Here is a 280,616-nt window from a genome sequence, read left to right on the forward strand (position 1 = left end):
GAGGCGGCGGGCGGGCCGGCGTCGCGCACCTGCGGGCCCCGAGCGCACCTGGCGGCGTCAGCACCTTGGAGAGCAGCGGCCGGAGCGCCGAGTCAGCACCGCGGACAGCGCCCGCCCGGCCCGCCGGCCCGCGCCCCCCGGCCCTGCCGCGCCAACTTGTGTCACTTTTACTTTGGGGCTGGGTTTTTTTTGTTTCTTTTTTTTTTTTTTTCGTTGTGTTGTGTGTGTGTTTTTTTTCCAGGGGACGCGCCCACGTGTCCCCGGAGTGTTGACGCTGATTGGCTCCGGCCGATTTTGGGGGTGATGTCACGGCTCGGCACGCCGCGGCCCGATCCCTTTCAGTTTGATTAAAAGAGACACTGAATTAATTACAGCACAGACCCAACTGTTTACCGGCGATTTCCACACGGTTTGCTTTCATTAGGCCGGCGATGAGGCTCCTAATGAGGGTGATTAGCCCAGGGGGGTGCGGCCCGGGGCGGGGGGCGCAGCCTGGCTCCGCGGCGGGCGGCTGCGCCGGGAGCTCCCTGAAAAGTTTTCCCTACTTTGCTCGGCGCTGGCCATGTCCCCCTTCCGCGGGGCTGCCGGGGACTCTTCTCCGCAGTTTTTCCTCCTCCGGCAGCAGGGAGGGTCTGAACTCAGCCAGGGGAAACGCACGCGGGTGGCGAAGCCCTTCCTGGCGCGGGGAAGGGGTTTTCACAGAAGCTGCATTGTTTGGGGGCGTTGCCGTTGGCTTCTGTGGTTTCCCGCGTCCGACAAATTTCGGCTCTGTCTGCCCTGCTCGGCCCGCCGGGGCGCGGGCGAGGACGCAGCTTGGTGTCTGCCCCAGCCGGCCCAGGGGCTGCTCCACTCCGGGGCGGGGTGGGCAACAGGGGACGGCTGTGTCGGGGATGTTGGGGGAGACCCCGAGAAATCCGTGTGGCCCGAAGGAGGCAACCAACAGACAAAGGCGGCCGTGACCCCTACTCAACCCACAGCCCCCGAAACGGTCGGGTGTTTTTGTACCTCTGTGTCCTCATGAACAATGGTTTTTAAAAAGGTGGCAGCGGAGCCCAGGAGAGCGCTGGAGCGCCCGCGGGCGAGGGGAGCGCCTGCGGAGCGTTTATTCCCGCAGAGCCGGAGCCCGCTGGGGAATGGATTTCGAGGTAGCGCTGGGAATGTGGTCTCTGCCGTGAATAACATGCCCCTCGCCCTCCTCTCGCTGCGCCCTTCAGGAGTTGGCCAGGGGTGCCCGGGCTGGCTGCAGACAGACCTGAAGCGCCCTGGGTCCCGGATCCTCTCCGCAGCGCGGGGGATGGCGACTCGGTCTGCGGCCCGTGGCGGGGAACGGAGCCCACACACCTGCAAGTGCCCCGGCCGAGCCGAGCGCTCTCCCCGCCCCACGGGGTGCCCAGGCTTTCTCAGTCTGGCCTCCTGCTCCCACCCAGCCCCGGAAAACGCCCCGGTGCCGTTTTGAGCTCAGTTTCCAAGATCACAGCTGAATAATGAGGCGCCCGCATCCCCCAAACTGGAGATCAGCGAAGCTTTGCTCCACCGGACAGAATAGAAACTTTCTTGTCCCTCCTGCCAGGCCGGCAGCGGCCTCATCCCCGGCTCCGGCACTCTCCCATTCGCCCCCTGCGCCTGCCGGCAGATTGGAAGCGGCCCTGCCGCTGGCCCCACGATGGCTAAGGCTGGGACACGGCTCCCCGGGGACCGCCGGGGCTGCTCGGCTGCAAGCTGTCAGGGAGGCGGGAGGGCGGCGGAGAGGTTCTGCGTGCAGACCAGCCCCTGCGCTGGCTTGGCGGCCACTGCACTGGGCCCCTCGCTCCAAAGAGCCAGAATGGGGCCCGCGGTGCATTTTCCTTTGGCGCTGAGGCATAAATCACCAGGACCTTTCCGGCTGCCCCGGGCCTTCCTCAGCTCGGGCCTCCTTCCTGCCCTGGGCCCCGGGAGACCCTGCTGTCCTCTCCACTCCCACCCCACCCCTACTTCTCCCAGCCGATGTTTGCATCTCCGGGAAAACCCGAGCTCCTTGGAATACCCATGTTCCCAACTCAGGTCCACGGGACACCCCGCCTGGGCCGCACAGAGTCCGGGACAGGACTCCCTGGACGAGGCGGGCTGCAGGGGAGTCCTGTCCTGCGGTGTCCACGGAAGGCTGGGCAGCCCCCCGCTCAGGGTAGACCGCCTCTGGCAGCTCAAGCCTTTGCTGGCCTTGGGATCCGAGGAGGCTTTGGATCCCGGGCCCAGCGAAAGCAAAGCTCAGGAAGCTGGGCCCTGGGGTGAAAGGCTGAGCTGGAGGGGTGGGGCGGGCGACCCTCTCCTTGAGAAGAACGGTGTGAGCCCCTGTCTCCTGCAGCCCTGGCCGCTTCGCCTCACTCCTCAGAGTCAGAGGGTTTTTAACAGGTTGTTAGTATCGGTGTCGAGTGAGCGAGTCTGTTGCGATATAAAACGTGCCGTGCGAGTGATTTCATTTAGAGTCACTTTAGGATTCCGCGCTTGCTCACGACTACCGTGTTATTCCTGGGGGGGGGGAGTTCCCGCCCGCCACACGCTTCCTCCTCCTCTTCTCCATCCTCCAAGGTCCTGACCTCTCGGCCTGATTGCGGCCTGGGGTGGGGTCGGGGGTGTCTGTGGGCCTTCCCTGGGCTCTATGTAGCTGGGAAGGGGCCCAGGAACTGGCATTTTACTGAGCGTCTGGGGGCTCCTGGGCAGGTGCTCCACCTCCCCTTGGAGAAAGGAGCCTGGTTGGTCCTGAACTGGTACCTTACCGGAGCTTTGGGGTCCTGTGAAGCTGGGTGACCTCACCTTGAGACCTCTGCCTGCGCTGCAGGAGGCAGGCTCCCTCCATCCCCAGCCCTAGGCCTCCAGCCAGGCTGGACCCTCTGGGCCCCCTCCCCCCATGGAGGAGGCTGCCGGGTGGGGGCTTGGGGAAGGGAAGTGTGCCCAGCAGGGCACCGCAAGACCAGCTCCCAGCACCTACTGTACTAACCAGGGCCTGGTCCTGCCCCAACCTGCCCCTCCAGAGCCCGGGCCCTAATCCGGGCTCCCTCTCTGACTCCAGCCCCTGCTCCCCCAGCTCGTTGCTTTAAATTCCAGTCACCAACCTCCCAGACCTTTGAGATTGTTTCCCTTTAAATCTTCTGCTTCTCAACGGCCCCAGAGCCCTGGAAGGCCCCAAACCACCCCCCACAGGGCAGGCGCCTTCCCTCCTCCGGCAGGGAGGGCAGCTGCTGCCTAAGCCTTCAAAGACCTGGGCTGGGGTCCGCCCTCTGGGAGCACGTTCTCTTGCCTGGACCTCAGCTTTCCCTGCGGTCTTTGGAGCGAGGGGCCGGGGCCGGGAGGTGGAGGCCAGTGGCCAGCTAGGAAGCCACCTGGCTGTGGAGTCCCTATCCTGCTCCCGCGGGGCTCTTGGCCTGGGTTTGGTTTGGGGTCAGGATGGCCTGGAGAGTGGCCTGGGCCTTGGTTCTGACCCGATTTCTACCCCTTGGACTGACAGGCCTCACCACAAGGTGCCCCTGGGGCCCTCCGGATTGTGCCCCTGCTCTCCCTCACCTGGTTCGGCAGGCGGAGCCCGGGGAGTCTGCTCAGAGTTTTTTGACAATAATCCGGAGGTTTCTGAGCGAACTGTGTCGCGAATGCCAGCATCCACCTTCCAAGCGGCGCGCTGGGCAGCGAGACGCAGACGCGGGGAGCTGGCGGCAGAGGACGGCTCCAGAGTGGGCCAGGCTGGAGTAGAATTTTAGCCTCCTGGTTCTGGAGCCCCGGGCTCGGGCCTCGGGAGGCCGGTGAGGGGAACCGAGTGATCTTCAACTGCTATGTTGTCCCAGGGATTTTACATTTTGACTGAAGCATGTTGCACGCAAGGCTGTTTGTCGCGCCTGCTGAGGTCCCCGGGCCACAGGTGCGGCCTCACCCTGCCCCATGACCTTGAGCGAGTCCCTTTCTGAGCCGTGGGTTTTTTTTGTTGTTGTTGTTGTTTGTTGTTTGGGTTTTTTTTTGGTGAGAGTGATGCAAAGATCTTAGCGCCCAGGCCTGGCCCACGTTGCCCAAATTCTCTGCCTACTGCACACTGCAAACTGGTTTTGGTCAGAAGGCCCCGGCAGAGAACATGGTCGTCCTGGGGACTCAGCACCCAGCTAGGCAAGAGCAGTCACACCCTTAACGGCTCAGCTGCTGACTGTGACAGGACATTTGCCGGCAGGGGAGAGTCCTCACACGCGTCTCCTGGAGGGGTTGGTCAGCTGCCTTCTCTGCCCAGGGCCTTCCAACCAAAACCAGTTTGCAGGGTGCAGTAGGCAGAGAATTTGGGCGACGTCGGCCAGGCCTGGGCGCTAAGATCTTTGCTCTGCAAACAGATGGGTTGGACAAGGATTTGGACAAGTTGTGGGCTTCAAGGTCACGCTGTTCTCAACCATTTGTGTTGATTTAGCTCAAAGTCCCTCCGAGCTCCTTGGAACCAGAAGGAGCCTGGTCTCGCTCTCCCTCGCGCCTCCTCTGCCGTCTCCTGCTTCCTCCCTCTCCCTCCCTCCCTTCCGCACCCTCTCTGTTCCTTCCTCCCTTCCTCAGATCTTCCCTCCCTCCCCGCCCTCCCAGGCCTGCACCCTGTCCCAAGCCACCTGCACCCTGCCAGACCCTGGTGATGTCGCGGCCAGTGTGCCAGAAGGACCCGCCTTCACGGAGTCCAGGGGGCAGCAGTGCCCACCAGTGTAAATTCCTCGTCATCCGCAATGTCTCCTTCGTGGGTTCAACTTTATACTTTATGCCTTACCTGAGCAGTTCTAGGGAGCTGTGTAAAAAGGCACCTTGTTTTTTTTTCTTTTAATGACCATTTTCAAGCAGCAGAAAGACTGCTTGGCCCCCGGGACCAATGCCACAAGGAGTGCGATTGCTGCTGAGGAGCCTGGCCACAGTGCAGACCCGCCGGGGCCCCGGCTGCTGCCGCTGCACCACAGTCCGAGGTTTCTGAGCCTGTGCTAGTTGGGGCATGGGATGCGTCACCAGAAGCCCAGCCTTCTCCGTCTGGATCTGTGACCTGGGCGGCGCTGAGCCCCTGCCCCAGAGAGCTGGCTGCCTGCCACCCGGGGAGTCCTGGAGCTAGACCGGCACCCTCCACCTCTCTTAGCGCTGAGGAAGCGGTTAATGATCTGGTTGTAGCAGAGAAGGGGTGCAAAGAAGCAAATGAGGGTTGGGCCTCACTTTAGAGTGTGAAAACGGATAGAAGGCAGTGGGGGTTCAGTGTGGACCCAGAGTTCTGCTCCGTCCTGGGTGTGCTGCTAGGACTCGTCGGCAGCCCTGTCTTTTCTAGCAGGACCGGCTATTTTCTCCAGCATCTTCTGGCTCCTTGAATCCTGTTTGGGGTTCCGTCTCAGCCCTTCTGCACCCCAGGCCTCCCACCAGGTACGCACCAGTGTGGCCACTGCCCACTGCCTCCACGGCAGAGGGGACTTCTGGGAGTCCCCCCCACCCATGAGGGTACGGACCAGCCTCCCCTGTGCAGCTCCTGCAGGAGACTCACGTGGGCCTCTGTAGTGAAGTCACAACTGGCCAGGGGGTAGAATGTTCTCCAGTGCCAGCCAGCAGGGAAAGAAGCAAGGGAGAGGCACACAGAACTTGCTCTGGGGACCGCCACCCACTACGTGGCATGTACTGGCTTGTGGTTAGGAGGACCTGGGTTGGAAAGCTAAGCAGGCCTCATCCCCACCCATCTTTCATTGAGAAGTAGTTTTGGGGGGCCGGCTCTGGATATGCAGCGGACTGCTCAGTGGCTGGGCAGCTTGGTGGCCTGCTCATGGAGGGAATTCAGGCCTCCTTTAACATCTGCTTTCCATCTGCCAAGGGGGGTTGGCAGTGGAGGGAGGTTGACATATGATCCCCAAACCCCCCACCCCCGGAACCTCCAGGGGCTCTATGCTGGCTGGTGAAGGCAGGTAGAGGGACCCCAGTGTTGGGTGCGGACCCAGGCAGGCCGGCTCGAGTGAGTGAGGACAAACATTTGGTCAATCTGACAGGACACCCAGGGAAGAGGAGTCAGGCCGGAACCACACCCGGGACGCTGCAAAGCACAGATAATTAAGGAGGAGCAAGGGAGGACCCAGGCGGGGCAGGAGGGGGGGGGAGGCGGGGGAGGGCCAGCCTGAAACCAGAAGGCAGGGAGGGAGGCAAGAGCCAGGTGGTCTCCACGGCCTCCCGCTCTGACTGGCCAGCGGGTGGCGCTGTAGGACAGCAGCTGAGGGGCCGTCAGCGCTCGTCCTGCCTGGCTGGGGAGCACCTGGAGGCTGGGGGCTCCAGAGGAGGCTGCGGGGGCTCCCCCGCACCTGACATACCCCGCTGCTGCAAGAGGTGATAGATAAATGAGATTTGGCCTTTTTTGGCCAAATCAATATTTTCCCCTGGGCAGGCTCCTAGAAAAGCAGGCCTGGAGGGGTTGCTTACTGGGGGGGGGGGGCAGCCCTCTGGTCACCCCAGCAGCCCCTGCCCCACACCGCCACTCAGGTGGACTGTTTCTGGCCCTTGAGGAGACCCTGCCCCCAGGACACTCCCTTCCACCCCACAGAGGATCCCAGAGCCCAAACGTGGGCTTGTTTCAACATATCTTTTCTCTTCTTGATGCGTCTGGACTGTCTCGTCCTTTGAGCACCCCTTCCTTGTCCCGCAGTCCCCCCAGTGTCGGGCTGCCCCCTCTTCAGGGGCATTAATTCATTAATAAGAGGGAAGTAATACGTCATTTCGATCAGCTTCAGAGTGCCCGGCCCGTGCTGACTGGGCTGTCCCTGGACGTGCCCTGCCGAGCCGAGGGCGTGTGCCGAGGTGTCCGCTCCTGCCTTGCAGGGGAGGCGCGGAGCGGTCAGGCCCCGCCGGAGCGCACACGGAAACCCCGCGGTGGAGCTGGGCATGCTCTCGCCGCCTGAGCGGCTACCTGACTGTCTCAGGCCCCATGGGTGCCCTGCTGTGCCTACCGCTGTGCTCCCCCAGTGCTGCGCTCCCCGAGGTCACAAGTCCCCAGAGTGGCTCTGGCCGAGATGAATGGAGACGCTGGTTTCCCCCCGGCTGGCGTCACGGGGGGATTTCAGGCCTCAGGACGGTGCTGCTGGGACCCTGGGGAAGCCGCCGCCTTCGGAGCCCCCGTGGGGCAGCAGCGTCATTTCAAGAGCTTGAGGCCGGCTCTGCAGTCGTGATGGGGTTACCAGCTTCCACATAAAGACGCAAGAGGAGCATGAGCAGTAGCGTTTATGTCTCAAGTAGCTCAGTACATACGTGTGGGGAGAAGCCAAAGAACATGCAGGAAACCAAGGCAAGAGCTTGGCCCGGGAGATTGGCCTGCGCGTGCTCAGCCGGCCCAGCTGGGGGCGCTGTCCTCCTGAGGGGTGGCCAGGTGGGTCTGGGTGGGGAAGCCCACCTTGGTGCCCCGGATTGATGCCGGGGGAGGGGGAGAGGACCCCGTAAGGAGCCCCAGAGACAACTGGCTGGCGGGACAGGGCAGCGGGCACGGAGGGGGAGGCAGGCAGCAGCAGGCCGCTCTGTGAGGGCAGCAGACGCCTGGCCCTTAGCCTGGAGGCTGATGTCTGCCTTGCCAGGGTGCCCTGCGGGCGCAGGGTTGGGGGAGGCCCCAAGGTAGAGGGCCCCCGAGACTCAGGTCAGGTAGGGGTGGCTAAAAAAGGGGGGACTCTTAGCAAAATAACTAACCTGAGACCTGACTGTGAGGTCCTAGCCAGCGCAGGGCGTGCGTGGGCACGGGGCAGGGAGTGAGTCGGGGGGCTGTGTGGGGTCAGGGCCTCAGGGGTGGGTGTAGTTGCCCATCCGCAGGGTCCCCTGGCGCACGGGGTGCTCCTCCCGGAGGGCTTTGAGAGCTCGCTGGCGGTCGGCCTCGGTGGGGAACGTGTCAAGGTGGGCGCCCACCTGTGGACAGAGAGAGGACCTGGTCAGAGGGCGGGTGCCCGACAGCACGCTCCGAGGACTGCCCTTCACCCCTTTCCCGCTCCCGACTTCCATCGTGGGGCAATACTAAAAACAGCTGTAGGGGGCAGAACCGTGTGGGGGCCCTCCTGGTACTGAGGGGTCGGAAGCCACAGGAGGGAGGCAGCGAGGGCCGCTGGAAGCGGGAGGACGTGCAGTAAGGGCGCCTCGCGGCAGCCACAGCCTCCTGGGGGCCTCCTGCTCCACATGCCGATTCACCATCCCTAAGAGCCCCAGCAGCCTCCTTCTCCGGGGACCCCCTGGTGCCCTCCGGGCTCCTGTACCCAAGTTGATTCACCCAAGGTTGATCCCAGCCCCTCCTGCCAGAGGCAGCAGGAGTCAGGGGCCCTCGCTCCAGCAGAGCCCCGGTCCCAGCACCGCTCCCCGCTGGAGGGGGCTCCTGCAGGGAGGGGCAGCGCAGAGCGGGAGCCTCCCGGTTACTAGTGTAAGCAGCCAAGACCCCGACCTGCCTGCCCGCTGCCCGCCCGGAGGTCCGGTGTGGGGGTGCCCTGTGGGTTTGCGGAGGACAGAGGCTGCCGTGTCTCTGGGGCAGGCTCCGGGATGGGCTTCTCAGATTCGCCTCAGAACCATCTGCGGCTGCTGACACAGGCAGAGCCCGGGCCCCGTCCCCAAATCCATCCACCAGGGCAGGGCCAGTAAGCTCAAGGCTTCCAAGACACACTTTATGTCCCTCTCGAGGGGTGCTTGACTGTCACACGGTGACCTGATGTTGCTGACACCCGGGTTCCCAGAGGCAGCTAGAGACGCCCCCAAGGCCTCCAGGAGCCGCCTGGGCCCATGCTGGCGGCGCCCCCTTAGGTCCCGTGGCTATGCCCAGTGGCTGGTGGCCTGTCACCTGAGTGTCTTCACAGGGAGCATAGGTCTGCTGTCCGCAACTCTGCCACACCCGCCCAGGCCCTTGGAGCGAGCTGAATGATGACCCCAAAAAGATATGTCCACGTCCCAACCCCTAGAGCCTGTGAACGTGACCCTCTTCGGGAAAGGGGTCTTTGCAGATGCCATCCAGTTGGGGATCTCAGGATGAGAACATCCTGGCTTATTCCGACGGCTCTGAGTCAGTCCCCCAACACATGTCTTTCTGGAGACACTGGACACACGAGAAGGCCATGTGGGGAGAGCTGTGGTGGCCGCGGCCCGGGAGCCACCAGTGGGTGGAGAAGCAAGGAGGGGTTCTCCCCTGGAGCCTGGGAGGGGGCGCATCCCCCTGAAACCTTGATTTTGGCTTTATCACCTCCAGAACTGTTGGAGAGGCGATTTTTATTGGTTAAGTCACCAAGCGTGTGGCAATTTGTTCGCCTCGGGACACTGATCCAACTCTCCCGAGGCCCCCCCGGGGAACAGTTCGGCATGTGGGTGCCTGGGCGGTACAAATGGGGATGGTGCTGATTTGGTGCTTGTGGTGGGGGCTGCTGATGGTGGTGTTAATAGTGGGTGGTATTGATTTGGTGCTGGTGGGGGTGCTGGTGGGGGGTGCTGCTGGTGGGGGGTGCTGCTGGTGGGGGACTCAAAGCCCACTCTCATCTCCGGGAATCAGGTTAACACCAGCACACAGACGAGAGAAAACCCAGCTAAAAATTCTTTTTTGCGATCTCCCTTTACTTAGAAGCTTCAGTATGGAGGAAATACTCATCCATCCACCCATCTAAAGAATATTAAGCGGGCAGCACTCCGCCTGCCCACCTGGGCCTATGCAGGTGCTTCCTTTCACCAACTCTCTCCCTCCGCAGGGCAGCAGCCCCCTGCCTGCCCGCCTGTGCCCTGTACCTGCTGGGGCGTCTCCTCGCTGACCTCCCTCAGCGGAGGCCGCGCTCCTCAAGGCCGCCCGCCCGCAGCCGTGCAGGCCTCCCTCAGCAAACCTGGCCCTTTCGGGGCAGCTCTTCCTGCCCGCTGGGGTCTGTGAAGTGTCTTTACTGTCCTATCCCTTTCCTAATAAACCTGCTCTTTAATATAAAAAAAATTAAATTAAAAAATTAAAAATATTAAGCGGCTACTCTGTGCCCGAGGCAGCCAAGCGCTCGCGCCTTCTGCTCGTGCACACGTTTCTGGTTCTCGCCGCTTCCTAAGGACGCGCCCGCGACCGCCCGCACGTGTTCTGGCTTCACGACACGCTTAGCAGGGCGGGGGCTGCCGATGGGTCCCCACTGCACAGGCATCTGGAGGGACTGAGTCACCCAGGCAGATGGGGGAGCTGCAGAGGTGCCTGGCCTTGGAGCCTTGTCGGGCACCGCACTGCGCCCCGGCACTGGTGTGGAGCCAGGCCTGCCGCTCGGCGGCGTGAGGTGTGCGTTTCTCACAAGCCTCAGAACACCCAGAGGCGTCCCAGTGCCACAGAGGGGCCCACGGAGCCCTGGCAGGTGACGCGCCCGGCTCCCGGTCACCCAGTGAGCCAGGCCCGGACTCGGTGGGGTCTTTCCGAAAAGCCGGTTTCCCTTCTCAGGGGCTGGGAGGGGAGCCGGGGGGGACTCGCGCCTCCCAGACAGCAGCGGGGAGATGAAGAGCCTCATGACCGTGTGCGGTCCTGACCCCACGCCCCAGCCAGAGGATGAAGAGCTGTGGAGCAAGGAATTCCTGCCGCGCCGCTTCTAAATGAAGCCATCTGCGGCCTGTCTCCGCCTGCAGCCGGGAACGCGGTGGGCTTTGGCGGGAGACGGCTTTGCCGGGTGGAGCCGAGCCGCTCCGGGCCCGAGCAGGTAAACAAGAGGCCACCAGCAGCCCTGGGAGCCACAGGGCGGGGGGCCCAGCGGTCCTGCTTGAGGGGTGTCCAGAGGGCGCCCAGCAAGGCCCAGGGCGAGGCCCGCAGCGCCCCCTGCAGGATGGCGCGGCCCCTGTCACGCGAGTGTCCAGCCCCAGCAAGATCCGGGACCTGAAAAGGAATCCTGTCTGGGCCAGGGAGGGTCTCCCCAAGGGGCAGAGGGAGCTACCGGGAGTGTTCTAGAGTCCAGGAGCCACCTGAGGTAGGGAGAATTGGGGCAAATTGGTGAAAATGAAAGCAAGTACTGGAATGTGGCTGAGGGCCAGGGAACGAGGGGCGCGAGCAGTGCGTCATCTCAGGAGAGAGGTGGGTAGTCAGGGCTCTCCTGGGAACACCCCGCCCGCCCCCGGCAGCCTCAGCCTCTCTGCAGGAGGATGGGAAGGAGATTCGCAGGAAGCTGCGTTGGGAGGGAGCTTGGATGTCAGCGGGGACTCCCCAGCCACAGCTGGGGCCACTCCCCCAGGGGCCGTGAGCTGCCCCCGGGCTGGAGATGCTTGGAGTCCCTCTCCCAGGGGTCACCTGAGAGCACCCACGCTCGCCTGACCCCCTTACAGTGAGTTAGCTTTTCCTTGGATTGATACCCCTGGTGGTAGCTCTGACATTGCATTAATTTTGCGGCTGACTTCATTTCTTCCTTCTTTCAGGCGACGCTCCTGTGCTTCTTCTGACATCTAGAGTCACCTGCTTAGCTAATTACCCCCCAGCCTTTCTTCCCCCCAATAATGACATTTACACGACAGCATTAACTGCTGCGTTTCCCTCTAAATCTTCTATCTCATCTCATGGATTGGGAGTCTCTTATTTTTATTCAATTCTCTTTTCATCTGTTTTCTGTCAAGTTTCTGTTTGTATTTCTTCTTTAGTCCTTAAGTTGTTTATAACTGTGTTTTTGCATTTTCAGGCCATTTTGTTACTTACATTTGGGACCGTTTCTAATTTAACTTGTAATTTAATCTGTGTGCCCGACCCTTTGGTGCTTGGTGAGCTCTTGCTGCTTCTGCTTGTGGCAGGGAATGAATTGGCGCCAGTCAGAGGAGGCGACCCGTGACCTGGGTGGGGTGAGATGCAGCCCCCGTCCTGCCATTTGCGTGTCTGTGGCCTGTGCGTGTCCACTGAGCACACCTGCCAGGCGCCGAGGGTACCGGGAGGCCAGCACCACACCATGGATTGGTCTATGATGGGTGTGCAAACTATTTTAAAAAGGTCCAGATTCTGTAAGAGCTTACAATACGAGACATAAACTCGTCCTTTGGGGCCAGAGAGGCTGTGGAGCTCACACACAAGCCAAGACTGACAGACAGAGGGGCAGAGTGGAGATTAGAGGGAGCAGGGCCTCTGGGGGATTCTCGGAGGGGACCTCAAGGGCCGACCGACGCAGGGAAAGGCGCTCAGCTAGTGGGCTGGGGGACTGCCTGCTCCAGAGGAGCCGGAGCCCCAGGCATCAGGCTGGGCCAATGGGAGCCCTGGGCTGGCCAGCAGAAGTGCCAGCTCTGTGCACAGCCATGTGGGTGCCCGTCGGCCCAGCCACTCCCAGGCGGCAGCGTCAGCTCGGGCTGGGCCTGTGCCCGCCCGAACTGACAAGTCTGAGTTGGCATATGTGCTCTGGAGAAGCTTCCAGAAATGCCTGCACGAACTTTACTGAGCAGGATGACGTGGGCAGAGCTGTGCACTGGCCGACGGGGAGTGGGTAGACAGCAGGTGGTAGGGTCCACTGAGAATGCTGTGGACGCGCTGTGCCCCTCGGATCCCGCAGGGGTGCTGCCAGACCTGGTGGCCACCAGCCACGTGTGGCTCTCGGGATTCCCAGCCACTGAAATGAAATTGATACGGAAGGCGGCCCCTCTGCTGCACGCGCCCCACCCCGAGTGCGGCAACCCCGCGGCCAGGGGCGCCTGCATCGGGCCGGGCGGGCCCAGCTCATGTCCGAGTTTCTGAGGCCCAGCGCGGCCCCGGTGCTCTCTGAGCGAACGCGTGTCAGTCTCAGGAACACGGCGCTGCATGAAAGAAACTTAATTCACAGGGTGGGCGGAAGGACGGCGCCATCTGTGGAAGCGTGTGAAGGTGCGAAGTGAGGGCTGGTTGCTCCAGCGGGCGCGAGGCTGGCACCACGGAGGACGAGGAGGGGAGGGTGAACCCCGACCTGAGGGGGCACCTCAGGCAGGGAGGCGTCGGGAGTGGGAGCCAGAGGGGCTCCCCCACGTTTCCTCTTTTAAACACGTTTCCTCTTTTTAGCATAAGTGGGAGGGATCAGACTGCACGTGGGGAGGCGCCTGGACGCCCCGTGGCCATCCAGAGGCCCCGCCACACAGCTTGGGAGGCGTGACCGGGAGAATTTGTTTCTTCAGAAGTGACGCCAGTGATTGGGACGGGCTGGTGCCGGCTGCCCCCGGCTCGCTCCGCTTCACTCGGTCTCTTCCCCTGGAAGCCCGAGGAAGCACCCCAGGCCGGCGCGGGAGAGGGCTGCTCCCTCTGGCCCAGGGCCCTCTGCTTTCTTTTCCCTCCTCTGTCCTCACGACCCGCTCCTGCAGCTCGAGGCGCCGCGCAGGTGGGACCCAGGGCTCCGGCCGGCGGGAAGGCAGCGAGTAGGTCTCCTTCGCCCCTGTCCCCAGGGCCCCAGGCTGGCTGGCCCCGGAGGCGCCGGCCCTGTGCAGGCAGGTGTGTGTCCACAGCGGCCAGGAAGCAGCAACCCCCCGGACAAGTTTACAGGCCCCTGGGGTGGGGGGTGGGGGTGTCCTGATCCCATCTTGCTTAAAGGGTAGCTGGGCCAACTGACCCCCACCCTGGGCCCTCAGCTGGACACCAGGCCTTCACCTGCCAAGTCTGGGGCCAAGAGGGCAAAAGAAAGGATTTGAGAATAAATAGCCAGGTTGCAAAAAAAAAAAAAAAAAAATCTGCCAAAGAGCTAAAAAAAAAAAAAAAAATGACAGCTATAGAGATTTTAGTTTTTCTCTTAAGTGACAACCGCTCCAGTGACCAGGAGGAGGGTTTTGCTTTGGAAGATGGAGAGGCTGTCTCCTCTAATGAGAGGGGCTGCCGCGCGCGGCTCAGTCCCAGGTTGGTCGTTCATGTCAGGCCGGGCAGCGGCAGGTCAGGGCGCGGCAGGATCCCGGGGCTCACAGGTGCCGCTGCCGAAGGGCTGGGCCTGGGCTCCGGTGTGGCCGCCGAAGGCCAAGTGATTCCCGAGGACGGCCTCCCCCTGAGACATCTGGTCCCTGCACTGCTTTTCTGCTGCCGGCTCTGATTCCTCTGTGGCTCAGAGACAGACGGAGCAAGGACACGGACCGGCCCCTGCTGCGTCGTCAGAGGACATCCAAACTCCGGCTTAGTGGACTCCCCGCCTGCCGCCCAAGTGGCTGACGTGGGGCCGCCAGGGGCCGGGCCAGGGAGGGGAGGCCTCGGCCCTCAAGGGGGACCAGGCAGCAGGCAGACTCAGGAAGGTTAAGTCATGGCCCAAGGAGACCCAGCTCCCAGAGGCGAAGTGGGCCCGGGGTCCAGGTCTCCTCCGCATGCCGACGGAGGGGCTCTCCTGGGGCAAACACCAGCCATCCAGGCCTCCAAAGGAGACTTGATTTGCTGCTTCTAGAAGCCAGGCCAGGATCTGTAGATCAGCCCCAAGATTAGCTAAGGTGGGTCAGCAGCTCTTGAGGTCAGTCGAGCCTGTCTGCTCCGTGCTGTGGGTATAAGAGCGAGGGGGATGCCTGGAGCTCCTGAAGACCCCCAGTCGGTGCCACTCGCTCGCCAGCTTGCAGACTTCACAGGCTTCTGGCAATGAGAGCCGTCATCCTGCATCCTGGGGAGTGGGACATGCCGGGCCTCCCCAGCACCCGAGACCTTTTCCACTTGTCACCCCTCCCTGCTCCACACACAGGGGTCTGGCGAGGCCCCGCTTCTGACTCAGGTGGCCGGATTGAAAAAAAAAAGGACAAAACAGTTTTATTGAGATATAATTCACATACCATAAAATGCACCCATTTAAAGTGATTTATAGCACCACAATCTAACTTCAGAATATTTTTATCACCCCCCAGTGAACCCTCAGTCCATGATCTGTGGCTCCCACCACCTCCCCCCGGCGCTGCTCCTGTTCGCATCTGTCCCTGCGGCTGTGTCCGGTGCCTTCCCCGTGACGGGGAGGCATTGCCGGTCGTGAGGTGCTGGCTTCTCTTGTCACCCCCACTGCAGCCGACGTTGGGGTTCACTCCCTTCCACTGCAGTGAGACTTCACCGCGCGCGTGTCCGCGCTGTGCCCCCACTCACCAGCCCTCGGCCGCGCCGTTGCCGTTGTCTGGCTGCTGTGAAGCGTGCTGCCGAGGGCCTCCTGTGCAAGTGTTTGCCTGGATCCCTCTTCTGCTGGGGATGGACCTCAGAGCGGGAGTGCTGGGTCACGTGGGAGCTCTAGGTTTAGCCTTTCTGGGAACTGCCACGTGTTTTCCAAAGAGGCTGCCCCATTTTTTATTCTCAGCAGTGAGGCGCGAGTGTTCCGAGTGTTTTCTACATCCTTGCAGACGCTTGGTTGGGGATGACGAGGATGATGATGTGACGGTGATGTGATGCGATGGTGATGGTGATGGTGGGGTGATGGAGGGACAATGATGAGGTGGCGAAGGCCACCCTAGCTTGTGGGTGCAGAGTGTTCTTCATTGTGGGTTTGACTTGCCTCCCCCCAGTGGTGAGAGACGTGGAGCCCCTTCTCATGGCCTGACTGGAGGTTTGTGTACTGTCTCTGGGGGACTGTCTACTCATGGCCTTTACTCACTTAAAAATGGGACTGCTTACCATCACTGCTCGTCTTACCATTCGAGGCACAAAAGGTAAAATTTTTTTTTAAAGATTTGTTTTATTTTTATGCATACAAGAGCTGGGGTACAGGCCAGAGGTGCGGGGTGTGTGTGAGAAGATTCACCAGAGACAGAGTGGGGAGCAGAACAGGCAGACTGACTGAAATCCACTGCTGAGGGGAGCAGCGGGCGAGACAGGAGAGGTCTGCTGCGCCCTGTGGGTAGCTCCCTGGCTGGCAGGGGATCAAACTCGTGCTGCAGAGGCTGCGGACAGCTTCATAGCGTGGTGCTTAACCCCTTGTGCCACCAGGGAGGCCCAAAAGTTTTAAATTTTGGTGATGTCTCATGTATCTATTCTTCTTTAGTGGTTATATTTCATTTCCTTTTATATGTCATCTTAATGTAACATGAAAAGAAAAGGATTTTTAGGGTACTTAGCACCTTAGTAAATGGCCCCCCAAGGCGTGGGTGGCCCGGAAGGGCTTCATTTCACGGGTCAGCTCCATGGACAGTTGGTGGCGATGACCGTCTCCCCTTACAAAACACTCGGCTGGGTCCAGGCTCCTAACTGATTAGCAAGGTCCACCCAGGGCACGGGATGGAGAGGGTGTGTGTCTTTGCCCCAAGAGATCCCAAGTCTCCCACAGTATCGAGGAAGACTCAGAACACCCAGGCGTTCTGTGCTCATCTGCCCTTAACTCGGCCCCTCTCTGGCTACCTTGGGCCCCGCACCTGGGATGCCCGTGGTCGGGAGCATGAACAGGAGCGCGGAGACCGAGAGCGGAGTGGAGAGGCCAGCAGGCAGCTGGCAAAGGAGCCAGATCCCCTGGAGTCTTGTTATTTATAGAGCAACCCAATTTGGCATGGGTGTGGGAACAAACAAGGAGTAGCACATGCTCTCATTGCCATCTCTGGGGAGGATAATGCGTGCGACTTTTTAAGAAATGGTTCTGCTTTTTAAAACCATTAGCCCCTGTGTAGGACGCAGAGGAGGGGCGGAAGCTCGCGGCGAGGCTGTCCACGGCCTGGAGGAGGTGGCGTGGCCCCAGGAGGTCTTGAGTGCGGCCCTAACACCGCGCTCCCGGCTGGCCCTGGGTCCTCCCTCCGCCCGGCACGGCCATCCCTGGCCGGGCTGCTGCCTGTAGCCTCGGGAGTGGACCGGCCTCGGGTGGACTGGTTTCTTCCGTGCCTCCACGGGGCGGCCTGGAAGCGGCCTGGAAGCCATCGATCCATCCGGCATCTCGGCTCTGCGGCTTGGCTTCTCTTTGAAACCCCTCAGCCCAGGGAGGATGTCACGCTGGGTGTTGCGCAGGATCCAGATGCATGGCAGGGAGAGGAAGACCCCTTCCCACTTCCCGTCTCCATCTCGAAGCCCCCACCAGCCGGCACGTGCACGCGCGCACACACATACACTCACACACGCGCACACCCGTGCACGCTCGCACCCCAGGATGCAAATGATAACTGCAGAGCTATCGCTTGTGAAGCTTGACAGAAAATAATGAGAAACACTAAATCTTTTATAAGGTCAACACTCGCCTTAGCCGAGCAGCTGTCAAACAAGAAAAGAATTTAGCGCCGGAGCCACGAAACTTCCATCGGCTCATTAAGCCCAACAGGGCCCGGGCCTGGCGTGGCGGAGGAGACGCCCGGCCTTCCGTTTTGTGTCAGTAATTTGCGGCGGAGGAGGCGAGAAGAAACAGCCAACGCCAAAGGGGCCCAGGGGCTGGCTGGGGAATCGTTAGCGAGCCAGGAGCGGCCTCCGCTCCTAATTGGAAGCATTGGGCATTATCAACGGAGGATTTGCCTTGGTTCCCTGACAGCTAGTGGGCCCAAAATGATCGCCCACTTGTCAGTGTAAAAGACCATTAAAAACAAACCATTTTGATTTAATTGGAGGCGGTGCACGTGGGGCCAGGTGAGGACGCGGTGGCCGCTCACCCAGGCTGCGCCCGCCCCTGCTGGTGGCCGGGGTGGGGGTGGGGCCGCCTGTGTTTTCCAGACTTTTTGCCTTTCAAAAACTGTCTGGGAGCGGAGCGAGCGGGAGACAGAACGACACTTCACAGCAGCAGTGAGGGCTGTTTCCAGGGGGCTGTCAACAAACACGGTGACAAGCGGGCTGTGGGGGGGTTCCCCCTTCTCAGAGTCCAGATGATGGGTGTCTGCTTGGTGCCATTCTTCTGGGGGGCGGCCCCAGGGGCGGGGGCTCAGCCTGCCAGCGGGCCAGGAGCCTCCCAGCCCATGCACCCCTCTCGAGGTGCCGGGTCCGCGTGGACACAGCAGAATGGAGCTTCCCTTTTTGTGAAGCTCTAGTGAGAGGGGGCGGCGCGGGCGGCGCAGGCGACGCCTGGCTGCAAACCTGCAGCATCTCAGAGAAGAGGCCACTTGCTGTAGATATTAACTTGTCCCCCTGATGGGCGCGCCCAGCAGGGCGGGGCCTCCAAGCCCGCAGAGCCTCAACTTTCTGTAGCTCCTGATCGGACGGTGCCTCCCTGCCTCCAGGGCTGCGTGTTGGGTGTGTTAACTCAGCCTCCCACACCCCGTGGGCCCCTGATAAATATTAACTGGCGCTTGCCAGGTCTCAGGGAGGCCTAGAGATTTGAATATTAATCTCCCCCTCCCTTCCCGGGGCCGGGCTTCCATTTGCTGCCCGTTGCTTCCCCCCCAAGACGCCACCAGCGGAGACACCACGCTGGAGGGGCAGCTAGGAGCTGGGGGGGGCCCCCAGACCCTCCCTGAGTGTGCACCGTTCGTTTTGATGAAGGATCAGGCGGGGAGGAGACACCCGGTCCCTGCGCGCACCCAAGGCCAGCGCTCTGAGTTCCGCGGCTGCGCGCAGACAACGGGGATTCCTTAATTACTTTCTCTGGAAATGTACCTGGCGGTGCGTTCTCAGGTAGTGCAAAGCAGTTATGCAGGCACACGGTTCTTAGGCTGACGGAGTCTTTGATTTTGTGCTCGGGTGCAAATTAAGTCCTTTGCCTGGCCATCCACACACTGCCCGCCAGCACCTTGGCGCTTGTCCACAGCAGCTGTCCCCGGCTCTGTGTTACTCCAGGGAAGCCGAGACATGCTCAGATGCCGCCAGTGGTCTGTGGCCCATTGGGTGGCTGCCTGTGGTGAGGGCTGGTGTTGCTTCCCCCCTTTTCTATGATTGGAATAACAAGCAAGAAGAATTTTTTTCTGGTATCTTTTAGAAGAAACAGAACCTTCTGTAGCTGGTGAGGCCAGGCCTCTGAGTCACAAATAGGCATGTAAGATTTAAGTGTCTTCAAAACACTGAGAATATTGATGTCATATTCTGGACACTGGGGGCAATGTCAACAGGCAGGAGACCTTCAAAGGTCTTGGGGTAACTTTAACATTAGGGGCACCCAGTAGACACTAAACAAATCTTGACTGGATGGCTGGTTGGGTGGATGGATGATGGGTGGATGGTGGACGGACGCATGGATGGATGATAGATGGATGAATGATGGATGGATGGATGATGGATGGATGATGGATGGATGGATGATGGATGGATGGATGATGGATGGATGGATGATGGATGGATGGATGATAGATGGATGGATGATGGATGGATAAGTGAGTGGGTGGGTAGGGGACAGGTGGAAGGATGGATGGGCAGACGAGCAGAGGGTGGATGGGTGAATGGATGAGTGAGTTGGCTGGTGGGTGGGTGGGTAGGTGGATAGATGGTTGGGTAGGCAGGTAGGTGAATGGATAGGTGGGTGGACATATGGACAGACATATGGATGGATGTACGGATGGGTGAAGGAACCCAAGTAAGACAGCAGAGCCCTTTGAAAGCACCTGAGATTCAAGCACCCTAAAGATCTTCCCCATCTGTTCCACTCATTGAACTTCTACACCGGAGTGGTGCCTTGTTTCTGTCGAGAGGCAGCCTCTGTCTTCTTCCAGGTGATCTGCAGAAACCTAATGAATTGCACATGCTGTGGAGTAAGACAGTCAAGGGTTGCATAAAGCAAAGATTTTTTGAAAAAGGTGTAGAGACACTAAGGTCGCTGAGTGGAACAGACTCAAACTCAGGTGGTTTCTGCCGCGCCAAGTAAGGGGGAGCCTGCTGCACCACACCCCCGCGTGTTTCCACGAGGGAAAGGGCCGAGGTGGAGCTGGATGCTGAGGTCACGGGCTTGAGATCAGACAGATCTAGCCCCCGTCACATTCAAGCCATGTGGCCTCAGTTTCTCAAGCGCAGAGGGTCTTAATACCCACAGGGTCACTGCCTGGCCCCTGGGCCAGGGCCTGGCACGCAGAGGGCCCGCTCCAGGCACGGGGTGGCATTCAGACCCAGATGCAATGTCTCCCCAAAACTGCCCCCACGGAGGGGCTGCACAGAGACTCCTGTGTGGAACGATGCACAGATGGACACCTGCAACCGCAGCTTCGTTCAGAAACACGCACAAAGGCAGTTCGGGTGGATGACTCTGTAGTGGATGCAAGTGGAACAGGGCCGCCTGGCCAGTCCACAGTCACTGCAGTGCAGGGTCCAGCGTTCAGAGCTCTCTGCTCGAGGAGCAATCCAGGACCTGGGCGCCACCGAAGAAACAGTGCCTGCTTGTGTCTCTGCAGGGCTGCCCCTGAGAACGCGAGCGGCGGTTGCAGGGGCTCCTTCCGGAGGAGCCCAGCCAGCGGTGGGGAGAGGTGGGGAGAGGTAGACGGGCTGAACTTGAGAAAGGAGCTGCCACGGGCCCAACCGTGTCCCATGTCCATGTGTTGACACCCTGTCCCCCAGTGAGATGGTGGCCCCCTCCTGGGATAAGAGCCCTCCTCGGGGAGACCCCACGTGCCTGCTCCGTCTCTGCCTCGTGAGGGCACTTCACCGGAGCCCAGCACCCAGGCCTGGGACTTGCAGCTCAGGAGCAGACAGATGTCTGTTGTGTAAGCTGCCGAGCATGGGTCTGAGCAGAATTTTGGCTGTGGGGCCGTTTAGCAGACGAGAGCCTGGCCCGACAGGCTTCATACAGGAAACACGCGAGCAGGGGTGAACAAGCACTTTGAACGATGCTGCGGAGGGGAGCTGGCTTGGGTCCAGGGAGCTGGGGCGCTGCCTGTTGGAAATGCAGGTTTGGCGGCGCCCGGAGCGGCTGGGTCAGCGTCCCGAGTGCCGTCCTCCGCCGGGGCCGGGCACAGCCACGCGCGGGGCCCTTCCACCGCAGGAACAGGCGTGAAGCCCTCTGGCCAGAGGGGCTGCTACCCCCAGGCCCTGCTAAGCGTGTCACATGCTTCACAGATGCGGACATGGAGGGGCCGGGGCCGCCTGGCTCCTGCAGCGGATCTGGCAGCTTCTGAGCCCCTCGGCTCTGTCCTCCTTCTGTGGCCCCATCTCTGCCTCCCACCTTTGGATACAGCAGCGGGAGTCCTCCGTCCGGGTCGCTTCCCTCTTTAGCCTTGGGGCCAAACTGCAGTTTAACAGATGCTCAGGGGTCTTATCAAGGTCTACAGGCTTCCAGGGCCGTGGGAAATTCTGTTACTGCAAAGGCTTAAATCAGCCAGAGTGGGCAGGCCTGGCCACGACCCTCTGGACACCCATAAACACCGAGCTCCTGACCACACCATCCTTCCCGGGCCCCCACTTGGCCCCCCGCCCCAGCTGACCTCACATGCGGGTCTCTCATGTCTGTTGGTTTCTCTAGGCCTGAGGCCAGCAGCAGCCAGCCAGGGGCCCGTCCCTGGCCTGCCCCGTGGTGGCCGTGAGCCTGAGGACACGACCGTAGTCTCCTGGCGCTGGTTCCGCCTTCTGAGAGGCACACGCCGGGTTATTAGGAACATCATCATCAGTGAGATGGACGGTCAGTGCCCCGCCGGCCCCGAGGGCGGTGCCGTGATGAGTGTCCCATCTTCGGCTCATCTTGCAGCCGTGGCCTCAGCTCAGGCCACCCACGTTGCTTTTGCTCCACTTTAAGGCACCATTTCCCAGGACGTCTTTGAGGAGAGGACAGGAAAACACCCTCATCGCCAGACTGTCTCCCCAGCGTGGGGCCTCCAATTCCAAGGGAGTCTGCAGCCCCCACCGGCCCTCGGGACCGGGCCCCCGGTGAGCCCCCTGCCTCTCGTTCAGCTCACCTGCACCCTGCACGCGGCTCTGTGTGCCCGAGCCCTGGGCTTGCCCCAGTGAGTCATCTCAGGCTGCTGACCCGGAGACCAGGCTGCGGCCCCTGCAGGCCCTCGGGGGTCACAGGGTCATGGCGGTGCCGGGTGACGGCCGACCAGGGGCTGTAGAGACGAGGGCTCGGGGTAGGGAAGGCACTGCAGGGGCAGCAGGCGTTGCCCAGCTCCTCCTCAGGCTGGGGAGATTCTTGTTACATCATCAAGGAATTATTCTTTTGAGGATCAGTTGAGAGGGGAAAGGGAGGGCCCCCCAAGGCCCCATCGATTCCCAAAATTCAACATGAGACTTTGGCTCCTTCTGGCGATTAGAAATAGATGCTGATGTCAAGGCGGGCAGTCACCTCCATTTCCTGGTTCATTTTCAACACAAAGTTTGAAATACCTTCCCCAGGGGGAGGAGAGTTTTCTGGGTTAAACCGAAAATCCCCAGGTGCTGAAGGAGGTGGGGCACAGCCACACCGGGGGCCCAGGACTCCCACCCACCGTGACGCCCGGTGCCTCCTCTGTGACTGTCTCCGGGGCCTCTGGGCCGCCCTCCCCCTGCCCCCTGCCCCCCCCCCCCACCCCCCAACCCCAGCTCTGCACTGGGCTTGCCCTAGTGAGAGCAGGTGCCGGAAATTCTGTGTCTCGGGCGTCAGGTTACGTAAAACCAGTTAAGGTGCCGCCTTTGTTTCCTCAGCAAGTCGGCTCTCCTGCATGCAGGTCGGATTTATAATGGGGGTTTCTGTATTTCGGGGAGCCATGTCAACGGCACCAGGGCCCCTGAGTCGCTCTTCAGGCGGTTCTACGCTGACCCATCCGCCCCAGCTGGCTGCCCCTCTCGCCGCCGCAGGGGCGAGTCTCCCTCGATGCCACAGAGCAGCGGGATCCTCAGACGCTCGCCGGTGGGGGCGGGGGCTGGGGGGCTGGACTCTGCCCTTCCCGGGGGTGGCGGGGGTGACGTGGGGCTGGCGACGCCTGCACGAGAGCCCCCATCTTTACGATCCCTCCAGCCCTCTGGGGAGGCGGCCATGCGGGTGGAGGGGCCAGACAGGCGCCGGGGCTAACAGGGTCCACTTCCCGCCAGCTGTGATCTGAGGCGGCTTCGTGGGGGGAGAAAAGCCTTTCCTTAGGTTCGGCAGCTCTCGCTCATCGGCGGCGTCTCTGGTGTCACCGTTGGCTGCCGCCCGAGTCCCCCGTCTCTTGTTCTGGGGGCGCCGGGGCTCAGGAGACAGCACAGGGTTACTCTTCCCAAAGAGGGGGTGCTGGTCCCGCGCTCGGGGCACAAGCCGTAAACCAAGCCGTGGGCGAGGCCGTTGCTCTAAGCAGGGCGCCCAATCTTAAGCCGAACCAACAGCCGCCGGCTCGCGGGACGCCAGCGCTGCCCGTGAAGAGGCCGCGCCCGCCCAGTGGCCACGGAGCCCCAGCCCGGGCCCAGCCCTCGTTGGACTCGGGGTCCCCGGTTCCAGCACCCGGCTGGACTCGACAGGCGCTTGGGGGCCGGGGTGGGCCCCGCCTTCACCTGGGCGGGAGCCGCCGCTGGGGGCGGGGGGCCGGGCCGGGCGGCACCGGGTTCAAGCACCCAGGAAAGGGGGGCCCCGCCCTTTGAAAACATGTTTTAGACACAGCCTCGTGGGTTCCGCGGACGTTCCGTGTGTGGCCCGATGTCCCCCAACCACAGGACGCGTCCCGGGAGCTGCGCCCGTGGCAGTCGTGTCTGCCAACGTCACTGAGGTCGTCACACACCCCCCGACAACCCTCACCCGGGCGCGTGCAGGGCGGCCTAGTGCTGCTCGGAAGGGGGCGCCCCCATCCCCAGGTTGCCGCCACCACTCCGGGGACCCCTCCTGGACATGTGTTCCTAGCACTGATGCCCGTGGGGCTGGACGGGCCCCTCCACCCACGCCGCTCCCGGGGCACGGCGCCTTCGCCCCCGAGTCGCTAAGTCACACGCGCACATGGGCTGGACCTGCGCAGCTGCCGGTCCACCCATCTGTCTGTGTCCACCTCGCGCCTGGCCGACGCACAAGTGCCCTGAGACAAGCTCCATGAATAGCCAGGAGTAGGGTGGACCGGACGGCTGGTCACCAGGACCCTCGCCGCACCCCCCACCGTGACCTGACAGGGCGAGGCCTCCGCCTGATGTGTCCTCGGAAGGTCTTCCCAGCATGGGGCAGGCAGGCAACAGAGAGTGGCGTGGCCACCACCGAGCCCGGCCTGGCCGCCCTGGATATGCCTCTTGCATCCCCGCCCCGCCCCGCGGGGGGCCAAGCCCTGCCCTTTGCCCCGGCCCCCTGCCGTGGCCCCTAGCCCGCGAGCTCCCTGCTTGGGTGGGAGGCCAGGCGTGGTGCAGGTCCCGGCCTGGAGAACCCGAGGGCGGGCAAGGCTGTTCCCGTGATGGTTCAGTCTGGGCTTGGGGTCTGCCGCGGCCCCCTGCCGTGGGGCCCCTGACCTGTGACCTTCGCATGAAGGAATCGCAGGTGGGGAGAGACCCTCAAGCATGACTCCGCCCCCTCATTCTCAGACAGGAAACTGGGGCCTAGCGGGGCTTGGGGGCACCCAGAGCCGCCTCAGCGCCGCCCCTCCAGGCAGATGCGGACCAGGAGAGGCCTGTGGGGTGCGGGCGGCTACTGCCCGCTCTTCCCCGCGGCTCCTCCCTGGGGCCGCCCTCAGGGCCGGAGTGGAGCCAGCCTGCCCGGACCCCGCCCCGGCAGCGGCCGCCGCCCCTGCCTGCTGCTTTCCCGTGTGGAAGGTGTTTAATTATTTCTGACAGAGTTCAGCGTCGACATCTGTTCGCGGGGGGAGAGTCCATTTAGGTTATCCATCACCGTGACAGGTTCAACTTTTTTGGAAGCGCTGTTTCCCTTCATAATGGGGCTGGGTGGGGCGGTGGGGGCGGCGGATCCGCGGAGACACGAGGCACAAAGGTCCGCGGGGCCTCGGGCGGGGTGGACGCGGCGGACAGCGCTGACCCGAGGGGCTGGCCCACCGGCCCTGCTGAGACTGGACCCGCGGGTGGGGGCAGGGGAGGCGCCTGCACTGTGCCCCCTGCTCGGGGCCTGCTCCTCCCCCCTCCATTAGTTCCTTCACTCTGCAGACGCCCCTGGGCCCCAGGACACGGGAGAGTGTGGGCTGGGCGTGTGGTCTCACGGACACCGGGGAGGCAGAGCAGAAGCGCCAAGAGAGTGACCACATCGGCCTGTCGCTGGTGGCTTCAGTGGCCGGGAGGCAGCTCAGGGCGGGGCCGGGACGTGAGGGAGCCCCTCGGGGGAGCACAGCCCAGCCATCCGGAGACGGGGCCTCTCGCCAGCCCTGGGCTGTCAGGGGCCGCTGCTCACAGGGCAACCTCGGTGTCCGCGTCAGTGGACGGGCACCCCAGGCCTCTGCGCTAACGTGCGTCCACACCTGGCCAGCGCCTTGCAGCCCCTTCTGCGCCGTCATGTCCCACACGAGGGATGAGCCGCCCAGCAGCGGGTCTCTGCCCCAGGGTCTCTGCCTGCGGACCAGCCTGCTCGGGGGGTCCCGCAGCTGAACCTCCCCACAACGGGGGAAACACCCAGGAACCCGGGGCTCACGTTGACGCCCCTGAGGGATGCAGCCAGAGACTGGTCCCAGCCCCGCCCCACCCCGAGGGCCACACAGCCCTCACCGCCTGGCGTCCGCAGGGAGCAGGATGCCGCTCTGAGGAGGACGTGAGGACACACGTCAGTGGCCAGTGTCCGACGCTGAATCACAGGCAGTGACGAGGAGGCCGCCGCTCACGCGGGGCCTCGTGACAGCCGGAGGCTGGAAGGGCTGGGCAGCCGGCACAGATCCCCTCAGGAAAACAGAAACTCACGTGTTTGTGTCTGCATTTGAGCCCTGACTGTGGCTCAGGCCCCAGGGCACCTTGCTGAGGGGGGCTCTGGCAGGGGGGCTGGAGTTAGCAGGTGGGGTGCTGGAGGCGGGAGGGATCCTCCCTGGCTCCGCTGGGGGAGGCCAGCAGGCCCCCCTTTGTCCATTGCCTGGGAGCTTCGGGGAGTTCTAAGTGGACGCAAGGGGGCAGAGGGGCTGGGAGTGGGCGCTGCAGAGCAGAGCACCTGGGGGCACCCAGTGTGTGGGAACCAATGGGCCCTCCATCCCAATGACGTCTGTGCCCCCAAGGACAGGATGTCGGGTTGCCCGGGGAGGAAGGCAGAGGAGGCCCGGCAGAAAGGGGAGCCAGGGACAGTGAGGCAGAAGCGGGAAGAAGGACGAGGTTTAAAAGGCAGGACATGGAGAGGAAAACAGGGAGGGGTGGGGCGGCAGGGCAGCGCCTCGGTGACCCCGCGGCTCCCGAGCGGCCGGTCTTGTCCACGTGCTCGGCGGCACAGCTGACGGGCAGCGGGGCGGATGGCCGCTGACATGTGCTGATGGAGGCCACTGGGCAGGACCGAGAGGCCGCGCGGGGGGGCAGGCGGCTGCGCCGGGAGCTCAGCAGCCTGTTCGATTTCATTAGGCTCAGGCGGGCACCGGCCCCTTCACTGTCTACACCACGGCGTAGCTCGGCGCAGCGGCGGCCGGACCAGGAACAGCGCTGCACAGCTGCGTCCCGGCCAGGTGTGCCCTTGCTGCCCCCAGAAGGACTGGCTGGGCCCGCATTGCGCCCCCCATCACCCCAAAGCCACTGTCCCCAAATCTCCCGGTCCCCATCCTCTGTATCGCCCCAGATCTCGCGTTGTCCCCCCACCCCCAAGAGCTGCGGAAAGGAATCTCTATTTGGGGACTCCAGGGCCACTGGGCCCAGTTACGTGGCCCAGGCTTGGCGGGCGAAGATCGCCTGCCCTTACATCAGCTCCCACCCGCCCCCCTCCCGGGATGCCACCCTGGGGGCTCAGCACCGTGCAGGGTTCTTGTGCCCCAAGTCCCCAGTGAGGATGTGAGCATCCACGCTCCGTCTGTGGGGGCCGGTTCGACCTGCCAGTGTCCACGCTGGGACCCCAAGCCCAGCTGAGCCCCACCAGCATCGGCCGCGTTTCCCGCCTGCGAGCCAGCAGCAGCCCCCAAGAGTGAGGCATCGGGGAGATCTCGCAAGCGGAGCTCTGTGCGGCACTGGGGAGCAGCGAGGATGCTGGTGGCAGCCGCCTCTGTTGCCACATTGGTTGGAGGCTAGAAGCCCACAGAGCTCCCCGTCTTAGCGCACAGGCCGGGTACAGGCCACTGGCCCCGGGAGGGAGGCCCGGGGAGGTGACACTGACCTTCTGGAAGTGCGGCATGTGCCAGAGGGCGTCCAGCTTCACAGGCGGCTTGTACTTCCTCAGCTGGCTGCTCCGGGTGTCGTACAGCTTCCCCAGGACCACCTGTAGCCGGGGGGTGGGGGCAGAGGCCACCGGTCCATTACCTGGCTGCCTGGAGGGCCCCGCGCTCTGCAGGGATGCTAGAGCAGGGTTGGGTGCTCGGTTTCAGGGGCAAGTCCTCGCCACAGCCGCTCTGGGGGCGAGGAAGGAGGACTGGGGGTTTCGGGGCTCCACTCAGGGCCCACGTGGTGTCTGCAGCTGGGACCCCAGACGCACAGAGCAAGCCCCGCTCCTCCTGCAGCGCGGGCCCCTGCCTCGACCCCACCCCCACCCCAGCCCCAGACAAATGTGCACAAACGTCAGCCCCCCCAACCCCCCAACCCCAACAACCCGCCCCCCAGGGTGGGCCCACGTTCACCTTCTGCTTTTTCTCCAGCTTAATGGCTTTCTGGGCGGCCTTCTGTTCCTGCACCCACAGCTGCTGGTACCGGTGCTGCAGCAGGTCAAAGAAGGGGGTGGACGGCCTGAAGGAGAGGCCCAGACCGGGCTTGAGGTCTCAGCAGGACCACCCCCTCCCGCGAGGGCACCTGCCTGCCGGCGGAGGCGCCAGCAAGTTGCTCTCCCAGGCCGTGCCAGGCCCTCTCCTGCCCAGTAGCACCGTGCAAGAAACACGGCCCTGGTGGGAGTCGGTCAACAAACGCTCACTGCTTGCTGACCCAGCGCTGCGCCCGGCCTCTGCCCAAATTCAAACAGGCTCCTCCAAGCCCCCTTCTCTCTGGGCCCCGTCCGTGAGCTCTGTCCTTGGCCCGTGCCCTCCAGTCCACCCCCGTCCTTGGCCCCTGGTCCCCTGGCCCGCCCTTAACAAGAAGCCCCGTGGGAATCAGGTGGCTGAGCCAGGGCTGCCCTCCACGCCTCCTCTGGGGTGTTTCCCGCTGCCCCCTCGCTCTGCTCCCGCTGGAAAGGCCCTTGTGCCGCTCGGGAGCCAGCCTGCCCCACCTGGGGCCCTGCCCCTTGGGCGGTCCCGAGGAAGCTGGACTTCACCGTCCTGCGTGCCACCCCAGGCTCACGCGTGCTCACGCCCCCAGGGCGATTTGTCTGCCGCCGGCTGACGCCAAGTGACACCCGGTGACGCTCCACCGCGGGCAGGACCCAGAGCTGGCGCCAGAGTGCAGCCCTCCAGCCAGCCTGGCTGGTGCCGAGCAGGCCAAGCAGATGGGACAACCAGGCCGTGCGTGAAAGTGGGGCTCTGACTCCGGCCGGCGGCCCCCAGCTAGGAAGGCGCTGCGGGTCTGCTTTGCAGCTTTGGCGGGGTGGGGTGCGGCCCTGGTCGCCCCGGCTGCCGCGAGGACGGCACGGGTAGCAGCCGGGCGGGATGTGAAGTGGCTGCAGCAGCCCCAGTGACTCGTTTCCTTTACTGTGGTCAGAGACGTAACATGCGGTGTACCCCGAGGTTGGTCTGGCCGTCGTGCTGGTGTGAAGCCACCAGGGTGTGTGTGCCACCACCAGATATTTTTTTGGGGGGAGAAAAAGCAAAGTAAACCCGAAGGCCGCCGAGCTCCTGGGCGGGTGGGAGCCGCCGCGGGGCTGCGCACCCCCAGCGGCCGTCCGTGGACAGGAGGGCAGAGCAGCAGTGGGGCTGATGTCACTAAGGTCTCCGCGGCCACGTCCGCAGGTCTCCAGTGACGTCTCAGCGATGCAGTAAAGGATTCCGGGTTTCCATTTGAATTGAAATATGTTAGGGTTACAGAAAGGGGAAAAGAGAGTCAGCTCCTGGGTGGTTCCGGCCACACGCCGCGGGGCTGGTGCTGCCACGTGGGCACAAGGCTGCCTGCCCGACCTGCGGGAGAGGCGGGAGCCGGGGGTGTGGGCCGCGCCCCCGGGATGCCCCTGCCGGGTCCCGGCTGGACAAGTGACCCATTTTCTGTGGACAGAGGATGCCAGAGAGAAAGGAGGGTGAGGATGACCCAGATTAACACCCGTCAGCCAGGGCGGTGCGTGGCCCCCGGTCAGACCCTGTTCAGGCAAACCCGCCGCGCGGACGTGTTTGGGGATGAGTGTGGACAGTGAGCGCTGGCTGCGCTCCGGGGCCGTCCAGCTGCTGCTGCTGGTGGCGTCGTGTGTGCTGATGCCCTGTGGTTGTCTCGCTCTCTTAGAGAGACACATGCAAGTGTCTGTGGGTGAAATCATGTTTTCAGAATTAGAATTTGCTTTAAAAAACGCCATAGAAAATAAAACAGCAGGATGAAATCAAAGGATGTGGCAAGGGCGGAGGGAAGCAGCGGGCGTGGGCCCCCCACAACTCCCCCATCTCTCTGGGGTGTCCATTCCTGGGGTGCCCGAGCCCCACCCACAGAGGGGGGAGAGGGAGAAGCATTTCTAGCGTGTCTAGGAAGTGGGCGTGGTGCGGGGTGTGCTGGGCTGCGGGGGCGGTCCCCAAAGACATGCATCCGCCCGTCGGGGCCTGTGCGTGCGGCTCTGCTCAGGGGAGGGCTCCGCGGACGCATCACGTTGCAGGCCCCACGGAGGGGAACTAGTGCTGCAGATGCTGCTAGGGTGAGCCCCGAGCCAGCTCAGGACCAGCGTCCTCCTCAGTGACCCGCAGGCCGCGCTGAAGGAAGGGGCGGTGGGGACAGGCAGAGGCCACCACAGGCCAAGGACTGCCCGGCGCCCTGAGGCCAGGGGGAGCACGGCCACCGACGCCTTGACCGCCACGTGTGGCCCCTGGGGCTGTAACATTCCTGTTGTTTGGCGCCACCAGCTCTGTGGGCAGTGTCACGGCAGCCCCCGGAGGCACATAACGGGGGTTCCTCAGCCCTCGCTTTGGGAGACAACTTAGGAACTGCTGTGCAGCTGGGTGCCGCCCCGAGCAGGTCCCGTGACGGGAGAGCAGTGGCTTCCAGCTGAAGGGGCCAAGCAGCATGTGCACACAGACCCAGGAGCTCGCGCCGGCTCGTGCTGCTTGGGGCTGGAGCAGCCCTCTGTGCCAACTCCAGCCCACGCGCAGGCTCACGACCTCTGAGATCCCTGGGCTCTTAGCGCCCTGCAGACCCAGGCCGTCCCAGCCGGCCTGTCTGAACAGATGTGTGCAGATGTGTGGGGTGGGGGGGCCCGCCGCTTTATCCCATTTTCAGAAATCCAACTGCCACGGGAGAGTTCACGTTGACCCCGTGAACCTTTCACAGACACAGGAATGAGGAAACAGGGGGATTGTGAAGAGAAGCGACCCCCAAGGCCGTGCACCCAAGGGCCCGAGACTGCAAACCGCAAGCCTCTGGCTTTGTGTTTGATTTGGTCTGCACTGCGGTCTTGAAAGACTGAAACCATCGTCAACACTGGAAAATTGGGAAATTAAAAAAAAAAAAAAATTAAATTTTTTTAAAAATTAAAAAAAAAAAAACAAAAAAACACCTGCTTCCCACATTGCCTCCAAAATGCGTGAGTTCTGATCAGCTGGATCTGCTTTCCTAGATAACAGCACTAGGTTGGTGCCCTTTAGCCCCAGCCCTCTCCCTTCCCTGTTGCCCTTTCCTGGGCTCGCTCCACTCCTGCGCTCCACCCATGTGGGATTTTGTAGCCCCAGAGCGAGATGCAGAGCCGGAGCGGGCCCTAAATATTCATGCACACACCCCTGCCTGAGCGGCTGGTGCGTCGCCCCTCCCCCCCCCCCCCCCCCCCCCCCCCCCCCCCGCCTGCTCACGGGCCTCCTGGGACCAGCCTGAGCAGCGGCTGTTTGGGGGCTTTGAAGCACCACTTGTGCCGGGAGGCCCCTTTACAGAGCAGCCTGTGGTGCGTCTTCAAACCGTGGATCTTTGTTTCTGGTTGCTCTACCCCTGTGGTGACTTTTATTACTTAATTATCACACGCACCATGCTTCTGAGCAGCCTAATTTATAGCCACGCGTTCTAACGACACTAGATGCGTAATCTCTCAATATCTACCCCAAGAGGCCGTTCACCGCGGCAAAGCTACCTTCCCGGCAGCCCCCGCCACACGCCACACCGCCTTGGACCCGCCCTCCCGGCCGCTGCGGCCGTGGCTGACCGTTTGTGCGCTGGTGGCCACACTGCTTGTTATCTGGAGAGCGGCAGGGAGGGGCAGCCAGGCCGGTGAACCTTGCGGTCCCGGGGCCCGGCGGGCCAGCGGGCATCCTGTGGCCTGCCCACTTGTGCTGTGGCTCATTCACCGGGGCGAGTTGATGGAGAGGCTTGTCCCTTGGGCGAAACCCAAAACCTAAACTGGATCCCATCACCCCCTCCATGGCCTCCCGCCGCTTAGGCTAAGTCTAGACCCTTGCAGCGCCCACAAAGCCCTTCTGTCTCCCCCTGACACCCGCCCTCCCAGCCTTCCTGTCCACCTGGAAACTTCTCCCCTCAGAACACCTGTGGCTTTTCCTGAGCCTGCAGGTTTCCGCTGCCGGTCCCTACCCAGAGCCGGTGCCTTGCCGGCCCTCCCTCGCGCGCGCCCCTCCGAGGCGGGGACGGTGGACACCACGGGGCAGGGGTGGGGGTGTCCAGCGGGGACTGGCGCCGTGCTGCTCCGGTGATTGTTGTTGTTGGAAAGAAGACGGGACGGAGGCAGAAAGGAAGCCTGGGCAGGGTGCGAGGGGCTGCGCTTAAGCCCGGGTGTCGGAGACTGGGCTGTGTGACCGGCCCGAGGGGCAGCCTGATGGAAATGGCAGGTCAACTGTCTTTCAACGACGTCACTGGCAACACAGCGCCCTCCCGCAAGCCCTTCTCCACCGAAATCTCACCCTGGGGGCGCGAGCTAAATTGATGGCAGATTTCAACACAAAACTGTAACCCTTTTAGGAGAAAAGCTTTGTCTAGACGATGACTTCTTAGATTTGCCGTCAGAAGCGTGGCCGCCGAGACAGAGGACAGACAGGCCGGGCTCCTCCACACAGAGTGTTTGCTCTTTGAAAGAGGCTCTTTACAAGATGAAGCGCAAACCGCAGACGGGGGACGCTCGCAGCCTCGCAGCCGGCAACGCACTCGCATCTCGAGCATCAAGGAACTCTCAGATGCAACGGTGAGAAACAAACAAGCAAAACGCACCAACAGCTTGATTAGGGAACGGGCCAAAGGGGTGGAGAGACATGTGATCAAAGAAGGTAAGTCAGTCCCCGTGACAGTGGGCAGCGCCCCCGCCCCCGGCAGGAGGCCACCCAAGGCGGAGCACCCGTCGCCGGCCGCCCACCCGCACCGCAGACACAGGCCGCAGGCCGCGCCGGAGGCTGGCGAGGACACGGGAACCTGGCCTCACCCCCCGCGGGCGGGGAGTGCCCTCCAGCCTGGGCGTGGGGGGCTCTATCACCCAGACTTATGACGACACCCCACTTTGTTGGCACAGTGAGGAAATGGCATTTCTCAGGACACCTGCCCTTTGTTACGTGACGAGTTCAACCGAACTTGGTGCAAAAGGACTATAGAATACGACACAGCAAAGAAAAGGGAAGGGCTGTTGAGGCCCACGTGAGCTGGACAGGCCTCAAGGTTGCTGGGCTTAATGAAAAAGGGCAGTCCCAGAAGGTCAGGTACTGTTTGATCCCATGTAGACAACATACCGGAATCTTCCAGGGATCAGGGAACGGTGTAGTGGGGAGAGGGTAGCCTGAGGGAGAACATGGAGGGGGCAGAACAGGCCTGGCCTTAGTTGCACCGCACAAATCTACACATGTGATAAGTTGCACAGCGCATGCACCCTCATGTGTGCACACGGGTGATGGAAAACTGGGAAACGAAAGACCGTGTTTGGCTCCAGCGTCCACTGTTAAATTCTGCTGCTGCGCTGCAGTTCAGCCCGATTTTATCACGGGGGGAATGTGAAGCGCATGCGTGAGCTCCCTGTACTCTGCTTTCCTGTGAAGCTACAGTTTTCCAAAGTAAAATATTTCTTAAATGCAATCAAGCAAGCTAGAGGAAAGACCAAAATAGTTTTGCACATTATGGTAAAATATTACGAAATTACCGTCATACAAAGAGGTAATCAAAGCCTGTGAAGCCAGAAATGCGGGGAAAACGGATCACTGTGGTGTGTGCCAGGTGATCAATTTTTCAAAGTGTGTTATTTTTCTGGCTCTCTGTGGCTTGTTAATGTCTTCAACTTGTCATTGGTTCTGATTCCTTTTCTATCCCAATTAGTTTTCAGTTTTGTGCCTGAATTTGTATTCATGATTTAGAATCTTTTTTCTGAAAGAGAGCCCCCAAACTAGAATTAACTCCAGGCCCCACAAAACCTGGGGTGGGGGTGGGGGGGAAAAGGGGACCAGGCCAGGGGACCTGGACCCATGAGCCTCCTCACCTCGCTGTCTGCAGTCTTCCAGAACTTTCAATAAAAAGCCTCCCAGGTCATTTTATGATCCCCAAACAGAACCCCGGAGAATGTTACACAGGGTTCTCAGTCTCACAAGTGCACGTGAAAGGGCAGCAAGTGAGGTATTTCCAGCTCCGGGCCGGCATGAGTGTCTCACGGAAGGCCTTGGCCGACCTGGAGCCAGGGAGGCGGAGCAGAGCCACTTGGACAGAGGCTCAGCCCTGCCTCCCCGCTGAGCCTCCAGCCAGGGAAGAGGAGACGTCTGTCGTGGGGCTGACAGCCCCGCTGGCCGGGCCGTGGGAACTGCTGGTGTGATGCGGTCTCCTGTCCCTGGAGAGGGCGAGAAGTCACGGAGCCCGAGGTGTCACGCGGGAGAGGGTGGGGGAGAGGTGTTCCGAAACCGGTGCCCACTTACTGTGTGTGTGGGCCCCTGGTGCTGTTGGTTATTAGTTAATGTTGCATGTCAGGCGTGCGGACTGACCTGGCGAGGCCCTGAGACGCCGCCAAGAGCGGTAAGTCTCCGCTTACCATCGTCCATGGGTTCTTGGAAATGGGGCCTTGAATCCAGGTGTGCCCCAAAACCAGGTCCCTGCGGGATGTTTCCCTCCACTAAGCTCAGATTGTTTTTCTCACCGATGTTGTAACAAAGCGCCGTTGAAGAAAAAAGACATGATGCGAGGAGATGCCGGGTAAGAAAACGGCACACACACACCTGACACAGGTGCGGATACACCTGGCACAGGTGTGAATGGATGGGAAGAGATGGAAGGAAGCCGCCCCCCATAGTCCTGGGGGAGGGGGCAGACTCCCCCCAGGCTACATATGGAGTTTACACGCCTCTTTTGACACATAAAAAGCAATAACTCGAACACCAAGTCTGAGAGGTGGCTTGGCCGGGGCCACACGGCATGCTGGGGTGATGGTGGACTCAGGTGCCCGGCTGGGTGTCAGGATGCCACTGGCCTACCTCCCAGACCCTTGACCTCCCGACATGGGAGTTTGCCCACAGTATGCCCACAGACAGGGAGCAGCCAGGGGCAGGCCCTAGTCCTGTGACTCGGCGCTCGCTCCTGTGTGCTTGGTAACCCCAAGGCCCCCGGTGGGCTGGGGGGCCCGCAGCTCTGTCCAGGTTTGTCGGGGTGGCCTCCCCGCTGCCCTGCCGTGCCCAGACGGTTGTTTCCTCTCTGCTACCCGGGACTTCTCCTGCGGCAGCTGCTCTGCCGGGTGAGACCGCGTGGTCCTGCCCCTGTGGACTCATCCTCGTCTCCGCCCCCCACCGTCGGCCGCCAGCTCCTCTGAAGGGCCCTTGCGCGGTTCTGAGGGATGTCGCCGAGTGCGCCCGTGATGGCGAGGCTGCCTCTGAGGACGCGGGCGCGGGCCAGTCTCCCCATCACCCGGCAAGAGCCTCCTGGCAAGCTCCCACTGCCCCGCGGCCCTGCCAACAACAAACCGTGCCAACTCAGCTGATGACGGGGAGGGGGTGAGTGAGAGGAAAGCAGCTCCCACTCAGGGCAGGTCTGAGACAAACTTCAAATTAGTTCACTCCAACCCATCGCGGCCGCCCGGCGACGGACGCGCCAGGCCGGGGTTGGGCCCGGTGACAGCCCAGACGGCGGGGCGCGGCGGGAGGCAGGCCATCATCTGCGCCGCTCGGCCGGCGTGGGGCTGACAGCTCTGATTTGCGGTGGCTCCTCACTGCCAAAGAGCGCGGCGGATCCGGGCCGCTTTCATGGCGGTCTGTCTTCATCTTCGCTGCTCATTAAAACTTCGTGGAGCTGGAGAACTTGGCGGAAGAGAGGCGGCGGCAGGAACCTTCTGAGGGACTCTGGGTACACGTTTGTTGAAAGGTGTTTGAGAAGGAAGCCTTGGGTCTGACAAACCGGATTTTAGTGCGGCTCTCCGCTCGCAGCGGGCTGAAATAATTGGTCATCAGTGACTGCTAATTCGGTTTAGTAGCCAGAGGCAATTTTTTTCTTCCTGGAAAATCAATGACAGCACGGAGGTCTGTTCGACGTGGTTCCGCTCCAGACGGGTCCTTATTTGGCGCTTGATGCTCCTTCCCGCAGAGACAGCTGTTTTGTTAAAATGAAATTAAAATCTGGCTCCCGGGTGCCAGCGGCCTGCGGCTCCCAGGGGGCAAGAAGGGCGGGGGCCTGGGGGTGGCCGGGCTCCTCCTGGCTGGATGCCTCGGGCCCTGCAGGGTCGACCTGGGGGCACGGAGAAGGCTGGAGAAGGCTGGAGGGTGGTTCTGAATCAGAGCCGAGCCTACAAGGGACACGGGGTGGGGGGCTCGCACCCCCCTTTCGCTGGAGGTGGCCCCCGCACCCGCCGCTACCCAGCACTGGAGCTTCGAGCAGGCTCACCCCTCTGGACGTCGAGGCCTGGGGCCTCCACGGGCTCCTCGCCTGAGCCTGTGGCGTTGCATTTCTTTCTTCTCTTTTTTTATTGAGTCCATCTGTGGTTTTCTCTGCATGCACCTGCGAGCGAAGTCCTACGTGCTTGTCGTCCTCCATCGGCCTCTCTCACCGTGCATGACGCCCTCTGGGCCCATAAGGGCGGGATTTCCTGTCTTATCAGTGATGACCCCGCTTGCCTGCGGAGGTTTGGAGGCCGGGGAGACATACCCCGCATGCCAGGGGCTGGGGCTGGGGCCTTGGCCTCCTGGCTCCAGGGAGAACTCCCCTCCCGCTGCCTGCGTCTCCCGCTGGGAAGGGAGGAGGAAGGGGGTGTGTGGAAGAGGAGCACCCAGAGGCGGGCACTCTCAGGGCCACAGGAGCCGACACCGCCCTTGAGTGGGGGCCACGGCCTCTCCTCCCGCACTCCACGGTGAGTCTCCTCTTCAGGATGCCTGGGGTCACCCAGAGGGTGCATTGGAAGTGGAGGTGCCTGGACCCAGCCCCCGTCACCCGCCACAAAGCGCCCAGACGGAGGCCCTGGCACCTGCAATCCCACCAACGGATTGACCCTTTGGGGTCACAGCGCTGAGTATTTTCCAAGCCAAATCCTCCAACCTGGTGGCCACAGCCCCTCTGATGGGGGCAGCTGGTGGGTCAGCCTGGCCCCCAGGGGGCCGCTGTGGCCCATCATTTGCCTCCCTCCAGCCCAGCTTTCTCTTAATTGCTCCCCTTTAGCCAGAGGGGCTCTCTGGGGAGGTGGTGTAATTTTTGTAATTGTGGCCCAGATGAAAGCCAGTGGCGGGGGTGGGGGGGTGGGGAGGCAGTGCTTGGTTAGCAGAGCTCCGGACTTCTACAGGTTGTTTGCAATTTGTTGACATTTTTCACAAGGGCAGATTCAATTAGCAGCTCCTGACCGTGCCCAGCAGCGGGCTGGCCCCCGGGGAGCCTCCAGCCCCAGCGCCGCTGTGGACACTGGGCTCTCCCGGCAGCTGCTGCATGCGCCGCCCCCTGCACGGCTGGCTGGGCTGAAGCCTTCTGGAGAGAAAGGCTCAAGGGGGCCGAGGGGACTTGGCTGAGGATGCTTTGTCCTTTGGACCCCCCCGAATCTACAGGGTAGGGGATCTCAGCACCCCAGGAACAGGTGGGTGTCCCTGCCGGGAGGCAGCAGACATGATGGAGAGTGCACAGGGGCAACTAGGGTTGGCGGGCACACACCAGCCAGCAGCCTGCTTGCTCGGGGTCCTGGACCTGGAGGACTCCCGGGGCGCCTCGCTGTTATGGGGAGACTAGAAGCCGCACGGGTGCCAGCGGGAGGCCCAGAGACGCCATGTGGGTGATGCAGATGGGCACTGGGTGCGGGCGAATGGGAGAGGTGGGGACGAGCAAGTAGGCACGGGGCCTCCCTGGCCTGGGCAGTGCCCGCTGCTGGGCCGCGTTAGCCGCGCAGCCAGAAGGGGACGCGGCGTGGGGCGTGTTCCGGCCTCCGGACGGCCCTGGGGACAGGGCTGTGGGGCTGGGAGCGGTGTCCGCCACACTTAGCTTCTTCACTAGGAATTTCGGGATGACGGGGCCGGCGTGCCGGCCTGATGTGATGTTGGTCAGTTCCAGGCGGCGGGTCTGTGGGGAAGCACCTGAACTTCTCTGCGTGTTTGGGGGTTTCCCAGTAAATACCCGCAAGGGACGGCCAGAAACACCCGCTCCCCGGCAGCAGTCACGCCTGTCATCCTGGCTGATTGGGATGTTTGAGGTTACGAGCCACTCTCGTGCTTTTCGCGCAAACATGTCAGGCACAGGGGCCAGACTCGGGGGCCGGCCCTCTGGGGAGATCGTACTTCCAAAGAGCGTTTTCTCAAAACCCAGGGACGCCCACGATGCGGGGCTTCCTGACTGGGCTGGGTGCTTTGGTGATCGTAGAGGGTGAGCAGTGGGTGGCCCTGAACAGATGCGTCCTGGGTCACACCTCCACCCCCGTGAAGGATGCGCGCTCGGGAAGGAGGCTCCGCCGGCCATGGGGGGCCTTGAGACTCGCTCTCCCGGGCCACCCCATCAAGACAACACACGTCTTTCCGAGGCACAAAAGGGGAGACTCAGGCGCGTAAGGAAGAGGCTGTGACCCAAGACGAGGGTGATGAGGCCACAGCGAGGCCTGCCTGGGGCCACGAGCACTGAAGAGGCGGGGAGGGGTCCCCTCGAGCCTGGGAGGACGGGTGACCGGGACACCTTGATTTGGGACTCTTGTCCTCCGGATTATGAGCGAGTAAGTGCCTTGTGTTTAATCCACCAAGTGTGCAGCCGTTTGTCCCAGAAGCACCGGGAGAAGCAGAGCGCGAGCCGGGCGGGCAGGTCTGCTCCGGGGACCGCCGGCGCCCACGAGGGCCGCCAGGACGGGCGTTGGCGGCGTCCGCTCCTCGAGGGACGGGTCTTCGGAGAAGTCGTGTTGTTTGAGGTTGTTTCATTACCAGAATGAGGGAAGCCAACTGTTCCCAGCGGGGGCCGCTGTCCGCGGGGTCGGCCCCCACGTCTCCTGGGCTCCCTCCAGGGACTCCCCTCCCGGAGGCGTGCACACAGGGCCTGGCGCATCCCCGCCACCCCAGTCCGCGGGAGCGTGGGTGCCGTGCGCCTGCCCTGCGGGGCGTCCTGACGGGTGATCCTGCCTGTGCCCGGAGCGACCAGCAGAGCCCCGACCCTGACCAGGGGTGAGTGGATTGGAAAATGAACGTGGAACCCACAGGACGGTTTCCCATCAGAAGCTGGAGACCTTCCTTGAAAAGTGTGGTGATGTCTCTGTGGCCAGAAATTCGCCCTAGAACTCAGCCCTTGTTTGTGTCGAACAGCCCAGGGAGAGGTGGCTCCCTTCTGTGTCGTTTGGCTCAAAGTCGCTCTCCAGGAGGCGATGTCGAGAGGGGCCGTGATCCTCAGCCGTCTGCAGACGTCTACCAAGCGCCACCCTCCCCCGCGCCCCACCCCAGGCACAAGGCAGGCGCTGCCCCTGCCCGCCCCCTCTGCCCGCCCAGAAGCCTCTCGCGGTTGTATCCTTTATCTCCCCATCCCAAGCACCCGGCATCACGCCCAGGCCCTGCGGACACTGGGCAGCAGAGCCCAGGATGGCGGTGCCCGATGTGGCCTTTGCATCCAGCCCAGCACGACCACTTTCTGGCCACATGCTTGTGCGCAAGCGTGTCTGGGTCTCGGTTTCCTCCTCTGTAAAACGGGGGTGAGAGTTGCCACCCAGCGCTCATGCCACCCAGCTTCCCGGTTCTGGCCCCAGGGAAGAAGCGTCTGCTGCTGGTGTCGTCGTTGATGGAAGGGACGGTGGGCGTCGGGTGTCGGGCAGCAAAGGCCAGCCCCCTCCAGCTGGCCTGGCCCCCATCAGCTCAGGGGCTGAGCCGGGCCCTGCCTCTAGCTCTCTCTGGGCTGGGCACAAAAGGCTCATCTGGCAATTATTTCGCTCGTGGTTGCTGCATGGCTGTGGGAACCGGGGGGCTGGGTGCTGGAGGCTTCAGGACCTGGGTGCTGGGAGGCTTTGGGGCCTGGGTGCTGGGTGCTGCGAGGCACCCAGGGTGCTGGCTGGCCCCAGCCAGTGCCAGCTCTTCTGAGCTCTGTGTCACGGGAGCCGCAGCGGCACTGCAGGGCAGAGCCAGCTGCACCCCACATCCCTCTGGTGTGTAGAGACTGGAGGCTGCAGAGGCAGGAGGAAGGCTCCAAGCCCACTCCCCACATTTTACCCCCATATGGGCAGGGCCCAGCTCTGGAAAATCAAAAGCAGAGCCGCAGCCTGTGGATGTGGCTGGGAGGCCCCGAGGGGGAGCAGGAGCGGCCTCGTTAGCGCTGACCCTGGCACCCAGCCGCTCCTGATGGATGGGGTTCGGGCGGGACAGGCCCCGGGGGAGCGGCGGCTCTATCCATTATGGGCCCATCAGCGCGGCCCTGAGTCCTTGCTGCTCCCAGAGCCGTGAGCCTCGGCCGGGAATAAATCTCTGTCTGGGCCGCAGGAGAGCGGAGAGGGGGAGAAAAGCAAAACATGAAAAATGTCTCCTTTCTGGCTCTGACAACAAAGCCGCCCAGGAGGAAGGAGCAAGCAGGAGTTTGGGGAGTTGGGATGGGGGTAGGGGGGCAGGAGCAGCCCGCTGGGGGTCCCAGAGAGGCTGGGCTTGCTAGGAAGGGCAGAGGACGGGGCCCTTCCCCGGCGTCCCGCAGACACATCTTCCAGCTTTTAAGCAACTCTAGATCCAGATCCGAGGAAGCAGCCTGGCTCTGAGGAGGGGAGACAGACCTGGGGTCCCCGACTACAGCAGGGGAGCCCGGGCTGGCCAGGGAGGTGCAGGTCTGGGATGCAGCTGGTCAGCAGGGGTTCCTGGAGCTTCCTCTTCTCACCGGTAATCTCTTGCTAAGGGTCGTCATCTCTCCATGCCTCGCCGCTGTTGGTGGCTGTAGCTAGTGTTTGCTGCTGCCTGGTCTGGTAGCCAGGACCCTCCTGGACGGGGCTCAGGATGAGAAATGACTTCTGTGCCAGAGCCCGGCTCTGCTGGGAGTGTGCAGCCTGAGGATCCCAGCAGGAGGACGTGCCGAAATCCTGGCCCCTGGGCAAGTGAACCCCTGAGCCTCCAGCTCCCCATCTGTAGAAAGGGCTGGTAGCGCCTGCTCGGTACAGTCGTGAGGGTTTAATGAGATGGTGCAGGCAAGGTGTTCAATATGTACCTGTCGGCCGCTTAGTGAGGGCTCTCGAAGCTGGCCAGGACGACTGCCCTCCAGATGCACACACTAGCCCTCATTTTGTCCTCTGAAGCCCCTGAGAGCAAAGCCCCTCAATTGTCCTCATAGCAGGGCTTCATTTCTCATCCAGCTCGACAACCTCACCTCTTACCATGTTCTTTCTACATGTGGTTTCCCCCAACCCACCCGCCAGTCTCCTGTTTATGGCTCTTCCCTGGAGGTGTGTTGTCCCATGTATTTTTTTAAGGATTTATTTATTTATGCATTTAAGAGCTGGGGGGGGTGAGAGGATCCACCAGAAACAGAGCGGGGAACAGAACAGGCAGAGTGACAAAGTACACTGCTGAGGGGAGCAGCGGGCGCAGGAGAGGTCTGTGTGCCATGTGGGACCCTCCTCTGGTGGCCGGGGAGCAGCTGGGGATTGAACCGGCGCTGCAGAGGCTGCGGGCAGCTTCACAACCCAGCGCTCAACCGCTGCACCACCGGGGAAGCCCTCAGCAAATATTTATTGAGTGCCTACCGTGTGCCAGCCTATGATGGTATAGTTATGGGCAAAAAGAACACAGGCCTGCCCACCAGGAGTGTCCAGCGGAGAGAGCTGGCATCGGGCAGAGCGCTCTGTAGCTGCCGCTGGGGCAGTGCTAGGGGGCAGAGGGGCAGGGCGGCCGCCGGCGGCTTCCAGGCTGGCTCCAGGCAGGGGGAGTCTCTGCGAGGTCCTCAGGCTCCCCCTGGCGGTGAGCCCTCATCCAAACCTGCCTCCGCTCAGCCGCCCCACACACCTGCGGGGGGTCTCCCCATTCAGAACCGGCCTTGGGTCCCTGGGACACGCGTCTGGAAAGGGGCTTATTATTATTTTCTAGGCGCTTGGGTGCGTGGCTTGGATTTCACCATCGGCTCCAGGAGAAACAAAATAACCTGGGGTGATCGATGGGCCCCTTGTAAGTTTGTAAAATAAATCAGCTTGGCAGAGGGATTCAAAAAACCTGTCAGGCAGCAAACATTTTTTAACAGCCTGTAACATTTCCTGCCTCCTTCGCGTTTGTCAGCGTCAGGCCCACGAGGCATCTGGTCGCGGGCGGGCTGCACACGGGGGCCGGGCCTGCGGGTCCTGCCTTCTCACACTGCTGGCTTTGCACGGCCTGAGGCTTCAGCCCCAGGAGGGGGTGTAGACGGCACTAACTGGGGGTGACCTGAGTACCTACTAAAGTTGCTTGTCGTTGCTGTTTCCATAGCCACGTCCCAGTGTGGATTTACCCACGCGTTCCCTCAGAGATGTTTACTGAGCAAAGGCTCTAGGACTGGGGGTGCGGCTGGGGGGGCTGGAGAACAAAAGCAGGAACATCTGTATATGGAGGGGGGACCCCATCGAGGAGTCTGGTCACCGGGAAGCAGGAGGTGATGGGAGGGAAACATCGAAAAGGGAAGCCCATTTTGTTGGTTGTTTAAAGCTTTACGGAAACGCCAGAACGAGAGCCTGACCCGAGGCTCGTTCCGCCTCCGCCCTTCTCGGTGCGGGAATATCTCGGGAGCGGCTCTGACCCTCCATCCTGTGTCTGTGGGGGAGACGGATCAGGGCCAGGGTCACCATCACGGGTGTTCAGGCCAGACTGCTGGGCAGCCAGGGCCAGGGGGCGGCCTCCCTGACCCTCTGTCTCTCCCTCCGCACGGTGGGGTGGAGTTGCTGCCTCCTATTTATGGACCTGTTCAGGGTTTCGAAGAGGCTGGACCCGCGTGCTCAGATGCTGACATGTAAGAGGAGCAACACCACGCGGTTGCCATCGCTAATTCAAGGGGGCGCCCCCCTTCCAGCTGCCCTGAGCCAGACCCCGATGGCACAGGGCTCTCTGCTCACAGACAGGGTGATGGCCCCCCTGGCGGGCTCCTGGCCTCACGTGGCACGAGGTCTCGGGCAGAGCCTGAGCAGAGCCCAGGGCACCCAGAACCTGCCAGAGCGCCAGCTGCTGCCCAGCTTGTTGCGGTCCTCCCCCCGTGACCAACGGCGCTGCAGCAATTAGGCACAGCCATGGCGACGCTGTGCAACACTGATTAAAAAGCATCAATAATTAAGTGCTCCGCTAACAGTTACATTCCTGCCTCCAGACACTGCTGCTGGAGACCCGGGGCGTCGCGCGCTTTGGGATCTGGGTCGTGGCCTTACACGTGGGTAACGAGAACTGAGACTCTGCCCTGACCGGAATTCTGAGATGCTGCGGTGGCGAGAGCGCCGGGTGTGCCCAGGGGCGGCTCCGCAGTCGGCCAGGGGACGCGTGGCTGTGCCTCGCACACTGGGGCTGCACCCGTGCCCCCTTTCCTGGCCCGTGAACTGAGCAGGACGAGTCCCGCCTCACAGGCTGGATGTGAAGGTCAGCGGCCGCGCGTGCCCAATGCCTGCCGCCCCACGCTCAGTCCCCAGCAGCCTCCCTGGGGGCCAGCTATGCGGAGGGCAGACGAGGCTGCTGGGGGATCAAGATGACCGTCTGCCCCTGAGGCTGCCAGCTAGGAGCCTGCCGGAACCAGAAAGAAGGAAACTGAGAGAAGCGAGACGGGGCAGGAGTAGGCCGGGCGGAGAACAGACCCAGGCCGCCGCCTTTGGCCTTGTAGGGAAGCCGGGCCTGGACGTCCACGGCTTTTTCACGTGGCGAGTCATTCAGACGTTTCTTCCTTCGTCACTGCATGGGCCAAACCCTCGTGGGCTGCCTTGGCGGTCGCCCCCGGGTGTGGCCTGTGTCCACGGGACCCGCTTTCTCCAATCACGGCCTCCCTCTCCACCTCCTTGAGGCCACGGAGCCTGGCTGAAGGGGACCGTCCACGGAGGGTGTCTGTCGCAGTGATGTGGATGGGGCCAAGCAGGCGGCTGGAAAGGAAGCCTCTGAGGAGTCCCTGATCCCGCTCTGGACGCCTCCTGGTGTTGAGGGGCTCGGGGGACTCTATCCCTCCCCCGCCATTTATTTTGTCCTTGGTATAATGCATTACAGGCAAGACAGTGGGGTGCAGGGGGTAGAATTCCGCGTGGCACACCCCAGGCTCCCGACACCCTGGCGTGAGGGGCTCCTGCCTGTGGCCCCGGCTGGGCCCTCCCTCCCAGCACGAGCTGCTGCGGCCGGCGCGGCCCGTCTACGCCCACGTATGTGTTTGTTGGGCCAGCTCAGGCCAAGGAGTCGGCGGTCAGCACGGTCGGATCTGTTGCTTTTAAAGTAAAGAAATAAATACAGTCCCGGCCTGTAAAAGGCCCAGTTAGAGGATGGGCCTCGCCCATAACTTTAAAGTAATAGCCCCATTACAGGGCGGGGGGGGGGGGTGTCCCCTCTGTGCTGGCATCCTGGGGGTGCGGGGCTCCTGCAGGCTGGCTGGGCGTCTCAGTAAAAGCTTTTTCAGCAGCCACTTAACCTCCATTTACGAAGAAATAAAGCAAAATTGATGCTGATTTGGGCCTGCTTTGGGGGACATTTCTGTGCCATAAAAGCCCTCTCGCCCGCCATTTGCTGGGCTCCCCGTCACATCCGAAGGGGCCGCCGCTGATCAAGATAAAGCTTTATTGCTGCTAACAGCAACCTAATGCAACATTTTCATTTTTGTGCAATTAATGTTAACGTCTGCTACGAAAATTGTCATTAAATACCATTTTAAAATCCATTCAATTTGCATATGCAAAGCCCATTTACCATCACAGCAGATAGAGCCGGCGCTCTGTCACGTCCCCTCCCTGGAATTGTAGCCACTTGGTTTTAGAGCAATTTAGGATTTTATATTGAAATCAGATGATAATGGATGTCCTCTCTGAGCCCACTTGACGCCAGCTTTTCCACGGGACACGGGAAATGCAGCCCTGGGTCTGAGCCACGCTCACGGCCCCCGGGCGGGGTTCCCGGTGGCCAGGTCCCCACGGCGGGCAGCCCGGCGTGTGCAGGAGCTGGGGCGGGCGGCGCTACTGCGGAGCGGGGCCCACGGTGTCAGTGCCACGCCACCGGACGCTTTCAACGGTCAGTCTTACGTTACCGATGTTTTACCACAGTAAAAAAAATGATCAGTCAAAAATAGGGAACCATAAAAAAGAAGCGTGGCAGATCCACAGGAAGGCGCCTGGTGGGGCCCAGGGCCGGGGGAGCGGGAGGGCAGTGGGGTGGATGGCCGGTGGCTCGGAGGCAGGCGGCTGGGTCAGGGCTTCCCGGTCACAGTGTCCGGATGGGGCTCGGGTGGCCGGGGAGTCCGATCACCGGCCGAGGGCTGAGCCGCGTCTTGTGTTTTCGGTGCCAACACCAGTGGCTTTTGTGCTGCTCGCTGTGCTGTGCTACGTGTGGGCTGGACAGGCCCGCGGGCAGACACTGCTGTTCTTACCTGCTCTTGTGTTCAGTCCTCCCTTCTGGGAACAGAACCCCCGTTTCTACATCGCTTTCCCCATCAGCCCCTGTGGACTGTGGGGACTGAGTCTAATCACACCCCTTCGGGGAGGGAGGGATCAGGCCTGGCCAGTCAGGGCATCGGACTCCCCTGGACTTGCATCATAAGCCCTGCCCGTGGGGTTGGCCTGTGGACGCTGGACCTGAAGGCTTCCGTTGTTCCCAAACCCCACTGGGATCTCCACGAGACCAGGGCATAAGAACAGGCCTGCTCCCGGAGGTTTTGCCATGCGAAGAAAAAACTTGTGAGAATGGAGCCAGATCTGGGGAGCACAGCCAAGACACGGAGACACAGACCAAATGCAGATGGGATGGCCTGGTCGCCTAGATCCAGCTATGCCTGAAGCTCGGCCCCTGGGCTTTTCAATCCCGTGAGCCAATAGATTCCCATTTAAAGAAAACCAAGGCCGTGTGAGTTGAGATTTGATTGTGTGCATAGACAGTCGCCCATGCCCGGGTGGGACAGGGATCAGCGCGTCCCTCTGAGCCAATCACTGTGACCAAGTCCTGAGAACTGTGCCGCCGGCCAGCCCGTGCCACCTGCCCTCCCTGGAGTCAGGCGTCACCCCCCCCCCCACATTCTTCTCTAATGCAGTCTCCGTGAGCCCCTCCTTACCGTGCCCTCACCCCAAACGTTATGTTTGGAGGGACGAAGGGTGGCTCCTTCTTGAGACGCCGGTCCTCCTGGTCACTGATGCGGATATCATTGAACTGGCGGTAGAGCAGGGCCTCGTGGGCGGTCACCAGGCCAGCTTTCACTGCCCCGCGGTTCATGGCGATGTAATTCCTGGTCAGCTCTTGGGGGCAGGTGGGCTGCTGCTTAAACACATGCCAGTGGCCAATGGCTGGGGCAGGAGAGACGGAGCCACAGTGCCGGGGTCAGTCCGGGTGTGATGAACCCTGACTGAGCAGAAATGGGGGACAGGGCCCGGTCTCGTCCCTCTAACCCAAATTCTGCTGTGTGAACACCCTGCGTGCTCCCCAGGAAGGGAGGGACCAGGATCCCCAGACGTTCCAGAGGGCGCCTGAGGCCTTCGTAGAAACGGCCTTGACCCTTTTGGGTCGGTGCTGAGTGTGTCCTGGGCGTGCAGCTCCCACGGCAGAGCACAGACGGTCTCCTGCCTGGAGGCTCCACCCTGGCTGGGCCCTGGGCATCCCCCGATGCCTAGACCTGACCCTGCTAGACCCCCATTCCAACCCGGCCCAGACCCAGGGTTTCCACCAGAACCCCCCGTCCCCAGAATGTGGCAGCCGTGCGGTGGCAGTCTAGGCTGAGAGCTCCGGCCCCGGCTCCGAGCGCTCACCTTCCGGGACCCCTCCGTCCTGCCCCCGAGTGTAGAGGCCGTAGTTGAAGTCGATCCCAGGCAGGCTGCAGCTCCTTTCCCGCGGCTTGCCGAGTTCAGCCTGTTGGGAGGGGGACCGAGAGCAAAGGTGAGACGTGGGGCCTCAGACCCACCGGTTGTAATAAACTCAGGCACGGGGCGTCACGGAGGGGCTTTGCCCTAAGCCCTGGCGGGGAACTTCGGGGCTCCTGGGAAGTGGACCACAGAGCCCTCCTGAGTGGACCCCAAATTGCTGATGAGTGAGCTGGTGCTGAGAGGCGCAGGAGAGCAGAGCCTGAGGCACCCGAGCAAGGGGTGGCCAGACTGAGCCCCTGAAGAAGGAGGTGCCTTGTTCCCGAGGGCAGGAGCCACGTGTGCCCCCACTGAGCACCTGCATTTGGGGCCAGCCAAGCCGCCTGGTTTGAGCTGGAAGAGACGCCCCTTGTGGTCGTGTAGGGGACGCAGTCACAGGCAGCTGCGGAGACCCCCGCCTGGCCCCCTGTTCCCATGCGGGGCCCACCCACCATGGTCCCTGACACCGATGAGGACATGGCTGCCTCCTCGCCATCCCCTGAGGGTGGGACAAGGCCCACGTCACCCTCCGGGCTGCTGGGAGCCCCGCTTTCTCCCTAGGTGTCTGGTGACTCCTCCTTGAGCCCTGCCCAGGGGGTTTGCAGAGTGAAATCACCTCAGTTCCCCATTCGATACACCGGGAAACTGAGGCCCAGGGAGGCGGCGTCCCAGGCCTGGGTTCCTGCTGTTTGGTCTCCCGCTGGAGCGCTTCATCAGACCCTACCCTGCCCCTCTGAGGGCGGCTCCCCAGCTCAGGCCCTGTGCTGTGTGCTGTGAGTCTTCCTTGTCATGGATGAGCTCTCGTGAGCTCTGGCTGTTCCTCGGACGATACTCGGTTCTTCATGTGCTTCTCCCCATGTAGTCCTCACGATCGCCCTGGGAGGCAGGTCCATGGCCGCTCCCACTTCTCAAACAGGGAAGCTGAGGCACAAGCCACAGAGAAGGAAGTGGCAGAGCCGGGATTTGAACCCAGGTTGACTGTCTGCAGCCTACATGCAGATCCACCTGTTAACCCGCAAATCCCACTGGCTCCCTGGAGCCATCTGTGGACCTTGTCCAGAAGGCAGGGTACTGCTTGCTGCCCCGTCTAGCCCCCACAGGCCACAGGTGCTCAATACATGCCCGAGATTTAAAAACCTCTTCCTCTGGGAAGCCCTCCTGGGCTGCCCTCAGCCCTGCCGCACTTCCTTGGTCTATGGCACCAGAAGGCCCCCAACTCCACCTTCAGGGCACTTTCAAAATCACACAGTGAGTCCCTGCTGTAGCCTGAGTGGGTCTGGACGAGATGATGCAGAGGGAGCAGCCAGCCGGTCACAAACTACTGCGCAGCGTTGACTCCGCTGACATGAAGTGTCTCAAGTAGGCGAATCCATAGAGGCAGAACGTAGATTAGCAGCTGCCTGTGGCTGGAAGTGGGAGGGGAGCGGAGTGAGGGGGGCGGGTGGGGGTGATGGCTAAGGGGAGGGGTGCTTCTTTGGGGGATAATGAAAATGTTCCAAAATTGATTGCACTGATGGAGGTGCGATTCTGTGAATATGTTAAAAACCACCGAATTGTGCACTTTAAATGGGTGAATTGTATGGCATGCGAATTAGCTCTCTATCAAGCTATTAAAAAAATTGCAAAGTGATGTAATTAAGTCATTAATTGTAGGAGGACCAGTTTCCCGTCTGCTTTCCCCTGTAGGCTGTGCACTTGGTCTTTACTTATTTGTTTTAAGGTTAATTAAAGAAATAGATATCACAGCAAAATGGAGTCCCGGGCGGGACAAGAGAGGCTCGTGCGCAGGGCGAGCGCGTGGGAGGCCAGCTGGACACCCACCAGCTCTTCTCTGCACGGTGCCTGATCATTTTTCTCCCTCTTCGTTCACATCTCAAATCTTAGGCCCCAACCTCCCTGGAGAACCACAGAGCTCTGAGTTCCAGCAGGGGCTGGGGCTTCCGCTGGTTTCTTGAATTTCTTCCACACGACTCGCTCTGAGCTGCAGACAAAGCTCTGGCTCCTCATTTGTTTATGAAAATGATCCGGCTTCTCCAGTGACTGGCGGGGAAGTTAATTAAAATATGACTTCTCCGGGAGAGGCCCCGCCTCCCCCAGGGCAGGTGCAAGTGGGCAGGCTTCCAGCTGGCAGAGGAAGGACAGACAGACTCAGGAACTGGCTGCCACTCTGATGGGGGCTGGGGGGAAGGCGGGGGGGGGGGTGCAGGGAAGCAGGCAGGTGCCTTAATCTCTGTGCTTTTTGGATAGGGTTGCCTGGGAATCGGTTACTGCTGACACACATGGAAGACAGGCTCATCCCCCGTGGGGAAGAGTTATTCCACAAATAATTTATTTTATCCCCTCTCTGCACCAAGCCTGGGGAGTTCTAAGGTTAACAAAGCAGACACATAGCCCTGCCCTTATGAAATTGATCATCTTGCAGAAAAGATGATAAAACAAGTAACGACAGTCAAGTGCACCAGGGGGTTTGGGGGGTGACAGCCCAGACTGCCTCTAGCTCTGAAGATCTGTGAGTCCATAAAATGAGCAAAAATGTTTGCAATGCCTTTATCTGGCAAAGAAATCTTACCCATCATATATAAAGAGCTGCTACAAATCAATAAGAAAAAAAAGCAGACAATCCTATAGATCAAACATCAAAAGACTTGAATAGGTACTTCATTAAAAGGGCATCTGAGTGTCAAAAAATGTGCAGAAGAGCTAAAAAGAAACTTCTCTGAAGAGGAAATGCGAATGGCCAACAGGCATATGAAAAAATGTTCAACATCACTTGCAATCAGGGAAATGCAAATCAAAACTACCATGAGATACCATCTTACACCAGTGAGAATGGCACATATTAAAAAAACTAGCAACAGCAAATGTTGGCGAGGTTGTGGAGAAAAAGGAACTCTCCTGCACTGTTGGTGGGAGTGCAAACTGGTCCAACCACTGTGGAGAGCTGTGTGGAGATTTCTGGACCTACTAAACATAGAGCTTCCATAGGATCCAGCAATTCCACTCCTAGGTATTTACCCAAAAAGGAACTTTCCTGCACTGTTGGTGGGAGTGCAAACTGGTCCAACCACTGTGGAGAGCTGTGTGGAGATTTCTGGACCTACTAAACATAAAGCTTCCATAGGATCCAGCAATTCCACTCCTAGGTATTTACCCAAAGGACACAGAAACATCAATTCCAAAGAACACCTGCACCCCTATGTTTATAGCAGCACTGTTTACAATAGCTAAGCTTTGGAAACAGCCCAAATGCCCAAAAATAGATGACTGGATCAAGAAGATGGGGTCCATATACACCATGGAATATTACTCAGCATTCAAAAAAGATAAACACAGGCAATTTGCAGCAACACGGATGGTGCTGGAAGGGATCATGCTCAGCGAAATAAGTCAGAAAGAAAAAGAAAAATACAGGATGGTCTCACTCATAGCAGGAATCTAGAAAACTTAAATAAGGGACCAGGAAAAAGACTAATCAATGCAAAGTAATAATCAAAATCAACAATCAACTATAAACCAGAGACACACTACAGGGGGGTGGGGGGAAGAGGTAGGGGCGGGGAGAGGAAGAACTAGGGTCAAAATAAGGGGGGGTGCAATTGTATGGGGAGTATAACCGATATGAAAATGCATACATTGTACAAAGTTGAAAAATGATGTAAGAATTATATAAAATAAAATATTTTAAAAAAACCCACAAAGTAAAAAAAAAGGGGGGGAGGCATCTGAGTGGCCAAGACCCATAGATGTGAAGAAATTCAACCTCTGAGAAATAGTTAAAACTCAAGGTTATTGGCAAAGATGTAGAGCAAGTGGAACATGCTTGGTGGGAGTGTGAACTGGTACAGCCACAGTGGAAGCATGTTTATCAGTATCTGTGCCTGCCGATAGCCTAATGGCTCCCTCCTAGACACCCAACCGAGTGAGTTCCTATGTCTGAGAGTGCCGCAGCGTGTCAGAGGCCACCCTGGGCGGCTCTGTGGGCCTGTCGGGCAGCGTGCGGGGGCCTCCTGGCGGTCTCTTCTGCTCTACCCACCTCACACCCGGGGAGTTTACTCCTTTGGGTCCCAGGGTATCTGTCCGGGAGCCCCCAAAAGGCCCTGCGGGAGCAGCCTGGGCACCCACAGTGGCACTCATAGCCTACCCGGTGGCCGCTGCAACACCTGTAACCACACAACCATGTGCCAGGCCCAGGGGAGGCCCCCACCCCATTACCCTCGTGCTTACGGCTGCTGCCCTCCCCCACCCCATCTTCAGACGAGTGACAGGCCCAGCGCCCCGAGGCCTTGGTGACCAAAGCCTCAGAGAACCACAGAGCAGAAGAGTGACCTTTGACTGCAAATGGCTGCGCTGTAATTTCTCCCTGTGGGGACGATGTGCTGAGTCCACCCCCCAACCCCAGGCGCTTTAGAGGTACCCAGGCCCCCCCATAGCGCCCAGGATGGGGCATTCCACTCTGTGCTGAGCTCAGCCACAGGCCTAAGGGGTGTGTGGTCCCCCCACTTTGCAGATGCAGGACTGGGGTGCGGGTAGGCCGAGTGACCAGGCAGGGACCGCGCAGGCGGAGCCCGTGTGGGTGTGGATGTTCCGGCTTGAGGGGCCAGGGCAGCCGGGGGTCTGCCTGTGTCTAGGGCTCCGTCTCTCCAGGGAGCCTCTGACCTCGCCCGGGAGGAGAAGCCCCTGGGAGTTCCCTCCCCAGCGCCACCAGCTGCGCCGCCTGCCCGTGGTCTCAGACGACACCCAGCCGGTTTCTTCAGTCCAAACCACGGGGCCTGCTCCTTCCACCTCTCCTGGCTGCTGTTTCAAAACGCTGCGTTTCCCCCTCATCCGCCTAAACCTGCCGCTGAGTTACCGGCCCCCCGAGGCACGGGCTCAGGGCGATGCGTCCCTGCACTTTGCTGCTCGGAGCCTTCTCGGAGTGTAATCAAACATCAAGCTAAGTAGCAAATAAATCTCTCGATCTCATAAGCTGCACAGCGAGATCATGTAAATGCAAATGAAGGACCTGGTTTCAAGCTGTTGAGGGGGAGGGGAGGGGGCAGCACCGAGCCCAGTCGCCGTGACCGCCTCGCCGGAGAGGGCCATCCATCACCCCTGTGCCAGGACGGGGCGCCTGCAGGCAGCACCACACTGACCCAGGGGCGCGACGGGGAGGGCCCAGCGGGCGGCCAGGCAGGCCGGGTCTGCAGAAGCGTCCACTCCCCGGGGGCTGAGCGAGCGGGCAGACGCGGGCCCAGACAGGGAAGTGACTCGCCCAAGGTCACCAGGAAGTGACAGTTCTGCACCACAGTGACAAGCTGGCAGCCTGCTCCCCTCCCTGTGCCCCCCCAAGCCCCGTTATAGACTCGGGGCGCAGGTTGTGATGACCTGGGAGGACCTTCTCTTAACTGGAGCCCTTGACCCTCGACAGGCACATCTAAAAGGAGAAACTTGTTTTACTTCTGCTCTTTTGAGCGGAAGGGTGGCGGTCAGTGACCCCGGCCCCCGGAGGGCCGCCTCGCCTCCCTGCCCCACGATCCCGTTCTGCTTCCTCCCAGGATTTTTTCGGTGAACTTTTAAAACAGTGTTAACCTCCGTGTGTGTGAAGTGCCGAGTCCTGCTGGGCTCTTTTTCACTGGCCGGCCTCCCGGGCGCCTCTGACCGCACGCGGACGTGGGCTCCTGCCCTGTGGCTCCCGGGCGCCGCCGGGGCTGGGGGGCGCCAGCCGCGAGGCTGGGAGTCCACGACGCACCTTCCCGCACATGATTGTTTATCTGAGGTTCTCATTATGGAAATAAATAAATATCCTCTATGCTAATCATGATCACAATTTGCATTTATATTGTGCTTTTCATTCGAGGATCTTCAGTCGTTTTACGATAATGAACTGCCCTCCGCCGCGCAGGCACGTGTGTGCAGATGCATGCGTGGGCGTCGCGGACACAGATATTTATTTAATAACTACCAGGCAATAGCTGTGGGATTTCACACAACCACGCTTTAATAGGATGCAGGGAAGTGAGTGGGGGCTTTTCAACTGTCAAGCAAACATCCATTTAGTTTAGATGCGGGCAGAGGGTTAATGAGCTACACTGGGGCGCCGCCCCCAGGCGGGGCATTCCTTTGTGGGGTCTGCTCTGATGCAGTAAACCGTCCAGTTGGTCCAGCTCCCAGCCCTTGGGTCCCCAGGAGAAAACCCACCCTCTTGCAAATGCCCGCTGGCCCTTTGTCCAGGGCGAGGCCCGGCTCAGGCCCTCTGAGAAACATGGCGATCGAGTCCACCCACTTCGCCTCTTGGGTGGGCAGTTCAGGCCGGTTGAGAATTTCAGAAGCGTTTTGGATGAGGAATGAGGAGCCACGAGGCTGGAGACCTGCTTTGAAGTGTCCCTTGAGAATGGGCTCGGGTGAGGCTCCAGGCTTCAGATGACCTCAGGGCTAGGCCAGAAAGGCCACCTGTGCTGGTGTCTGGAGCCCCGGCCGTCCTGTGGGGGGCTGGTCGCTTTGAGGGGGCTTCCGGGCCCAGGATGCTGCCTGGTCTGTTTCCCAGTGCAGTTTCCAGGCCCCGGTCCTTCAGGCTGCCACGTAGAGGGAGCTTCTGTGCAGAAGGAGCCCAGAGAATCATCCCAGGACCCCTGGGACGGGGGAGAGATGGTTTTAATTAGAGCTGAGAGATGGGAAATAAGGCAGAGAGGGCTGACATCTTAATGAGGTTTAATGAAGCTGTCTGCTGATGGGGACAGCTGTCACCCAGAGCTGTATCCCAGCCAAGCCACTCAGTGACAGAGGGGACTCGGGAAAGGCGCAGTTTGAAAGCTGCCGGGGAGGCCGGGGTGGTCAGACGCAGCCCCGGGATTTTCTCCCACGTTCCCTGCTTGGTTGCCATGCCCGGATGACGGGGATCCTGGCCAGCGTGCCACGCCCAGGTCCTTCCCATGCCCACACTCCTGCTGCATCACTGAGCGTGTGGCCCTGAGGCCTCAGTGACCGTCCACTCCGTGCCTTAGGGCTTGGCCATGAGGAGCGAGCCTGGCAGGGAGGGCGCGTCTGAGGGCTGGGAGGGCCTCGCCATCCCGGCCCTTCTGAGCCTTGGTTTCTCCGCCTGCCCGGTGGCGATAATGTGACCTCCCTTGTGTGTGGGGCCACGGGTCAGGCCCAGAGTTATGGTATCTGAGAGCTGAGTTAGCCCAGCTCCCTGGTTTACCTCCTGGACGCCTGAGGGCAGGTGTGGATTTCGATTCTGCCATCTGTACAATGGGAGGCTCCCTCAAGTGTGGTTGGCAGAGTTGAAGAAGCATAGGAAGCTCTCAGGACATAGTAAGGGCTCAATAGAGGGGGCTGCCGGATGATTCTCACGTGAGGGGGTCCCCAGGGAATGCTGACTTGCCCCCGTCTCCTTACTCCTGCAGTGGAGAGCTGCGGGGGTGGTCCCAAGGGCACCTTGTATGAGGAGAGGGCTCCTTGTCTTCCTTCAGCCCAGCTTGTGCCACCTGCCCAGGACCCTTGCATATTCCAGGCTGGTGGGGCAGACCAAAGCAGAGAGGGGTGTGTGGGAACCTGGGTGAGATTGGTGACCCCACCTCATCAGTTTCCTGGGGGCTGCTGAGGCATTGGTGACCAACACCATCAGCCTCAAGGTCATTACGTTTCAACAGCAGCTGGCCTTGGCCATCTGTCCCAACCAGCACCCCCAAATCTCGAAGTTCAGGGTCAGAAACCCCTCTGAGGGCCTGTCGTCTATCCTTAGTGGTCTCTTGAGGTGCCCAGAGCCGCAGACTCTTCCGCCAGGCGGCTCTGCTCCCTAGGCCCTGGGAGGTCCTCTGGAAAGGCTGGGGTTGGGGCTGGAGGGCTTCTTTCTGCCCTTTCTGCTCTACTGGTCCGTAAGGTGGAAGCTGGCGCTGGCAGGACTTCTCACAGCTGCTTAGTTTCAGCAAATATTTGGTTCAAATGCCCCCGAGGACCAAGGAAACTTCCGGGCTGTGATTCCTTAGCTGCGTGTGGCCTGACTCCGGGAAGGCGGCTCTGGGGTGGGGAGCACCGCTGGCCTGCAGGTCTGGACCCCTGGGGGCCAATGACCTCATGCTGCCCTGCTCCCCGCCCCCATGCTCCTTCCCACCAAAGGGGGACCCCAGAGGCAATCAGTGACCGGCTGAACGCCAGTCCCTCCCGGCTCAGGGGGAGCTCAGGGCACCTCCTGGGCGACAAGGAGGGGCTCCCGGGAAGGCAGCCGGGCAGCCCTTGCAGCCCTGTTTGGGGGCCTCCACATCAGACTTCTTTTGAAGAGCAAGTTCTAGAACTTTCAGGAGAAAAATGCAAAATCACTCAAGGAGGCCATCTCGGAGGTCCCCTGGTGTAGACAGAGGGGATTTAGATCCAGACTCTGAACGCTCTTAGCCGCGTGACTCTGAGTGAGCTGCCTGACCTCTCAGGGCCTCTGCTGCCCATGCTGGCGCCTCGGGGCTGACGTCCCCACCTTGGCTGCAGTGATCACATATAACAACAGAGCTGACCCGAGGGGGCCAGCGCACAGGAGGGGCGCGTGTGCTGCGCCGGGCTCACCCCGTCCCCGTCTCCCGTGAGCCCCTAGTTGAGCAGGAGGAAGAAGCGCCTTGGAGCAGACTTTGATGTGGTCGACAAGGGAGGGAATGAGCGAGTCCCCGAGAGCCAGTGCCGGGCTGCAGAGCCGTCCCTCCCAAGGCGGGGCCGATGCCCGAGAAACGAGGGGTGCTCACGTGGTCATCTGGTCAGTTTGACCACCACAGGTCAAAGCTGGGGGACCGCAGAGGGAGGAGATTTAAAAAGAGGCTCCCTAGCAGGAAAAAAAGAAAAAGGAAAGAAAGAAAAAGGGGGAAAGAGGGAATGATCTGTGTACTTTTCAAAACTTAAAACAGAAATCAAAGGCGAACTGAACTGTTTTAAGTTTTGACAGCTGCAGGGATCATTCTGTTTGGTTCCTCTATTTATGTTTTCATTTTCTTTATAGATTCATTGAAAATCGCATCATGTAATAGAGAAGAAAAATGTTCCGTGCCCCCCCCATAAACCCCTGTTCCTTCCCGACAACAGATGAAAACGCCAGCGCCCGTGATTTTTGTTTTGATGTATATTTCATGATATCTCATTGATTGTAAGTTTTATTTCCATGTCAATAAAAACGTGGGATTGTAATAAATGAGGAGGAGTTTAACACAAAATGGCAGCTGACCCGTGAGCTGAGCCTGTTAATCAGGAGCTGCGCGGCTGGCGCTGGGACTGGGGGCAGGTGCCGCTCCCCTCCTGGGGAAGGTCTGGGACAACACAGAGGCCCAACGCTGCGGAGCCAGGACTGGGGCTGGGCCTGTCCCTCCCGGGGCAGGTCTCCTAGACCAGGTAGTGGACTCTGTTCCCAGATCCTCCAGGGAGTGGAGCTAGGAGGGCAGAAAGGGGGAGAACCAACACCCCACCCAGCTGTGGGGCCTCCGGGAGGTGGCTGGGGGTCTCCTGCTTTGGAACTACAATAGGTGGCAGGAGCAAGGGGCTGGAAGGCTAGTCCAGGGCAGCCCTAGGAGGGCCGTCTCCCTTCTCTGGCCTCAGCATTCCCACCTGTAAAGTGGTGGCTCAGAGCTGGCTGGTCCCCAGGAAGCCCGCTGGTCCACCGTCCTCCCTGGAGCGTGCACCATCCCCATGCATGTCTCCTAGACCCAAGCCGCCTGTCCTTTGCCCTGGGGGAGTGCCCTGGTGGAAGGGTTTTCGTGGCCTGGTGGGCCCCATTGTCAGCCCTCCCCCGGGGCCAGCGGTTTCTCAGCACCCCCAGTTCAGGGGCTTGGGGCGAGGGGACCTCACTAAACACCCACAGCAGGGAGGGGTGGCTGTTGTTAGCAGGAGGCGAGGCCACCGTCCGCCTCCCTCTGCAGCCCCCATGCCTGGTGACCTTCTCAGCCCCAGCCAGAAAGGCCAGAATGAAGCTGCTGGGCCTCCCCACGGAGCACCCCAAAGCCTCTCCTGCTGTGGGAGCGCCTTCCCTGTGTGTGAGGCCCCGGCCTGGGGTGGCAAAGACCTCGGGGCAGCCAGACAGAGCCCAGTCCTCCCAGGCGCACCACGTACCACCCACATCTGGCTACACCTGGAAGCAGGAGTGGCCCACGGCTCTGCTTGGGGGAGGGAATGAGGGGGGAGAAAGGGCCCCTGAGTTCCCCCAAAGGCGTTCGGTGCGGGAGCCCTGAGCCATCGATCCCGCTTGGGAGGAGGGGATGAACCATAAATGATTTAATGGGTGGCTTCGCGGTGGACTAGGGCTGCCTAGCCCAGGTAAAGATTTCAAATCTGCGGCGTAATCGCTACATGTGAAATCTGTTTGTACTTAGCTTTGAGTCTTGGAAATTACCAAGCTCTGTGCTGCTCCTCCAATTAATCATTAAAGAATTAAGAGTGAGAATCCCCATTATTGTAAAAGACTCCGGTGATGGTCTTGATCCAACTTATAAAATAGACAGATTTGGTGCAACTGAATAATTTTCCCCTTCTCTGCACAGAAATCAGGAATGCGAGGCATACGCGGCGCTGGAGTGAATGCTCACAAACTGGTGCAGACCGGCCTGTAATTACCAAAATAGAAAAAGAACAGCGTTTTGTAATGAATGACAAGCTGCTGAGCGGAAATCTAATTTGGTCTAATTAAGCAGCCTTTTGTGAGGATTTGTCTTTAGATGAAAAGAGGGAGCCAAGGAGATCTAAATGCAAATGAACTCCATCATTTTGGTTTTAAAGAGCTAGGCTGAGACGCGCCTTCGCGGCCCTCTCTTCTTCATTAGATTATTCGTCCTCTCTGGTGTCACCTCAGCCGGGCGCCCCACCTGCCCGGAGGAGCCTTGCATTTTTTTTTTTTGTCCCTGGCCTCTCATATCTTTTCAAACAGGACACCTTGCTGTCGACAGAGCTGTCAGGGAGCTTTTGCTTATTCCGGAGCAAATTTTATTTTGCCCAAAGTAATAGAAGCCGGTGGGGTTTCGCTTCCTCGGGGAGCCGGCTCCTGCTCTCTGAGGGGCACCTTCTGAAGCGCAGCGGGTTGAATGCACACCCAGTGCCCTTGACACCGACAGGGCAGCTTGGGTGACCGGCCTGGAGGCGCAACCCGCGGGGGAGACCAGGTATCCGGGTGAGCTCTCGGGTGCCCTGGGCCTGAAGCTGTGAGGCTGCATCACCCACCCAGCCGCCGGCCCGGGCGGGTCTCTGGCCCTCACACCAACGTGCTGGGGCCACTCCCCTCGCCCTCGGTCAGCTGCTTGGAACACGGCGGAGGCCAAGTGCTTGGCTGCTGTTCAGAGATGCGCAAGGTCATCTCCGGCTTCCACCATTCACTAGAGGCCCCTCGGCATGAGACAAGTCGCGGGTATGGCGTCACAGCCGGAGGACACTGACAGCAGTAAAGGGACGAGGCACAGGGGCCGGGGGGCCAGGGCAGCCCTCCGCTGCCCTCCCAGGGAGACCATGACAGCGCGCGTGGAGGGCCGCGCCCGGGGAAGTCCGTCCGAACCTTGGCATCCGGGGTCTTACTGGGAGTCGGTCATAGCAACACGGCCGACCACGCCGTTCAGTGACCTTAGTGTCCGGTCCCTCTAGAGGCTGACCGGACACTAGGTGGTCCCAGGCCCCCCACCAGAAATGGCATTGTTGGCAGGACCCGCCCGGCTGAAGCCCCCAGGCCAACAGGCTCTCCCACCAGGAGGACGTCCCGAGGGCTCCAAGGCGCCACCTCACCTCCCAGGAGCTGGGCGGGGCCTTTTTCTGGAATGTGCACAGTGTGGACAACCCAGCCCTGTCCAGCTGACCCTTCCTCACACGCCCTGGTGGGGTGAGAGCTGGGGGACCCAAGGTGCCCCCTCACACAGCCTCCACCGATGCTCTTCTCTGTGTCCCAAGCAACTGTGACCATTTTGGCTTCACCCCCGTCCTCCTGCCATGTGAGGCACCAAGGCAGAGGCGGCCGGCTGCAGGCTGGGGAGAGGCCCCCGCCCCCCACACCAGAGCCTCGCGCTTGGGCCGCCAGTCTGGGGCTGGGAGAATCAGTGTCTGCAGCTGAGCCGCCCAGTTTGGATGCTTTGCCCCCAGCCCCGCCGCACAGAGCCCCCAGAGTAACGCTGTGTGTCCCGGACGCGCGGCTTGGCCAGGGAAAGTGTCGCCCGCGGGCCCCCGGACCCTCCTGGCCGCACCCAGGCTCTCTACCCCCTTGTGTCTCGGTGTCAACAGGGTGCCATGCGGACGAACTGTGCTCGCGTCGTCTCCCTGCAGCAGCACTCGGGGCGGGGGCGGGGTGTCTGCTGTGGTCACTGCTCTGTCTCCAGGGTCTGGACCAGTTCTGGGCCCACAGCAGGTGCTCAGTGACGCCTGAGCTGATGAGCCAGTGAGTGAATTCTCGTCACCTCTTAGTTCTGGAAGCCAGAAATCTGAAACCGAGGTGTCAACAGTGTTGGGTCCTTCTGAGGCTGAAAAGCATGAGCAGGTGCCGTGGGCAGCAGGAAAATGACCAGCTGAACCTGGGGCTAGATGGAAGGACCATGCCAGGCCATGTTTTAAGGGGTACTAGGGAGCCATGGATGGTTGTAGGTCGCCGTTGCGGAATGATCAGTTGGAGAAAGACTGACAGACAGCACAGGAGAGACAGGGCAGGAGGTGGGTCCTGGGGGCTGCCTGTACCCTCCAGATGGGGGAGACAGACTGAAAACAGCTGCCAGGACCTTCCTGGTTCAGTGTCGGTGCAAGACGTGTGAGCGCTGCGGCTTCAAGTGTCCCCGAAGGCGACCATGTGGGAAAGCTGCCAGTGATTTCCCAAGGCATCCTTGCTCTTCCTGTCCTCAAAAACCCCCTTCTCTCCGCCCCCCAACTCCCCTGAGTGCTCTCTGGGTTTGTACTGGGGGCCATCATCACCAAGGACATTCAGACAGGATTACCAGCGTGGCCCCAAAGCAGGTGCGTCCCCACCCCAGGGACCCCAGGATAAGGAGTGGGCTCTGTGGGCAGACCCAGCCTGGGCGCCTGTGATGTGCTCGTCTCAGACCGGCCTCGGCAAGGGTCCAGCGGTGACGGGGCCGTAAAACAGGAATTAATCACACGCTCTGTCCAGATTTCCCCACTGCCCGGGATGCCTGCTGTCCAGGCTGGATTCCCCCCATAGCCGGGCACTCTGACTGTCCTTTTCAGAAGATTAAAAAAAGCCTGATTTTGAAGGGAGGGGATCAAGAGCAAAAGTGAGCCAACATCTGCTGGAAAGCTCTCCATGAACCCCACGCTGGGCGGAAGCCCCCAGAGGAGCAAAAAATCTGCAGCTGAGTCACCAGCACCCCAACAAGCAAATAGGTAGAAGTTGTTGCTTAAAATGATGCCTTTCCTTAGTGTGATGCAACCTCAGAAGGATGGAGCATCTTGACTACTCTGTACCCCAGAATTCCCCCAAGAAATCAAATATAATCCTCTTTAAGAAGCTTTAAATAATTTTGAGCTTTCTTATTGACTTATTAAAATGCAGCTTAAAACACGCCTTCAATGCAATCCTTTTACAAGGGTCAGGGATATAAAATTTGAAGAAATATGATTAGCAGATCCATTGGAAAGACACAGCCAATTTTGACGATTTCAGAGGAAACGTCTGGGGGCATTTCTGAACCCCCCCCCCCCCAGCCTGCCCAGGGACGGGGCGCTTTGGCCGGCCTCCTCTCTTCCCTGGTCCTGCAGCCCTGCACGCCTGTTCTCACCAGCTGGGCAACCCCTGATGCCCGGGAAACCTGCTACCCGCAGCCGCCCCTGTGACCTTCCCCTGGGCCCCAGGACTAAGCATTGTTGGAATCTCCTTGTTAAGGGCTTCAAACGGCACCGAACATTCCCAGGTGGCCTTTGACCTGGATCCAGCGACCCGCCACACATACCCCCATTCACCGAAGTCGTGTCTCTCCCCGCTGGATGGAGCCCGTCACAGCCCTGAAATTTTTGTGTTTGTGTGGATGAATGAAATAATGAGTGAATGAATGTCCGAGGTCTTCCTAAGCACATGACTGGCCAACAGAAGGCCACACAGAACCGGGGCTAGGAAAGCCACGCTCTTCCAGGGGAAGGCAGCCCCCAGACCGCATACGCATTCGCTATTTAAATAAGAGATTCTGACTTAAAATGCACACTGAGCTTTGTTTTTAACCAAGCAAGGTCTTTAGAAATGCGAATCTTTACAAGAGACAAATCCCAGTTCTCTAGTTTTGACACATGCAGGTACCCCAGTGCTGCCGCCTTCAGGGTGGACGCCCAGATTTGTCAGAGAGCAGCCCCATGACCAGCGAGAAGTCTGGGTTAAGAGCTCAGACTAGGAGCCTCTCACTTTGGGTCTGTGCTCCAGAGTCAGGGAGGCCCCGGGCCGTGTCCCCATGTCCGAGGGTGGGGCCCACATCTGCTTGGGCCTGGAATAGGGCTCTCTCCAGATATGGGAGGTATTCTGATGGCTGTATCTTGGGGGTTCAGGGTGCAAGTGTGGGAGCCCATCTGTGAGCCATGGTTGCCTTTCTGGGCTCAGATTCAAGCTCTGATACCAGCCGAACAACCCCAAGCTAATGGCTTCACTCCGCTTTGCCTCAGTCTCCCCAGCTGTAAAATGAGTTTGCCAAATGGCAACTGTCTGCCGCGTTGTTATGAGAATCAGAGGAGCCGAGGCCTGAGAGGGTGGGTCCGAACCCCACGAAATGCCTGCTTTCGTGGGTCCAAACAGGAGAAAAGCTGGCGATTCCATCTGGTCCAGCCCGGTCCTTGGCCCAGGGCTGGCTCCGCACACACTCGGAGCCCGGTGCCGCGCCTGCCAGCACACGTGCACACCTGCCGCCATGGGGTCTGCGTGGGCCGCTGGGCGGCACCCAACCCCATCCTGCTGCTGGGGCTGTTACTTCTTCGCCCAGCCCCATCACAGCCACCACGTGGGCAAGCCTGCAGCGGCGTCCTGCTCATGCCGGGATGTGCAGACAGAGACCCCAACTTGAGTCTCCCGAGGCACAGGAAGGACACAGCTGGGTGGCAGAGCGGCCGAGCGGCCAGGCTCAGCAAAGGCCACCTGCAGCATCTCCTGAACAACCCCAGGTACAGTTAGACAAGGTGTGACGTCCTAGCCTGACGCTCCTGACCGCTGCGGGGGCTGGGCTGGAAGTGGCTGGGCATCCCGTGTGCCCGCTGGTGGCCCAGCCAGGCGGAAGGCGGAGGGAATCAGCTCATTCTCATGGCAGGTTCAAGAATCGCTTGGAGTGAGCCGTGGCCCGGGCTCATCCGGGTACACTGTCTGTCTGTCCTGACTGCGCTAAGAAAACCGTGTTGCCATGTGGCTTGAACAGCAGACACGAGCTCCTCACAGAACAGGTCAGGGTGTGCAGATGCGGGGCAGACCGCCAGCTCCTGCGTCCTCAAGGGCAGAGGGAGGCTGAGGGAGTCCTCGGGGGCTCTATTAGGGCTTGGAGCACCTTCATGGGGCTCCTCCCTCATGACCTGGTCCTGAAGGCCCCAAAGGCCCCCGACTCCAAAGGCCCAAGCCCCTTTACCATCCCCTTGGGGGTTATGATGTCAACATAGGAATTGGGGGGGGGCACAAATATTCAGTCTACTGGAACCCATTTTTCAGGCCACAGCTATATTCCCTTTCCTGAGCGATAACTGCCTGCAGGCCGGGCAACAACCCCCACCCCCCAAAAAAGCAGGATAGAGGAAAGTGGTCTCCACACCTCCCACCTCCACGGCCCCCAGCAGGCCACCTGGGGGGTCCAAGCCCAGCCCTGGGGGCCAACCCGGCCTCTGCTGCCCACCTGTGTAGGGGGGGTCACCTTCAGGCCCAGCTCCCTCACCTGCCAAATGGCACGAGCAGACATGAGACTCGGCAGGTAGCCAGCGCCGGAGGGGAGGGCTGGGGCGGCCGGGCCGTCGGGGTGGTTTGGAAATGCCTGCTTCACACACACACACACACACACACACACACACACACACACACACACACGGGGCCACTGTCGGAACCTCGTCCCCTCCTGGTCTTGGTGCTTCACATTACTCACGCAGTGGGGGGCCGGGGTGAGGGGCCCGGGGACCTTTCTGTGCGGTTTCTGCAACTTCTTGAGTGTCTAATTATTTCAAAGTTAAAAGTTAAAATGAAAAATGGGAGTCAACGAGACTCTCTGGGCCTGTGGCTAAGCCCCGCTGGCCCCTCGCGCCCGCCCCCTGGCCGTTCAGCTGCTGTGGTATTTTCCTTCATTATGCCGCGCCTCAGAAGTAAACCTCTCTAATTTTCTACACCACAGCTATTTATTTAAATGCTAACTCGCATTATGAAGTGATAATCCACACGCGCAGGAGATAATTTATGAAGCATTTAAATTAAGAGGAGCAGCTAATTGGGAGCATGTGTCTTATAAGCCCGGCTAACACCAGAAAACTGCAAATTAGGGGGAAACGGAAGATATTTTTATCTTGCTTTTATCTGCTTTTGGAAGGCACTTTGGGGGGAAACACCTCTGTGCTCCACGCGGGTGCCCAGCCCCTCGTGAGCCGGGTCTGCCCGCGCCCCTGCCCGCAGAGACCCCGCGCGGGCCGGCCTGGAGGGCCGCCGCCCCGTCCCCCTGGAGGCGCGCCTTGCTTTTTGCTCAGAGAGTGTCCCGGCTCCGTGGCAGAGAGATGTGGCAGCCATGGGCACTTTTGGGCGTCCGAGTGGAGAGTGAGGAAATCAGGGGCGAAGGAGCCCGTGAGCAACAGGTGCCACGTCGTTATTTCGCGTCTTCCATTTTGAAAGAGGGCGGCCTGGCTTCTGCGCACAGGTGAGGGTGCGCGGGCCACGCGGGGCCGGCCTCACGGGGCCACGCGTCCTTTAAGGCTGCAGCGAGCGCCCGCTCTGTGACACGCAGGAGGCGGAGGAGGGGGGCCTGGAGCCCAGGAGGAGAGGCTGCCGGGCGGCTGCTGTGGACGTAGAGTGCAGGGCTGTGGCCTGGCCTGGAGCAGCCCGGGCCTCCCCCGAGGGAGGGACATTGGAGCTGAGGCCTGAGGGTGAGTGAGACATCATGGGGGGGGCCGGGAATGAGCTGGCCTGGGACACAGGCTGGGGGCGGCAGGCACAGAGCCTGCTGGGATATCACAGGGCCCCACTGGAATATGGGGGGCTGTGGTCCCATTCAGGGGCTCTGCTCTGGGTATCTGAGGCAATAAGGATCCTTTGAAGGCTTCTAAGCAGGAGGGGACGGGCGACATCACATCAGCATCTGCTATGCGGCCCTTATCCTGGGCACTCGAGTCACAGAGCATTAAAAGGCTGTTCTCCCACTGTCACCCCCAACCCCCCAAAAAACCTAAACCAACCAAACAGGAAATAAGGAGTGTGGGCGAGGACAAGGAGAGAGGGAGGGCTTGAGTGCCCTGGTGGGAAAGTGAATGGTGCCAAGCTGGAGGCAGTGGGGAGGGAACCCAAATTGCCACGGAGCCAGCGCCCCGCTTCTGGGCAGGGCCCCGCCAGACCTGGGAGCAGGGTTTGGAGGAGAGTTTTGCACATCCCGGTTCCCAGCAAGTGGTCCACAGCAGCCCGAAGGTGGAAGGCGAGGCTGAGCCTTATCAGTCTGACAAAGGAGGCTCAGCTGCAGCGCGTGGACTCACGGACACCCGAGAGCTGGCCCCCCGCGGCCCGGGCTGGGTGGCTTGTTCCCCTGGGGGAGCCCATCCTCTCCCCGCACCCCAGGCTATGGTCTGTGAACATGGCCAGGAGCTGCGGCCCAGCAGTCGCCCTGGGGTCTGGGGAAACGTGGGGTGCAGGCCCTCGTGGCTGCCTCTCTGGGCTTCTCTCCCCGAAAGTGAAGGAGCTGAACGTGCAATAAATGCGCGGGCCTTGGGAGCGGACGGCGCGAAAGAGATCAGAGTTCTCTCTGGGTTTTCCCGATTTCTCCCCCTTAGTGTTTGCGGCAAAACTGGAAAGGACCCTGGAGGCTTTTAAAAAATGCTCACTGCTTTCTCAAGGACGCAGGCGCTCGAGCAGCCACGGGCGGCGTGAGGCTGCGCCTCTGGGGCGCCGGGAGACCCGCCTGTCTCTACAAAGCACGCTGGACACGCCAGTAATTGCCTTGTTATGGCCACCGGTGTCATCGTTCATCGGCCGGTCCCCAGAAGGGCCCGGGAGGGGGCGGTCCTACCTTTGCCGAGCCCAGATCCCCCCACAGCCTTCCCTTTGTGGTCCCGGCAGAATAAATCCGCCGTTGCTCTTTGCTGAATGATCATGAAGACGTGATTAAGGCCCTGGATTTATGGCAGCTTGGGCGTGAGGACGGGCGCTGCAGGCCTGCCCCGGCGGCTGGGGACGAGGGCACGGGGGCAGGACGCCCAGGCGCAGGTAGTGGACGTGCTCTCCCAATTGCGGCAGCTCCGGCTAGACTGACCCCGGGCCCTGGGCATGTCCTTGGCCTCGGGGTCTGGGCCTCCAACAGGGGGTCCTGTCTCACCCTGGGCAGTGGCCTCGGCCACGTCCCCTCTCAGACAGGCCGGGGCTGAGCGGCCTGTCCATCCAGGTGGCTCCGCGTGACAGCAACGGTTTCTGCGGGGCCAGGACCTGAGCGAGGTTGTCACGCGCCGCCCTTGGCCCTCACTGGGGCCAGGCTCGTGCAGGGGCTTCTGTCAAAGCCCTGTGGCTTTTTTTTAAAACTAATTATCTTCTTGAGGTGAAGATGATGTAAAGTTGACCATTTGGTCTGTTCACAGGTCAGTCAGCACCCCATCTGGTGCCAAAACTTTCTCATCCCCACAAGAAGGTGCGTGCGTTAAGCGCTCGCTCCGCCCCTGCTCGCCTCCCCAGCCTGGGCGACACCCGTCTGCTTCCGGTCTCCACGGATTGACCGTTGCTGGACACACGGCATGTGGCCCCGTGCCGGGCTCCTCTCCCGGCGTCCGTCTCCGAGGTCCACCCGCTTGTGGGTGTGGGAGCCTTGCTGTGCCATGGCTGAGGCTGGTCCTTGGTGCGCAATGCTCGTGCTGTGCGTCCCCCACCCCGGGTGGGTGTTTGCAAGGTGGGTGCTGTTAGCGCTCCATTCTACGGCGGGCCGGCCAGGGCCTCTGGAGGGCCAGCCACCATCCAAGGCCCCGTGACTCTCCAAGCAGAAGAGCCTGGATGCGCCGGACGGTCTGACCACGGAGCTGCCGGGCATCAGAGGGAGGCGGGCAGGCAGGGAACGGGGGTGGTTTCCTTCCGGGCCGCCCGCTGGCCTGTCCCTCCCACTGACTCTACAGCGCTGCGCTGGTCAGGAAACTGTGCAGCGTGTGCGGCCTTGCGGTGTGCACTGGGCTGAAGAGAGTTTCCAGACCTGGACAACAAGAATTTCCTTGAAAGTCTTCAAGAAGCGCACACACCTCCCTGGCCGCCCCTCCACCTGTCCACTGCGGCTGGGGAAGGTAGACAATCCCGGGGCTGTGCACTGAGTTTCTACAAGGAAATCAAGCCACGTTTTATCCACATGATCTTTTCCCTTCTCCCCCAAGGGAAGCTGCCCTCCACCTGGTCTGGTATCACGTCTGTGGGCGTCTTCACCCCTGCTGTGCTCAGGGGGGAGAGGGTGACTTCAAAGGCCCACGGGGTCAGCCTGATGTTGGGTGAATGAGCTCAGTCACGTGTTGGGTTTGAGGCGGTGCTTCCAAGATCGCATCATTTGGTAAACGAATGAATGGCAAATCAATGAAACTTGATTTAAAGAATTAAAGAGTGAAGTGCAGCCGTCCTGGGCGATTTCTGGAGCTCAGGACCCCGAGTGGGGGGTTCGCCCCACTGCGCAGGGCAGACACTCCCATGACACAGACAGTTCGACCCGACTGCGCGGGTCTACGCAGTGCTGATCCCCGGGTGTCCGCGTAGACCTGGCCTGTGAAGGAAGTAGCCGTTTCCTCATGCTGAGTACAGAGCGCGGTCAGGAGGGACACCTGGCCGGGCACGAGGAGTGATGGATAGACACGGTCATGCTGGGAAGGTTCCGCCCGATGCCGGGCGGAGGGGGGCGGGCGAGTGGGAGCCTGGGCCTCGGGTGCCCTCCCGCCAGGCAGAGGAAGGTGGAGCCACTGCTGGTGAGGGAGAAATCAAAGATCCCCCCACGTGGCCCCGGCCAGAGCCTCGCTTGCATGGCCAGGCCCACCGAGGGGCCGGCAGCCGCCTGCAGGGGGCCTCTTTATGCTCTGATTTCAGTTCTGATTTAAGGCCTGGCAGGGTTTTCATTGCTTCGCCCCGGATCTCGCGCCACGAGGCCGCTCTGAGCCAAGGAAACCCACAGCCAGGCCGGGGCTTGTCTGCTGCTCTGAGCCAGGGGAGAGGGGCTATAAAGCCTGGCGAGGGGGCCGGGCCTTTGGAAGGAAGGCCGGGCTGCTGCGCCCCCTCCTGCACTGGGGGGCCGGGCCTGACACCCCCACGACGACCCCCACGAGGACGACAACAAGGACAGGAGGGGCGCTGTGTTGGCTCCAGGAAGGGGGAGAGGAGTTCCCAGCCGGCTTTCCCCGAGGTGGGACGGGAGGGAGCGGGCGTGCTCCTCCCTCTCCTGCCTGGGCATCCTCGGGCCACTCTCCCTGCTTCCCCGAGAGCCAGCAGCCGAGCAAGCAGCCACAGTTTGTTTTCGGCTGCCCGAGGAGGCTTGAAAGATGACAAAGGAGGCGTGGGGAACGCTCCCCGCGGCCCTGCCCCGATGGCGCGCGCAGACATAAAAAGCAAACACCATCAGTAACCTGTCTGGGCTCAGCAACAAGGCGCGAGCCCTCTCCCTGCCGGGGCTGTTAGCGGCGATGGATCTCTCCCAGCACTAAGCACCGTCTTTCCCAAGGCTGCATTACAATGATTTATAAACCCCATTTCTGGGGAAAACGAATAGATCAAAGTGAGGAGAAAGAAAAGGAGACACGAGCAGCTGGAGGAAGATATTGCAGCATGAAACAAAAACACAAATGAAAAACTCGGCAGAGACGCCGTCCTCGCTGCGCTGCTATCAGAGAAAAATAATAGCAGAATCTCGATTTTAATTCCTTTCTTTCCCCGAGATAAGATGCAGCCTCTTGTCAGTGGGGTACGGAGTTATCTGTGGGCATGTGTGGGAGCAGGGCTCCCCAGGATTGTGGGGCACGGGCTTGGCAAGGTGAGGGGGTGCTCACACTCAGCTGACCCCCACCTCCCTCCCCTCCAAGGGCCATTCTAGGGGCTCCTGTGTGACCAGGGGGTCATCCTTAACTGCTTCCATGTTGGGGCTCCCCAGGGCGTGATCAAGGCGGGATCTTTTCACCATTTCTAGCTGGATTGGATCGCCCTTTGACCTCTGCTGTTGTCTTGAAAACAAGAGGGAGAGGAGACAGGCCTGGGTGCAAGCTGCCTGGGGGCTCTGGGTCACATCAGCTCATCAATGTAGATGTGTGACAGCTTGGGGGCCAGAGTTCCCTGAGCCCACAGGGGCGTGAAACCCAGTCCCTGTCTGATTGTTCTAGAAGGTTCACTTGGACTTGTCTCTGGAGCCAGGGGCTATCAGCATGAGGAGGCTGCCCTGCAGCACTGGGAGCTGCTGTGGGCACCAGGGTGGATGGAAGCAGGCTTCAGGGCAGGGCACAGACCCCTTAGAAGTGACAGCTGCCGTGAATGGGGTGGGGGGCCGGTCCTTCTTCAGTTGCCCACTCAGAGGGGCTTCCCTGGCCCTGCCCAGCCACCCACTACGAGCAATGCTCCTTTAGATTACTCATTTGTTGTCTGGCTCCCCCCCCCCCATTAGGATGTAAGCACCAGAGAAGCCCCTTATCTGGCCATTCACCCCTATTTTCCCAGGGCCTAGGAGAGTACCAGACACGGAGTAGGTGCTTTATAAAATGCAGAGACTGGATGGATGAGTGAATGAATGAAAGCCAGCACGTGCCCACACTTTCTCACTTAACCCGCACAGCAATGCTATTGGGAAGGACCCCTCACCCCACTTTACAGACGGGAAGATGGGCCATGAGGCTGTTCAGCCAGTGCCTTACTGGGGGACAAGAGCCGCTTCTGCGGACCCAAGGCCCACATCCTCCCACCACTTTCCTCAGCTCCCCCAGCCCCAAATTTAGGATTTACTGCTTTTCATTGACAGTTGCACCCCCTGGGAGGCTGAGTGGGGAGACAGGCTAGGGTGGGGGAGGAGATTGCTTTCTTTATGCATGAAAGACAGATGGGCTGTGTGGCGCGAAGACGTGGGCACTGCCAAGATCTAGATCCACCAGCCTGACCAGGCCAGAGACAGGCCCAGATAGTCTGCAAGTGCAGGAACGGGCGGCCTGCTCCTGCCGAGGCCTGGTGGGCTCTGCCTCGGACACCGGAGCCCTTCCTGCAGGCCCATTTACTGTCTTCCCTTCTAGTGGCCAGCCGGTGAAAGCAAAACCTGCGTGGGGCCACATGGAGGCTCATGTGCACGGAGTGTCAGGGCTTGCTGGGGGGTGGGGAGGGTCCAGGGATGCTCCAGAGACCAAGTGCTTCAGATAGGGCCCTGGTGCGGGATCTAGAGGGGAAGGCTGGCTTGAGTCAAGGGTTTATTATGGGGGCAGATCCCCCTTGGTCCCTGGAATCCACAAGCTGACCGGGACGGCTGGCCCCACCTCACTGTTCAGGGGCTAGGACAGCGCCAGCCTGACCTGCTTCTTGGTCTGTACCTGCCCTTACAAGCCAGCACGCCAGTCACATCACCAGGAGTCTTCACTTGTGGAAAACCAACACTGTGGGTCTCTGCTGGCAGGGTGCTGGGTCAGGCTGTTGGGGTTCTGTTGGGAGGGTGCTGGGTCGGGCTGTTGGGGTTCTGTTGGCAGGGTTCTGGGTCAGGCTGTTGGGGTTCCATTGGCAGGGTGCTGGGTCGGGCTGTTGGGGTTCCGTTGGCAGGGTTCTGGGTCGGGCTGTTGGGGTTCCATTGGCAGGGTGCTGGGTTGGGCTGTTGGGGTTCCATTGGCAGGGTGCTGGGTCGGGCTGTTGGGGTTCCGTTGGCAGGGTTCTGGGTCAGGCTGTTGGGGTTCCATTGGCAGGGTGCTGGGTTGGGCTGTTGGGGTTCCATTGGCAGGGTGCTGGGTTGGGCTGTTGGGGTTCCATTGGCAGGGTGCTGGGTCAGGCTGTTGGAGTTCTGTTGGCAGGGTGCTGGGTTGGGCTGTTGGGGTTCCATTGCCAGGGTGCTGGGTCAGCCTGTCATACCACAGGGGAAGTTGGCCTGTGGCATCTTCTCCAGAACACACTGAGCTCTGGACCCATGTTGACACCTTGAATCGAGAGTCGGTAGACGGAACCCCCAGGACTTCTGCTCACTCCTGATGGAAGAAGAAACTTGACTCTCCTTCATTTGAGTGGGAAAGAAAAACCAATGTTTCATCCTGAAAGAAACTTCTTTCCATGGTGGTTTAGCATTTTAGGGAGCACCCAGGTCCTTGTGTTCCCCACCTGATCTGATTTTTACATGGACGAGCTGCAAGGCTACCGAAAATTGGAGTTTATAATTGAAATATTGATAAATTTTTTCCCATAAAGAAGCTACTAGATACTGCAGTAATAACTAGGAAATAGGCAAAAAATAATAAGAATGCTTTCCTCTGCTTAGCCAAGAAATACAATGGCAGAGTTTATTGCTTACAAAACACGGCTGCCTTTCCTCAAATTGGATAGGAAAAAAAAATGAACCTCGATAAATTATGATGCCCCTAAATTCCGAAGAATGTGCATCAATTATTGGGGGGGGGTGGTTGCCACTGTTGTCCTTCTGGGCAGCCTACTTATTAGGACTGTAATTTATTATTATTATGCTTTGGTGCAAATACGCAGGCTGATAAAATTCAAATCTATTACAACAAACGTCTTTTCTCTGAATCAGTAAGAGACAACATTCCAGAAAGAAGTATTGTAAATTAGGAAAGCAGATGGCTCCTCTGCACTCAGAAGCGAGCACCCAAAAGACAGTCGAAGATGTCCCTTCGAGCCCCAGCTTCCCGACTCTCCACTCACTGTGGTGCGAGTGGGCAGCAAAATACAGTGTTGGGGATCACCCTCGGGGGCTCCCCCCTCCACTGAAGCCCTCTCAATGCAGATGTCTCTGTGTTACTTGTAAAACCAAGACTTTCGGCTTCAATTTTAATCAAAGTGAGGTGCATTTCCTTCTTGGAGAGATGCAAATCACATTGGCTTTTAAAACCACGAAGTGTTAGAAGCGGGAGGCTCTTAGGAATCCCTGTCCCCCTACGTCTTTCAGAGGAGGAAGCGGAGACTACCCGGGGGCTCTTGGGGGAGGTCCAAGCCGTGTCCAGCCAGTAGCCTGGACCCATCAGGCCTCACACCATGAAATTGGGCTAAAGAAAAGCCAAAGGGCACGTTGACGGGCACACGCTGTGACGCCACGGCGGGGGCACACGGGGCTGATTCTCAGACGTCTTCTCACTGGAAATGGAACCACCTCCGAGGGCCCAGGAGTCAGAAAGGCCCACGAGGGCCCCTGCTCAGCCCTGCCTCTCGGTGGCCCTGAGTGTTCCTTGTGAAGCCAGCGGCTCTCCAGGCTGGGGCTGCTCCCCACATCCCCACCACCCAGCCAGGGACCGACAGCCCCCACGGCACCAGCCCATCCCGGACAGACACACTCCTGGGCATCCTTCTTTTCATCCAGCTGAGTCAGCCCCCAAGGGCTCCCCCAGGGTGGTAGGCCCAAGCCTTAGCAGCCTGGCCTGGCCTGGCCTGACCTCTGGTGGGGGCCAATGTCAGTGGCAGCTAAATAATTCTTCCTTTCGGAGCAAAACAGAAAAGCTGTCTCCTTGTCCACGGAGCACTTCTTCAAAGACTTGGAATCATTATCGCATTCACCCTTGGCCCTTTCTTCTCCTGTGAGTGCGCTGAGGGGTCCTCCTGTGGTTTCTGGGCTGCTCACCAGCCTCCCCCTCTTCAGGCCCGCCTGTGCCAGCTGATCAGACCTAGCTGGGCTCTCGCAGAGGAGGGGGCGGGGGTGGGTGTGGCCTGTGGGTGTCAGTGCGAGCTCAGCGCCCCTCCGCTGTGGTTGCAGCTGCGGCTGCGGGAGAACCGCTCTCTGCACCAGCTCGCTGCCCTTAGGCTCGAGAGGAGGCACCGTCCATGCTGGTGAAGCCTGAGCCCCAGGAAAGCCCTCTCTGCTATGGCCCCTTCCCCCCAAGGTCACACCAAGCTGGAGGAGGGTCCTCATGCGGTGCCCAGCCCTGGACAGGCTTGGAGTGGGGGAGTGGTGAGAACTGACTGGTTTTGGGAGATCTTGGAGCCCCTGCCTTAGTGTCTTGGAGTGCAGGGAGTAGGTGGGAACCTGCCGGGTGGGCGGCAACTGGGTTAACCTGAGGGGCAAACAGTGTCAGAGGAACCTGGGGGGAGTGGTGGGCATAACAGCAGGGCACCAGATGAGGGCCTGCGGGTCTGGTGCCGGCACACAGGGTTGGATGGGCGCTGGCTGCCGTCGTCGGCCCCACAGCAACATGACAACGTGGTAACAACAGGTCTCCGCTCGCCCAGGCCCGGCGTCCGGCCCCCGTCCAGCTGTCGCCCACAGTGCTGACCCACCTGCAGTCCCCGCGCCCGCACCCGCGCTGTCCCACACACGGAGCCCCTGCGCCCTCCCCATCTCGTTTTCCAACCAGACCCTACATCATCCTCCCAAACTCAGGCATCGAAGTTTCACAAGGACTGACCACAGCAGGTGTGGGTGAGCGTGGGGGTGACGGGGGCGCCCGCGGCTGGCGAGGGGGCAGAATGGGGCCCTGGGCTGAAGTGTCCCCCGTGACCCAGACCCCACCCTAGATATTTACTCCGCCCCCCGGGAAGCGCACGCTCAGGGTGGTGTCACTCACAGCAGCCCCCAAACTGGCATCCACCCAAATGAGCGTCCCAGGTGAATGGGTATCGGCCGGGCAGGCCGGGCAGAGAGGCCGCGGGCGCGGGGACGCAGGGCAGGGCCTTCTGCCGCCAGACGCGCCCACACCAGGCGGGCCCCGAGCCGGTCTGTTTAGGAGAAACTGGACATTTGAGGGAAGGCCAGACTGGGGGCACCCGGGGAGGGCTGGGGAGCAGGCAGGTCCCGGAGCTTTCAGGCTGGGAGACGGTCCGTGGCTGGACGGTGACAGAGGCCGCACACAGTCCCCAGGATCCCCCACGGTACGCTGAAAATGGTGGGTTTTATCGTATGAAAATAATAACCTAAGACAATACTTTGATAAGCAACAGGAAGAATGTCAAAGCAGCCTCCACAGCGGCGCCTCTGCAGCCCAGCCTCGCCCCAACCCCAGCCAGGGCCCCCCGGCCCGGCCACATCTGTCGTCGACCGTTCACGCGGCCTGGGCCTCCGGCCTGCTGGGTCCCTGTCCCTCTCCACGCGCGACTGCTCCCGGGACTCGCCGGGCCGGGGCCGGGAGCCGCCTCCGTGGCCTCGTCTGCGCCTCGCACCACCACAGGGGCGGGGGCCTCTGCCCCCCTCAGGAAGGACTGTCGGTTGAGGGGAGGCATAAACCCGCCCAACATCGGCCACGCGGCTGGGCTTCCCACCGGCCCGTCCGCCTGTCCGCGTCCGTGTTGTGACTTCAACACTGCCTTTCCGGCCACGCGCCGGGAGACCCCGGGAACCATGTGTTCAGCCGCTCGAACTGAATGCAGCGACCCCCCCTCCTGCTCTGCCTTCTCGGCGGGGGCGGCCGCAGCCCTGCGGTGTGTGATGTCTGCGTGCGGGCTTGATCCACGCAGTCGGAGCCGGTTCCTGCTCCTCGTGTCTGAATGAAACCAAAAAGCTGAATTAGCCCCCGCCCAGGAGACCAGCATCACCTTGCAAACAGCTCGCACCTCCGAGCTGCCATCTAATTAAGCCGCACTCCCCGGCACAGCGCGTAACAGGGTCAGCGCGCTGGCAGTGGCCGCCTCCCCTGGCAGCCTCGCCGCCCGACGCAGGGGCCGCTGCCAACACGCCACCCGCGCCCGCGCCGCCCTCCCAAGCCCGGCTCTTCCCTCGGCGGCGCCGCTTTGAAGCTGGGTGGCTTATTAAGAAGGAGTCCAGGGCTGGACGGGGAGCGGAAATAGTGGCCGATTCCCCGGGTGGCCCCGTGTTCGGGGGGTGCTGAGCCTTTCAGCTCTCCTGGAAATCCACTCTCCACAAGGACGCGCCGGGCGTTGGGAGCCCCTGCTCGCGGCCGGGGCAGAGCAGGAGGGAGGGCTGTGGGCGCAGTCCGCCAGCCACAGACGCCACCAGAGGCCTGCCTGCCCCCCAGGCTGTGTGCGAGGAAGGGTGGAGAGGAGCCCGGGGCTCCCGCAGGGGCGTGGGATCACCTCCCCCAGGGGCATGGGGCAGACCAGCCCCCGCCACTCGGCAGGGTGAGGGGCTCTGGGCTTCTCCGGCCACGTTCAGTTATCCCCTGGGCTTGAAATGAAACCGGAATTAGAATAACGTGGCCTTTTTCCCTCCTTGGGAAGGGTCCCCTGTAATAGAAAACGATCAATTAATTCAACCTAGTTCACTCTCTGCAGCCCCAAAAGAGGCGGGAGCTAATTGACAGGTGGAGGCGCGCCTTCCCGGCTGCGTTCCGCGGCGGGCTCATTAGCTGATTTTAAGGGGAAACACAAAATGCAGAATCAGAGGCCAAGGGCAGGTTCTGGAGAGAGTCCAAGTGGGGGCGGAGTCCCGGCTCCCCCACCTTCCTGGCTCTGGGACTCAGGCAGGGCAGCTCACCTCCCGGGGCCTCCCTCGCGTCCCCTCTCCACCGGGGGAGAACTGAATGCTGTCTCCTGGGCAGTGGGGGGAGCCCCCCTTGAGGGATGGGGCTCGGATCAGCGGGTTTCCCAGCACAGAGCTGGGCCCCCACCCAGCAAGCCGCTGCTCAGCTGTCGGACTGTGCAATTCACCGCCAGCCGTGAGAGGAAAGCCCGGCACGGCCTGCTCATGTGGCCACCCAGGCCCCACGGGCGATGGGCCCGAGTGGCAGCTTGCTGTGCGCGGTCGAAGGCTCTTATGGGGGGGTGGGGGGGGTGGGGTTGGGCCCAACCAGGTCTCCTACTTGGAATTCAGTCCTTCCAGACCAAGGGACCCAGAAGGGGGCGGACTCGGGCATGAGCAAAGGCAGGCACAGGGCTTATGACTTTCGATATCAAGAGAAGTGCCTGTCCCCCAAATTGCTGGTAAGGAGCTGACTGTCGATGTGCTCTCCCCAACTCCAGCGAGACCCCCGGAAGGAGTGAGCAGGAGGTGCTCCTCAAGCAGACATTAGCTCGGCTGCACCACTGTGGGTGTGGCTTCAGGCAGCCTGTTTGGAAATCGCCAAAATGCAGATTCCTGGGCCTGGGTCAGACCTTCCAGGTGTGGCTTTGGGCATCATGTTTTAGACGGGACACCCAAGGAATCAAGCAATGTGCCAGGAGCTCCACAAGGTGTTTGTCCCAGCTTCACTGTCTGGGCATCTCTGTAGGGAGGGTGGACAGCAGACCACCCGGGCCCCTCACCCCAAACCCTCACCCAGAGGCATGGGCTAGGACAGTCCTGTCTGGAGCTCCTCAAGCTGACTCTTTACCTCCCAGGCTTTAAGGACACTCTTCACAAGCTCCTTTCCTCAGTTCCAAAGGCTTATCTTGGGGGGTCACATTCAGGGGTTCTCGCCATGTCCAGGAACAAACCTCCCCCTTGGGGAGAGTTCCCACCACATTACCCAGAGAATCAAGTCAGAGAGGCCCTTTGAAACAGCAGTACCCACTCCCACTGGGCCATGACCAGGGAGAGGGGTGACCCAGCCCCACTGCTCCCCAAGGAGGGGTTCAGAGAGCCCCAGGGCAACAGGACAGGACACGTGTGCTGTGACTCATTCTGTTGTTTGCCAGAACCGCCACACGCATGTTCTGAGCGGCGTTCGTCACAGCGGCCTCAGATGGAAGCAACCCAAGTCTCCGTCGCACAAAGATCAACAAAATGGCCCGTCCATTCTGTGGAATACTATTCGGCCATTAAAAAGGAGGGAATCACAACACATGCCACAACATGAGGGCGTGCTGTGGAGTGAACGAAATCAGACACTCTTGTCTGAGAGACTCAAGTCATCAAATCCACAGAGACGGAAAGTGGATGGCGGGGGCCCGGGGCTGGGGGGTGCCGGAGGAGTTGGTGCCCACCAGTACAGTTTCAGCTCGGGGTGATGAAAACAGGCCAGAGGGTGGTGACGGACACACCACCACGTCAGCCTGCTTCGTGCCTCTGAACTGGACACTTAGCAACGGTTCTGTTGGCCAACTCGAAGTTACGTGCGCCCCACAAGTCTTCAGTGTGAGGAAGAGGGGAAGGCGATCTCCTGCCCCGGTCGCTGTGTCACCGGCAGCAGCAAATGATTTTCAGCCCGCCACGCAGGGGACCCACGGGCAGCATTCAGCAGGCCACACCCAAGACCACGGGCGGCCCGCAGGCCTCGGGGAGTCTGCCGTGGCCAGTTTTCCGAGTCTGACCTTGGGCCTCTGCGAACCCGCGGCCGAGAGGCGGACCCGCCTGATCCCAGGAGACGCCGTGGCCTGCCCTAGCCGTGCGCTGCGGCTTCCTCTCTCCAGTTCCTTTTTCCTGGCGCACAGCCAGCCCATAATTAGGCAGGTTCTCTGAGGAGAGAAAGCACTTCCTGCCCAAATGACAAGCTGTGGATTATGCAGATCTCGTTCCAGATGTGGCATTTGTCTCCCTGGCAATGCTGCAGGTGGCTCCAGGTTTACTCGGCTTGAGGCGCCATCTGAGGGCCTTATCCTCACAAATACCTTCTTCCGTGGCTGTAGCGTGTGCCCGGGGTTCATTTTCCAGCTGATTTCCTTCAGAGCCACGAGGCACCCTCACTGTCGGAAATTGCAAGGGGAGGGGCCTTCAGAACCCAGCGAGCTGCAGGGGAAGCCGTCCCCAGGGGCCGCGTGCTGCCCTCGGAGTGTCCCGAGAGTGGCTGTTGAGCTCAAAGGGGGACTGAACGAAATGGGAAAAGGCCGAGAACGCGCAGGTTCCGTGCAGCGTCGCGCGCACCAGCTCGTGGTTTGCAGACCCAAGAAGTGATTTTTAAGTGCAGTAGCTGCCGTTCGAGTGTCCAGGCCCCTGCGCGTGTCCTTGGAGGCCTGTTTTCAAGGGAACACGCTCTGTGCACTGAGCAAAATCAGACACACTCTTCTGAGCTACGCGAATAAGCAGGTCTGCAGGCACAGAGAGTGGATGGGTGGGGCCGGGCGGGGAGGGCCGGAGGGGGTCAGGGCTTGGGACCTGGCAGACCAGTTTTAGAGCCACGACTCCCGCTGGATCGTAGAATCATCTGAAATGAACACGCTGCCTGGTGAAACTGGCAAGGTGATCTGTTGCACGTGCGGGAACCACAGGCCGCCTTTGGGCTGATTACCTTCGAGCATGAAGGTCCATCGACACGCACCAGAGCCTGAATCGAGCCAGGGCAGCCGGCGGGCGCACGTGAACCAGCGTGTGAGGCTGCGGTGAGCCACAGCCCCTGCGCTGTCCGGTCTGCTGCCCACCAACACGCCGTGAAAGAGTGGCCCCTCGTGGTGTCAGCAGCTCCCCGAGATTCCAGGGTGGGGTTTCCCAAGCCCAGTCACATTGTGTGAGGACCGTTTGGAGCTGAGGTCGACCAGGCCCTGCAGGCTCACTAGGAGTGAGAACCACCCCCTTGTCTACCTCGGGTGGGGGGGGGGTGCTGATCGATGGGGGCAGAGTTAGGGTTTTTACCAGGAATAATCCTCGTATTAGAGGAAGGGCAGACATGTGATTACAGAGCCTCTGGCCTTCGGCATATGCGTTACCTCCCCTCACCCTGCGAGTCCCTCCTCTCAGCAAGTCCCGGGCCCCCACCCTGAGCTCAGGGGCCAGCGGAGCACCCACATCTCTGTCATCAGTTTGCCCTTTTCCCTACTCGTCTGTGTGCTGCTCACGTGAGGTCTCTGCCAGTCCAAGAAGAAGCCAGAGAGGGGGAAGCGTTCTCTCCCCACGGCGTCTTGCAGCACGACCGTACCGGCGGTGGAATAGTATTCAGCCGTAAAAAGGAAGGGCATGCAAATACACGGTCTGCTTCTGTCCCGAAACGGGGGGCTGCACCCACCCCGCCACGAGACCATACCTCCCAAGTGGCCTTTTGTTGTCTTTCTGAATAAACCATTTTGTGGGTGAAATGACTGGTTGCTTTTGTTTGAGCTCAGGTTTCATGGACGAGCCTCAAGCACGCTGTGCTAAGCCAGCGGGGCTGGACGCAAAGGGCTCACCTCGCAGGGGTTCAGAACACCCACAACGGTCACCTCCGTGCAGGGGGGCTTCCTGGGAAGGGGGTTCACGCCTGAACCGCGGGGCCGTGGCTCTGGAGCCACGAGCCAGTTCCAGAACGAGAGGTGGCGGCCACACGGCGAGGTGATGTTCTGGGCGCCCCTGAATCGCACACTGTAACGGATGCAGCAGAGCCAGGCGCCGAGCAAGGTGTGTAACGTGAACTTCAGGTGAGACACGCCCGCAGGTGAGGTGGACGAGGTTGTGTGAGCGGAGGTAGCACACGCCAGCACGGGTGGGGGTTTCCTGTTTGGACACATTTTGCCAGTTACAGTCCCTCAGGAGGCAAAGGCTGGGCAGGCGAGGGTGGCGTTGTAATCCGCCGTGCTGGGGCTCCTGTTTCACGTTTGGGGGTGCTGAGACTGCGTCTCCAGCCAGTGCCCGGGACGCGTGTGTGGCCGGTCTGTCAGCCACGCCCGCACGAGCAGGGGTCCCTAAGCTTTGCCCCCGAAGAAAAAGTCCGGGTCCCCCATGGGGCCCTGGCCTGCCTAGGATTTGTCTCCCCAGCACTCACCACTCACAACCCCCCCACTTCCTGCTTACAGGGGAGAAGGATTAAGGCAATTGGCAGCTTTTTCCAGTGATTCCAAGGTAGATTGTCATTTCAAGGAGAAGACGTCCAGGCTGATTCAGAACTCTTGGTGTTCAATGTTTTCTTCTGTGTGGCGGGGGGAGGAGGAGGCAGTGGCCCCCCAAAAGAACCGTGCTGTTCTTCTGCCTTTGTGTTTCTGAGCATGTAAACCCGGTTTGAATCACAGCTAATAAACAGGTCATCTTGTACTTCCAAAATAAAAACACGCCGTATTTCAGTGGAATAGCAACTGTACATTAAAAAGCTGTCAACTTCACTGCAATTTCCCTGAACCTTGCACTGCGGAGAGATACCTTGTCACTCAGAGTCAGCGCAGTTTTACTGAAATATCTTCTTGTCTGCGTAAATAATGAGCAGAATTGCACGCGCGTCCCTGGCCCCGGCTCCTCTCCCCGCCCCCCAGCACACGCATGCAAATCGCAGATTTACTGGTGAGTGTCTGGAGCTTCACTTTGAAAACAAAGGCGGGCAGCCCACCAGCCCCGGACAGGTCTGGGACGCAGAGAGGAGGCGGGGTGGGGTCGGGGGCCAGGAGAGAGGATGGCAGTGATGGAAACAGTGGTCGCTGCAAGCTTCCAGCCAAGGAGGCTGCCCTGTCACTCACCAGCTATTTTGGGAACACACCGGCGGCATCAGAGTGCTGTCTGCGGAGAGGCGCTGCCGAGGCGGCCGGCCCCCAGGAGGGGCGTGGGTGACATGGCAGCCCCACGCCTGCGAGGCTCCGGATTCATACCGCCTTCCACCCCCACCCCCGCCCCGAGCCTCAGGTTCCTTGACTCTCAAGTGAAAACAATCATGACGGCCTCACGGGGTGGTGGCAAAGGACATGATGGCTGCCAAGGATTTGTCAGCCTGAAATGTGACTTAGATGCAGCTGCCATTGTTGCTCACCCGTCCGAGGGAACCAAGGCCTGGGCTTCAGGGTCAGTTCACCCGAGCCTGGGCCCCGCCTGGGTGTCAGCTCCACCTCTCACTGGCGGTGTGACCACAAGCGGGTGTCTGTGCCTCTCTGAGTCCCGGCCTCCTCAGCTGTAGACTGGGGTGACAACAGCACCCTGTGGAGTCGCGAGGACTGGATGTGAGAGGGTGTGTTCAAGCTATTGCCAGGCCCACAGGAAAGACTCTGCACGCGGGGGCTGTTCTTGTTGTAGCTGCTGCAGCTCGTGATAATACGGAGGGTGACGAGATGATAGCGGTGATGATGGCGACACTGATGTTGATGGTGACCTTGATGCTCATGGTGACTTTGATGTTGATGGTGACCTTGATGCTCATGGTGACCTTGATGCTCATGGTGACTTTGATGTTGATGGTGACCTTGATGCTCATGGTGACTTTGATATTGATGGTGACCTTGATGTTGATGGTGACCTTGATGTAGACGGTGACCTTGATGCTGAGGGTGTGATGACATTGATGGTGATGAGGACACTGATGTCGACGGTGAGGATGACAATGGAGATGTTGATGAGATGATGATGATGATGATGATGATGACACTGATGATGAGGAGGACACTATGCTGATGGTGATGCCGAAATGGATGTTGTTGATGCTGGTGGTGGGGGTGAGATTCCCCAAACCTCTCTGACAGTTTGCTGAATCAGAGGATCCCGGAACAAGGAGAGGCCACCTCTGGACACATAGATCAGGTCGTCTTGCTCAGAGAAGGAGCTGAAACTCCATAGCAGCGGCTCTGCGGCTGAGCAGGAGAACTGACTGTCTCAGCCCGGAGCGCAGAGGTGGGAGGGAGGAAGAAGAGGCTTCAGTTTGGGATCCTTTGTTACGGCAGCCACAGAAGCAAAGGCGCCTACCACATCTGTAACCAGAGCTGCGCTGTCCATCCCTGGCCCTCCCTGAGCAGCGCCTGCTGTGAGAGACCAGGACGCCTCTGGGAACCCTGCTTCTGGGAACAGACAACTCAGAGCCACCAACATATAAGTCTCCGTTGGCAGGATCCACACCCAGACAGGCCCTTCCCGCCTGTCCTGCTTGCGCCGAGCTAGTGGACAGCAGGTACTGATGAAGTCATTAGTGAAGTCACCAAGCATTTAAGGGGGCGAAATGAAGGCGAGGGGCCCTGGGGTGCCCTCATGGAGTTGCAGGGAGAGGTCAGGCTGGACTCCATTAAATGCCATATTAATTGAATTCCCGCCGCCTTGGCAGAGCCGGGCAGCACGGGATCTGCGCTAAGTCTGCTCGAGAGCCACGCGGCCTCACCAAATGCCACCGGGCACCAGCGAGGCTTCTTCAACTTGGCTGCCCACCCGCCCGGGGGTGCCGCTTCAGAAGCAAACTCGCTGATCAGATTTGGGGGAGACACTCTAAAAAGGGATTCAGCTTCCTTTCCTTTTTATCTGATTCAAAGTGAACGCAGACAAGCCCTTCTTTCTAGAATATCATTGTTATTGACAAGGGGAGATAAAACTTCAGATCACCAAAGATCTGCTCTGTAGCTCGTGCTGGGCAGGGCAGGGAGGAGTCAGAGAGGGGCTCGTCGAAAATTCTTGAAAATCTCTCTCTCAGAACCCCAAAATGGAAGTTGCAGCATTAAGTAAATAAATAAAATAAGTGGGCAATCTGGCGGTGACATTTTCATTAGCCCACTCTCTTTCTGTCTCATTAGCCTTCATGGGGAGAGGAAGGATTGTTTTAATTAGCAGGGTTGGGAAGTCTTGCTTGGGTTGCCTCCCTCCTGCTGTTCCCAGGATTACCCTGTCAGCTTACACAAACAATACAAATCATGACCAGCGCAGCAGCATCCCCTCAGAGGGTGACATAAGAAAGGGGCCCCGCCCCGGTCCCTGTTAAGTGTCTTTGAACACGGTCCTTTCTCCGCGCATTCGAGTAGAATTCAAGCGTAATATGGACCCTCTCGGACAGCTCAATATCCTCTCCCAGGAAGGCGCCTTCAGGCCTGTGTTCCCGCCGCCCCTGCAGGCTCCGGGAGGCCCGGGGAGAGAACACCTCGGGCAGAGTCGCCACACCCGACGGGCTTCCCTTCGGGGTTACTTAAATGTCCCCTCGAAAGGCTGACTGGAAAGCGTGCCCCTGCTGGCTCCTGAGTGCACCCCATTGCTCTCGGCTGCCGCGGTTGGGGGGTGGGGGTGCGGCTGGTAACACTCATGCGCTTGACAGTGATCATGCTTCATGACACAAAGTCTGGCCACAGGCCCTGGCCTCACGGTTTCCGCCCGCCAGCCGGGCGCGTGGCTGCGTCCTTCCGGAGAGCGCCCTGTCTTTAAATCGTTGCATGAAAGTGTCTTAAGTTTGAAATGAAAAGTAAATCTAGACATTCACAGACATGCAAAAGTTACTCTTTACTAGGAAACAGTCTCCCAGGTGCTCATTAAACCATTTATTTATTCTCTCGTTCGACAAACATTTATTGAGCACCTACGTTATGCCACACTCTGCAGGCGCTGGGGGCAGAGATGAGTGAGGCCCGGTTCCTGCCGACGAGGGGCCCACAGGACAGACACTTTCACGGAGATGCCGAGAGCGACAGAAACACACCGCGCTCTCATGGGAGGGCCGGGGGAGCGGGCCGAGACAGCTGGGAGGGGGCCAGCGTCGGGAAGGGCTTCCGGAGGAGGGGCCCAGGGCTGAGTTGTAAGGGCTGAGAGGAATGGCCACGTGAGGACAGGAGCAAGGGGGTGCTGTGTGCAGAGAGCGGCGCCTCCAGCAGGAGACAAGAGAGTCACCATTTGGGTGCGTTCCCGCTGCACCTAGGAGCACGGGAGCCTGGTGACGCCGCACGGTGGACATCGTGCGCGTGTCACAGGCCCCCACACAGATCTATCTCGGGGCGCATGGTGGACTTCGTGCGCGTGGCACAGGCCCCCACACAGATCTATCTCGGGGCGCCCGTCGTCACAGAAGCCATCGGCAAGTGCCCTGCTCATCACGCCGCGGCACCACCTCACGGAGCGCAGTGAGTGGCGGGTCCACAGAGCCCGGGCGTGTGTGCAGAGGCGGCGCCCCCGAGAACCACGGAGAGCCAAACGGCTTGCCCTTTCTTAGCTCTGACCGTTGGCATCATTTAACCTTTGCAACAACCCCGAGAGGGAGGCTCTAGAGGAGCCCTCTCAGGTGCAGGGACTGAGACCGGGGAGCATGGCGTGGAGGTGAGCCAGGCGCTGCAGCTGAAGAGAGGCCCAGGGAGGGTTAGGATAGATCTGTCCGCCCAAGGGCAAAGCCCAGGGCCAGGGCCATGGGTAGAACAGGCTCACAGCAAGGGTTTCGGGGGAGGGGGCTGTCCCCCTTCACATCCCTCAGACTCTTCACCTGTTGCTTAGGGACCCCAGCCCTTTGTCCCTCCTACCACACTCTCCATTCTTCTGGTCTCCTTCCCACCCCCAAATCTAGATCCATTATGTCCTGCTCTTTGATGTCCTTTCCAAGAACTAGAAATTCTGGGACCTCCCTGGTGGCACAAGGGGTTGAGACACAACCTATGAAGCTGTCCACAGCCTCTACAGCACGAGTGCGATCCCTGGCCAGGGAGCTACCCACATGGTGCAGCAGACCTCTCCTGACTGGCCTGCTGCTCCCCTCAGCAGTGTATTTCAGTCAGTCTGCCTGTTCTGCTTCCCACTCTGTCTCTGGTGAGTCCTCTCATCCTTTGCACCTCTGGCCTGTACCCCAGTTCTTGTGTGCATAAATAAATAAATCTTTAAAAAAAAAAAAAAGAACTAGAAATTCCAATGACCAAACATGTGCCAGCATTTTGGTTACTACGTGCTTTGTTCCCACTAAGACGGCCGCTTACTTGGGTGTGTTCCCTTGTGTGCCGTGTGCTGGTTTCCTGTTTGATTTCAAGCTTTTCTCTTTGGTTCTTAGCAAGCTGGCTATGCTGCCTATGACTTGTGTGGTGTTATGACGTCTTCTATATCTTTATATCTTGGCTGGGGTTCCCTGAGCTTATGTGTCTTGTAAATCTATCTTTGGGGAAATTTTGGTCATTATTTCTTCCACTACACATACATTAGACATTTTGATCCTGCCTCACAGGCCCCCAATTGGGTAGTTTTTATTGCTGTATCTTCAAGTTCATTGACTCATCTGCTATTTAGATTCTGTTTTGAACACGTTCAGTGAATTTTTAAATTTCATATATTGTGTTTTCACATCTAGAATTTCCATTTCGTTTTTGTTTGTTCTTTTTCCTATCTTTTCATGCATTGTGAACATACTTTCCTTTACATCTTGAGCATGGTGGTAATAGCCACTTAAATTCTTAATTTTTTTTAAAGATTTATTTATGCATACATATTTATTTATTTATGCTGGGGTACAGACCAGAGTTGTGGGGGTGAGAGGATTCACCAGAGACAGAGCGAGGAACAGAACAGACAGATTGGCTGAAATACACTGCTGAGGGGAGCAGTGGGTGAGTCAGGAGAGGTCTGCTGCGCCATGTGGGTTGCTCCCTGGCCGGCCGGGGGATCGAACTCGTGCTGCAGAAGCTGCGGACTGCTTCACAGTGCGGTGCTTAACCCCTTCCGCCACCAGGTAGGCCCCTAAATTCTTAATTGTTAATGCCTAATAGGGTAATCTGAAGAAATAGATTTAATAAGGCAAATAAAAGGGGGGAAGAGTGAATAAATAGAAGACTTTTAAAAAGTAATTCACTCACTAAAAGGTATCAAAGGATACTACATCGTTTATTTAAATACACTGCTACAAACAACAACAACAACAACAACACAGTTATGGTCAAAGAATCTAGTTGAAATCTTGGAAATGAGAGAGGAAGAAAAATAATGCCCCCAAGTCATGCAGCTGGTCATCCATTCATCCATCCAACTGGCAGCACCTGTTAAGTACCAAGCACTACATAAGCTCTTAGGACACGAAGACCAAGAGCAACAATCCCTATCCCTAAGGGTTACAATACGTCAAGGTCACGTGAAATTATATACAAAAAAACACCAGAGGAGGACCCACGTGGTAGAGGGAGTTGGGGTAGGTAGCACAGGAGAGGGAGGAGTTAATCAGGGCCTCTGCAGATCAGAGTGCATTTTCCAGCCCTGGAAACAGTGAGGAAGGTTTTCCTGGCAGAGAGAACAGCCTGTGCAAAGGCATGGTGGCATGAGAGGTGTGGTGGAGGCAGGAAACAACTATAGTTAATTATTAGTTGAGCACACAAGGTGGAAAATAATTCATTAGTTAGGCAAGGGCCTAACTAATATATATTGTGGATGGATGGATGGATGGATGGATGGATGGATGGATGCATGATGGGTGGATGGATGGGTGGGTGGATGGATGCATGCATGCATGCATGGGTGTAGGGTATATGGGTGGGTGGGTAGGTGGTTGGGTGATGGATGGATAACTCTGTGAAAAATGAAAAGAAGTATATTGTGGGTCTCCCTTCAAGGAGTGTCCCAGATAGTTAGTGACCCATGTTAGGTAAAATTAAGGATTAAACACCAACAACATGGCAAAGTACCATGGATGACAGACCTGTGGTTATTCCCAAGTGGTCTACCCCACACTGGAGAGGAGATCACCCCAGTGGTCTCAGTGTTTGCCGTACCCACAGACTTCATCAAGAGGGAAACCCCAAGTTCAACATCCAGGGCCTCCCCTTTGTGACTGCCTTGTTAGCCTCACCACAGCTCATGACCAGGCACCAGAACCCAAGCCCAAGGCTACATAGAATGTGACCTATTTTTTTTTTTAATTTTGATCACTTTTTTTTTTAAGATTTATTTATTTATTTATACAAGCACTGGGGACAGTCAGAAACGCGGGAGGGTGAGAGAATTCACCAGAGCCAGAGCGGGGAGCAGAACAGGCAGAAGGACCGAAGTACACTGCTGAGGGGAGCAGCGGGCGGCAGGAGAGGTCTGCGCGCCATGTGGGACCCTCCTCCGGTGACCTGGGAGCAGCCGGTGATCGAACCAGTGCTGCAGAGGCTGCGGGCAGCTTCGCAGCCCAGTGCTCAAACACTGCGCCACTGGGGAGGCCCTGTGACCTATTTTGGCGATAGGGCCACTGCAAAGGTATTTCGCTGAGATGAAGTCATGATGGGCTGGAGTGAGCCCCTGATCCAATCTAACTGGTGTCTTTATAAAAAGGTGAAATTTGGAAATAGACTCACACAGGGGAGCACCGTGTGGAATGGAGATGGCCCCCTGCAAGGCAGAGAGAGACCTGGCACTGACTTCTCAGCCTGTAGCAGGACCCAGCCAGTCCACACCCCGACCCCAGCTACCTCACCCCCCAGAATGGCAAGGCAGTGTGTCGTGCGCTGTCCAGGCTACGGTACGGGCCTTTGTTCCGGCGGCGCTGGCCAGTAAGCAGAGGATGAGACCATGAGACCCAGGGGTGACCTGAGATGGGGCAGGTGGGGCTGCAGGAAGAGGCCTGTGGGTAAAGGCAGGAAAGCGGGGTGTTCACACTGGGCAAAAGGCAGCGAGGCGGCTGCCAGGGGACCGGATGTGGCCCCAAGAGGAAGGAAGGACATCTTGCACCCAGGCGAAAGCAACTTGCACCCTGGCTCCTGTGCCCAGCAGAGGGGAGGGTGTTGGGCCTGAGCTCCCCAAACCTGGCCCTCTCTCCCCAGTCTCGAGGTAACTGGACCACTGGCATTTTGTGTTGACAAATTCACTATCTTATTAGGCAGCGTCTTTTGTATGTTTAGACGGATGGGCCTGTAATGATCTCCTTGGCTGATTTAGATCACGTCATTTAAAGAAATTATGGCTGAGCTCCATCTTCTCTTCCCCCTTTTCCTCTGCCCCCCCCCTGAATTATTCCTGAGGAGGAAGCCAGTTAATAGCAGCGCGCCTGTGTAATGTAGCCGCCTACAATGTAGCGGCGCCTAATGGAGTTTTAATTTCCCCGTGGTGAGTCAATATTTGCTTTAAGAAAGAAAAATGTCACCATAAACCAATGCCCCAAATGAATTTGGTAGCACAGAGGGTGAGAGAGTCGTTTTTAGGTAAACAGTGATGGAAAGCAGGGTCGGGGGCGGAGGGGCCTCCCTGTTCACAAACAGGGCTGCTTATTTGTGGCTCCTTCAGACACTGCCTATTAAATATTTTGCCCCGCACTCGCCGATGACTGTCAGCGGCCTGCCCGCCGCTTAAAGGGCCCGAGACAACGTTGTTATCATCTCAACGAGGAACAGTTTATTCCAGCCTATTAATAACCTGCGAGGAGGGAGCAGGGATGTCTGAAGGCCTGACAAGTGCCCCTACTTCCCCCAACAAGGAGCAGGTGGAAACCAGCTCCCACTTTTTTAAAAAAAAAAACATGTCAGGCTTTTTCGGGACCCTGCCAGGAAATAAAGTTCTGCGATCCTCCCTCTCATAATAAGTCTGTCCAAAAAACGCTGCTGCTGGTTCTGCTGAAAGATAGTTTCATTTCCTGCTCAAAATTGGTATGAAAAATTTGCCTTGCCAAACGAACATTGTATACGGAACTTGTCAAATCCTCTCTCCTGACACAAATAAAAGATAACATTGGCGGCGGCTTGTAAAGCAGCTCTGACAAGTTAGCCAGGGAGCCGGAGAAACAGGCGCATTCGGAGTCTCTGTGTTTTGGGAGCTGGGGGTGCGGGGCGGGGTGGGGGGCGCGCGCGGCCGGCTGGTGACTGCTTTGGGTAGCCATCCAACAAGTCCCTTTCATGTCGCTTTTCCATGGCATAATGACCCTGTTTCCAATTAGCCAAAACATGACAAAAATCTCAACTTTCACAGCCGCGGCGGCTGCCAGGGAAGACGGCCTGAGTGACAAGGCCTTTCATGCAAAAGTTTGCGGGCGCGCGGCGGGGCTGTGATGACTGCTTCTAACAGAGCGGGAAGTGATTCCTCGTGTGTTTAAAAATAAATAAGGTAAATGATCACCCTTTCATTAGATCTGTACTCATATCAGATAAGTGACTTTTTTTTTTTCCTATTAAAATTGTTGATGGGAGGCCGTTCGCTGTTTATCAGCTCGGAATTACGTGCCTGTTCTCCGGGGCTGCCGGCCCTTAAAAATCGCGCTCGGCGCCTGGTTAGTAACAAGAAAAGACTCCTAAAACTGCAATTTCAGGGGGGAAAAAACCACAAGCAAGCGGCGCAGATTGCACTTTGCTGTCCCTGGAGGCTCGCGCTTCTTTGTTCTGCTAAGAAAAATTAACCTCAATCTCAGCCCCGGGTCCCTAGATTGATTATCATAGTCATTTAAATACTGTAATCTCATTTTCAGCATTGGGATAAGGAGAGGAGGGAGAAAGCTTGGAGGGGGTGGGGGCGGGAGGCAGGAGAGAGAAAGGGAATGGGGTGGGAGGCAGCGGCGAGAAGACAGAATAAATTATCTGACAAAGGGAGCCGGCCTTTCTGCTCTCAGAGCCTATTTCGGATCCTTCCACTTGATTGGAAAAGTTGATGAAGTTTAAATGAAGCAGAATTAGAACCTCAGGCCGCTGAGTATTGACGGAGCCACGCAAGAATGTACAATTCAATAGCCCAGGTTTCGGCGGAAAACAAGGGAGAGGCCTAAATGGCGTAATCTTCAATCGCATCGAGCATCGCGCTGACAAGGCAGGGTAATGAGTTAGGCCAGATCAGGCCTGTTGGTTAAAGAAATTAATCCCTCCTGCAGCCGGAGCCGAGCTTTGATGCCTATTGTGTGGGTCCCTGTCCCAGTCTATCTAAATGCTAACTAACCTCGGGTGAGCGGGCTGTGCTTTCAGGGCTGCTGCTAATCTGATAACAATTTGCTCTCCTGATTAGGGGGGCGGGGAAGGGGCGGTGGGGGGAGAGGGGGAGGGGACACCTTCTCTTTGAAAGGGTGAAGCCACCCCGGTCAGCCCCAGGCGGTTTGCCCCCCCCCCCCCCCCCCCCCCCCCCCCCCGGCCGCGCTGGCCCCCTGGCCAGCAGATGGGCAAGCTAGGAGCCCGGACCCCAGCCTGCCGTGGGAAACCAGCCACCCTCCTTGTAGACGTCTTGTCCCTTCTTAAGACTGTGTGTGTCACCGAAAGGGCAGACTCCTCCCGCCGCTGTCCCAAGCTGCTGCCAGCGCCCCTCCCTCATGTCCGCCTGTTAGGCCCCCTGCAGAGCTGGCTCCAAGCACAAACACCAGGGGCTCCCTCTCGACTCCAGGCCCTCTTCTCCCTCTGGGGTGCCCTGCTTCCTCCATACACACCAGCTGAGTGCTGCGGCCTCCCAGCAACTTCACCGGGCTTCTCTGAACCACTCTCGGCTGCGCCCTCTCCCTCGCCCCAACTCTTGCAACGGGGGAGGATGTGGGGCCCGTGGCCGCGGCGTGACTGTGCTCAGGCCTGCGTGGGCAGCTTCTGTGCGTGCGTGGGCCCAACAGGGCGGAAGCTCCCCGAGGACAGGAAGCCTACCGGCCCCCGGAGGGAGCAGATGCAGACGGGATGAGCTGGATTCCGCTGTCCGTCGGGCCGTGGGGTCTCCGGGAACAGGCCTCATGGTACCACCTGTCAGGCCGTGAGCTCAGCCTCAGGGCAGAGCCCTACCCTCGCTCCCGTGTGACCTCGGGCCTGTCACCGCATCCTCCTGAGCTCCCAGCGTGCCTTGCAGAGTGGGGGCATGTGTAAAAGCCGGGCGCTTGGTAGCCCACACAGGTGGCCGTCGGGGTCACCCAGCCCCTTCCATCTGTGATGCTGACCTTGAGCTGCGGCCCACAGACCTCGCTGGAAGCCAGGCTCCTCCACGCCTTACCCACACGACGGTCATCATCAAACCTCTCCACGCCTCAGCCTCCCTGTCTATAAGGTGGGGTGGCAGGAGCCCCATCTCTTGGGACTGCTGCACAGATTAGGAGGAGATGATGCCAGAGAGGGGCCAGCTCGGGCCTGGCACCCGTGGGCGCTGCACAGGGTGGCCATCAGCCGGCACAGTGGAGCTCCCAGCAGCCCAGCCACAGGCCTCAGCACCCCTCAGCACCCTCTCCACTGGGGGGCAGGAGGGTGGGGGGGAGTTGTGCCCCCGAGCATCCTGCCAGGCGATCCGGAAGATCTGCAGGGAGAGGCAAGCGGCTGCTGAGAAGAGACGATTTCAGAAACGCCAGACAGGCGCTTCCCTTTAGAAGGGGAGTTTTTGAAAGACTCGCTTAAACCTTCGAATTTATGCCCACTGGGTGCCTACAGAGAGAGCCAAATCTTCAGTGACAGTTTATGCAGCTTCCGGAGGCAGCCGCAGAGCCCCGCTCTCGGCCCTGAGGGACCCCTTGGAATCACTCCAGCAGGTTCCGTCAAAGCACGAGACAGAAATTTGGAGTACGGCAGGAGGGGGGCTGTTTAACTTGCAAAGAGTAAACAAATTGCAGCCACTAACCCTAAACCAGGGAAGCCTGCGTCCCGTCCGCTGGCGCTCCAGGCAGCCGGCCTGGTGAGGGGATGGGCAGAGGGGTCCTGCCAGCAGGGGAGGGCGCAGGGCCATCTCCCCAGCCAAGCCCAAGCACCCCACAGCCAGGGCCTGCTGGACCCCGAAGGCCACGGTCCCTTCAGTGCAGGGAGAAAGGCGCCGGCCCTGGGCACCTGTCACCGAGTTCGGGGCTTCTCTCCTGGCCTTGCCGGAGCTGGCTGGTTTCTGTCACTTGTTTTGCAGCATACCCCCTGCCCCAGGTCAGTCGCTGACTAGGGACCCCCCCAGGATCTGGCCCCCACTCCCTGCTCAGCCTCCTCTCAGCTCGCCTTCCCCGTCTCCCCTAAGGCCTCCAAAGTTCCAGGCATCTCCTGACCTGGGGTCTCCTCACGAAACAATCTCTGCCCACCACCCACCTAAACAGGACACATACTCTGCCTGGCTCCTCTCACCTGCCCCCTCCCCTCACCTGCCCGCTCCTCTCACCTGTCCGGCTCCTCTCACCTGCCTGGCCCTCATCTCAGGCTTTGGGCTGAAGCGGCCCGTCCTCAGGGTAGGACTCCCTGGCCAGCCGTAGCCGGCGCCTCCCAGCCCCTGCCTCTCTGAGGATCTGTCTTCACCAGGACCACCCATGCTGCCTGCAGGTGGAAACCAAGGCTCTTGCATCCCCAAGGGACCCCCATACCTGCCTGGCCTCTAGGAGTCCCTCAAGAAGCATTTTGCAAATGCCAGAATGAGCAGATGCCGGGCAGGCTGGTGGTGGTTTCTGGGGGCCGGGCTGGGGGAGGGACAAGGCTCGGGCGTGGAAGCCCAGGTGTGGGAGCAGGCGTGGTGGCCAGGGTCATGGCGGGAGGGTGCGGTAGACGGTGGCTCACCGCGTGGGGCTGGGCCTGGTGTCCCGGTGCGGGGCGTGTGTGCTCAGCGCACGAGTGGGTGACGTGCGGTGACGTGGCCTAGGGAGGAGCTGGGACTCAGGTCTGGCCCGGAACCCCCTTACTCCCACCACACCCATGCAGGAAAGGCCACCCCTTTTTCTGGGCCACTTTCCCTCCCTTGTCACGTGTTCATTTGCCTGAAGCTGATGAAGCTTTGGCTTCAGGGTCCTCCCTTGCACGCAGCCCCTTCCACAGCCCGGACTTGATTTCCAATGTTCCTTATAATTTTGTCCTCTGTTTTTTAATGAGAGGCCCCCAAATTGCGTAAGCTTCAGGCCACACAATCACTCAATCTACCCTGCCCCAGCGCCCCAGTTCCCTCTGTGGGCCCCAGGTGCTGTCAGCATCCAGCACATGCAGGCTAACCAGGCCAGCCAGCCCTGCCTCCCTCGCTCAGGTGCAGCTGCCCCGGGCCATGGGCCCAGCGGATGCCTGTCACCCCACCCCACCATTCTCTGTTGCTCTTATACCAGTTTCTGCCGACTGCACTATAAGCTCTTGGGAGGCAAAGCCTGTAGCCCAGGTGGCACCTGCTATGCCCCCAGAATAGAGCAGGTGCTCACCAAGTCCTATTTGCTCACATGGAGACTGCTGCTGCTTTCCCCAGGACGCTCACAGACCAGCGCCAGGCTTGCCGAGGACACTCTGCCCATGCGGACGTGAGGCCTTCGTGCAGTCCAGCCCCCTACTCCACCCCTCACCCCTCCACCCCCCACCGCCAACTGTCCTCACAGGCCCCTCACTCATCCTGCAGCTCTGCCCAGGAGCGCCACCCTCTGAGCTTCAGCAGCTCCTGCCCCGCCCGGCCTCTGCCTTTAGTCACTGTTGTCGGCCTTACTGCGGGGGGCTGGGGCTCGCCGGCCAGACCACACACGCACGGGAAATGAGCCCATCACTGTCCTCCCTGGACCTTTCCGTTGTCGGCGTTTGCTACACTGTGATGGGCTCGTCAAGGTCTTACATGCATAACCCCCCCACCCCAAAAAAATCTAAGTCTACTCTCTTCTTAAAAGTTCCTGGGAGGAGCAGGAAGGGCACCGCAGCGCTGTGTGAGCGGACATTCAGGTGCATTTGCACGCGGCCCACAGCCACAGGCACCACCGTCCAGGGAGGCCGCGGAGCTGCCCCGCGCTCTAAGTCCCTCACTGGAAGTGCTCTGGCCAAGACGTCTCCCCTCTCCAAGTCTCTTTGCTCTCCCCCCCGCCGCCCCCCCCCCGACTGTCTTTGTGGCAGCTGTGGCCTCTGAGCTTCTGCAGGCCGGGCTCCTCCCACACGGTCATGCGGCGTGGCCGCTCTGCTCTGGGCCCCACACCGCCAGCCACCCGCCGCCCCTCGCTAAAGCTGCCCCTCGAAACCAAAGTGCTCCTGAGTCCCCGCTTTCATCTTCTGGACAAACTTCAGGGACTTGGATCCATGCAAGGAGATGCGTCTCGCAAACACCGGAGCTCACGGGTCTCCCGGCGCGTGTTGGTCTGGCCAGGCGACAGTATTTTTCAACAAGGGCACAAGGGGGTAAAAATAAGCACTTGGGTGGATTTGTCTCGTTGGCTGAAGTGCTAACAACGACCATCGAGTGCTGGCTTTTTTTTTTTTTTTTAGACAAGGCGAGTGAGAAACACCCCACATTTACCACATGCAAGAAAAGAGACCCCAGCGTGGCCTGGCTGTGACCGTCTGGCCTTGGCTTGTTTTTGTCTGACCCACCAGAGGGTCCCAACACAGGAGCCGGCGGCAGGTGAGGCCGAGGCTAGAAAGAGCCCAGTGCCCGGGGAGCACAGGGGAGCCCTCCTCCACACCTGTCCTAGTGGCCAGAACCGCACGAACACAGCACTAACACCCCAAAACTGTCACCCCCCAGCATCGGTGGTCTCCGGCGTTAACATTTCACATGGAATACATTTCACTGAGTTTCCTTGTCTTTGTACTTTTTAAACAGGTAGAGAGGCATTTTCTTTAAAAATGCAGTTGAATCAGACATTTTATGAGACCTCTGATACTCCTGGAGCCCCCCGAACAGCTTGAAAAGCAATACACTGGAAAAGCAGGTTTTGAAGTTCTGTCCGCAGGGCCAGGAGTAAATCAAGGAAACTTGGTCTTTCAAATAAAGGAAAAGCAGCCTGAACCACACCATGAGCAACACTCAAACCACTGAGATTCTGGAAGGTGCTGGAAGCGACTGCTGACTAGTTCCCCCCACTCGACCTTCCCGCCACAGAGTTCTGAGGGCCATGGAAACAGAAGGGGGCTGAATTTCAACCAGAGGAACCCAAAGTCTGAGGTCTTCATTAAGGGTTCAAAGCAAAGCACCACTTTCCAGAAGAACAGAGAGGTGGGCAGGCGCCTCCGTCCCAGCGGCTGCCCCCGGGGCTGTGGCCAGAGGCCTGCCTGGAACAGCTCTGCTTTCCGAAATGGCCACAGGGCTGGGCAGGGCGAACAGCTCTCAAGGATGTGAGTGGGGGCCAGGAAGAGGGAGGCTTTGATTTACAAAGAAGCAAAGGAACCTAGGAGACAGTTGCAGGGATAAATAACCACAACGCTTTTCCTAGAAAAACGGCACTACCCACCGGCCAGCAGAGCCAGGCACCAGGGCGGTGCCTCATTTTCCATCCCTCTTCCTTACGTTTTCTTTTCTCCTGTCACACTGGAATTGAACGTGAAAAGGCTGCAGCGACCAGAGGTGTGTTATCGGCAACAGGTGAAGTCGAATGGAACATTCACACGTGATAATAACCCTGACCCACATGTGGGCCGCCGTGTTTGTGTGTGTGTCCGGGCCGCGCCTCTGTGCGTGTGTTTCCACCAACCAGCATCAATATTTATCATGGAAGTCGCCTGTTAGTGGGCCTGGCGTGGCTGCCTCATTGCGGAGGGCACCCAATCTGAACACCCGGGCTCTAAATAAAGGCTTCCTCGGGATGATAAGGATAATGATCCCAGCAGAGAGTCAAGCCTCGTAAAGTAGAACTCAAATTGGGGTGAAATCTAAGAACCTTTGGGATCTAAGAAAGACACAGTCATCTGGCCCCAGGGAGCTGAGGTTCCTTCGCGTCCGCCCTGTGGGAAGCTGCCTCTCCTCGCCCCCGGGGTCCAGCCCACCTCCGCTCCTCCAGGAGTCCTGGTCTCCAGGAGTCCTGCGGCGGCGGCCTCCTCCCACATCCAAACCCTTCTGGGCGGTGCAGTTCCCTGGAAATGTGCAGGCGCCACCGTGACTGGCTTGTCTTACTATTGGTGTGTGTGTGCAAAATTAAGAGCTAATTCCTGAGCGCTTTCTTTAAGGCAGGTACAGTGCTGAGCTATACAAACATAGACATGTGTCCCATGTCATAGAACATGTATATCACATACACTGTATATGACATTGTATGTATCTATGCTTAGATCACGTGCATATATAGGAGTATTTATATAGACACCTGCCTACATGTGTGTGTATACACACACACACACACACACACACACATATACCTGTTCCTCCCAGCTAAATAGTTAACTAGTGGCCAAGGACTGAATTCTAAACTAAGTTCTCGATTGCTTTCAGGGCTGCAAGAGAGCTGAGGGTGGTGCTGGACACCGAGTAAACTTACAACCCGGCAGTCAATGCATCCCGAAAAAGCAGTGCAGCTCACTTTGGAAGGAAGTTGAAATGCGATTTGAATCAGATTCACCAGTCAACATTTTTTGTTGGGCAGAGGACCCCACCTGGGTTGGCTCAACTCATTATTGTGTGTTGCGGCCAATAGGGTGGGGGGCTGGCCACCTGCAGAGCCGTTCCCATCCCGCTTCCGCCACCAGCTTAGGCTGGACCTTCGGCCGCGTCCACCCCCGCCACCCCCGGCCTTGATGTCTCTAAACAGGAGTGGGACTAGCTGTGTGGAACCCTCCCCCAGCCCCCAGCGCTGTGATTCTGTGACTCTATTGTACACATGCAGGCACTTCTTATTTGTGACATAAACCCCCACAGAAAAACAAAGTCCGTCATAAATTATGAAAAAAATCGGGCTCCGTGATCATTTGCACTTTCTAAAGCTGCTGGTTTCCATAAATCCTGCCGCCTCGCAGGGCGCCTCTCCAGGGCGACAGGGACGCCAGGCTGTCAGCGGCGCCCCGAGCAGCCTCTCCCTATAATTGTATTGACAGGATATCAGCCGCGTCCCGGTGGCAGGAAGCTCCTGACAGGGCTGTGAGGGAGCCTTGAAGGCTGTGGTAGCGGGATCCTGTGCAGAGTCACAGAATTCTGGGGAAGCGAGACGCGAGCGGGGCGAAGCTGGGTTCTCTCGCTATTTAATTTTATTCTTCCCCGAGAGTCACATTTGAAGGAAAACTGGCTAACCGCCCATCACTTTCTACAATCGCGTAGAAACCCTTTCTAATGGAAAATATTTACATCTTTTTGTGGCCACATAAAACACGGAGTTGATGCAATCAGCCCCACGCAATAACCCGTTGGCTTGGTTTTAAATGAGGCAAAGAGTTGTTGCGCGGGGAGATGAAATAGCGGCTCGGTGTCTGGGTTTTCACTTTTTGCTTGGTTACTGTGGCAGCTTGCAGACACGTTCTTGAATAACTGATGCGTCTCCCCTCCCGGTGAATTCCATGGGTGTGAAATAGCAGGGCCGGGCCTGCTCAGGCGGTAGGTCTGCATTTTAAATGAAAAAAGCAAAACCCCTGATCCTTTTCACGGGAGAAAACAATCTGAACAACAACCCCCTCCAATATGGCGGAATAAATGATGATTCCTCAGGTGCTGTATTCTGCGGGTATAGAGGCAACATTCTGCTTCCCACGTAGACAAACCAAAACACCCTCCAGCTGCCGCCTTCCTTTAAGGGCACCCAGGGCAGCGCGCACGCCTCCCCACCCTGTGCACGCCTGAGAAGGAGCAACTAAACCCAGGTCAGAAATCCCGGGCTTGTGACACAGACCTGTCACCGGAAAGAAACCCATGAGCCACGCCCGCACGGACACTGCAGAGACATCGTTTAAAAAAGCAGTTTTTAAAGGCGCCACAGTCTGGAATATTCTGCATCTTCTCCTGTTTACCGGTCCAAAGGTCCCCAAAGTTTTTCCCCTATTTAAATTGTCTTTAAACTATAGGCAGCTGTCCAGGGTCATCCACTCCTAGGATGACGCTGGACAGGTGGGCAGTGGACAGGAAGGGCTTCCAGCCCAGCCCCGCCAGGACCTGGAGCAAAGAGGCCCACCAGACGCCCCGGTGGACACATCTGTAAAGAGGGGTCTGGACAAGGTAACAGTCGGGTTCCCTTTGGTTCTTACTGTCTCTGCAACTTTTATTTAGGTGAGCTTTGGTAGAAAATCTTACCAACCTGGGGACATGATCTTAAGCACTACAGGAAGTACCTCATAGCCCATCAAGAGCCTGAGGGGAGGGGAAGGGACAGGAGGAAGGAGGAAGTGCCCTCTGCCCCCAGCTGCCCCGACCACCATAGGAAAGTCGGGCACAGCACCGGGATGCAGCCCTGCACTGCACCCCAGCAGGCTGGCCAGGGCAGTCTGCCCCGGTCCCTTTCCCCAAAGACAGAGCCCCTCGTGGTGGGTCAGGCATCTCCCGTGCATATTCCACCGTGAAGTTTGGGTTCAGGAATCAGACTGATTTCACCCTGGAAATTGTTCAGCTAGTGCCACCCAGAGGCCAAATGCGGTCCCTGACACGGAAGGAGAGTAAAAGTGGGGTGTGAGGGGCAGAACAGATATTGCGTATGCGTGACCTGCTTACTCCTGGCCGTGTGCGTGTGTGTGTATACATGTACAGTTATGATAATATTATAATATATTCTTCCAAGATTGTAGCATAGTATAAATATGCACACGTGCGTGAAATACTGTGTGTATGTTTGTGCGTGCATATGCACACGCCCATCTGTATGTGTGTGTGAGCATATACGGCTCAGGGGGGTAATCACGCTACTAATTCGCCGTGGGGATCATAACTCCACAAAACCACTCATTTTATATTTAAGTTGGCAGCGGTCGCCTGCAGAAACTGCCGGAGTAAAAACAATGACCCAAGACTGAAGCCTCTGATCAGAGGGAGCGGGATGAGGAGAGAGTCCCCCCTTAACCCCGGAAAGGTGACGTCCATCTGTCCGTCCCATCTGTTAGCTGAGAGTGGCGCTTCTCACCTAGAAGTAGGCGAGGCCCTTGTCCCACTGTGGGGGGCCGAAGAACGTGGGCATATGGGGTGGAAGGGCCTGGCTGTGACAAGCCGGCCTCCCCCAGGGCTGGCGCGGGACGCATTTTGGGGAAGGCAAAAGGACAGTTGGAATTTCACAGGACCCGGTGAACTCCGCGAACGCCGGCTTGGTGGCCAGGAAGCCCGGGCTCTCCGTGCCAAAACCCTAGACCAACAGCGAAGCCCTCTGGGCTTTGAGGGGCGCGGGCCTGGCGCTTGTCATCTGTGTTTACGGGGCTCCATGGTTACCGCCCGCGCCGCGCCTCCCGCGGCCGGGAGCTGCGCGCATTTCTAACCGCACACCGCCCTCCAGCGGCGCGGGGTGCAGCGGCCGGGGGCGCACCCCGACTTCTCCCGCCGCCCCAGCAGGGCGGTGTCCGGGGAGCGGCCCGGCGGGAAGGGGACGGAAGCGAGCGGCGCGCTTCGAGGGGAGGCGGTCGTGGGCCACAGCGGCCCCGTCCCGGGTGCAGGGCAGGGGCGGGGGTTCGCGCCTCGCGCCCCGGGGCTGTCACCCCGCACCTGGGTCCACCTGAGGCCGGAGGGGGAACCGCAGGGTGAGCCCCCCTGGCGGCGGCCACAGTCCCCACGGCTGCGCCCAGGGGCTGGCACGTGCCAGGCGCTGCCCGGCCCGCGGCCCGCGCTACCCAGCCTTCCCGGCACCGCCTTCGGGGAGGCCAGTGCTGCCCACCCTGCGGCCGGGACACTGAGGCCCGGAGGCCACCTGCCCGCGACGCGCGGGGGTGCGGACGGTGCCAGGCGCCGGGCGCGCGGGTGCCGGGGGCGCGCGGGTGCCGGGGGCGAGCGGGGGGCGAGCGGGGCGCGAGCGGGGGCGGCTCACCTTGACGATGAGCGGGTTCTGAAACATGGAATCCCTCACGACCCCCAGCCGCTCGTTCTCCATGCCCGGCCGGATGTCGGCCACGGTCAGCGGGCGCCGCGGGGGCGGGCAGATCTGGCTGACCGTGCGGCGCGCCGGCTGCTTCTTCTTCCAGGGCCTTCCGTCCTGGCGGGGGCTCTTGGCCTCGGGCATCCCGGGGCGCGGGGCGTCCGCCGCGGCCGGCACCTGGGCGCGGAGACAGACGCGGGGCGCGGGCCGGGCGCACCCCTCGGGCCGGGTGGGCGCCCCCCGGGTGGGCGCGGCCGCGCCGCCGCCTGCTGCCCAGAGCCCGGCAGCCCCTCTGCGCCCCTGGGCCGCCCCGAGCGTCTTCTGGGCGCCGCGCTGCGGACCGGGAACCGGGGGACCGGCAGGACCCCCCTCGAGGGAGAATGGGGCGGTCCGTCTCCGTGGCGACGGGACGCCAACGGCCGGGAGTTTGTAGAACGTTTTCCAGAAACTCCTCTTGGTCACCGAGGTGGGCCTGCTCAGAGGCTTCGCAGCAAAGAACCAAGACCCACGACTGGGGAGTGTTAAAGGGGACCGGGCCCCCCGCGGCTGACGAGGCAAGTGTGCCCTCCGCGCGGGCGGGCCGGGACCTGACCCCCAAGTTCTGGCCTCCAGACAGAAACCCGAGCCCTGAAGTTACTGCTGATCCCCTGTGACCTCGGGCTCGCAGCCTCCCGGACCCCCGCTTTCTCTTCTGTGTGGAGGTTAAGATCCGCCGTGACCAACTTTGAGAAACGGATTGGAGGGCGTTGAAACACACAGATTCCTGAATCAGAATATGTGCAAACGGGGCCTGAGGATACGCTTTTATAAAACCTCCCGCCCCCTTGGATTTCTTTCAAAGTTCATGCTGTCTGGATGCACCAGTCCCGGACATTTGGCACCGTTGCTTCACTGTGTGTGTGTGTGTAAGAGCCAAACCCCTTTTTAAATTTTTTTTTTTTAAAGATTTATTTATTTATTTATCTACACAAGCACTGGGGACAGTCAGAAGCGCGGGAGGGTGAGAGAACCCACCAGAGCCAGAGCGGGGAGCAGAACAGGCAGAAGGACCCAAGCACACTGCTGAGGGGAGCAGCGGGCGGCAGGAGAGGTCTGCGCGCCATGTGGGACCCTCGCAGGCAGCCGGGGATCGAACCGGCGCTGCAGAGGCCAGGGGCAGCCTCGCAGCCCAGCGCTCAACCACCACGCCACCGGGGAGGTCCCCAAACCACTTTTTGAAAGACATGCAGACCAGCATCATATTTGATCCTCAACGCTGCAGCAAGCATCTGCCAAGGACACGCAGTCCTCATACTCAACAGTGTTGTCATTATCGAGTCCACAGGTCTTCACGGCCTGGTAGGAGTGCCCCATGTGCATACACAAAGTTGGGAACCTGCACTTTTTAAGTTACCCAAGCGGTTGGTGCAGTGTTTTTGGAACCACTGGTCTGGCTGAACTTGAGTCTGCCTTCCAGTCCCAGGCAAGTTTGTGGGTTTGTTAGGGGGAAATGATGTCCTGAGTTAATCCCATACAGGCTTTGTGGACCCCACCCCCACTCCAGACCAAAGCCATCAGGACACTGGGAAAGACAAATCCCGTCACCACCAAAGGGAGGGTGGCTGGGACCTGAGGGTGGAGTTGGGTAGCCAGGTTGGATATAAAAACCAAACACGTGGGCCTTGGGCTCTCTCTGGCTCGAGATCCCTCGCCTCCTGGCCTCACCGCTCCTGGCTGGCGGCCAACTCTGAGAGCGCCATTTTGGGATTCCTGATCGGCGGATCGGGTAGGACTCATTTAAAACTTTGTTTTTTTTTTTTTTTTAAGATTTATTTATTGATTGATTGATACATACATACATACAAGCACTGGGTACAGTCAGAAGCGCGGGAGGATGAGAGAATTCACCAGAGCCAGAGCGGGGAGCAGAGCAGGCAGAAGGACCGAAGGACACTGCTGAGGGGAGCAGCGGGCAGCAGGAGAGGTCTGCGCGCCATGTGGGACCCTCCTCTGGTGGCCGGGGAGCAGCCGGGGATCGAACCGGCGCTGTAGAGGCTGCGGGCAGCTTCGCAACCCAGCGCTCAACCACTGTGCCACCGGGGAGGCCCTCATTTAAAACTTTGTCTCCACTTTTCTCCCAGAGCTGTACATTTCCTCATTTCCCCTTCCCTTGTAAATAAACCTCTTATGAACCTTTCACGTGTGCCTGCAGTAGAGCATTGATAAGTCCTTTTAAGCGTGCGGGTGAGGACCCACACGTTTTGTATCGGGGTTGCTCTACAACAATTTGGCGCCCAGCGTGGTTTCCAAGTTACACCTCGGTTGACCAGCCCAAAGTAACATTCCTTGCGCTGGTCACCATAAGCGCACTAGTTCTGCAGGACTCGCAGTATATTTGTCTCAAGTCCTGAAAAGTCTGTTTTTTTTCCCTGTGCGTACAGCCCTTGTGGGTGCGTTTCTGACTCAAATATGGCCTCAACCACGAGCCTATACAGTTTCATCCCTAGCCTGAGTTCTTTCAGTTTCCTTCCGGCCTTGAATTTGAGTAGCCTTCTTCCATTAAATATCACCACCAGTTTCATTAATATAAATAATTTGATGAAGCCTGGTGTATGGCACGTGATTTTACTATTGTATACATACATGGGTGGTTTACAAGCCATCCCTTTACAGTCCGTGCTCCGGGTGGTTTTTTGGTCATTTGTGTAAGCGCAATTTGCTACATTCTTGTTTCTGTGAGAGGTAGATGTTCTACTTCACGTACTGAGAATGTGCAACAACACATTCAGGCTCTTAACGTAGCCATGCAACAACAAATTCAGGCTTTTAACGTGGCCATACAACAACAAAATCAGGTTTTTAACATGGCCATACAACAACAAAATCAGGCCTTTGATTTAACTATTAAGTGCATGAGGGATGAGAACCGTAACATCTTTGAGTCAGTTTATAAAAGCATACAAGATCAAGCCTTTAAAAGTATGCAGGACAGGATAGAGGCCGCCCTCCATAAATTGGATATGGCGGAGGCTCGGCTTATGGCACAGAGAAAGGATAGACCTTCCCCTTTCCATGAGGACTGCCAGCAAGCCGAGTTAGAAGAGGAGGAGCATCATATTTTAAATACTTTAAATACATCAGGACAAAATCCTCTTCCACATGACAAGGCCCCTCCCGTGCAGACCCCTGAGGCTGCACAGCCTCCACTGCCCTCTGGGGAGGAAACTAAAATGGCGTCTCCTCCCCACACTAGACTGAGCACCCACTTTGGCAGGAAGGATCACCCTGAGGCAGGACAGTTTCCCCTTCGCCAGATGCCAATGGGTGGCTTAAATGAACATGGGAGACCTGCTGGGTACTTTTGGTCGCACCATCCGTTCAGTACTGCGGACCTCCTAAATTGGAGGAGCTCTGTTCCCTAGTACCGGCAGGCTCCCAAGAGGATGGCGAACTTGTTTGCCTCTATCTTTGTCTCCCACCGCCCTAACTGGGCAGATATACAGTCCATGCTGCATATTTTATTAACGCTGGATGAGCAGAGGATGGTATTCAGGAAAGCCAGGGAGGAGGCTGACCGTCTCCACCAACAGGATAGGCAGTCCCCAGAGCCAGAGATTGTTGTCCCAGAGGAAGATCCTGGAGGGGACCCCAACAATGGAGGAATGGCGATGTTGGACCTGTATAAAAAATGTTTATTGGTAGGACTGGAGCAGGGAATCCCCAAACAAAATTTTAACAAAATATTAGAACTTGAACAAGGGGCTAGTGAGGATCCATCCGAGTTCCTTGAGAGGATTATTCAGACGTATACAAACACACGGATATAAATCCAGATGCCCCAGAAAATGCTCGTTTGATCACTATGACGTTCATCACATATAGTGCTCCAGACATAAGGAGAAAGTTAGCAAAGGTAGACGGCATCACAGAGCTGAGTCCGTACCAGGTAGTGGACTTAGCATTTAAGGTTTATAATAATAGAAAGAACAGGAGACCGAAACCTGCGACTTTTTTCCTACAAAGAGACCACAGGACAGGGTTTCGGGAAAACCATAATGGACTGGTCCATATGAACTTTTGCTGAGCACACATACTTTGAAACTTGCAGGCATAAAACCCTGGGTACATCATTCCAGAGTTAAGAAAGTGCCAGAAGGAACTGACCCAGAGACAAAGTCACTGGCCTTGTGAACCCATTGAGGACTTGAGATATTTGTTTAAGAAACAGAAAAAACCTTGAATGTTACTGACTTCTTTTCCAGTTACTGTTGCAGGATACCCAAGGCCTCATTTTTTTCTGAAGAAACCCTGAGGAAAAAAAAACTAAGCAGTCTTCTTCCTTTCAAAGTTTAGGAGACGTGAAATAACATCTAGGATCATGCATGTGCTAGCAGTATTTTTTTTTTTTTTACACAGGCATTCAATCTTGATTTTGGTATTTCTTTTTAACTTTTGTTTTTAACTTTGAGATTTTTTTCTCTGCTTGTTTTTGTTGTTACTTTGGCCTATCAGTGAAACTGCAGTTGTATGAGATATCCCACGCGTGATAAATGGTACCTAAAGAGCTCTTTGTGTCTATATGTTGTATGTCTGTATGTCCTTTCCTTGTGTCCTTGTCTTGACCTCCAGTGGTTGACAAATTGGTACACATGGTGCCCAAAGACATTGGGGAAAAAAAAAGAGTCTCCAGTTATGAGAAAAACTAAAGTTATGGTTTGTTTGTCAACATTGTGCTACTGAACTAAGCCGGTGCCTTCATAGAGATTGAATATTGTTGTTTCTGTTATTTTTATGATATTTCTGGCAAAGCTTCCCAGAAATCTAAATTCAAGTACAAATTTGGTAGCCTGTCATTTGGCTGATGCAAGGAAATTTTGTGGAACCTCAGTAGAGCTCCTGAGACACTCCACAAAGTTTCTCCCTTTCTTCCTGGGAAAGGCATTAGATGAATTTGTTCTATTTGGCTCACCTAGTAGAGTAAAACTAGAAGGGAAGCATTATCACTTGGGAAAATGGGTAACACCATGACCTGATATGGATGTAAATTGTCAATGATGATTGTCACCTTGTAATATTGTATACTTCAATTGTTTAATATCTACAGAACTTGTTTCTGAAAATATAGGGAGAAAAGGTCTCAACAGATTCCTATTGATGGAACTGTTGAGAGTAAAACTTTCCTACTAAGGACTGAATAGACTTGGAAATACACCTCATATTTACTAAGTTTTCCTTGACATAATACTGATGATTTTTTTGCATTTTGTTCTAAATCCACAAAGTTTTCTTGTTTTGGTGACCAGGATCTGCAGCAAGGTTGTAATTTTTTTTTTTCTTCCAACAAAGCTAACTTGTATTTGCATTTTCTCTCCCCTTGATACCAACACAGCATAAAAATAGTGGTAGTGATCTTTTACTACTTATCTCAGAGTCTGTTTTTGCATAACTTCCATAGGGATTTTGTTTAAACTGAAAAAAATTGGACGTAAGTTTCATTGTGTGGCTTTGTGTGGAGTTCTTCCAGAAAGTTGAAACAGAGCTGAACCAAGAAGAGGAAAACCTGTTTGCTTTGTTCGTAGGGTTCCAGAGACCTCCAAAGAAGGTGAGGAAGCTTGCCTCCATTGGCAGGACTGGACAACCCGGCCAACGAAAAGTCCCTGGTACCCTCGAGAAAAGGAAAGCCCAGGTGGAGTCTGATGAGACCAACTTGTTCCAGAAGCCTACACGGACCAGATGTCAACAGTTCGCTCTGAATCCTATATGGAGTATTCCAACGAAGCCAGCTAAAAATTGCTGCTTAGTTATTCTGCCCTGTGATTTTATGCAAAAATAGGCAATATGGTTTAAAAGTAGATTTAGTTTGCGAACTTTTGCTATGCTGTTAAAAAATTTGGGATCAAGGTTGAGAGAATTTGTTTTTACATAAGTTGAACCATTTTAAGATTTTTTTTTCCTGTGATTTTTGACATATCTGCTGTCTTGTTCTGGCTAATGCCTCCAGATGTTTTCTTTCGGCTGGGACTGATGAACTGTTTTTCCAGGACTGGAGGACTTTCGCTTTCCACAATGGACACTACCTGGAGGGATTCATTTTCTTTCAGACTGGAACCCTGGAAAGTTTTCATCTGAGACTTTATCCCAGCATCCATATGTTTGATCTTCATCACCATGGAAATGGTGGCAAAAAGTGAAAGGGGGGAATTGTTAGGGGGAAATGATGTCCTGAGTTAATCCCATACAGGCTTTGTGGACCCCACCCCCACTCCAAACCAAAGCCATCAAAACATTGGGAAAGACAAATCCCATCACCACCAAGGGAGGGTGGCTGGGACCTGAGGGTGGAGTTGGGTAGCCAGGTTGGATATAAAAACCAAACACGTGGGCCTTGGGCTCTCTCTGGCTCGCGATCGCTCGCCTCCTGGCCTCACCGCTCCTGGCTGGCGGCCAACTCTGAGAGCACCATTTTGGGATTCCTGATCGGCGGATCGGGTAGGACTCATTTAAAACTTTGTCTCCCACTTTTCTCCCAGAGCTGTACATTTCCTCATTTCCCCTTCCCTTGTAAATAAACCTTTTATTAACCTTTCACGTGTGCCTGCAGTAGAGCATTGATAAGTCCTTTTAAACGTGTGGGTGAGGACCCACAGTCAGGCACCCCGTTTTGTATCGGGGTTGCTCTACAACAGGTTCATCCATTCATCGTCATCTTCATGAAACGTGTAATATCCACCAGACTCAAGGGGTTTACCTAGACCGAGTTGCACCAAGGACAAACCCAAACTTCAATGCCTTAGATGCCAGCAGTGGAAAACACCAACATCACATTTCCAGAGCAAACGAGGCAGCCTAACAAATGCTCAGCTAAGACCTGGAGCAGCCTTCGGGGGTGACATGAATGCGTGTGCATGTGTGTGTGTGTATTTCTCCAGGCTACTTCATTCCCAAACTTTCCAGAGAATGTAAGCTGTGCACTTTTTACCCAAACCACATGGCAGCTCACACAGTTAGTAGGGGTGGTGCAGTGAGGGGCTGGTAGGGCAACAGTCAGCCACCTTGAACAAAATACTCTATGCCCTAGTTTTCTTAATCACAAGGTGAGGCTGGTAAAACCCAATAAAGATGCCTTCAACAGAGGGCTGTTAGTAGAGAATTGAGAAAACTAGTTGCTGATGTGGGTTATGTTCACTATACAATAAAGCTAAAAGCATGGATGGTGCAGATACTGACCTCCATTAGGCTGGGTTCAACTTTTTTAATCATTAAAAATCAAGATTCTGTTGAAATGGGACGATAGGAATTGTAGCTCCAACCTTCACCTAAGATTACAGCAGCTCCTGCACCAGCAGCTGCCCGCCTGCGTTCGGTTTCATCTCCTACCACTCCCCCCTTCATTCATTGGGCTCCAAATGCCCAGGCCTGGTTCATTTCCTCCAACAACCAAGTTCAGGGCCTTTGTATTCGCGTCCAGCCACAACCGCTTCCATCTGGATTTTTGCTCACCCTTCTCACCTAAATTCAGCTTAAATATGGGCCTCCCCGGTGGTGCAGCGGTTGAGCGCTGGGTTGCGAAGCTGCCCGCAGCCTCTGCAGCGCTGGTTCGATCCCCGGCCGTGGGGTGAGGGTCCCACATGGCGCGCAGACCTCTCCTGCCGCCCGCTGCTCCCCTCAGCAGTGTCCTTCGGTCCTTCTGCCTGCTCTGCTCCCCGCTCTGGCTCTGGTGGATTCTCTCCCCCTCCCGCGCTTCTGACTGTGCCCGGTGCTTGTATAAATAAATCTTAAAAAAAAAAAAAAAGTCACTCCTCCAGGAGCTTTCCCTTCCATCTAAAGCAGCGGCCACGGCCTGCAGCCACTATCACACCGCCCTGCTGCATTCCCCTTGGAGGATACTCTGACCTTAGCTCGCCTGATTTGTTTGCTGTCCGGGGTCGGGGACCCCCCCCCCCCGTTCATTTCTGCAGAGCCCGTGCTAAGTAAATGGGACGCGCGCGCGAAGCCTCGAGCCAGTGGGAGAACCGGCCCCACGTTTCAGTTTTAGGATCACGCTCGGCCGCGCCCCGTCCCCCGAGACCCCAGGAATAAAACCCGCCCGCCGCCGAGCGAGGCCCGGGCCGGCGGCGGCCCTGTTGCTATGGCAGCGGGAAGCCGGGCGGGAGGCCGGACGTGACGTCAGGCCGCTTCCGCTTCCGCCGCACACTTCCGGCTCGGACCGCGAGCGCCGGCGCCTCGCAGCGCGGCTGGAGGGCGCCTGGCCGCGCGGGTCTTCGGGCGCGCCCAGGTCAGTCGCGCGGGGGGCGCCCGCGGCCTCGGGGGGCTCGGGGGGCCGCCCCGCCCTGGCGCCGGGCCCGAGGCCGGGGCGGGGGCTGAGGCGGCGGGAGTGGGTTCCCGGCCTCCGGGCCGCCAGGCGCCCCCCGCAGGGCAGGGCCCCTCCCCCCCCGCAGCTGGGGGTCGGGGTGGGGGGCGGAGCTGGCGCCGCGGTCGGGACCGGCCTCTGCTCTGCGGCCGCGGCCTGCTGCCCCGGGGCCTGGACGTGCGGGTGGCGGCGAGCGTGCGGCCCTCGGGGAGCCCGGGGGGCGGGGGCCCGGAGAGCCCCTGCCGCCGCGCTCTGGGGATGGGCGGGGGGCCCGGGGGGCGGGGGGCCCGGAGAGCCCCTGCCGCAGCGCTCTGGGGATCGGCGGGGGGCCCGGGGGGCGGAGGGCTCGGAGAGCTCCTGCCGCCGCGCTCTGGGGATGGGCAGGGGCTTCGGGGGGCGGGGGGCCCGGAGAGCTCCTGCCGCCGCGCTCTGGGGATGGGCTGGGGGCCCGGGGGGCCGGGGTCGGGGGGCCCGGAGAGCTCCTGCCGCCGCGCTCTGGGGATGGGCTGGGGGCCCGGGGGGCGGGGGGCCGGGGTCGGGGGGCCCCGGGGGGCCCGGGGGGCGGAGACCTGGCGTCCGGAGAGGATCCGACCTGTGCCCTGTGCCGGGAGCCGCAGAAAAGGCGGCGTGGTCCACAGAGCTGGGAGGGCGAGGGGAGGCCGGGCTGGGCGCCCGGAGCTGGTAGTGCCTGCTGCTGGCTGGGCCTGCTGTGGCCGCGCCAGAGGGAATCCTGGCGACCTCCGGGCGTCTGGAATAGTACAGAATTCACGACCATGGCCCCAGGCTTGTCACTTGTCTTGTCGTCTTACTTTCTGGTGCTTTTTTCCTCTGAGGGCTAATGTTTAAAATGCGTTGCAATAGCAAGTCATTGACATTTTTGCCAAATAGGAATAAAATGGAAGGAGAACCAAGCCTCCTGGAAGGCCGCACTCCCGATTTTGCCAAGAAAAAGAAAAAGCATTCGGTACACAAGGAAGGGCATCACAGACACCCCCACAAAAGTTTCAGAGACCCCCTCCTGGCAGAGGAGCAGTCTCACGTACCCAAGAGTCACAAAAAAAGGAAGAATTTCCAGGATCTCGTTTCTCCCACATTGAAAATCCCAGAGCCCTGTGATGAGGCTGAGCAGGCCGCGTCTCTGCCCTCAAAAAAGAAAAAGAGAAGAACTAGTGTTGTGGGTGTAGACGAGGCAGCAGGCGTGACCTGTGTCCTGGTGGATAAAGAAAACACAGAGAATGTGTGGCAGCGCTTGAGAAGGGATGTGGATGTGATTTACATTGATGCGAGCAAGGAGTTCAAGGCAGCAGAGGAGCCGAAGGTGGTCAAACTTTCACTTACTGAGTCACAGAAGAACGAGGCAGAAGAACAGCGTGATAAAGTGAGAGCAAGAAAGCGTAAAAAGCATCGGAGGAATGTCGACTCCTACGAAGCTGGCGCACATGGGAGCTTTGGCCTGCCCCGGTGCGAATCACCCCAGCAGGGACCCCTGCTGTCTGGGCGTCCAGGAAGTGAAATGGCATCATTGCCAGGGTCTGCTAAGAAAAGCAAGTCTAAGAAAAAAAAGAGAAAAATTCCAAAGAATCAGGAGTGTGACATGGGGGTCGGGCCTGAGAGCCTAGAGCGACTGTGCACAGAAGGATCGCCAGCAGCCTCTGAGGCTGGGGCCGATGGAGGCAAGAGAGAACCTAGAAGCCGAAAGAAAAAGCATAAGAAGAGGAAGCAGAGGTCTATTGCGGGCACCCTGGCAGCAGGTGGTGAAGAGAGCCGGGATGGCGCGTCCTGGGACCCACGGCACAGTGCTGGTGCCCAGCCTGGAGGGAGCGCGAAGCCCAGGCCACAGGAGCAGAGCCCAGCCAGCTGGCAAGAGGCGCAGAGGTGAGTGGGAGTGTTGTGGGAGACTGCTCGCCCGCGCCTTGAGGGGAGCCTGTGGGGCAGTGCAGGCTGTGCTGAGCCCCCAGCATCAGCCTCCCCCCCATGTGTGTAAGTAAGAGGCTCACGTAGATTCCCACTAAGAGCCATTTTGGTCTAAAAGTCTCTGAATAAGTTTTAAAAATCATCTTAGGGGCCTCCCTGGTTAAGCACCGCCCTATGAAGCAATCCACAGCCTCTGCAGCATGAGTTCGATCCCCACCCAGCCAGGGAGCTACCCACATGGCGCAGCAGACCTCTCCTGACTCTCCCGCTGCTCCCCTCAGCAGTGTGTTTTAGTAGATCAGCCTGTTCTGTTCCCCACTCTGTCTCTGGTGAATACTCTCATCCCCTTGCACCTCTGGCCTACACCCCAGTTCTTGTATGCATAAATAAATTTAATTTTTAAAAAAAGCATCCTAGGACCCTAAAGGCACCTTTGTTTTTCTCTGCATAGAGATCAAAAAAAAGGATTAGATTACCTGGAGTGTGACAGGACAGGGACAGAATGTAAATTAGGGGGCTTGCCAGTGACTTTAGCTGACTTAACTGGTGTCATCATACAGGGCATATTTTTTAAACCATTTTATCTCCGTTCGGCACTTGGGACAGAGGTTCTTCCCATTTCACGCGGTGCCTTTCTTAGACGTTGTTAAGCTGTCCTGGTTAAAATAGTTGCATGCAGTTCAATGAGAGAGGTCCCCATTTAGGGAATGTTGCTAACAGCCGGGCCCCCCTCACGTCATCCCCTGTGCGGTCTCACCAGGGGCATTTTCAGAGCACAGAGCATGAGGGGACAGTCATCTCAGCTGTGGGTTTGTGTTGGGCCTTGGCCCTCTCAGAGCTGTCGGCCCTTTGTCACACAGGTGCGCACGGTGGTTTTGCCCCTGTGTCCCATCTAAGCGGTCGCAGATGTGCTTGAGCATGCTGAGGGAAGGGTCAGAGTTTGGGGATGAATTAGTGATAAAGACACAGAAAACTAAGCAAAGGGGGACAAAGTAGCCATTATTAACTGCAGCCAAAAGAACTGCAACCGTGTAACCCCTGAATGTTTATGTAATGATAACCATTGTGTTACAAAGTTTCACTCATTGGAGCATTTCCGGAGACGAGAGAGGTGTCTGGGGTCTCAATAGGCCACCAGCCATTGGCTTATTTAGAAGCCGGTATCAACAAGAAGGCAAGAGACTGTACTGTCAGGAGGAACTCCCGGCGGAAATAGGGCTGAGGTCCCCACTTGCCTTCTCGTGACCTGCCGCGGACCAGCACAGCAGTAGACGATGAGGCCACCTCAGGGTTGAGAGAAGCGTGCAGGGTGGTCAGGGCGTCGGTGAAAGAAATGACAAACAGACACACTTCAAGAGTGAAAATCTGAGTGTAATTTTCTTTGAGTTTGTGACCAGTATATATATGTTTTCCAAAAGCACAGGAATGAATATCAATGAAATCAGCTTGCTCATGGGCTCAGCCTATCCCCAACAGGGAGGTGATCTACATCTGGACTCAGCCTCATTCCTAAGTAGATAGACCATTAGTTTTGTTTTTAAACTATATAATCGCATTTTTTATTAACTACTTTTTTACCTAAACTATATTTTAATTATTACAGGGTTTAGTAATGTTTCATTGGAGTCAGCCTTGTTTTAAGGATTTCATATGATTTTTTAATTAACAAGCAATGACCTTTATAGAAGAAAGAAGGAAGTTTAGAAAGACAATAAGGGATTAAAGTTTGTAGTTCTAGAAAGACGGGATAAGGTTTTTTTAGCATTCTTGTAGTGGTTCCTGGTGGTCCTTATCTTTTGATAAGCTTCTGTCTTTTCAGGGAACTTCGCTGTACTTACCCTGCTTCAGGGTGTTTTGCTGTTCTCCCCCTGCGCGCTGGTTGCCCAGCCGGACCTAGGGACGGTTAGCCCTAAAGGTCACTGCAGGGGGAGGTGCAGCAGTGACCTGAGGCAGATCCATGTTAGTCCAGTTCAGGAGACTGAAGCCCTCAGACTGAGTCACCTGCAGCTGCCTGTGAGCTTTAATGCGGTGCAGTCTGAGTGAGGGTAAGAATTTCGGGGGCTCTTAGGGCAGGTGAGATGATCATTAACTCTCCCCCCACCCCCCCAGCTTAGAACCTGTGGAGGAAGAAGAAAACACTTTGGAATCAGCTAAAGGTTCTGAAACAAAATACTCCTCTGAAGAGTCAAGAGCCTCCGATGGCATAGACGTGGATTTGGACTCCGCCACGAAGCAGCTCCAAGAGTTCATCCCCGACATCAAGGAGCGGGCCGCCACTACCATTAAGCGCATGTATCGGGATGACTTGGGACGCTTTAAAGAATTTAAAGCACAGGGTGAGCAAGTGAGAAAAATACAGGTCTAGGGCAGTATTTCTAGAACGAGCTGTTTGTATATTCTGTGTTGAAAGTTTCATGAGCATGTAGTTCATAAGAGATATTTTAAAATATCTCTTGTGAATCTGTCACGCAGTGGAGGCGCTCGGGGATAGACAGAGCAAAGAATGTAAAGTTCTATCCGTGCACGGAGCAGGTGCGGGGCCTCCGTGTGCCTGCTGGCCCGTCCGCACCCGCAGCTCTTGCCGATCACGACGTTTGAATTTTGAACAAGTATACCTTTTTTTTTTTTTTTTAAGATTTATTTATTTATACAAGCACTGGGTGTCAGTCAGAAACGCGGGAGGGTGAGAGAATTCACCAGAGTCAGAGCGGGGAGCAGAGCAGGCAGAAGGACCGAAGGACACTGCTGAGGGGAGCAGCGGGCGGCAGGAGAGGTCTGCGCGCCATGTGGGACCCTCACCCAGTGGCTGGGGATCAAACCGGCGCTGCAGAGGCTGTGGGCAGCTTCGCAACCAGCGTTCAAGCACTGCGCCACCAGGGAGGCCCAAGTGTATGTTACTTTTTAATATTAAAAAACACTGTTTTCAAAAGAGGCTGGTGGCACAGGAAGGCCACCTTGGGACAGGATGACCAGGGAAGGCTTTGGGATAAGCGGCGTGACTGGAGCTGAGATCAGGAGACACCGGCCCCACAGCAGGGATTGCAGGGCTACGCCAGGGCAGGGACGCTCTCGCGCCACGACTGTTCTGTGCTGACGGCTGCAGGCCAAGTGTGGATTTGCTTTTTCATAATATTCTTTCTCCCCCCTGAAATATCCTAGGTGTTGCTATTAAATTTGGCAAGTTTTCTGCAAAGGAAAATAAGCAGTTAGAACAAAACGTGCAAGAGTTCCTGTCCCTAACAGGAATTGAGAATGCGGACAAGCTGCTGTACACAGACAGATACCCGGAGGAGAAGTCCATCATCACCGATTTAAAGAGGAAATACGCCTTCCGGGTGCACATTGGTAAGTTTAGAACCCTGACTGTCCACCTTGCACTGCTTCCCAGCCTTCAGGGAGACGCCCTGGGGCGAGCCCCACGCATCGCCTGGCCCCGCACTACTCTGGAACTGTGGCTGTGCTGGTGTGGCGCTGAGAGCGCCTGTACCCCCGCCGGCGCGCTGGGGGATTTGAAACATGTGCCTGTCTCTGCACATGGTGCTGTAAGGTCTTTATGCAAAATGAAATAAGCAACATCTTGGTTGCCTCATTCATTTTTTTTTTTTAAGCTTGCTTTTTATTTATTTATTTATTTATTTATTTATTTATTTATTTATCTATCTATCTATCTATTTATTTATTTATTTATACGAGCACTGGGTACAGTCAGAAGCTTGGGAGGGTGAGAGAATTCACCAGAGCCAGAGCGGGGAGCAGAGCAGGCAGAAGGACCGAAGGACACTGCTGAGGGGAGCAGCGGGCAGCAGGAGAGGTCTGCGTGCCATGCGGGACCCTCCTCCAGTGTCCGGGGAGCAGCCGGGGATCGAACCGGCGCCGCAGAAGCTGCGGGCAGCTTCGCAACCCAGCGCTCAATCACTGCGCCACCAGGGAGGCCCTTCTTTCATTTCTTGCTTGGTCATAATCATGACCTAGGCCTGTCCTCCTGCTCCTCATCCTGGGTTTTGTACCTGTGCTGCAGGAGCAGGCCCCGGGGCCCCTGCAGTCTCCATGCTTTGGGGGATCTGTGCTGTGCAGCCTGAGCCCTCCTGGAGATGATGCCTGGAATGCTAGGAGGCTCATGGACTGGACTGGATTCCAAGAAAAGGATTTCACGGGTGTCCTGTGGGATGCACAGGGGGAGTGGCAGTGAGCCCCTCAAGAGGGCGCTTCCCCTGTGGGCGGGAAAGCACAGAAGGTGTGTGTGTGTTTGGAGCGTTTCTGTCTCTTCCGAGGATGACTGTCATCTGTCTCCACCCTGACATGCCTTCCCTTTCATTTGAAAATTACTTTGCCAATATGCAAATTTAGTAGACCAGAAGCTGGTCTCTGTACTAAGCACAGATATCTGCAGAGAAACTGGGGATTTTGTACAGGACGGCTTTCTGCAGGGCACATGGCGCCCCAGCCACCTGCAGGTCTAGGGCAGTTGGTGTTCTTGAGGGGGCAGCGTGCCGGCTTCCTTTGTGACCCTGACGCCACTGGGTGCCGTGGTCTCCGCGCCCCTCTGACTCTTCCTTCTGACTTTAGGTAAGGGCATTGCCCGGCCCTGGAAACTCGTTTACTATCGAGCAAAGAAGATGTTCGATGTCAATAATTACAAAGGCAGGTAAGAAACCATCCTGAGCGCCGGGGGCCAGTGCATCTCTCTGGCCTTTGCTGCTGCTCTAAATGGAAACCTCCGCATCAGATTGCAAGTTCAGACAATGAACGTTGTTGTGTGAAAGCAGAGGGGGTTTTGTTGCTCTAAGGGAACCTTGGTGTTACTTTCTTAACCTCAGAGAGACCCTGTTTACCTCCAGAAAGAAACTACAAGAAAGCTTGACTTTTTTTTTTTTTTTTTTTTTGCTTTTTTCCCCTTTAATGCCTTCCATATTCCAACTTCCAAAAAAGTCCCCTGAAATGGCAACAAGGAAGCTGAAAACGCCAAGGCAAGCCAAGCCAGAACCAGCAGTGCCCCCCACAGGGGCCAGGCTCAGGCGCTGCGGTCCTTTCAGCCTGAGGTAGTAAGAGCCAGCACAGAACAGGCTGTTCCAGAGGGGCTTCTGCAACGGAGGACCCCCAACAGGGGTCTGAGAAGACTCTGAGAAGTGGTATTGTTTGGCCTGGAAAAAGAACAACTTCCCGTAGGCATCTGGGAACCGGGCATGCCCCGTAGGGAATCAGACCTGGGCCCAGCTCCGGATGAGGCACAGGCGGCCTAGCAGTAGCCTCTGCTCTGGCCCCGTTTCTGGAAGCACTAACGCCTTGCTGTCCCAAAGCCGTCCTGGACCACACTTGTCAGCCTTTCTGGGACTCCATGGGTGTTGCCTTTGTGGGGACATCAGCCCCCGCTTCCTCACTCAGCAGGTGGTAGCATGGCTTAGAGGGCTCTTTCCTCACTTGAACATTGAGGTATCTAATCTCAAATCCATGCACAATGTTCCAGTGTGCTTTTCAGTTCTTCTCTGTGATACTTGTTTTTATGGAAAATGTGTGCCCCTTCAACTCCTTAGGTAGTTACTGCGTAGTTGTGTCAAGCCACTTGTCACATATTTATAGGATGCCTGCTGTCGGGCAAGCATTGTGGGTGCCGTGGTGTTGCACACCCCGCTCCTGTCCCTGCCAGGCCCCCAGCCATGCTGCCCACGAGGGTGGCCCCAGCCTCCTGTCCGCCGAGGGCAGCGTCATCCAGGTTGCGAAGGGCTGAGGCACATGTGTGCTTAAAGGATTGGTGTGAGCATTGGGGTGTGGAAACCCTCCTCATGCCTCTGGGTATCAGCTCCTGGAGAGGTGATGGCGTTTTTCAGCTTTTTTTAGTTCAATAAACTGTATTACTTGATCCGTTCATTAAAATTTGTTTTCACGTGACCACCAGTAAGTGTCAGGTGCAGGGGCTCATGTTTCTGCTGGGCTGTGCTGGTCTGGAGGATGAGACAGATCACGGGCCCCGCACGTACACAGTGGTGAGGGGTGCAAGTGAGTGCAGGGAGCAGGGTGCTTCTCGGGCGCCTGTGAGCTCAGCTTGTCAGGGAAGCAGGCACCATTGAAGCTGAGTCTGAAGGGCCTGAGGAGCTCCAGGTACCAGCCGCTCTGCAGTGAGCGCTGAAGCCAGAACGGGGCTGAGGAGAGGGGACCCGGCCTGGAGGCACATTATGGATTGTGTGTGTTGCTGTGTGAAGTGTGACGCCTTTAGGGTTTGGATGGGGAGGTAACGCCATCTGCCTCATGGCTCTGACCCAGGTTTAACCAGTGCCTGGGCAGCAGCAATGGGGCTGCGGGGTGACCGTCGTTGACATGGACGCGCTGGTCATGGGTGACAACCCATGGGTCATGGGTGACGACCTGTCGTTCTGCCCCGCCCCCTCCGCTTTTCCCCACAGCTGTGGCTCATGCAAGGAGAGCACGGCCGGGTTCAGCCTGTGACGAATCCAGCGCCTTGACATGCTTTCCCTCCCGCGCAGGTATAGTAAAGGAGAAACCGAGAAGTTGAAGATCTACCACTCCCTCCACGGAAATGACTGGAAGAAGATTGGTGAGATGGTGGCTCGAAGTAGCCTCTCGGTGGCCCTGAAGTTCTCCCAGATCAGCAGTGGTAAGCGGTGGTCTCTGGTGCCCACACCCAGGAGCACGTGGGTCTCGGCCATAGCCACAGCCCCAGCCCCTGGTACTCGGCGTGGCCAGTTTTCCCAGGACTTAAGGCAAAAATCAGGACTTCTAAAAATTTTGTGCAGTCTAGATTTTTTTTCTTGGAAATTTCTTAATTTTGAAATACCCACATTTTCAAAATTTGGGTATTTCCAGATATCCAATTTCCAAAAAGATGGTAGGTTGGGTTGAGGGGGGCTCAGCACTCGGTGAGCCAAGCCAAAGATAGGTACAGGCTGCTGGTTCCAGGACTGTGAGCTCTATAGAGAAGAGGGGTGAACTGCACCCCCGCAGAGGAGGGGCTGCAGAAATTCTCAGGGTCTCCCACCAGGTACCGTGTTGGTGTCGTGGCGGCTGTTAGCTTCATGCTCGGAAAGCCAGGTGGGGGGTCGCATACGTGACATCAGTGTCATTTGTGTATGTTACATATTTGGGCGCCCCACATCTTTTGCCAGAATGCGTTAGTCTCAGAAACAGGAGGGACGGCTTTTGTGCTTGTGAAGCTGAAAAACAAACCCAGATACACACATTTCCTTTGTGGGGCCACTTCCGTTTGCATGTGACTGATAGTTGTGTTTACATAGTTAAGTTGTTGCCCATATTCATCTGGAAAGTGTTCAGACTATTTTTCTAGAGCAGTTTTAGGTTCTCTGCAAAATTTAGAAGGTACAGAGATTCCCCATCTGCCCCCACACAGGCGTAACCCCCACCACCCCCCCACCTCTGTCACCATCCAGGAACCTACCCTGACATGTGAGAATTCCCCCAAAGTCCAGAGCTTTAGCCTCAGTGCTCACGCTTGGGCCTGTACGGCCTGTGGGTTTGGACGAACGCCACATGGCGCATGTGTTCTCCGTACCAGTTTGTTTTTAATGTTCTGTTTGAAAGAACTTGCTTTATGTCCACAGAAAGAAATCATGGTCCTTGGAGTAAGGCGGAAACCCAGAAACTAATCAAGGCCGTTGAAGAAGTGATTCTGAAGAAAATGTCTCCCCAGGAGTTAAAAGAGGTGGATTCTAAACTTCAGGAAAATACCGAAGGTTGCCTGTCCATTGTTCGGGAGAAACTCTACAAGGGCATCTCCTGGGTAGAAGTAGAAGCCAAAGTAGAAACGAGGAACTGGATGCAGTGTAAAAGTAAGTGGTAAGTCCTAAGGCTTCTTACGCCATTTTGACCCTGACAGTGTCTCTCTCGAGGCAGTGTGCAGGGTGGGTCGGTTGGTGAGACTCCACTCTGACAAGTGGAGAGCGTCCCCCCAGGAAGGTCACCTCTAGTCCAAGGCTCCCGCCCCATGAGTCACCCCTGGCCGATTTCACTTAGCATAGAACTAGCCCTGATTTGTTGTGACTTCCTCACGAGCAACTTGAACTTGTTTAATACTGAGTGTTGACCCCTGGTCTCTCCATTCTATCCCTTTCTAAGTCTTCGGTCACACAAGGCAGCCATCTGTTTGCTGCAGGTGGCAGGCCGTGGGCTCTGCTCTTGGGCACACGACAGGTCATGCCCTCACAGGGCTGCCTGCAGGAAGTGGTGCGGAGTCCTCGCGGCTTGACGCCCCTTCCCAGGAGCCTCGGGGTCCCCAGCTGCCACCGAGCAGTGCCAGCAATCTGGCCCACCGGATGAAGCAGTGTTGGGAGTGTCCCCGTTCCTGGAACCGGGGGGCCTCAGGCTTTGGAGTGTTGCAGCTCAGTGCTGAAACCGCAGCTGTGCTGACAGATCAGCCTCGTCAAGAAGTTCAATGTGAGCGTCTCAGCACCAAGTTAATTGAGCATAAAAATGACGATTGATAGTGAGATACAAAGTTAAATCTATCGCTAATAGCATCCTTACCCTATGAATGTCCACTGAGGTGCTACTGAGTTTGGGGAGGGGCAGCAGTGTTTGTGGCTTCCTGAAACCTGCTCTGTGGGGGGTTATTGTTTGTGAGTCATTCAGACTAAAGTGATTTTCTTCAAAAAAAAAAAAAAAACAATAAACAAGTCTAATCGACCACCCGTGGAGCCAGCAGCCAGGCTCCGACCAGGGAGCCATCAGGGTATGACAGATTTTACTATTCAAGACGAGTGCTTTTGAGCTATCTTTCGTTAGGCGGGTACTTTCCTTCGGCCCTTCAGGGACCCCTTTCCTTCAGCCATTAATTGGGCACTAGCGGAATCATTCAACATTTACTTGTCTGTTAAATCGACTTCCAGCCACTGTTTGTGGGAATAAGAGCAACATTGTCTGCTTTTTTAAACTGATCAGAAACAAGTGGAGCTTCCATGGTGTCCTTTCTTCAGCATCTGCTAATAGGCTGATTCTTTTTCTGCCCTCCTTTTAAAAATTTGTTATGGAAATCTGCTAACACACCAGTGTTGAGCTCCTTGTACCCACCATCCAGCTTCAGTCCCCATCAACTTTCTATCATTTTATTCAACCTTTCCCACTTCTTCCTAGGTAAGTCCGTGGTGTTGGCGTTAGCTGGCATGAGTTGCAAAAGTTAGAAAGTGAGGGGCCTCCCTGGCGGCCTAGGAGTTAAGTCTCAGTATTATTACTGCTTCGGCCTGAGTTCCATCCCGGCCGGCCCACGTGGCGCAGCAGACCTCCTGTCTCCCCAGTGCTCCCCTCAGCAGTGTGTTTCGGTCAGTCTGCCTGTTCTGCTCCCCACCCTGTCTCTGGTGAACGCTCTCACCCCCCACACCTCTGGCCTGTACCCCAGTTTTATACACACACACAGAGAGTGATTCTGAATGAGGGAAATTCAGATGAGAAAAATACAGAAAATCTTTATGGAAACCCTTGAAGGTAAACCCGTTTTTCTTTCTTTTCTTTTCTTTCTTTTGATCTAGGACTGAAATTCTAACCAAGAGGATGACGAAAGGCCACGACGTGTACCGTGGCGTTAATGCCCTGCAGGCCAAGATTAACCTGATCGAAAGGTACGGAAGCCGCCGGGCTACTCGGGCTGCTTTTTCCCTCTGGCCACGCGGCAGCTTCTGCCACTGTTGCCACGGCTCTGGCCCTATCCCACCACTTGCTGCGTGCGTGCCCGGGGCATGCTCTGGTGTTCTAGGTTTTGACTTATTCATCTGAAATGAGTAAGCCGTACCTCTGAGTGGTGTTGAGAGAGGAATTAATGCTTGCGAAATGTGCTGTGTTGTTGAAGGCTTCTGTGCAGAGAGAAGTTTTTTCTGTCCATTGGAGAATGGAGGTGAATAAGTCAGGCCACGCCTCCTGCTCTTACGTGCACACTCTGCTGTCATGGTTGCTTTGCTTCAGTTTTGTGTTTGCGTTACGGTCACTGCAGAGTCCTCCCACTGAGGGATGGGACCTAGGCTCCCTTGCGCATGTCAGATATGTAGCGCAGAGAACAGAAGCACCCTTTGGACCAGGCCCCTGCCCAGCTCTAGCCTCCCGCCCCCTGTCATGAACCCTGCTCTCAGCGCATCCGGGTGCTTCCTGAGTCACCAGCCTGGCCTGGCCGGCCTGCTCCACCTTTATGCTTCTTCCAGAGAGACGCTGCGGGCTCGCAGCCCGAGTCGCAGGTCCTGAGTCAGGCAGGCGGGCCCTAGTGGTGGTGCACCCTGTAGTCGTGAAGCCGAGTCCATGACTGGGACCCTTATCTCCCTGTCTGCAGATTGGCGGCCACCCCCCACCTCAGGGGTGTCGAGGGTAAATGATTAGTGGTTGCCAAGTTCTTAGCAGTGTCTTAACGTGTGCTATTGCCACGTCCGCCATGAATGGGGAGCATGCGCTTTCCTCTAAGCAAGCAGCCTGGTTCTGTGGGAGATCTGCAGGCTCGGGAGGAGAGGTGGCTGTTCAGCCTGGAGCTTACTAACTCAGTGACCTTGGGCTGACAGGCCCGCTGTGTAACTGAACAGGGGTGGAGTGCACGAAGGTTCCAGCACACCAACTTGTGCTTGAAAATTACTTGTTTCCTCACAGGTTATATGAAATAAATGTGGAAGACGCTAATGAAGTGGACTGGGAAGATCTTGCCAGTACCATCGGGTAAGGCCGTCTGTTTATGATTAAGCCAGTTAAAAGAGGAGAAATGATACCGTGAATGCCTGCCTGCCTGCCTGCCTGCCGGATGTCGTGGGCATTCATGGCACGTGTCTCTCCTCTTCAGTCTCTTGACTGTTTTTAGTGCCATGTAGGTCATCTCCCCGGAAGTGTTTTGTGATTCCCGCTGTTAGGAAGCACGTGCCGCTGTGGCCCACCCACCTGCTTCAGCGTCCCAGTGTAGGGAGCATTGTGTTGAGGCGGTGAGATTGCAGCTTCTTGGCTTTAGTCTGAGGGAGTACGTTTTCCGAGGACGTAGACTTTAACAGACGTTCTGGAAAACCAAAGGCCCAGGATGACACTTCTCCCGAATATGAGCACCAGGGCATTTTCTAGGCTCTGAGGATATGGCATTGTAGCGGCAGGAAGGGCACAGGGCAAGTTCTATTACCGGAGCGGACAGGGTAAAGGAAAAGAGAGTCCTGGAGCTCTCGGTGGCTTTTTGCAGGCTTTTATTGGGATTTCCCCAGGTACACAGCAGGCAGGGGTGCTGGGGAGTCGGGAGGCTGGCAGGCCTCCCAGCCCTCAGTGAATCTTCACTCTTCGTGGGCCCTCCGGTGTTCTCTCGTGGCCTTGTTCTCTCCTGCTTCTGCTGTTCTCTTTTGCTCTTTCGTTCTCCTTCCAGTCTTCTGGAGTACCCGTGACGCCGCCCATATAGGCCCAGTCTCAGCCCAGGTGAACCCACCTACGTGTGCCCACACCCCACTGCAGGTGCGCCGGCCATCAGGCATGCATTCAGGACTTCAGGATTCCATCATCAATCCTAATGGTGGGAGGACAGAAAAGCTGATATTTTTTTTACCTTACCCTACAGGCCTTGAACCTCCAGCAGGCTGTTGCATTTCCCTCTGAGGTGTGAGACAGCTTTCCACCCCCGAGCTGTCGTCCCCTCTCTGCGTCCCTCACTGCACGGGTCCTCATGCAGGGGACAGGCCGGGTCTGAGCTCAGCCAGGGGCACTGCTCTGCAAGACATAGTCCCTCCAAACAGATCACTAGCTGTTGAGAACTGTGGAGTTCAGGGATTGGTGGGCTTCTGGAAATGGGGGTGCGGGGGATTGTTTGGCCCTTAGTTTTAGGGGGAGGACCATGGGGGGACTGCTGTAGCCGACTGACAGTCAGAAGCTGGGTCTGGCGTGGAGCTGTGATTGAACCATTAGGAAGGGTTTAAAACTGGTTCTGGGGTTGGTTATATATAGCTGGGGGTTGTGGCCAAAGAACAAAGAACAATCAGTCTTTTTGTTTCTTTAATTTGGAAAGTTGGAACCTTTTAGTGCCAAGCCCTGCCTGGAATTACAGACACCTGCCATGATTCTAAACTCATTCTTTTCCAGCTCACCTGAGGGGGGTAGGGGACACCCACTGGTCAATGTCAGGGATCCAGGGTGTGGAGGAGTGTAAGGGGCAGGGAGACACGGAGCAGGTTTTCTATGACCCGAGCAGACGGGGTAAAGGGGGAAGAGTCCTGGAGCCCTCAGTGGCTTTTCAGGCTTTTATTGGGATTTACCAGGTACAGCAGCAGGCAGGGGTGCTGGCAGGCCTCCCAGCCCCCAGCAAGTCTCCACTCTTTCTGGACTCTCCGGGCTTCTCTCTGCTTCTCTGCTTCTCTCGTGGTTCTGCTCTGGTTCATTCTTCTTCCCTCTTGATTCTGGTAGTTCTGTTCTCTGCTCTCTGCTGGCGTCCCCATGATGACACCCTTAAAAGCGCAGTCTCAGCCCAGGTGAATCCCATCTACCTATGCCCACACCCTACTCCAGGTGCCCGCCATCAGGCATGCATTCGGGACCACAGAGTTCCCTCATCTATCCTAATGGTGGGAGGGGCAGAAAAGCCTGATGCTTTTTACCTTACCCTACAAGGAGGGAGGCCCTGCTTTGCACCCTGTCATCTCCCATCTTGAGGTGTACTCTTGTCAACGGAGCCCTCCCTGCCCATGGTGCCTTGCAAGCCCTCACCAAAAATCCAATTCGACCAATAAATGTCTATATAGTTTGTGGGGTTTTTTTTTTTTTTAAGATTTGTTTAAGAACTGGGGTGTAGGCCAGGGGTGTGGGGGGGGGTGAGAGGATTCACCAGAGACAGAGCGGGGAACAGAACAGGCAGACTGACTGAATGAAATCCACTGCTGAGGGGAGCAGCGGGGAGACAGGAGAGGTCTGCTGCGCCCTGTGGGTAGCTCCCTGGCCAGGGATCGATCTCGTGCTGCATTGGCTACAGACATCTTCATAGGTTGCATCTTAACCCCTTGCGCCACCAGGGAGGTCCAGTTTGTGGGTTTTTAATGATTTTAACCAAAACAATATATTTAAAAGTGAATTGTTCTGATTAAGATTTAGAGATTATGTCAGCTAGTGAAATACTGCTCAAAATAGTACATTATCCAAGTTTAGTAACAGACTAAAGAGAGTGAAAAGGGGTGTAATGGGGTGACATGCACCTGAGGAGGTGTGATCTCTTCCCCTGAAACACATGCAGGGTTGCGAACCCACGTCACCTCAAGAAAAGGAAAATAGAACAGATAGAATTTTCATGGGTTTTAATTTAGTGCAACCACGTGTAAAACTCTATCAAACATGTAATTATTGTAAAAATTGTTTAGCTATTTAAAAATAAATAGCTCAGTCAATAAATAAACAAAACAGTGAAAAGTCATTAGATTAAAAGTTCTGTTTCTTCAAAATCTCCGTTTTGGGTTTCGGCAGAATTGATAGAGCGCAGCTAGTGAGTGTGATGCCCATTTCTTGTTAAATGTCCACATGAGCCTGGGTCTGCAGAGCCTCTCCTGGGCCCATTGCATTGTGGGAAGAGGGGAGGGAAAGGGTGGACGCCTCAGGACATGGTGTTAGATGCTGGGATCCCACGCAGTGCAGTTCATCCGTCAGCAAACAGCTTGTGCTCTGAGGTGGCTCAGCCCTTTTCCCTCATTTGCGTGGGGATATAACGGGGCCGGGAGAGAGGGCGCTGGACACGTGCACAGGGTCCGTGGTCAGGCGGTGGCCCCTGTGGTAAAGAGCATGAAAGAGTCCAGTCGGGCCTTCCCTTCCACACACCTCCCGGCAGAAGCACTCACGCCTGTCATGGTCACTGCTAGGCTAACTCTGGAAACTGCATCTCGCTTTTATTTAAGAAAAACTTACCCGGGCCTCCCCGGTGGCGCAGCGGTTGAGCGCTGGGTTGCGAAGCTGCCCGCGGCCTCTGCAGCTCCGGTTCGATCCCCGGCTGCTCCCCGGCCACCGGAGGAGGGTCCCACATGGCGTGCAGACCTCTCCTGCCGCCCGCTGCTCCCCTCAGCAGTGTGCTTCGGTCCTTCTGCCTGCTCTGCTCCCCGCTCTGGCTCTCGTGAATTCTCTCACCCTCCCGCGCTTCTGACTGTACCCAGTGCGTGTATAAACAAAAAAAAAACAAAACAAATAAAAGAAAGAAAACATGCCTCTATATAAAAAAATAAATAAATAAATAAAAAATAAAAAAATAAGAAAAACTTACCAGAAAGTCAAGTTAACAATTTTCACTTTAAAAAACCATTGCAGGTGTGGTGGTTTTTCTGTCTTGGAATTCTGTAGATTGAAGATGTGCTCGATTCACTAAAACATCACAAGCACCTGCTTTTTTTTGCAAAATAAAATAATCAGGGAACTTGGAATTGTACGAGCACAAACTTTATCCTACGGTGGTTCAGGGTGTAGGCTCTGGAGTCAGCCCCCACCCCGAGGTGAAGTCCCAGCCCTACCCCGTAGCTGTGAGCGCTTGGGCAGCACAAGTGCTTCAGTTTCCTCCTCTCCAAAGAGGATGCTCCTGGCGGTGTGGGACGCGCTCGGACAGGGCCAGCACCGAGCCGCGCGCCCGCACGTGAGCTGGGGGTAGCCTGCCTTCCCCGCCGGTCATTTACATCCTCTCCCAGCTTGAAGCTGTCTCGGCCTGCTCGCTTTCTTCTGTGTGTTTACCCAAACAAATGGTAGCTTCTCACACGCGCCTTACTTTCATTTTGCATTTCTGGACATGATGACTTCATGGTCAGGAGCAAGAGGTCTGCTCTCTCTGTGGACTCCTCGCCCTGAGGTCTCGCGCAGAGTGCCTGGTGCCGAAACGGTCAGCCTTCACACGGACTCTCTCTTTTCTCTCCAAAGGGACGTTCCTCCATCTTACGTCCAAAGTAAGTTTTATAAGCTGAAAGCTACGTGTGTTCCCTTCTGGCAGAAGAAGACTTTCCCAGGTCAGTGTTCTCAGCAGGCGCGCAGTCAGACAGTTGCAGTCGAGCAGTTAGTGCCGCGTAGCACGTCACGTGCTGGCCGTGTGACTTTGGGCAAGCGGCTTCACTTTTGGGAGCCTCAGTCCTAACGTGGTGAGCACTGGCAAGTTTGAGCCCCTCTGTGGCAGGACTCTCGGGGTGCTCTGAGGTGGTGCCTAGAAGGCGTGGTGCCTGGGTGCAGCTTGTGCCGCCGCTGCTGCCACCCACCCCACGTGCTCACGCACAGGCTCACGGGACACGTGCACACTCATGCAGCTCCAGGAAGAGCGTGAGCTGCCGATCCCTTCCCTACAGCCTTGTGTGGACAGCGTAGCTATGTAATGCCCAGTCTCATCCGCACAGCTACCTGGGCCTCCGCACAGACCTGCTCTCCAGGTGGGGTCCCGGAGCAGTTGCCGGCACAGCATTTGGGAACTGCTGATGGGCTGACGCCGGCCTGCGGTGTGTGATGAAATTGGTTTTGCAGTCAGCAAACACCAGGTCCTGGGGTTGAATCTGGCTTCACCCCTACTAACTCCGGATCCTTGGGTATCCCTCAGTATCTTCATGCCGCGGTTTCCTCATTGGCAAAATGTGCCTACCTCGTAGGAGTTTTGAGAGAGTCGAATGAATGACTCTAAGCTAGTCAGAACGGTCATCACAATGACAGTCCCTTGTTTCGATCTGGGCCCTCCATCCTTTGACCCTGGGGGAGAGGCCTGTGTGGTTAAATCTCTATTTCTTTCCTTCAGAGATCATAGACTACCTTTACGAGACCAGTCTCCCTTTGCTGAAGGAGAAGTTAGAGAAGACGATGGAGAGAAAGGGCACTGAAGTCCGGGCCCCCGCAGTGCCCAGGCAGGTCTTCCTGTTCAGAGACATCTTCCACCGCGACGACAGCAGCGAGGGGGAGGACGCCAGCCAGGACGGTTAGGGCGCCGGCCGCCTCCGCCGTCCTGGGCTCTCCGGCGCCTGGCTGTGTGCCCGAGAGCTGTCGGTGCCCATGTCCGTTCACGGTGGCCAGCGGGAGGGCATGAGAATGATAGCCTGTGGCGCGGGACATTAAAAATTAATATATTCATAGCAAGTGTGACTGAAAGAGGAGCCCTTGTGCTGATTTAAATTTCAGGGCCATTAGACTGAAAATCGTCAGCCGCTAGTGGTTTTGTAAAACGAGTATCCCAGTCCCCGATGACTGTAGCAGGGGGTGGGGACACCCCGGGGACGTGTCAGCACGTGGCTCAGCTGTGAGTGGACTGAAGACCGGGAGCGTGATGGCTTCAGGAATGCACGCACTTCTGCTTTTTCCCTGTGTGTGCATGTGTGCGTGTGTGTGCTCAGGGTGTGTACGTCTTACGGTGCTGGGTGGGAACTGTGGGCCTGGGTCCTCTCTCGCTACAAGGGACCACCGGTGTGTCTGGCCCACCACCGTGTGTGTCTGGTCACGTTGAGGGCTACGTGGCTTCACCCAGGACGCCCTGTCAGAGCCAGTCACTGGCTTCACCTGCTGTTCCGCTGGGAAATCCAACCCAAGCCAGCAGTCTCTCCTCTTGTTTGGCTGTTTTTGTCTTGGGAAAGGTGCCGTGTGGGCTCTGGGCACAGCTCACACCTAGTGGAATTTCCAGAATAATTTTCACATTGGGCCAGTTCATCGGTCAGATAAAACCACCCTGAGATTTCACACAGGGATTCAGTATAGGGGCTGTGGGCTGCAAAACTGATCAACAGGATGGAAGAGGAAGGGTGGATTGCCCAGTGATGGGGAGGCAAGGGGCAGCCGCTGCGCCCCCAGCCCCTCACGGCCTGCAAACCCTTGGACAGGCCTGTGCTCCCGACCCTTCTCTGCCACACACCCTCAGCAGGAACCTATTTCGCCTTGGGACACAGCAGCTTCTGCCCCTCCTGCCTTGTAGTTCTCACCAGTTCCTCCCCAGGGTGGGGGCCCTTGCCAGACCCTGCTGTTGGTGAGGGAAATAAAGTATCCGGGCTTCCAGCCGCAGCTGTGGAGGGGAGCACGCAGAGGCCGTGCTCTGAGACGTTCCTGTGGTGTCATGCATGTGTTGTGCTTAGTGCCAAGCCGGGCATCTCCCCGTACCTGCCCCCACTGGAGAGAACTCTGAGAAGCACGCTTAGGCACGGGGGTGCCCCCAGCCCCTGCAGCGGCACTGTGCAGATACACACGCAGACACTCGATGGGTGTTTCCCTGAACCTGTAGTTACCTCCTCCTAGACGTCAGGTGTGCCGGCCTCCCTGCTAACGGGCATGTAAATTGTATGTTCCTCTAGGAAGACAATCTGGTAAAGCACATCAAAGCTTCATACTGTACATATTCTGTGATCCAGTAATTTTACTGGAAACCTACAGAAGTGATTGAGCTAGTGAGTAAGAATGACCAGGCGGGGGCCCCATTTTTATAATATGAAAAATAGGAAAAAATGTAAATAGGAAATTTATAAATTTCTTAATGGTGAACTTGTTAAATTGTATATTTCTTGGGTGGGCTATGAATGCATTGACTAGAAATTGCAGCGATGGATTTGGGAAACAGTATTATCAATGAAACAGTTGTTTCAGAAGAGATATATTTTCTTGATTTGTATAAGTAAAAAAAATAAAGGAAATTGATTGTGTCTAGACATGCATTAAAATGTATGGGAGGAAATACACCCCACATGGAGGCGGTGCTTCTCTTGCCGGGCTCGCTGGCCGGCGGGAACGCCAGGTTTCTGCGGCCCAGGAAATCAGACGCCGGGACCTGAGCTCCGCGGTGCTCGCGCGGTCGGCACGGCTGTGATTCGGCTGCAATTTGGCTGCATCTCTGCTCTCCCCTCTCCAGAGTCCATTACAAGGGGGTCTGTTGGCCTCAAGGGACACCCTCCTAGGGCCACGCATTTCAGCTGTCGTCTCCCCCATTCAGAGGGCAAAAAGGGACTCTTCCCACGGCTCTTAAGTCCTGACTTTTGGTCTCCTGATGCCACATTAGGGCGCGAGCCCAACTCAACAGCTCAGCGCAGCCACTGTGGCCAGGAAAGTAGGACCAGGCTCCTGCTCTGGACTCCTCTCAAGCCGGGGTTTAGTTCCCACCTGGGAGGGTGGGAGGGGAAGAGGTGACTGAGCTGTAAGGAAGCCATGCACACACAGGCGGGGCGTAACAATGTACTTTGTCAAAGTTCTGTTTTTGTAACTTCTATATGGCTCATGCCGCTGGGGGGAAAGTCTGCCAGACAATTTTACCATCCACCCCTTTAGCATAGAATTTTGAAGGAAAAAACAAAGGGCAGGGCAGGCTGTTTATCAAAACAGGTCCAGGAGAGAAGCAGGTTGCAAGGGGACTGGGGTAGGTTGGGGAGTGCAGTTTTGCAGGGCTGAGTGCAACTGAGGGGGATGGACAGAAGCAAAAGGCACCGTAGAGATAGATTTGTTTAGCTCCATGAATGGGAAAGTTGAGGCCACAAAATGGACAACCCCGATTTAGAGAGAGGGCAGGGGAGACTTGGGAGAAAGTGGGAGAGGAAGAGCTGAGCCGGTGTGCGACGAGGAAGAGAGGAAGGGAATGCCTGTGTCCCCGGGAGTGTGGCTGAGAAGCAGCTTGTTTTAAACAGTCAACTGCATTGTGACCGGTTCCTGGGCATTTCTGGGAATGTCATTCCCTGTTTTTAAGCAATGTGACTGTATACGACTCCTCGGAGATACCACAGGAGAAAGGCAACATAGCTGTGATTTCAAACACATGACATTTTGGGAAACACGAAACTATGGAAATGGTTAAGAAGATCAGGGTGGTCAAGGTAGGACTGGATGGAATGAACAGACGAGCATGGAGGGCTTCGGGCACCGGAGGAACTCTGGATGTTATGATGGTGGCTACATATTATACTTCTGTCCAAACCCACAGAAAGCACAGTGCTGTGAGCGCAGTCTCAGGCACGCCGTGGACTCTAGATAATGACACGTCAGCGTAGGTTCATCAGTTAAAACAAATTACTCCTCTGGTGTGGGGTTGATAATGGGGTAAATGGGGGAACTGGGGAATCTCTGTATCTTCCTCTCAATTTTGTTGTGAGCCCAAAACTTCTCTCAAAAAAATTTAATCTGTAGAAAAAAATTGGTCAGACGACTCAGGCAGACGGTCCACAAAGAAGGTATGTTAATTCCCATGGAAGACCTGAACAGATGTTCCACATCACTAGTTCTCAGAGAAGACAGTGGTGTGTACATTTAACCCACCAGAATGGCTGGAATGTAAGAGACAACGGAAGTGTTGATGAGGGGCCTCCCTGGTGGCGCAGGCAGTTGAGCACCACACTGGCACTGTGAAGCTGTCTGTGGTCTCAGCAGTGTGGGTTCGATCCTGGCCAGCCAGCGAGAATCCCACATGGCGAAGCAGACCTCTCCTGTCTCGCCCGCTGCTCCCCTCAGCAGTGTATTTCGTCAGTCTGCCTGTTCTGCTCCCCGCTCTGTCTCTGGTGAATCCTCTCACCCCCTCATACCTCTGACCTGTACCCTGGTTCTTGTATATATAAACCTTTTTTTTTTTTTAAAAAAAAAAAAAAAGTGTTGATGAGCTTGTGGAGCAAATGGAAGGCTTATTCTTGGTGTATAGGAGAATCTTTGGAAAATGGATTACAAATTCTCCTAAGATTAAGAACACACCTCCCCTGGGCCTCCCCAGTGGCGCAGCGGTTGAGCGCTGGGTTGCGAAGCTGCCCGTGGCCTCTGCAGCGCCGGTTCGATCCCCGGCTGCTCCCTGGCCACCGGAGGAGGGTCCCACATGGCGCGCAGACCTCTCCTGCCGCCCGCTGCTCCCCTCAGCAGTGTCCTTCGGTCCTTCTGCCTGCTCTGCTCCCCGCCCTGGCTCTGGTGAATTCTCTCACCCTCCCGTGCTTCTGACTGTACCCAGTGCTTGCATAAACAAAACAAACAAACAAATAAATAAATAAAAAAAATGCCTCTATTAAAAAAAAAAAATCCTTTAAAAAAAAAAAACACACCTCCCCTGTAACTCAGCATTCCACTGTTGGCTACTTATCCAAGTTAAATGAAAACACTAAAAGACTACACAGTGATGTTCAGAACAGCTTTCCTCGTGGTGGTGGAAAACGGGACCAGCGTATCCGTCAGCGGATGAGCGAACAGAGCGAAGCGGCACGTTCTCACGGGAGCTGGTGGAGACCCTACTCCACAATAAAAATGAACTGCTGATACACGCAGCACCACTGTGAACCTCACTTTGTGTGGAACAAAATACAGACACGAAGGGGTCCCTAATACGTAATTCCACTGATCCCTAGAGTAACCTAAATCTAGGGCGATGCTGAAATTAGCTCAGTGGCTGCATGCGCTGAGTGTGGAGAAGGGAGTTCACTGCCAAGTGGCCGGGGGCCTCATTTTGGGATGAAGCTGAGATCACACAAAAGCAGGGGGCTGGTAACGCTCCTCGGGCCACGGACTGAACTCTGTGGGTTACACATCATTGTGTTAAGGTATGTCAGCTGACAAAAATGGACTAGAGAAAAACGCGGAGATGAGGATTGGATTGTTGCGAATCCAAACTGGAGGATGCGTCCCATGATCAAACTGGAGGAACGTGCCGAATATTGTCCTTTTCTGTCATACAATTCTGATCTATGAACTCACACTCTGTATGCGGAAATGAGAGTATCGAATGACACGTTAGCACACCAGAGAGCACCTGCAGGCGCCTGGGCCTGGCAGCCCGCCTGCGAGGAAAAGCTGGACAGACATTCCCTTCACTTCGGCCACCCCGAGGCCGCCCCGATCAGCTGGATCGTTCACTTGAAGTAAACTTTATGCAAGTCCCTCGGCCTCACTGGAGAAAAGACTCAACTCCGCGTCGTCCGTGTGGAGACGGTCTCGCTCCTGGTGTGGGGACGAGCAACTCCCAGCCTCGTGCCTTGCACGAGCGACCGACGTTCACGGTCTCCTGGATTTCTCCTGGGTCTGGGGTTTGTCCGTTTGAAAATGAACGCGCGGGACGGGCGGGCGTCCGCAGGGCGTTTCCTGAGCAGCGGGCAAGGGTGCGAGGCGCAGCTTCTCCCGCCGAGCGGCGGCCGCGGGGGTGGGAGACGAGCCCGCGCCTCGCTGGCCTTGCGGGGCGCGGCCCCCCAGCCCTGGGCTCCCCGCTCCTCTCCGTGCGGGAGCCGGGCCGCTCGGGCGTGTCCCCGAGAGCGCGCGGGCTCCGGAGTCCGCGTCCCCCTGCGGGGCCTGGGGGCACCCGCGCCCCGGTTTACCTAACGCGCGGGCGGTTCTGTCGAGGCGGCGGCGGCGTCACCTGCGGGGCCGAGGCCGGGCGCCGCCAGCGTCGGGGTCTTTCCTGCGCGTCCCAACGGCCACCGCCCTCTCACGCGGGCCTCGCGGGCAGGATGGGCGGCGGCGGCCGCGCGGCTCGGGCCCGGGTCGGGGGGACACGCGCGTAACGGTCACCCCCGCGCCCTCCGGCGGCCCCCCCGCCCTCGCGGCCCCCCCGGCCCTCGCGACGCCCCCCCGCCTCGCGGCGCCCCCGCCTCGCGGCGCCCGTGACGCGGGCAACGGCTTCGCCCCGAGCTCGACCCCGGCCCCGAACGCGCCCCAACGGCCCCCGCGGCCCCGCCCCCGCCGGAACGTTCTCGACGCGCGCCGCCCCCCCCCCGCTCGCCCGCCAGTCTCCGGTTGGGGTTCTCCCAGGTAAGACGCGCCCCGCCGCTCGGCCTCGGGGCGCCCCGGCCCTCGGGCCCGCCGTCCGCGCGGGCGGCGTCGCTGGGCCGGCGCCCGGGCCTCGGCGGGGGGAGGCCGCCGCCGTCCGCGCAGGGCCCGGGGGTGCCCCGCGCCCGCCCCGCTCGCGCCCCGCCCGCCCCGCCCGCCGGCCCCTCTCGGGCTCGGAGCGCGAGCGGCGCCCCCAGCTCGCCCCGCACCTCAGGCCCTGGCAGCCGAGGCGCTGAGGAGAACACGCCCCTCAGGCGCGACGCGCCCCGGCGGCAGCCCCGGGCGGGGGAAGCAGGAAAAGGGGCGGCAAGACCCGAGGAGGGCGGGGGAGGGCGGGGGAGGGCGGGGGAGGGCGGGGGAGGGCGGGGGAGGGCCGGCGAGGGCGGGGCCACCCGCGGGCGGCCCGCGCGGGGCAGGGTGGGGGCGGGGCTTCCGCGCCTAGGCCCCGCCCCTAGGCCCCGCCCCCACAGCCGACGCTCCCGGTGGGCCTGGCCCCGCCCCTGGGGTGGCGTCACGTCCGGCGCCGGGGCCGCCCGGCGGGCCGAGCGCGCTCTTCCCACGCCCCGCCCCCGGCCCCCAAAACACGGCGGCGCCCTGGGCGGGGCCGCGCGGCCGACGGCGCGCGGGGGCGGGTCCTCCGCCGGCGGCGCCCGCGGGTTGGGCGCCGGTGCGGGCCGGGGCGCCCGCCCGCACTTCCGCCCTCGGCCGACGCGGAGCGGGGCTTGGAGGCGGCGGCTGCGGGCGCGAGGTCGGCGGGTGAGGCGAGCGGCCGCGGCCCTGCGGGCGGGGCGCGTGTGGAGGCCGGCGCGGGGCGGCGCGGGGCGGCGCGGGGCCGGCGCGGGCGGGGCCGGGCGGGCGGGGCGGGCGGTCCCGGGGCCGGCGCCCGCCTGCCCCCTGCGCCCCCGCCCGCGGGCGCCTCGGCCGGGCCGCCCTGGCCGCGCGCGGCTGGTCGCCGCGAGCCCGCCGGCCCCGGCGGGGCCCGTGTCCGCGGCCGCCCCGCGGCGGCGTCGGGAGGCGGGCCCGCGGCGGAGCTCCGCGGGCGGCGGGGCGCGCGCAGGTGAGGGCGGGACGCCCGCCGACGGGGCTGCGCCGGGTCTCGGCCCCGGCGCGGCGGGCGGTTCCCGGGCGCAACGCGCGCCGGCAGGTGGGCCCGGGGGGCGGGCAGCCGCGGTCCTGCGCCGCCGGCAGCGCCGGGGAGGGGGCGGCGGGCGGGGGCGGGGCCGGGGGCCGGCGGCGTCGCCCGGGGGCGGGGGGTCCCCGCGGACAGCGGGCCCCGGGGCGCCGCCCGCAGACCCACTTTCCGCCGGCGTCCCGGCTGCGCCTGTTTAAAAAAACAGACTCTGAACTTCATCCGTAATAATCGCGTCTCTTCTCCGGCTCTCCTTGGGTGGAATACGCGCGGGCGCGGGGTGAGGCGGAGGGCGCCGCCGGGATGTTGGGCGCAGACGGACGCGCGTCCAGGCAGCCCGGCTGCTCGGCCCCGGCCCCGGCGAATCTTAGGGCGCGCAGGGAGGCGCGACGGAGGGGGCGATGCCGAGGCCGGATCTTGGCGGTCTCAAGGGATGAGCTCAAAGAAGTGAATTTTATCCCCAGGCTGTTGAGTCGTTTTCGTTTGTGCGCTCAGAGGACGGCTTTGGCGGCCTTTGGCAGCATTTTGGAGGACTTAGTGCTGATCAAACAAGAGGCAGGGCTTTTGGCTGAGCCTCCCTGGTGGCACAAGGGGTTAAGACGAAACCTGTGAAGCTGTCTGCGGCCTCTGCAGCTCCAGTTCCATCCCTGGCCAAGGAGCTTCCCTCATGGCGCAGCAGACCTCGTCTGTCTCCCCGCTGCTCCCCCCAGCAGTGTACTTCAGTCGGTCTGCTGTTCTGCTCCCCACTCTGTCTCTGGTGGAGCTTCTCACCCCCCGCACCTCTGGCCTGTACCGCAGCTCTTGTATGCATGAATAAATCTTAAAAAAAAAAAAAAAAAGAGGCAGGGCTCATTCAGGATTCTTCTGTAATACAGACAGTGATGAAGTGCTAAACTAAGGCACAGCAGGGACTCCCTGGTTTGGTGGCGCAGGGGTAAAGTCTCAGCACTATCAAGCTATTGCCAGCGACAGAGGCCTGAGTTCCATGCCCGCCAGGGAGCTACCCACATGGCACAGCAGACCTTTACCATCTCCCGCTGCCCCCTCAGCAGTGTATTTCAGTAGACGCGCCTCTTCTGCTCCCCACTCTGTCTCTGGTGAATCCTCTCACCCCCTGCACCTCTGGCCTACACCCCAATTATTGTATGCATAAATAAATCTTTAAAAAAATAAACTAAGGCACAGCAGATGACTCAGGTAGGAGCTCAAGGAGGAGAGAGTATAGGGTCATTTCCAGGTTGCTGGCTTTAAGATTGAAGGGATGATAATGCCATAAATACAGAGAATACATGAAGAACAAATGTAAGGGGAGGACTTTGTTCCATTCTGTTTACTTTGAGGTAGGCATAAAAGCAGAGGTTGTGCAGTTGGATATCGAATACATCCTTGTGGAATTCTAGGCTAGGCTGTCATGTATTGAGTAGCTGAAACAGTTGAGCGTTGCACTAGGAGTCTGCGTACGTCTCAGTCTTTGGGATGCTGCAGCATAGGTAGTTGGTGAAGCAGTGGTTTGAATAGGTCACCCAGAAAGCACATTGACTAAATTAGGTTAGAGTCCTGAGAACAAGCCTTGAGAAAATGATATTGGGGGCAAGATGATGGAGGAGGAGATGATGGTGAAGGAAATTGGGTAGCATAGCCAACATTTTCATATGCTTTAGAGGAGTCAAGGAAAGATCCTGTTTGATTTGGTAATAGAGGTAATCAGGGGCTTTTGAAGCCAGGGTGCAAAGGAACTGAAACTGTAGATTTTTTTTTTTTAAAGATTGATTGATTGATTTATACAAGCACTGGGTACAGTCAGAAGCGCGGGAGGGTGAGAGGATTCACCAGAGCCAGAGCGGGGAGCAGAGCAGGCAGAAGGACCGAAGTCCACTGCTGAGGGGAGCAGCGGGCAGCAGGAGAGGTCCGCGCGCCGTGTGGGACCCTCCTCGGTGGCTGGGGAACAGCCAGGGATGGAACCCGCGCTGCAGAGGCTGCGGGCAGCTTCACAACCCAGTGCTCAACCGCTGCGCCATAGGGGAGGCCCTGTAGATTTGTTTTTCAACAAGTTAGCTGGGAAGTGTAGAAGAAAGTGATTGTTATTTAATACCAAGAATCCTTAATACTGAGATGTGCTAGCACGCGCTGCATATCTCTGGTAAAGAACCCTTGTTGACAATCAGCTTTGTCTGATGCTGGGGCTTGGCCTTTGTTGCTGTCTTACAGCTTGAGGATTCCCCAGCGCATCCATCTGCAGTCCAGTAACGGTTCCAAGCAGTTGAAGTCTGACAAAGTTAACAAAACTGACCTCTAGAAGAACTGAGCTGTACAGAACCTTACACAATGTGCAGTCCTCTACCCACGGTACATTGTACTCTGTTTAGATTTCTCGGTCTTAGCTGTCAGACCAGCGGTGATTTTAGATTTGGGAACATAACCTCATACTGTGGCCTTTTGAGAGCAAATGGAAACATGTTTCTGTTTTTGAAGTGCTCTGTGGAACTATTCCTTGTCTGTTCCCGGTCCTATGGCTTTATTATTTGGCTGTAACTTCCAACTACTTAAGAAAATTTGATTCTGCTTCCCGGAGGGTGGGTGTAGAATGTTCTCTGAGTGAAATAAAAAGCAGACTCTTAAATTTCTTAGTAGAAGGTTTCTCTTGCTTGGTGCTATTAATAATTTTTTAAAAAGTAAACATCTTATTTGTACCTCAGTCCCTTCTTTAAGTTTTTAAAGGGTGATTCAAAGCAGTTGTTTTGGAAATGTTCAAAAAGTTTCACTTTCTATTCTCAGATCATTTAGATTCATTTCCTACACTGAAATCACTGGAAAGGACAGTTTTGACAGACTTTCTGCTTCCTGGTATTAAGATATTGGCCTTTTGGGTGTAAGAATTTCTTTGAATGAAATCAGTTTGTATCCTGTAGTAACATAGTATCCACAATGTTACTTAGCTTCCCCTTAGTTGTACAAGGTAGGAATTAATAAAATGTAATTGAGTTAGAATTGTCAGAAAGGGCGTGGCTCTCCCTCCCCACCCCAGCAAGCATTCTTTTTTTTTTTTTCCTATCTGAGAATTGCGTAGCTCTCGTTTTTTTTCTACTTTGCTTTTTAGAAAGTCCATAATTAAGGGCTTACTGAAATACATTTCTTATAAATTTTGATTTCTACTTAAAAATCTTTTTAAATAGTCTTTCCTGCTGAAAAGTGTAATAAACGCATGTTAGGAGCATGAAGAAAGTAGACAAGTAATAGTTAATAAATAAAAAAATCATTTCATAAAACAAATGCATGTATTTGATTACTTACACATTTATATATAATTGTTTGATTGTGGATGTAAGAGAAAAGTAAGTTTTGTATTGTAAGTTTATTTGAGGAGCTGGCCTTATGCTATAGAAGCTGCAGCAGGAACATAGTTTGTTCCTGATCTCCCAGGGGCAGAGGTGATGCGCTCTGCCTCACACACTACCACGCTTCTGTACCCAGTCCATCAGTGACTGGGGCTGTTTTTCAATTTTCATTGTCCCTTGTCTTCTTGAGACTTCTTAAACATTTTAAACATTTCTGTATGAATTTTAATACCTGCATATAACCTCTGTGCACACGTGTGTGTCTGCGTGGTGCTGGTGTATCTGAGCAGGACGGCTCCGTGTCCCCCCACCAGTTTTCCTCCCCGTGGGGAATGCCGTCGCCGCGGAGCAGGTGCGTGGCGTAGGGCATCCATTTGATGGAATAAGCGCTGTTGGCTTTATGGTCGAGTTTGCAGCTCCCCAGTAGGCTGATATTTTACATTCACTGGATAATTCATTTTAGGACAGGCTTCTCAAGATCAGGTTTGTCAGATAGTTTCCTGGCCCAATTCCCAGTAAATCCTTATTTTTATATGAAATAACTCTTGTTTAATTCCCTTTGGTCTGGTGCTTGTCTTTCTTGTTGCAGACTGGCTGATAGCTGTTTAGATAATCCTCGCTTTGGGGGTTGTTTAACCCACTTTGGGTTAGATGTGTTTCTTCTGAGTAGACTGGGCTCTCTTAAGGGTTTTGGAGAAGCGCACTGCGAAGTTGAAGTCCCTTCCTCATCACATAATATGAACAAGATTTACCCTGATGGTGTTAACTTTGATCACTTGGTTAAGGTTGTGTTTGCCAGGTGTCTCCACTGTATACCTGTTTATCTCATTCTGTTTTCTTTTGAGGAGAGTCACGAGTCCAGTTCCCACTTAGGCCAAACCAGACAAAATCCTCTATGAGTTTTTATTACTGGTATGGTTAACACTTAGGGATTTCTATGTTTCCAGGCATTTCAGGAACATGTCTTTGGAGAACGTGAAATGCTGACTCCAAGTCACCATCAGAACACTTCAAAATCCATGCTGTGAAAACGCTGATAATTCTCTCTTCGTATTTTCCATCAGTAGGTATTACGTAGTTTTGATTCTTTATAGCACAGCTGTATATTGCCTTATAATTGTAATTAACAAAGTACTTTCATTATATTTTTCATGTGTCAAAATTAGTTTTTTAAAGCACATGCTCAGAGTTGAGTTTAGTCAGCGGTGGATCAGTTACAGGAGGTTCGGGCTGCAGTGGAGGCATGTTTTAAATTGAACGTGAGGGTCATTAATCGGCCTGTACCCATTCTTCACGGGATAGGCCACAGCTGCTTTGTTCTCTTCTCCTCTAGCGTTAGGTGTCTTCTTCTCTGCTGCTGGCTGCAGAATGAGCACATGCTGCTGGTGTACGCCAGGTGGTGGTTCCACCGTTGATTTCCTGAAGTGCTATGCCTCCAAGACCCGCTCCAGTGAGTTTCAGACCGCTGATGAAGACCTCTGCTACTGCTTAGAGTGTGTGGCTGAGTACCACAGAGCAAGAGAGAGCTTGCAGTTCTTGCACGAGGTAATTGCCATCACATGGCAGTGTTTTCCAAACTGGTCCCTGGGAAGGGAATAGATTCCAGCTCTGTTGGAAGCATCAGAGAACTGAGGAAGGGATTTAAACTTTGACGGCTGCTGCATATCTGGCACCTGATTCACGGCCTGGAGTGTAGTAGATGCTGAGGAAGTGCTTCCTGACTGATGGATGGAATTGGAACCAAGAGCAGAACTGTATGATCCATTGCTTTTACTCATTTTGATATAAAATGATTTTATGAAATGATGTGTGGGGTTTTTTGTTTTATCTTTTTATGTCAATATATTTGGCAGGGTTACATTCAAAGTCCTGTCCATTGAAATTTTTGTTGTTGTTGATTAGTAGGTTTTTTTCCCTTTTCATTTAAAAAAAAATTACTGAGGTAACATTGGTTTACAACAATGTGCATATTTCAGGTGTATTTGTTCTTGCCTTTCACTTCTGTAATGGGCTAGTGGTATAAACCTATACGGGCAAGGATATTTTCGAGTCTTAGTAACGGAGGTGAAACAAGCAGTTCTAAATATGTGACTTCGAACATCTGGTTTATTTACTTATTTGCTGAAAAACAGAAGAGAGACCGCAGGGATATGTGTAACACAGAAGGGAGCAGGATTGTGAATCTGTTGTGAAAACTTTTGCATTTATAAATTCTCTTAGTTTTAGAAATGTCTATATTACAACTGGTGTTTTAAGTGAGTACCTTTGGTTGGAATATAGATGGCCTACCTCTGTCCTTGACAAGAAGCTCCAACTTACTTCCTTTTTAATAGAGTACAGCTTAAGGGTATGCTATGGTATTTATAGCCAAACTCTGTAAGAGCAGCGTTTAAACAACTTGTGCTTGAAGTATCCTTCATATAACATAAAAGTGGCTGTGTTTCCTTTAAATAAATGTAGTATGTTACATCTAGTATTTCTAACTTCTGAATTTTTGTACTAGAAAAAGTACATCCCTAGAAAGAGTGTCACATTTTTGTTGATAAGATTTAAAGTGTGCTGCCCATTTTTCTTTTCCTGTAGGTTTTATGGGAATTAGAAACCTTACGTCTCATAAATCACTTTGAGAAATCCATGAAGGGGGAAATTGGAGATGATGATGAATTGTATATAGTAGACAACAATGGGGAGGCACAGCTGTTTGACTTCACTGGCCAAGACTTTGAAAACAAGCTTCGAGTTCCTCTTCTTGAAATACTGAAATATCCTTATCTACTTTTACATGAACGTGTTAGTAAGTATCTTGAGTGTTCCTTAAGTTATGTTAAGAATTGTAAGAATTCAGGCTTATTGAAATTCAGGCTTATTGTATTGAAAATTTGTCTGCTCAATGTAGTTAGGGTACTTAATTACATTTCCCCTCAATATTTTATTATGCAAGTTTTCAGATGGATAGAGAATGAGTTACATATGCACACCACATGGATTCTGCAATTGCCAGCTTCTTGGTATGTTTGCTTTGTCACATTTGTTCAGCTATTCATTCAGTTAATTTTCGTTCTGTTTTTCTATAGCAGAGTTTCTCAACCTTGGCACTAGTAATAATTTGGACTGGAAAATTCTTTCTTGTGGGGGCCGTCCTATCCCTTGTGGATGGTTAGCAGCATTCCTGGCCTCTGTCCACTAGATGCCAGTCTCACCCGGCCCTCTGACCTTCCCTAGCTGGGACAACCAAAAATATCTCTAGGCTTTGCCAGATGTCCCTTGGACAGGATGGGGAGTCACCCCTGGTTGTTAACCACTGGTTTGTGGTGATTTTCACTGATTGCTGTGTCATGGCATATTATATCTGTCTAGATTTTGATTATTTATATTTGCATTTCTTAGTATGCATCTCTTAAAAGTAAAACCATTTTCCTGATATGTCAAACCTAACAAAATCACAGTTCCTTAAAGCCATCTAATATCTATTCATGTTCAGATTTTCACAGCAGTGGCCAAATGGTTTTAGGCAGCTGTGTTTAAATTAGAGACAGGCCAGGGACATACATTACATTAGATTCCTATATCTCACGTCTCTCTCTTTTTTAAATTTATTTTTGAGCAGAAAAACTGAGGTGTAGATCAGAGGTGTGCGTGGCGGGGGGGCGGTGAGAGGATTCACCAAGACAGAGTGGGGAGAAGAACAGGCAGATCTACTGAAATCCACTGCCGAGGGGAGCAGCACAGAGACAGGAGAGGTCTGCTGCATCCTGTGGGTAGCTCCCTAGCCCGGGATGGACCTCAGGCCACAGTGGTGATAATGCTGAGACTTAATTCTTAGGCCACCAGGGAGGCCCTTCTCACATCTCTTTTAATGCAGATAGTTTATGTATATGAATGAACACATGCTTTTGTTTTTTTTTGGGGGGGGGGGGACATAACTTTGATCTGTGGAGACTGTGGTTGCCCTGGAAAATAATGCCCTTTCTGCTTTGTTTCCTTGTTGTTTAACATATTTCTCTGTATTCTATTTTCAGTAAGGTGAAAAGTAGTCTAAAGATTTGATAGGTAAATCCTTTCTAAATAAATTCAAAGTCACTAGATTTTAAAATCCTAACAAGTCTTTTTTCAAACGTTTATATATCCAGGGAAGTAGATAGCTTGATGATCTTTCACAAATTAAGCCCCCGGTACAGCCAGATCCAGCCAAGATGCAGCATAGCCGCTCTCGGGGAGCCCCTCTGCTTTCTAATCACTGCCCCTCCCCTAAGCCAGCCGCTCTCACTGCGGCATTCTTTAAAGTTTGACAAGCCAAAGTTGATTCATCTGATAGGGTTAATGTGTGAGTCTCTTCAGCACATTGCTGAATGATTAATGAAATGTCCATGAAACAGTGGGAACTAAAGCAGCACTGGCGTGGACAGGCTGGTGGAACGGCATTGAGAGTCCAGGGTAAGTGTGTTCCAGGAGACCAGTGTTTGGTGGTGTAGCACCCAGTGGAGAAAATGGGTTATTCAGAATCACTCTGGTACCGAGTGTGTCTGTGTCGATCAAAATGTGAAATGCTAATGGAATTGGATCTATAACCATGCTTACAGAAGATGGACATCATTATACCAAGCCAAAAAAGAGATAGATATACTAGTAAGTCATAGTGGTTCACAGAACACCCTGTGATTAACCAGTTAGTCTGTGAGATAGCTCAGTATTGTTTCTACATTTATAGCATCAGCGTTTGTATTCCTCGGTTTTTTAAAAAAGAACTTTCATTTAGAGAACAGTGAAAGGAGTCGGATTTAGAGAATCTTGGTAAGTCGAGAAGACTTACGTCTTATATTGACTACCTTATTTTTTCTGTTTAGATGAGTTATGTGTTGAAGCACTTTGTCGGATGGAACAAGCGAATTGCTCTTTTCAGGTTTTTGATAAACATCCAGGGATTTATTTGTTCTTGGTCCATCCCAATGAAATGGTGAGTAAAAATGTTAAGGCAATGAAGAACACTACTTTAGCAGTAATAATAGAGGGTTTTGGTGTGTATTTTGTTTAAAATAGTTGCCAAAATTTTTTTTTTCTGATGTAAGATTGCTACAGTTGCCTTGGGGGTTCAGTGGGATCAAGGGAGGAGCGTCTGGGTGGGGTGGAGGAGGACTTCCCACAGCGATGCTTAGGGGAGGAGCTGAACTCTGTTCACTGTGTTGACCTGAATTAATGGAGGAGAACTATTCTCTCTCGCTTTCCTTGCGCGCCTGCTCCATTCCAAGCACATGGAAATACTAGTTGAAAGATTTGAAAAAATTACTTTGCCAATTGATGAGATTCTAAAAACACATGGAAATACTAGTTAAAAGATTTGAAAAAATTATTTTGGCAATTGATGAGATTCTAGAAAGTAGGGGTGGAGCAGGGATGGATGGGGTTGGCGATGAAGAAAGACGTAGAAGTCAGAAGAGCAGGCAGCAACAAAAGCAGAGAGCTGCCCTGGCGCCCAGACCCCTGCTGGGACTTGCGTCCTGTGGCCTTGGGTCTGGCGATCTGTGCTGGCATCTACTCATGTCACCATGTGGAACTGAGTCACCGCATTACACCCGAGGCCATGAAGGGCTGCCCGGCTAATAAGACTAGAAAGGGGGATTTTTAAACAGTTTTGTAAGTAGTAAAGAAAGCTTAGTAGTGGAGTTTCCAGTTAAGGTGAGTTTCAGCCAAACCATAGCAATGATAGAAAAATTTTAAAAAGAAACATTTTGAAAGGTATAGTCACATTCCTCCAAAGGTGAATGTTTCTGTGAACCAGCAGTAGAGCAGAAACACAAAATGACTGGAAACCTGTAGGTCTGGGTGGCTGTAGGTAGCTGGGGATTCAGTTTGTGTAGGGTAATAGGAATTACAGGTGTACACCTGGTAAGGCAGAGAACCAGAGAGTCGAGGTGCTTAATATGAGAGTGGAGCTCTCCTGACCATGAAAGAAAATAGGTGGACAGTCTGCCCCGTACCCTCTTGGATTGGCTTTTTTTTTTTTTTTTTTTAAAGATTTATTTATTTATTTATTTATACAAGCACGGGGTACAGTCAGTCAGAAGCGCGGGAGGGTGAGAGAATTCACCAGAGCCAGAGCGGGGAGCAGAGCAGGCAGAAGGACTGAAGTACACTGCTGAGGGGAGCAGCGGGCGGCAGGAGAGGTCTGCGCGCCTTGTGGGACCCTCCTCCGGTGGCCAGGAACAGCCGGGGATCGAACCGGCGCTGCAGAGGCCACGGGCAGCCTCGCAACCCAGCGCTCAACCGCTGCGCCACCGGGGAGGCCCTTGGATTGGTTTTTTAAGAAAGCTGCATACCAGCAGAGGAGGGAGGGCCAGCAAAGCAGCGGGCACCTGGGCCGCACACCTGCAGCTTGGTGACTGAGCCTGCGTGTCCCTTAGTGACCAAAGGTGGGAGTCCTGAGTTGCCGGTGCTGCTCATACTGAACGTGATAAAAATGAAATGTATATATAAGAATAAATGAAAAGCAAGAATTGTGAATATGTTGCAAGAGTTAATATAAAACTGACTAAATACTGTGGTAAAGCTTATAATTTTTTTAAAAAACTTAGTTTAAGGAAAGTGACTATATCAGTAACAATTCAGATTAGACAGTATCAGTAGGGTGGGCTGACAGGTAGGAGACTAATGCTGTGAGAGCGTGTGTGCTGGGTTTTCCTCCTACTAAGGGCAGAGGTTGGTAAGAGCTATTTTTTCAATTGCTTTGAGAGAAATAGAAAAAAATATGGTTAATAATGGATTTTTAAATTTTTTTGTGACCATCACCAGCAGAATTTTTAATTTTTTTAATCGCATATACACAACTTTAAGGATATCAATAGTGACTGTCAGTTAAAAGAGATCAGAGTGGATTCTGGAAGAAATAAAATCTAGATCACTTTTGTTTCATAGAGACACACGTGAAAATTGGGTACAAAAAAGGTTGATGTAAGGGATCGGAAAAGACAAAACTGACCTACGTGAAGCTGGTGAGGCTGTAATTATAAGGAGTGAAATAATTGGAACAAGGTCGTGTGAGGTTTACTGCATAATCATAAAAAGTTAAATTCACCTGTGTCGCAGTTCTAAATAAGTAATATGCCAGGTAAGACAGGCCCAGAACAGTGGAAGTGATTATTGTTGATAAAACTACAGAGACGAGCAGGTACTTTGGTCGTTAGACCCCACGTACTCCCCTTCAATATTGATGAGTCAGGAGACTACAGAAATCCATGACCTCATGTAAACTGTACATCTAGCCATTTTTCATATATGCACTAAACACTACGCAGATGGCCATATATCTCACCATAATGAGAGCTGGGCAGATGTCAAGGCCGTGGTGTCGTGCCTGCCGTGATCACAGCGCAGTTTGTATAGAAGTGAACAATCAAGAGGTGTGTCTACGTTTTGAAATGAATATATGCTAAAAAAGAAATCAAATTTAAGAATACTTAGAACTAAGTTATAAAAATTTGTAGGATATAGCAACAGAGGTGCTTTTTAGGGAAATTTATCTATGTGATTATGGAAAAGAACTCAAAATTAGCTCATTTCTCTTCAGAAGCTAGAGAACAAAATTGAAGTGAAAAGGAGATAATGAAAAATAGTGAGTGGAACTCATTAAAACAGACAAAAAACATGTAATAGGGAAAATCCCAAAGCCTAAAAGTTGACTTTGTGTAAAAACTTGACAAAATGGACAAATTCCTGTCAAGAAGGATGAAGGGAAGTCGAAGAAACAAACAGATGAGGAGCAGGACACGTTATAGTTAAGTCGAGAGCCTGGGTAATAAGTGTCGTAGACAAGTATATTAAACAGTTTTGAAAACCTAGGCAACATAATTCCTAGAAAAATATAGCTTTTTAAAACTGTTGGATATGATAACTGTTAATAAATTGAACCAGTTGATAACCCTTCCCTTCTCCCCTCCAACAAATCGGTGGGCTCGGTGATTTCACATAGGGAGTTACATTACACACTCTGGGAATAGAGTATCCTCATTTTATGCCTCTCCTTCCAGAGGGAAAAAATACTGCCACATTTATTTAAGACAGTATTACTCTAAAAAATAAAAAGATTAAAGCTTAATCATTAATACAGATATAAAAATCCTAAACAAAGTATTAGAAAATACTGGGCCTCCCCTGGTGGCGCAGCAGTTGAACGCTGGGCTGCGAAGCTGCCTGCAGCTTCTGCAGCGCTGGTTCGATTCCCAGCCACCGGCGAGGGTCCCACATAGCGTGACAGACCTCTCCTGCTGTGCTCGCTGCTCCCCTCAGCAGTGTATTTCACCACTCTGCCTGTTCTGTTCCCTGCTCTGGCTCTGGTGAATTCTCTCACCCTCCTGCGCTTCTGACTGTACCCAGTGCTTGTATAAATAAATAAATAAAAAGAGAGAACTTGCTTCTCCAGCACACTTAAAAAAAAAAAAAAGTATTAGAAAATACAATGTAGTATAATTGTATTAACAGGTTAAAACAAATAGATGCAAAAAACTTAAGAAATTTGATTAAAGTCTTCGCAGATGAGAAGGAAATTCCATAATCTGATAAATACAATCTGTTAAAAAAAAAAAAAAACTAAAGAAATTGAATTGTAAATTGTACAAGACCTCTGCAGGCAAATTGTAAATCCAAGTTGAACTGATTTTTAGTGACACATCCCCTTGAAAATCATGAATAGACAAAGTTTCTATAGAATGTTAAATTAGGACTCTGATCAGTGTAGTGAAGAAATCAGAAAATGAAATTCAGGGCATCAGAATTTTAAAGGAAGAAATAAAATGCCACATTTGCAATGATAGGCTCATTTACATAGAAAACCTTAAAAGAATCTAAGTTATGAGCAAGAGGAATTTAACAAGGTCGCTGGGTATAAAATGTATTTATAAAAAAGTCAGTTATACTTCTGTATACAGGTAGCCAACAATAATTAAAGAGAAGTTTCTGTTTATAGTAGATTCAGAAAATGCTGAGGCACATATCTTTAAAACGTGCAAGACCTCTGCAGGCAAATTGTAAAATTTAATTGACAGGAAAGAGGACCTGAATAAGGGAAGAGATTCTGGTACAGGAATGAGAAGGCTTCGTAGGAAAGGGTGCTGCAGGCATTTTAAATATATCCCAAGAGTGTTCTTAGCACGACATGCTAAGATGAGTCTAAAAAACTTACATGGGGGCCTCCCTGGTGGCGCAAGGGGTTAAAGATGCAACCTATGAAACTGTCCGCAGCCACTGCAGCACGAGTCTGATCCCCGGCTGCCCAAGGAGCTACCCACATGGTGCAGCAGACCTCTCCTGTCTCACCCGCTGCTCCCCTCAGCAGTGTATTTCAGTGAGTCCGCCTGTTCTGTTCCCCACTCTGTCTCTGGTGGATTCTCTCACCCCCCGCATCTCTGGCCTGTACCCCAGCTCTTGTATGCAGAAATAAATAAATATTTTATTTTTTTAAAGATTTGTTTATTTATGCATACAAGAACGTGGGTACAGGCCAGAGGTGCGGGGGGTGAGAGGATTCACCAGAGACAGAGTGGGGAACAGAACAGGCAGATTAACCAAAATACACTGCTGAGGGGAGCAGCGGGGAGACAGGAGAGGTCTGCTGCTCCATGTGGGAAGCTCCCTGGCCGGGGATTGAACTCGTGCTGCGGTGACTGTGGACAGCTTCATAGGTTGCGTCTTAATCCCGTGCGCCACCAGGGAGGCCCCAATAAATAAAATCTTTAAAAAATAAAAATAAAAAACTTAAATGGAAGAGGAAGGAGCCAGTATTCCTAGGGCATATTTGCAGAGTGAAAAACAGGAGACTAACTACTAAACAGGGCTCACTCTGAAGCTTGGATAATTAAGATGGTGCTGTTGGCATCCGGACAGACAAGGTGGCCAACAGAATGAAAGAGCTCAAGCAGACTCACTCCTCCTTGGCTCTCTCATATTTATAGAGGTGATTGTGCAAGATGAATGGGGAAGAGAGTCCGGAAATGGAGAGGATTAAAATTATCTATGAAAAAAGGGAAGAAATTAGGTTTGGGTCATAGTTATAAGATATTAATGTAAATAGATTAAATGTCAAAAACCGGCCAAACTTCTGGCAGAAAATGCAGGTATTATTTAGATCTGAGGGGAAGGAAAGGTTTCTTGAAAAGAAACCATTGATTTAAAAGGTTGATAAGATTGACTAGCTCAGAATTAAGAACTTAATATTTGTTGCAAGGCACCTTAAAGAAAACTAGAAAAAAAATTAAATTGGGAGAAGATATGAACAGTACTAACAGGACCCCAAAAGAAAAATGGACGAAGACCTGAACAGGGATTTCCCTGGCCCAGAATCAACAAAAACTGGAAACAACCCAAGTGCTTCATCACTGGAGAGTCAGTAAAACTAGTGTGCTTGCCCGGTAGGGTGCTGGGTATCGGTCAGAACTAGCTGTCGACTTGAAGCAAAGTGATAAATGTTAATTATAAAATATTAAGTGGAAAGTCTCCAAGATTTCATAGGCGGAAACCCTTTTTATAAAGTCAATAACAAAATACAATGAATAACACTTAGCAATTCAGGTAAATGCTATAACATAAACAATAAGGGAATGAAGCGCTTGGAATGGAAGATAATGTTGGTCCTGGGTTGGGAGGCCCGCAGAGGTAGCAATATCTGTGGTGAGGGGGCCTAAGTTTCTGCGTTGGATGGTGAGTTTATGGATGCTTTTTGCATTATTAAAAATTGCCGGAGTCCAGCTCCAACCGGGGCAGGGTCCCCAAAGGACGAGACGGCATCGGCGGAGGTGAAGATGAGGAGACACGGACACTCGATGAAGGTGCAAAGTATCATCCTGCTGAGGTCTCAGCGGGTCTTTATTTGTCCGTGACAAGCAGGCCGCGGGCGTACATCAGCGTGCGCAGTTGGGCAGAAAGATCACGGTCATCGCACTATTGTCGAGAGCAGTTTGGTGGGGGCTCTTTGACCTTGTACCGAGATGATGACGTTCATTATTCTTTGAGAAAAGTACAGTTGCTACACAGAGCGTTCCTGTTACAATCATTTATCTTTCACAGCCGAGCAGCTACCCTATTAATGTTAAAGCAGGCATATGAGCTCATTTGATTAAAGTTGCACCTCTACTTTTATCATAGTGAAAGATTAACTAAATGTTAAAGAGTCTAAGGTTAGAGAAATGTCAGTGCCATTTTCTGTAGGTTACCTACACGGCACGGGGAGTTTATTTGATCTAATAATTAGGGAACGAAGAAAGGGGGGGTCTCCTCTAGCTTAATCTGGTCATCCTGAGGATGGTACATAATTACATGATCAGAAAGAAGCCTCTTGTTCATAAGTCGCCATTTACCAACCCTTCTTTTTATCAAAGAGCTCCGCACACAAAAGGGTCGGGGCGAAAGCCGAGAGCAGGAGTGGAAAAGCTCATTGTGTTCGTGAGTTTACTGTATAGAAGAGAGTGGCAGAGGGGCATTTGTTAGGGGCCAGACAGAGTCAGTTAGGTCGTTTTTTTCATAGTTTCCGGAGTGTCATTTAGTGCTTATGCCCAGAAGATTAGGAAATACTAGAATTTGAGTTACTAGCCCCAAGCAGAGAGAAACTCCGGCTATTTTGGGATATGTTGTTACTGCCCCCTTGCTTTGCAGCACTGACGTCACTGAAACAGTGAATTGTAAAACTATTTTTTTTGACCATGTCATCTATGTTTAGATGCATAGCGTAAAAGATCACCAACCACAAGCATTGCCACAAACAAAAGGAAAGGATCCGGCGGGAGCCGGTTATGGAGCCTCCTGACTTTTCAGGAATTTCCCCCATGCCCAGACCTTGTCAGACAGCATGAGTAGCCCGCGCCAAAAAATCAGTATTTAAAAGTGGTCCATGGACAGCCAGAGTTGAAAGTGTGTCCTGATGAAGGGTTGTAGTTATTATAAATCAGAAGTCTGGCTCCCTGGCCCTCACCCAAAAAAAAGCCAGCAAAAGACTTGATTTCCTTTCACTCAAGTGGGAACAAAACACCTACGAATGTCAGAGAAAGCAAGGCTGGAGTTGACATGTTTACCCAACAAACAAGGATGCAGCGGGTCCCAGCACAGGGAACTGGAAACCAGTAGAAGATGGAGAGGAAAGCCCCAGTCGTCAGGAGTGTTAGCGAAAGTCCGTGAACCCCAGCCGGCGGCAGTGACATGCATGCTGAACAGGCCATGGGATGGAAAGGCAGAACCTGGCCTCTGTGGTGCTGTGCCTTCTGTCACAGGTGTACCTGGAAATACAAGTGATGGGTGGAGACAGATACTTGTCTGGCTTGGAAATGTGAAACCACAGGCCTGTTTTCAGAAGAAAGTTCCAGTCTGCCTGCCTGCTTGGCGCCTGCTTGTAGAGACCAGTGCAGATGGTTTCCAAAGGGTCATGCCTCAGCTGAGTCCTCCTCAGATCCCCACACATAGATCCCAGCTGAAGTTGCCGAAGCCATGAAAAAAGTCACTGATAGAATTAAAAATGAACAATTATACCCAAAGAATGCCTTCTTTAGAATTATCAGGTGCAGAATGTAAAGTTCTTAATTAAAAGAGAGACCTAAAAACCCACTATCAGATGACCAGGAATATTTTTAAAAGATTTAAAGAGAATAGGCACATTGAAATGGATGTAGTGGCTACCTAGATGTGGCCGAAGGGGGATTCCGCTTGTAAGACAGGGGAACAGATGGCTTAGTGCATTACACGGCCCGGGATGCAGGATGGCGTGAGAAGGTTTAATATAGGTTCACTCTGTTCTAGAAGGAACTAGGGGAACAATGAAGAGGTGGTAATGGTGGGTCATGCTAAGCAATCAGCGGCGGGCACAGCAAGCATGCACTGGCAGACGCTGAGGCACAGAAATAAAAGGCATGCCCACACCTGTGCTCACGGTGGTGCCACCTTGCGTGGTAAAGGCGAAAGGACTGGAGGGAGCCAGAGAAAAGGAGCTGCGGTCCGCTTCTAAACCACACAATCCAACCCATAGCCAGGGCAACACCTTCCGTGCGCACAAGGAAGATGGCAGGGCTGATGGTCACACCGTTCTCCCCTGCACTGCAGTGTCCAGAGCAGCGGCAGCACTTGTGTGTAGTCAAGTTGCTTTAGCCTCCCGTAATCTGGAACATTTCCTTAACCTTTCTGTGTCTTTTATGACAACCGCATTTCTGAAGACTATAGCCATTCCTGACGCCGTCCTTTAAAAAAAAAAGCCACAAAGCTCCTCACTTGGGGCTTGTCCTCTGTTTCTCCTGGTCAGGCGCAGGTTGTGCGTTGCCAGTTGGAGTCTGTGTGTGTGTGTCCTCCAGGGATGCTGCAGGCAGAAGCGCACCGTGTTGCCTGCCCGTTAGCACGATAACTTTGCTCGTTTAGTTGAGGTGGTATCCAGTTCTCCACTGTGCAGTTTCAATTTCTTAGCTGCTTTAAGATCGTGATAGATAACCTGTTCGTCGACTTTTCTCCTTCTGTTAGCATTAGCTGATGCTTCTTGCCTGAAACAGATTTTCTAAAATTACAGATAATTTTCCAGCTCCAGCACACTCCACATTTATCAGCCAGCAGTTGGTATTGATTGTACCAACCAAGAGCTCTTTTCCCTTCTCCCGTTGGGTTATCAGCAGTATGGACAATACTGATATCTCAGGATGTTAAGGACAGAAAGATCTCAAAGGAGCCAGAGAAAACACTATCTATGAAGGAGCTGCAGTTAGCTTCTCAACCAGAAAGACAAAACCCAGAAGATACTATGTTTTATTTTATAGTGTAAGATTCAGTATTGGCACTTTGGCAGTGGGTGGGTGGACTGACACAGACGTGAAGAGGTATCCGACATTTATATAATAGTGTAAATCAAAAGCCTATTTTTTTGGTACATTATTTTATGTCTTTCAACCTTTTTTTGACCATAACCTACAGTAAAAAATGTCATTCAGTGAGCCCACACATGCAGACCTAACATTTCGTAAAACCGTACTCTTACTATGACGGAGACGCTCTTGGTATTTTTTTGTTCAATCACTAAATTTAACTTGTAGCCCACAAGAAATTTAAAATCTCTTACCTGTGCTCTACTGCCACTTAGAGGTGCTATCTTTTGAGGTCTTGATATCTTTTGAGGTCTCTTCAGTTTTTTCTTCCTTTTTTAAAACTTTGTTATGGAAGAACACAAGTATACAGAAGCGGGGCAGTATGAACCTCCGCATAGCCATTGGTCAGTTTTATCATTTACAATACATGGTGAGTGTTCTATTTTCCTTTGGATCAGAGTAGCTCTTAGACATCAGAGCATCTTGTCCATAGGATAAAAAGCACTTTTTTTAAAAAAAATCACACCTGTAATAATTCCTTAATATAATTCCAGTCGATGTTTAAATGAATAGAAATGATTATTGCATAAATAGTTTGTAAGGGTTTGTTTCAGGTCCACACGTTGCATATTATTATGTCTTTTAGGCTGCAGAAAATCCTGTTTTCTTAATTAGGTTTTTTATGTAGACATGTTGAATGAAGTAACAAATCTCTTATGCTTTTAGGTTCGACGGTGGGCTATCCTGACTGCAAGAAACTTAGGAAAAGTGGACAGAGATGATTATTATGACTTGCAGGAAGTCTTGACTTGTCTTTTCAAGGTCATAGAGTTGGGGCTTTTAGAAAGTCCGGACATTTATACTTCTTCTGTCCTCGAGAAGGGTAAACTGATTCTTCTTCCCTCGCACATGTATGACACTACCAACTATAAAAACTACTGGCTCGGTGAGTGTCCTTCCCACTTACGCATTGTTTGTATTTTCACATTGCTCCTGAGTAACCTGCACTTCAAATGATTTCTTGGTAATCTGATTAAAATTGCCAGACGAGAGGCTTTCACAATTTCCAATTTTTGTCATTAAATTCACTCACCACTACACATCTTGTTTTAAAATTTTATCCTAGAGGGGCCTCCCTGGTGGCGCAGCGGTTGAGCGCTGGGTTGCGAAGCTGCCCGCAACCTCTGCAGCGCCAGTTCAATCCCTGGCCACCGGGTGAGGGTCCCACATGGCGCGCAGACCTCTCCTGCCTCCCGCTGCTCCCCTCAGCAGTGTACTTCGTCAGTCTGCCTGCTCTGCTCCCCGCTCTGGCTCTGGTGAATTCTCTCACCCTCCCGCGCTTCTGACTGTACCCAGTGCTTGTATAAATAAATAAATAAATCCTTAATAAATAAATAAGTAAATAAATAAATAGCTGGAGGTGGTATAAAATAAATATTTCTTTTAAAAAAATTTTATTCTAGAAACCACCTGTTTTCAAGGTAGGTTTTCAACTATGGCAGATTTTTTTTTTAAGATTATTTATTTATACAAGAACCGGGGTACAGGCCAGATGGGCGGGAGGGTGAGAGGATTCACCAGAGACAGAGTGGGGAACAGAACAGGCAGCACCATGTGGGACCCTCCCTGGCTGGCTGGGAGCGAACCAGTGCTGCAGAGGCTGCAGACAGCTTCACAGTGCGGCGCTCAACCGCCTGCGCCACCAGGGGAGGCCCCACTATGGCAGATCTTTTAAAGCAATATGAGATATAACAAAATGTTAGTATGGCAGTTAACTTTGATATTTGATAGGTATTAGGCACTTTGATCTATTTCTTAAAAAGTAGTTTGTTACTTCTTTTTCCATATGTAAAGTATTTTCCTGGGGGGGGAAAAAGCAAGTTTCTACACTGTCTCAAAGTAGTTGAGCCTCCCTCGTTGATCCCAAATCTTACTTGTCAAAACTGGCAGTGATTCATAAATGAAATATAATGGGCCTTCAAATTGAAGGCCTCTCAGATTTGGTGGAATACAAATTGCATCGTTGTCATTTTAGTCATTTTCTTTTTTTTTTTATAGAGGCATGTTATTTATTTATTTATTTATTTATTTACTTGTTTGTTTGTTTATACATGCACTGGGTACAGTCAGAAGCGCGGGAGGGTGAGAGAATTCACCAGAGCCAGAGTGGGGAGCAGAGCAGGCAGAAGGACCCAAGCACACTGCTGAGGGGAGCAGCGGGCGGCAGGAGAGGTCTGCGCGCCATGTGGGACCCTCACCCAGTGGCCGGGGATCAAACCGGCGCTGCAGAGGCTGCGGGCAGCTTCGCAACCAGTGTTCAACCACTACGCCACCAGGGAGGCCCATTTTAGTCATTTTCTAACCAAGTTTTATTCTCCAGTGAGTCTGTCATGTTACTCAGGAGCACTTACGGTAACTTTGACTCAAGCATTTGAGGAACTCTACACTGCTCTGCTTTATCTCACTGCTATGTGATTCTTTTGCTAACTAACCCCAAAGAAGGCATTAGAACAGTGTTACTTAATCCAAGAAAACTTTATAAATAATCTTACAGGTATTTGCATGTTGCTGACCATTCTCGAGGAGCAAGCCATGGATTCACTGTTGTTGGGCTCAGAAAAGCAAAATGATTTCATGCAGTCAATACTTCATACTATGGAGAGACAAGTGGATGGTAATAAACTTTATTTGCTAAATGCTTTGGGATCTGGTGATGATGCACTTTTAAAATAGCCCTGTCACTGCAAGGGTTTGGGTGCATAGTATGGAGAAAAGAATGAACTCGTTACAGTTTTGGTCACAGATTCAGAATTTTAAATTAGAAGGGGACCTTTAGAATTTAATTCAGTACCTTGCTTGCTTCAAAGAAGAAACTGAAGCCCAGGGATGTAAACCTTCATTTTCATATTGAAACACTCATTGAGTGGGAGCATCAAGACTAGAACCTATAGGAGATACATCTGTAATGACATGGGAGGAAAAGCCTTCCCTCTCCCACTGTCTCCCCCCTTCTTCATTTCATTTCGGCTCTCCAGGCTCTAGCCAAACGTGGCCATTACAGATTTCCGCTTTTCATTCCCAGTCGCTGTACTTCCAAGGCTCAGTAGCCACGTGTGCTCCGTGGCCCCTGTGTCGAACAGTGTCACTATAGGACATTTCCATCATCACAGACAGGGCTCTTGCACAGGGCTGCTCACAGTCTAGAAAATAAGCTCTAGAGCTACCACTTGACTGAGCCCCACTTTTTCTTTTTTTCAAAGATTATTTATTTATACAAGCACCGGGTACAGTCAGAAGTGCGGGAGGGTGAGAGAATTCACCAGAGCCAGAGCGGGGAGCAGAGCAGGCAGAAGGACCGAAGGACACTGCTGAGGGGAGCAGCGGGCGGCAGGAGAGGTCTGCGTGCCATGCGGGACCCTCCTCCGGTGGCCGAGGAGCAGCCGGGGATCGAGCCATCACTGCAGAGGCTGCGGGCAGCTTCGCAACCCAGCGCTCAACCGCTGCACCACCGGGGAGGCCCTGAACCCCACCTTTTACTCAGGGGTGTGTCAAACTGATCAGGGCAGATCTGAAATTGAGTGTGCTCTTTTTGTGAAGGACCGAATCAATGAAGATAAGCAGCCCAGAGCCTATGAAGACATCATTTCTCCTCCTCATTCACTTTTTTTAGGGAACTGTATAAATATAAATTGGGGGGAATTCTAAAAGAAATACAATATTCTTTTTTGACCACAGATTTTTTTCCCCTAGATTATTCCTGAATAACATTGTTACTAATTAATTTGCCAGCATTTACTACATAAATTGCTCATTGCTTCCCTTGTGCCTTGCAACTAGAATTCTGTCCTGTTAGTGCAGCTCCCCTAACCTTTAAAACTTTACATAATTGTCATCTCCTAACGGAGGATTTTCTTCCTTACATGAGCACTCACCAGACGTAACTGTCAGCTGCAGCAAAGGATAAAAAAGTACATGAGAAGATCCTGATTATGATTTTAAAAAAATAGTCTTAAAGAATCCAAGGAAAATAAAATCTGTAGGTTCTAAAGGAACTAAATCACATAATCAGTGACGGGCTGAGAAGACCTGGTGTTAGAGGGTGGTGTTTGGGAGGAGGCATTTGAACAAAACGTGAAGGGGACGAGGCTCTTCACAGGTGGTGCCGAGTGTGACGGCATTCTGGCTCCTAATTGGGGCAAGGCCAGCAATCTCTTTTGCTGTAGGTAAGGTATGATTGTGGGAGTATGAAAAATGGAACTGCAAAGAAACAACAGAGCAAGCTCTTACAAGTCCAGGATCCAGTACTTTGAATTTTCCTGGGAGTCATTAAGGAGCAGTGAAGGTCTTGGAGTAGGGCGGTGTCTTGCCACTGTGTGTGATAGAGAAGCAGGGAAGCACTAGAGCTAAGAGCTTATGAGTAATGGGAGTTCCTGCCAGCAGCATCAGATGCGGGTAACAAAGTGTTGGGGAATGGATAGATGAAGCATCTGTGTCTGCTTACACGTTGGTTAAGGACATTTCCGTCATCAGTCCATTACACCAGCCAAATAATGTAAGTTCAGGGTCATTTTAAACCAGAATTTGTTGTATTGTAGACTTTGGTTAGATCTGTAAATATCTAGTTTTCCTTTCTTGTTCTTTTTTTCCTCTAATTTATTGAAGGGTAGGAGTATGAAGTTCTGGAAGAAGTTGCAGAGCTAATTGTTTTGGGTGTGGCAGACAGGTCGAGAAAGTTTCTACTGAGGCTATTCATTCCCCATTTAAAAATGACTGAGAGGCATATAGTATTGCTTGAAAAAATGCAAAAACGTTTAAAGAATTTGTCAGCTTTTAAAAACCCATGGTTTGGCAGCACTTTAAGTTACTCGTTACTTTGCTTTTGGTTTTGTTGCCACCCACATAGAGTGCATGCTTCTTGATGTATTTCTCTGGTGCCTTTTTCTGACTGTTTTGTAACTCGGCCATGCCTCTGTTGTGTTTCAGATGATAGTGTGGACCCTTTCTGGCCGGCATTACACTGTTTCATGGTGATTCTGGATCGCCTTGGATCTAAGGTCTGGGGTCAACTTATTGATCCTATCGAGGCCTTTCAAACCATCATCAACAATGTGAGCTACAACAGAGAGATCCAGAATATACGAAACAGCTCTGCACGGTTAGTTCAGTGAGCGTGTCAGGGTTTAAAAGCCGTCTACAAAGAAGTCTATCATGACTGATTTGACGGTAGGGTTTTTTCTTTTTGTTTTTTGCATCATTTCAATAATTTCTGTCCTTAATATTTAAGGGCCAAGTATGAACCGGAGTCATTTTTGGATGACATGGTGTCTTGCAGCCAGATTGTGTACAACTATAACCCCGAAAAGACCAAAAAGGTATAAAGCATTTGAGACTTGCAGTGATGCTGTCACATGGGCAGTATCTCACACAGCTGACCTGCTGATTTTATTCTGAATCAACTGCTGCATGAAGACGCCCTGAGTGAGCAGATGTGCTGTGCCAGGAGGGCGGGCTCAGGCTCAGTGTGCACACTTTGGAAGATTAATTTGTCATGGACTTGGGAAGCTGGGAGTTTATGGGGGAGGGAGATAAGTGACATGACAAAAAGTCACAAGTACCCATGGAAAAGGGCCATAGTGTCTGGAGAATTTATAAATTTACCTGTTCATGAAAACCTCAAAATTCAACTTTTCAGATTTCTTGGGCGGGGCGGGGAGGGGGGGCCTGTATTTAAAACAGTATGTGACGAACCCGTTAAGAAACCCAAGAACATTGCGGAATGTGTTTTCTTGTTGGCAGCTTTTGTGTCACACCTATCAGGAGTGCTCCTTGTTTATCTGAACGTCAGTTTTTCTTTCATTGTAGGATTCGGGGTGGAGATCAGCCATTTGCCCAGATTACTGTCCTAACATGTATGAAGAGATGGAAACATTAGCCAGCGTGCTTCAGTCAGACATTGGTCAAGACATGCGTGTCCATAACAGCACGTTTCTGTGGTTCATCCCTTTCGTCCAGTCCCTCATGGGTCTGAAGGACTTGGGTGTGGCGTACATAGCAGGGGTCATCCATCATCTCCACTCGGAAGTCAAGGATGTTCTCAACCAAACGGATGTCGTATGTGACAAAGTGACTGAATTTTTTCTTCTGATTTTGGTGTCAGTGATTGAACTACACAGAAATAAGAAGTGTTTGCATTTGCTGTGGGTGACTTCCCAGCAGTGGGTGGAAGCCATCGTGAAGTGCGCCAAGCTCCCCACCACTGCGTTCGCACGGAGCTCGGAGAAGTCAGCTGGAAACTGCTCTAAGGGGTCGGCGGCGGTGGTGTCCTCTCTGGCACTGCATGCGGTGCCGTCCAACTCTGTTCAGCTTGCTTGTGTGCAGCTGATCCGGAGCCTTCTCAAAGAGGGCTATCAGCTTGGGCAGCAGACACTTTGTAAGCGATTCTGGGATAAGCTCAACTTATTCCTGCGGGGGAATTTATCTCTGGGCTGGCAGTTGACTAGTCGGGAAACCCTGGAATTACAGACCTGCTTAAGGCAAATTATCAAAAGCATAAAAGCCAAGGCCCCTCAACACTGTGCTTATGTGGATCTGACTCCTGCATGTAAAAACCCTCCTGCAGTTTACAAAAAAGAAAAAAATGAGCAAATAGGGAAGAAATCTAAGAAACACGTGCACTGTCTGGAAAACTCCAGCCCCACATTTTCTAAAGAACCAGTGAAAACAGATGCATGTCAAATGCAAGAGACTGTATTGGTCAAAGCAACTAGCACTATAGTAGAGGATAATAAGCAAAGTTATGTAAAAGATTCAAAGCTACAAGACCGTCCCTCAGCTGAGCTATCCTTGAAGCAGAGCAGTAAAAAACACCACACCGAGAGAGCTCCAGGTGCAGTCAGAATAAGTACAAGGAAGCAGAAGTCTGTAAAAGAGAATCCCTCTTACACGCCAAAGAGTAGTGTTTCGAGAAATAGTCCAGAAAGGGCATGTGACAAGGGAATAATATCAACACATTCTTTAGCTAATTCTAGCAAAAAACCTTTGGAAAAGATGGCCACGTCAAATGAAGACTTCTTAAAGGATGATGCTCGTGGCAAAACCTCAGAAACAAAAATGAAGGCACAAAAAGATGATAGCTGTGCTAAGTTATCACACGTAATAAAGAAACAGCACCGGAAAAGTACTCTGGTTGGCAGTGCTATCAATTTAGAGGAAAACCTGACTCACTCAGACATTGAGAGTTTCTTTTCAAAGAAAGATGCAGCAGGTCAGAAAGGGGATGGCTTTATACACAATCTGGGTTTACACCCTAATGGTATTCTGGATGATAAAAATGGAGAACAGAAGTCTCAAAACAGTTTGTTGCTGAAAAAACAATTGGAGTTAGGTATTTTCTCTTCCCATGATAACAGCGGTCAAGTTCAGGACTGCCGTGTTGGTGATAAAGATCTGGTCCCTCTTACAGAAATGACCAATACTTTCTTAAAGAAAACATCTCCCTTTGAAGATCCTTTGACTGTGTTTGAAAAAAGAGATAAGGAAAGTGATCAGAGTGCTGATCAGGTTTCTCCTGACTTGAGAGAGCAGGCCTCTAGCGCCAGTCCTAAGTCTGACACCTTAACGGATTCACAGGTAGACAGAGACCTCCACAAATTATCTTTAATAGCTCAAGCCAGTGTTATTAAATTTCCTTCAGATTCAACTCAAAAGAGCTTGTCCCCTCTACAAGGAAAAGTGAAAGATGGTATTGTAACGAACCAGAACGCTGTTGCGGAAGGCCGCTGCGGACAGGTTATTATTATTTCAGATTCTGATGATGACGACGAGAGAATGCTGGGTTTTGAAAACCGCATTAGACAAGATAAAATGTGCCTAGAGAAGCAGTGTCTGGGGCAGCGTGCTTCGATCTCTGACACGCGAGTGGAAAGGGTGATAAAGGAAGAAGAGACTAAATCTGTTTTGCAGCTTGAAGAATCTGATTCTCAGATGTTTGAGTTTGAAAGTCAAAATAAAGTGTTTTCAGTTTGGCAAGATCAGGAACTGGATGACAAGCATTCAGCTCAAGAGGATGAAGAAAAGTCCGGTCTGACCTGTAAACCTGCTGTCACAAACCAGTGGGCTTATACCGGTTACGCGTCTGAAGAGGTCATGGAAAAAGAGGGCACCGAAGAACACGCAGAAGCACAGAGCGTTAGTATTTCTGTTGGGGAATTTTGCAAAGTTGAAGTAAAAAAGCCAAAGAGAAAACGATTTGACAAATCTGTGGACCAAGATCCTGTAAGGTCTTCCTCTGCCAACGATGAGTACCAAGCTGATAGTCTCAATGAGGGAGATCTGACTGAAAATGATTTTAAAATTATCGACGTAAAGACTGTAACTCCCAGTTCAAGTACGGAGAGAGCCGCCGCAGCTCCGCTAAAGAGGTCTTCTCCAAAGCTGCGTAGTTACTCCAGACCCATTAGGAGAGTCCGCGTCTCTAAACCTAAGAAAACACATTCAGATACCAAAAAAGGCCCGAACAGAAATTCCAGTTACCTCACTTGTAGGACAACTCCTGCTATTGTGCCGCCAAAGAAAGCTCGTCAGTGTCCTGAACCTGCGTCAACAGCTGAGAAATTTCGCCTTAAAAAGGGTCCTCGCAAGGCATTTGAGTTGTCTCAGCGGTCTATGGAGTACATAGTGCAGTTACGTGACCACGGCAAGAATGTGGGAGCAGTGGATATCAGAAAGAAGACTAAGTTAATCTCTCCTCAGACTCTCTCTGCTAAAAATAATAAGAAATTGCTGACAAGTCAAGATCTTCAGTTGCGAAGGCAGGTGAGACCCAAATCACAGCACAGTAGACAAGAACTTTTTGATAATGGTAATGCAGAGCCCCGCGCAGCCCAGAGTTATGACATGTTTGCATCGGACTCCCGTGGGTCAGATTATAAGCGAGGAGCTAAAGCAGCTGCCACCAGTAATGGAAAGCAGTTCATACAATGTGTGTCTTCTGAGCCAGAACCCATGAGAGCAAAGCATGTTTCTGAGGTGACCCATGACACGTCTCTTTCAAACCGGTGTAATTCTGTGGTGCTAAATGGAAGAATCCTGGCGAGTGAGGCAGCGGCCTCTACTTCAGCGGGCCCTGCAGGTGGAGGCACCCGCGCCACACACTTGGCCACTCGGAAAGAACCAGAACCCGAGGCTGGCAGTGACATGGAGGACGATAGTTTGTTTTTAACACAGAACGATCCTGAAGACATGGATCTGTGCTCGCAGATGGAGATTGAGCCGGCCCAGGGGAAAGATGCCATTCAGGTGGGCACACATCCTCTCAGCCGGCCTCAGGTGGAGACTCCGAGTAGCCGGACGTCTAAGCACAGAGATTGTAACGAAGCCGCAAGAGCCCATGGCGACGGCTGCGCAACGCACGCTGAGGCCAGAGCCGCGGATGAGGATGTGTTCCGTAAGCCTGCCTTGCCCCTGCCGCCCTCTAAACCCCTGAGGCCTTCCAGGACGAAGATTTTCTGCTGTACCTCACGAAGTGCTAACCTTTCCAGGTCTTTGGAAAGCGACGCCGCGCTCCCACCAGCTCTAAAAACCAAGTCCAGCGGGGTGCAGTCCAGCGTGAAGGCGCCCCAGCCAGCCTTCCTCGGGCCCCCAAAGCCGGTGGCGGAGGTGAAGAGCCTGTGCAGCGTCCTTCCTTCTCAGACTCCGGCCGCCGCCGGCAGGCCGCCCTACAGGCTTCCCTTTGCTGAAAGCAGATCTTTCTCCCCGGCCTCTTCAGGCAACATTCTCTTGCCGTCGCAGTCCATCTCGGACGCCTTCGTGAAGGAGGTCTTGAAGTGGAAATACGACATGTTTGTGACTTTGGATCAGTTTGGGCCTCCCGCGAGCCTGTGTCATTCCGTCTGCAGACCGGTGCCGGTCAGATTTCAAGATTATAGAGAATATTTTAATGTGTTTTTCCCTTTGATGATACTGAATACTTTTGAAACAGTAAGTATATGTTTTAATTGGGTACACCGTGCCGTGTGCAGTTGCTGCTTGAGCTGAGTGCGGAGTGCAGTTAAAGTAACTGACCTCCTCTTGATTTGGATGTAGTCTGTAGACTTCCGGCTGCACAGCCGCTCTAGCCAGGTTCTCCTCAGGGGTGGTGGCTGAGGGGACACCTCTTAACGTCTGCCCTGCTGGAGCTTGTTGTGTCAGCAGCATAGGAGGAAATGGTGCTTTTCATTCAAAGAGAAGGGGAGGCTTCTCCGAGGAGATGGTCTCCATCTGCATTTAAAAAAGGAAACAAGGGCCTCCCCTGGGTGCGCTAAGCTGCCCGTTTGATCCCCAGGGCCGCCAGGGAGGGTCCCACATGGCATGTAGACCTCTCCTGCCGCCCGCTGCTCCGCTCCCCTCAGCAGTGTATTTCCGTCAGTCTGCCTGTTCCGTTCCCCCGCTCTGGCTCTGGTGGATCCTCTCACCCTCCCATGCATCTGACTGTACCCAGTGCTTGTATAAATAAATAATCTAAAAAAAAAAAGTAAAAAAGGAAACAAGCAGGGATAACCTTCCCTGGCGTTTTCTTGGGGAAGTGGCAAAGGGGAAAGTGCATTTAACGCCACAAAACAGTAAATCCTAAGCTGCTCCGTAGACATCTTCCCAGTTTCTTACTCAGAGCACTGCTTTTCCCCTCTGACTGCCTCCCCCACCTCAGCGTGTCCATTCTGCTCTCTCAGCCTTGGGCCCTGACTGGATTGCCAGGTAAAGTGCGGGGTCCGAGTTGAATTTGAACCTCGGGAAACAGCTTTAGTGCTGGTGTAAACGGCTGTAGTGCTGGCGTAAATATCCATGTGCGCCGTGAAGGGTGTTTCTTGGTGTTCTCAAAGCAGGTAAGGGGACAGGAAGTAGATACTTATGTTTTTCAAATTCCTTAAGAACAAAAACTTGAGGGCCTCCATGGTGGCGCAGGGGGTTGAGTGCAGCGCTGTGAGGCTGTCTGTGGCCTTTGCAGTGTGAGTTTGATCCCCGGCCTGCTGGGGAGCAACCCACAGGGCGCAGCAGACCTCTCCTGTCTCACCTGCTGCTCCCCTCAGCAGTGGATTTCAGTCCATCTGCCTGTTCTGCTCCCCACTCTCTGGTGAATCCTCTCAACCCCCGCAACTCTGGCCTGTACTCCACTTCTTAAAAAAAAAAAGGTAAAAAAAAAAAAACCTTGAGTATGTAATAAGACACTTAAATGGAAATGTGGCTAGTCAGAGTGACATTAAAGTTAAAGAGCTGTGTGTGACTAACGGCTTCTGAATTGGACAGTGTGTCATTCTGGCACAATTTTTAAAGAATTGTTAAAGCAGCTGTAGGTTAACGGCAAAATTGGGCAGGGGTACAGGGGCCCATTCCCAAACACACTCATGGCCCTCCATTGGTGACTCTGCGCCCCAGACTGGTACTTGTGTCCTGTGTTCAGATAGGAGAGCCCGCATCTTCTCACCGTTGCCGCCAGTCTGCAGCCCACTCTTGGTGTCACTCTGGGGTGACCAGCGTGTGACCTGTGTCTGCTGTTGTCTTATTAGAATGTGCTTCGCATATTCATCTCTTCCTCCTCCCTAATCCCTGGCAGCCACTGACTTTTCCACTCTCTCCACGTCCTCCATAGGTTTGCCTTTTCCTGGGTGACACGTAATTGGAATCATACAGCTTTCCAGATTGGCGTCCTTCCTGTAATACACAATAGGTTTTCCTGTGTCTTTTCATGGCTGTACGATTCATTTCTTTTTTTTTTTTTTTTTTAAGATTTATTTATTTATGCACACAAGAACTGGGTACAGGCCAGAGGTGCGGGGGGGTTAGAGGATTCACCAGAGACAGAGTGGGGAACAGAACAGGGGGGCTGACTGAAATACACTGCTGAGGGGAGCAGCGGGCAGACGAGACGTCTGTTACGCCATGTGGGTTTCTCCCTGGCCAGCCAGGGATGGAACTCGTGCTGCAGAGGCTGCAGATTGCTTCATAGTGCTGTGCTTAACCCCTGTACCACCAGGGAGGCCTGTAATTCATTTCTTCTTACTGCTGAATAATCTTTCCTTGTCTGGGTGTACCTCAGTATATCCAGTCAGTTGCTAGAGGACATCTTGGTTGCTGCCAAATCTTGACAGTTATGAATGAAGTTGTTGGGTTTTTGTGTGATAGAAGTTTCCAGTCCATTGGGGTAAATCGAGTGGTGCAGTTGGTGCATTAGACATTAAGACTGTTTAGGGGTTTTTTTGTTTGTTTTTTAAAATTTATTTATATATACAAGAACTGGGGCACAGGCCAGAGGTGTGGGGTGGGGGGATGAGAGGATTCACCAGAAACAGAGTGGGGAGCAGAACAGGCAGAAGGACTGAAATACACTGCCGAGGGGAGCAGCGTGCGAGACAAGAGAGGTCTGCTCGCCATGTGGGTCAGCTCCCTGGCCGGCTAGGGATTGAACTTGTGCTGCAGAGGCTGCGGATAGCTCCATAGTGCTGCGTCTTAACCTCTTGTGCCACCAAGGGGGCCCAAGACTGTTTAGTTTTATAGGAATTTGCCTTCCGAAGTGACTAGAGGCGCATTTTGCATTCCCCTCAGCAATGGCTGATGAGTCCCATCACTCCATCCTCACCAGCATCTGGTGACGTCAGCGTTTTGGATTTTGGCCGTTCTGATGGGTGTGCAGTGCATGTCTCATTTAATCATTTCTTTTTATTGAGTTTTAGGAATTCTTTGTATACTTTGGTTAATAGTCTTTTATCAGCTGTGTCTTTTGCAAATATATTCTCCGAGTCTGTTACTTGTCTCCATTCTTTTGAGATTGTCTGTTATAGAGAAATTTTAATTTCTCTGTAAAGTCTCACTTGTCAGTTGTTACTTTCATGGTTCTTGCCTTTGGTGTTCTGTATGAAAAGACACCTCCATACCATACCCAGGGTCGTCTGGGCTTTCTGCTCGGGGCTCCCAGGCCTTCCATGTAGTCATGCCTCGATTAACCAGGGGTATGTTCTGAGAGGTGTCATGAGGGGGTTTTGTCCTTCTGTGAATGTCATGGGTGTACTTAACTGCACACCCCGTGTTGTCAGGTGCCCCTGCTGTTGACTGAGTGTTGTTATGTGGCGCGTGACTCATTTTGTATTTTACATTCAAACTATGTTCCATATTGAGTTAATTTTTGTGAAGGGTGTAAGTTCTGAATCTAGCTTCATTTTTTGGCATATGAATGTCCAGTTGTTCCAGCACCTTTACTACAAGACCATCTTTGCTCCACTTTGCTCTACCTTAAAAGAACCAGCTAATTGACAGCTTGCTGGGGTTTTGATTAGGACTGCATTGAATCTGCAGGTTAAGTTGGGAAAATTTGACATCTTGACAGCGTTGCGTCTTCCTGACTGTGACCGTGGACCTTGTCTCTATTCAGTTCCTCTTTAATGCTTTCATCAGAGTGTCCTGTTTTTCACTCCTAGATCTTATACTTATTTTGTTAGATTTATACCCAAAAATGCCCTTTTAGGAGGTGTTCATGTAAATGGTTATATTTTTAATTTCTAATTACATTTGTATGTTAGATAGAGCTGTGATTAACCCATCTTACTTTGTGTCCTGCAGTCTTGCTCTGTGTATTAATTCTGGCACTGTTTTTTTCTTTTTCAATCTACATAGATAATCATATCTTTGAAGAAAGTTTTATTTTTTCTTTTCCAATTAGAAAGCTTTTTATCGCATAGTGCTAAGTAGAACTTCCAGTATGATGTTAAAAAGAAGTTTTTAATGTTTCTGTCTCTTGGAAGTCTAGGTTTTACATTTCACTGTAGCTCACTTTGGCCATTTCTACTGTTTGGCATTTGCTTTCCAGGATATCTTAACTTTCCTAATTTGTTTTGTATAGGTGGCCCAGGAATGGATCAGTTCTCCAAATAAAGAGAAATTCTATCAGTTGCATGTCCGAAAATTTCCTACTGAGTATGAAAAAAGCTGGGAGTTGGTGGGTAAGTTCTTTTGTGTATAACTTGGGCCTTATATAATCATAGGAGCCTTTCACTGAAGAGGAAACATCATTGTTTGAATATATGGGAGATAATGTTTCCTAAACTGAGTGTGTAACTTTTTACACAGAATGTTTAAAATGTTAATGAGGGTTATTACTGGGACAGTTACAAATACAGAATTCATGGTGTTAACCACTAGCCGGTGGGGGAATAGGCATCATGGCAACAGTGTTTGTAGATTCTGAGTACTTGGTCCTGTCACCCATCAACTGTCTTGTGATTTTCTCTCCTTTCACTTAAGGAAGAAGGCACATATGTGTGCCTTGGGGAAGGTGCTGTAGGGCCCTGTGGAATATTGTAGAATACCGGCCAGCGATAAAATCATCACCGGCCCTTGACATTCAGAACCAGCCCTGTGAGCACATTAGTTTACATCTTACCCGCAGACCCCGCACTCGGCTCTGGGAAGTGTGGATATTGGAGTCCTTTAGCTACTTCGTGACGCTTTCACTCATCCAGCAGGTGTTCCCTGACCACACGCCAACTGATAGTGTGTGATTCTAGACGCCGGGTATAGAGCTATGAAGAAAATGAGATCCTCACTTCGCTTGACGTTATGTTTAATGTATCATAGATGTCCTTTCAGAGTTATCAGATAGTAAGACATTGCCCATTTGCAGCTGCCTGTCACGCATGGGCTCCCTGTCCCGCCTGATCGCCCAGTAGGCGGTGGGTGCACGGGTTGTGACTCTCGGGTCCGATTGGCAACATGGCTGGCCTCCGGGTGTGGAGGTAGAGGTGTCTGGTGGGAAGTAGAGGAACAGGTTTTCCCCACATGTCAGAATGGCACGCCTCTTTGTGGGGGACTAGTACGTGTGTGGGTGTGCCACATTTATTTTGTTCATCAGCTGGTGGACGTGTGGACTGCTTCCACCTTTCAGCTGTGTGAATATCCAGCTTACTTTCAGTTATCAAACTTAAGTTGTGCTCAGTCCTCTCCTCACTTCCTGTCCCTTGAAGTAATCCGGTCTCTGTAACTGTCATTTTGCCTTTGCTTGAATTTCCTGTAAATGGAGTTACTGTGGTGTAGAATGTTCTTCGTACTTGTGTCTGACTTTGTTGCTCAGTGTAATGCTTCTGAGATTACTTCATGTTGTTGCACAACCTTTTTGTTGCTTTTTTTCACTGCTCAGAATTCCATTGTTTCTGTTCACCACAATTTGTTTCTCTGTTCACCAGTAAATTGACCTTTGCATTGTATCCAGGGTTTATTTTCGTGTATGATGTAAGGGCGAGGGGTATTTTTGGACTCTTCTGAGTAAAGTGGTTGTGAATATGCATGTACACATCAGCATGGATGCATGGACATATGTTTATATTACTCTCTTGGATAAACTTCTCGCAGTAGGCTTGTTGAGTAGTACATGATGCTTCATTTTATAGGAAGCCACCAAACTGTGTTTCAAGGTGGTTGTTCACTATACATGCCCCCCTCCCAGTGTATGAGCGCCCCACGTGTTCCATTTCCTTATCAGCATTTTTGACTTTGAGGGTTCAGTGGGCACTAAAATTCCTTATTCTAGAGCTTGTTCTGTTTTGCAGGTCCTGCTCTTTTTACAGCTGTGCTTTCCCCCTTGACATGTCACCAGTAGGTTCCAAATTCTTACATACACTTGAGTCTGTTTCTGGATTTCTCCTGAAATTGTGAAAATGGGGAACAAAAGAATCTAATTAAAAACTTAAATTTGAAGGAAACAAGCTGGTTAATTACTTTAAATATTGCGGTTTCCTCTATTTTGGTCTTGTAGCAGCTCTTTAGACAGATGCTTTTATACCATAGAATCCGAATCTGAAGCGCCGACGGGACGGGCGCAGACCATGGGGAAGCACGTAGCGCCCACTGGTGCAGTGGAATGGCTTGAATCCAAGTTCCAGGGTTTACTGTCCTTTAACTTCCTTTAAAATTCTGGTTCAGTTATATAAACGCTGACTCCTTGTTCTCTCACAGTTTCTCTTGAGGAATGTGAACTGGCCAAGCAGCTTCATCCAAAGGAAAATGATTTGGTATTTTTGGTTCCTGAAAAACTAAATGGAGAGAAGAAGGATGCGAAGAGAAATTGCATGCAAGATCCCCATGAGTATTACTGTGGTTATGTCCACAAATTCCGCCGCACTTCTGTCAGTAAGTTTCATAATGAGGCGCTGGCGAGAAGTCTGTCAGATGTAAAGTCTTCTCTTCCTCCCCTTTAATTGCTCTTCTACCAGCCCTGTCTCTGCCGTGCAGCTGCCAAACCTGTGTTGGTGGGTTGGTCACTTGCCATTCAGTCCTTTAGTTTTTCTAGATTCACCTGGGAAGAAACAGAATTTATTGCTCTAGATTTATGACTTCAAAACTTTCTTTTGTGGGGCCTCCCTGGTGGCTCAGGGGTTAAGTCTCAGCACTGTGAATCTATCTGCAGCCAATGTGGCCTGAGTTTGATCCCCAGCAGGGAGCTACCCACATGGCGCAGCAGACCTCTCCTGTCTCCCCACTGCTCCCCTCAGCAGTGTACTTCAGTAGATCCACCTGTTTTGCTCCCCACTCTGTCTCTGGTGAATCCTTTCCACCCCCCCGACCCCCTCACCTCTCTGGCCTGCACCCCAGCTCTTGTTTGCATGAAAAAAAAAAAAAAACAAAAATTTTCTTTGTAATGTCTTCTCCTCTGGCACATCCCTTCCTCTGTCATTGTATTGGCTTGCAGCTTGTCTATCTCTCACAGTCTGATACATCTTAAATCACATTCCAGCCTTGATTTTGCGACTGTTACTGAGGAGGCCAGACCTAACTCATTGTTATAAAATGGAGGCTTTCGCTGTTCCCACCGTTCAGTCCGTGCTGTTGTGGAGCCTCTCCCTGTCGTGGAGAGGGCAGCGCGCCCGCTCTTCCCTGGGCGTGTGTGTCCTTTTCTCCCGAGCCCTGCAAAGCTGTGAGAATTATCTGTTCTCTGCTCATTGGGGAGTCAGGGCTCAGGGATGTCAAGTAGTTGATGTGGACCCAGAATCGAAGCCTACTTTTGTTTGGCTGCGAAGTCCACATTCTTTATTCTGCACCAAGCTGCCTGTTTGACTATCCTAGTCTTGGCTGCGTGAAGAAAACAGGATACCATTATCCCTTTGCCTTCTTTGCATCATATTTTAAAAACAGCACAAAGCTCCTTGGCATTCAGTGTCGTGCTGCACTGTGACGAGTGTGCAGAGTTGTCAGCATGGCTGGAGCTCGGTTCTTGGAGTGGGCAGCATCAGGGGTGCGGCAGGCCTGCAGTGTGCTCTCTGCTTTAGACTCTAGGAAATTATTACACTGGCCAAATTAATTTTTCTAAGATTGTCTTTTTTCCCTGAGTGCCCAACTGTCTGACTGCCTCTATCTGGAGACTGAGTAGACATTTTCAACCTACTAGCCCCAAAAGTTCTTGAGTTTTCTCCCTGACATCTGCTGTTCCTTCAGGTTTCCCCATCTTAGTGAGTGGGGCCTCTGTGCTACGTTTTTCGGGCCCATCCTTGAGCCTGCCTTTCTCTCAGAGCCTCCATCTCATCCGTTGGCAAAGTTTAGTGACTCTTCCTGTGCAGCATATCCAGAACCCAACCCCCACCTCCACGTCTCTGTCCTCGTCTGCACTACCGTGATCTTCTACCCCCCAGCTACGTAGACCCTCCTATGTGGTCTTTCTGCATCTGTGCTTTTCCCACTGCAGTTTATTCTTCACTCTTTCAATGAAGGTGATGCTTTCAGTGTGTAAGTCAGAGCACGTCACTTCCCAGCACAGAGCTGTCCTGTGCTTTTGGCCTGACTCAGCAGAACATCAGGAGCCCCCTTCACTCCTGGTGTCCTTCTCCCTGCATTCCCTTCCCCCACACTAGCCACGTCCCTGCTCCTGAAACACCCCAGCCGTGTCCCTGTCACGTGGTCTTGCAGTTGCTGATTCTCCGCCTGTAACTGTCTTTGCTCAGATAAGGGCTTTTCAAGCCTCTGCTCGAGTGTCTTGCCCTGACTACTGTTGACGGTGACCTCCATCCGTGCCCCTCCTTTCCTCATCCCCTTTCTCTGCTCCCTCTGAACACTCGGCTCTACCTGGCACCTTTATTTGCTATCTGCCTTCCTCGTCTACAGAGTGAGCCTCTGCGGACAGGAATGCTGACTGGCTCTGAGGAGGCATTCAGTAAATATTTATTGAGTGAATTATTTAAATAATATGTCATACAATAAACATAAGGTATAAATTACCTAATCCTAAATAACCTTTTTAACTGTATACCATTCTTCACTAGTAACTGAAGTTGTTTTTCTCCTCCTCGATAACAGTGCGTAACGGGAAATCTGAGTGTTCCCTTTCCATCCAGACTCAAGATACTCTGCCAGTCAACTTAAACGAATTGGTGAAATGCATTGTAATCAGTTCTCTGGTAACTACACAAAGGAAGTTAAGAGCCATGTCTTTGTTGAGTGATCAGAGCCAACTGGCCAGAGCTGTTCTGAATCCAAACCCCATGGACTTCAGTACAAAAGATCTGCTGACTACAACGTCAGAGAGAATTGTGAGTAGCAGTCGCTGGATGATGGGAAGTAAGGCCATTCACATCAGGACATCAGAGCGTCACTGTGTGCAGTGGTGCTTGTTCTTTCTCGTACTCGAGAGTCTGCCTTAGGTTGCTTGGCCTCTTGCCCACCGCAGGAAGCGGGCTGCTCAAGAAAGCATTGCATGTGCATGAAACGGGACAGTGGCAGGTGACTAAAATGCTTGAGGAGGCACAGTTTTAATGGAGTTAATTTTACACTTGAAAGGTTGATGTGGAGAATTGACAGGTATTGTTCTAAGTGTGAAGATCAGGTTGTCATTTTGTGTGAACACATATTTCTCACTGTAAGAACTGTCCATACGTCCCAGAAATGAACACAGAGAAAGACAGAAGGAAAGTCATCATATTGAAGCCCTGCCGTGCCCTGGGGTGCGCTCGGGTGTTCTCTAGTCAGTCCTCTCTCCGAGGAAAGCTCAGGGACTCCGAGGTTAGGAGTTGAGAGTGTTCTCTCGCTGGGTCACATCGTGTTGGGAAAGGAAGTCTTGGAATGTTTTTGCTATGTAAGGACAGAACTGATTCAAATGGGAAGAACCAAAGAATAAATAGAAGAAAGTTAGGGCGTGACTTATGGTCATTTTTGTAAGAATCACAAGTAAAACACAGTTGTATTTGTAGGTGGTCTGAAAGCCTATGGCCATCATAAGTGACTTTCTCGAAATGGAAATGGTTCTGTGATGAAATGTCACTTTGGGGTGTGGTCTGATCACAGCCGAAGCTTTAAGCTTTGGGTTAGAGGAAGCTCATGCGGGTGTTTCTCAAGTGCTGCTGCGGGAGGCACAGCTGTCTCTGGTGTCTTCCGTGCAGACTGCCTACTTAAGAGATTTCAACGAAGACCAGAAGAAGGCGATAGAGACCGCGTATGCCATGGTGAAGCACTCCCCGGCGGTTGCCAAGATCTGTCTGATTCATGGGCCACCTGGAACGGGAAAGTCGAAAACCATCGTCGGCCTCCTGTACCGCCTGCTGACAGAGGTAGTGTGCGAGGGCCTGCTGCTCGCGGAGAGCGGCGCGTGCGGGTGTGAATGAGGCGGACATGCCGTCTCCCTGGTGTCTATCTTAGTGGTACCGTGAGGAACTGTGACGTAGGGAAAGGGGCTGCAGAGAGAGAGAAGGTCAGAAGAGGAAGAGCAGAAGATGCTCCTGGAGGTGGGCTCCTGGCCTCCTTGTAGGCTACGTCTGTGGCATCTCGAGTGTGTGCCTGGGCCATGTTTTGGCACACTGAGTATTGAGTAAAAGAAGTGTGGAGGGAAGTCAGGCTCAGCAGTTAGGATAGGATTTTATGACAGCAGTTTTAACAGCAATTTGTCAGATGCTGTTGCTTTTATTTTTAACTATAAAGGAAACTTGACCCTCCGTAGGAGGAGAGAACACTAAAGCTGCGTAGTAGCGCTCATCAGTGTTTTTTGTGTGTGTTTGGTGTGTGTGGCGACTTGCAGACCCAGAGGAGGGGACATTCGGATGAGAACTCCAACGCCAAAATCAAACAGAACCGTGTCCTCGTGTGTGCGCCTTCCAACGCGGCTGTTGATGAACTGATGAAAAAAATTATCCTCGAATTCAAAGAAAAATGTAAAGACAAGAAGAATCCTTTAGGTAGGGTAATTCTTAGCCTTTTCATTTATTTTTGTTTTTGTTTTTAGTATTTAGTGTGGGCAACTGTAGATGGCCCACAACAAGCTGGTTCTGGTAATAACTTCAGCTTGGGGGTGTGACCTGCATGAGCTCATTAACTCACGTAGCAGATACTACTGAGCATTTACTTGGTGCCAGGCTCTGTGCCAAGGAACGTCAAAGAGACGGTCCCCAGAGGAAGTGGGTGGGCTAGTGCCAGGTTAGTGGGCATTGTAGCAGAGTTGGCAGTCCCAGAGTAGGGGTGAATGTGGGGATCTCAGACTCCTTAGCATGAACCTTAACTCCACAGGGCAAGGATTTTTTTTTTTAAGATTGATTTATTTACGTATACAAGAGCTGGGGTACAGGCCAGAGATGCGGGGGTCGGGAGTGAGAGGATTCACCAGACACAGAGCGGGGAACAGAACAAGCAGTCTGATTGAGACACACTGCTGAGAGGAGCAGCGGGCAAGACAGGAGAGATCTGCCGCGCCATGTGGGTTGCTCCCTGGCCGGCCAGTGATTGAACTCATGCTGCAGAGGCTGCGGATTGCTTCATAGTGCAGTGCTTAATCCCTTGCGCCACCAGGGAGGCCCTCCACAGGGCAAGGATTAGGGAAGACTTTCAGAGGAGGTGATGTCTAAAATGAACCCTCATGAGTAGTTAAAAATTAACCTTGGGAAGTAGGGGAGGGAGGAGACGCTAGCATAATTTACCGTGAATGAAAAGGACCAAGACAAAAGAACCTCGGATAGATCAGTAGAGCGGGGCTATCCTAAGCTCCCTGCTATCTATAGCTTGCCCGAGTGTTAAACTGGAGAGTAGAGCTGTAAACTACACCTCAGAGGGAACCTGTTTGCAGTACCCTTGACGTATTAGTGAAGAGCATTCTCATCACAAATGATCCAGACATTCGAGGGAAGATGTAAAATACACATTTACTGGCTCTAACGCTCCACCTCTGTAGTGAGTGCGTGCTTATGCTTTGCCCCCGATGCCTTCCCGGGGCTAACCAACTTTTATTTCCCTTGAGGTTCCCTGACGGTGCCTCTTAGCAGTTAGGATGAGCTTCAACTGCAAAGCATAGCGGCGCCAAATAGAGCAGCTTAAATATGATAGGTGCTCATTTCTTCTCTGGCGAAGAAATGGGCAGTGCAGGATGAGACTGGTACCAGTGACTCTGCTTCAGAGGCCTGAGACCAGGCTCCTCCTGGTTCCTAACCGTGTGTGGCTCCATTCCTGAGAGCTCGTTGTGGTCAGAGAGGGCTGTGTCAGCTCTGGGAGTTGCGGGTTGAGGAAAGGGTGAAGCAGGCCAGTGGCAGCAGACAGCGCTAGTTGTACTGCTAGCTTAGCCAGAATCTGTTGCAGGAGATGCTGGGACATGTCATCCCTGACTCAAGGGATCACCCACATTTTTCCTTCCACTCCCATCTGTCTCCTACTAGAGGCTTCTTTTGCTCTCAGACTCAGCTGCAGCTCTTTCCCTCAACTGTGTTTGCGAGATTTGTGGTTTTTTGGCTCTGCCGTCATTCATATTAGCAGCTATTAGCTATTTCGTGTATATAATTTATTGTTTCTTGATAGAAATGTAAGGGCTTTCTCCTTTTTTGGTTGTTCTTCCAAACCTTATTACAGTGAACATTCCTGTACTTAAGCCTGTTTCCCAGCTGCAGGTATGAGATGTTCACTGCAGTGAGGGAACGAAGTGGCTGTGTCAGACTGTAGAAAAATTACAGGACACCCACGCGCCCCCGCATTCCTGCTAGAGGCTTCTTTTGCTCTCAGACTTAGCTGCAGCTCTTTCCCTCACACTGTGTTTGAGAGATTTGTGGTTTTTTGGCTCTGCCGTCATTCATATTAGCAGCTATGGCAGCTCCTGAGCAAACCAAGGCAGAGGCACCTGTTCCCCATTCCTCCTCTTTCGGACCCTTGTGCTCTGTGGTCCCTTTAAAGTACAAGCGCCCGATTATAGGACTTTAGTCTCTTGATTGGAATGGAGGTTTTGCCAGTGTAGACAACTGTCAGACGCTCTGGAACTAGAGATTTTGAAACCTGCATTTTACTGAATGTAAGTTTAAAAGCAAACGCATAGTACCTAGACTGTGGCCAGCCCTGGTTCCACGGAAGCCACAGCGGCTCGGGCGCTTTCTCCTCTGGGTTTCAGCTTTCTGTTTGTTTTTTGCCTCTGGGAATTTCTCTTGCATTCTCATGAACTCATCCTGCCGTTTAAAGGAAGTCTTTTAACTTATGGAGAATTTCTGGGTGCTAATAGTGGATGAGTTTCCAGTGGATGAATCCCGTCCACCTTTCTGGAGGAGAAATGGGCTTGAATCCTTCAAGTAAATGTTGGCCAGGGAAGACGGCATTTGATGTAGAAGAGCAAGCTGGACTGGGAAAGGCTACGCTGTAGACAGCTGGATGAGACGTCATTCATTGTCCAGCGCATACCTGCTGCCTCGTGTGTCAGCCTCTCTTCCAGGCAGTGGACTGAACAAAGCCCTGTTCTCTCATGGGCGCAAGAGATGGCGCAGCGCGTCACGTTGGGCTAGCACACAGCCAGTAATGCGGTAGATTTGTAGATGAAATCTTATGTAAAGTGCAATTGCCTAAAATAAGAATGCAGTTGATAAACTAACCAGTTAAATGGTATTTACAGTATTTTGAATCACCATACTGTAGTAGAATTTCCAGCATGTTGTGACTCTTAGATTCTGCAGTAGCAAGGTGATGTGGAACAGTTTCAAAAACTTTCTCTGGATAGGTTACAGAAAAGAATTTTCAAATAAGATTGTGTTTTGGAAATTCAATTGTATATTAATATATATGTCTTTACATATTTTTGGACTATACTGTACTTAAGAAATCTATTTTAATTTATCTTGCCATAGCCCACCTACCATGAAATATTCTACAGAATATAGTTTGAGAAGCATATATGTACCTCTGCAAATTACTGTTTATGTGACCTCGCTAGCTCTTATTCGGTAGAAATGGAAGGTACATGCCTTACAGAGTTGTTGTGGAGAACACCTTAAGTGTGTATGAGCCTCTAGTGCCAACTGTCTTGTTCATTAGTTCATGATCGCTCCCTTCTCTGATCAGTAACGTGTTTCTTTATATCTGTTTGTGATATGTCTGTTTATATGTGTGCACTGTGGCTGTCCTCATTAATCTCTTAAATGTGATATTTTTATCAACAGGAAACTGCGGAGATATAAATTTAGTACGTCTGGGTCCAGAAAAGTCTATTAACAATGAAGTCCTAAAGTTCAGTTTGGACAGCCAAGTCAACCACAGGATGAGTAAGTACTGGCTCAGGCAGGCTTCTGTGCTTTGTATGCTTTGTGTGCTGAAAAGTGCCTGGGCAGTAGGGGATTTAGTGACTGTAGAACAGTTTAGCTTTGAGAACTGGTTCTTCTTCTTCTGTGTATATACACATGTGTGTTAGAATTAGCATATGATTTTTTTCTTACTTTTTTTTTTTAGAAAAAGACTTACCTTCTCATGTTCAGGAGATGCACAGAAGAAAGGAATACCTGGATCTTCAGCTGGATGAGCTTTCCCGCCAGCGTGCTCTATGCCGGGTTGGTAGGGAGATGCAGGTGAGCGTTTATTTGTTGTTTCAGGCAACCACATCTTGATTGATGTTGTATAGCTCCTAGGTATACAAGCTAGTTGAGTATGAGTATTTGGTCTGTTCTTTCATTGTGGAATAGCATAATTTATGTATAAAAATTATATAAAAGTGGGCCTCCCCTGGTGGTGCAGGTGGTTGAGCACAGCGCCCTGAAGCTGTCCGCAGCCTCTGCAGTGCTGGTTCGATCCTGGCTGGCCTGCGAGGGTCCCACATGGCGAGCAGACCTCTCCTGTCGCGCCCGCTGCTCCCCTCAGCAGTGTCTTCATCAGTCTGCCTGTTCTGCTCCCCGCTCTGTCTCTGGTGAATCCTCTCACCCTCCTGCGCATCTGGCCTGTACCCCAGTTCTTGTATAAAATAAATCTTTAAAAAAATATATACAAAAGTGGCTTGCATCAGGGATTAACATCAGGGATTAACAAATTTTTTTGAAAGGGACAAGTAAGTAAATGTTTAGATTTTGCAGCCAAATGGCCTGTTTCAACCACTGAACTCTGCTTCTGTAACATGAAAGCAACCATAGATGGATAATATATAACAAATGCATGCATGTGGCTGTTTCAATAAGACTTTATTTACAAAAGCAGACGGTGAACTAAATGGGCTAACAGGCTGTAGATTGCTGATGTCTGCCTTACTTTGTTTCTATACTGCAAGTTGAAGAAACCCAATTAAGTTAGACAAAAAGGGAGTTCAGTGGCTCCTCTACCTAGAAATCTGAGAATGGATTAACTTCAGCATGGCTGGATCCAGCGGCTCAGATGAGGTCCTTTCTGTATGTCAGCCATTTCTTCTTCAGGAGGTGAGGAATACTAGTATTTTGGGGCGCCAGAAACCCAGCGGGAGGTAAGGTTTCTCTCCCAGCCTCTGGCTTCAGTTCCAGGGAAGGACTCTGATTAGTCACTAAACATGCAGGCAGGTCTGATGCTTGTTTCTTTTCTTTTTTTTTTTTTAAAGATTTATTTATTCATACAAGCACTGGCTACAGTCAGAAGCACGGGAGGGTGAGAGAATTCACCAGAGCCAGAGCGGGGAACAGAACAGGCAGAGTGACGAAGTACACTGCTGAGGGGAGCAGCAGGCAGCAGGACCTCAGCAGGCGGCAGGAGAGGTCTGCATGTCATGTGGGACCCTCGCCGGTGATCGAACCAGCGCTTGCAGAGGCTGCGGGCAGCTTCACAACCCAGCGCTCAACCGCTGTGCCACCAGGGGAGGCCCCTGATGCTTGTTTCTAAGGACAGATGCTGGGGCTTACCACACTGTAGCCAGAGAGGGGACTGGGGTGTGGCTGAGAAACCACCTTTGAACCATCTAGAGATTGGGGGAAGGAGCTCTGAGGCAGGGGCACTGTTGATCACAGGAGCTTAACCTTTGCTTGTGACCCTGCGGACTGCTGTCTTGGGCGATGTGCTGAGGGGCTGGTGTCCGGGCAGAGACCGGTCTGCACAGGTGCCACCACCCAGCCGGCATGCAGCAGCTGTGTGCTCCATCTGCTGCTCCACACGTGTGGTTCGGCTGGACTCTGCACACATGCAGGAGGGAGCCAGGACTTGACTGGGAAGGAGAAAACAGACTGGTAGTGGAGGTTCACGCTTTGACATGAGGTAATCCACTGGAAAACATTATACAATGCTTGTTTAATTTTAATGATGGCATTCTAATTTTTTTCAGAAGCAAGAATTAGATGAAAAAATTGCCAGCGTTTCAAAAGAAAGGCAGGAGCTTGCTTCTAAAATTAAAGAGGTAAGTGATTAGGTACAGCATTTTCTAGTTTTACTTTCCTAAATTATAAAATAGTGTTGAAACCTGTGGACCTCACAATCACATTTAAAAAGTTATTATAAAAAATTTTAAACAAAATTAAAAGAAATGGTGTAATTACATGTCCACTTACATTTTTTTATTTAGCCTAATGAATTCTTATTACCAACTGAAATCTCTAAGAGAGATAAAGTATCTTTTCCTTTTCTAGGTCTCGGTAAGTATCTAAGGAGACTCTTGTTAGTCTCCTCCCCCCAAATCTGTTGATATTATGCTGTAGATAGTTAATGAAAATAGGCTTGGGGGTTTCCTTATTAAAGAGAAAGAAAAAAGGAAAGGCCTGTGTTTGGGTTACCAGGGGCTGGTAGCTGGCATGGACGTGAAGCTCGGGCAACTTTTCTGCAATTCTTGGCTAAAAGTGTCGTCTCTGCGCTTGTGTCTGTCCGCGGGGACCCCCTCTGGAACGCGCATAGCCTCCCCACTGTTCTTTGACTATAGCGATGTCAGTTAAGATTTGGATTGATTGAAGCGTGGACGAGCCCTGTTTCTGTCCTGGTCACCAGAATGCGGTCTTTGTGAAGCCAGTCTGGGGGTTGTGGGGAGAGGGTAATATCAGCTGGTAACGTGTTTTTTGAGCTGAAATTTTTCTTTTGGATGGGTTACTATTTTTAACTGAGCACCAAATTAATCTTCCAACTTTAAAGATGAATCCCAAGTGCACAGGTATTGGGTCTTTGCTGCTCTCCGCATTATTCTGCGGGCTATGGAATTGCATGGCCTGGCAGATTTCCTGCCTGGATGGCTGTGAGGGGAGGGGGACCCACAGTGCTGTAACATGGGGCCCTCAAGAGAGCAGAGTTACCCCCCACCCCTTAAAGCCTACAGGTGCGCTTTGTGATCCCTGTGAGCAGATCATGTGCAGGAATGATCACTGCTGCTTTCCAGGAACAAACAGGCGAACTGCACTTCTGATGGAAACGCTGCTCGGGTACTTGAGCACGATGGCCTGTGCAGTGAGGGGTCCGGCCCCCTGCCTGGCTCCATCACACCATGTTGCGTTATAGAAACTGACCGGGTGTTTCCTCACCCTGGAAGGACAGTGCTCGTCCCTCTCAGAGGTTTTTTGTTGGCACAGGCTTTCCAGTAGGCATGATAGGCCAAGAAACTAACAGGAGAATGTGTGTTCAAGCACAGTCCTCACCCTGGTACTATCCAGGTACTTCACAGTGCAGTGTAATGGTTTAATCTCTGCTTATTCCGACACCTGCCGCGTATGTCTGGCTCTCATAATCGTAATCTACTTTGACCAAATCAGTTTTTCTTTTTTTTTTTATAGAGGCATGTTTATTTATTTATTTATTTGTTTGTTTTGTTTATACATGCACTGGGTACAGTCAGAAGCACGGGAGGGTGAGAGAATTCACCAGAGCCAGAGCGGAGAACAGAGCAGGCAGAAGGACCGAAGTACACTGCTGAGGGGAGCAGCGGGTGGCTGGAGAGGTCTGCGCACCATGTGGGACCCTCCTCCGGTGGCCGGGGAGCAGCCGGGGATTGAACCGGTGCCGCGGAGGCTGCGGGCAGCTTCGCAATCCAGCGCTCAACCGCTGCGCCACCAGGGAGGCCCTAAATCAGTTTTTCTTGATGTGCTTCCGTCTTGTTTGGAGCTGAGGCTGCACAGCAGAGCAGCGCTTGCGTGGTGGTTTCTGGTGATCTTGAATGTTTCTGTTGTTTTCTAGGTTTGGGGTTCCCCTCTGCCACTTACCAACTGCTGTTGTGTCACGTAGCAAAGGGTGGGTGTTTTGTAGTCAAAATAGGCCTGTCATCAAGACTTGATGTAAACTGAGTTTTGATCAACCTTCGTTTGTTACCTTAGGTTCAAGGACGCCCCCAGAAAACACAGAGCATCATCATCTTGGAGTCCCATGTCATCTGCTGCACTCTGAGCACCAGCGGTGGCTTGCTGCTTGAGTCTGCTTTTCGTAGGCAAGGAGGTGTCCCCATCAGCTGTGTCATTGTTGACGAGGTCAGTAGCTATTGGCCGTGCAGCCTCGAGCACTGCCATCGGGAGCAGGTCTCAGAGAGCTATGGCTGCTGAGGTGTTGGCAGGCGGGCTCTGGCAGCTGGTCTTGCCTGCCTGGACTCGGGTGTGACGTTGAGTCACGCTGCTGGTCACCCACCGCGGCGCGCCTTGCAGGCCCACGTTTGGGTTGTCATCCGCGGAATACCGATTATTCCCAGCAAAGCCCCCACTGCCCCGAGTCGCTGCTGCTTGCTGCTCTGGTTACCTCTGGAGCAGTTTTAACATAACTTTGAAAAGCTCTGCATCACGGCATTTCCAGCTAGCATCCTTATTCCTAGCTCATCACTGAACAAGCATGTATTGGGTACCGACTGTTTGCCCGAATGTCGAGCCAGAAGACAAATGAGAGACAGAGACTCAGTCCCGGAGATCAGAGACCCGGAGTTCGCCGGAAAGAAAGAGCAGGGTTCGTGGGCTTGCTGGAGAAAGTGTCGCTGACTGAAGAGCAGCTTGAGTGCTAGGACCGAAGAGGCTTCTGAGTGGCGTGAAGAACGTGGGGTACCCGCAGCCCTGTGTCCCTCAGGCACACGCCCGGCAGGGACAGGGACACACTGGAGTGACACTCCGCTGGGACTGACTCCTGAGTGCTCGCTGACCTCAGAATACATGTGTGGTCTTGGGGGGTTTTTGAATTGAGTTATTTCTGTTTTTCTCTCTAGAGGAAATCTTATTCTTGCTATTTGGTACAGAAGAAGAAAGTGATACTCCTGAAGGGTTAAACGTCTATGAATTGGAGAAAATGTATGTGGATAAATAAATAGCAGCGGGAGTTAAGGATATTTCTCTGTCTTCTCTTACCAAGGCTGGGCAGTCTTGTGAAGTCGAGACTCTCACTCCGCTCATCCATCGTTGCAACAAGCTCATCCTGGTAGGCGACCCCAAACAGCTCCCTCCCACCGTCATCTCCATGGTACGTTCTTCTGTTCTTAGTGCTTAAAAGTAGAAGGGGTTTTTGTTTGTTTTTCCTGGAAACAGAGGGGTCTCTCTTGGATCATCATCTGTTGTTTGGTTGGAATAGCAGGGAATGGCTGAGAAGAGAGAAACCTCTGTTGTCCCTTGTTCGTGGTGGTGTGCGTGTGTGCAGGAGAGCGTCAGCGTCAGCATGGTGAGAGGCACGGGCCCGTGCACTAGGCGCTTGCTGTGGGAAAGGCAGGGTGAGGTGCTGCTAAAGCCTTCTCTGATTTCTTTTACCAACGTAAACATGAAAGAAAAAACCCAGCCCCCTGCTTTATATTTAAATATGTGCAAAGTTCAGGAAAACATTGACGAGATTATTTTTAGAGAGCATTTCCAATTTTAGAGTCTCCTGCATCCCTCGCATCGGAAAGCGTGCCCTTCGCACCCTTGCGAGAGTGAAGATGGAGACTGAGGCTGTGCAGGGGACCGGGGCCTCCTGGAAGTGTACCCTAGAATTAGCAGTTGGTAGATGTTTGGGTCATCTGGATCGATCTACACCATGGTTTGGAAAATAGCATAAAAGTTCAACTCTTATTAATGCACAGATTCTTTGTACAAATGCATAGAGTCGTGCCTGTGGGAAAATCCTAGAGAACAGGCCGTTTCGGGACACTTCTGTGCAGTGTGGCGTGAAGAGCATGTGGTTTGGTTTTGTTCTTTGAAATCACTCAACATTGTCATGTGGTTCCTTGGAGTTGGAGCGCAGGCGCGGTGTTGCGACTGCCACCTCAAGTGGTGTGTTGGTTTGTGCTGGAAAGGAGGGAAGGCGCCGCCCTACAGAAGAGTAGACGGTCGGATTCTGTCAGTAGCTTCTGTTGTCCCCACGCTCGCACGGCCTTCATCAGCATGTGCGGGCTTTCTGAGGAGGAACTCCTGAGCTGTTAGGCCACGTGGCTTTCAGGGTCTTCCTCTCTCTGGAGACGTCTTTCTCAGCATCTTGGTCGTTGGTGATCTTGTGTCATCTGACTTCCCATGTGGCACTCGAGGTCCGTGATGGCTTCCTGGCAGCGGGGAGAGTATGAACATGCCCCCGCAGATGGCTCTCTTTGGCCCCGCAGAAAGCGCAGGAGTATGGCTATGACCAGTCGATGATGGCGCGCTTCTGCAAGCTGCTGGGCGAGAACGTGGAGCACGACGTGATGAGCAGGCTGCCCATCGTGCAGCTCACCACCCAGTACCGAATGCACCCCGATATCTGCCTCTTCCCTTCCAACTACGTGTACAACAGAAACCTGAAGACCAACAGGTGGGCCTCAGCCTCGCTCCCAGCGTGTTCCATTGCAGCTTAGGGCGAAGAGCCGCGTCACTGTGTGCTTATGTGTAGCCATAGAAGTCCCGAGTCCAAGGCCTGATTGTCGTCTTTTACTTGTATAAAGTCACGCTGATTGCAGCAGGTGCAGACCGGCAGAGGATGGACAGGGAGAGTCAGTGGTGACGTTTTGCTACATCTGCTGCTGGTCTCTGTGCTGTGCTCACGTTCGTTTTGTTTTTGCTCTTTTGAAGTTTTTGGAGAAAAAAAAAAATCATGCCGTAGTCGACATACGTCCTCACAACCCTACACTAGGTGCTAACCAGGCCTGGTCGTGCTTAGCTTCAAGATCAGATGCGGCCTTGCGGGCTCCGGGTGGGGTGGCTGTGGGCGGTGTGGGGTCCTGCGGCTAGCTTCTCTCTGTTGCTTTACCAGCAGGAACTTTCCTGTGACATGTGTCATATTTCAATTCATGGATCATTCCCCCTAGTCCGGGAATAGGATTAAGGTTGTTTTGTACCTTTCACTAAAACATTTTTTTTTAAAGGTCTTTCCTTTCCCCTTAACTTCCCCAGCACCTGCTCTGCAAAAAAGTGGTATAAATTTAAAAAGCCAAAAAGCTCTTACAACTTGTATTCTGAACGGTGGCTGCTTTTTTGTAGAGTGACTGAGACCAGTCGGTGCTCGTCAGACTGGCCATTCCAGCCTTACCTGGTGTTTGACGTGGGAGACGGCGCAGAAAGACGGGACAATGAGTATGTGCTCCTGTTTCTTCTGTTCCCAGGGATGGTCCCAGAATTGTTATTTTGTTTCTGTTTTTATTCAAAATATTTTCCATACACATCTCTGTCTAGTTTTGGGGCACAATCATTTTCATTTAGCTATATCAATAACTTCCCTCTTTTTTTTTTTTTTTAAACATGAATTACTGATATTTCTCTGTCTTCCAGCTTCTTTCCTTCTTGACTGTGTCATGGGGAACATGTTATCTAACACGTGGTAAAACCCTTGAGTAAATACGTGCTAAGATCACAGCTGCGCATCGGGCCGACCCGGCCCTGATGTGAGGTTATTGTGGTTGAGCAGGGGGGTGAGTGTTAATCAGGGCGCCATCAAGGATACTGGATTATGAATTAGGGAAGGTGTTTGGGTGGTCTGTGATTAATGCCAAAAAGGAGTGTTTGCTAATTAGGGAAGAAAGTCCACGTTGCCAGAGCTTCCTGTGAGAGTCAGGAGTCATGTCCGCAGCGGTGTTTGTTCGCACAGTACAAGCCCACCCCTGCCAGGAAGTGGGAGGCGGGAAAGTCCACCCCTGTCATGAGAGCTGCAAGGCAGCTGGTGTCCTGCGTGAAGGTCAGACACGTGTTGAGACGGAGATGAAGGGAGAAGTTAGAAACACAGAGGCGTGCAGCGGGCAAGGGGTCTGCAGCCTAGAGGCCGTTGCGGAGCCAGTTAGAATGGAGCGGGGGTGAGAGTTGAGCCCTGAAATCAAGGGATGGACGGTCACAAGGAGTGTTGACCGGAGAGGTAACCAAGGGATAAAGGTGCAGGGCACCCCAGCTTGCATCTGGTGTTGCGATGAGGGGAGGCCTAGGCCTAGGGGCTGACCTGAGAGTGCAGGAGCAGACCAGTGAGGAGGGTGTTGAGGACAGGAGCAAGCCTGCTGCTGGGCCCTGTGTGGCTGGTCGCGGCAGGGGTGGCCAGCATGTTACAGGCTGTTCCCTCGCTGGACTGGCACGCGGGCCCCCCTCAGTGGTGGGGCGGTAACTCAGGGCGATAAATCTGTGCTTTCTCAGTGGCTAGAAGACAATAAGCCCTTACAGTTAGCTATATGTTAGTCACGTTTTCATTATTACACTTCTGTTCTTAGAAGACTATTTTGCCAGATGAGCTTGGTGTCTAAATGCCAGTTCACTTCAGAATCTTTTCTTACAGCTTCATGTTTCACTGAGTGTTTATTTTTATGCCTATTTATGTGTGTGATATTATGGTCATCATCATAGTCACCTTGAAGCACGAATGACTGAATAAAAGATGAAGCTGCCTGCCTGCCCTTTACTGTGATGCAAATGTGGATGGGGACGTAAGTAGCCATTGGGTGTGATTAGCTTTGATGTGTTGTTCTTTTTCTCCGTTTTATTTAGCTCATATGTAAATGTTCAAGAAATAAAACTGGTAATGGAAATAATTAAACTTATTAAAGACAAAAGGAGGGATGTCACTTTCCGGAACATTGGCATCATCACCCATTACAAGGCCCAGAAGACCATGATTCAGAAGGATTTGGACAGAGAGTTTGACAGAAAAGGGTGAGGAACCTATTATTTTTTTTTCAGGTGTCTGTCTTTTTGATCTGCATAATAGTCACTATAGCAGTATCAGTTGGTTCTCATTCCATTTTCAGGAAATAATTCCTATCTGTGACTGATGAATAATTTATAATTTCCATGTAATTGTCTAATATTAGTACCTTGAGAATCCGTATTAAGCTGTTTGATCAAAAACTCTAACCATAGTCTTGAAAATGTTTTAACCAGTGAAATGACTTCACTCAAATGTGATTAAGAGCTAATTGTTCATTTAGAATTATATCACTATTAAGAAACCTGCACCAGGTTCACAATTCTTTGGTAAGAAATGGCCTCTAGTTAATGGAAAGAAATTTCCTCTAACTTGTAGCTCTCTTGTTCCGTTTCATGCAATACATTTCTGGCCTATGGACCTCAGTTTTGGGTCGGGGGCGGGGGTTCACTTTTTTAATGAAATGGCTTCAGTCCTAGGAGAAACTTCATAGAGCTTGACTTGCTTGTGTATATATTTTCCTCTTCATAATTTCTCTGAAGTGATTTTTTCCGCACCCTAATTCTTTGTTTTCAGGTCTTTGACCTCATAGTGCATCTTCGTTTTTTCACAGCTTCAGCTTTTCCTGCATTTCCATTTGGTCTTGAGTCCGGGCGCATGTTAGCTACTGGTCAGGCCTTCTCGGGGTGTCTGCCTAGATTGTGTTCTCCTGTCAGGCACTGGGTTCTCTTGAAAGCTCTTTGGTTATTGGAAAATTCAGTTTCTTGTTGGTTGTTGAACTAAAGCTGTTGTATCCTTTCTTGCTGTTGTCTGGGGATAGTCCTCAACCCTCGGAGGCCCGCCATAGAGTCTTGTCACACAGCCCTCAGAGGCAGTTTACAGCATGCTTATCTGCTTCTTCAAAGTCAGGATGTGTATTTGGACAGGTACTGCCAATATTTCTGTTGAATTGAAAAACCAGAAAGGAGATTGATGGGAAGAAGAAAAGGAGCCTAACTCTGGGGCTGCCTGAGCCCGTGTCCATGGTGTAGCAAATCCAGCCCAGGAGGCTGGACTGTTGCTCCCACAGGCCACTCCGGGGCACAGGTTGGCTTCCACTTGTAGCCCCGCAGAAGGAGCACCGCCTGCCAGTTGGTATGTTGGCACCATTATACCTGACAGGGCATTGACGGAGAAACTCCAGGCCTTTACCTGTGGCTTCATGACTTGTTTATTGGGATTCATTCCAGCAGACTCAAGAAGTCTCGTTTCCATGTAGAATAAATTATTTCCCCCTTTTAGTGCCTTTGTGTGTAGGATGAAGATCATGATTTTGTTTTCTTTTTATATCAGCCATAAAATTATAGAATAAATATTAGGAATCCACTAATTCAAAAGTTTTTTTTAACCTAGAAACACATAAACAAGCAAAATTGACTCAGAAAAAAAAAATTAAAAAACTGAAGTGGTTTGTACAAAGTAAAGAAAAATCCAGATTTAGACTTCACTGATGAATTCTACCAAACATTAGAAAAAGAATTAACAGTGACTCTTCTCAAGCTCTTCCAAAAAATCAAAGCAGAAAGAAGACTTTGTAACTCCTTTTATGAGACCAGTATTGCTGATAGCAAAGCAACGGAAAGACCGCACAGGAAAACTACAGCACAGCATCCTGCATGAATATACCTGCGGCGCCCTCAGCACAGCAGCGGCGGCGGAGCTCAGCGGCTTAGTAAAAGGGTTAGACACTCCAGCGGAAGCGGGTTATCTCAGGAATGCAAGCTTGGTTCAACAAACAAAAAATCAATGTGGTGATACTCCATATTATTAGGATAAAAGGGGAAATCCCAAATGATCATCTAAATAGATGTGGAAAAAGCATTTGACTGAATCCATCATACTTTAATGATAAAAACATTCAACAAACTAGGAATCGAAAGGAACTTCCTCAACCTAATAAAAGGCAGCAGTGAAAAACCCAGAGCAACGATCATACTTGATAAGACTGAAAACGTCCCCCCTCAGATCAGGGAGGATGCCTAATCTCGAGTCTCACCTGCAGCAGTGTCTGAGCTATTCTCCAAGACAATTAAGCAAGAAAAAGGAAAGGATATTGAAAAAGAAGTAAAACTCTTTTCATGATGGCATGACCTTATATTTAGCAACTAAAAACTTCACATAAACTCTTAATCCTAATAAATGAGCTCAGCAAAGTTGCAGGACATGAGATAAATACCCAAAAATCAGTTGTGTTTCAGTCTGTTAGCAGTGAGCAATCTGGAAAAGAAATTGAGGAAAAATTATCTTTCCAATAGCATCAAAAAGAAGGGCATACTTAAAATGGAAGGAAGTGTAGGGCTTATACACTAAAAAGTATAAAACATTGAAAGAAGTTGAAGAACAACCTAAATAAATGGGAAGACGTCCCATGTTCTCGGCCTAGAGGCTTACTGCTGCAAAGATGGCACCACTCCCCAAATCTGAGGAAGATTATAAAAACTGTAAGGACAAAAGGTAGATCTGTGTGACTACAGGTGCGGCAGCATCTTGGGTACGACTGCCAAACAAAGGTAACCAAAGGGAAAGTAGATAATGGGACTCTTGGCAATGAACAATTTCTTTGTGTCAAAGGACACTAACAAAGGGCGGGAAAGACGAGGTACAGAAGGTAAGAGAACGTGTGCAGGTCTTACATGCGCGAAGACTCTCGCGTCCCATAGAAGCAGCTCATTCAGCTTACTAGCAGGGAGATAAACAGTGTGGTTCTTTAATAGACCAAGGATTTGAATAGGATTTCTCAAAGGAAGGTAAGTGGCCAACAGCCCCTGGAAAGGCGTTCTACAGCGTTTGCCATCAGGGAACCACACCTCAAACCACAGGGAGGTGCCACTCACCCACGCAGACAGCCAGTACGAGGAACCCGTAGACCGTTTGGTGAGGATGTGGAGTAAGCCCTACCCTCGTGTGAGTGGAAAATGGCAAATCACTATGGAGAGCTGGCAGCGCCTCAGAAAGTTGAACATGAGATTACCACGTGACCCAGCCTGTCTGCTCAGGTGTGTGCCTGACTTGGAAAAAGGTTCCCACTAAAGCTTGTGCAGGGATGTTCGCAGCGACGTGACTTGTCAGGAGGTGGGAACAGCCCCGGTGTGCCCTCAGCTGAGAAGGGTGAGCTGTGGTTCATCCGTGCACAGAATTTACACCAAGCGAAAAAAGCCAGACACAGGAAGACACATATTTTATGTCAGTGTAGAAAAATCCATGGAGACAGAAAGTACATTGGTGTTGCCGGGGCCCAGGGAGAAGGGGAGTTGAGAGCTGGCTCAGAGGCACAGGCCTCTTGGTGATAGAAATGTTGAGTTGTGCATGGTGGGGGCTCTGGTGCTGTGTGGACTCCACCTGATGGCTCCGTGTAAGGCACTTCTGGAAAGTACTGCTATGTAGACACGTTTAACGATTACCTTACATTTTCCAGTGAACGTGTTTCTCTCTTGTGAATAGGCCAGCAGAAGTGGACACTGTGGATGCGTTCCAGGGGCGTCAGAAAGATTGCGTTATTGTTACGTGTGTCAGAGCAAATACTTCGCAAGGTTCCATTGGGTGAGTAACTATCACTGACTTACTTGTTTAAAACCCAGAGTTAGATCTGTTTTCAGTCGTTATTCGAGAACACCATCTTTTGCTTAGTTTTCCTTAATAAAGACTTGTACTATCCTACGGTTTCCTTTTCAAGTTCTAGATACGTATTGCTAGATCCATTGTGAGGTCCGCTTCTCTTGGGACCTTGGATATTAGCCATTTCTGTGTGAATTTGTTCTTTCACTTATTTTTTTCTTGAAGATTTATTTATTTATGCATACAAGAGCTGGGGTACAGGCCAGAGGTGCGGGGGGTGAGAGGATTCACCAGAGACAGAGTGGGGAACAGAACAAGCAGACTGACCGAAATACACTGCTGAGGGGAGCAGTGGGCGAGTCAGGAGAGGTCTGCTGTGCCATGTGGGTAGCTCCCTGGCCGGGGATGGAACTCATGCTGCAGTGACTGTCAGCTTCATAGGTTGTGTATTAACCCCTTGCACCACCAGGGAGGCCTCTGTTCTTTCATTTAATTAGAGTGAAATAAATCCTTGTATCAGATGCATTTTGCAGGAACGTGTTACTCAAATGGTATGTGTCCCAAAGTGGTTTTCTCTTGTCTTCCTGCTTTGGCTAAGCGTGTAGCTCTTAACAACTGCAGTTAACTTGTTGTGGATGCGGAGTGCACTGTCATGGGCAGCGAAGGCCCTGAGGCGTCCATGTAGTTATTTTTTCCTTCTGAGGAGAAGGTAAGAAATTTCCAGATTGTGTAACTGCTCTTAAAGGACAGTGATTTGTCCCTGTCCCTTCTGAGGGGTAGATGCTCCTACGGGTGGAGGCCGGTTAACTCAGGTTTTCCCAACTATTTGAAATTTCCCCTTTATCATACACCAGTGCTGATACTTCTCAGTCCTCAGATCTGTGGTTGGTGTATTTATGCACTAGTTCTATAATATTTTAATAATCTAAAATAAATCTAAAATTAACAATAATTGATCCTAGTATTTTTTAGGAGGTTTTTTAGATTTCAAAGTCATACTGCTAGAGTAAAATGTCCAGTATCTCATTGAAATCAAAGTAGGAGATTGACGGACAGCTGCGCCACAGGGAAGGAAAGTGCTGGGTATTTCGTCGTTAAGAGACTTGCTTCTCTGCAGGTGCCTGTGCTGGGCAAGAGTCAAAGCCCTGGGGACTCCCCTGGTGGCGCAGGCGGTTGAGCGCCACGCTGTGAAGCTGTCCGCAGCCTCTGTAGTACGGGTTCGATCCCGGCCAGCCAGCGAGGGTCCCACATGGCGCAGCAGACTTCTCCTGTCTCGCCCGCTGCTCTCCTCAGCAGTGTATTTCAGTCCTTCTGCCTGTTCTGCTCCCCACTCTGTCTCTGGTGAATCCTCTCACCCTCCCGTGCATCTGGCCTGTACCCCAGTTCTTGTATAAATAAATCTTTAAAAAAAAAAAAAAAAAGTCAAAGCCCTGGGACTTTAAACCTGCCATCCAGGTACCGACTGTGCGCCTTAGTGACACGCGAGTCATCCTGTAGAAAGAAGTTTTGTTTGTTTTTTTGTTTTTTTGCTTAGGTTTCTGGCAAGTTTGCAAAGATTGAACGTCACCATCACGCGAGCCAAGTACAGCCTCTTCATCCTTGGGCACCTCAGGACCCTGATGGTAAGGACGGTGCTTGGAGCGGAGGGCTTGGCGTTGGCTGCTGCTGCTGCTGCTGGGCTGAGGCTTCGTTTTTACTTTGCATCACAATCGTGAGCCTCTTGCCCCGTGGTTACCTTCTCCAGCAGCCTCTTCCTGGGAGCCCCTACACACGTAACCCTCTCCCCACTTTCTCAGCCTGCGACCCCATGTGCCCTTAGATGGTCCTCCTGAGAACGGCATGTCGGCACTGTAGGCTCATCCAGGGGTGCGTGAGTTCACACGAGGGAAGGGCTGTGCGGGCCGAGCGCTGAGGCAGGCCGTGGGCCGGGGCGCGTGCGGGGTCGCCTGCAGGGCGCAGAGTGCTTCTCCAGCAGAGGCGGCAAGTTCACACCTTTGGAAGACAAACAGTAACGTAACAGCCAGAGTAGGTGTTTGCTGCTTGATGACCAGGGGTCCCAGCTGCCCGGGCTTTTGGGATTTCTCTGTAGCCAGGCCGTCCGGTTCCCCATTGCAGAGCGCGCCAGCAGAGGGCGCTCAAGCACCGTCTCCCTCCCCGGGGCTTCACCCAGCCCTCAGGTCTCCGGCTTTTGTGAGTACCTAGAGAACAGCTTGCCATGCTGCATGCATCTCTTTTCAAATTGATACTGAATTTTTTTTATAAATTTAAGTATTTCTATTTTTATTGTATTATAAATACCCACCTTTATTTTTAAAAAATGATTAAAAATCTATTACATCACTCTTAAGTGTATCCAGTAGAATAGAAAGATGACATTATTGTTCCTGCTCTTTGAAATTTGATTCCCATGCCTACTGGAGTAGTACGTTGTTATATTAGTCTTCCTGTTAATCTCACTATTAAGCTTCTCTGCCTCAAAAATTTGTGTCAAATTGAAAACTTCAAAAGCTTCTTAGTAATAACATGTGAGAGCCTGTGTGTGGGCTGCACGGGCCTTTGTTTTTTTTGCAACTTCCTGTGAGTCTGTAGGTACCTGAGAATAATGGGTGGGTTTTTCCAGGTGTTTTCTGAGATCTAAATAAGGCCCTGAGTGTTAAAAAATGATTTCTTGTCTATTGTTAACCTAGTGCAAGGATTGTTTCTAGTACAAAGTATAGTGGTGCTGAATTTTGATCATGTTTAAACCTGTTACAGCGGCCTCTTAGCGACTTCGCTTACAGGCGCCTTTGTGGGCGCAGCGGGCGTGGTGAGTCCCAAGGGTGGAGGGGCGGAGCAGGGAGGGGCCGCATCCAGGCTAGTATCTTCCCGGATAAAGATAGTTTAGCCCTTTGCGGCTTCGGGGCCCCAGGGAGTTGGGTGAACGCTAGGACCTCTTTGCAGAGCCAAGCCCTGCACTTGGAAGGTGGGGCCCCCTGTTCCGCAGCGTCAGCTGCATCCCGACCCCTCTCCGGTGACCATGCGTGGTCTGCACTCCTCGCATGGGGTCCTGGCGTGCGCACCCCCAGGAGCAGCATGTCTACTTCATTACATCTAATCGGCACCCACACGACGGCACGGGGCAGAGGACACCATCTGCATGGCCGCTGACCACCGGGAGCCCGGGATGGTGGTGGGGCGCTCACGGGCCAGGGCTGGTCTTTATCGCTCTTCCTTTCAGCCTTCTCAAGAGTCTCGTCTGGAAAGTTTGCTTCTTAGTAGTTCAGAAATGAAAGCTGAACTCCGTGCTGCCCAGCGTCGGGTGCGTCTCTGGGTGTAACTCTGCCTCCTCTTGTTTCCAGGAAAATCAGCACTGGAATCACCTGATCCAGGATGCTCAGAAGCGGGGCGCCATCATCAAGACCTGTGACAGGAACTATAAACACGACGCCATGAAGATCCTGAAGCTCAAGCCCGTCCTGCAGCGGAGTCTGTCCCACTCGCCTGCCTTGGCCCCCGAGGCGTGCAGAACCCCAGGCGGCCTGCCGGGCAGCAGGCCAGACAGCGGGCTCGCCACGTCGCCCTTCGCGCCCTCCCTGTACCACGCCCCTCCCGACACCAGGGAGTCCGTCGTTCCTGCAAAGGATGCCGAGCGGTCCCCCGCGCAGGATCAGCTTCGGGACCCGCGACTGCTCAGGAGAATGTGCCTGGCTCCCGAGACACACCTCAGGGACCCGCAGCCCCCGAGCCCCCAGTACCCCGGAGCAGCGCTGCCATCGGGAGAGCCCGGCTTCCCGGGGAGCCCCCAGGACCTGGGCGGCACGGTGCTGCTGTCCACAGTCAGACAGGCCTGTCTGGCGCAGTGCGAGCCCCTGGCTGCTGGCCCCGAGGCTGCTGCCAGCAAAAGGAAGTGTGAGCAGCGAGGAGGGCTCAGCCACAGGAGGGAGACCAGGGCTCTCAGTGACGGGGCCCAGGACACATACAGCGCTGTGAGCCCGCCTGTGAACTGGGGCTCTGGCTGGGACCCCAGGAGGGTGCAGGAGGACAGTAGCTCAAAGAAAAGAAAGCTGTTATAGGGCGGCCGGTGGCGCGGGCAGCTGGCCACTGTGGGTGAGATGGGCGCCGGCTAGTGGACTGTCCAGAGGAGGGTTTTTGTTTTGGGGGGATTTTTTTTGGCCTTGAATGGGGTGTGTGCAGTGGGAAACGTGATGATGCGTGCTGGGCCCTGGGCTGCGTTAGCGACGACGTCCTGGGCGTCCCAGACTTGCCGTGCTCGCGTCCGGCCTGCGGGGGAGGGCGGCGCGGGGAACACTGTAAGGCGGGAATGTACGTGTGCGGAGCGAACAGCAAAGTCCGTTTCCATCGAATAGACACTCTTCTTTCCCGCTTAGAAAGCTGACTGCTAACAGAACAAGCTTTAAATTACAAAATGGTGAAAGAACGGGCCCCCCAGACGTGGGCCGGGCAAGACCACTCTTCCCGGCGCGGGGAGTGTGGGAGAAGCGCTCCTGCCCGAGTGGGCGTGCGGCGGGCAGAGGCGGCGCGGGAGGGGAGTCCAGCTTGGCCGGCGCAGCTGCCCGCGCTGAGAGCCCCCAGCTAGGGCGCCCCTGAGCGGGGCTGGGAGCTGCTGCTCTGGAGCGGGAGCCACTGCCCCCCCTCCCAGGACGTGAGTGGGCACCGTTTGAGATTTTCTTTTTCATCTGCTCTAAGCCAGTGGGTCCGTGGTGGCCGGAAATTCTGTCCAGACTGGTTCTTCCCAGCTTGACAAGAACGCTTGCCCGCCTCGGGTGCCTCACCCCCAGCGTCCCTCCTTGGGCATCCTGGCCTGCTGGGGTCCCGCAGGTGCTCCTCCCCCCGGAGCCCACCCTGGTACCTGTGGGTGGGGAGCTGACCCTTGGCCTCAGGGTGTGAGCCAGCACAGGCTGGGGGAGCCCCTTCTCCTGGGACAGGAGACGACTCGTCGTCACGCTCACCTGCGTCCATGTGCTCACCACCACCCTGAGCAAGGCTGGGCGCGGGGCGGTGCGCCCAGGGCTCTGAGCTAAGGAGGTGGGACACGCGTCTGGGGCCCGGGCGTCCCCCCCTGCTCCGACGTCACGGGATTCAGAAACGTGTCCTGGGCTGTGGCTCTGTCCCCCTGCCCCGTCCTGCTAGAGGCCTGCTCCCTGCCCGCCCCACTGGAGCCCGGGCAGCGGTGAAAGCATTTGCATCAGTCTCGCCTGTGGCCAGCGTGGCCTGTACCATGTGGCTGTCGAGGCCACTTGGCGGCGTGTGGCTGCGTGGGGAGAGCGCCCTGTCTCCTTCCGGTGTTCGATCTTCCCCCGGGGAGGTTCCTTGACTTGTTCTGCTTCTCTGTACATAATTTGTCTTGGATTCACTGTGCTGCTTTATTTGGTTCCGTGTTCTCAAGTCTGACCAGGAGCACATTTGGTAATTACATGTGAATAACCTCCTGTAAATGAATTTTATAACAAAATTGTACTAAACTATTTTCTAAAGTTAGTGTTTGTAGATGTTTTTTTGCAGTGGCTTCTGCACTTTCCCGTGCTCTGAATTCATAGCTGGGGTTTGGCCAACGCCCCCCCTGTTGACTTTGTTAAAACCTGAATCTGAAGGGGACGCGGCCGAAGCCGAAGCAGGCCTGGGAGCGGGGGCCGGGTCAGGAGCCAGAGGTGTCTGAGGTGCAGGGTTCGCGCCAGGCTGCCCGCTGAGGCTGCCATTTGACTTCATTGTAGGCCGAAATGATTGGGTGGGGACTTGATGCACATTTATTACCTGGCCCACCCCCAGCTCTCCTTGCTGCCTGCAGGGTCTCCCCAGGCCACACCCCGCGCTGTGCTTGTCCACGTGCCTGGAGAAGGGGGTGGTGGGGGTGGAGACCCAGTGAGAGCTGCTCTGGGCAGCAAGAGCTGTGGGGAGGGGGGGCAGGAATGGAGCAGGAGGCAGCGCCCCAGCAGGGAGCAGCGATGGGTAGGAAGAGAGTGACGCTTTCCCCTTCCTTGTTGGGGGATAAATCACTGGGGAGCTAGCGTTCAGCTGCGGCTCAAATGGCGCGCACGGCGCTGTGCAGCACCATAAAGGCAGGTTTTGTGCCTGGCACCCTCCATAACTCAAGGACCTGGGTTAGCCGCCCCCCATCATTTGCCAGGTCATGGCATTGGTGGCTTTGGGGGGCCCAGACAGGGCGCTGGGAGGCAGTCCTGTGTGGGCTGGTGGCCCGTACCCTGATTTAAGCAACAGTACTGCACTTAAGCTGGCACTGCCAGCCTGGGGTGCACCTTGGGATTGCTGGGGAGTTCATGCAAGATCCCCACCCAGGCCCCACCCTGGAATCCTGATTGGCCTGGAACTCTCAGGTCTCCAGCCGCCCACCTGGTGGCCTGGCTCCTGCAGGGGTCCTGAGACCAGCAACCTGGTGCCCACAGGGGGCCCGTCAGCCTTGGGCAGGGCGTCAGCCTTGGGCAGGGCATCGTGACCCGGACAGGTGCGGTCGCCGTGACAAGCCACTTCGCTTCCTGTTCGGCATAGCAAGGCCAGGGGAAGGGGAACCTGAAAGGGGGGGCACCAGGGGCATGCAGGGGGGTGTGGCCAGCAAGGCCTCAGAAGGCAGCCAGGTGGGTGGGTGCCCTGGGGGATACACCCCAGTGGCTACTCTTCAAGGAAGGACACAGCAGGGTCACGGCTCCTAGTTTCAGCAAAAGAGCAAGTCAAGTCCTCGCTGCGCCCCGCAGGGTCTCAGAAACTGCTGTTTGAGTGGAAACAGCAGAACCTCGACGTGGCGGGAGGGTCACTCACAACAGTCACAGCGGCCTTCCTAGCGTGTATTTCCGATCATAAAGAAGTCACCAAACCGCCTCCCTGGTGGTGCAGGGAGTGTCCGCAGCCACTGCGGCCTGAGTTCAATCCCCGGCCAGGGAGCGACCCACATGGCCCACAGACCTCTCCTGTCTCCCCGCCGCTCCCCTCAGCAGTGCATTTCAGCAGAGCAGCTCCCCAACTCTGTCTCTGGGGATCCCCACACATCTCTGGCCACACAGCTCTTGTATGTATAAATAAAAAAGAAAAATCACCAAACTTCCAGCTACAGCTCCGAACCACGGTCACACTAAGCCATCATTCCTAGTCACTCGCCAACCTGCTCGCTCCTGCTGAGCTGGCGGCAGCCCATGGCGGCTCCGGCCCTGGTGCAGGCCCTGCAAGGACAGGTGGTCACCCGGACCCATGTGACCAGCCTCGGAAGGACACGGAGGCGCGGGAGAGCCGCCAACTGTGGAGCCTTGGCAGGGGGATGATTTCCTCAGTGACACCCACAGTGGCCCCGGAAACCACAGGGGTGTATTTGCGTGGTGGGCCTTGGTGGGGGGTGACCGCTGGCCATGCACGGGGGGGGGGGGGGGCTGCCAAGCTGTTTCATTTTGGAACCTCTGTCCCCACCTGTCCCAGGGCACCCGGGGCCCTTGTTCTGGCCCCTGCGGCCTGGTAAGAGGGTGCGGCCCGCGGTGTGGCGCTGAGGGGCTTGCGCTGGAAGGACACAGACTTGCAGGCAGCAGAGCCTGAGGCCACGGGGCCAGCTCCTGTGCAACACCAGCTGCCTCCCCCTCCCCCTGCCCCGCCCCCAGCCTCCTGGCCTCAGCTGGAGGCTGGAGCTCGTGCTGGCGCCCCCTCCAGGGCTCAGGTGAAGATGCAGCGACCTGGTGCTGGGGAAGCCCCTCGCATGGTCCCCACCTTTGGTGGCCCCCCAGGACACGAGGGTGCTGGGCAGGTCACACCTGCAGACACAGGGGTGGTGCTCACGTGACCTGCGGGGCGCACGTGTCTGCCTCTGGTGGTTGGAAAATGAGACGCAGCCCCCCCAAAAAAAACCTTTGCAAGCAGCACTCATCGCGTCCTGTGCACAGACACCCCACAAAGTCAGCACCAAACAAGCAGGCGTTGTCAGGCCAGGCTGGGGGGCGCGGGGAGCAGGCGCTGCGACTGCCCTGCACAGGCCGCCCAGCCTGATGCGACCCCCAGGACTCCGGGGCGACGAGGGCCTGGGGCCTAGAGCCCAGCGCACCTGCGGGCGGCGCCCACAGCTCCCCCAGAGGGGAGAGTTACCTTAACGACACCCAGCAGGTCCTGGGATGCGCGGGTGCGGGCTCCGTTCACCTGCGGCACCGCCCCTCCGCCTGCTGGGCCGCGGCTGACACCCCCCAGCCCCGACACGCCCCAGCCCCGGCTGGGCTCCCTCCCGCAGAGGGGCCGTGTGGCCTCAGTTCACTCCAGCGACCCAGGCGTGACCCAGACGCCCAGGCGCTGGCCTGCCCACGCCGGGCCCGCAGCTACTCGCTACAGCTTCATCTCCACGGGACCGCGCCCCACCCCAGGCCCGCGGCCAGGAGAGCCCCGCGCCCGCGCGCCCCTCTGGCCCGCCGGCGCCCTGACCCTCACCCGCGCGTCCTACCTCACTGCCTCTCAGCCAGAGGCCGCTGGGGCCGCCCGGCAGGGTGCGGGGTGCCCTCCCCACACCGCTGGTGCGGACCCTCCTCCACCTGTCCCCCTCCCCCTCGGCACCTCCTTACCCAGTGACTCAGACGTCCCGTGCCCCGACTTCCTCTGCCCCTCGGCCTTCACTCTGGGGAGCCGGGCCCCTCCGGGAAGAGGGGTGGTTAGGAAACAAGGACGGCCAGGGACGGCGCCCTGCTAGGCGCCTCCAGACCTGAGCCCCGGGGGGAGCCGGGACTGTTTGCTGGTCAAGCCAATCCGCCCCCAGCTGGGCTCCCGGGCAGGCGGAGGGTGTGGACTTGCCGTAATCGCCTGCACCTGAGCTGCATCTGGCTCCCGCCTCCCGCCCTCCCCGGGGTCCTGCCTGCAGGGGGAGGCCTGGCCCAGGCGAGCCTGACCGGCATAAACTCGTGGTGGCAGAAATGAGACCCACAATGAACCCGGTCTCATCACCCCAGTTCTCTCCCCAGCCCCCCTCCCCGCCCCCCACCTCCCCAGGCAACCTCTGCTCAGCTCTGACTTTGCCTGTCCCGGCACATTCCGCGCAGGTGGCAGCTTCATTTCTCGCAGCCCGGTCTTGTTGGGCCAGTGCCAGAACCTGGTTTCTTTATCTCCAGGACTGACGATGTTCTAGCCTGTGCCCTGCTGTGCGCCCCCACTCGCCCGCTCCCGGACTCCTGGTTCCCAACTCGGCTGCCGCGGCTTTGCTAAGCGCCCTTGGTGACGGCCTCCGTGCGTCTCCACACGTGTGGGTCCAGCTTTTGCCCCAACACCTGCTTTGGGCCTTTGGGGGACTCAGCCAGGAGTGGAATTGCTGGCATTTAGTCTGCACAACTTTTTAAAAAAGATTTATTTATGCACACAAGAGCTGGGGTGCAGGCCAGAGGTGCGGGGCGGGGGTGGGGGGTGAGAGGACTCACCAGAGACAGAGCGGGGAGCAGAACAGGCAGACTGACCGAAGTGCACTGCTGAGGGGAGCAGCGGGGAGACAGGAGGTCTGCTGCGCCATGTGGGTAGCTCCCTGGCCAGGGATTGAACTCGTGCCACAGTGGCTGCAGATAGCTTCATAGGTTGCATCTTAACCCCTGTGGCACCAGGGAGGCCCGGTCTGCACAACTGTAAAGGCAGATGAGTTCGTTGCAATGTCTGAAGACCCAGCGTCTGGCATGGACGCAGCTGTCTGCTGCCTCTCCAGGGGTCTAGAGAGCCGGCAACGCCAGATGTGCGTCCACTCGGCGTCCATGGCCAGCGCTTCTTGCCTGTAGGGGGTGAGAGGCTGGCCTGCACGGTGACCCCGAGCATACAGCCTGCGCCCCCTTTCCAGCACCAGCGCTCAGGCCGGAGTCCAGGCTGCCCTCGCCGGCCCGCGGGCTCACCATCCCCCTCGCTGTTGGGCCGGCTGAGCCAGGTGCTGGCCCGCGGGGAGGTTCCAGAGCCCCCCACGTTCTTTCCACACACCCACAGACCTCTCCCTGCTCTCCGCGCGGCGGAGGCCCTGGGTGCCCTCACACGGCGCCCCCTGGCAGCTGCGGGCCTCTTTTTGTTTCCGGAAGCAGCCTGGGGCAGGAGGGGCAGCCTCTGTCTGGGCGTGGTTTGAGGCCTGGAGCCCGGGTTGGGAGCCCGCAGGCAGCCGTGGGCTGGGGACTAAGACCTCGGGTCCGTGTGGGGGCTCCACTGGGTCCCCACATTTCCAGGGCTGGGGCAAGCGCACAGAGGCCACCCACCACGTGTCCGCATGTTAACAGTGGGGGGAGCAGGACGGGGCGGGGGACACGCTGGTGGAGGCCGGCATGTCCTTTCCCAGGGGACCCCTGGATGTGGCTGGGACCTTCCGTGTCTGGGATCTCCATTTCCTGCCCCCCTCGCGCCCCTGGTCAGTGATCCCGTGCGCCCGCCGCCCCGCCCCCACCCCCAGCCCGTGGCTCCCTGGAGTCCTGGGGCGGGAGGCAGGGCCAGGCGGAGGGGGTGGGGCGGAGGCCGCCAGGGGGAGGGGCCCCTTGAGCCGTCCTGCTCCCTTCGGTGGGCACGAGTTGGGGGCCGCCCCTCAGCAGATTTGAAAGAGCCCAGTCCCGCCTGGTGGGAGGCGGGGTGGGGAGGGCAGGGCGGAGCGGGTAGGGGTGCGTGCCCAGCCCTGGCCTCGGGGAGGGGGGCTCGCCTGCGATGCAAGAAGGAAGGCGGTGGAGAAGGCAGGAGGCGACCGAGTGGGTCTGCACCCACTTGGCGGGCTTGGGGGGACAGGAGCAACCCCAGCAGCTGGGCCCATGACCCGGCGGGCGCGCTCACCGCCTCCGCGCCCAGGCCTAGCGGGACCCCTGCAGGGTGCTGCTCCGGCTCCGGGGGGAAGCCGGGCCCCTTCGGGGAGCACCGTGGGCCCTGGTCAGCTGCGGCGTCCAGCGGGGACATTCGCCAGTGGCGCTCGGGCCCACTACGGGGCACAGCGCGGACCTCCCAGGACTCAGGCCCCCCCCACCCCCGCTGGGCCCCCAGCGCTGCCCGCCCACGGGAAGACAAAGATCCCCCGGCGGGGGGCACCCGGGGAGGCCACCGCAGCTGCACCCACCTGGCCGCGGGCTCCCACCACCCGTGGGACAGCCGGGCCTCAGCGCCACCAGGGACGCAGCCCAGGGGCCGGGCAGCTGCGTCTGCAGCGGGGGAGCCGGCTCCGTCCCGATGGGGCAGAAAAGAGAGGGCGGGGTTTTGAGTTTCCATTTTTATTTTAAAAGACCCCCTTGGATAGTCGAGCTCCTTGCTGGGCCGTGTACCGCGGCCTCAAGAGAGGCGTCTCCGCACCGGCCGAGACGCACGGGGCAGGGGGCGCAGCTGTGGCCTCCGCGGGGCGCAGACCCCGGGGCTGCTTCCCAGCTCTCCTCGCCCGGGCGTGCCCTCCTGTGCCGGAGCCCCCGTTTCTCCCAGCCTGGCTGCGGGGTGGAAAGAGAGAGCCCCCCCCCCCTCCCTCGGAGTGGGAGATGCAAGCGTGGGGTGTGGGCACGCGTGGGGGCAGCGCTGGCAGCGCCTGGCCCGCAGGCACAACAGTGGCTGCCCCTGGCCAGCTGCCCCAGCATCTCGGTGCCCTCTCTGCACCTGGCCCGCTTGTGCATGTGTGTGCATGTGTGCGTGTGCGTGCGCGTGCGTGTGCGTGTGAGGGCAGGGCGGGGGGCGGCTCCATCCTTCAATGGTCCTCTTTTCTGCTGCCCACCTGGAGAGGGTGTTCAGAGCGGGCATTGGGGGGTGTCTCAGCGGGGAGACGGCTTGCTGACCCCGGCCCCGCCCTGCTTGCGCCCAGGAAAGGGGTCCAGCCTCGGCGCGGCCCGCGGGGCTCGCTTTATGGCAAAGTGCTGGCGGCGGCCGGACAGTACTGGCGCCTGCTCCTGGCGGAGGGCTGCGGGCAGCTTCATTGTTATCTTGCGCCTCTGTAACCCCGGCTTCCTTCCCCTGCTGGTTTGTGTTTTAAAAAGGAAAATAAAGAAGTAAAGCTCTTCTCCACGTGCCTTTCCCTTAGCTCCTCTGGCCCGAGATGCGCGGGGTCCCCCTGGGGCTGGGGAGGCTGACGGGCCCTCCGTGCGGGTGTGGGGGCAGGAGCGGGGCCTGGGGTGGCTCCTCAGCCCCGGCTGGCCAGGGTGTGGGAGAGGCTGATGGCTGCTCCCCAGGCGCCCATAAACGCCTGGAGCTGTAAGGCTGGGGGAGGCAGGAGCTGCTGATGCAGCAGCTGCTTATTTAGAGGGGGCAGGAGGGGGCAGGGGGCGGGAGGCCAGGCCGCTGCCAGAGGGGCGGACAAGAGGCTTTTCCCTGACAGCAGAGCCATTCAGATGAAGCCCGGCTCCCCAGGCTCCCGGCTCCCCTGCCCCGAAGCCCCTGCAGGGGGAGGCTGCAGCTCTGCCCTGGGGGGGGGGGGTCCTGGGGGGGTCTTCAGTAAACACTGGGCTCAGCCAGGGCTATTCTGAGTCCCCTCCTGCTCCAGCTTCTCAGCACGCGTGACCTCAGGGGCTTACCCCCCGCCCAGCCCCTCTGGAAAACAGGCAGGGGTTCTCAACCTGGGTGATTTTGCCCCCAATGTGCTCACCGGGCACTGGGTGGCCCAGCGAGTGGCCGTGCCGCTGGCGTCAGGGGAGAGGCTGTCCTGAGCTGACTGCACACAGGCCTCGGGGACGCCACCCCCACCCCAGACCAAAGCCGTCAAGACACCGGGCAGGACGAGTCCCATCACCGCCAAAGGGAAGGTGGCGGGACCTGAGGGTGGGGCGACGCAGCCAGGGTTGGCATAAAAACCAGACACGTGGGGCTGCCCTGGAAAACCGGCACCGATTGGCTCGGGGCCAGGGATGCCACTAACATCCTACAGGACCCGGGACAGCCCCTGCCCTGTGCCCCCAGCCCCCAGAATTATCCAGCCCCCCATCAACAGCCGCGGGCTGAGAAGCGTTAGGCCTCAACTGCGCACCGGCGGGCGTGGGTGCCATCGCCCAGCTGAGGGACGGGGGCACCGCCACGAAGGCTGGCCCCGGCTTTGGGGCTCGCTGACCTTGTTTTCTCCTTCTCCCCGCGGCTGGAAGATGTCAGCTTTCCAAATGGCCGCTGGCAACGTTCCCTCCACCCTCCGGCCGTGGTCAGGGCCTGAGCGGCCCTCGGGGACCCTGCTGCCACTCTGATTTACGACGCGCTGCCCCTCCACGCCAGGGAAGCTGACAGCGGCAGGGCTGGGGGCTCGGGAGGACAGACCCAGCCCACCGAGGCCCCTCCCTGCCCCCCAGGGCCCTGGGGCACCTCTGGGGACACACCCAGGAGACATAAGTGGGTGTAGTACCCGACCCTGAGCCCCTTTGCGGGAGCCCCTGCGGGTGACGGCCTGTTGACAGCTCACGGCCACCCCCTCAGGCGAGAACCTCAAGACACGGGAGGTCCAGGCCCCCTGGGGGGACTCCCCGCTCCCTTCCTCATCCTTTTTCCTCTCCTTCCTTTGTCTTCACGACAGGGTGCCCCCCAGGAATCCTGGACCGGCCCTGCTCGAGATGCTTCCATCACAGGGTCCTGGTGTTAGGGGGAAAGGCTGTCCTAAAGCTAATTCCACACAGGCTTTGCGGACGCCACCCCCACCCCAGGCCAAAGCCAAAGACACTGGGAACTCCACATCCCATCCCCACCCAAGGGAAGGTGGCTGGGACCTGAGGGTGGGGTTCAGCAGCCAGGTGGGTATAAAGCCAGGCACGTGGGCTTTGGAGGGGTCCCCCCTTTTGGCTCCCCGCCAGCTCGCAGCGTCGGGCCAGCTCGGAGAGGGCCTTTGGGTTTCCAGGTCGGCGGATCGGGTAGGACGCATGAAAGACTTTATTTCCCTATTTTCTCCCTGAGTTGTCCATTTACCGTATTTCCTTTTCCCTTGTCAATAAACCTCTTATGAACCTTCTGTGCGTGTCTGCAGTGGAGTATTCCTAAGTCCCTTGTCAGCGCGCGGGTGAGGACCCCCAGCCAGGAACCCGTTTAATATCGGGGCTGCCCTATAACACTGGGAGTTCACTGTCCTGGTGTGGGGAGGCCCGTGGCGCTTTCAAATGGCAGCCGGTGCCGGCGTCTACTGAGAAGTGGGTTTGCCCGGCCCGCCCTGTGCCCCCGGAAGTGGAGGAGGAGCCGTTCTGGAAAGACCTGCCGGGACAGCAAGACGGACCCCCCCCGGGGCAGGGCCATGGGTGTCGGGTGGCCTGCGGGTAACAGAAAACCCAAATTCCAGTGTTGTGATCACATTAAGGTTTATTTTTTTCTCACATATGAAGAAGTGGGGAGGTCAGCAGCCAGGGCTGGTGTCCCCAACTCTGCTGGTCCTCAGAAAAGCCACGTTCACTTTCCGGGCTCCACCATCCTGGGAGATCCGCTGGCACCCAGGGGTGCTAGGTGGCCCCTCCCCACGCCCCACTGCAGGAGTCCCTGAATGAGGAGGGACAAAAGAGAAAACTCGGAGCCCAAAAATTTGACCAATGGAAGCTTGGTGGGGAATGGGGGAAGGGGAAGCTTTTAAGGAACTTTCTAGAAGCCCCACCCATCACTCCTGCTTATGTGTCATTGGCCAGAACTGGGTCCGTGGCCACTCCCACCGACCAGGAGGACCTGGGTGTTTCATTTTAGCTGGGCTGAGTGGGGTTCTGTTAGAGGATGAGGTGATGATGGAGCTGGGGAAGCGTAGGGGTGGGGGTGGCGGGGTCTGACCTAAGGCACTTCCCTGGGGGGTTGGGAGCTGCCCCTGCAACCTGGTGTTGAGGGGGACCTGGGGGGGGGTGGCCTTTGGGCTGAGAGGCTGTGGGACATGTCTAGCTTCCTCCTCAGTGTTGCGACCTCTACTTACCCTCAAACCAAGGGCCGTTAAACAGGCTTAGCACTGCCTTGGGGGCCTGTGGGGACTTGACCATCCCAGCTGCAGCTGGAGCCCCGAATGGCATCTATGGGACTCAGAATCCCATGTGCTCTGGAAGAATCCCATGGGTTCCAGGACCCCAGGGCCTCTGTGGCAAAGGGAGGATACACCTCACACCCCCAGGCTGCCCCTGGGTCCCGGACATGCCCCCCAACCTTCAGGAGAGAAAGCAGAAGGGGAGGGTGGCCCCATCACCTGCCTGCATCCACCTGGGGAGCTTGGCCAGCAGGGGCCTTGGGAGGAGGTGGTGGCCGCGGCTCTGGGCCCAAGGCTGGGTTTGGGGGCATCTGAGAGGACAGGCCCACCCAAGTCACATGCTATCGGAATGTCCTGCTGGCCACTCCCTGGACCCCTCAGCAACGATAGGTAGGCTCAGCATGTCCTGATAAGTTTGGGGACACTGAGAAAAAGTGCCAATTGACTTTGGATTGTGGGGGGTAGAGAGACTACCCCCCAAGCTTGGGGATCCTCCTACCACGTGGGTCATTTGGCAGTGCCACCCCGGGCCGAGGCCTGAGAGCACTCTGGGCAGCCTGCCTGGAAGAGGGGGGCTTCTTCGCTTGCCCGGGCCTGGGGAAGTGGGGCCCTGACAGTGAAATCCACCTTTTAAGGCTATTTTCAGGCTCCTCTTCAAACCCCAAACCTACAGGTTTGAACAAACCTACAGGTGTGAACAACACGGAAAGAAAGCAGGCCCCGGACACAGCCTTGAGCAGATCCTTTACTCGAGAGCGTACACCGCCAGCCGCGCCGGCTGGGGTCCCCAGGCGCCCCCCTGCCAGGGGAGGCTTACCACCAACAAACAGTTCTCCACACAGCCGAGTGGCCACCCGCCCAGCCCTCCTGCCTGCCCCCCGCCCAGCCCTCCCAGCCTGGGTCTGGCGGGCCGCAAAGGAAAACAGAATAGAAAAGAGATCCGTCAGCGACTAGTGTAGGCAACTGGAGTTCCGGGTCCTCTGGCTGATGGTGCCCGGGGGCGGCACAGGGGCGTCTGCAACAGTCGTGGATGTGTCGGGCCGGGGTGTGGGGTGAGCAGCGCCTCTCCCCGTGCCCTCTCCCCGCCAGCAAATGATAATAGTAACAACAATAGTGAGGAAAGAGTGGCGGTTAATACAAAAACTAAGACCAAATGCAGGCCCGGGGGCGGCCCGCAGCCCCCTGCGCGGGAGGGCAGCGCCGGGCCGGGCGGGGCAGGTGCCGGGGAGGAGGCAGGAGGACTCTGCTGAGTAGCACCTAGGAGCAGCGGGGCCGCCCCGCGCCCTTCTCGCCGCGGCCTCGGACGCCGGCTCTGGGGTCTCCGGGCCCCCCGGGCTCCCCCGCGCAGGGCACGCATCAGCCTTCCCGGCCGGGTCCGGGGCTCAGCAGGCCAGGAGGGCGGCCAGCCCCAGCAGCAGCAGGCAGCCGAGCAGGGTGGCGGGGCGCGGGGCGGCCGCGGGCGCGCGGTCGCAGTCCAGGTCGCCGGCGTCGCCGGCGGGGTCGCAGCGCGGCTGCTCGCAGTGCAGGCCCGTGTAGCCGCGCGAGCAGTTGCAGCGCTGGTTCTTCAAGCAGGTGCCGCCGTTCAGGCAGAGCAGCTGGTCGTCGTCGCACACGTTGGCTGCGGGGCGAGGGGCGGTTAGCGGGGGCGGCCACCCCTGTGCGGGACCCGGTGGCCTCTGCGGGAGGCCGGGCGCGGCTTAGCGTGGGGTGCTGGAGGCTGTGGGTGCCCGGGAGCGCCGAGGTGCCTGCCTGGCACCCACAACGCAGGCGGGGGAGACCCGGCCCCGCTCCCTCCGGCCCCTGCCCTGCGGCTCCCAGTGCCACCCCGGGCCGGCCGGCCTCCGCGGGTCCCCGACGCCGCGCACCCTCTCCAGTGCCATGGCCGCGCGGTCCATGCTCTTCCCGCCGCCAAGGCCGCTCCTGGCCTTCCCCTCCTCGGGGGCACCCCTCCCTCCCGCTGCCCCCAGCCCTCCCCTCCCAGCCCAGCCCAGCCCTTCGCCAGGGACCTCCACGTGGCACCCGCTCCACTACTTCTGCATCTGGCCGCCTAGCCCCGGCCCCGCCTGGACCCCACCGAGCAGCACCCGGTCCCCACCCCGCGCCCGCGGGGCACTCACGGTGGCAGCCCTGGCGCCAGTAGTGCGTGGGCAGGCAGTCGTCACACTTGGGGCCCACAGCGCCCTCGCGGCACTCGCAGAAGCCGGTCTCGTTGCAGCGGTCGTGCAAGGAGCCGATCTGGTTGCAGTTACACTCTGGACAGACACGCGGCGGGTCAGGGAGCCTGTGCGCCCCAGCCTGGCTCCACCTCGCAGCCGGCCCTGCCTGTCTCCACACTCCCTGGCCCTGTGCCCCACCGCGTCCAGGCCAGCCGGGGTGTCCGCTCTCCAGGGAAGGCGGGCTTGCTTGCCTGACATCCATTACCCACCGGCTCCCCTTTCCTGACCCCTGCAGTGCGGTCTGGGCTGGCCACGCCCTCCCGGGGCCTCCTCTCTGCATCTGTAACTGGATCCTCCCCAGCTCCCACCTATGCCTCCACAGGCCGAGAGAGCTTCACCTAGGCCGCTCACCCCCCACCAGCTCCTTCCCTGGGGGGGGGGGCGGTGCGGAGGTGGTACAGCCCAGGGGCCTCCAGGCTCCCCTGCTGCTCCCCAGTTGGTTTTTTAAGGCCTCTGCTCTGTGGGGAGGGCAAATGTCCCCCTCTGGGGGTTCCTGAAGCCCAGGTCTGAGCCTGGGGGTAAAGGCAGAGGGAGGTAGGAAGAAGGGAGCCAGGAGGGGGCCAGGAGGGCACCGCCTCTGACCGCCCGGAGGCCTGGTCTTCCGCCTGCAGCTGGCCAGCCTGCACGGAGGCACCATTCTGTTTTGATCACTTTCTGGGGTCCACCTCCATGATTCGCAAGGACAGCCCCAGCTCCCCCTCAGCTGGCCTGGTGGGTGGGCATGGGGCCTGCAGAGTAAGTAAAAAGTATCAGGCTTTTCCGCCCTCCTGCCTTTGGATTGAATGCCTGCCTGATGGCGGACACCTGCAGTAGGGCCTGGGCTTGCACCGGTGGATGCACCTGGGCTAAGATGGGGTTATAAGGGCCAGCAGAGGGGCGCCAGCAGAGCGAGAAGAGGGACCGGAACAGAACCAGCAGAGAAGCCGAGGCCACGAGAGAACACCAGAGAGCCCAGAAAAGAGTGAAGATTTGCCGGGGGGGCTGGGAGGCCCCCGCCCCAGCACTGCCTGCCGTGTACCTGGCAAACTCAATAAAAGACTGAAAAAGCCACCCAGGGCTCCAGGACTCTCCTTCACCCCGTCTGCTCAGGTCATAGAGGTCCTGTAACAGGGTGGTCCCCAGGAAAGGGGGAGGTTCCCTGCCCCACCCAAGGGAGGGTGGAGCTGAGCAGGGAGAGAAGAGGCTGCAGAGGAGACTGAGGAAGGAAGGAGCAGGATGGAGCTAGAAGGAGCCCTGGAGGAGGCTCATGGAGCCGAGAGACACGTGAAGAAACTGCGCTTGTCTTTTGGTCGTGGACGGGGTGACACAGATGTGGGGGAGACCCGTGGGGAGGTGACCATGGCAGCTTTTATCTTGATGTTGATTTTGCCCTTTTCCTTCCGGGCTTGTCTGGTTGTTTCTGACCCTTTTCTGTGGGTCCCCACTGGAAGATGCTTTAGACTTGGGGCAGGCTTTGGGGCCTTGCTCTGGGCCGATCCCATTTGGATGGACTTTTACCCACGAGGGGACGGGTCACTTTGGGTGCTTGATTTAGAAACTAGATTCTCTGCCTTTCCTGTCTTGTTTCCTAGTTGCATTGAAGTTCCTTCCCATTAAAGTCTCATGTTTTGTGTTGATGCGGCGGATGGCAGAACCCATTTAGAACAGGCAGGTTTGCGGGGTTTGGGCTGCCCCTCTCCCTGCCCTGTAACAGTCCTGCTCTTTGGCCTTCCTGCCCCTACAGGGCCTCTGGGGGCTGGGCACCCTAGGGCTGAACCTGGCCTCTACCCAGCAGGGCAGGGTTGTGGGCACCCCTTCCAGGTTGGGGGCCCTCGGGGGTGGCTTGCCCTGCCCTGGGCCAAACCAGTCCTGAAACAGGACTTTGAGACAGCAGGTGCCCACGGGGGGCCAGCTTGACAAACGGCCTCGGCTTAGAGAGTATTTGAAGACAAGCTTCAGCCACAAAGAACTGAAAACTCTGAACCGGAAGGGGAGGCCAGAGAGGAAGTAGACTCCAGCTCCAGGGCCTGGGGAGGTTGTTAACAGCAGCTTCCAGAGGCTTCTGTCTCCAGAGCCAGCTGGCCAGAGAAGGCCCTGGAGCTGGGACTCCACAGCCTCCCAGGGATCCTGACACTGGGGTCTCCCGACCCCACCTCACGGCTCTGCCCTGCGGTCCTGCGCCCCGCTCCCCGCGCTGTGCCCCCCAACCCGCCCCGCGCCCCGCCCCGCGCTGACCGATGCACACGTTCTCGTCGTCCAGCTCGGCCGAGCCGTTGCGGTAGTAGCCCAGGCGGCAGTGCTGGCAGTGCTGGCCCCGCGTGTTGTGCTTGCAGCTGACGCACGTCACCACGTTGAGGAAGTCGATGTAGCTGCAGCGGTTGGAGTGGCCGTAGCACTCGCAGTCTGGCCGGCGCGCGAGGAAACCCGAGGGTCAGGGGGTGAAGGGAGAAGCTGCGTCCTGCCACCTGACACCCCCGCCCACGCACCCCACCGTGCCCTTGGGGAAACTGAGGCCCTGAGCGGAAGGAGCCGCCCACCAGAGACGGGCAGGGAGGTGCTAGTCTCTGGAAAGTGACCTGTACCCGACAGCGCCCCTGGCCCCCAGGCAGCCCCCATCTGGGAAGAGCCCCCTGTCCCAGCTGCGGGTGGGGCACCAGGAGGGCCAGGGGCCGCGTCCGCCAGGGACCTGGCAGGGTGCCCGGCGAGGTGCTCTCATGGACGCCCAGGTGACACCCGGTGGCTTGGAATGATCCAGGCAGGCAGGACAGGTCATGCAGCCATGGAAGACGGTGGGGGCTCCCCGCGTCCCCCATCGCCCCCAGAGGTCCCGTAAGGCGCAGAGGCATGCACGGGTGCAGGACAAGATGGCGCGGGCGGGAGCTTGCCCCCCGTGCTGCTTTGGAGGATGGCTGGGGGCAACTGCCCCCCTGCTGGGCCTTTCTTTTTAGCCTGAGCAGGTCCGGAAGTTTCACCGGCCACGAAGGCCTCACTCTCCGGACCCCCAGAGCTAGTGGCTGACAGTCAGCCCCCTGGGCGTCTGTCTACCCCCATCCAGTCTGGTCCTCTGGTCCAGCTTGTCCCTCCTCCGAGGGGCAGCCAGCGCCACATCGGCACGGGGACCGGCCAAGTCCACGACCCCGGGGTGGGGCAGGGCCGTCTGTCACGGGGGTGAGGTTTGGTGAGGAGGGTCACCTTTCCTGCCGTGACGGCCCATCCCTTGGCGTCTGTCCTAAGGGCTCAACCCCGCCCTGAGCAAGAAAGTGTGCCCTGAAGAAGGGACTGGCCAGGGCCCGGGGCCACCCCTTCCCCTGGTCCCCCGGGGACAAGGACGAGGCGAGGCATCCTCCAGTGCCCCAGATCTGGCTTCGACCGCCACGAGCCCCGGGGCCCCTCCCGGAGAGCCAGGGGGGCTATTTCTGGCCCAGCCTGCCGGCCCTGGGCCCGCCCACCCAGGTGACTCGCGCTGCTCCGGGCTCCCTGGGGGAGGCAGGGCGGGAGACAGTCCGGCTTCACCTTGACCCAGCAACTCCCAGGGCCTTCTCAGCTCCTCTTGGCAGGAGTGCGGGGGGCGGGGGGGGGGGCGCTGGGGGCCGGCCTCCCTCTCACCTGGGAGTTCTCCAGGAGGCATCATGGGAGATTTGGGCTTAAGCCGGAAAGGTCCGGAGGCCTCGGCAAGGGCAGGGTGCAGGCGCCCACAGCTTGGAGGGGTTAGAAACACAGCTCTTCCGTCAGCCGTGGCCCCGGGGATGGGTGGGCCGCAAGGACCCGCCGGTGCCATGCAGCTCCCGAGGGCCCCAGGTTTGAGGTGACAGCACCTCCGGGGCATGAGGGGGTGCCTACCTCTGGTCCCCTTCAGAGACCGTCTACACAGCTGGGGGGTTACCCCGTGACTTGTTTCTCTCCCCGGAGAACATGGCCTCTTCAGTCACCTGGAGCACCAGACCCAGGGTGGGAGCTCGGCGCTCGGGGCCGGCCTCTCCCTCCCTTTCCCAGCACTGTCCCTCTCCGGCCAGCGGGAGTCCTCCACCGACCCCCGCCCTCCCGGCCTCCAGCCCAGACCCAGGGGCCCAGGGGCCCCGGCCCGCTCACTGGGTCAGCAGCCCTTGTCCCAGCGGCCCACGGCCTCGCTTCGGGGCCTTCAGCCGCCAGCCTCTGGGTCACCCGGAGGACCCCTGATTCCGGCCTGCGCGTAGTGGTGCCCGCTCAGAGCCGCTCGCCGGCAGAGGGCGCCCAGAGGCCTGCCCCCGGGGCCGGGACTGAGGTGGGGGGGTGGGGGGCGGCAGGACCGTGTCCTCTGGAGGCTCTGGCCCGGCCCACTGGCTGCCAGCAGGGTGAGACTCGCGTCCCTGATGCCCCGGCCCTTCATCAGCCACCGCGTCTGGTCAGGCGGCTGCCCACTGCCAGCCTTTGCCCAGCTGCCCTGCCTCCTGGACAGCACCGCCTTCTCCCCTCAGCTCACAGGCAGCCCCTTCTGGGCCCGACTGCTGAGCGCCCAGCCCCGAGGAAGCCCCTGACTCTCTGCACCCCATCAAAGCGCAGGGTCCAGTGGATGACGTGACGGGCGGGGTGCAGCTACTCGCAAGAGGACCATCTCCGCTTGGCTCTTAAGCCCTTGGGAGAAGCACAGGATTAAAAGGCCTGGTTTGGTGGTGCCACACCCCACCTGTCCACACAGGTGAGACCTGGGGTAGCGCAGGTAGAGCGCACAGGGCCCCTCCCAGCTGCCCACCTGCTGTGTCTCCTACAGAGGGAAGACGCTCCCTGGGCTCTAAGGGTTATCACAGGCGCTGCCCCCCATACCTTCTGCACTGGAGGACACCTGGGCCCCCGGGGGGCTCTCCCCGAGGGGGGCAGCTGTAGATGGCCTGATCCACTCTTGGGGGAAAGAAAGAAAGCAAGTTACATGGGGGCTGCTGGGGAACCCTGGGGACACACGGAGGCCTCGCACCCCACTCTCAGGGTCCCTAAAGCAGAGCTGTAAGGAGAGGGCTCTGTCTACACAGGCCAAGCAGAACTGTGTCCAGATCCACGGGGAGGTGGCATCCACACACAGCAGCCGGCGGCGGGCACATCGGGACTGGAGCCAGCGGGAGGGCCCCGGGCCCGAGACTGCATACTCTGGTCAGCCCTTCAGCAGGACACCTGACTTGGGGACTCCCCATGTGGTCCCCATTCCCACTGACGGGGAGAGTTGGATGGGCCGGATCGCTTCGGGCTGTCACCTCTGGCTAAGGCTGGGGAGGCAAACGTGTGTTCAGGTCAAGAGATCAGACATGTAGAGGCCCCTGCGGCTTCCTGTGCAACCTCGATCCAGAGCAGGGCGCCCTCCAACCCTGGGGGTGCTTTTCCCCTGACCCCAGTTAGGGCCCCAGGGGGCGTCCAGCCCCGGGTCACACTGTGGTCCCACGGCGCAGTCCCCACGACTAACAGCCTGAGCTGGGAAAGCAGCTGGGCCAAGCCCCTGAGCCCCCCACTCTGCCCTGAATTTCAAAGGACAGCCCGGAGGGCCAGGGGAGAAATCTGATTTTTCCACTTCTTAGAGGGATTACGCCTGAGGACGGCTGATGGGGGAGAAAAGAAAACCCACCCTCCGGAAGCGCGGGAGGCGGGCCCAGCTGGGAGCCAGGCCTCTGCGCTCCCGTTGACACTAATAAGGTGTTCAGTGAGGAGGGCGGCCAGCCGGATTGGCAAGGGCTTCATTAGAGCTGCAGTAAAGCCTGCCCGGAAGGCACTGCGTTCTGGAGCCTTCTCTCCCACCGTCCTCGGGGGAGCGGGGTGTGTGCTGGGAGAGGCTTCCTGGCCTGGGGCAGACGTTACCCCCGGGCACCCCTGCCTTTGGCTGCGGGAGGACATGTGCCCTGTGCATGGGCGGCTGGCCTCCGTTAGGAGGCGCCTGGGGAGACGCAAGACCTTTCTGGGCCGGGTCGGGCGGGAGAGTCCCGCTGGGCTCCCCTGAGACACCTGCGGGTGTGCGGGGAGAACATTCTCGCGGTGGCCTGCTGGGAGCCAAGAGCAGATGGAGGCCGTCTGTTCCATGGGAGTTGGGGAGCCGAGTGCAGCCCCCCAGCTTCAGGGCGGAGCCCCGGAGCTGCACAGGTGAGTTCCTAGTTCCAGGGCTGCGAGGCCTTCCAGGCTGTTACTTTAAGCAGCTGCTTCTTCCTTTTTTCTTTCCCAACAGCTTTATCCGGGTGTAACAACCGGGCCATAAAATCAGCCGCTCCAGCAGGCTCACCTGTGGGCCTAACCCCAAGTGGGGGGGCGAGCCTGGAAGCCCCCCACTGCCCGCTGTCAGTGGTGGGGGGTTCAGGTATAAGGGCCCAGCAGAGGCTTCAGTGGTTAAGGGGAGCTGTGGCCCCTGGGGGGGCTGTCCTGGTCATTGGCTGTCACGCCAGAACCCCGTTCCTGTCAGCACCCCGGCCTGGCCGGGGCTCAGGATACAAACCTGACCATGCCCTCGAGGAACGTCTGCTAGTCCAGCCTGAGGGAGGGGGGCCCCTTCCTCACTGGGGTCCTGGGGGCCCTAGGGGTTCCACTTACCTCATATCTACTGTCAAGGCCTCTGGCTCCTTAACGCCCAGCTTGGAGGCCCCCCCCACCCCCAGCACCGCATCGGAAGCAGCTCGATGGTGGATGGTGGCTCCCAAGTGCGTGGGCGAGACGAGACGGGACCAAGCGTCCGGCCTCCCACCCGTTTGTGGGACCCACCTGGCCTGGCTGTCCTGGGCTCGGTGGGGGCAGCACAGTTCCGGGAGGGTCCCGCCCTGAAGCCCCCCAGCCTCCCGGCCAGCTCCCCACGCCTGCCCAGGCCTCCGGGGACAAGGAGGAGGAAGGCAGAGGGAAATGGTGGGGAGAGCCAGCCTGGGTGCCCCAAGAATTAAGCAAGATGGCGAGGAAGGCGGAGACTTCCCACGGAACTCACCCTGACTTGGGCGGGCTGAGCCCCCCACCCAAAGGCCGCCAGGAGAGGGCCTGGCCCCAGTCGCCCCCAAATGCCAGCATGTTCTAAACCCTGGCCGTGCCGACTGGAGGAGCTTGCCTTCTCTGCCGACGCTGCTCCGCCCGACCCCCCACATCACCAACAGAGGCCAGACATGGTGGGGCACGGCAGAGGCGGGGCAGCTGGGGCTGCACCTGGGCACCCCGCTGCGGGCTGTGGGGTGCTGGGTCCACGGAGGCCCATGCGGCGGGTGTGGAGGGGGCAGGAGGAGTGGGGTGGTCACGGGGACTTTGGGGACTGGATCTTTCCGGGACATGCAATGCCTTGTCCAGAGACAAGAGGAGTGGGGGGTCACGGGGGGTGAGAGGGAGGGCGTGAGGGGGGCCGGGGCCACAAAGAGAAGCGACTTACGACCCTACCAAGTGAGCCAGCCGCCCCTGCGGGACCCGGCTCCTGCAGGCACCCTCTCCGCCCTCCGGGACCCCAGCAGCTCGCGGTGTGGGGCGGGGTGTGGCTCCCAGGAGCCCTGGTGGAGGGGTGCCCCGAAGCGTTTCTGAGAGTGGGGGCTTCACCAGCTGGCGTCTGATGCCGGCAAGTCCTTCCCTGCTGACCTGAGAGCAGATGGCGCTGCCCGACTTGGGGGAGGGGCTGAACCGCGACGCCACAAGCCTCCTGCTTCGCTGGGCCTGCTGCTGCCAGGGGGGCCTGCTGCTGCGAGGGGGGCCTGCTGCTGCCAGGGGGGCCTGCTGCTGCCAGGGGGGCCTGCTGCTGCCAGGGCCCCGCCCTCGCCCGACCCTCCTCCACCTCTGACCTGCTCTAGGCTGCTCCGGACCCACCTGGATCCCTGCTGGCCGCCCCCAGCCTGGCCCAGACTCCCCGGCCCGCCCGGGCAGCGGGTGACGGGGCTGCCCGCAGGAGCCGAGCCCCGGGCAGGCCGGGGAGACTCTGCCCCTGGTTGGGGGCGAGGCCCCCATGCTCTCCTGCAGGCGGGACATTTTCCCCAGATGCGGTGGCGGGAGGAGGGGGGAGTTGGCCCAGGGTGAGGGGCCCACGGGTGGCTCCCCCTACTTTCCAAAGCAGCACTGGGGGAGCTCGAGGGTGCGGGGCTCGGGCCGCAGGAGGTGACGGAAGGCGGGGTGAGGGCGCGGAAGCAGGGGGGCCAGCACGAGCAGGGAGGTCCCCGCTTTCTCTCCAGGTGGTATCTACTTACTGCCCACCGAGCCTGCGGCAGCACCTGCAGGGAGAGAAGCGGGGTCACGAGCCTGTCCCCGCCGCCTGCACGGGACGGGGGCGCGTGCTGGGTGCACCCCTGACCTCAGTGGTCACGGGCCCGAGCTTGCTGTGCGGGAGCTTGGTCACCCCATTTCATTTTCACTGCTGGCCCTGGATGTGAGGGTCGTGACTCCCCTGGGCACCCTGACGGGAACCCAACACCCCCTGGGGCTGCACACACGCATTCCATCTGAGGCTCTGGGGTCCTTCCTGTGGGGGAGGGGGTCGTCCCAGCGGCTCGCTGAGGGGGGGCTCGAGGAAGGGGGTGTGGCGTCGGCCTGGGGCCTGCTTCAGTCGTGTCTTGGAGTCATTTCCTCCCGTTTATCCCTGAGGAGGTGGGGACCCCAGATGAGAAGCTTTAGGCTGAGGACCCTCCAGCCTCACCCCGCTTCTGGGAATCGGGGGAAACCCTCCTTCCGGGGACCTGGGGCCTCGCGGACAATTCCCAGGGAGGCTGGGGCGGGGGGCAGTGCCAGGGCCTCCCCGAAACTAGGGCGCTTTGGAGCCCTGAGGGAGAAGCGGTGGGGCCGAGGAGGCCCGGCCCGTCTGTCCCTGCTGGTGACACGGAGGGGTCCAGCCTGGGGCGCCACGGTGCGAGCTGAGGTAAGTCTGTCTGCGGCCCTTGGAGGGTCCTTCTGGCGGAGCCCCGGGCACTGCGAGGACCGAGGGGCGCCAGGAAGGGGACGGGGGGGGGGTGCAGGGGAGGCTGGCAGCGCGGACGAGGGGAGGCCACTGCACAGCAGACGGGGAGGTGAGAGGCCCCAAAAAAGGCTCGTGAGGCCACATCCCGCCCAGAGCGGGGGCAGCTGGCACGGCGGGCAGGAGGGCGGTTGTCAGCACTGGGCTCTGCGTGCTCTGAGGGCAGAGCCTGGGAGTCTCCCCTTCAAAGGCCTGTCACGGCCCCGACCGGCCTGTCACGGCTGCGGGCGGCCTTCAGCCCCGAGGGCCTGGAGTCACATAAATCAGTGGTGGCGGGAGGCGCGGATGCGGGGCTCCTGCCCGCCTGGGGTCGCGGGGCAGGGGGCAGGTGCAGGAGCCCAGGCCTGGCTCTGGAAGCCGCCACCCACCGGCCTGGAGCCCCCAGCTCACTGTTCCTGGAGGCCTGCTCCTCGGGCCGGCCCGGTAACCCTCCCGCCCCCTTCCCCAGGCCCCGAGCCTGAGGGCAAGTGAGGGGCAAAGGCCGGGCGATGCCAGCCGAGTCTCTAGGAGGGCAGCCAAGGGCCGGCCCAGGCCCTTCTCCACTGCTCCTCGGGGGCGCCCCAAGGGGTGTCCATGGGCGCCCGGCAGAGCTTCCAGGGCTCTTGACGGCAGAGGGCCGGGGGGCCCCAGCTCCAGGGCTGCTGGGGTAGGGGTGGCCCCCCCCGCACCTGGCTCCGCGCGGGTCGGAGAGGCCCCAGAAAGGCTTCTGCTGAGGATAGAGCTGCTACTCAGCCCGCCGGGGCTGTGGGGTCTCGGCCAGCGCCCCCCACCGCCTGCGGGGTCTTCCCCTAGCCCAGGGTTGACAGGGGGAAGGACGGCCCGCGGCTCAGCCGGCCCAGCCAGGGCGCCAGGGCAGGGGGGCCCGGGTTTCGCGGGCCGCGGGGTGGCCAGAGGGTCTCGCTGCAAGGTCGGCGCGGGAGCCGCCCCGGAAGGTGCCGCGCGGCGTGCCCACGGGCGCGTCTGTGCGGGCTCTGCGGGGCCGGGCGCGCGGTACGTACAGGCGTTGGGAGAGCCGTGGGGCAGCGGCAGGTAGGAGCCGGCCCTCCAGGAGCGGGTGCGGAAGTTCTTCTTGCACTTGCCGCAGTCGGGCCCGGTGGTGTTGTGCTCGCACTCGCACTGCAGGCTGCCCTCGCGCACCGCGCACAGGTTGGCGTGCAGGTTGCACTTGCACCTGGGGACACAGGGGCGGAGAGGTCAGGAGCTCCCGGGCCGGGCGCCTGGGGGAGCGAGGGCCCCCGGGGAGCCTGGGGGAGCCGCCTGGAAGGGCCCCTGCAGGTCCCCTGCTCACCACGCACTCCCCCTTGGATGGCGGCTTCGGGGGCTCCTGCGTCTCCACGTGGGGTGTTGAGACGCCCTCACCCCCCGGGGGGTGCCCGGCTAATGTGGCTCCTGAGCCAGGCGGGTGACAGGAGCCGCTCACCAGCCCCTTCTGGTGGAGCCCTGGGGTGGCCCCGCCCTTGAGAGCAGCCAGGGCCCCCGACGCCCAAGTCCCTCTCTGCTCACCCGCACGTGCATTATTCATGCATCCCCTGCAATATTTATAAGCGACTCATTATTCTGAAAACCGGTAAATAAAGGGAAAGAACCGAGCGTTTGTCCTGCCCGTCCTGTGTAAACAGCACCCCCGTGTCGCCGGCCCTGCGAGGGCCGTTCTTTCCACAGGGGCGTTCCAGGGAGTCGGGAGAGGGAGGAGCCGCGGCTGGAGGACAAGGGCTCCTGGCTGCTCGTGGCCAGCCTAGAGCCTCACAGCGGGAGAGCGGGGCGCAGCGCCCCCAGGGCTGGCAGCTGTCCCGTCAAAACGACGCGCTTGCGTCTGATGCGGCCTCCGGGCCCGCCACGCTCAGAGGACCCACGGAGGCCAGAGAGGCGTCTGGCCAGCTCCACCGCACCCCAGGAAGGCTCCAGAAGAGTTGCAAGGGGCAGAGATGGATAAGGGTGGCCGAGATCAGGAGAAAGCTCGGGGAGACGTGGACCCCCCCTGGGTCCTGAGTCCAACCACCTCCCGTGCCCCCAGCGGAGCTGCGCCGCCCCGGCCACCCGCTCGCCGCGCCGCAGCTCACGGCGCCCAGTGACTGCTGACGGAGGGCCCAGCCCCGCGGCCACGCTCTCAAAGCCCTTCTCTTTCAGAGAAACACACGGACACACTGGCAGATAAAAGGAGGTGCTGGCGGGGACTCACTTCCCAACAACACGGAGCGGGAGAGCCGGCCAGAGGGGCAGAGGAAACCGAGGGGCCCGGCGCAGCGACTGCCGGAGCCGGGCAGGCCTCTCCCCGGTGGCGGTGGGACTCCGCCCGCCGTCACAAGTTCGAGAGAGACAGAGCACCCCCCCCCCCCCCGCCACACGGGCAGGTTTCCAAGGTGTATTGTCAATATTTGTAGAAAGCAAATTGCAGAATAACATCTTTAGTAGAATCCTATTTTTATGAAGATAAGCAGAGAGAAATATTTATAGGGCATCTGTTACGCGCCAGGCTCCGAGCCGGGAACAGCGGGTGTGTCCGGTCAGCAGCCCAGAGGGGTCCCCGCTCCGCGGAGTAGGGGTGCTAGCAGGGAGACGACTGCAAAATCAGCAATGGGGGGAGGTTCGGGGTGACTGGAGGGCACGGGGCAGGGCTAGGGACGACGGGGGGGGGGGGCAGGGGGATTTCCAGGGCAGTGGAATTACTGCGTGAGACACTGTCACGACACAAGACTTAATCCTTCGTCAAAACCCATCGAAGGCAGGACGCCGGGAGCAGACCCCCGCCAGCTGCGGACTTGGAGTTTGTACCCATCGCGGGCAGCGCTGCTCGTTGCCGGGAACGCACGCGCCACAGGGAGGCAGACTGTCCACACCGGACCGTGCGGGGAAACCACTGCTCAGCGCCTGCAAACCCGGGGCTGCTCTGAGATAAAGACCGTGGGTTCAGCATGGAGGCCTGCAGTGGCCGGGGGGCGACGCCGAGCACACCCCGGGCGCCTGGGTGGCCACGTGCCCGCTGCGGGGTCTGCAGCTGTGTCATCGCACTCCGCGCGGTCTGCGCCCCGACGGGACTCGGGTTAAGCAAGCAGCCGTGCAGGCCCGCGGGACAGGAGCCGGGCTATCGAGCTCAGGGCTCCGGGGCAGGACAGGTGTCCAGAAAGGACGGCCTTAAAGTAAAACCTGAGCAGAATCAAGAGTCAAGCAGAACGGGGAGAACGTTCTGGAAGGACGTCAGAGCAGGATGGGGGAGGTGCTGCGGCGAAGATTTGCTCAGCCAGGGGTCGGAGACCAGCCCAGGGGTGGGGCACAGGCAGGATTTTATTCTGTGGGTGACTGAACGCCCTCGGCGGGGTGGTGGGGCCCCCAGGATGCCCTTGGGCTCACAGCCACCCGGGGTGGCTTCTTGGGGGACGGTCTGTCTGGGGGACGAGAGAGGAGAGCCCGGCAGGGAGGGGGAACGGCCGGGAGCTTCAGCCCCTCCAGCCACAGGACAGCACCCGGCCAGGGGTGGCGGCACCAGTCACCGGTCACGCTCCCCTGGTCTCCACGTCGGGCCACGGCCCCCCACGGCCTCCTTCATGCTGCCCCACCGGCTGAGCTGGCTCGGGGCTCCCTCCGCCTCTGCTCGTCCACACGACGGATATGTGGCCCCCGCGTCTCCCTCCACACGCCCCTTGGGCCGGACCCTCCATCTGGGCTCTAGCTGCCCCTCGTCTGTGTCCATCCACTGAAACTCTGCTGTGGGGCCACCTTCTGGGCATGGACGCCCCCGTCCCCCCATTTCCAGCAGCCCTGGGACCTCACGTGCTCCCCTGCACGCTGGTCTCAGAATTGTGGGGCGGCCTTCCTTCCCGAATGTCTCCGCTGGTTGGTGGGGAGATGCAAGTGCTCCGTGCTCCGGAGCTGGCAAGGCTGTCAGGGGGGCACGTGGGTCGTAGGGGTGAGGCCTTACTGGGCACCCCGGATGTGCCCTGCTCACAGCCACAAAGCTGGTGCTGCCATCACCCCCAACACACCCAACCCCCAACCCAAGGACCGATTTGGATACCACAGTGGGTGGAGCACTGGCATCCCCCCAATTCTTGACCCCCAAAGTGACTGAAGATGGAGCCCTGGGGAGGGTCATTCAGGTTTAGCAAGGCCCTAAGGGTGAAGCCCCGGCTGCAAGAAGAGGAAGAGCACAGGCCGCCTGCAGGGGGGCGGGGAGCTCAGCAGGAGGAGGCAGCCATCTGCAAGGCCAGGGGGGCCTCCCAGAGCCCCACCAGCCGCAGCTCTCAGGTGGGGGGGATCCCCAGGGGTTTTGGCCGACGTATCCAGACAGGCCTGCGCGGGCGCCTGTGCGCGGGCAGACGTGGCTTCCGCGGGTTTCCTCACTTCCGGCACACCTGGGGCCTCTGGACAGAGGGGTCCTGCGAGGAGGTTTCTGGAATGGAGGCGCCAACTCCTCAGGAATCTCAGGGGGGCAGAGTTCAGCTCCTCTCCACAGACAAGGAGAGTCACCGCCCAGGGCCCTGCCTTGGGAGCCCGGCCTGGCCAGGCAACGCAGACGCAGGAGGAAGAAGCCCCGACCCGCCTGCCCGCCCAGCACAGCCGCCCCCCCCGGCCGGGCCGCGCCTCCCGCCCAGACATTTCCCCGCACCCCTGGGCCAATTCCCCACGGAACTGCTTTCTGAGTATGACCCCCAAGAGCCATCGGTCTCCCCCATAACCACCACCTGAGCCACCTGACCCCACCACACAGCCCTTTCTGGCTCATCCGTCAGGAAACACTATTTAACAATGAACCGAGGGGCAGCGGCGGGAGTGGCAGGGAGAGGGAGAGGCGGGAGGCGGACACGGGGGCAGAGAAAGGCGGGAGGGGACGGGAGGGGACGGGGGGGGGGGAGACGGAGGGAGACGGAGGGAGAGTTGGAGGGAGAGTCGGAGGGAGAGTGGGAGGGAGAGTCGAGAGAGCCACGGGGCGGGGCAGGGCCGGCCGCCCGACGCTGGCCCAGGGCCGCCGCTGCGTGGGGCGGCCTCCAGCAAGTCACTTCTCTGGTCTCAGACCTTCCGTCTGCAGTTGTGCAGGCCGCCTGCCGGTCAGCGCTGCTACACTGCAGCGCCCAGGGAGGAGGGAGGGGCACAGGGAGGAGGGAGGGGCACAGGGAGGAGGGAGGGGCACAGGGAGGAGGGAGGGAGCACGAGGAGGAGGGAGGAGCACAGGGAGGAGGGAGGAGCACAGGGAGGAGGGAGGAGCACAGGGAGGAGGGAGGAGCACAGCAGGGAGGGGAGGAGCACAGGGAGGAGGGAGGAGCACAGGGAGGAGGGAGGAGCACAGGGAGGAGGGATGGAGCACAGCAGGGAGGGGAGGAGCACAGGGAGGAGGGAGGAGCACAGGGAGGAGGGATGGAGCACAGCAGGGAGGGGAGGAGCACAGGGAGGAGGGAGGGGGCACAGCGGGGAGGGAGGAGCACAGCGGGGAGGGAGGAGCACAGGGAGGAAGGAGAGGGACACGGGCTCTCGGCCAGCATCCGCACGGGGCAGTTGCTCAGTTAAAGGCCAGTCAGGTCACCGTCGGGCAGGCTGGGCCGACGAGGCGGCAGGGGAGCAGCCCACAGGCCCAAGGCCCCGGGTCTGGGAAACTCTGCCCGAGGGGCAGCGCTGCAGGGGGATGACCTGGGCACAGGCCACACACCCTCCCTCTGGCGCCTCACCCCGCACTGGGCCGCCCAAATGCCAGCTGTTACTCTTCCTGCCCTTGCTAATGGCGGCGGGTGGCAGAGGTGGGCGCGGGCAGGCCCTGGCAACACAGAGAGACCTTGCCCGGCAGCCCCAGCAGCCCGGCCCCGGGACACGCCTGGTTCCGCTAACGCTGCCCTCGAACCTCTCCCAGCAGCTCCCAAACCGAACAGGACTGACCGGCCCTCCGGGCCCCCGGGGCCCCCAAAGGGGGACAGGCCCCCGTCCATTTTGAGTCACCCTCCGGGAGAGGCCCCCGCCGCTGCGGGGGCCAAGTTTCAGCCAACGGAAACATGAGTCTGACTGGATTTAACCAGGCAGACGACAAGGACGCCTTTTGAGCGTGAGGGTGTCCGAGGCAGCCGGCCGTCCCGCCGAGTGCTCTGTTGTCCCTCCGAAACCCTGCTTTAGCTGGGCTCCCGCGCCGTCTCTGGCAGCCCCACCTGCCCCCCGGCTGTCCCCCCGGGGCTGGGCCCGGAGCACCCACCACCTCAGTGCCTGGAAGCTGCCCCCACCCCCGCCTTCTCAGACAAGTTCTCCCTTTCTGTCCGCTCCGCTGAGACCCCAGGGAGCCCCAGGCACCCCACAGTTAGAGGCTGTGCCGGGACCCACCTCCGGGGGAGGCTGTCCCAGAAGGTCAAGTTCTGGGGGGGCGGGGGGTTCTGCTGCAGGTGGAAGCAGCCACCCGCCCACCGGGGCCCGCCTGCCTGGGACACAGCAGGCCGGCAGGACAGCGGCCCCGGGCCCGGCGGAGCGTGCCCTGCCCCACAGGGCTGGGCTGTGCGGAGCTGCCGCGGGAGCTGCCATCTGGATCTGGGCCTGGCACCGGAGCGCGAGAATCGTGAGCCCGGCCTTCCCTCCTTGGGCGCGCGCGAGCTGCGCTTGGAGCGGGGCCCAGGCAGGCGGGAGGAATGTGGGTCAGGGCTGCCGGAGGTGATGTCACCCGGGCTGGGGGAGGCGCGGGAGGAGGCGGAGTCTGGGTGTGTGCGAGGTGCTGGGAGCAGGGGCACCCCGCCAGCACGGCAGAGACCTGGGGGACAGCCCCTGCCTGGCACCTCCCGCACCTGCCGGTCAGGTGTGCCCTGGGCCAAGTGGCTGCGGCTCCTGCCGCCCAGGCCGGGGAGGGGACACGGGGCTGTGCCCACGGAGCCTGCCTGGGCGCCAGGGCCCTTCGCCTGCAAGTGGGGAACCCGCTCCAAGGGCTGTGCCCGGCAGGGGAGCTCACCTCAGGCCTCTGCCGGCCTGCGGAGGGGACTGTCTGCCGCGAGCGACCTCGGGGAGGACACCCTGCTCCTAGGCTGGGGCATGACTGCAAGGATGTGGTGGGGACCGGGGGCTCACGGGGGGAGGGTGTCCCCCCCCTCTGGCAGGTGGCCTGGCCCCCCGCGGGGTCTCAGGGTGGGCGCTGGCCGCGCCCCTGCCCAGGTTCCTTTCCCCCGGGGTCATTCTCCCGGGCACCTCCAGGCCCAAGCCAAGTTGTGATGGGGTGCATGACCTGGGGGTCTTTGATCATCTTTGGGGGGACAAAGGGAGAGGCCCTGACCTTGGCAGGAGCCAAGTGGGGTGGGGAGGGGGCAGCAGTGAGAAAAGAGAGCAGAGGTGGGGGGAACCCAGAGAGGTGGGCTGCGGTGAGGGGCCCAGTGACCGCAGGGCCCCGTGGGGGGCCTGGTGAAGGGGGTGAGGGCAGGGTCGGGCCATGCAGGGATGAGGTGCCGGCGCAGGAGAACTTGAACCCTCTGGGTCAAAAGGCCACCTGCCGAGGCCCGCGCCGGGAGGGCAGCGTGAGCGGCTCGCGGCTCCCCCGGGGTAATGTGGATAAATGGCGCCCGGTGCTCCTTCTGGAAGGAATCAGACCAGCAATTGAGTTCATTGGCCAAATCAAATTTGGGCTTCTGTGCGAAGTCCTTTTTTATTAAGTGCTTTAACGGACATCGCCTTCTTCAGTCTATTGATAAATCCCATTACCCGCTGTAAAGCCGGAGGCAGCATCCAGGGCGCGGGCCCTGGGGGGCGCTGGCCGTCGGGGCGCCAGGCTGTGCTCCCCGCTGCTGTTGGCAGCAGACACCCTCCCCGGCCAAAGCCAGCGTACAACGGCCTCTCTCCCGCGCACCTGCCGATGACGGGGGCGGGGTGGGGGTGGAGGAGGTGATTTGGAGGTTCCATTTGGCTGGAGAGGGTCCCCCAAGGGAGTGACTCACCTGCAGAAATGGGGTTCGGGCTCAGGTGATTAAATACCAACTCCCTACAAAATACAAGGGCCCCCATTCCTCCAGCCTCTACGCACGCTGGGCAGCAAACTCCCAGGCCATCCTCACCCCGATTCGCAGCTGGGGGACCTGAGGCCAGGAGACGGGAAGACGCCCCCCGGCCGCGCACCAGCAGACGAGAAGGGCAGGACCCAAGCAGGAGCGTCTCCCGGACACCCTGGCGCTGGGCTCATCCCAGAGGGCCTGCGGGAGCAGGGGGGTGAGTCCCCGTGGCGGCACGGACGGGTCTGGGGTCCCTGGAAGCACTGGGAAGAAGTGGGGGTTCTGAACTGGTCGTGAACCTGCCAGCTGCACCAGCTCTCTCTCCCGCTGCCCTCGCCTCCTCCCCCGCGCTCTGGGTGCCTTCCGCCTGGGCTTATTCCCGTCGGAACCCAGATGCTGTCCCCCGAGCCCCACCACCGGAACCCCAGCTGTGTGTGCCCCCCACTCCCCCCAGCTCACTCCCATCTCCCCACTGCCTTTCAGAGGCAAATGTCCCCAAAGCCTTTTCTATGAGCTCCTTTTCACCCTGGAACCCCCCCCCAGGGGCTTCCCCTGCCCCCCGCTCCCCCAGTGTGGGTGCCCACTCTCTCTGGGTGCGCCCCTCCCTTGGCTTTGGGGCCCGAGCCTTGGGGACTTTCTCCCCCACTGGCTCCCCACTCTCAGTGTCCTGTCTTCGCCAGCCGCTTCCCAGAGCTCCGTCCGGACCCAGGGCAACCCTGTCCCCCCACTTCTCTGTGGTCTCATGAGCCCCTAGTCTCGCCCGCACTCCAGACATGCATGTCCCCATGTTCCGGGGGGCTCACAACAACGGGTCCAAAGTAGAACCCCCGCTCTGCCCGGGGATGGCCAATCCCCAGAGACGCTCCGCAGCTTCTTCTGGAGTCACACGCGCGCCTGTCACAGCCGGCACCCCACGCCGCGGCCGACACCCTTGACCCCCGTCCCCGAAGCAATGGCCACGCCCTTCAGAGGGTGAGCGGGGGTGGGGGGGGGGTGGGGGGGGTGGGGGGGGTGGGGGGGTGGGGGGGGTGGGGGGGTGGGGGGGTGGGGGGGGTGGGGGGGGTGGGGGGGTGGGGGGGGTGGGGGGGTGGGGGGGGTGGGGGGGTGGGGGGGTGGGGGGGTGGGGGGGGTGGGGGGGCCCACGCGAGCACAGCGGCGCACGCCCCAGCGCGAGGCGGGCCCGGGAGGACGAGCAGGCGTGGGCGACGACGCGGAGAAAATGGAAAAGTCCCAGCTCCGGGGGGTGCGCATCGCGCAGCGGTGACGGGAAAGAGTTGAGATTCCTTAAAAAGTAAAAACAGGACTTTCACGGGGGCCGCTTCAGGTGTTTATCTGCAGAGAAGGAAAACACTGATTCGAAAAGATACCTGCGCCCGGTGTTCAGGGCCACGCTGCCGGCGACAGCCCAGAAAGGCCCGGGCTCTGGCGCGGGTGCCCGGAGAAGCCACGGTGTCAGCGCGGGCACGGGACAAGGCGACGCCTCGAGTCCGTCGTGAGGCCACGGGACGGCTGTGCACACGCCGAGGGGGAGCTGCAGGCGCCCGGGGCACAGCCCCGCTCCCGGGCAGGGGGGCGCTGCGGACCTCAATGCCCCGTGCCCCGGGGCACAACTGAGCCGTCGGAAGGAACGGAACCTTCGCGGGTAACAGCGCGATGGCTCTGGGGGGCAGCACGTCTGCGAAGGGAGCCCGGGAAGGACAGACGCCGCGGGTCCCGCTTCTAGGGGTGACCTGGCACACAAGGCGCCGAGCTCAGTTTCCGGGAACAAGCTGGAGGCTGGCAGAGGCCGGGGTGGGTGAAGGGGGTGAAATGGGTGATGGGGGTGGGTCACGAGGCGCCAACTTCCAGCCACAGGCTCAGTAAGTGCCGGGGGGTCGCGGAATGAGCTGCGGTCCCTGGGGATCCCCGCGGGGGTGAAAATCCCCAGGCAAGAAAAAACATTGTAACTACGCGGCCCTGCCTGGGGCCTCACGAGCCTCACTGTGGCCAAAATGTACACGGACATGGGGCCCCGCGGGCCAGAGCAGGCGGAGAGGCCTTCACCTCACAGAGACGGAGACGCCACCGAGGAAAGGGACCCAGTCGCCAGCAACCGCAGACGAGGCTCGGGAACGCGGCGGGTGACAGAGGCCAGTCTAAGGCCGGGAGGGGCTTCCAAGAAGACAGAAGTGGGGTGACACCAGATGAGCCACGCAGGGGACAGGGGTGGGGGGCGCGTGGCCAGGGGGCGCCTTTCTTGGCGTGCACAGGGAGTCCTGAACCACTCACGCGTCCCAGGTCACAGGCTTGCACCCCCGAGGGTGTGACAACATAAGAAATCAGGTTTTGAAACATAAAAAAAAGTTTCCTCCGGAAACTCCTCTCCAGCTGCGCCCAAGGGACGTGTGACGTCTCCGCCCGCCAGCGTCTCGCGCCAGAGCCTGCGGGTGCAGCTGGCTGGCTTCTGCCCCACATGGCCTTGGCGGCCCCTGGGACGGGGCCTTCGCAGAAGAGGCTGAGACGAGGTGGGGTGGAGCAGGTGGGCCCGCAGCCAACGCAGCCGCGCCCCCGTGAGCAGAGGACCGGGACCTCCGCCGAGACGAACGGACAGAGGCAGCCAGGAGGCCACTGGCTTCTACCAGAAGCCGGGAGAGGCACCCATGGGCCACCTCCCTTGCCAACACTTGACTCCAGGCTTCAAGCCCCAGAACTGTCCAGCCCATGCGTTCCTGTCGCCTCAAGCCCCCCACTGTGGGGCCAGCGGCAGCCCCTGGAAAACATGCAGGTGTTTGTTATTATTAAAATATCGTCCGATGCTCTGACCCATAGCGAGGGAGCCCTCACCTGGCCCAAGGGGCACCCACTCACCCCACACTGTCAGCAGGCACTGCTGCTGGTGATGCCTCCCCAACTCATTTGCCGGGCTCCCCAATCTTCGGGACCCCATCAGACCCAGGGTGCCCCTCCTGTCCCTTCCTGCTGAGGGTGGGCCCATCCCCTCCTTTCTCTGTAGAGTGTGGAGACATGTAGCAACAATACATTTACTCCGTCAGCGTTCTTGAGGCTACCGTTCCGCGGCCTCCAGTCCACTCCTGCGTCGCAGCCCAGCTCCAGGGCTTCCCAGCTTCACACACGGAGTCTCCACGGCCCCCGCCCCTCACCGCTGGCACCCCCCCATCTGTCTCTGAATGTGACGGCCCTGGGGGCCTCCAGGGAGAAGAATGGCACAACATCTGGTCTTCGGTGGCTGGTACATGACGCCCTCCAGTCCACCCGCCATGGCCTGGGTCTGAGTCCCACCTTTTCCTGGCCGAGTAATATTCCAGCGTGTGGACCAACCGAGCCTGTTCACCCACCATCTGCTGCTGGACACCAGCTGCTTCTGCCTGTGGCTGCAGTGACTGCCCGGAACACGGGCCTGCAGCACCCCCTCCAGAACCTGCCTCTCTGCTTGGGGGTCAGCTCTGATGTGGGCTTGCCAGTCGCATGGACACCCCGCCTTCTACACTTGTGAGGACCCCTTCCCTGCACCTTCACACTCTCCCCAATCCCTGCTCTCCAATCCACAGCCACCCTCGTGGGCACACCCATCTCTTTCTGACCCCCAAGCCTCAGTGTGCTCAGCCGTGAGCTGGGAACAGAGGTCCTCCTGGGAGGGCAGGAGGGGAGCACGTGAAGGCCAGGAGAGGCGCTCAGGGATGACGGTTAATGTGGCAAAGGAGGAACCCCTCCCACTTGCCCCCAACCTGGCGTGGGATGGCAGAGACAAGGAACCCCTGGCAAACACACCCTCCCTTCTCGCCTTGCTCCCCATAGAACGGCTTTCAATGCAGAAGTGACTAGAAGGGGCTGGAGGCCGTCTCCTCCCCGACACCCTCTGCCCTCCACGTTCACAGGCCCGAAGCTCATCTCCTCCCTCGCTGTTTCTATTCTTGTCCCGAGTTCCGTCCATCTCCAGTTACGGGTGATCAATAGGGACAGGACATTTGTGGAAGAAGAAAAGAGGGTGAGACTGGGTCGGGGTGGAGAGAGGAGAAGAGCAGGGTGCCGCTGGCCCAGGGGTTCCGGCAGCCCTCTGATGAGCGGCCAGGTGCGACAGGATCTGGGGGGCCAGAAGCTCCGCCAGGCCGGGGCCCCACATGCCCCTCTGGGCCCAACGGCATCTCTAGGCTCTAGCTCCCCTCTCTCCGAGGGGTTCAGACTCCTCCTGGTAAAAAGGGCGCGAGGATGCAACGCCGGGCGCCAAATCCCCCAAAGGTGACACGGTGTGCTCGTGTCATCAACATCTACTGCTGTTGCGCAGAACAGGCACCCAGGACCCTAACCTGACACACAGGGCCTTCTCCACCAGCTCCCACAGACCCCAGCCTGCTCGGCTTGCACACCTCCAGGAACGGGGGGCTTACTCCCTCTCCAAGCCCCAGCTGGCCAAGGCCCAGCGGGACTGGTTCCCTGGAGCCTCCAAGAATTTTCTGGGCAGAGGAACCTGCCCCTGGACAGGACCTGGGAGGAGAATAGCATGACGCCCTCTTCATCCCAGGGGCAGGAAGCCAGGGCTGTGGGCTAGAGTTCGGGGTGACCCCTCTGCCAGGGCCTGCTGAATGCAGTCAGTCTAGAGACTGTGCTGCAAGAACCCAGGACAGCCTCGGAGCCTGGGGCACGCGGGCAACCCCCAAGTGGCCCAGAATGCAGGGGTCTTCATCGTACCCACACGGGGCTCTCAAGGAATCTTCACGTGATACCTGCTGGGTCTGCTTTCGCGGTATCGGGAGAGCTGGCAATATTTGGTTTGCTGAACTTTCAGGGACTTGCTCAATCCATCTTTCCACAGACCACACCCCTCCCTATTTTCTCTCTGGCCTGTGTTCCCCACATATGTTGTCTCTGGGCCCCTGGGGTTTGCAATCCCCACTGACTCAAAAAAGCATACTTCACCCATGTCCTTTCTCTGCCACATCCCTGGTGGGAGGGTGAGCATGGCCTCCCACCCAGGCAGCGTGGCCCCCACATCTCCCTTCCCTGCCCACCACCTAGTCAGAAGAAAGACGCACTGGGGTACGTCCTTCAAACACGCCGTCTCACCGAACCACACCAAGGTGGGTGCGGCAGGCGCTACGTCTCCATTTGGCCGATGAGGAAACCGAGGCTCGGTCGGTGAAGGTGCTCCAGCTAATCATCAAGGGACCCGCTCGGCCCAGTGATGCCCGAGTCCAAATTCCCCTGTTGCTTTCCTCTTCTCCAGCCCGCTTGGCAGCCCTCACCCCACACCCCACACCAAGGCCTGGGCCTCGGTGCTCTGGACCAAGAGCTCTGCTCCAAGCACAGCCCGGACGCTCTCTTTCCCCTCCAAATCGAGTCCCCCTGGACTGGCTGCAGCCGGGTTGAAAGCTGGCCCTGCCCTGGGCTCTCCTGAGTGTGGGAAGAAAAAACAGCTCCCACCTATTTCCTACCTTCCGGGAACGGGGCAAACCCCTCTTCTCTCTGTACCCAGAGAAAGCAGGACCGGCAAGGCTGGGAGGGGAGGTGGGCCGGGACAGAGGCTCCTCCGCGCCACCCGCCACTCCACTCCCACCCCCATGGGGCTGCCCAGCCCTGTCTGCCTCCTCCCTCACCCTTTATTCTGTACCAGCTCCTCATTCCCAGGCCTGGCTTCCTCAGTTTTTCTGCCCCCAAACCATGTCTCTGCCCTCTCCCAAACCTCATCGACAACCCCTTGAAGCTGGAAATGGCTGACATTCGTGACAGAGTGGGAGGAGCCATGGTGTTTGGATCTGGGAGAGGGAAGAGGAGGGACTTGAGCTTGGGCACGCTGGACAGCCTGGATCCCGGCTGTCTGGTGCTTAGCTAGCTGTATGGTTTCCTCATCTGAACACATGAGACAGCGTGGAGCGCTGTCCCTGGGGGGAAACCCTGTGCTGGCATCAGGTCTGGCTTGCTCAAGGCTGCAACCTCAGCTGTGGGGCCCGGGGGTTCACCAACCACTGGAGAATTGAATGTCTACAGCGCAAAAGAGAAAACGCACATGAAGCCCTCCGCTCAGGGCTCACAGGAAATGAGCTTGGAGCAGAGGCTCCGTGAAGCCCAGCCATGCGCCTCGGCAGGCTCTGGGGGACGCTTCGTGTGACTCCAGGCCGTGAGAGTCCGAGGGAAGCCCAGAACAGGCTTAATCTGAAATCCCAGACTCCGAGAGCCCTGGGGGGACCCCAGAGAGCTACTCAGCCCGGGGGAGGCCCTGGGTGGCCTCTCATCAAGGGCATCCCTTGGGCGGGCCTGTGTCCACCGGTGCCCTGCCCCATCTGCCCCTCTGGCCCAGCTGGGTCTTCCCGCCTGGAATTTAAAGGGAGGAACTCGCAGCCCTTCGCAGAGGCATCTACCCAGGCCTAATGAATCCGTGAGGCAAGCAGCCGCGCCTGCCTGCCAGCCGCCTGAAGAGTACTTACTTCGTCTGTGAATTGATTGCCGCACTTTCGCCACCACACAGCTCACGCCGCCGCCGCAGAGGCTGGGAGCCAAGGGGAGCTGGTTGCTGCTGGGCCAGGGCCTCCCTGCCACCTGGCCCAGGAGGTTTGGGGTCCAGGTGGCACCTATGCTCGTGTTACAGATGGGAAACTGAGGTCCAGAGAAGGGCGTGGGGCTGGAACACACCCAGCCCCAGGCCCTCCGGCCCCTGCACAAGCTCTTTGTTTGAAAGGGCTAAAGAATGAGGTGCCTGTGGGCCCCGGCCTGCCTGTCCCTGAGTAGGCGCTGCCCCACCTCCGCATCTCAGTCCCTCCTAGGAGAGAGCCGACCCCCAGCCCCCCAGGGTTTAGGGGTACTATGCATCCTGACTGTCACCTCCCAGCCTGGGCATGCAGCCCCCACCCCCAGATATCAGGCTGCCCCTGAGCCATCTGATGGATGAAGGTGGGACCCTGACCAGGCTCCCAACCAGCCCAAGGCAGGCCAGAAAGTAGGTGCCACCCCCAGAAGGCATGGGGACCTGGTTCCCACCCCAGAGCTGCTGTGGTGGGCGGGATGGAGGGTGGAGGGAGCGTCCTCTACCAACCAGACCGTTGCATCCTGAGGGCAGAGGCCCAGAGATGACCTGCGGCCCAAACCTGGACACAAAATAGCGTCCAGAGAGTCGATCCTTGACCCCCAACTTCCACAACAGTGGTCATCTGTCAGGTGGGTTCCAGAACATTCTGATCATAAATGTCCTGCCCTGAGTGGGAGAGGGCTAGAAGCCACGGGTTCAGAATCGCTGACCCTCACGCCTACCCGCTGGCCTTGAGCTTGACCCCACCTCTGAACGTCTGTCCCGGGGTGCACACGCGGTGGGGGCGTGCAACACAAACAGGCCAAAAGCCAAAGTCCCGTCTGAGCCCACCGGCCGGCGCAGCCGTTTTCCCCACATCGGGAAGATTTCCTGCGCCCGCACCGACCTCGCCCTGCGTCTGCTCAAGGTGCAGAAGTCACGTGCAGACACGCCACGCCGTGAGGCAGCACCAATTCTTCTCCCCAGTGGCCGGAGCTGGGCGCTTTGGAGATGCCCACAGCCGGTGGCCCCACCTGGGGTCCTGGCACTGCCCCTGCCCCTGGGATCTGCCATGCTCTCGGCCCTGACTGTGCCCCTATGCCTTCGGGCTCAGCTCCATCCTCCCTCAGCCTGCCCAGGTCTCTGACTCTGTTACTCGGACTATTTGATGCCACACTTTAAAAGCACATCTCATGTGCCAGGCGCCTGGTAGCTCTAAGTGCTTCATCCCCTTGAACTTGAACTCTCACCACACTCCAATGAGAGGCACGATTGTTATCACCCCTTCTTCAGAGGGGGACACTGAGGCACAGCCTCACGGCTCGTGGATGGCAGAGTCGGGAAATCGGACCCCGGCTCCAGACGCCATCCTCCCAACACACCCGTGAGTCTCAAGCCTGAGTGGGCCCCACAGCTCCCAAGGGCTTGCCAAACAAGGGCCCGGTAGGTCTGCCGTGGTGCCTGAGAACATGCATTTCTAGCCAGCTTCCAAAGGACGCTCTCCCTGGAGGCCCAGGCCAGCACGGGAGCGTCCTCGCGGCCACACCTGCGTCGTCCAGGACAAGCAGCCCTTGCAACTCTGCCGAGAGAAGTTTGGCCCTTGACTGGCTCCTGGGAGGTCACTTCTGAGCCCTTGCAATGTCCCACCTGGTAAGAGTCTGTTCACCTGGGCATCTTGGCACACCAGGCAGTTTATGTGAAAGATGTGCCTCACGGTGGTGATTCGGATCACACTGTCTCAACTCAAGCCCTGGGTCAAGGGATTGGAGGCCAAGGCCAACCACCTGGGCAGTCAGCCATCCCATGTGATCAACCCCGACAAACCCTGGACCCACGTTTGTGCAAGTCCCGGCTGGGCACACTCTGCCTTGTGGAACCTCAGGTCACCGGGGAAGTGGGCACCGCGTGCCCTGCTGGGCCAGAGGGCAGGCGCTCCCCAGGCCCCGAGCCTACTCGCTTCTCTGTTGCCGATTCTAATCTGTAACTTTCATTGCAATAGACCAAGCACAAGTACAACAGCTTTGCTATGTTCTGTGAGTCTCTCCAGCAAATCTTTGAACCTAGGGGCGTTCTTGGGGACCCCCAGATATAGTGGTCACTTCCTGAGCACCTCTTGAGCACCCAGATGTTGCCCAGGTCCTGTCCACGCTGCTCCACTCCCCACTCCAGACCTCCCAGCACATGGTCAGAAGCAGCCCAGGCCCCAGAGGACGCCGACCACCCACCATTCCTCCTCTGCACGGAGGACACCCGGGCATTGTGCCTGAGCAGCCCCAGCTGTCACCTGCAGCACCTTTGTGTAACTTCAGGCGATGTGCTGGGTAGCGGGCGGCATCTCGGGTATCACCCCAGGAACCAGGTAACAACCGTGTCCAATGTCCACATGCCGGGTATTATCCTGGGAACCAAGCCATGCTGTGGGCATCAGGTAACACCCCAGATGTCAGACAGCACCCTGGGAACCAGGTAACATCCCGAGTAGTGACAGTTCAAGGAACCAGCTAACATGCTGGATATCAGGTAACACACTGAGAACCATGTCACAGCCACGAGCCAGGATCCTCCCAGAAACCAGAGAACATCCTGGAACATCCCGAGATCTAGACAACATCTTGGGTACCAAATAACACCTCAGGTATCACCCCAGGAACCAGGTAATATGCTGGACACCAGGTGATGTCCTATATCACCCCATGACATCTGCATCAACCTGTATCACTCCAGGAGCCAGGTGACACCTGGGATACCAAGTAACACCTCAGGTATCATCCCAGGAACCAAGTGACATTCTCGGTGCTGAGTAACAGCCTGTGACATCCCATATTGGCCCAGGAGCAGTTATCATCCTGGTTACCAGGTAACAGTCACGATCCGGATAGCACCCTGGGTACCAGGTGACACCCAGGATCCAGGTAACACGGTCACCAGGTGACACCTCACACGCCACTCCAGGAACCAGGTGGCCTCTGGTGCCCGGCGGCCTTACCTGCCGATGACCTCGATGTTGGAGATGGCGTAGAAGTACTTGTAGAGGTTCTCCCGCTGCACGTAGGTGCCGCCCAGCGCCGGGCGCAGCAGCCGCATGCGCAGGTCGGTGAGGGTGAAGAACTCCTTGAGGCCCTTGGCGCTCTCCAGCCGCGTGTAGAGGTTGTCCATGTTGCGCATGTCGGGGCCAGCGAAGATGGCGAAGCGGTCGCGCACCTCGAAGCGCACATGCTTCTCCTTCTTGGAGCCCGCCCAGCGCGAGTACTCCTCGGTGCACAGCACCCGGTGGGCGCCCGACGACGACAGGTCGCGGGCACGGCGGGCGGGCATGCCGAAGGCCTCCACGCAGTCCTCGGCGTAGAACTGGTAGGGCTGCCACGTGCGCCCGTTGTCCAGGGACTTCTCCAGGACCATGGCGGTGGGCCGGCCGTACTCGAAGGTCACCACCACGTCGTCCGTCAGCTCCACGCTCTTGTTCCATGACAGGGTGATGTTGGCCTCCAGGGGGCTGGGGTAGCGGCTCCACGTGACGCTCTGCCAGTAGGTGACCAGCCCCTCGTCCTCCTTGTCGAACATGAGTCTGGGAGGGTGGGCCAGGTCGGGGTTGGAGGCGTCACACTCGTTGCTGCACAGGTAGGGGTTCTCCTGCGGGGGGAGAAGAGGAGCCTGGTGGGTGTGGCCGCCAGGGGGACGGGGGACCCTGAGTTCTGGCCCGGGCAGGCTCCCTGCCCGGGGTGCGGAGCCTGAGCGCCAATGTCCGGGCACCGGGAGGTGTCTCCGGCAGGTCATCGGCGCCCATGTCCCCAAAGCACAGAAGCCATTCCACTCGACGGCCGCCCGAGCAAACGCACACCTCCTCCTGCTTGAAATACACACACTCGAGGACAGCTGCTGCGCCCCGCTCCCGGGCCCCCCAGCACCCCACTCCCGGGCCCCCCAGCGCCCCGCCGGTGGAGGATGAAGGCCTAAGTCTCTAACACATTGGCTCCGAGCCGTCTCCAGGGTCTTGACCCACCCGAGCCCAGCCCTTTGCGGATGCCAGTCCCCTCCCCCCAGGGGCCCTTCCACTCGGTCTCAAAAACCCCTACTCACATCCTGGCTCGAGACGGCTGCTCTGCGACACCTCCTCAGCCCCCTGAACAATGTCAGCTGAAGTAGAGGCGCGGAAGTCGGTCTCGGCAAGTACCTGCGGGCCCCCCGTGCGCACCTGGCAGACCTCGTCATCGAGTTTCTCGGGATTCTCTCTGGATGGAGAGTCCGGGGCTTGCAAGGGCGGCAACCCTTGCCCAAGGCCTCCACTAGGGAGAGCCGGGAGCACCCCCACGCCTGTCCAGTGCAGATGTCACAGTGACACCTCCAACACCTGCGCCCGCCTCACCCCTGGGCACACTGGAGGGGTGCTGGGGCCGCTCCCTCACAAAAGGAGGCGCGTCTTTGTGCCAAGTCTTTCCGGGGACTTGGTGCCTGCCTCAGGCCCAGGATTGAACACTGAGGAACTGGGGGCACACTGCCCCTTGCCGACTCCTCCCACTCTCCCCTGCACTGCTCCAGGGGCCAGGGGGCTGACGGCCCCCTCCAGGGCAGTTCAAGCTGCTCCCTGTGTCTAGTCCCCAGTGCGCGCGCCCCTTAGGGGCCTGGCGTCATCACTGCCAGAGTGGCTCCCGGGCTCAGAGGCTGGAGGTAGGGGGTGGGGGGAGGGGTCAGGGCTGCGCACCCGCTCTGCGCGATGCTGTGCAGGTGGGGACGAGACATGTGTCAAGCCCCACAGAAGGCACGCCACCAGGGGCGAACCCTGACGTCCGTCCCCTGCGGACTTGAGTTAATAACAAGCCACCAAGCGGGGACAGACGCGCCGGAGCTGGGCGGAGTATTCACCACGGGGAACCCCGCCGCGTGCAGCAAAGGGTGGCGACCGGGGACTCTCTATTCTGTCAATTCCCTGTAAACCTAAAACTGCCCTGAAGAGCGAGGTCTGCTAATTAAAACACAAGAAGCAAAAACCAAAGCAGACCCCCTGCCCCGGAGAACCACACGGCGCCCGACTCCTCGCAGCCCTTGGTGGCGAGCACTTCAGGCCTCCGGCCCTCAGAGATAACGGAACAGCTGGATCGGAGCTAAAGTCTCTCTAAATGAGCCATTCCACTCCCACGGGGCGAGGGCACCTCCCGAGGGCTGAGCCGGCACCCCCGACCTGCACTCCCACTGCCCCCCCAGGCCACCCTAGGGACGCAGGCCATCAGCTTTGATGTCCTTCGGTGGAAGACAGTCCCCAGGCTGCCCGGGCCTCCCCGTGGGCAGCTGGCCCTGGAGTTTATGGAGGCAGGTTCCACAAAGCAATCCTTGCCCAAAATAGCTCTGTCCTCTGTCCCCTGTGGTGCCGTCAGCCACCCCGCCTGGCTCAGCCCTGCTGATTCTTGGGACCCACAAACCCAGGGGGAAGGAATACACCATTGAGTCCAGCCCCTCATTGAGGGGGGCAGTTTCGAGGCCAGGGAGAGGCAGGACTGACCCCGCCCTTCTTGAGAGTGGGTGGCATTCCTGTCCTGGACAACCTCAGGTGTGCAGAAACGCTGCTGACCTCACGTGCAACACAGCAGGAAGAGGGGCTGGTTCTGGCTCCAGGGGTCCAAGCCTCCTCTCACCCCAGCTCGGTGACCCTGTGTGTCTTCTGAATGGGAAGGGGCTGAGGGGTCCCCTGGAGATGACTTGATGGTCTCTAGAGACCAGTCTTGGTGACAGAGGGGTAGGCCCCTCCCCAGACACCTCGCCGGGAAGGACTCTTGGAACCTGGGGGCAGAATGGATTCTGCTCTTGCTATGGGTGGGGGAGGGCGGGGTGGGCTGGTGCCCCGGAGTCACACCTGCACATCAGAGGCAGGAAGATGTGCTTTGTACTGGGGGTGCTTCCTCCCAGCCCTCCCCAAAGCAATCACCCTCTTCCCAAATCCCCTGTGCCCCCTCTATTGCTCCTGGTGCCTCGTTAGGGGCTAAATTATGTCTCCTCAAACTTCGCATGTTGAAGTCCTGGTTCCAGCATCTCAAAATGTGCTGTATTTGGAGATGGAGACCCTAGAAGGTGATTAAGTTAAAATGATCCCGAATTCAATCTGACTGGTGTCCTCACAAGAAGAGGACCATGTGAAGAGGCAGGAAAGGGTGACCGAGGAGAGAGGCCTCAGAAGAAGCCAGCCTGGCTCAGCCTTCAAAGAGCAAACAAACCTTGACCTGGGACTTCAAGCCTCCGGAACCCGAGGAAATAAATTTCTGTTGTTTAAGCCACCAGATCCCAGCAAACGGATCCCTGCCTCAGCTCGGTGGGGCAGGACTGAACTCTGAGTTTTTGATGATGTGATGATTTCCCCAGAAGCTCTCTGGGGCCATCCTCTGTGAACCCAGCCCCGCAGCACGCTGACACCAGGTGACGGTATGCAGGCCTCCTTGTCCACCTGGGGAGCTCCTGTCAGCCCAGCACTGAAGGCCATGGCTTTTCCCTGGCTGCCTGGTCCTCTCTCCCTTCTGAGCTTATGCTCCTGCAGCCCCTCTCCCTCCTCTCAACTTCAGAGCCCTCCTCCCTGCACCTCCTCCAGGAAGCCCTCCTTGCATGACTCAATCTTTGAACCGAGTGCCCTTGTCATCTATCATGGGGTTGTTAGTGTGCGCATCTGGTGCAGGGCAGAGAAGCCTCCATTTAGGACCTGGGCCTCAGTAACTGTTCATGGGATTGTAGTTATTACTGTCCTCATATTCATCAGTTATTAATATAATTATAGATTAATATGGATATATCGCCTATTGAGAGCTGATATTCCTATTAACTTCCCAACTGCTGTGCGAAACCCATCTCTCACCTTTCCCCCGTCCCTCTTAGTCCCCCCACAGCCTTCCCTTCCCTCACCCTGCCCGGCTTCCCGGAGGACCCCACTGGGGATCTCTCGCAGGCTGCAGGGGCACCCGGCCTGTCTGTCACCGGGAAGACTGACTCGGCTGGTTCTGCCAGAGGACAGGGGCTGCCAAGGCCGCGCTGCCCTAACCTGCAGGCCCGCTGGCCCACCGGCCGGGCCCGGGAAGCAGATGGTCAGGAACTAATGAATCAGCCTGTGTATTTACCATCCGCGCGCCGGCTGCAGAGCGGGCTTAATCAACAGCGAGCACAATAAATAAACCCCGAGCCATCGCTCTCCTTCTCGACACCCCCTCACTCTCTCCCTCCTGGTCCTCTCCCTCCCCCCACCCTCCGATTCAAGATCCAAGATCTCAGAAGTCCGGTCAACCTTAGGGGCACGGCTGGGTGTTGGCGCTGCATCGCTAGTCTTTCCCAAACACCATTTGCTCCTCTCTCACGCCGTCTGTTCTGCCCTGGGCGGTGGGGGGGGGGGCGGCGAAGGGGGGGTTCCAAGGGGTGGGCCTGGGAAGAGGAGCTGGTTCTCCCGCAGCCCCAGCCCCCAGCCCGGCTGCACCTGACAGCTGAGTGCAGTGTGAGTGGGGGCGCGGGGCGGGGGTGGGGGGCCGGCGCCTGCCAGCCCTTCTCGCTCTGCACATTTCTCTACGAGATCAGATTAACTCACTATGACACGAACAGTGCAAACCAGTGGCCCAGCGCCAGGGAGAAACAGCTAGGGACTCTGGAGGTACATCTCATCTTAGGGTGACCCCAAAGTCCACCTTTGCTATCATCAAAAACAGTGATTCACCCCCAAATCACAACCTTGATTAAAAGCCTTGGAACTTTCTCCAGAAAAACACAACAGAGCACATTTCACTCCTGAATTTGCCGGCAAATTCAGGGAATGTGTGGAGCCCCGTCCCCGTTAGGAACCCCTGTTCCAGAGACTGGGTCTGCAGTCTGGGACCCCAGCTCTAGTCCTCCGGGGTTGCGGCCACGAGAAAGTCGCTTTACTTCCCCCAGCTTTTACTTTCTCATTCAATATCACGTGAAATAATGTGCATGAAACATCCAGAAAATGTCCCCAAACAGGCGGAATCACCATGAAACTGCAGCCCCGCACGCCACGGCTCCCTAGTGGCGAAGGGGAGACCCCAAAGTCAGCTCAGAGCCCTCGGGGACACTGTGTGCAGGAGCAGGGGGACCCCGACATTCACCGAGGGCCAGCAGGTGCTGCGCCAGGGTGGGCACTCACGCCAGTCCCCACCGTGTCCCCCCAGCCCCCCCGGGGAGGCAGAGGCTCCAGTCACCCCAGAGTCACGGGTGTTGGCCTGCCCTCATTACGTGCCCTGGACTCTGAGGGACCAGCCAAGGAAAGTTGGGGGAACCGACCCCCGTATCTGTGGCTCTCCTGTCGCTACAGTCACACAAAGGTTAGTCAGGGCAGGGGAGGCGGGCCTGCGGGGTGGGCCAGGGGCGCAGGGCGAGGGGCAGGCAGCCAGCCCTGGGACAGCGCCGCCAGCAGGGTGGGCGCGAGCTCTGGCAGCCGCCGAGTAGTGAGAGCTGCCTGGCGAGGACTGTTCCATGGAGGAAACATTTCCTACCACGCTTTTCAAACCTCGCCACGGTCTTTTAAATGCTTTTGCTTTTATGTTATTTTCTGTACAAAGCGGGCAGTGGGAGTCAGAGGCCGGGTTGTAAACGCTGTAGACAAGCTCCGGGCAAAACACATAATTGAGCGGGGCGGTCAGTGCCGGGGCCGGGGCCCGGGGGAGTCTGGCCGGGGGACCCGGGCCCGGGAAGGGCTGTCACCAGACGCGCCAGGAGCCGCGGGAAGAGGAATGAGCCACGTCTCGAGGACTGACCTTGCAACCGAGCCCGCGTGGGCACAGATTCGCAGGACTTGGGGTACGGGCCGGCCAAGGGGTGCGGTGCCAGCTGCTCAGTACCCCGCCTCCTCTTGGCTCAGTTTCTCCACTGGAGGGGATGCTCCCGGGGGCAGAGGAGGCCGCTGCCCCTGCGGCCATCCCGACGTCCTCAGGGCTCGGGAACCTTGGTTGACAGCGGGACTGTCCAGGGGGATGGGCAGCACCCACGCGGGGTGGGGGGGGAGTGCACCACCGACGCCTGCCGCCGCCGGGAGGGGGCTCCACCTGTCCGCCTCCAGCCGGGCTGAGGCCAGGCCTTCGAGGAGCGGGCGTCGTCCCAGGGGCCGCTCGAGGAACCTGCAGGACGGGCCCTTTCTCTGCATCCCGCAGGAGAGGAAGGCACCCAGCGGCTGCCCAGGGTCACGAGGCTCGCGGCCGGCCGAGGCAGGACAGCGCGGGAGCCGGGCTCAGACAAGTCTGGCTGCGCCCTTCACCCGGCAGGGAAGGACACACCGCCCCCCGCCGGGCCACCCCTGCAGCCCCGGGAGGCGGGCGGCCCGTCACCCCCCATCGAGGCGTGTGGGCAGGCCCAGGGAACAGTTTAGCAGCTGACAGATTTTTCTGAACCTGTCTGCCGAGTTGCCAACTGAACTCGGCTCCTCCCCAGCCCTGTCAGCCTCGGCTGGGGCGGGAGGCGTCTGCAGGGGGAGGCCGGGCTGCAGGGAGAGCCTGGCCACGCCGGGCGCAGGAAGGACGTGGGCCTGGCCCTGGGAAGGGGGAGTTTTGGGGGACATGGAGGGGCTGGGGGAGCAGCACCAAGTCCCTCTGACAGAACGGAACTAGGAAGGGGCCGCTCGGGAGGGAGGAGGCGGCCCCACCCCCACCGTGGAAGATGCTCTGAGCTCCTGGGCTGGGTTCTCCCAGCCTGGGGAGGCGTCTGTCGAGGACCCACAAGCCGTGGCCCACGAGGTGGGAGTTCGGGACTCTGTCCCTGAGCCCTCGTGCGGGGGCAGGGCCTTTCCCACCAGTGCCTCAGTTTCCCCGTTCATGGAGGGGCCGGCGTTGACACCATCCCAGGGTCTGCCCAGGCCCTTGGGGCGGGGCTCGGGGACACATCCCCACCTCCCCCTCTCCAGGGAGAAGCCGGGGTGCTGGGGGAATTCTCCCTAACAAATAATTTCCTATTTATTGGTAAGAAAAGTTGCAGCAGAGATAAATTATTAACCAAGCGGAAACAGAGATTCTGTTCGGAGCCAATTCTAATTCTAGAGGCCCTGATGGTCTCTCTCCCTGCTCCTCTCTCTGGTTTCATTGATCCCTGTCCCTCTTGCTCTCTCTGCCTCTCACTCCTTCCCACCCGCAGGCCCCACTCCTCTCCCCTGTGGAGTTTCTCTCCGAGCAAGGCCCTGGACAGCAGCAAGGTCACGTCCCGGCTCATGAGTCAGCGGAAACTGACCCGCGCGTTCCGGGCGGAGCTGCGAGGCGCAGGAGCCCGACCGGCTTCTGGTTGTCATTCTTTGGGGCCATCACTCGGGCAGGGACACCAGGAGCCAGGCCACGAGTCTCTGGAAGCCACCCCGGCCCCTGACCCTGACCCAGCCACGATGGACATCCCCCAGGGGCCCAGAGCCTGCAGCCACCTCCCGCCCTACCTGACGGACACGGCCATCTGTCTTAAGTGCCGGGAGGCGCTCCACTCTGCTCCAGCTCCCCAAATTGTTCGGAAGGAACAGGGGGGTCTTTAACTGCCACCCCACTCACAGTTTACCTCCTTCTAGAACCTTCCATGCAGGGCCGTCCCCGCCTCCAGCAGGTGTTCACCTGTGGTGGGACACAAGGAGCACATCCAGGTGGAGCTGGGACCTTCAGAACCCCCCACCGACACGTGGGCTGAATCGCCCTGCATTCCTCTGCCCCTCTGTGGCCCATGGAGGGACCCACCTGCGGGGCTTCAGGTGGGTGCATGATCCAGCCGGCTGCCCTGGCCTCTGGTCCCAGCTGTGGCTCCGCACCGGGCAGCAGTACCCTGCCCAGGACACCCGCCAGGGGAGGGTGCAGCGCCTGGCACGCAGACTCCCTCGTCAGCAGGACAGCAGGGTATGGGCCTGGCCAAGCAGCTGGCCACGGAAGGGTTCATTTCTCCAGGGACTTAAATTTTTATACTTAAAAGTGCATCGTGCTGCTTTGTCCGGGGCATATGCGGGTTCCCCCCAGGCAGATTTCGAAGAACAAGAATGTCTGGGGTGTGAAATTCTATCCTGGCTGGGGAGCCTGTGCTGACTCAGGGCCCCACCCTGACCCGGCATCTGCTGCACCCCAGTCCTGCTCCTGCTACCACATAACCCCAGACACAGGAGGGCGTCTCAGGCCGGGAGGCACCTCCTTGCGCTCCTTACAGACCTCACGACAGGGAATCATCGACAGGGAACTCATCGCTGGGGAAGCAGCCCAGCCAACGTGCCAGAGGAGGTCTGGCCACCTATGGGCTCCACAAGTCTCTGCCCCAGGCCCCTTCTCTTGCCTTTGGTGTTGCCTTTTCTGCTTATGCTGTAAACATCCTCTCATTGATCAGAAGGGGAGAGAGAGCCTGGCTTAGCCAAATCTTCCTTCTCCCCCAGGCCAGGAACTCAAATGGTTCTTTTCCAGGGCCTGGGGGAAGCTCAGCCTCCCCCCACCCTTCAGCCCCTTACTACTCCCCCTCCTGCCCTGAACACAGACTCTGCCAGGTCACCCCCGTCTGCCTGGCAGCCGCCCCATCTCGCCCCCGTCCCAACCCCACTCCCGGGCCAGGCGCCCCCCCCCCAGCCGCTCCACACTCGCGTTTAATACTTTTCTAAACAGTAAATAGAAGTCGAGCGGGAGGAGCGAGAAGGAGCGGAGCAAAGCCCGAAGGCGGCGGGTGGGGGCGGGGAGGGAGGACTCGTGGCCAGAGAAGCAGCAAAGTGCATTATTGATTCAGGACTTAGAAAATGCTTAGAGAGGAGGAAAGCGCTCTGCTCTCTAAAAGCCTGTGCAAAGCGCAAGCTAGACGCACGCAGCCTTCCCAGGGAGGCCGCTCTGCTGACATGAATATTTTATCACGGAGGAAAAAAAGGGGCTCGGAGGATTTAAATGCTGGGGCGGGTGGAGGCAGGGCAGGCTGGGGCGAACCATGGGGTCTTGGTCCTGAGAGGCGGCCTAGGATTGGGGGGGCCGCCAACGGTAAGGGGAGGGCCCTAGCGGGTAGAAGCTGGACCCCCCACCGACCGTCCCCCTCACCTTCGCCCCAACACCCCTGCCACCCCTCCACCACCTACCCCTGGGCCCCAGCTCTTTCCCCACTTGCCACCTGTGGCTCTTTAGAAAACTCCCCTGTGTCTTCAGCTCCCTTGCTGAACCCCAGCGCCCCGCTTTGGGGAAAGTCCAGACCCGAACCGGTTCTGACTCTGCCCCTTGCCCCACCATCTCCCGCCTCTTCCCGCCTGGTTTCCTGCGCAAACTCCGCACAGGGATTTGCACTGGCACCGCCTCGCAGCCATGGTCTTGGGGTGATTTCATTTTCTCTATTCACCCAGCCACGGGCTCGGCCAAGTCCTCATTTTCAAAATGGAGAAACTGAGGCAGGGGCTGGTTAGGCAACATGTTCAACAGCACTTTGTCGAGAAAGACCCCGTGCGCCATGAACCCCGCTACGCCACCTGCCTCCGCGCACCGGCCTTCTTCTGTAACAGGGTGGTCCCCAGGAAAGGGGGAGGTTCCCTGCCCCACCCAAGGGAGGGTGGAGCTGAGCAGGGAGAGGAGAAGCTGCAGAAGAGACTGAGGAAGGAAGCAGGATGGAGCCAGGAGACCTGGAGGAGGCGCATGAAGCCTAGAGACGCGTGAAGAAACTGCGCTTGTCTTTTGGTCGTGGACGGGGTGACACAGACGTGCGTGAGACCTGTGGGGAGGTGACCATGGCAGCTTTTATCTTGATGTTGGTTTTGCTCTTTTCCTTCCAGGCTTGTCTGGTTGTTTCTGGCCCTTTTCTGTGGGTCCCCACTGGAAGATGCTTTAGACTTGTGGCAGGCTTTGGGGCCTTGCTCTGGGCCAATCCCATTTGGATGGACTTTTACCCACGAGGGGACGGGTCACTTTGGGTGCTTGATTTAGAAACTAGACTCTTTGCCTTACCTGTATTGTTTCCTAGTTTTATTAAAGTTCCTTCCCATTAAAGTCTCCTATGTTTTGTGTTGATGCGGCGGATGGCAGAACCCATTTAGAATAGGCAGGTTTGCGGGGCTTGGGCTGCCCCTCTCCCTGTCCTATAACACTTCCTTTAGGGGAACGAGGGATTTTTGTGCTACAGATGTCTGCGCCTGCAAAGCACACACAAAATTCTTCCGAATCACTCGACGATGCTATTAAAGCCATTTTCCCGCCTTGGTTGGGACGAGCTGCTTCCCTCCAGCCCTCTGGGGGGTCTGCTCCCGCTCTCTTCCTCAGGGAAGACACCCCTGACGCCACTCCCAATGCCCCCCACGAGCACTGGCTCACATCTCCCTCAGTGACTGCTTCTGACCATCATTTGTGGGGGTCCCCTCCACACTGTGTGCTCCATGAAGGCAGGGCTGGAGCCTGGGGCAACAGGTGCTTACCTAAGCATAGATATAACCCCCCAGCAGGTCCCCTCTCTGCGTCCTCCACTCTCAAAAGGGGGTCTCTGGAATGGATGTGGCACCACAGGGTTGGCCGTGCCAACCAGCACAAGCTAAGACCTTCGAGGGCTTCTTCTGGCTGGTGTTTGAGGAAAGAGCAAGAAGGCCCTAGGCCTGCCCCCACCTGGGCACACCTGGGCACACCTGGGCAGGTGCAGCACTCTGCGGAGGAAGCTCTGGGCGGGGGTGGGGGTGGTCAGGTTTCACTCATCTGTTCCTTCACTTCCTTATTAGCACCTGCTTCTGAAAGTCCCCTGTGCTCTGCAGTCATCATCTGGCGAGGGGGCGGGGCATGAAGACATTCCTGCTCCTTCGGCCCAGAGCAGAGATTGGGGGTGTTCCAGATTTTCTGCCCCAAACTGAAAACAATAAACCAGTCAACTAAAACCCTCGAAGGGACTCACAGGCCCGGCCAGGTTCAGAGCCTGGTACAGCGGATCCAAGCAAGGGCACCTAAGCGTGACCTCTGTCCTGCCACCTCCATCACCCCCGCTTGATGGGGTGGGGGGAGTGAGGCCCCAAGGCCAGGCACGGGCTCCATCTCCCACTCTGTAACCCAAGCACTCTGGCCGCTCTGCTGAGGCCACAGACCCCGCCGAAGGCTGGGACCCTGTGAATCGTGCAGACGACAAGCCTGCAGGAAGCGGACTGGGAAGGTCAGGTAAGCTTCCTGGGGGAGGCGGAATTTCAGAAGAACAGGCCCAGGAGGATGGGTGGGCTGGATGTGGACAGGCAGTGGGAGAGCCCCCAGACTGGGAAGCCTGCGCCCCAGGCAGAGGGACCCAGGGAGGGGGTGTGCAAGGACCAGATGTGCGAAGGCTGCGGGAACAGATGGGTTAAGGCCCTTGGCGGAGCCAGGAGCCTGGGGGCGCACAGGAGATAAGGCCGAAGGAGAGGCCTGGAGCCAGGGCAGCCTTGACATTTAGCAGCTGCAGGGAAGGCCTGACTCTGGCCGGCCAGCCTCCTTCCAGGAAGAGAGGCTCAGAGCTGGGAACAAAGGGCGAGGGGGAGTCGGCAGCGCTCAGGTCCCAGGGAGCCAGAGCAAGGATGGAGCCTGCGGCTCAGATGCTGGAAAGAGTCCTGAGAGCCAGCTCTCCCCTCTGCTCTCTGCATTTAAAGAAACACCTCGATGCCCAGGCCGGGAGGGAGCGGTGCTGTCCTGAGTGGGCAGGGAGGGGGTGGGGGTGTGTGTCTCAAACTTGGCTGTGGCCTGGGCCACCTCGGGAGCTTTGTAGATCCTGACGTCCTGGCCACCCCAGAGACTGCGGTGGCTGCTTCAGAGCCCACCGCCCAGGCCCTGAGAGCTGCTGGGGGTGGGGTCTGGGGGTGCCCACACAACTCCTGCCCAGCCTTCTCTGCTCCTCGGTCCGTCCAGCGGCCGCCTGCACTCGCGGCCTTTAAGAAGGGGACGCCAAGGCCTGGGAGACCTGGGGCTGGTGGAGGGGGCAGTCACGTAATCCGCCCCCCTTCCCTGCTCCGAGGATACTCCTTACAGTGGTCCTCACGTTAGGGTGGCCTGGGGGCCGCTGCTTGAGGAGCCTGCGGTGGGGCCATTCTCAACTCGGGGTGCCCCTGCCCTCAGCCCTCTTTCCTGGCCTGGCTCTCCCCCAGGCTGAGAGGCAGCCAGAACCTTGGGAACTGGGTGGGAGGGGCGGGCGCCCAGGGCCAGGCAGACGCCACCCCCACCTCTATTTTTAGGTCCATTATTGTCCATTGTTTGGTGTATTTTTTCCCTACTCCTTCCCCAGAAAAACAGATCAGGTTCCTCCGGGCGCAGCCTTCCCCGGAGTGGGCGCGGGGAGCCCGCACACGGCAAACAGACGCGAACTAAGTGAATTATCAAATAAGTGGATTAGCAGCCTCCGCATGTCTGTCCCGTCCCCCTTCCTCTGGCCGGCAGGGTGTGCGGGGGGGGGGGGGCCTCGCCAGCACAGTGGGCAAGCACATGTGTGCGCACACACATGCCAACACACACGTACACACACCAAGCAACACACATGTGACATGCATAAGTGCACACGCGTGCCTACACCGCCACATGAAACACACATGCACACCACACATAAATGCACACATACCACACACGTGCACACACATGCACAGAAGCAACACACACAAAAGCACATGCACACAGTGCACACACGGCACACACTCACACACGCACGCTGAACACACACATGAGTAAACATGCACGGCCCCAGCCCTGGTCGACCTCGGGGAGCCTGCAGGAGGGAGCGGCACTGGGTCAGGGGGCCGGTGGAGGTGCCGGCCCCCCCGCTTAGACGCTGTGCGACTTGGGCAAGCGGCTTCGCCTCTCTGAACCTCACGTTCAAAATGGGAGCAAGTACAGAGCCTGCCGCGAGTGTCTGAGAGCGTCGGGGGCTCGTTTCAGTCGAGTTCTCGGTATGCAGCAGGCACTCAATAAATGCTAGTTGTAGGCGAGCAGGTGCACCCTGTTCTTGGGCCAGAGGTGGCCAGGAGGCCGGAGAGCCGGTCACCCTCAGAGCCCCGCCCGCTGTGGCGGCGCCCCCTCTGCCCCCAGCCCAGGGGACGTGGATGGACCACTGAGTCCTGCGGGGCCTCCTGCTCTGAGGAGAGGGGACAGGCGTCAAGAAAGCCTCAGACACAGGCACAGACAAGGAAGAGAGGAAACACAGGAGGCCCCGGTGAGCTCGGGGTGGGGTGTGTGTGTGTGTGTGTGTGTGTGTGTGTGTGTGTGTGTGTGAGAGAAGGCACCTGGGTTCTGTAAGGGGCTCTGATGCCCAGCGCGGGAGCCCTGCTCTGGGTTTTGCTGCTGAGGGGTGCGCTGGCTTCCTGCTTCGTCCCCGCTGGGGGTCCCCGCTTTCCTCTGGGCGACCCTCCTTCTCTGAGCTCGGAAGTCACAGGGAGCAGAAGCTGGTGGGGATGAATACGCAGCCCCGCAGGGCACAGGCCGAAATTCACCTCCCAGAGGGGCAGCCCAGCTCCGGCAGCCAACACCGTCCGGGCGCCTGGTGGAGGCTGGGAGCCACACGGGCGGCTGACTGGGGTTTGGGAGGGTCGGGGAGGGCGCGGGGACAGAGACAGCGTGCGCCTGGGCCAGTGGCTTCCCCTCTGCGGTCACCTGCCTCTGGCCTTCTCGTGATTCCCCAGGGGACAGGGACACTACAAGGCCCTGCAGGACTCAGTGGTCCATCCACTTCTCCTGGGCTGGTAGCAGAGGTGGCGCCACCACAGCGGGCAGGGCTCTGAGGGTGACCGGCTGTCCGGCCTCCTGGCCACCTCTGGCCCAAGAACAGACGGCAGCTGAGGCCGAGGGCGCACCTGCTCGCCCTCTGTTTCCCTGTTTTGCAGGCCCATGCTTGGAGTCGAGCGACAAAGGACATGGGCAGTGGAGGGAGCTGGGACGGGGCTCCAAACAGCCCAAAGCACCAAGACAAACTGCTGGGGACATGGGGCCCGAGTCCTCCTCGAGGGGCACACCGAGATGGGCAGCGACCCACGAGCAAGATCGTGCAAGTCCCTGCTAAGGAGCAAACCCCGAGAGGCGAGGTGGCTGTGCCTGGGGATGCTGGTCCCCTCTGCAGCCTCAGGACAGCCGTCAGGTTCGTGTGACAGCACGGAAAGGACAGTGGCCAAGCCCGGGAGACAGGTCCTGGCTTTGGCACTGTGCAAATTTGGGGCGGGCTCTCTCCCTCTCCTTGCCCCCCCCAGCTGTCACCCTGCCGCTCCCTGCTGCAGAGAACACACGTGCGCGGAAGCGGTTCGCAGGGCTTGGCACACTGGGAGGTCTCGGAAACAGCCGCCGAGTCCCACGAGGTGGAAGCCCCGGCAGGCAGCCAGGCAGGCGTGCATCCCCGGCTCTCACTTCCTGCAGCTCCGGCTGAGGGCTGGGGTTGGGCCAGCGGCCCCCCTACCTGGGTGGGAGGCTAATGGCAGAGGCTGCAGCGGCAGTGATCGATAACCTTCCGCCCACCTTCCGGCCTCACCCCTGACCCCACAGGCCAGCCCTAAGCACCCTCCCTGCCCCCCTTTCATGGTACGTACACAGCAGGGAGAACCTCGCTTGCAGGGGAGTTCGGTGGGGGCCCTGGAGCCCTTGTGGTCTTGGAGAGGCGGCCCTGAGCTGGGCCAGGTCTCGGGGGCCACCCACGATTGTGTCACCCCCGCAGGTCGGCAGCGATGTCAGCCTGGGGCCACGTCTCCCCAACATGTGGCACCACCTCCTCTGAGAACCCAGTCTAACATCTCAGCAGAAAGGAGGTTAGAGAAAGAAAGGAAAGGAAGGAAGGGGGCGTGTGGGTTCTCCCTTCCTCTGCATTGCGTGGTGCGGTCCCTGGACAGCAGGGTCTGCTTTTGAGTTTGGGCCCAGCTTCTCAGTCCCAGAGTCTCAGTCTCCTCACCCATGAAATGGGTTAATAGGGCAAAAGTAATTCCCGCCATGCAGGGTATTCGGGAGGGTTTGACGAACTCTGCACACAGTGTGTTTGGTGCTGCAGTGGAATAGATTTGAGATCCCAGAAATAAACCCTCACGTCTCTGGTCAATTGAGTTTCAACAAGGGTGCCAAGAACGTTTAATGGGGAAAAGAACAGTCTCTTCAACAGATGGTGCTGGGAGAACTGGATATCCACACGCAAGAGAATGAAGTTGGACGCTTATCCTACACCACATACAGACGAGAGCTCAAAATGGATCCGCGATCTAAATATAAGAGCTAAAATTACAAACATCTTAGAAGAAAACATAGACATTCAGGACCTTGGATTTAGCAGTGGATTCTTAGCTATGACACCAAAAGCACAAGCCATAAAAGGAAAAAATATTAAATTTGACTTCACTAAAATGAAAAAATCTTGAGCATCAGAGGACACAACCAAAAGAGTAAAAAGACAGTCTGCACAAAGGGGGAAATATTTGCAGATTTGCAAGTGCGCGTCAGATTAAGATGTAGTATCCAGGGTATATAAGAATATGTAGAAACAGTAAGAAAAAAGACATTCCTATTTTTAAAAATGGACAAAGGACACATTTCCCCAAAGAATATACACAAGTGACCCATCAGCCCACGTGTCCCAGCATCGCTGGCCCTCTGGGAACCGGACATCAAAACCACAACGAGATACCATGTCCTGTCCACTGGGCCGGTCATAATAATAAAAAACAAACCCAGAAATAAGCGTTGCAAGGAGCTGGAGATTGGAAGGCCTGGAATCTTTGTACAGCGATGGAGAGAATGTAAAATACTGCAGCTGCTGTGGAAAACAGTCTGGCCATTCCTCAAAAACTTAAATACAAAATTACCATATGACTCAGCAATTCCACGCTGAGGTGCATGCCCAAGAGACATCAAAACATACATCCCCGCAAAAACGCGTGCATGAATGTTCATAACAATATTATTCATAAAAGGCAAAAAGTGGAAACAACCACTGATGAATGGATAAGCCAGAGAGGCGGCTCCTACGATGGAATATTATTCAGCCATAAAAGGGAAGGAAGCGTTGACCCAGGCCCGGAAAACATCGCGGCGTGGAAGAAGCCAGACACAGAGGCCACACGGCATGTGACTCTTTGACATGGACCGTCCAGCAGACACGGAGACAGAAAGCAGATCCCCAGCAGCCAGGGGCGGGAGGGAGGGCTGGCGGGGGTGTGGCTGCCAGCGGGCATGGAATTTGCTTTTGGGGCTGTAAGGAGGGGCTGGCTGCACAAGAGTGTGAATGGACCGGATGCCACTGAACGGACACTTAAACCTGGTTAAAGAGGTAGATTTGGGGCCTCCCCGGTGGCGCAGCGATTGAACGCTGGGTTGAGAAGCTGCCGGCAGCCTCTGCAGCACTGGTTCAATCCCCGGCCGCTGAGGGTCCCACATGGCGCACAGACCTCTCCTGCCGCCCGCTGCTCCCCTCAGCAGTGTCCTTCTGCCTGCTCTGCTCCCCGCTCTGGCTCTGGTGAATTCTCTCACCCTCCCACGCTTCTGACTGTACCCAGTGCTTGCATCAATAAATAAATAAATAAATTTTAAAAAAAATAAAAGGGGCAGATTTGGTGTCCCAGAACCCACAACAAGAAAAACTTTAAGTGGTTCATGTATGTGAATTTCACCCATTACTAGAATTAAAAATGTGTGGTCTTGGGTGTTCACCTAACTTAGTGCAGGTGCTTTTGCAGTGTGTGAGCACCTTAAATCCTCCTGCGGACACAGACAGCGAAGAATGTTCTGTGTCAATTCCATGTCCGTTAGAGATGTTTAGAGCACTTAGAAGCAGACGCCAGAGAGAGATCACGGGACACACCTTTATACTCACAGCACTGTTTTCTTTTGCTTTGAGTTTCCATGAGGAGAACATTATTATATTTGATTTGAACTTGAATTAAAGTCCTAGTACACAACACACCTCAGAACCCCTCTATTCACACTGGGCTCCCAGGTTTGTCTGTGTGCGACTCGTGAGCTCCAGCCTAGATTTCCCCCAAACTCCCAGAATGCATCCGGCAATCGCCGGGGACTTCAGACGAACTAGCCAAAGCCCGCTGCACAGTTGGGGAAACTGAGGTAAGGGGTCACCCGACCTCCGTGTGGCAGAGCCTAGAGCGCCCGGCTGGCATCCAGGGTTCATGCTGTGCTAACGCCGCCCCCCGCCCCCCACCACCCTGCCAACAGTTGGTGTGTGCCTGGGGAATTAGAAACACATTTTCATATATTTAAGCAAATCTGCTACTGCTGAAAAACAATCAGAACCTGCAAAGAAAGTCGAACAGAACCAGTTTCTGCATCTCTGCTATTTCCTACCTTCCCCGTCCCTCCCGGCCCTCCAGGAAGGAGCGTCCTCGTGGGCCATGCGGGCCTGGCCGGCGGGAGGGCTGGGGTGTGGGTGGTGTGGGGGAACTGAGGAGTGCAGCCCAGTCCTGTTCCTGGGGCAAAGGGTTGCAGCTAGGCACCTGCTTTTGCCCCAAGCCCGCAGCTTGGCCTGCTCACCATGCCCTCCCCACCCGTCCCCCTGCACCCTTGGCCTCACCCCAACCCTGGAGAAGGGTGAATCCCTGCTCCACCATCAGTGTTGCTTGGGGAGCCTCAGTCTGTCCATCCCCCAAATGGCGCAGCAGCACCCTGCCCCCCAGGCTGGCGGCGGTGTAAGGGGTTTCCATGAGACAGGGTGGCAAAGCCACCTGCCGACAGCCACCTGCCTCTTGCCTGTGTGTTTTAGCACATGCTGTTCCCTCTGCCACTGAGTCCTTCCAGCCCCCTGGTCCCCCGATGCCTGACAGTCTGTGTGCCTGGCAGTCCTGAATGACTGTCCCATTAAAAGCTGCCATTCGAGGAAGTAAAGCTCAGAGAGGTTGCCTCCTGCCCAAAGTCACACAGCAGGGGATTCTCTCTCTCTCCACCCCTGGGCCACATCACTGAGCACAATGGCAGGGATGTGGCCAGATGGGGGCATCCCAGCCCACCTGGGTTAGGGAGTCTGGGAGTGCTGCCTGGAGGAGGCCATGTCCAACCTGGAGCCTGAACCTGGAGCTGAGGCCACGTGGGTCGATGTGGATGCCTGGATGGGAGGGAAGGAGGGTGTTCTGGGAGCACAGGTGAGGGGGAGCTGGATCTCAGGGCCAACGGGCGAGACAAGATGTGCCCTGGCCTCAGTCCTCGGGTCGAGGCGGGTCCCCCGCCTCTCGCGAGCCACTTGCCCTTCAGCTCTGCTGTGTTTCTCCTGCACCTCAATGTGCAAGAGTCACCTGGCTGTCCCATCGCACAGAGCTTGGCATGACGTCAGGCTTGGATGGTGACTGAAAGTGTAAAAGAGGAGGCCGGGGTGGGGTGTTCCCCATGCTCCCCTCTGGGCCTGGGGGGCTGAGGATGCTGGCGGGGAGGGGGCCTGAGCCACCGGGATGGTCAGCCTGGTGCTGCTGGAGGGGAACAGAAAGGCGGCAGAGGCAGGGCAACTGGACCTTGGCTTTGCATGACGCGTTCCCTGTCATGGTAAGGATGGGCTGGGGCTCCAAGGCCTACCTGCCCTCTGCACTGACCAGCCCTGCAGACCCCCTGGGGGAGGAGCGGTGCCACTTGCTCTGCGTCTGGTCAACTGAGGCCCAGAGACGGCGAAGCAGGTTCTGGGGAAGACTGGCCCAGGCAAGTCCCTCCCCAGCCTTCTCCGGGTGTCCTGTCCAGCAGGACCAAGGTACCTGTGGGACGTCTCCACACACAAATGTCTAATGTTCTCCCACATCAGCGCAGAAGAATCAAGAGGCTCTAGAACGGCTCAGACATGAGAACATAGCTCAGCCACAGAGAGCACAGCCCCCAACCTGGCCCTGTCTGGCCCTCGAGAGAGGTGCCTCCTTCCCCAGGAAGCTGCTGGCGGGCCAGGCGGCCATGACCCTCCCTCATCGCAGAAGGGGAAACTGAGGCTTGGTGAATTTAAACACTTGCTCCAGATCACCCGCCACTCTGCAAGCAGCTAAGCTGGGATGTGGCTCTGGCTGGGGCATCACCCCCTCTCTGGACCGCCCGCCAGGTCACAGATGTCACCCTCGGCTCCCAGACGCTGCCCCTCCCACCCCTTCCTGCTCTTCACCTGCACCCTCAGCGCAAGCCCCAACCTGCAGAGGCCCGTGGGGCCACAAGTCCCCCTTCATCAGTGTCACACTCCCCGCAGACCTAGCCATGTGCGTCCACAGTGCCCGGATTTCTTGTTAAAAATGCAGCTCCTGGCTCAGCAGGTCTAGCGCAGGGCCTGGAACTCTGCATTCCTAACAAGGTGAGTCCAAGGACTTCCCTCTGGGGAAACGCCGCCCCTCGTTGGTGGCTGGTGCTCTCTCCCACCCTGAGTCGCCACCTCGCTCCTGAGGCTCAGCAGCCAGCTTTTGTCTCAGCACAGGAAAGGCTGTGCCCTTCCATGAGGTAGTGCGGGCAGCGGCGGGCAACCTCCTTTCCGAGCCCAGCGGCGGCTGCTCCCCTTGGCCAGCCCCACCCTCGCCCCGGGGTCCTGGGGCGAAGTCACCCTGGAGGGGTGAAGGCGGCCCGAGGGCCTTGTCCTTCTCGGGCTCCCTAGTCTGCAGCCTCACCACGCTGGCCCTTGGAGTCCTGGGGTGCAGGGACCTCTTCTCCCACAGCCCCTCATTGAAATTTTGCCCTTGCCCAAGAATCCTCAGCTGAGAGCGCATCCCTGTTAATTCTCATTGTGCATTTCGAGCCCACAGGCTTTTATTTATTCATTTATCTTGGTCTTTCTTCCCCCGCCCCTTCCTCACCAGGCTGGAATTTACAATTCAGTTCTCAGGTGGCCTTGCGGAAGGACGGAAACCTGGGTGGAGGGGCGTCTACACCTGAACCCCAAAAAGCCACTCCTGGCTCCTTTTGCACCCTTGAGGTGCTCAGGGGCCCTGCTCTGCTTAGCTATACCTTGGGACAGGCAGGGCTGGGCCCAGGGGCAATGCCTGGGGACAGACACCCCCTGGTGTGCCAGCCTGAGGGGGCGGGGGGGGGGCCTCTGGTTACCACAGGGGTGCTCCCTAGTGGCTGGCTGACACCACCCAAGTGGCGGCCCCGCAGGTTAAGTGGCCGCAATGACACGCTTAAGTGGGGGGCCATGCCCACACTGCCCTCTGAGGTCCCAGGACCCCCGGGGCAGGGCAGGATATGCCTGGTGGCCTAGACACCCCAGGGTCCTGCTGCCGCTCCTGCAGAGACGTCTCTGCTCCACACCCCGCAGAAGCTGCGCTGGGCAAGGGATGCGGCCCCAGGAAGGAGCGGGCGTGCCAGGGCCGGCCCTCGGGCGTGGATGGGCTTCCGACCCCCCTGCTAAGCTGAGCGGCCTTGCAGGGCTGGGGATGCCCTGCTGACACCCACAGCGGGTGAGCGTGGTGCCACCCAGAGCACCCCAGGGTGACTAAGTGAGACACGCACCGGCATGCTTGGTGGCAGCAAATGGCAGGGCGGGGGCTTGGATCCACCTGGATGTGACCCCTTCCTCCCTGCGGAGGTCAGTCCCCAGAAAGGCTGCCTCCGCCGGCCAAAGCAGCAGCCCTGTCCTCGTCGGCACGTTTGTAATCAAACGCGGAGCCGGAAGGCCGCGTGCAATGAAATATTTAAGCTCATCAGACAGGTGCGAGACCCGAGGCCCCACCTCCGCGCGAGAGGCTGGAGATGCTTCTCCTCCGCCCCTGCCCTCCTCACCTGTCTTCTGAGGAGAGAAGGGGCAGGGGACAAAAGCTCCTTCCAGATCTCAGGACACGTGCCAGGACTCAGGCTGAGCTGACAGCAGGACGGGGGGGCACGCCAGCCTGGCAGCTGCACTGGCTTCTCAGCGTGAGGGGGCAGGGCAGAGGTCCGGGGCTAAGGGCCCACTCTGGCCAGGAGAGGGCCTCGGACTTGCACCCAAGGGTCACCTCCACCCCGGGAGCCCTCGACCAGCGCTGGCCCCATGAATCACAATTGAGCCGCCCGCCCCTGCTCCCCGGCACAGGAAGGCGGCGGTGACCATTGAAGAGAAGAGCCGCAGCGCAGGCTCCAGCACCAGAGGCCGGGACTGACCCTTCGGGACGTGCAGAAGAGTCTCCCCAGGAGCTGCGGCGGGCGGTCCGCCTGGGCCCCCAGCCTGGCCTTGTCCCCGACCTTCAGGGGTGGCCCCTTGGCCCACCCCTGAGCCACGCGGGCCCTGAGGTTCCTCGTGGACTCCAGCCCAAGGACCCTCTGGCCCGTCGTCTTCTCCCCTCTCACCGTCTCCCCAGCTGGCACCTGCTGGCCCTGCCACCGTCCACAGTGACGGCCCCATGTGAGGCGGCCCCTCCGGGCGAGAACTACCTTCCTGAACTGACTGCTCTGGCCCCAGGGAATGAGGCACCCCAGGACCCCGGGGGGACACCCACTCAGTGCAGCCTGAGACCCGGAGGCTCCCCAGGGGACAAGTGGGGGTGGCAGCCACCCCAAGGAGGCCACTGAGTCCCCCCATCAGTGATGTGGGGTGGGGGTAGGCGCCTGGGTGGGGGGAAGCTACCAGGGGACTTTGGAGCCGGACTCTGGGACCTCAGCTGCGCTGCTCCCGGGGAGTAGCCTCAGCTTCGCCATCCCTCGGTGGGCATGACAACAGCAACGCCCCGGGGGCACCAGCTCTGTCCAGGCCCCGACCTGAGCATCTCATCAGCATGGCCCCTTGAGTGTGTGCTGTTGTGTGACCACTTTACAGCTAAGAGACAGAGAGCCAGCGCCCCCCCACGGGGGTACAGATGAGGCCACATCCTCATCCAACACGGACTGGCCCACGAGGGACCCGCTGGCCCAGGGCCACCCCCGCGGGGACTCGCCTGAGCGTCCGTGGTCGCTGTGGTTTTGTTACTTGGATCCTCAAGCCCCGAGGCTCTCCGACCCCGACCCCACCCTCTCTTAAGCAGGGACTCCAGACCCCGACCCCACCCTCTCTTAAGCAGGGACTCCAGGGTCGGCCTGCACAGCTCCGCCCCCCACTCGCCAGGCGCGCACAGAGGGGGAATTCAAAGAGGTGCAGCCCGGCATCGCCCCGCCAGGCCCCCTTCCTCTCAAGAACCAGGCCTGCGCCCCCACCATGCCTGCCAGTGCCCCCACCACTGCCCCCACCACTGCCCCTGCCAGTGCCACCTCAGCACGTGGCCTGGCCTGGCCGGCGGCACTGTCTGCGTGGCTGGTGGGGAGGAGACGGCAGCACAGGGGGGCCGAGGGGTCAGGGGCAAGTGAGCACAGACGTTGCCTGGCTCGCCGGCCCGGAGCGCAGCAGCTCCATGGCGGGCAGGCGTCTCTGCCGGGCTGCAGAGCTGCGGTCTTCCCGAGCGGAAGCGACCAGGTGGCCGAGAATTTCCCCCACAGCGCACGCAGTCACGTGACCCCGAGTCCACGGGTGGCCTTCGCTTTGGCGCCTTTCCAAGGTGGGACCTGGCCGCGGTCCCAATCTGAGGTGCAGGGAAGTCAGCCTGGCCTCCTGGCCCTCCCACGCTGCCCGCCCGCCCCGGCCTGTCCCAGACGTCCCCGCTGGGCTGGGCAGAATGACCCCGACCGTGTCAGGCTGACTTACGTGCGAGCAGAACCTCTCCGGGGGGTCTCCACACGTGATGCCCGAGGGCTCCACCTTCACCTTGACATAGTCCTTCAGGCGCATCACCTTGGGCTGGCAGGCGTAGAACTCCCAGGTGGGACCCTCGTCCGAGGTCACCCAGGATTTGCAGATGTCGTAGTCCGCAGCGGCCCGCGGGAGGCAGTGCAGGAGGAGCGCCAGCAGGTGCAGCATGGCTGCGCGGTCCGCAGGGTCGGGGCCCGAGGGGCCCTGCACAGGCAGCGGCGGGCTCAGGCGGGACGCGCGGCCTCAGCATGGACACCCACGGCGACCGGGCGGCGGTGGCCGGATGCCCCAGGGCTCGCCCACGGCTGGGCCGCAGCGGCCAGGAGCCTGGCTTATCCCACGGGCCGACGGGGATGCCTCAGCGCCAGCCTTTCTCAGACTGCTGATGGGCGAGTCACAAAGTTGCCCATAACTTCGTGTCCTCCTAACCTTGGCATTCTGCCTCTCCCAGAGGTGGATCTGATCGAATCAGGCAGACTCAAATTGTGACAGTGGATGGAAATGGGATAGGGAGAAAATCCGCAGGGATCTGGCATGAGGCCGGATCAGATTGCTTTTAATTTTTGTCCTTCCAATCAATCCAGGTCTTTAAAGGGCCCTTCACGTGTGCTGCGCGCCACACAACTGCAGAACAACCGTCCGGCCTGCATTGCAAAGATAAAATAAAATCAGGCGGTACACATGTTAGCTGGAAGAATGTTCCCTCTATGGGCCTGGACTCGGCATCTCGGGCCAATAAAAGAGTTTTCTTTTCATCCGGGCTTAGAGGGACATCGACTGTGTGGCTGGCCTACCGAGGCGCTAAGTGGGGAGGAGCTGATTTGGCTCTGCTTGGGTGGGGACAGTCACCGACGGGGGCCAGCAGACCCTGCCTGGTCGCCATCGGCAACTTATTAGGAAGTTTCCAAGACTTCAGCTCTCAATGCATCCAGGTCCCCCGATCTGGTTTGTCTTTCATTGTAAGAGGGAGGAGAGAGAGCTCATTAGCAACCACACCTGCAACAAATTAAAAAGGGGGGGGCATGTACAAGAACAAAAGCTCTCTGGCAAAATGTGCATAAAAAAATGAGGCTGCATTAGCAAAGTCTCCCAAGGAAACTGGGTTATTTTTATTAAAATCGGAGTTGCACATTTGGAGATGGGGCGCGTTATTAAATTGGTGAGGCGAGTCGTTCTCATTTCTGGGGGTGTCGGGCCAGCAGCAGCGCTCGTGTTGGGGTCAGCGGCTTTCTAAAACGTCCCCAGGACCCGAGAGGTGACGGCTGCCTTGGAATACCGGGACCCGTGAGTTGGGGTCTCGAGCTGGTAAAGGCGGCGACGAGAGCGCGACCGTTGAGCACAAGGGACCGGCCGCCCAGGGCCAGAGCCCGCCTGTGGCCGGCTGCTGCGGGAAATCTCTCTCCAGCCTCGGATACGGCAAATTTCATTTCTAACTCTAAGAAACTGGGGCTATTGAGGACGCCAGCCCGAGGGACGGTGCTTTGTCATATTTGAATTTCCGATCAAGCCAAAAAGCTGCGACCATCCTCAGCAGGTCCGGCCAGAGTGGACCGCGGTTATGCTGACGGCTTCACTATTTTAAGCTACTGGTAATTAATTAAAAGCCAGATAGGTAGAATGAAGATGAATGCCACCCGGCGAGGACCAGGGTTCTAGCGAGGGGGTGTTTTCCCAGACACTTGATACATCACCAGAAAGTGAATCCAGCCAGAGCGGGATCCTGGCCAAAACTACCCGCCAATAGGGCAAAGGTTCCTGCGATGAATCACAGCCGAAGGGCCCGTGTTATTCATTATTCTGGTTATTATGCCCATTACTGTAGAGTCGCAATTCCCGAGCCACTGAGACATCGGTGCTGACCTTAGTCTCTGTCCTGGCGTCCTGTCCCGCCCTTGCGCAGGGAAGAGCCCTCAAGAGTTAAGTACGTTTCCATGAAATCCCACTCACCCCAGACACACACACACACACACACACACACACACACACACACACACACACTGCTGCCAAGAGGACAGAGGTGGACATTGCCCCAAAGGGCTGGCTGCCAGCCCCTTGCTCCCCAAAGCAGCCCCCACCCCTGACCCCCACCCCTCGATGACCGCTGACCGCTGGCCGGGGGAACCATAAATCTGCGTGAAGGCAGCGGCCCCCGCCCCGCCCTCCGGCTGAAGGGCTCTTGATAGACATGAATGAGGTGCCGAGGGGGCCACATTTCCCTGACTCACCTATGGTTGCTCAAAGAGAAACCTGTTCTAGCGTGTGCCTGGCCTTGAATATGCTCCTTGCTAGAAAACTCTCAGAAAGAACCCGCCTGGCGACTATTTTTACAACCTGAGAAAATGTAGTAAAAATAAAATAGCGCGGCCGGCAAAGGTTTGGATGCCTCTACCCCGGCTCGGCGCTGCCCAGAAAACAGCACGTCCCTAATTAATTCTCCCAGCCTCGGACTCCCAACTGTTCACTAAAAGGCAGGGAGCGCCTGGCTGCTGGGGGACCCCGGGGCGCCGGCTGCAGCTCGCAGGGAGGGCTCAGCCACCGGCTTCCTTCATCTGCAGGGCCGCGGCCGCCCCAGGTTGGGACGGTGCTGGCCGAGGGCCGGCGGGAGGAGGCAGTGACCCCGGAGGCTGGGAGGCTGGGGCCCGCCGTGCAGGGTGCACCTTGCACATCTCTCCACCCGGGCGCTGCAGCTCTGGTGGCTGAGACACCCCGCATTCCCTGGAAGGGGGGGCTGGGCTGGGAGGGCGCCAACAGCAGCACAGTCTGCTGGGGGGAATAATGTGTTTACAACCAGTCAATCAACGGGGCGTTCCTGGCAGGGTAGGGGGAATTGTGGGTTCAGCGCTCCAATGTTACGCTGGCTTTTGCCAAAAAGAGAACCAGGGAGGGGGACAGACACCGGCGTCCCCAGCAGGAGGCGGGGAGCAGAGTGAGGCCGGCGGGGGGAGTGTGGAGCGAGGGGTTGGGTCCCGGTGGATCGTTTTTCTCCTTGGAAAATAAATCTTCACCTGATATTATTAAGAAACTGCAGCTCCCAGAAACAAATAGAATCAATGCGCTTTATTTTCTTTTAAGAGTCCTCAGGAACCGAGGGGGCCGATGCCGGGGTATGAAAACCTGAAAATTAGATTTTACCAGGATTTCTGAACTCGGCTTTCTCTGTCTTATTGAATTAGCGCCTCGGGCGCGAGCTGGCCGGGGGCAGGCTCCTCCCGGAGTTGCCGGCTGCGCCCCGAGTCGTGGGAAACTTGGCTGGGTGGGCGCCGGGACCTCGGGGTCCCTGGGAGGGGGTTCTGGGGGTGTCGGCCAGGACCCAGCCCACCTCCACGTTGCCTGTCCCTTCCCGGCGGGGGGCGCGAGGGGTGCGGGACCCCCTTGCAGAGGGGCGCAGGGGGGGCTGGAAGGGAAGGGAGCCCTCCCCGGCGGGGGTCACCTTGCTGCCCCCTCCCCCATCTGGGCCGGGTCAGCCCTCGGCCCGGCTCCCCGCCGGCTCCTGCTCGCCCGGGCTCCAGAGGCCTCGCGCCCTCAGCCCCCAAAGGGACCCTCTCCGGCTCTGGGCGCCCCCCAAGTCCCCTGCGCGGTAGGGGCGCACGGGAAGTTGAACTCGGGGAGTGGGGCGCGAGAAGGTGACCTCCCCGCGGGGGGGCGGGAGCGGCGGCCGCCCGCGGGGGTCCCCAGGACCCCGCTGCGCCGCGGGTGCGGCGAGCCGGGCGGGTCGCGCCTGGACGTGCCGGCGACCCCGCGGCCGCTGCTCGTCTCTCCGAAGTTGCGCGCGAGCCGGGGGCAGCAACCAGCTCGGGGGCGCCCCCCGCCCGGCACCGCCTCCTGCCAGGACGGGACGCCGAGCCGAGGTTCTCCCCCGCGCCCCCAGCCCCGCGCCCCCGGCCCCGCGCCCCCCCCCCCCGCGCCCCCGGCCCCGACCCCCCCCCCCCCCCCCGCGCCCACCCCGGGCGGCAACTTACCCGGGCGTGGGGGACGCGCAGCCGGCGGCGCCTCTCCCCGCGGTCCCGCCGCCTCGGCTCCCCAGCCGGGTGCGCCTCCGCGGGATCCCCAAGCCCGGCCCCGCGCGCGCCTCCCCCCGCCGCCCGCCCTCCGAGGCTCAGAAAGAAGTTTCCAGCAGCGGATGCCGGAGTTTCTCCGCGCGGCTCCAGCGCACCCCGTTTTCAAGAGAGACGGGGAGGGGCGGGGGGCGGAGGGCGGCTCCGGACGGCGGGATGGAGTCGGGGTGGGGTGGCGGCGCGCAGGGGCCCGTCTCCTCGCCGCACAGACACCGGGCATGCTGGCAGCACCCGAGCATCCTCTCCAGGCGCGCAGGCACGCGCGCGCACACACACACACACACACACACTCACACTCACACGCGCGCGCGCGCGCACACACACGAGCACACTCACACGCGCGCACACGCGCAGGACGGAAACAGACCCCGCGGGCGGCCGGCCGGCCGCCAGCCCCCCTCGCAGAGGCTCCCGCAGAGCCGCGCGCTCCCCGCTCGGGCTCGGCCCCGCGGCGCCGGCGCTGCCCGGCAACTTTTGCTCCCGGCCTGGGCGCGCGGCGCGGCCCGGAGACGCCCGCCGGCCGCCCCAGCCCTTCCAAAGCGAAAGCGGCCGGGCTCCCCCGCAGCCCCGCGCCCGCCCGCGCCCGCCTTACCCGGCTCCGAGCGGCTCCGGGGCGCGCCCGAGGCCGAGGCCGCCGCCCGCCGGCCGGCGCGGGGGGCGCGCGCGGGGGCCGGGCCGGGGCGCCCCTCGCCGCGCGCCGCCGCGGGGCCGCGCCGCCGTCAGACCCGGGCCGGGGCGCCCTCCGGCCGCCGGGGGGGCCGCCCGCCGCCGTCCCGGGGGCGCGGGCCGGGGGAGGGGGCGGCGCGCGGCGCCCGCATCGCCCGCGGGGCCGCGCGCGGGGCGCCGCTAACAAGTGCAAACTTTTCGGGCCCCCGGGGCGCCGCGGGAGGGACCCGCGCTCCGGCGCCGCGCGGCCCCCGGCCCGGGTGGGCTTCGCGGCGGCGCGCGGGGCGCCGGGGCATCCCCCGCGCGCGGCCGGACGGCGGACGGTCACCGGCCCCCCGCGCCGCGCGCCAAGTTAAAGCCGGGGCGCAGCGCCCTCGCCATCACTCACGATCACCATCGGGGCTTTTATCTCCCGGCTGATCGGGCTGCGTAACTTCCTCCGCGCTCGGCACCGGCCCGCCTCGGAGCCGCGGTCTTCTTAAAGGTGCAGCGAGGAAATACCCGCGGCTCCGGGCACGCGCCGTGGCCGGGAGGGGCGCGGCGAGCCGGGGCGTCCCGCCGGGCCCGCGGCCAGGGCGGCCCGGCCGGCGGCGGCGGGAGCGAGCCTGCGCGGGGGTCGGGGTCGCCGCCTAGACATCGCCTCCCGGCCCGGGGGCCGGCGCGTCCCGGCGCGCGCGGCGCATCCTCGGCCGGCCCCGGCCCGGGTCCGGCGCCGCGGGGGCTGCAGCTGCCTCTCCCCAAACCCAGGGGCCCGGCCGGGGACCAGCGCCCATGGGGGTGGGGGCTGCCCCCTGGGCGCCCAGGAGGGGCCGAGTGAGTCAGTCCGCCCACCCCCAGCAGCCCAGGGCGCTGCCGGGCTCCCTCTGTGAAGCGCTGCCACCCAGCAGGCCCCGAGCAGTGGGTAAAGGGGTGGGTGGGTGGGTGGATTTGGGGAGCTGGGGAGGGGGAGCCTCTGAGCGCACAACCAGAGCCTGAATACCAGCTGACACATCGCCGCCTCCACCCTGATGGGCCCTGCTTTTGACGAAGCCAAGCCAGCTCCGGAGGGAGTGCAGAGTAGGGGGGCAGGTGGGGCCTCACTCCCTGGCAAGCCCGGAGGAGGGCGTGGGAGGACTCCAGGGCAGAGGCCAGGGAGTTGGCAGCAGCAGGGGCAGCCCCGGGGCTCTTCGGACCCGCAGAGGTTCCCTGCCAGGCGGCCTCTGGGGCTGTGGGGACGAGTCTTCTTTCTTCCAGGGAGGCCGGTGGTTTTAGGGTGCTCCAGGCCTCCCGCAGGGTGGGTCCTCCCTGCAGCACGCAGGCAGCCAGCGAGCACTGCCATTTGGCTGCATCAAGAACAAAGAGCCTGAGGCAGAGGGGGTGGGCGGCCCGTCCAAGGTCACAGAGGGTGTCAGGAATGGGAGCAAGTGTGGAGCCCAGCGCCCCAAGTCTACCACTTCCACCTTAATTAACCCTTCCCTGCCCCTGGCCCCCCTGAGCGGGAGAGGGGTCTGTGCAGCAAACAGCAGGAACGGCATCTGCACTCTCGAGGTGGAGCAGCAGAGGCTGAGGAGCCAGACAGTCATCTGCTTTAACAGTGGCGATGCCTTGACATTGTTTGATACCCGTTTCACGCCGGCTCCATCAAAACGGGTTTCCGTGTAGCACCCGCCGGTTCTTCCCAGCAACCTGGTGACTTAACTCGGATTAGCGAAGGCCGAGAGTTATGGGGAATCCTTAGAATGTTCAGTAACTTGCCCAAGGTCATACAGTTAAGGGAGACTCTGGCCCGGGTGGGCTGGGCTCCCGGCTCCCAGTGGTTCGCTGCCACCGCCTGACCTACTGGTCAACCTGGTGGGGGGGTGACACAGGCTGCTTCTGGGCCTCAGTTTCCCCATCTGTGAGACTGAATGGTGAGTCTCCCCTCCTGGGGGGCTCAAAGCAAGATGGTCAAGCACCTCCTGCAGGCACGTGCTCGCAGACCCCACCCCTGCCCCACCAAGGTGTCTGGGGAAGTAGATACATGCTGGCCCCGTGACCTGTCCCTGGCCACCAGGCAGCCGGCAGGAGGAGGCTCCTTGGAGGAGAGCAGATCCCAGAGGCCGGGTGTTAAGCATTCAGCCCGCAGGCAGCAGTGGAGGGCGAGGTGCGGGTCCTCCCGGGCAGGTGAGTGATGATGGGGCTGGCCCGCAGCCTGCTGTCGCCCCAGGCAGGGCCATCAATTCCTGGGAAACGCCCAGCTCCTCCATCACCACCGACACTGGATGCTGTCAGAACAGCCAGGATTCATGGAGGAGGGTGCTTCTCATCTGCGGTTCATCTCAACACAGGGGGTCAGGGTGCACCTCCCCCCCTTACTGCTGGGATGACATCCATGATCCCGAGGCAAAGCCGTGTGCCACGGGAAGCCGGGCCGGGAGCCCTCCAGCCCCGACACGCCTGCCACCCCAGCAAGCGGACACCAGCAGGTCCCTCAGGGACCGTGCTGGCACCTGTCTTCTGGCTCCGCAATTCTAGATCCTGAAAATTATGGGACTGTGGACTTTTCAGCCCCTAACTAGTGCTGTGCCCTGGGGGACAGCTCTTCCCCACTCGCGGCCTCAGTTTCTCCCCCGCGTTGCAAAGAGATTGGCCGCCCCCCCCCCCCCGCTGACCCCGTGTCCACTGCTGGCCTGGCGGTCTCGGGGAGCTGATGTTCCTTTCAAGTGAAAAATCAAGTGCTTATTTTCCCAGATGGGAAACAAATAGGAGTCCAGCCTCATAGGGACCAGGTGGTCAAGAGACGTTCATTTTTAAATGTCATTAAGGTCCCTGATGACAAATGACCTTTTCCCAGCAAAGAAAAGGAGCTGAGAGAGGGGGCAGGAAAGTGTTAATGAGTCTCCCAAAAAATAATCGCTGGCTCCCCTCTCACCAGCCGCCTAATCACCCTCTGCATTGGTGGGATTTTGGCTGCACTGCACAGTTTTAATTTGAATTGTGTATGTGGAATCCACTATCAAAAGGCATCTGCAGAACAATGCATTTAATTTTATTCCACCTATTTTTTCAAAAAGGGTGTTATGTCCTTTTTCATATATATAATATATTATATAAAATAAAGATACACACCAAAGTCCTGACAGGGGAGCTGGGGGGGGGGGTGTAGGATGACATGCTTTATTATGTAAATAGATACATTCTTCCTGTGTTGCCCGCGCCTTTACAATGAGGAAATAAGCGTGGGACAGACCAGGAATAGGAAATGATGAAGTCACATGTGAAAATGATCTACAGGCTTCGCAGTGAGAGGTAACAGGGATTTGGGGATTTCCGAGGGAAGCTAAGTCCTGATCCAGGCGGACAGAAGGATGGACAGGAAAATGAGCTCAGCCCCCTGGGTCAAGGGTCGGCTCAAAAGCTGTTCCCACCACTTCCCACCTGCTGCCTCATTCCCTCTGTTCTCGGTTATGCCACACCAAGGTTTTGCTTTGTCCCTTTGACCTTGAGCAGTTGCAATGTGGCCATAGCAGGGGTTAGGATCCAGAGGATTAGCCCAGGAGCATCTGGGGTTTCAAGGCGTCCCTGGGGCCTCGCTCGCAGGCCAAGGCAGGCCCCGGGGACAGAGACCCAGACCCAAGATCAGCGCGGGCCCCCAAGGTGACACCTCCAGGCAGCGGCAGAGGCTGTGAGCAGCACCCGGACTCCTCCCTGCCAGTCCTCAGCTCTCATCTCCAGACCATACTCCCATTAATTATTATTACCGTATTAATCATACATGTGATTAATTCAGTAATGGTGATTCATAATTGATTGCATTTTATATGGTGCCTTTCATCCACACATCTCCCGAGATGAGCGCTGCCTCTGACAAGAGAGGCAGCGGCGGACGCCTTCCTTGCTCGCCTGCATTTTGTTGGATAAACTTCTCTCCGCAGAGGCAGGGGGTTAACGGCATTCGGTTGCCAGGCCCAGCTCTGAGCCCATCTCCCTGGGCGGTGTCATCCTGGCTGGGGTCTCCTGCTGTGCCCTGTCTGGCCTGGGGGGGCTTGCCTGGGAACCTTGCCCGGGGCCCCCAGGCCTCTGGGGTCAGTTTGAGCTTTGTGGGAAGGTGGCGGCCCGGCCTGGTGATTAGCTGTGGCCTTGAGTCAGCTACTGCCCCTCTCTGCCTCAGTTTACCCAAATAAAAAAATGAGATTAAAATAAGTCTTTTGAGGTTGTGATAAGACACACATCCAACAATGCATGGAAAGCATTTGGAGCTGGCACATAGTAGGTATTCAACAAATGGGAGCAGAAATGGGAGGGAGTTGGGCTCGGTCCCAGCAGCAGCTCTGGGCTAACCCAATCCTCTCCCTCTGTGGGCCTCAGTTTTCCTAGTTGTAAAATGGATCGACTTCCAGAGTTCCTTCCAGGTCTTAAATGAGCAATTACTATGGTAATGGTAGGGGTTTGGGGCTCCAGAATCAAGCACACATTTCGAGCTCACATTCCCACTCACCATTTCCCAGTTGCGTGGCCTCGGGCAAAGGACTCCCTTGTCCAGTCTCGGTGGCATCTTCTGGAAAACGAGGTAATAACAGTACCCGACCCTTAGGCGTGGTGTAAAGATTAATGAGCTAGTGCTTGAAACCTGTTGGATTCTAGAACATGCCTAATACAAGGGGGCTCTGCTCTCCACACCAGGCACGGGCCAGCCACTTGCTGGTGTCCCCGCATTGCCACATGCCCGCTGCCCCGTGGTGGGGCTGGGCCCCTGCTCCTTGCTCACACAAGAACACTGAGGCCGTGCCATCTGCCCGGGGTGACTGAGTCGGGGCCGGTGAGGAGTGGCTGAGGTGCGGTCTCTGGCCCCAAGCTTAGACCCCAGGAGAGTTTCCTTCCTGGTGATGAAGTTCCAGCTGTCAGCAGAAGAGGGGGGCCCAAAGGGGCTGGGGGTCTTCTTAAGGGCACACAACAGCAGGTGCCTGGGAGATCAGGACGGCTCTGCTGCATGGGTGGAGATGTCGCTGGGGCTGCCTCCCTCTGCCTGCTGAGTGTCCCCCGCACTCCCACACCCAGAAGCTGGTTGGGATCCCTCCCCCTGTGGCCCACTTGGGACATCTTGTCACTGAGCCCCAGGCAGCACCGCAGGGCGCTGACTTTGGGCCCAGCGCCTTCAGGCGGTGCTGCTGGCCCCGCTGGGGGGTGGCTGCGGCAAGGAAGAAGCCCTGCTTTTACCCCTTTTCCTGGGGGACCGGCAGACAGCTGGGGTTTCCACCCAGGGGTGCCCTGAGCACCTTCAGCAGACAAAAGATCTCTGGCTCCCAGGCCCCACAGCAATGCTCATTGCTGTGCGTTCCAGAGTCTCCAGGGGTGCCCCCGGCCCAGGAGATGGGGAGCAAAGGAGCATAGGCCTTCCTCTCTCAGTGGGGGCGGTACCTGCCCTGGCCCTGCCAGCTTAGCTCTTGGGGGACCTCCCCTTGAGGGGAGTCTGGGTTACCCACTGAGCACCTACTATGTGCCAGCACTCCGCTGGGTGGGGTGCAGATGGCGGCAAGCCCACCTGGTCCTGCCTTCAGAGTGTGGCTTCTGACAGGATTACCCATGCTGAGGTGCCAAGCTGCCCGTGCCCATCACAAAGGGTCACTAAGCACCTACTATGTGCCAGGCACTGTCAGGTCAAGCCGGGGAGGAGCCTGAATTTGGGGAATGGTGAGTGTGTATGTCTGTGAGTGTGCGCATGTGAGTGCTGAGTGTGTGTGGCCGTGTGCACACACCCACATGTGTGTGCAAGCTCAGTCGAGTGTGCCAGCCTGGCACCACCACCAACAGGCACTGGAGGACCCCAAGTGCAGGACAGAGCACATCCTAGCTCTCCGCTGGGGAAAGGAACACTCCCGAGCTCCAAGGACACTAGTTCCTGGGGTCCTCGGGGACCCAGACCCCACTCACACTCTTCCAGCCTTTCCTCGTCTGTCAGGTGAGGGTGATAGGAGCACCTGCCCCCCAGGGGCTGGGAACGCAGGGGAATGTGGGGGGATCTGCAACATGCTCAGGGTGTGCTGGCCCTGGCTCCCCTGAGGGGCTGCTCCTGGCAGAGCAAGTCCTTTGCTCTGTGATGAGGGGAGTCCACAGTCCTGGGGCGGGGGAGGCTGGGGCCCAGCAGAGGAGCCTACTCCCTGCCAGGAGAGTAATGGGGTTCATGAGGGGGTGCAGCCCCAGCTCTCCTCGTGCCTGTGGTTCTGGAACACCAAGCGTGACTCGGAATTCACTTTTGGGAGGTCGAGTCCCCACCCCTCTCCCTACCCATTCTGATCCTGTTTGGGGGATTTTTCTCGCCATTCTCAGAGTGGGGGTAGGAGAGTTGGGGTGTTGAAGACAGAGCCTCGCCGCCCTCGCTGGTGGAATCCTTCTCCTTATGCTCCCCTGTCTCTCACCAGGTGAGCCGGCGTCTAGAGGGGCTGTGGGCACCAGGGGTGTTTGGAGGCGAGCAGGGAAGGGGTGCGCCAGCAGGCAGGGAGGCGTTGAATAAGGCAGCGTTCCAAGGGAAAACCTACCAGTCGTCAGAGGAAGCTGCTCCCCCTCCTGCAGCCCCCCACCTCACAACTCCTTACCTAGAGGAAAACATTTTTCTTCTTCACCCAGCAGGTGGTCTGGGCCCCAGGAGGGCACAGCAGATGTGCCCTCCTCTCAGACATATGCTCATCACAGAGCAATCCCCAGCTATAGACGTGCCTGCCCCACCTTGGCCTCCCTTCCCCTGACCGCCCCCCAGCCCATTGCCTCTCCCCAGCCCCTCCCCTGGCAGCCCCATGGATCCCCAAGTGGCCTTCTGAGCACCACATCTTCATTCAGGTTCCCTACCCCTTGCCCCCCAATCAGCAGCATCACCCAAGAAGGGCCCCACGTAGGACCCGCCCCAGAGGCACCCGTGGGCGACCATGCACAGTCCTAGGCAGACGAGGGCTGCGCGTGGCCAGGCTGATGGCAGGAGCCCGGTGACCAAGGGCACCTGGAAATCCTGCGACAACCACAGCGAGAGAAACAAGTGGCCCGGGAGGCAGTCCCCGCGACTCTCTGGACTCTCTCCCCCCGCCTCACACACACTCACCTCTGCCATGCTGCCTGCAGCAATGTTCTCATTAAACTGTTGATGGCTCGGAGCAGGAGCAGACTCCCGGCCACCAAAGCCCTGGACAGGGAGAGGGGGCGCCTGCCGGGCCGCTGTCCAGGGTGCTGCCCAGAGCCCGTGACCCGGCCCTGACATGTGCCTGCTCCGGGGAGCTCCTGGCTGTCTCCCTCACTGCTGGCTGGTCTGTGCTGCCCAAAGGCAGGACTCAGGAGAGGGGTTCCCTAGTGCTGCAGGCACCATCACTCACGAAGTTCGAGTCTTTTTTTTTTTTTTTGAAGATTTATTTATTTATGCATACAAGAACTGGGGTACAGGCCAGAGGTGTGGAGGGTGATAGGATTCACTAGAGACAGAGTGGGGAACAGAACAGGCAGATTGTCCAACGTACACTGCTGAGGGGAGCAGTGGGCGAGTCAGGAGAGGTCTGCCATGCCGTGTGGGTAGCTCCCTGGCCAGGGATCGAACTTGTGCTGCAGTGGCTGTGGACAGCTTCATAGGTTGTGTCTTAACCCCTTGCGCCACCACGGAGGCACCTGAAGTTCGACTCTTGATCTGGGGAACCTGCTTCTCTTCTGCTCTTAATGCCACTTGGCCTGACGGACGGAGACAGCTCGCGGCTGCCACCACTCCCTCGCTCTGTTGGCCTGGACTGTCACCCACAACCTCTTGGATTCCAGCTTAACATATCCGCCCCCACTCCCAGGGGGCCCTTAACTCTGCAGAGGCCTAGAGAGGCGTGGGGTCCATGCAGATGGGTGTACGTGGTCCAAGAAGAATGAGGCAGCAGCTCACCTGACTGCTTTTATTGTCATCTGAGCTCCTGACCTTCTGCCTGACAGAGGACCCCCCAAAGTTTTTTCTTTTAATCTAAAAATCTTGGGCCACATTTACAGGAAGGCTGGCGTTATGAGTTGGGGCCCCAGACCTGACTGTCTGGGTTTAGAATCTCCGTGTTGCCACTTGTATCTTGGGGATACCTCTGCACCCCAATTTTATATCTGTTCAATGGGAAAAAATAATAATACCCAGCTCTCAGAGTTGGTGAGGATCTATCAATGAAAACGCAGTTTTGGGGTGCTCATGGGGGCATGTGTGTCCACCCCAGTGCCATCAGGCAGCCGGGAGCAGCTGACCCATGACCCAACCGACCCATGACCTCCCTCCCCCTCGAAGCCCTCGGGGCCTCCAGGGACAGGACACACTCACTCCACCTCGAAGAAGAAATGTCAGCTTTGGCTTTGAGCTCATGAGACCGTCAAATTGGGGCGACACCACGAACCAAAAGGAGTATAATTCAGGTCCAATAGGGTGACGGACCACATCTCATTCAAACCGACTCATCTTGACCCAGCTTCCCCCAGTGCGCCCCCGGGAGGCTGCAGCCAAGGCCCTGCTCTCCCCAGGCCCCGCCCCGTTATGCCCCATGGGCTGTGAGGGGCTCCCCCTGACAGCAGGCTCAGGAGAGAGCGCCTGGGATTGTTTAGAGACCCCCATTGTCTGAGTGCCAAGCTTGGGGGCTATTATTTGGGGGCTCTTACTCGTTTCCACCTAGAGAGGAGGAAATCCCCTCAGACGGGGATGAACTTGCTACCCTCCTGCACCAGGCTTCCTGCCAGACTGGCCTGCCCCCTGACCAAGGCCCCTGAGGCCTCACTCTGCCCATCCAGGCTTCCTCGCCCAGTTCTGCCCCCCAGCTGACACCTCCATCCCCCTCTCTGAACCATAAGATCTTCTGTGACATGAGGGGCTGAGCAGGTGCTGCCTGGGGGTGCCTCCTGTGCTCACATTTCCAGATGCACTGCCAGCTGCCCCAGGCCCCCGGACTAGGAGTCTGAGCTCACCAGGAGGATGTTTCCCTGAACTGTCCTCAGGATGACGCCCTGGGCAGAGGAGCGACCCCGACCCTGAGAGCGGGCTTGTTGGCAGGCTGACGTCACACACCACGCGCATGGTCAGGTGCAGCCCCGGTGCCAGGGGCTGGCCAGGACAGCAGGGGCGGCGGCCGGGGAGCAGCCTGGGGTGTGCTCAGGGCGCCTTCCCTGCATGCCGTGGGAGCTCTCCTTGAGCAGCTGAACGTCTGATCTGTTCCAGCAGTCGCTGTGTGTGGGCAGGGCCTTGGGCGCCGGGGCGAGGCTGGGGCTCCTCTGCCAGATGTGACAAGACCGTTTCCAGAAAGAACCTCTTAGCGCGAGGCGTCCACCTGCAGGCCGGCTCGGCTTGGCTGACCTGTGCGAGGGTTGCTGCTCCTGGTTGCTGAAATGCTTCATGAGTTGACCTGCTCTGGCCCCCCAGAGCCCCCCGCCTCCCCAGACACCTTCCTCAGATCCCTCCAGGCCACCCCACTGCCCCGCAGCGGCTCGGGCCAGGGAAGTAGCGGGTGTCTGGACCTCACTCCCGCCTCCCCGGCACTGCCTGGGTTGGCCTGCACCGGTGCGGGCGGGGCCCACTATTGTAGTCACCTGGGGCCAGGCAGGGATCTGCTGCCCCTCAGGGTCTCTTAGGTGGCTTCGAGAAGAGCCCCCTTCCGAGATCCCCTCAGACCCTAGACAACCACCTTAGGATCTCCCACCACAGGGCGGAAAGGTGACTTCTGGTCTTACAGGTGCCTCTGAGTTTAGCAGCCCCCACCCCACCCCAAGAGTCACGTGGCCTCTGAGAACCTGTGCTTTCCTGCCCTCATAAAGCTCACCCCAGCCCAGTGGACCTGGGGGAGCAGAGGCTTCTGCTCAGAGGGGAGGTGGCTCTCCTTCGGCTGCCTTGTCTGCTCCCTCACAGGCAGACTCTAGGATGGGGAAGTGGGGGGCAGGGAGGATCCAGAGGGGGCAGTCGCAGCAAGCAGTGTTGATCCTGCTGTTCTGAGCACGCCCCAGGGCACCAGGACAGGCCGCTGCTTTCACCAGCCCGGCCAGTAGGAGAGGGGGCGGAGCTGAGGACCCTGCGTGCTCCCTGTCCCGGAGGGCGGGGACGGGTCTCCGCGTGCCCTCGGGGAGCCCAGAACCGTGCCAGACACATGCAGACGCTTGGGAAAGTCCTCTCGTCAGGCCGGCGTCGCTGGCACACGGAAGCATCGGACGATAGTGAGGCTTGCTCCCCTGCCCGCCCACTCGGCACTTTCCCTCTCGGGGCATGGAGGGTGCCTGCTGCCCGGGCTGCGCAGAGGGCGGAGCAGCACCAGCGTCTGCGCCCGTCCAGCTGCTGTGGGGACGGCCAAGGTGAGTGCAGGTGGCGCGGAGCTCTTGCAGGGCCTGGCGCCACCGGCCCTCACCCCGCACTGCCCTCCAGGGCCGTGGCAGATTATTAATGTCCTGCTGAGTCAGGGGGCTCAGGAGCCTCAGCATCACCAGACGCTCCTGTTCTTGACTCCTGACTGCCCCCTCCCGCCCTCCTGCTTCCCGCCTGCCTCCCCTTCCCAGCCTTCACCTGCCATCGATCCAGAAAGCAGCTGCAGGAGGCCAGAGGTCTGCCTAGGGAAGGGAGCGGCATCGGGGGGATGAGGAGAGAGCAGGTTCGAACCCCCGCTCTACCACGCGGCAGCCCTCATCAGCGTCCCCGCCATGTCCCCTCGGCCGCAGGAAGGGGGAAGGAGCAGCTCTCAGCTTCCGGTGGCCAGTGGTGACCGCTGGCTGGCGGGGCTAGGGGCACCCACTGACCGGGACGGCAGAGGACGCAGGGTGCGGCTCTACCACCGTCACACCCAGGGCAGGTGCGGGGTCTCTGATGGGGCCAGGACTCCGCAGCGCCCACCGGCTCCTGAGTCTCCCCTCAGGCCCAGCCTTTCCACGCCGTCCACACGGCCTTGGGCCTGGCCCTCCCCGCCCGCTCAGCCCCGCCTGGCAGCTTCCGTGGCCCGCCCTGTGCAGGCGCTCGGGAAACCCTTGCCAGCTGCTGCATGGGCAAGCGTCGAGGAGGAAGAGGGGTGAGAGGCTGTTGCTTTTCAGGGACTCCTGTGTACACAGGTAAAGCCGAGTAATTAGTGGATTAATTGGATCAGCATAGTTGCTAATTGGAATATTTAAAATCAAATTTCGTTCTAGTTCTTGCCGGCACCATGTCAGCCCGCGCGCCCCCGGAAGAGAGTCGTCAGCCGCCAGCAAGCCCGTGCGCACGCGGGGCCCGGCAGCCGCGGCTCTGGGGACACCTCGGAGATCAGTCTGGCGAGACGCGGATGCTCTGTGCGTCCGACCCGGCGTCCCCACTGACCGCAGCAGCCTGTCCAGCTCCCATCCTCCCGGGAGCACCCCCAGCCAGCAAAGGGCACAAGAACTATGGCCACCAACCCCCTGGGCATGTGACGCACCCTGGCTGCCCCCTCACCTGCCCAGGGCTTTCTCCTGTGGCATTTCCAGGCACCCCAGTGATTTCAGGTGCAGAGAGGAGGAGGGGGCAGAGGGCAGGAAGGACAGCAGCCCTGGAGCCTGGAGGACCAGGCAGTGGACTGCAGGAGGCACCTAATCATCGCACACCCAAGGCCCAAGGCCCCGTGAGCCTGTTGCTCCGCTGGACCTCGGGGGGTGTGGGCCTCGCTGGGGAGTGCCCAGCCAGCCCATCGATGACACACGCAAAGGGGACCCCTCGCGCCTGCTTCGCTTCCATTCCATACCCTGGCCACACTCGGTGCCCCAAAAAGAAGGTTGAAAAGTCCCACTTAAACCAGAGACACACTATGGGGGGGGCGGGGAAAGGAGGGATGGGGTCAAAATAAGGGGGTTGCAACTGTATGGGGAATAAAAAAATAAAATTAAAAGAAAAAAGAAAAGTCCCACTTGAACTCCGGCCCAGCTTCCTCCGTTGCTGCCTCCGGGCCCGCCTGCCCGCTTCCTCCGGCAGCAGGCCCGGCTGCTTCCCAAAGGCGCCGGGGCTGCCTCTGCGCACGCAGATCTGGGCACCAGTGGGGGGTCTCAGGTGACTCCGCCTGCTGCAGGGCCGACACCCCTGCTTTGAACAGCCGTCTCTGGCCGTCAGCCTGGAGCACCATCGTCCTGGAGCATCCGCGCTGCCCTGGCGCCCGGACTGCGTGGGGCGTTTGCGCCTGAGAGGGCCACGTGCAGCCATCTCCCGCCTGGAGGTGGCCCCGACATGTGGGCCGCACTCTCTGCACCTCAGTCGCCTCATCTGCAAAATGCGGTCAAGCAAGAATAGCCACCCCCCAGCACGGAAGGGACCAGCGGCTGCCGGATGCTCGGGAGGAGCGTGTCTAGAGCATCACAGCAAACGCGGGGTGTGGAGCCACAGCGAGGGCCCGGCGCGACCGCGGTGGCTTGGGGTGCGCTCAGGACCCTGCCAGCCTGCAGGGAGCTGCAGCAGGGGCCCCTCACCACTTTCCCCTCTCTTGTTCCCCCTTATCCCACCTCTGCTTACTCGTCCTGGTAAGGAAAGAGGGCAGGAGGGAGGGCAGGAGGGACAGGACACTACTCGCAGCAGCTCCCGTTCTGAGCCTCTGGAGCGGGCTCCCTGCTCTGTAACTGCCACCTCCATGCCCACTGCCAGGCGCTGCAACATTTGTTCTGTTTTGTTTGTGAGTGAGAACGGAGGTCGGGGTGCCCAGCTTGCTGGAAGGGACCCCAGGACTGCTTCGGAGGAGGGCTCGGCGCCTCCGCGCGGCGGCTCCCGCGTGTGCACACTTTCCGGGGGGCCCGCCCCATCTTGCATGTAAGAGACCAAACCAGATTTCAGCAGGAGCAGCAGGAGCAGCCGGGACCTGCTGGAAAAGAGGCGCCGCGCTCGGTGCTCGCGTGGACCAATCCCGCCCGCTCCCCGCTCAGCTGCTATTTTCACACATGGTGGGAAAGTCACCAGCTCGCCCCTCCCGGCCCAGAAGGGCGGCTCGTAAACATATGGGGAACAGGGGCTACAGAGCGGAGCGCCTCGACTCCAACCGCCGTCGCGTGCCAGTTTCCACGCGGCTGCCGTGAGGATCGGCGGCGAGAGGCACGGAGGGGAAGGAAATTTGGGGACAGGGAAAAACAGCCCGAGCGTCTTCTCCCGCCTGATTCCTGCTCCCTGGGTACAAGGCTGCGTTCCATGGCAACAGCGTTCACACTCTGCTGAAATAAGCGCTCCCACCAGCTGGACCCGTTATTAAAGCGGAGCCCCCGGATTAGCACGCTCCCGTGGGTGACACGCGCCGGCTGCACCGAACCGGCTTCCCCGGCGCTGTCCCCCTGCAGCCACTCCCCCAACCCCTGCCCGCCGCTGCGGGGGCCCTCGAGAGAGTCCATCCTGGGGGATAGGGACCCCGCGGGAGGGACGACGGAGCGAAGCTCGGGTCCCTGCTCCGCTGACACCTGGAAGGAGTCATGTCCTCCCCGCGCAAGCCGCACATCTGTGAAATGGGCGGGTAGGGCCGGTGAAGCGCTTAGCACGCAGCGAGCTGCCGAGACACACCTGCTTTCCAGTGACTAATTCTACAAAACAGCTCCCTTTTCAGGAATGTACCTGTTGGGTAAAGTGAGGAATCCTTTTAATGTTTGAACACTTCATGAGAATGTTTTACACCAAAGGCCATGAAGCCATTAAGCTCTGTGTGTGTGTGTATGTGTGTGTGTGTGTGTGTGTGTGTGTGAGAGAGAGAGAGAGAGAGAGAGAGAGAGAGAGAACATACAGGAGAATAGCTGTGGAGCCAGACTCACCAGTGTGGGTCCTGCCTCTCCATTTACTGACCGACTTGGGGATCTCGGCACCCCTGATCTTGGCACCCCTGATCTGCTCCCTTCCAGAACAGCCATGACCGAGCTATCGAGAAACTTTAATGCCACTGCTTGTGGGAAGGTAACGCGTCAATCACTCTCACCAAAGATGAAAGACAACCCTGGCTAAATGCAAAGTGGGATCGTAAACAGATTTTTCTGGACAGGAGGGAGAAGCAGGTGAAATCCAGAGTCTGAAGGGGATGATAGTGTTGAGCCATTTTCATGTCTTCGTTTTGATAAATGGGCTGTGGCTGTCGGAGCGGCTACCACCACCACCGGGGGCCGATGGGGTTTCGGGGTAGAGCGAACTCTACTATTTGCGACTTCACTGAAATTCTTAACTTATCGGACATTAAAGGTCCAAGCCTGTATATGGTTTCTTTGAAAGGGCCAAGGGCCTGGTCCTGACTGCAGGCGTCTAAAGGGGCAGAACTTAGTGCCAGGTGGGGTCTTGGGCTGGATCCTGGGTCGAAGAGAAGAGAATTTTGAAAAGGGCAACATTGGGAAAATCAGCAAAATGTGCATGCGGCTGCCGAGCAGGGAGCACTTTCTGTCAACATCCAGCCCCTGGATCTGGTCACTGTCCTGAGGCCCCGCAGAGAGTTGCTGGCCAGGAGCGGGAGGCCCGGGGAGCAGCTGCTGGGCTACAAGGACCGGCTCTCTGTCACAGCTCCGTGACCATCGTGGGGTGACATCCACGCTCGGAGTGGACTCAGGGCCCCTCATGTGCTCATTTTAAAATGACTAATTTCATGTTATGTGAATTTCACCACAATAAGGTTAAAAATACATGAAGGAAGAAGAGAGACTGGCCCCATTCTCGGGGGACGCAGCCGTGGGCTGCTCGGCCAGGAAGGGGTGCTTGTCCCCCTCGCTCTCGCCGAATGGCCAGGGGGCAGGGCGGCGGCACCGCCATGACGAGGATGGTCAACACGAGGTCGGAGGGAGCTCGCCTGGCGGTGAGCTGCCGATCTGGACCAGGTGAAGGGCATGCAGGAATCGATTTTATTATTCTCGTGTAGGCTTGACATTTCAAATTAAAAAGCAAAAGCCAAAATAATTACATTAAATTGAGAAGAATCTCGGCGTCCTCTCCAGGAAGCTTATCCGGCAAGTGCAGTCATCGCTGGAGAGGCACAGAACGTCACGTTTCTGACTTCATAGTCACAGTTGGGCCTTGGTTCACAGCTACGTCCCGAGCCCCTCTGAGCCAAGCGGAGGTCCCGGTCCTTGGGGTGAAGACCACCCCAATGCAGGGCAACAACACACAGGGGTTCCAGGCTAGGGAGCTACAGGGTGAACCCACTATAGGGATTGGCAGCTGCTGGCATGAATATTGTGGGTGCTACCGAGAGGCCGGGGGGGGCCAGGTCTGGGTGACAGGGGCACCTGGGGGCTGTGTGACCCCCACTGTCCTCTGTAGTCATTGACAAGTGGACCAAGATCTCTCTGAACGTCAGTTTCCTGGTCAAGGTCATGGGCAGCCACTCAGGGCGGGCTAACGGCAGCCGGTCCCTGGGTGGCGTGGATGTGGGATTCCAGACTATTCACCATTTAGGATGATCAGCCAAGTACCTGGCTCTGGGATTAGCAGAGTGGGGTGAGCAGGGGAGGGCAGGAGGAGCCGGGGGTCACATCCGTCACTGCTGCTTGTCGATGCTGGTTCCTGTGGAGCCCCATCAACACCTGAGTCACCAAGTCCCTAGCGTTAACTATAGCAATCAGGTTAGGAGGGCATAATTGGATAATTCAATTGCTTTCCAGGGAGAGCCACTGTTTAATTAAAGAGGACTGGAGACAGAGCAGGAGGCTGGGGAAGACCGCCTGATCATCTAGAGAGACTGCAGCATCTGACAAGGTGAGGGGCCCGCCGGGGCACCACAGACACCATGGCAGCGATGTGGCTGCCGTGGGCAGGGGGTGTGGAGAGCACCGCGCTCCTGCCAGGACTGGGAGCGGGTCACATGATGACAAAACCGGAGGAGATCCAGTTAGCCTCGTCCCTGAATAAATTTATGTTCCATGAACACGTATCCTATAGTCTGCCACTTCACAGCTGTGTGACCTCAAGAACTTATTCGACCTCTCTGATCCTCAGTCTCCTGCTCCAGGTCACAGGTGAGAGATGCGCCTGTAAGGTAGAGTGAAGGTTTCTTTTAACATTGGACGCTTTAAAAAACTTTTTATATGAGCTCAATGGGGCCACAAAGCTGGGTGCGCGCGCGCGCGCTCGTGTGTGTGTGTGTGTGTGTGTGTGTGTGTGTGTGTGTATGGTGAGCTGGCTCACACACGTGTGTAGGCATGTGTAGGGATGCATGTTTGTAATTTCAGACACACCCTGGAGTTCTCCGTGGCTGTGGACGAGGCGGCCGCCGGCTTGTCTGCTGGGGCGTGTGCGGGCTCAGCAGAGACCTGAATGCGTGCCCAGGGCCCAGTGAACGTCCATTATATTTAAAAGAAAAAAAAAGCGATGGACACATTTGGACTCAGAGAAGAAACTGCGAAGCTTCGACATCATTGTTGAATATGAAACGCAAGTTCAGAACCCCCCTCCCGGGTGGGCACCAATGTGTGAGTGCTCTCCGCCCAGCCTCTTGGCTAATTTCAAAAACAACTGGGAGTTGCTTATAATTAATTAGGGGTAAGTAACCCCAGGATAATGTTATCATTACCGGCCCACGGTGCTCACAAGCGCCTGCTGCGCGCCGGCCCTCTGGGCACGGTGGCCGGGCCCCGCCCGGGACTCATCCGTCAGGGCCGTGCCTTGCTTTGCCCATGGCCTCGTCACAGGGCTCCTGAGTGGCAGGAGGATACAAAGATACCACCAGGGCAAGAAGCTGGAAAACGTGCGAGGGCCTGCTCTTTGCTGCCACCAGGACGGGCGAAACAGTGAACGAGGCCGAGCTCTCGCCACTTCCTCCCCCAGGTCTGGCAGGTTGTCCCTCCAAATCAGAGATGCCGCTCCCGTGGGGCCAGGCCCTAGGTCTGCAGCCCTGGCGTGGGGTTAATGCTTTTAATTGGCCCTTTCTCAGGTTGGGGCCGCAGTGTCCCCAGCTGCAGACTCAGGCTGCCCGCTGACTGTCCACTCTGCCCTCGCGAGCCATGTCCTTTCAGTGCTCTGCGGAAGCTGGCCTTATTAGGGAATGCTCATCCCTCCCCGCACGGTCAACATTGTCCTCCCTTTCCAGAAAACACCATGGCGCTTCACTGCAAAATAAAACCATGAAAGGCGCCTATAACCTGCTTCCCAGCTGGAGGGGGAGGGGGTAGCCCTGTCTGAGCTGCTGGGGGTGGGAAAACAATGGTGGCCAGTGAACAGTCGCTCTGACCTGGTGCCCCCGGAGGGGGCAGATCGGAGGAAGAGTCCAAGCTTTGGAGAGCCCAGCAAGGCTGAGACCACACTGCAGGAAGTGCAGAAAATTAAAGAGTAAGTGCCTGGATGTCAAGTATTTTTTAAGGGTCATTAATATTAATAGCGTCGTTCCAAATAGAATAATGAGCAGGACTCTAATTAATCATTTCTAATGGTGGCTTTGCTCCCATTTTCATACTGCATTTTTAATCAACAAGTCTCCCAGGGGTCTCCTGCCACTGGGAATATTAACTGGAGGTGGCTACTCTGCTCCCTCCACGGAGCCCTCCTCCAGCCTGCAATCTGGCAGTTGTTCCCAGGTCAGAAAACCCGCATGGCTGCCACCAAGACCCTGCCGTTGCAGAGATGATGGTCATGCGTTCCCTCAACAAACATTTTCGAAGCCCCTGCTATGCATCTAGTACTTTGCTAGGTTCTGAGGGTGCAACAGTGGTGAGAGCACCCATCAGGGTAGACAGACATACAGCACTAACAACCAGGTGCAGTAGCGTGTGTCTGGAGCTGGCTGGGTGCTGGAGGAACCACCCAGGAAGGAGACCACCAGCTTGTCCAAGGGTAAGAGGGGGGCTTCCTAGAGGAAGCGGCATGAGGCTGAACCCTGAAGTGTGGGTTAGAATCCACGACGGGAGAAGGTAGAGGCGGATAAGAAGAGACAAGCATGTACAAAGGCCCAGAGGCAGGAAGCGAGACGCTGACAAGCTTGAGAACTGTGTATCTGGCTGCAGCACAAGTCAAGAATATGTGACCTGCACCCCAATACTCATGGTGTAGGACCAAAAAGTGGGTGCAAGTCAAATGTCCACCAGCTGATGATGGGTAAACAGATCGTGGAATATAACTCAGCCCTAAAGAGGAATAATGTCCTGACGCCACCTGGATGGACCTGGGAAGTGCAGGCCACGTACAAGAAGCCAGAGAGGAGACGACACGGCTGCCACCACATGGCCGGGTGGGGGCACGGGCAGGGGATGGTTGCTGCTGGACGCGGTTTCACCTTGGGGTGAGGAAAGTGTGGTGTGCCCAGAGAGTTGGAGGCGGCAGAGAATCGTGAATGTGTTAAATGTCACTAAATGGTTCACTTTAAAATGGCTAATTTATGTTTTGTGAATCTCACATTTTAAAAAAATGGTGCGAGGAGGAGGAGGAGTTGCGCCGGAGAAGTCAGCCAGGAGGACGCCAGCTGGTGCCCATCTCCCGACACTGCGCCCGGTCACCTGTCCAGGCCTCTCACCAGCCGTCACCACCCCTCCAGAGAAATGCCCCCAACCAGCACTGATACCCACCCGGCTCTCAGCTTTGCAAGGAATTTTCTAGAAACCATTGTGATGACCGGCTTCCTACCCCATTATTGAGGAGCGATGAGATGATGACAGAAAAGGGCTGAAAAGCACCTGGCACAGAGTGGGGGCCTGTGCCCTGCCCAGCGATGACCACACCGGCGAGGGAGGACCGGGCACTTGGCGGCCCAGACACCCTGGTCGGAATCTGCTGGTGCCGTCTGCCCGCCTGCCAGCAGTCCCATGAATCGGGCACCGTGATTGTCCCCAGTTTACATGAGGAAACTGGCTCGGAATTGTGGGGTGATGTGCCCCACATCACAGCTGGGAAGTTCAGACTCAAGCCTGTGTCCAGGCCTGTTGGGCTCCACACCCCGGCTCTTAACCATCCCTCTCAGGTGCTTTCTGAACCATGGACGATTAAAATCCCACCTCCTCCCTGCCTCCCCCCACGCCCTTTGCCCTTCGCACCTTTTCTGAGCCATTGCAGTGTCACCCCAGGCAGTGCCGAGAGGGTGCAGGGGCCCCAGCTGCGGTTGGTGACCCTGCCCCAGGCCCCCTGTGTGGCTGCACAAGCCCAGCCTCCCGGGCCCGCGGGGATGTGCCCTGCCTTGGGCGTGGCCCTGGCACCGTGCAAAGTGGACAGGAGATTTTACCACTTTACTGATGGCCGGAGAAGGGCCACTGGAAATAAAAACTGAGGGCAGGTGACACCGTAACTCGTATATCGATTGGCCATCAAGAGTGTCATGTGTCCCCCACAAAGCACATTCTCGGCCTGGTCGGCCAGGAGCAGCTGGTTTCAGCTTCCCCCAGGGGTGGCACAAGCACCCCTCGCGTGGTGAGGGATATTCTTCAGGACCAGCTTCCCTGCACAGCCCAGAGGCCCCTGGGGGAGCTTGTGACAAGTGGGTGAAATGGCTGGGACTTGAAGGCCTGGTGGAAGCACAGCCCTGACATCACCAGGCGGTCCCGGGCTCAAACAGGCAGACTGTCATGGCTGTCATGGAAACAGAAGACGCACTGTGCTGTCGGGAGAGACTGGCTCCCCTTCCCAGCCACTCCCAGCCGCTCAGGCTCACCCTTGCCGGCGCGGCTCTGCAGCTCATCGAGGCTCATGGACAGGCTTTGGGCCTCCCATTGATTCGAAATATAAATGCTGGGCCTCCCCTGGTGGCGCAGCAGTTGAGCGCAGGGCTGTGAAGCTGTCCGCAGCCTCTGCAGCGCCGGGTCGATCCCCGGCTGCTCCCCGGCCACCAGAGGAGGGTCCCGCATGGCGCGCAGACCTCTCCTGCCGCCCGCTGCTCCCCTCAGCAGTGTACTTCAGTCCTTCTGCCTGCTCTGCTCCCCGCTCTGGCTCTGGTGAATTCTCTCACCCTCCCGCGCTTCTGACTGTACCCAGTGCTTGTATAAATAAATAAATAAATAGATAAATAAATAAATAAATCTTTAAGAAAAAAAATAAAAAAAAAGAAATATAAATGCTAAAGAGTGGGGGGCACAGTGACATTTTTATTGGCTTGATTGAAAAGGAAGTGAGAAGCAAAGGCGGCCCACGAAACAGCAGCCCCATGGCCGAGAGCCAGCATCTCCACCCAATGACAAGAAGAACCAGAATGAGGTTCAGCTGGGCCTGGGGGGGCCCCAGCTGCAACCCCGGCATAGTGGCTACGGCAGCCAGCGCCTCCCGGCAGAAGCTCGGCCACCAGCCCCAGGGGACACCGTCTAGCTGCTTGTGTCCAGGCCTCCCCCTTCGAGGCACAGGGCTCGGAGTCCAGGGCCGAGGAGGCCTGAAGCAGCGTGGCCCGAGGAGGGGGCCGGCAGGGAGGCGGGTGGAGAGCACAGGAGAACGCCATTAAGGAACAGGCTGATCAATATGTGCAGCAACCAGGAAGGTTTAAAAGCCTCTTCACCAAGCCTGCTGCCCCATCAGTGGGAAGAGTGGCAGGAGCCCCTTCTCCGAGCGGGAGCACCGTCTGGGGGAGGGGAGACTGGGGGTGAGGTGAGGGCGGGGGCAGGCGAGTCACCTCCAGAGGGATGGGCTGGCTTGGTGGGTCAGCTGCCCCTGGGGCATTTGGGGACAGCAGACAGTCCCTGGGGAGCCCATCCTAGAAGCTTCATGTTCTAGAAGAGAATTTGGAGATCCCCCAGCTTCCCTCCCCTCCTCTCCCCCCCCCCAATTTGACAGATGGGGACCTTGAGAGCCAAGGGGCAAAAGGAGCTGCCAGAGGCTCCTGGAATTGGGGACTGTCCCCCTCAAAGCCTTTTGACAGACCCTCTCCCTTTTCTCCCTTGTCATCAGCGATGCCGGCAACCTTGAAACCTGTTACTCGCTGAGGGCCCCTGGCATCAACGGTGCCCGCCTGGCAGGGCAGCAGCCTGGCATGTTACGTGGATCTGTGTGCATGATGTGAGCTGCTGAGCACACACGGAGACCGCGCCCTCGAACCCAAGAAGCTGCGCCTGTGTCTTCCCGGAAGGGAGGGGAGAGCGTCAGGCCTGCCTGGCCCAAGTCATACACGGGGGCTGCCCTCAGGCCTTGGGCTCCGGGCCCCTGCACGTGGCTGTCTTGGGGGCCACGTCCAGGCCCAGCAGGAGGGCCAGGGGCTCCTCTCTGCTTCGTCCTGAGGTCTCAGGTTTTGTGGGGTCAGTAATTTTAGCCTCCCACCCCAATTTAGCTAGCGATGCTGGAGCTGCTGCCTCGGTGGAGCTGGGCTAGCTGAGGGGAGGCGGCAGTGGTCCTTCCCGCTCTGCTCTGCCACCTCATCCTGGTGGGAACCCTTCGGGTCAGGCCCCTGGGAAGCAGGCGAGCAGCCCTGTGTTCCAGCCACACGTGGGGTGACCTGCCCTTGCCATCCTGTCTCCGCGGAAGGGAAGTTCTCCAGTGTTGCTGTTCTACGCCTAGGCCCCTGTCAGCATCGTTACATCTGGACATGCCCGGCCACTCGGGCGGCTGCAGGCCTGCCCCAGGCAAAGGGCCTGTCAGAGGCCGCCCCCAGGATGCTCCCTGCCCCCTCAAGGTGGGCTCCATGCGCATTCCCACTTTACCGGGGATCAGACTGAGGGGGAGCACCCAGATTCTGCAGATGTGGTGATGGAGGCGGCCCCTCAAGGGATCTTCTCCCCTCAGTGCCACCAGTCAAGGATAGGTGGGGGAGCAGGTGACTCCCCCAAATTCTACACCTAGAATTGTTCTCCCTAACAGTGTGGGCCTGGCTGGGCTCAGCCAGGCGGTTCTTACTTGGCGTCCCTCTCCAGCTTGTGGTGAGATGGTGGCTGGAATCTTCCTGAGGTTTGCTCTCCAGCGTCTGTGCCCAGCCTCTGTGAAGCGGGGCGCTGTCTGCACACTCTCCATCGGTCTCTTCAGCACGGCAGCTTCAGAGTAGTCCAGTTTCTTCTGGGGCATTTCAGGGGAATGAAATCTACTAGCTCAGCCCCACTCTACCCCCACCACTGAGAAAGGTCTTTCCTGGGCTGAAACATTTCACAAAGTTGGGGTCAGTCTTCATGGCCAGCCTGTCCCGTGTGGCTCCAAACACAGCCCTTGCCGAGACCAGGAAGCACCTTTCTTACGAGTCACCGCGGTCGGCCCAGGTAGAGCTTCTGACCCCCTCCCGGTCTCACCCCCAGGTGCTGGACTCCAAGGTCAAGAGCACGGCACGTGATTCACGGCACGGGGCGTGTTCAGTAGACGCTTGTGGAGTCGCACCCAAAGGCAGGAGGCGAAGGAGGTACGGAGGCCAGTGTCCACGGTCATCACTGGTCACCGCTCCATCCACTCACTCTTCTTCCCAGGAAGGAGCAGAGCCAGGAAGCTGGAGAAGGCCCCTGGCAGCCCCGAGCAGTCTGAATACTCTACAGTGCAGGCTTTTCGCAAATCAGCGGAATCCCGATCGAAAGGCAGGAGGTGGAGGCCATTCATCAAGGGAAGGGAGATATGCTAAGTGCAGGATGGAAATCTCTAGAAGGGCCTAGGGAGCTCCAGACATGATGTTTCCATGCAGAAATTAGCCAAATGCCTGAGTAAACACGGAAAAAGTAGGAGTCAGCGGTCTGGGGGGCACCTCCAGCTGCTCCAGGGCCCAGCCTGGCTCAGGAGCCCATCGTCGCAGAGGTGAGCCGGCCCCCGGGCCAGGTGTGGGACATGTGGCTTCTACTGGAGGGAGCGCAGAGCTGGCAGGAGGGGTGATGCGGGCCCAGTTTTCCGTCTGCCTGGGACTTGCCCAGCACCGGAGCCCTGCTGCAGGGTGGCAAGAAGCTTGGAGCTTCCACCATGAAATGGATGGTAACCAAGAGGCACGTATGTCAAGGATGCAGAGGCTGGGGCTCAGCTGGGAATTGGGGTGTGGGGGTGGACAGAGAGGAGTTTTCAGAGCTGAAACTTGCCCCTGTAGGGGCTCGGTGTGAAGAGGGCTCAGTGTGAGGAGGGCCCGTGGCGCGGAGGGTGGGCTGAGAACATACTCGCAGCCACAGACGATGGGAAAATGCCAGGAAACGCACAGCTTCCCGGGTCCCGGACACCGGCCAAGTCTCACGCAGTCCCTGCCTTGCTGGTCTGCTCTGAGGAGTCAAGGGCTGAGGGACCGAGGAGGGCATGTCCACGGACTTTCCAGATCTGGTTCCTAAACACCCTTGTCTGCCACTATGGCCAGTTCTACAGCATTTCTGGAATGTACTGGCCCCAAGGGTGGTGGCCAGGTCCGGGACTGGTTGGAACTGGAGTAGCTGAGTGTGTGCTAAGAATATGGAAGGCTTAGATCTTGGAGAGAGAAGGAATCTAGAGAAATCTCTGGTAGGTTTCCTCAGCCTTCAGCTACAACTTACCACTTACATGAATACTGGGGTTACCACTACCACCAGCAACTGCTAAGGGTGGAGGCCAGGGGTACCTGTGAGACCCCCCTCCCACCTTCCCAGATTCTGCAGATGTGGAATTGGACACTGTCCCCCTCAAAGCCTTTTGACAGTCCCACCTTCCCATCTACAGGGAAAAGGCAGGCCCTTGCAGGAACCTCGCCCTTCCACCCCCCAACACTCCTGCCACTGTCAGCCTGGACACTCTTAGAGCAATGTCCTTGCACCCCGATTCTTATTGAGATGGGCCACCCTCAAAGCCAGGGATGTAGACCATCCCTCCCTAGATCCGGGCTGAAGCAGAGAGGCCGGGCAGGCAGGTTCTCACAGGGGAGAGGCGGCTGCTTCCTCAGGGCACAGGGATGGCGTCTCTCACCCAGCACTTCCCAAGTGGTTCAGAGACCCCACGCCCTGGGAGCGCACCCCACATACACTCTGCTGTGGTTTCCCTGTCTCCTTAGGTCCTTCCAGCCCTCTTGCTATGGCCAGACACTTTGGCCCTGATGTCTACTGTTGACTGGAGAAGAGGCTGCCGCCAAGGGCAGCGTCCCCAGCCTGGCCCTTCACCCATCTGTTCATTCACTCAGGTTCTCTGAGTCAGGCACTGTGTTAGGTGCTGGGGTCCAGCAAGGTGATGTGGGGAGCTCATACTCTAGTGGGGACGTCCAGAGAATACAGAAATGAATGTATCAATCAAATCTTTATGGTCTGTGATCATGCCAATGTAAGAAACACTGATTCCCAGGCTCTGGCTCTGGTGGTTCTACGTCAGGAGGTCTGGGAGGGGATCCTGATACTGTGTCGTTACCAAATCGCCTCAGGAACTCAAGTCCCCAGGCAGCTGTGGGAATGACTGCCTGCAGACATAGTCGGCGACTTGCCTTGGCCCCGTGTCTACAGTCTCTCTGCAGGCCCATCTGTGTGGGTGACACTTGGTGGTTGAAAATCTCAGTAATAGATATGACAAAACTGAGGGTCCCGTGGTAAGTGTGGTTGAAGAAATGATACTATGCTTATACCATGGAATAGTACGCAGCTATATAAAAGGAACGAGCCCAAACTACATGCACTGCTGTGGGGAACTCCGCAGGATATATGCTCAGTTAAACGACAGCAGAGGTATAGATCCACACTGGCAGTGTTACATTTTGCAAAATAAAGGGAGAGACAAAATATGGCTATTTATGTTATAGATGCCTCCTTATTTGCCTTTACCTAGTAGGATAGAGAGGCAGGGAAATGCTCGCCTGAAGAGGTGAGGTGGGAGGGGAGGCTGGCAGGTGGAAGTCAGACTTCTATGTGCCCCCCTCCCTGTACAGTTTTGACTGTGGGACCAACGCACTACCTGCTGGTAGGAAGATGAGGCAGGAGGCTGGGTTTGGTGTCAGATTCCTGGGCTGTGACCCAGGCGCCCCAACTTGGCAGCCATGAGCCTTGGCAAGTCACCTTCCCTGCTAAATCTGAACCGTACTCTGTGGGTGAGCCCCACGGTCTCAGAGAACTAGCCAGTCTTTTTGTTTCTTATGAAGGGGGAGGAAGACCTTCACCCCTAGATTCAGTATGAAAACTTCCAGGGAAGCCCCGCTGGTGACCTGGCTTGAGGCGCTTGCCTCGCCGTGGGCCGTCACAGCAGCCCCCTGAAGGGAAGTGGGGTTTTAACTCCAGGAGGCCGGGAGGAAGACACACTGTGTCCAGAGCCCCACCCCGGCGGTGCTGCGGAGAAGGGGCCCATCAGCTGTGACCTCGCTTTTCCTGAGCGCCCCCATTCTTTCTCTGGCTCCACTTGGGGGGCCTTCTCTCCAATGACAATGCAAACAGCCGAGTTTGCTCACACGGCGAGGTCCCATGCCACCCCCTCTCCGTGTCGCGCTCTCCCCATGCCACCTCCGTTCCTACTGATTCAAGTTCTTCATTTTGTCTCATCGTCTGTTTCGCCTCAATATCCACGCTTTAAAAAGAAACTGTCATGATAGTAAATGGAAAATCAGGACAACTGGCTACAAACAAGATAACTACAAACTAACTAGATTGAAACCAAATAATGCTGTCCCTCTTTGGGGGTGCTGAGCCGGGGAGCAAGGGCATCCCTGCTGGTTGAGACGGGAGACAGGTGGGTGTTAGGGAGGCATGACAGACGCTCAGGAGTCCCCCTGGAAGTCACGTGACTGTTGAAGGAGAACTGACGGAGAGATGCTCTGAGAAATCACGGCATGCGAAGCCATCCGCTGCCACACAAGTCCCCCCTCCCTCCGCTCACCACCGGGGCACCCGCCCACGTGTTGGCAGGCAGGGAAATACCACAGAAGGAGACTCCCCCGGGGGGCCTGGGCCAGATTTCAGAATCCCACATCCCCAGGCTTGCTGCACCATCCATCTCCGCCGCGCCCTTGGTCCCGGGGTGGGCAGGGTGGGGGTGCCTAGCTGACTTCGAGGTTTGAGCCAAGTCTTCCCTGAAGGGCCCCAGGGACGTGGCAGGGGACCAGGACGGCCAGCCTGGGCTTCCTCTCACGGTCCCGCTCAGCCGGCATCTTCCGGGGATGGCAGGTTCCCCTCCCCACAGGGCCAGCAACCTTGACAGGCCATCAGCCAGGCCTGATAACTCGGTAGATCAGGGTTTTGATAACTTGAGGCCCTGAAGCCACTCACTGGCAGAGACAACCCCGCCCCGGGGCTACATTATTAATAAAATGACGCCGGGATGGGAGCGGCCTCGAGAGTCGGGTGGCCAGGCGTCGAGGGAAGACGGGCACCCGGGCAGTTCTGCAGCGAGGCAGCGGGCCTGGCTGGCTGGCGGTTTTTATTAATTGTAAAGACATCAGCTCTCTGCTGCTGCTTTCTATTTTTTATTTTCAGTAACAGGGGGTCACTGGCAGGAGGCGGAGGAAATCCCCATTTTAAAAAAGAAACTCGAGTCAGCACGGAGAAGCAGAAGCCGGGGGAGGGGCCGTCTTATTGACTGGCTGGGCTTTTCGGGGGGCCTGCGGAGAAGGGCGGAATATGAGACTGGCTTATTGAGAAGAAGCTATTGATTGTTGGAAATCGATAGCAGTAAAGAGTTCTGCCTGAATCGCCGGCTTTGAAGGGCTCAGAAATCGCTTCCTTTCTTGCTTTCTCTGCCAGGGCTGGGAGCACTCGCGACCGCCGGCAGGTGAGTGCGGAGCAGAGCTGGGCCCAGGGCAGCAGCAACTTCGCCCTGCTGCCTCCAGCAGAAGGTCTTCACGCCCACGTGGAGCCACGGAGTCATCTCCTGGACGCAGACCAGCTTGTCCCTTGGGAAACCGAACGCCAAGTTTCATGAGCTGGGGTCTTGGCGGTCAGGGGAGAGGGGTGGGGGGATATAGGGGCAGTCACCCCAGATCAGGGGTTTCTAATGGGCCTAGAAAAGCTTGCTGTGTCTCTGGTGGGCCCTCAAACCCAACCATCTGCCAGGGCGGCGTGGAGAAGGAAGCCGCAGGGCGGAGTCCGCCGCTAACAGAGGAGGGGCAGACGCTGCCCCGAGGCCCAAACAGCTGGTCTCCCACCTCCTTTTGGCAGAAAGCTGGCATGAACGAGGACTGGAGGGTGCTGGGAGTTAGGAGAGCCTTGATGAAAATGAGGAATTAA

At 57.3% G+C, this 280,616-nt stretch overlaps 4 protein-coding genes across 5 annotated transcripts; 2 read left to right on the plus strand and 2 right to left on the minus strand.

The window, feature by feature from the left end:
- Positions 1-7,758: 7,758 nt before the first annotated feature.
- On the minus strand, positions 7,759-97,409 carry CFAP77 (cilia and flagella associated protein 77; the record flags this gene model as incomplete). Its single annotated transcript, XM_084237607.1, has 6 exons — positions 7,759-7,881; positions 26,820-26,921; positions 27,277-27,382; positions 45,293-45,521; positions 45,981-46,080; positions 97,218-97,409. The coding sequence occupies 6 exons, from the start codon at positions 97,407-97,409 to the stop codon at positions 7,759-7,761; spliced, it is 852 nt and encodes a 283-aa protein (XP_084093733.1).
- A 9,032-nt stretch (positions 97,410-106,441) lies between these two features.
- On the plus strand, positions 106,442-123,375 carry TTF1 (transcription termination factor 1; the record flags this gene model as incomplete). Its single annotated transcript, XM_084236294.1, has 10 exons — positions 106,442-107,469; positions 109,618-109,844; positions 110,668-110,853; positions 112,075-112,153; positions 113,988-114,118; positions 115,080-115,314; positions 117,000-117,089; positions 118,096-118,161; positions 122,341-122,426; positions 123,194-123,375. The coding sequence occupies 10 exons, from the start codon at positions 106,442-106,444 to the stop codon at positions 123,373-123,375; spliced, it is 2,310 nt and encodes a 769-aa protein (XP_084092420.1).
- Positions 123,376-134,976: 11,601 nt separating this feature from the next.
- Positions 134,977-187,243, plus strand: SETX (senataxin; the record flags this gene model as incomplete). Its single annotated transcript, XM_084236295.1, has 24 exons — positions 134,977-135,153; positions 136,192-136,402; positions 138,453-138,562; positions 148,149-148,368; positions 149,977-150,096; positions 152,406-152,577; positions 152,707-152,794; positions 153,285-157,400; positions 161,290-161,389; positions 163,398-163,571; positions 165,729-165,961; positions 166,808-166,975; positions 167,440-167,596; positions 170,816-170,917; positions 171,102-171,217; positions 172,921-172,992; positions 174,884-175,033; positions 175,893-176,000; positions 177,106-177,293; positions 177,959-178,051; positions 179,441-179,605; positions 183,078-183,176; positions 184,726-184,813; positions 186,530-187,243. The coding sequence occupies 24 exons, from the start codon at positions 134,977-134,979 to the stop codon at positions 187,241-187,243; spliced, it is 7,941 nt and encodes a 2,646-aa protein (XP_084092421.1).
- Positions 187,244-199,406: 12,163 nt separating this feature from the next.
- On the minus strand, positions 199,407-249,198 carry NTNG2 (netrin G2; the record flags this gene model as incomplete). 2 transcript variants are annotated; one of them, XM_084238123.1, is made up of 8 exons in its annotated part: positions 199,407-199,642; positions 200,142-200,276; positions 202,455-202,622; positions 203,826-203,900; positions 205,002-205,142; positions 209,976-210,298; positions 226,541-227,184; positions 248,986-249,198. In XM_084238123.1, the coding sequence occupies 8 exons, from the start codon at positions 249,196-249,198 to the stop codon at positions 199,407-199,409; spliced, it is 1,935 nt and encodes a 644-aa protein (XP_084094249.1). The 2 variants fall into 2 exon arrangements, with proteins under 2 accessions (XP_084094249.1, XP_084094250.1); XM_084238124.1 differs by lacking the exons at positions 203,826-203,900; positions 205,002-205,142 and adding an exon at positions 208,367-208,390 and having other exon boundaries at positions 210,126-210,298.
- Between the last annotated feature and the right edge of the window lie 31,418 nt (positions 249,199-280,616).

Source organism: Talpa europaea (genome assembly GCF_964194135.1).
Source record: "Talpa europaea genome assembly, chromosome: 7".
Lineage (NCBI taxonomy): Eukaryota > Metazoa > Chordata > Mammalia > Eulipotyphla > Talpidae > Talpa > Talpa europaea.